We start from the raw sequence: 284,509 nt of genomic DNA, 5'->3' as shown, positions 1-284,509 counted from the left end.
ATTGTGCCCTTCTTTGCATGAAATGTTCCCTTGGTATCTCTAATTTTCTTAAGAGATCTCTAGTCTTTCCCATTCTATTGTTTTCCTTGATTTCTTTGCACTGATCACTGAGGAAGACTTTTTTTTTTTAATCTTTCCTTGCTATTCTTTGAAACTGTGCATTCAAATGGGTATATATATTTTTTCTCCTTTGCTTTTCACTTCTCTTCTTTTCACAGCCATTTGTAAGGCCTCCCCAGACAGCCATTGTGCCTTTTTGCGTTTCTTTTCTTGGGGATGGTCTTGATCCCTGCCTCCTGTACAATGTCTCGAATCTTCGTCCATAGTTCTTCAGGCACTCTGTCTATCAGATCTAACTCTTTGAATCTATTTCTCACTTCCGCCGCATAATCGTAAGGGATTTTGACTTAGGTCATACCTGAGTGGTCTAGTGGTTTTCCCTACTTTCTTCAATTTAAGTCTGAAGTTGGCAATAAGGAGCTCATGATCTGAGCCACAGTCAGCTCCCAGTGACTTTACAGAGTGTTTCCATCTTTGGCTGCAAAGAATATAATCAATCTGATTTCAGTATTGACCATCTAGTGATGTCCATGTGTAGAGACCTGTGTTATTGGGAGAGGGTGTTTGCTATGACCAGTGCGTTCTCTTGGCAAAACACTATTAGCCTTTGCCCTGCTTCATTCTGTACTCCAAGGCCAATTCATTCTGTAATCCAACTCTATGCCCTGACTAGTAATGCCAAAGAAGCTGAAGTTGAACGATTCTATGAAGACCTACAAGATCTTCTAGAACTAACACCCAAAAAAGATGTCCTTTTCATTACAAGGGAGTGGAATGCAAAAGTGGTTGACTTATTATCAACCAAAATTATCCAAAAACTTTAATATAAAGCAAAAGGATGACTACATGTCCTTTCAAAATCATATGGGAGTGGGACTTCCCTGGTGGTCCAGCAGCTAAGATTCCATGCTCCCAATGCAAGAGGCCCCAGGACTCGATCCCTGGTCAAGGAACCAGATCCCATATGCTACAGCTAAAGAGTTCAAACGGTGCAAGTAAGAGTTTGCATGCTGCAACTAAAGATTCCACACGCCGTTGCAGAGATCCAAGATCCCGCCTAAGATTCCACACGCCGTCACAGAGATCCAAGATCCCGCCTGCCACAACTAAGACTCAGCACAGCCAAATACATAAATATTTTGTAAAGTCAGATTTACTAGCCCAAGGCCTACCCAAAGATCCTCCTGAATGAGTGAGTGAAGTCACTCAGTTGTGTCCAACTCTTTGTGACCCCATGGACTATCCATGGAATTCTCCAGGCCAGAATACTGGAGTGGGTAACCTTTCCCTTCTCCAGGGGATCTTCCCAACCTAGGGATCAAACCCAGGTCTCCTGTATTGCAGGCGGATTATTTACCAGCTGAGCCACAAGGGAAACCCAAGAATACTGGAGTGGGTAGCCTATCCCTTCTCCAGCAGGTCTTCCCGATCCAGGAATTGAACCAAGGTCTCCTGCATTGCAGGCAGATTCTTTACCAACTGAGCTATCAAGGAAGCCCCCAAAGATCTTCCTGCTGCTGCTGCTGCTTAGTCGCTTCAGTCGTGTCCGACTCTGTGCGACCCCATAGACGGCAGCCCACCAGGCTCCCCCATCCCTGGGATTCTCCAGGCAACAACACTGGAGTGGGTTGCCATTTCCTTCTCCAATGCATGAAAGTGAAGAGTGAAAGTGAAGTCGCTCAGTCGTGTCCGACTCTAAGCGACCCCATGGACTGCAGCCTACCAGGCTCCTCTGTCCATGGGATTTTCCAGGCAAGAGTACTGGAGTGGGGTGCCATTGCCTTCTCCGAAAGATCTTCCTAAGGAGCTTTAATTCCCTAGGAGGTATATTTTCATTTTTCTTTCTATTTACTCGTGACTAAGACCCATATTCTCTGAAATTACGTGTTACCTCTTAGATTTACAAGACTGGTGAAGATAACTCCAAAGGTAATAGTTTTACTGCCTTATAGGACAGTGTTCTTGCCTGGAGAATCCCAGGGACGGGGGAGCCTGGTAGGCTGCCATCTTATGGGGTCGCACAGAGTCGGACACGACTGAAGCGACTTAGCAGCAGCAGAATATTAACTAGTTTTGTCTGTAACTTAGAAAATTGATTTTAGGTTACCTTTCCTATCAGACTCAACAACTGTCCATTCATTTAATTCTCTTGTGAACCAGTGTTATCATCCTCCTAGCACCCTCATTAGTTACATAAGTAATTGACATGTGTTCATTTGATAATTGTCTGAGTCAGGTGTTTTGAGTTTTTGAAAACTGTTCTTTGGTAGCCCGAAGTTCTATGCACCATGAAAAAAAAAAGTAATAGTGTCATAGCAATTCACTAGAGAAAGAGATCTGAAGAGGTTCAGGAAGAATTTTTGAAAACGCTTTTGAAAATGCTTTTTGTAAGAAAGACTTTCAAGAAAAGATCTTGATGGATGTGGATAGTTACAAAATGGAGGAGGGAGCAGTCTATGCAGAAGGGCCAAGTAAGTGGGGAAGTCAGCTGAAACCAGAAAGCCGCGATCTGAGGGGGTAATAAATAACATTTTGAAGCTGACCACATGAAAGGCTATTGACAATCTCAGCAGTTCACCCATTGTGAGTTATGAAGATGGAAACCAGCCGTTGTTATGCGTTTAAAGCGTATTTGTTTTTGTTTGGCATTTTTTTGTTTGTTTGTTTTGCTTTTTTCAGCTACGAGGAGGTAGAAATACGATGGCTTCAGTTTGCCGTTGTCTTGCCCTGTCTGCACAAGCCTGCCTGGGTGGCCTTTCATGGGGTGAGTTTAGAAAGGAAATGAAATAGTGCTCTTGGTCATAAAGTTTTACTTTTTTTCCCAGAGCTCTGCAGAACAATCCAGTAAAGAAAGCCTGCGTCCACCCAGGAGGTTCGGATTAGCAGCGAGACTTATAACGTATATAAAAAAAGAAGGTATTCACTGGTTTTGATATTTGTCTTTAGAACTCAGGAATTTTTTTTATTCTTTAAATTAAAAGAAAGATTAAGTACAACACTTGGAACCAGCCAAGCTGACCCATTGCAGAAAGCCATGGAAAAGGGAGCCTGTTTAGAAATGTCCTGTAACATCACCTTCTTTTTTAACCCTTTTCACTTCTGCTTTGGCGTCTCTACTCTCAGACACTGCTTTTTTCTTTCTTCCAGTTGTAGTAAGCGATACATAACATAGGGCTTCCCTGTGACTCAGACTGTAAAGAATCTGCCTGCAATGGAGGAGACCTGGGTTTGATCCCTGGGTTGGGAAGGTCCCCTGGAGGAGGAGATGGCAACCCACTTCAGTTTTCTTGCCTCAGAAACCCCATGATGGACAGAGGAGCCTGGCAGGCTACAGTCCAGTTCAGTTCAGTTAAGTTGCTCAGTCGTGTCTGACTCTTTGCGACCCCATGAATCGCAGCACGCCAGGCCTCCCTGTCCATCACCAACTCCTGGAGTTCACTCAGACTCACGTCCATTGAGTCCGTGATGCCATCCAGCCATCTCATCCTCGGTTGTCCCCTTCTCCTGCCCCCAATCCTTCCCAGCATCAGAGTCTTTTCCAATGAGTCAACTCTTTGCATGAGGTGGCCAAAATACTGGAGTTTCAGCTTTAGCATCATTCCTTCCAAAGAAATCCCAGGGCTGATCTCCTTCAGAATGGACTGGTTGGATCTCCTTGCAGTCCAAGGGACTCTCAAGAGTCTTCTCCAACACCATAGTTCAAAAGCATCAATTCTTCGGCACTCAACCTTCTTCACAGTCCAACTCTCACATCCATGCATGACCACAGGAAAAACCATAGCCTTGACTAGATGGACCTTAGTCGGCAAAGTAATGTCTCTGCTTTTGAATATACTATCTAGGTTGGTCATAACTTTTTTTCCAAGGAGTAAGCGTCTTTTAATTTCATGGCTACAGTCACCATCTGCAGTGATTTTGGAGCCCCCAAAAATAAAGTCTGACACCGTTTCCACTGTTTCCCCATCTATTTCCCATGAAGTGATGGGACCAGATGCCATGATCTTCGTTTTCTGAATGTGAAGCTTTAAGCCAACTTTTTCACACTTCTCTTTCTCTTTCATCAAGAGGCTCTTTAGTTCCTCTTCACTTTCTGCCATAAGGGTGGTGTCATCTGCATATATGAGGTGACTGATATTTCTCCCAGCAATCTTGATTCCAGCTTGTGTTTCTTCCAGGCCAGCGTTTCTCATGATGGACTCTGCATATAAGTTAAATAAGCAGGGTGACAATATACAGCCTTGACGTACTCCTTTTCCTATTTGGAACTAGTCTGTTGTTCCATGTCCAGTTCTAACTGTTGCTTCCTGACCTGCATACAGATTTTTCAAGAGGCAGGTCAGGTGGTCTGGTATTCCCATCTCTTTCAGAATTTTCCACAGTTTATTGTGATCCACACAGTCAAAGGCTTTGGCATAGTCAATAAAGCAGAAATAGATGTTTTTCTGGAACTCTCTTGCTTTTTCCGTGATCCAGCAGATGTTGGCAATTTGATCTCTGGTTCCTCTGCCTTTTCTAAAACCAGCTTGAACATCAGGGAGTTCACGGTTCACGTATTGCTGAAGCCTGGCTTGAAGAATTTTGAGCATTACTTTACTAGCATGTGAGATGAGTGCAATTGTGCGGTAGTTTGAGCATTCTTTGGCATTGCCTTTCTTTGGAATTGGAATGAGAACTGACCTTTTCCAGTCCTGTGGCCACTGCTGAGTTTTCCAAATTTGCTGGCATATTGATTGCAGCACTTTCACAGCATCATCTTTCAGGATTTGAAACAGCTCAACTGGAATGCCATCACCTCCACTAGCTTTGTTCGTAGTGATGCTTTCTCCATGTGGTCGCAGAGTCAGACACGACTGTGCCGCTAACAACATACATAGTGTAACACTGACTGTCTTAATCATTTTGAAGCACACAGTCAGTGGCAGTAAGCACACTGACACTGTTGTATAACCATCACCACCCTGCACCTCTAGAACTCTTTCCATCTTGCAGAACTGAAGCTCTGTACCCATTAAACAAGTGCCCGCTCCCCCTCCTCCTGGTGCCTGGCAACCATCATTCTGCTTTCTGTCCCTGTGACTCTGACTACTTAAGGTACTTCGTATAAGTGCAATTGTACAATATTTGTCCTTTTGTGACTGGCTGATTTCACCTAGTGCAATACCCTCATGGTTCATCCACGTTCTGCCACGCATCAGAATTTCCTTTCTTTTAAAGGCTTGTCCATTGTATGCATATAGCACATTGCGTTTATCCATTTATCCATTGATGGATGCCTGAGTTGTTTCTCGCTTCTTACCTGTTGTGAATACTGCTGCTGTGAATATGGGTGCACCCATATGGCACGCAGCTTTTAAACGCCTACTTAAAAAAAAAAAGCTAGGCATTGTCCAGGAGACTGAAACAAGTCCAATATCCCCTCAGTCTCACAAGGGACTTTGTTGAAAACCTTTTGTCTCTTCCTAGTCCTAATCAGACTTCTACCTATTTTCATGAAGAGCAAAGTCATAAGCTGTGACGGCATCTCAATGTAGCATTTCTGTTTACCCTACATCAGATATTCACGGGCCTCAATCACTGGGTTTTGGGGGAGCTATTACAGTCCTCCTAGCAGATTTCCCAACTTCCCACACCCCTTTCTGGTGTCAGATCCAGCTGTAGAGACCACAGGAAGGGGAGCAGGTGGTGAAGCCAAACCAATCGGTGATTCTTCCTCAGAATTTGAAAAGCATCATCTGACAACAAGATCTCCAGCAGAAGCTATTAGGCATCCCTGCCGCCACACTTCCAGACCAGCTCTGGTTCCAGTTTTCGCTTCTGTGAACTGCCCAGCATCACTCAAATGTGTGTGTGCTTAGATGCTCAGTCATGTCTGACTCTTTGCAACCCTGTGGACTGTAGCCCGCCAGTGTCGTCTGTCCATGGGATACTCCAGGCAAGAACACCAGAGTGGGTTGCCAGTTCCTTCTCCAGGGGGATCTCCCTGACCCAGGGGTAGAACCCCCATCTCTGGTGTCTCCTGCACTGCAGGCGGACTCTTCACCCACTAAACCATGGGGGAAGCCCTATCATCCAATAACCCCATCCTTTTTGCCTTAGGAGAGCTTGAGTCAATTTCTATTGCTTTCTCTCCAGTGATAAGCTATTCAAAGACTGATGCTTGAATTTCTTCGAGAAATATAGGAATACCATAAAATTCATTTGAGAAGAAAATGACCTCTTCTTATTATGGCCCATTTCTCTCAGCAGATCTTGAGAGCTATTATTTAAATCTGTCGTAACGGAAAGAAAATCTGTCTCTGCCTCCTTCTGTAAACTCCACGTCTGTCTCTGACTCTTTCTGGGTCTGTCTGTCTTTCTCAGAGGAGAAGGAGGAGAACATAGGAGTAGAGAAGGAAGCAGAAGGGATGAGAGTTATGAAGCAGAAACTTCCACTGTATAAAAAATGAGGAAACTTCCAGAACGGTGTCTGCTCCTTGCTCCTGGGAATGCAAGCCTTCATACAGGAAGAGGGTGTTTCGATTCAGTGCTTGATTTACCGTCTCCAGCTTCTGGCACCCTCAAAGTAAAGATTCCCTTCGGTTGGAAAGTTATTCCCATTGTGTCTGCATTTTCCATTATTTGCTTTTGCGTTTTTCTTTAAAGGAGAGAATTCCTCTGGAGTCAGAAATTCTCCAAGTGTTTGAAAGACTTCTCTCGTCTGAGCCCTAGCTCAGTCTGCAGGCTCTTTCTTCTAAAGAAATGCTTCTGGAGGCTGTTCTACAAAGTGTTTAAAATGTGGTGTTGCTCTCTTTTTTCTGAGCCACATCAAAGAGCACATATTGTTTCCTTTCTGAGAACAGCACTCTTTAATGGCGAGAAAGAACAGGAGACAGGGCGGCCAGCCATCCCTATCAGAAGAGATACCGGTCACCCTGATTGTGACAAAGGACTGCTTCTCCAATTCCTCGTCACTTTTTGAAATGGAAGTCCAAGCACAGTAATTATGTCCTGGCATATACGTCTCTAAAATGCAATCATGCTTTTCCACTTTAAAAACTCTTTGTGAAGCTGGGTTAACAATTAAACCTCACAGAGCGTTTAATAACATCTAGCAAGCATTCACCATGAAATATTTAGCAAAACCACAAGTGTTCTTGTTCTTTGATTCAGAAACGTCACTTGCAGGACTTTACGCTGTGTGTGTATACGCCATATACTTTCTGTATACGTGTAGTGCAAAGTGACGGAACAGGCTGTGGCAGCACTGTTCGTTTGTATATAACATGACAGCGTTTTGGGGGTAGCATTTTTCAGAGTGAAATACAGAACCTACCTGAGGCTCATAAATGCCCTTCATGTTTCATCTCTCCAGCAGAAAACGATAAGCTATATTCTCATGCGCTGGTACTGGAGGACCTTTGAGGACATAGTTTAGAGACAAAAAGCAGGCTGCAGAGCCAAGCGTGTGCAGTGCTTCTTGGGTCTGGATGCTCAGTGAGATCACCCAAGGAGTTTTTAAAAATACTAATGGCTGGCTCTCTCCCCAGAAGATTCTGATTTATGTGTTCTGGAAAGTTCCCTCGAATAATTCCACAGTACAGCCAAAGTTAAGGAAAGCTGATATATGATATGCTTCTATTTGCTTAAGGACGAAAAAAATATATATATATGGGTTTGCTTTTTATAAGCTAAAACTATCTCTAGAAGCATATCCAAGAAGGTGAATCAGTGACTACACCAGGGGTGGGAACTGGCTATAATTTTTCATTTCTATAATTTTCAACCATTTGAATCTTATACCTGTGAGTATATTACTTTTCAAAAAATATACAAATTAAGTAAAAGGTTAGACGTACTCATCCGCAATGTTACTTGGGAAAGAACGGGTTAAACTATTGAGCAAAATGATCTCTTCCTCTCTTTTCCTTCCACCCTCAAAGGCCAATGTAATTTAAGAGAAAGATGCATGAGGGAGGTAACTGTGAAAAAAGAATCAAAGAATCAGTTTTTGGGCAGGCCCATCCTTTCTGTTTGGCTTCCCTGGGGCTCAGTGGTAAAAAATCTGCCTGCTAAGCAGAAGATGTATGTTCAGTCCCTGGGTTGGGAAGATTCCCTGGAGAAGGAAATGGCAACCCACTCCAGCGTTCTTGCCTGTGAAATCCCATGGAAAGAGGAGCCTGGTGGACTAAAGCACATGCGGGTCCCAAAATCTTGGACACGACTTATCGACTAAACAACAACAGCAATCCTTTCTATTTAGCCCAGAACTGGGGCTATGTCAACTGTTGAGGAAGTACAATACCTATCCATTCATTTGTCCATCCATCCATCCATCCATGCAATAATTTGATAAAACGTATGTTGAGCACCTAATACATGGCAGAAACAGTGACCCTGGTGTTAAGGAACTGAATTAGGCTGGTGAGAAAGAAATTTAAACCAGTAACAACCATAATCCAAAGTGATGAGGGCTCCAACAGAGATACGCACAGAATATTTTGCTTTCTTCAATGCTTGCTATTCCCTGCGCCTGATGACGGTGTAGATGTGGGAAAGCTCATGGGGAGGGAGTTTTAAGTTTTCTGACACTGTGTGTTCCTACTGGGGACAAGCGCAAAGTGGGTGGTATGTGTGGGAAAGGGCATGTCCATAATAGGCAAGGAGCGTGGGTGTTTTTTCTGCCTCAAAATATCACCCCGGTTCATCAGTTAGACTTTCAGTGCTGACAGGATCTCCATGTTCACAAATGTGAATTAGCATAAGTTTATCACTGAATCCAACTCAAGAGATATCCTCTTCTCTCCCTTTTTTCTGGAACTTCCCAATTCAGGTGATTACTCTGGATTGCATTCTCAACAATTCATTTCAATTTAGCTATCAGTTACTGAGTATCTTTTTATTGGAGACACTGTGCTGGGCACCGGGGAAGGAAACGAAATAGGACATTGTCTTGTAGCAGGAGAGACGGGCAATTAACCAGACTTCACTGTGCTGAATACGACACTTCCAAGTGTTCATTCTGCCTATGTCCTCCTTCTGAGCAAACAACCAGTTCTTAATGCAGAGATCGTTTAAGGTACCAACAAACATGGCGGAGGGAGTGATTAATTTAGGGTAGAGAGAGAGTTTGGGGCAGAGGTTTGTGTGGGATTAACTGAGGTGGTATTTGAATTGGGAGTGAGGAGCGTGCAATTTCATAAAGATGTGCTACAAAGAGTGAAAAATATTTGTTTGGAATTACGCCTTATGGCAGAAAGTGAGGAGGGGCTAAAAAGCCTCTTGAAAGTGAAAGAGGAGAGTGAAAAAGTTGGCTTAAAGCTCAACTTTCAGAAAACAAAGATCATGGCATCTGGTCCCATCACTTTATGGGAAATAGATGGGGAAACAGTGTCAGATTTTATTTTTTTGGGCTCCAAAATCACTGCAGATGGTGACTGCAGCCATGATATTAAAAGACGCTTACTCCTTGGAAGGAAAGTTATGACCAACCTAAAGAGCATATTCAAAAGCAGAGACATTACTTTGTCAACAAAGGTCCATCTAGTCAAGGCTATGGTTTTTCCAGTGGTCATGTATGGATGTGAGAGTTGGACTGTGAAGAAGGCTGAGCACCGAAGAATTGATGCGTTTGAACTGTGGTGTTGGAGAAGACTCTTGAGAGTCCCTTGGGCTGCAAGGAGATCCAACCAGTCCATTCTAAAGGAGATCAGCCCTGGGATTTCTTTGGAAGGAATGAGGCTAAAGCTGAAACTCCAGTACTTTGGCCACCTCATGCGAAGAGTTGACTCATTGGAAAAGACTCTGATGCTGGGAGGGGTTGGGGGCAGGGGGAGAAGGGGACAACAGAGGATGAGATGGCTGGATGGCATCACTGACTCGATGGATGTGAGTCTGAGTGAAATCCTGGAGATGGTGATGGACAGGGAGCCCTGGCGTGCTGCGATTCATGGGGTCGCAAAGAGTTGGACACGACTGAGCGACTGAACTGAACTGAACTGGTGCCTGTGGAACGCTAGAGTCACGATAATGCCTAGTGAATATCACATATGGGTTTGTGGGGCAGAGAGCTGAATAAGGTAAGCTGGGAAAATACGCTGGGGTCAGATTGTGAACTAAGTTTGCACTTCTATTGCAATGAGGAGTCATCAGGGCTTCGTAGGCATCAAGTGACTACAGATACAGTTGCCTTCCACTGGGGACAGTTAGGAGCGGGGGGGGTGGGGGGTGGGTGTGAGTACCAGGACTGATGGCGAATATCCAAATCTGGGGATGCTGAAGTCTCCTAGTTGGCCTTCCATTTCGGCAGTTCTGTATTCGTGGTTCCAATCCACAGATTCAACCAACCTTGGCTCATGTGCTGCTAGGTTTACAGACCCAGGTTGGTTAAATCTGTGGATGTCAGACCCATGACTCCTGAGAGCCCACTGTATGTTTTTCAAAGAAAACTCTAGTCTCAGGATCAAGGAAGGGATATAGTTTGCAGCTGTGAGGTGCAAGGAGGCAAGGGTCCTGGCGGTTCCAGGTTGGGCCACCAGGTGAGCTATTGCAGTAGTTTTGAGGGCTTGACCTGGAGTTTCAGAAACAGGGAGAGATCAAGAGAATCAGCTAGACATGGGAGAACAGCCTTCTCTTTTGTGGCGTTGTGATGATGGAGCTGGGGAGCACTGCAGAAAAAGTAAGCTTCAGAGGGAAAGTCCTGATGCTGCTTTTGATCATGTTGAGTCTGAAACGTTTGTGAAACTCCCAGAAGAAGAGGATCGTCAGTATTTGGAGGTTCGGAGCTGCTTGGAAGACCCCCTCCTTCCGAGGGGCATCTTACATCTCACTGGAACGCACTTGCTTCTCTGCTTTCTCCACTCACAGCGGATTTCAAAAATAAAACAGCAACTTTGAAAGGAAATGCTGATCTGATAGATGCTGGAAACTATAGAGGAAAACTATAAAAACAGACAAAAGCAACAGACAGCCAAGCAGCGTGACCACATTTCATAACTTACTGAACCAATTTCGGGCTAGTAACTTTAGAGGTCTGGCTGCGTTTCATTCTAGCTGTTGACCCTCAGGAGATGTTTAGGTTATGACTTGCATGCTCTGTTTAAGAGAACAGGAGAGTGCGTCATATGTTGGAGAAATTTTCCATTAAAAACAAATATATCCAAGGTTTGGCACTTAAAGGGATAGAATAAAACTTTTTAATTAACTATTTTATCATGGGAAATAAAACATAAAATTGACCATTTTTATTGTTTTAAATGTACAATTCACTGGCCCTAAGTATGGTCACAGTGTTGAATAATTGTCACCTCTGTTTCCAGAACTTTTTCATTATCCCAAATAAAAACTTTGTACCTATAAACAGTAGCTTTCCATTTTCTCTCTCCCTATTCCTATTTCATTTTCTGTCTCTGTGAATTAGATTTCTCTACATAGCCCATATAAATGGAATCATACAATGTTTGTCTTTTTTGTGACTGACTTATTCACTTAGCAAATGTCCTCAAGCTTCATCTATGTTCGAGAATGTATCAGAATTTCTTTCCTGAATAATAATTCTCTCTCTGTATATGTATAATAATAATCCTATATAAATATATATATATATATATATATCACATTTATCCATTGATGGACACTTGGGTTGCTTCCACTTTTTGGCTATCGTGAATAATGCTGCTATGAACATGGATCTACAAATAACTTTTTGAGTCTATGCTTCCAGTTCTTTAAGATTTATAACCAAAAATTAGATCAATATATAATCAGAAGTGAAATCACTGGATATGCGATAATCCTGTTTTTAAGTCTTTGCAGCACTGCCATACTGTCTAAAATAAATCCTTTGGTATTTTTCTTTTAAAATGTTTATTTATTTCTGGCTATGCTGAGTCTTCGTTCCTTCACACGGGCTTTTTCTAGTTGCCGCAAGCTGGGGTCGCTCTCTAGGAGTGGGGCACGGCCTTCTCATTATGGTGGCCTCTCTTGTCCTGGAGAATGGGCTCCAGGAGCTCCGGCTTCAGTAGTTCTGGCGCGTGGGATTAGTTGCTCCAAGGCACGTGGGATCTTCCTGGACCAGGGATCGAACCCGTGCCCCCTGCATCGGCAGGTGGATTCTTAACCGCTGGACCACTAGGGAAGTCCCTGATCTTTCTCTTTACCTAACTGCTCCCCATCCGTCAAGGTCCTCATTGAGTTCTGTCTATTCCAGGAGTTCCTCAGTGGTCTCCTCCACAATTCCTGCTTGTATATTTTGTGCCACACCATCCGGCATCTGACAAAACACTCCCCTGTGTTATCTGATCCTGCTTCCCCTGGGGTAGTTCTATATCCCAGCTTAGATTGCAAAGCCCCCATTTTCAGTCTCGTTGTGTTTAGGACTCTCCTCCTTTCCCATTACATGTAGCCCAGAGGAGAGGATATTGTAGATACTCAGGGGAAAGCGCTGATGGATTGTTTAAAGTATCTTCAGAAGGAAGCATGGTACCATAAACTTTCGTCTCTCATGTTTTAGGGGATTTGCTGGATAGTAAAGCTATTTTGTAAGAGAACCCAGAGAAGCTCCCACACGAAGTAGGAGGTGTAAGTGACATGGGCTGAGACAAAGAGATTGTGGCTGGGTTGACATTAACGTTGAGTATTAATGAAACAAAGCTGAATTTTAATCTTGGCCTTAGTATGGCTTTGTGGCCTTGGACAATTTATTAACTTCTCTGAGTCTTAATTGCCCAATCCGCAAAATGAGGTTGGCCTAGTATCACTTTGCAAGCTCTTGATGGAGCCGACCTGGAAAAGGTTCAGAGCAAGAAAATGCTGCCCAGCAAGGAGATCAAAAGCAGTCAGTCTAAGAGAAAATCAACCCTGAATAATCACTGGAAGGACTGATGCTGAAGCTGAAGCTCCAATATTTTTGTCACCTGATTCGAACAGCTGACTCATTGGAAAAGACCCTGATGCTGAGAATGATTGAGGGTAGAAGGAGAAGAGGGCATCGGAGGATGAGATGGCTGCATGCCATCACCGATGCAATGGACAAGAACTTGGGCAAACTCCGGGAGGTGGTGAGGGACAGGGAAGCCGGGTATGCTGCCGTCCATGGGGTCACGAAGCGCTGGACACAACTGAGCGGCTGAACAACAACAAGAAAATGTTGGCCACCTGCCCTTCTCCTTCTCAAATTCTCCTCTCTCTGTCTGTCTTCTGGGTTAAAGTGGAAGTCATGGGTTTTAGTCTTCCTTCTCTTTTTTACTTCCCAGGAGTGTGTCTGAGAGCAGTGCTGGTGTTTTTAAAAACGTAGATGTTCTTATTACTCAGGAGGTCAAAAGACAGGGAGATGACTATCATTGAAAAGATAGTCTGGGCACTTCCGCGGTGGTCAAATGGCTAAGACTCCAAGATCCCAGGGCAGGGGGCCCAGGTTCGATTCCTGGTCAGGGAATTAGATCCCACATTTCGCAACTATCATATCCCACTGGCCACAACTAAGACCCGGCACAGCCAAATATTTTTAAAAAGAAAAGATAATTGCTTGTTCAAATGCCCTCAAAACAGAAGCAAGAACCCACGTGGGGCCACGCAGGGAAGCACTGGGACTGGTCGGGGGCAGAAGAGTGAAGTGGGGGCGTGGAGGGGAGACCTCGTGGTGGCTCCCCAGGAAGGCCTGGTGGCTGCAAGGCAAGCAGAGTGGGCATGCGCAGTCTCTCACTCGTGTCCAGCTTTTTTCGACCCCATGGACGGTAGCCCGCCCTGTTCCTCCGTCCATGGGATTTTCCAGGCAAGAATACCAGAGTTCTTCCCTTCCAGGGGATCTTCTAGACCCAGAGACCGAATTCACATCTCCTGCACTGACAGGTGGAGTCTTTGTCATCGAGCCACCTGGGAAGCCCTAGGGTAAGCAGGGCAGAGGGCTTTTGGACTCGCTAGTCTGAGCAATTCCGTGGGCTCTGTAACAGAGGGGGTGTCTCTCTGGTACCTGGCTCTGGGATGATTAGGGCAGAGAAACATTGCCTCCTGGACTCTAAGAGCCACTTGGAGGAGGTGCTTGGATGGACAGGCTCTGGGTTGGTTAGTTTGCATATGAAAGGAACCCTCCCAGGTGAGTCGTTTGCTATCTTAGAAGTGGCTAGCCCTAGGAGGGGGCTCTCTCTCCAGTCTATCTCCCCAGATGCTGGAGCATCAGGAATAGAGACAATTAGAAAATGTAACATAAAACAATTGGTGTGTGAGGAATGCAGACTGATTCTCAAATACAGAGGTTATGATTCCTAATTTCCCAGGACCTTTGTCCCAAGCCTGCCCCTATAACTAAAGAACCACTCAATCTACTGGTTAGAGAAGAATAATCATTAGGAAAATAGCCTTTCTTTCCTTCAATTCCCCAAAGATTCTGACTTTCTTAGGCTCTCTCAGTTTTCTCTAAGCTCCCTTTACACAGAGAGGCTTTAAAGTCTTGAAGATAAATATCTCCAGGAGGTTAACAGAATGACCTCAATGGGAAGAAAATGAAATCCTCCCTGGAAAATTTCAAGGCAGGATGGCTCTCTTCCAGAGAAAACCTGGGGGAAAAAAATTAACGAGAATACTCATAAACATCATAGTATTTTCAAACGAGGGTTGGGACTCAGCTGCAAGACTTCACTGAAGTCTAAGCTTGAAAAAAGACTTTGAAATAATAAGCCTCGCTCCATGTTAGGAACGCCTGCAAACTGTAGTAATTTCTACCTAAGAGGCTTTGTGTCCAAACATGTCATTTGAGAGCCCAGGCGGACAAAGGAGAATGCCCTTGGAAACAAGGCCCCCATTCATCTCGGCAGCTCCAGAGCGTTGGATTTCCTCCCTGGGCTCCAGAACGTTTTCAGCCACGTTAGGCACCAGCTTCAGACTCACTGGGAAGCAAATTTAAGTGTCTCTTTTGGTGAAAAACAATGAGAATGCTGTATTTCACAAAAGAAGGGAACCCTATCACTCTTGGAGTGGCAGACCTGGGCTCAACGGTTCAGCTGAACAGCTTGTGCTCCCAAATGTTGAATTCTAAAACCACCTTTGGGCTGGCAAAACTTATCCCAAAGGGGAAATGCCTAGATGAGCCTCTGAGCACAGATTCTTCAACAACCCAGGAGAAGATGTTATCCTATTCGTACTTGTCTTGGTGTTTGTGAGGCAATGTGAATGGGTGGAGGACCCGAGGGCCAGAAAGCGGCCTGCAGTGCTGACACCACACAGTGATAAGAGAGTGGAAAGGCATACGCCAGCAGGCCCCCGGGACCGGTTCCATGGAAGACGATTTTTCCATGGACTGTGGCTGGGGGTGGGGAGGATGGTTTGGGATGATGCAAGGGCATTGCATTTATTGTGCATGCTATTTCTATTATTATTATATCGGCTCCACTTCAGACCATCAGGCATTCGATCCTGGGGGCTGGGGATCCATGGTGATTCACAGTCACCAGTTCATTCAGTCACGCACGCATTCAGTTATCAGGCATATACTGATTGCTACCACGTGCCAGGCACCACTGGCAACAGCAACTTCTCCCAGACATGAGTGGCTTTGGCTCAGAGCAAGCTTTCTTATGGGCTTCCCAGGTGGCTCAGTTGTAAAGAATCCACCTACCAATGCCGAAGACACCAGAGACACAGGTTTGATCCCTGGGTTGGGAAGATCCCCTGGAGAAGGAAATGGCAACCCACTGCAGTATCCTTGCCTGGAAAGTTTTCCATTGACAGAGGAGCCTGGAGGGCTGCAGTTAGTGGGGTCACAAAGAGACGGACAAAACTGAGCACACACACTCTATGGCATGGTCTGGCGGGAGAAATAGGAAACAGCACGTTGGGTGGAGAGTGGGAGACGCTCATACCTGCAGTGGAGGAGAAAAAAGGCTTTCCTCAGCTGCAGAAGAAAGGAGAAGGGCGGGACGGAGCCTGAGGCACAGATTCGAGAACTTGGGGGATGTCAGATCAGATCAGGGAACGGAGCGGAGAGCTCTGGTCACTAAAAGGAAAGACTGAGCAACTAAGGGTTGAGAAGTGAACAGAAAAATTTCACTGTCAAGCAAGGACCCCAATCAAGCGCAGCTCCAGGCTCTAGGGGATGAGTTTAGGGGAGGAGAAATGGGCTTGTTAGCAACGCTGAATGATCATGAACCATCTTTAGTCTCAGTTTAGGAAAGCAAAGTCTCGGAGCATGTGTCTGTGAACTTGTCAGTTATACAAGCCCTGGACTTGTTAGAAGTGATCAGCTGTGGGTGCTGGGGACATTCAGTTCCCCCGCCATGTGAGTGAGCTGCCCATATTGGGAGAGGCCAGGCCAGAGGTCGCCATGCTTAGAATGGGGGTGGACACTGCATGGGGTAAGACCCTGCTACCCTCTCCAGTTCCTGCTCTTGCATGCCTGCTAAGCCCTCGTGGCAGGAGGGATCTTGAAATGTGCCACCTTCCCCCACCCCCTCCACCGTCCCATCCCCTCTGCCCACCAAGGTGTCCTGACCTAATCCCAGGCTCTGGGGACATGATGCAACAGCGTGCCCTGCCCGCGTCACAGTACATGGCAAAAAGGGACTCAGCAGGTGTCATTAAGGTCACCAATCGCTTGGCTCAGGGTTGATCAACAGGCATATTATGCGGGTGGGCCTAACTGAATAACTCGAACCTCTTGAAAGCAGAGAGCTTCAGCGGGCTGAGGGCGAAAGGAGGGGTCACAGAGACTGACAGTGTAAGGAGCTGATGCCCCTTTGCTAGCTCGAAGATGGCGAGATCCCACGCAAGGAGCGAAAGAGCAGCCTCAGCAGACAGCCAGCTAGCGAACAGGCACTGGAGTCCTCTAGCCACAGGAGGTGAGTTTGGCCAACAGTCTGAATGAACTTAGAAGTGACTTCCTCCCCAGAGCCCAGCCCAGCTGACATTTTCTTTTCAGTCTTGTGACGCCCAGAGCAAAGCACTCGGTTGAACCTAAAGAACTTCGAGTTAATAACCAGGGGCTGTTCTGAGCGCCTAAGTATGTGGCATTTGTTACGCAGCAGTGGCAACCAGTACAACCTTGTGGGTGTCAGACACTGAGCTGGATAATACAGAGACATATTTGCTGCCTTCAAAATCTTCCATCCTGTGGGGACAACACAGGCAGGCTGGTGCAAAGAAACGCAGAGCTAGACTTTTCTGGTGGCCCAGAGGCAAAGAGTCTGTCTGCCAGTGAAGAGGATACGGGTTCGGTCCCCGGCAGGGAAAATTCCACGTGCGGGGGCAGGGAGGTGGGCAGGGGGGCAACCAAGCCCGTGCACCACGACTACTGAGCCCAGGCTCAAGAGCCAACGGGCAGCAACTGCTGAAGCCCATGTGCTCTAGAGCCCGTATTCCACAACAACAGGAGCCCCTGCAATAAACCACAGGGAGAGAAAGCTCATGCACAGCCGTGAGGCCCCCAGGGAGCAGCAGAGACCCAGCACAGCCAAAGATTAAAAATTAAAGACGTGCGGGATTAAAGCGGGGCGTGGAAAAGTCTCTGAGAGATCACTGCTGAGATGCTCTGGGAAGAGGGGACTCGGGCTGTGATGGTAAGGCCTGGGATCAGGGATGCAGTGAGTGGCTCCAGTTATAATACGAACCCCAGCATTTAGGTGGTCCTGGCACCGCAAGTGTGCTCTGTGGAGGGCTGGGGATGCACACGAGAGCAAATCCCCCCTCTCTCTTTGCTGTCAGAAGCAATGGGAAGACAATCCAGAGGGACCGACTAGAGAGTACATGGAGCTCTACTCCCTGTCACGTGGCAGGCTGGGTGGGAGGGGAGTGTGGGGGAGAATGGATACACTTGCATGTATGGCTGAGTCTCTTTGCTGTTCAACAGAAACTATCACAACGTTGTCCGCTAATCGGCTAGACCCCAATACAAAGTAAAAAGTCTAAAAAAAGCAGCGAGAATTTAGTTAAGGGAAAGATATAGGGACCAAAAGGCCGTTTTTGCTAAAAATTAATGGACTGCCCCTCATTGCGTTTATCACAGATGCTATTCATAGACCATCTCTATTTTACAGTAAAAAATGCTGCTAGTGCCCAGTTATCCAAAATTCTGTTTCTTTTCAACAGTACTTTATAAAATGGCAGTACAGGAAAATGAAAGGAACATTCGGGAACCCAGGGGAGATTAAGCTGTCAGCGAGCCGAGGCAGGTCCTCTCTTAGGGACAGATTCATTCCTTCTCTTTTTATCTCTGCAGACTTTTCCCCAGGACCCCATCGGATGAGCGTGTTAGTGAGGAAGACGCGCCTCTTGCAGCTCCTCCGCTCTCAGATGGGTGGGAGGCGGGGGGTCGGGTGGGGTGGGCAGTGGCTGATGGGGAGGGCGAGGGGAACTAATGCTTACTAACTGTGGCCTGTGCGGTCCCCAGAAGAAACGCTCTTCAAGGCTGTCATTTGCATCCTGCCAATTAGCATCTCGAATGACCTTGACAAATGACTGGGAAGGCATCCCCTGGCTTTTGCCACACCGGCAGCTTGCTTTGCCCAGAGCTGTGTGTCTCCTTCAGATTCATTGAACATTTGCCCTCTTCCTTCCCAACCTAAAAGGTGAAGAACTGGAGACTCCAGGGACGGAAAAGAGGTTCAAGTGCCCAGACCCATCTCTCAGCTTCCGCTCACTTACGTATCTGTCTTGAGTTTATATGTAGTTTTTCAGTTCTTTTCCATGATAAGTTGCTATCAGATATTGAGCGTAGTTCTCTGTGGGTGCGTGCTCAGTCGTGTCCGACTCTTTAAGATCCTATGGACTCCAGGGGATCTTCCCACCCAGGGATCAAACGTGTGTTACTTGTGTCTCCTGCATTGGCAGGCGCATTCTTTACCACCGCGCCCCCTGGGAAGCCTTTAGTATCTGTCTTCAGTATGGCTATTGGTTGAATGTTTGTGTCCCCGTCAAACTCAAATGTTGAAATCCTCACCCCCAAGGTGATGGTAGCAGGGGTTGGGGCTGGAGGGGTGATTAGACCACGAAGGCGGAGCCCTCGAAAGTGGGATTGGTGCCTTTCTAAGGAGACCCAAGATAGCTTCCTTTACGCTTTCTGCCATGTGAGGACACAAGGGAAAGATGAAGGTCTATGAAGGAGAGGGCCATCACCAGACATTGCATCTTGTGGGGCTGTGAGTTTGGACTTTCCAGCCTCCAGAACTTTGAGAAATAATTGTGTGCAGGTTTTTTTGTTTGTTTGTTTTTGTTCATGTTGTCTTGGCCGCACTGCACAGCTTGTGGGACATGGACCTTCGTTCCTCAACCAGAGATTAAACCCGGGACCTGGGCATTGAAAGCACAGAGTCCCAACACCTGGACCACCAGGGAATCCCCAGCGTCGGTTGGTTACAAGCCGCCCAGTCGGTGGTATTTTCTATGGCATTCTGAACACACTAAGACAAGTACCATGGAACCTGTCTAGGGGTTTGGGCACAGGAGGGAAACAGGATGACGTGGTGCCGATTCACTCATTGCGGCATGATTAGCTTCTTGAAGGCGCCCTTGCCCTCCTGTGATGGCAGCCTGGGAGTGCTGTCGTGCAGGACGTGTGCTCAGCCTTGCTGCCATGGTCTGCTCGCTTGTCTCCTGCAGGGAAGTTTCTGCATCGTGGCCTGCCACGACTTGTTCCCGACCACCTGTCTGGTTTCATGTTTGGAATTCTTCCCTCCATACTGAGAGCTGCAGCCACTCTGAGCTCTTTTCTCCTTGTGCCCTTTCTTCTCCTTTGAGAAAGCATTCTCTCCATCGAGAAGCTTCTGGACACCTTCTCCTCTCTCCTAGGCAACCCCCCCTTTTTTTTAATGGGGAAAGTGTTTTTTATTTATTTTCTTATTTGTTTGGGGCTGTGCTGGGTCTTCACTGCGCTGGGGGCTCTTCTCTAGTTGTGAGCAGGGACTGCCCTCGTGTAGCGGTCCTCAGGCTTGCTTCTTGGTGTGGTGGCTTCTGCTGTCGTGGAGCACGGGCTCTCGGGCATGTGGCCTTCAGTGCTTGTGGCTCAACGGCTCAGTTGATTGTGGATCCCACTTTCTGGAACACAGGCTAAATACTTGTGGCACATGCTCTTAGCTGCTTTGAGACATGTGGGATCGATCTTCTTGGACCAGGGAACAAACCTATGTCCCCTGCATTGGCAGGCAGATTCTTAACCACTGAACCACTGGGGAAGTCCCAGGCAGCCTTCTTCTTCAAGTCTCAGAGCAAACTCTAGCACTATTACACTCTCTGTGATGCCTTCAAACACACAGGAGAGGGTTTCTCCAGGCTTCCGCCAAACCTGAGCATGTGTTATTGTCATCGTCCGCTTACCTGAAAGGCCCTCCACTGGACTCACCTGCTTGAGGTCAAGATTCTGTTTTGTTTTGCTTATTTTCATATTTGTATCAGTAACATTATCTTACTTCCATAATACATATTTGCTGCCCGAATGACTGCAGAGATTACAGGGTGTTGTGGAGGTGATGTGTGTAAAGGGCCTGCTTTCTAGCAATGCTCATCCACTACAGGTGTTCATCCCCTGTGGAGCATCTCGTGGGAAAAGAGAGATCACACTGGGAAAAATGCAGAACCCTTTAGAGTGAAACCACCGGAAATGCCAATATCCCTGGGGGGAGGGTTTATTTGAGGTAGAAGCAGAACAATAAGTCTTTGGAAAATACTTCTGAGACTTTCAGCTTTGGGGAATTTTTTGGCGGATGATACATTAGGGAAGAAAAAAATCAGATCCCAGCTTCCCGTTGGCGCTGGTGCTCACCTGCAGTCTTGTTGATTTCACATGCAGTCCGCCTTAGGCGGAGCAAGCACACCCTTGTCTCCTTCCCCAGCGTTTGCGCATGAGCTAACACGTACATAGGAGCGTTAGGTCCGTTTGCTCTCTAATCACGGTTCTTGTGCTCAACAATGATAAGCAAATAGTGTGATGAGCTGTCATTTAAAAAAAAACAGAGGAAAGAATAGAAGATTTGGAGTCAGAAGACTCCCCAAGCTCAGCCTTGACTCTGTTACTCTCTGCTTCTGTGATCTTGTCAGGCGAGTGTATTCTCCTCGGTTCTGTCTCATCACAACAAAGATTTGGAGCAACGGACATTAAAGCCCTCGGTGCGTCACATCTCTCGGGTCTTGGACAAACCATGATATAGCTCTTGGACAAATCAGTGTTACAGCTCTATTTTATTTAGAAGATAGCAGGAGAATCCATCCTCAAGCATGAGGGCATGCCAATCCAAAGACGCGAAGAGAGTGGAGAAGAGAAGAGATGAGAGCGCATGCACGCGGGGAGGGGGAGGGGGGAGGGGGAGGGGGAGGGCAGGGGAGGGGAGGGGAGAGGGAGAGCCCTTTGGCTCCTCTTTTTATATGTTTTTTCCTTCCCCCTGGGCCTGCCCTATGCAAACTGGGCTTAGTCAGGAGCGCTGTTCTACCTGAAGTCCTCACTCGGGTCCTCCGACCTTCCTTTGACCTTCCTCTGTTCTATTTTCACGGGCTTTTCTCTTTCTTGTCTTTTAGCCACCACCATTTTGGACTCCTTTTCCCTATTCCAACTACCTAACACTCCCCCCTCAAGAGATGGGAGGCCCAATTCTTTAGGAATAGGGGTGTCGAGGTCTTTCTGGCTACTTCCTGCTGAACTGGGACAGCAAGGGGTATTGGGCCTCCCCCTCTTGCTAGTGTCAAGCCTCAGAGTCCTCATAGCAGTGTCCATCTAAGGGTGGGTGATATTTTCCGTGGTCGGCTGTAGTTTTATATCTTTGTTGAACTGGCACTGCATGTTGTAGCTCGTTGACCTGGTCAGAGACAAAACAGGTTAGACAATGGATAATACATGGAGCAATCATAAACAGTGTCCATATGGCATAACAAGGGCGAGTAGGGGCATTAGCCAATTTTAAATTCACATCGTCAGGATGGCTCAAGTCCCTCCTTGTTCAGGGATCAGAAGATCTATCTCCTGTCTGTTTTGGAGTACAATTTCTGTCAAGCTGTGTTGGCTCTTTCCACTTTTTCTGAAGATTGAGGCCTCCAGGCACAATGGAGATAATAAGTAATGCCCAATGCTTTAGAGACCCCTTGGGTGACCTTAGAAGTAAACGATGTCCCATTGTCACTTTGTAATGACCTGAGCAGACCAAATCTTGGAATGCTTTCATGGAGCAGTTTTTTTTACTACCTCTTCAGCTTTCTCAGTCCGGGTGGGAAAGCCTTCAATCCATCCTGTGAATGTATCTATCATGACTAGCAGGTATTTATACCCTTGAGAAACTGGCATCTGGGTGAAGTCCATCTGCCCGGCCTCTCCTGGGTAGGCCCCAAGTCACTGGACAGGCTGGACCAGCTGGGGTCTTTGAGCTCCTTGGGGGTTGTTTAATTGGCAAGTGGGACAAGAGGAGACCACTTGCCTTATAGTTGTTTGGAGGCCTTTTCTTCTGAAGGAACTTTCTAGTAATTTTTGAAGGGCCTTTTTCCCTGAATGATTGGTGGCATGTAAGGAGTTAACCAACTTCCTTTGGAGGTTCCCAGGCAGAAAACGGAGAACCTCCTTTTGGAATCACCCCACATGATCTTCTTGAAAGCCCTCACTCTTAGCTTTAAGAGTCTCACCTTCAGTATATGAAGGGGTTTCTGGCAAATCAGTCTGTGGAACTAAGGTGGCAGCCCCCATTGGGTCATGGTTCTGTAACACTGCTCTCCTAGCTGCCTGATCAGCTGCTTGGTTCCCTCGTACCACTTCCGTGCTCTCTTTTTGGTGTCCTTCACAGTGGGAGACTGAAGCCTCAGTGGGCAGATGGACTGCCTCCAAGAGCCTAAGGATTTGATCACCATATTTGATTGGGGACCCTTGGGTGGCCAAGTGGCCCCTTTCTTTCCAAATAGCCGCTTGTGCCTTTGCACCAGAAAGGCAAACTTGGAGTCAGTGTAAATGGCTATTCTTTTTCTTTTTCCCAGCTCTAAAGTTCGAGTCAGGGCTATGAGTTCAGCCAGTTGGGCTCAAGTAACTGATGGCAGAGGCTTAGCCTCTATGGTCTGAAAATTGGAGACTACTGCATACCCGGCTCTTCTTTTTCCATCTAAGACAAAGTTGCTTCCATCAGTGTACCAGATTTCCTCAGGATTGGTCAGAAGATCTTCTGACAATTCCTCTCTGGGTTTTGTCCAGTGGTCCAAGGTTTCTAGACAAGAGTGAAAGGGGAGAGAGACCTTGGGGGCAGGCAGGAGAGTGGCTGGGTTAAGAACCTCACAAGGGGATATAGTGATGCTTGGATTTTCCCTCAGCACTGCTTGATATCTTGAGGATTCTTTGATCAGACATCCATAAATGGTGTCTCCCATTTAGGAGTTGCTTTACTTGGTGGCTGGTAAAAATAGTTAGTTTGCTCCCAAAGGAGAGTTTTAAAGCATCTTCTATCATGATTGCAATAGCTGCAAGATTTCGAAGGCAGGGGGGCCAGCCTCGGGTGGTTGGATCGAGCCTCTTGGATAAGTAAGCTACAGGCTCAGATCCTAACCTTTGAGTTAACACTCCCAAGGCTATTCCCTCTCTTTCATGGACATAAAGTTGGAATGCTCTTTCTGGGTCTGGCAACCTCAAGGCAGGTGTCTAAGTTAAGGCCTGTTTTAGTGTAGCCTCTGCCTTCTTTTTGAGGAGTTCCCCACATCAGTGGGATTGAATCATCTCATCCCTTTAAGCTTTCATATAAGGGCTGGGCAATTAGACAATAGTTGGGTACCCAGATTCTACAATACCCAGTTAGCCCCAGGAAAGCTTGCAATTTTTTTTTGAGTCATGGGGGAGGGCAACTGGAGGATTCCTTGTACTTGATCAGAGGACAGCCTCCTAGACCTGTGTGTTATCTGAACTCCCAGGTAAGTAACCTTTGTCTTGACCATCTGTGCCTTAGCACGGGAGACTTTATATCCCCTTTCTGCCAAAAGGTTTAGAACCTGAATTGCATGTTGTTGGGCATTTTCCTCATCTGGAGAGCAGATTAGTAGGTCATCTATGTATTGTAATATTTTCCCATTAGGTCCAATCTAGGAGATCCTGGCTAAGGGGCTGTCCTAATAGGTGGGGGTGTCTCTGAACCCCTGAGGTGCTACTGTCCAAGTCATCTGCTGGCGTTTTTCTCCTGGGGCCTCCCACTCAAAGGCAAAAAGATACTGGGATTCTTTAGCCAGTGGTATGCAAAAAGAAAAGCATCTTTGACATCCAAGACTGTAAACCACGTGGCACTGGGTGGGATTTCAGAGATTACGTAGGGATTGGGTGCTGTGGGATGGAGCGGGACTACAGCTTCACTTATGATCTGGAGACCTTGAGCCATTTGCCAGGTTCCGTCCTTTTTCTTTACTGAGAGGATTGGGGTGTTACATGGTGAACTGGTGGGGACCAATAGCCCACAAGCAAAGAATTTATTTACTAAAGGCTGTAGTCCCTCCTGGGCCTCTCTTTTGAGGGGATATTGTTTCCCGTTGGGAAACCGAGTGGGATCGCGGAGGACAATGATGTCCGGTTCAGCTTGGTGGGCTCGTCCAGGAGTCCCGTGGTCCCACACTTGGGGGTTAAATTTGTCCTCCCTTAGTTTGTGGTCCCTCTCTATTGGAGAAGGTGTACTGGGTTTTTCAGTTGTAACCAGGAGCTGTAGGGCCCTAGGGGCTGAAAAGCTTCCCATCACAAGGGTGGTTCCCAGTTTAGTGAGTATATCTCTTCCCAATAAGGGAGTAGGACACTCAGGGGCCACCAGAAACTGGTGGGAAAATATTTGTCCATTCCAGCAACAAAGAAGTGCTCGGGTGAATCTTTTAGTAGTTGCTTTTCCTGTAGCACCCAAAATGGTACAGGTTTGGGAGGAGAAGGCTCCGGAGTAGGAGAGCAAGACAGAGTAGGTAGCCCCTGTGTCAACCAAGAAATTTTCGGACCTACCTGCTACACTCAGTTGCACCCTTGGCTCCAGCCCCGTGATGGTTATCTGTGACAGGCGGGCTGGCTGGAGTGGGCCACTTCAGTCCTCTTGAACCATCGTGAGGGTAGGCTTGGCCCTTGACCTTGAGGCTCTTGGGTCCCCAGGGCAGAGTGCTGCCCAATATCCCAGTTGATGGCATTTGTGGCAAGCCGTTTTAGGAGACTTGTCACGGTTTGGACACTCTTTGGCCCAATGCCCCGCCTGTCTACAGATCAGGCATTTGTCTCGTGCCTTGTCCTTCAAGGACTCGGGGTTTGCCATAGGGCTTCTCTGGAGGGCGGCCAGCATCTGGGCAAGCCTTGTCTCTTTCCTTTTCTCCCTCTCCTGGGCCTTGGCCTCCTTCTCCTGTTCTCTGTTATAAAAGGTATTGATGGCTGCCTGGGTCATCTCATCTAAAGAGGCAGCAGGTCCTGCTGCTGTAGCTGTTGAAACTTAATTCTGATATCTGATGCACATTGGGACAGGAATTTGTCCTTCAAAATCTCCTGTCTCTCATAAGAGTCTAAGTCCAGATTGGCAAACTTTTGGAGTGCCTCTTTTAGCCTTTCCAGAAAGGCAATGGGGTTCTCATTGGGCTCCTGAGTTATTGCTGAGACTCGGGCATAGCCGATTACTTTTTGTTGGGCTACTTTCAGTCCTGCCCCCACACAGATTAGAAAATGATCCCTTTCCCAGACGTGCTCAGGGTCATTACAATTCCAATTGGGATCGGAGGAGGGGACTGCAGTTTCGCCTACTGGGTATCCATCACTGGACATGTGAAGTCCCGTTGCGTACCTTCGGGCTTCCTTTAAGACCCTAGTATGTTCAGGGTCAGATAAAGTTTGACTCAATATGACCATGATGTCCTTCCACGTCAAGTCAAAGGCCAAGGTAATATGTTGGAACGTATCTATATATCTGCCTGGGTCATCTGTATAGCTTCCCAGGTCTTGTTTGATCTGTCTTAGTTCTAAGAGGGAGAAGGGCTTATGGACCTGGGTTGGTTGGAATTCTCCTCCGGTTTCAACTAAGGGACATACTCGAGCTGGCTTTTGTGGAGGGGGTGCTCTGGGGTATGGGGGCATGCTTGGATACAAGGAAGAAGCACCAGACAATTCGGGAGCTATGGGAGGCTCCAGCCTCTTTGGGGGCATGGGAGGTGAGCCTTTCTGTGGGGGGGTTCCTCCTCTTGGTTGCCTGTGCCTAACACCATTTGCCTAGTGGGCTCACTTTTAAGGCGTACAACAATCCCATACTTAAGACAGAGTTCCTTCCTATCTCTTCGTCGAAAGAAAATTTGGACACAGAGGATCTCTGTCCATTCCCCTTGTCTTTTGCAGAATAACTGTAGCTGCAGGAGGGTGTTGTAATTTAAACTCCCTTCCTCAGGCCAGTGGTCCTCGTCCTCCAGTGGACATTGTGGCCACACAGCGGCACAGAAGAATTGTAAGCGACTCCTTCTCAGAGTTAGAGGATCCACCAGCTTCCAGTTATCAAGGATGCATCTCAAGGGCGTCTACCGGGAAGTGGATTGATTGTTTCCCACCTGAAAGACAGTCATGACAGGGAGGTAAAGGAAAAGAAAACACTAATAGGCCTCCTTCACTTTCCATGGATGGACTTCCTTAGGGGAGAGTCTTTCTGAAGCTTATCTTACCCAGTACTGCTGCAACCTGAGAGCCAGGCGTCCCCGGGTCAGGGTGCAAATCCCCAGGCAGGTCAAGGTGTGATAGCCTCCTGAGAACTGGGTCTCTGGGCAGGTCAAGGCGTGACGACCTCCTGGGACCCCTGGGGCTGGTGGATCCCCGAGCAGGTTGAGGCGTGACAACCTTTCGAGGACCAGATCCCTAGGCAGGTCAAGGCAGGTTGGTCTCTTGGGACCCCTGGACTGGAGTTGGGTGTGCCCAAGGTTTCCAGTGTGACCAGTGCTGGGTAGGATTAAGGGGTTGTAATCTTAACTCATTGCTGGTTTGCCCACCGTGGATGGGAATAGGCATCACTCTCTGCTTGTGTGATCTGAAGCTGTATTTTTTTTTTTAACTTTTCATTTTGTATTGGGGTATAGCTGATTAACAGTGTTGTGAGGGACATTGTCCCAGGAGGACAGTGAAGGGACTCAGCCATACATATACATGTGTCCATTCTCCCCCAAATTCCCCTCCCATCCAGGCTGCCACATTTATTTTTATTTGTTTTTTGGCCTGCCACTCCCTGACCAGGGATTGAACCCAGGCCTCCCCAGTGAAAGTGTCAAATCTTAACCACTAGACCACCAGGGAACTCCTTATCTTAAGCTCTTGGTTTCTCAAAGATGTCATCCTCAAAATGGTGTGTAACAAAGACAGCAGTAATTACTCCACAGGGCTGTAGTGACTGTCAAATGAGACTCCTTAGACATTGGGAAAAGATCTTTTCTTTCAATGGCAAAATCATGTTTCATGCAACTATGAAATAAACAAAGGTCAAATTTTATTTAAGTCATTGGTTAATGTGCAGATCAGTAAGATGTTCAAACTAGCTCAAACGAAAATTTGACCTACAGAGATTTTTATTCTCCTTGGGACATAATTCCTTCGTATTGTCATGAATAGAAAAAAAAAAAAGTGTTGTCAGTTTTCTGCAACTTAACTTCTGTCCCTACAGAGCTGTTAAATAGCTTAGTCCAGCAAAATGCATCCAAAGCACACAATAAATGGAGTCAGAGAGTCCTTGGAAGGTCCCCTGAAAACGCCCCCAGCGCTCTGCTACAAGGATGCCAGGATTCTCTTTTGCCCATTCCTGACACCCAATAGCTGGATACTGTGGGCCCTGGACAATCCTCTCTAGCCCTCTCTTTCTCCTTGACAACCACTTCACATCTGCCCCAACCCCCTCACCCCACCGTCTTCTGCTCTAGACCAGATCCTTAGCGAAAAGCCTGGCCCTTCTCTTCCAAGGCCACTCTCCCTTAATTAACTTTCCTCTCTTATTTTTTTAAGTGGTTTCCTTCTTCCTCCCCTGTGGTTCCGGCTCCATGGCTTAGAAACATCTTCAAATCCCTGTTCACTTTAAAAACAAACAGAAACAAAAATATGAAATTGCTCACTTGTTTGTGCAGTTATGCTCTGTAACAATAAGAAAAAAAAAAACCTTTGACATTTTGATGGCTTACAACAGAGATCAACTTTTTCCTTAAAAGAGTCAGGTAGTAATTATTTTAAGCTTTGTGTACCACATGTGTTTTCTATTCCCATTTACTTTGTTTTTCTTTACAACTCCTAAAAAATACAAAAGCCATTTTTAGCTTGTGGACAGTACAAAAAGAGGCTGCCGGCTAGATTTGGTTTAGAGAAACGTGTTTATTTTTCACTCGTGCTTCTGAGGCAGAATATATTTGCCCCTCTCCCCACTGATGCTGGGTATGGCTCGTGCTGGTCTGGCCAGTGGAATGTTGGCAGATGTGACTTGAAAAGTACAGGCTTGAGTAGCAGCTGGTCTGAGAAAGATGAAAGACAAATGAAGCAGGCCTGGACCCAGAGCCCAGGGTGGAATCGGAACCATGCCAGGTGAGCCCAGCTTTGATCAGACAGACCGTCACTAGCCTGCGATGGGCAGAATGGATGCTGTGTTGTGCTTAATCGCTCAGTTGTGTCCGACTCTTTGCAACCCCATGGACTGTAGCCCGTTAGGCTCCTGTGTCCATGGGATTCTCCAGGCAAGAACACTGGAGTGGTTGCCATGCCCTCCTCCAGGGAGAATGGATGATGGACTGCTTAAGCGTGAACTGCCTAAGTGGGGGAATTCAGTAGTTGCAGTTATTTAAAATCTGTTTTACTAGTGAAACTCTTAGACCCTGTTTCTGAAAGTGTAGTCAGGGATCACCTGCAAAGTGTGATCAGAACACCTGGGTTACCTGTTAGAATTAATATCAGTTCCCCTTGGCGGGACTAATTTGGAATACCTGAGGGGAAGACTTAATAAGGTGCATTATTACTAACCTCCCTGAGGAGTTTGAGAATTGCTGTTTCAGACTCTTCATGAGTCCTTTGTTTCAAATGTAATAACTGCCTTCATTGGAAACCTCCCATGCCCCAGATGCTTTGCATATTTGCATGATCTTAGTTTTAAATCTTGCAACAACTCTTAGAGGTAGGTCTCACTATCCCCATTTTACAGCTAGGGAAAACTGAGGCTTGGAGAGGTTAGATGACTTAGGATCACATGTCGATGATTCTTCTACTCTCCCGATGCCCACTGGCATAGCTTAAGTTGGTTTGCAGCTTTGGTGTTCCTTGACATACACGATTATGCAAATTGCCCTGTGCTGCCAGCTCCTTTAGCCAGAAGCAAGCTAGTGAAGCAAAGGGGAGACTGGAGCCTGGGAAGCCTATGGGGTCGCAAAGAGACACGACCGACCCACCGAACAACGTCAAGAGCAAGGGGACGGGAGAGGACCTGGACGTGGCAGGAAGCTCTGCCTGTGGACTGCCAAGGGAAGGGGCGGGGCCAGGGCTGCTGACCCGGGTGGATGGGCTATTTCTGGTTCCTAGAGAAAGGAGCGGGGGAGGGGGAAGGACTCACCAGGGCCAAGGGGCTGAATGGTCCCAACTGAGATGGCTCACAGTGGCGCCAGAAATTTAAAGAGAGCAAACATCCACACAGGTGGCTTTGATGACCTTAGAATTGCCTGGAGAGGGGGTTTAAAATGCTGTTTTTCAGGTTACCCCCCATCCCCAGATTCTGACCTACTAGCTCTGAGCTATACCCAGGGGTCTTCCTTTTGAGCAACTTTTCTGAGTCTGATGTTGGTTTTTTGAGATCACACTTGAACTAAAGAAATGATTCACAAATACTAGATCTTTCCCTTTGAAAAAACCACCTAAGGAACATGTATAGTGTAAATTCTAAATGCCGAGAAATAGAAGGAAAAAAAAATCATTGGAAATCTTACCAGTCAGGGATACTACTACCAACATTTCGATACGTGAATTCTGCCACATTTTGTGTGCGTGCATCTCATAGATGGGGCCCATAGTAATACATGTAGCTTGCTTTTCGCACAATGAATGTAAACACACCTCATATTTATGGTAAGTTTTTAGGTATCGGTGGGGATGCTTGTTTGAGGGGATGGTCTGGGGTTTTCGCACAATGAATGTAAACACACCTCATATTTATGGTAAGTTTTTAGGTATCGGTGGGGATGCTTGTTTGAGGGGATGGTCTGGGACCATTCACATCCGTTTCGACTTGCACTATTAAGCAAACATAGTAAGGCCAGAGCCTGGGGCTCGTCTAAACCCCAGTGCCTGCCTCAGCCACACTCTACAGAGTCCTGCCTGGGCTGGGCGAGGAGGAGCCCGTGGTTGGTTCTGGGCAAGCAGCATACTTTACCAGCACGTGGGCAGACACTCAGGGCTTCCAGAAAGCAACCCAGGGAACTGTCAGCCTCTGCTGCTAATCCTGAGGTTTTTCCAGCTCCGAGGCTACCGTCAGTCTTCAAGACTGGCAGCTCTGAGCTAAAGGAGCATCCATCCCCGCCCCACCCCTACCTCCCACCCAGGGGAGCCCCTCAGGAACGGGGTTCAAGACTGACTCAAAGATCGAAACCATGAGCCAAGTGAAGAGTTTCCTGAGCCGGCGGCTGCCTTTGAACTGGAGAGACGGCCCCCTCCCCCAGGCTCTCTCCTCCCGGGGAGCCCCACACCCCCGTCCCCGCCCAGCGGCCCCAGCAACAATGCAAAGTTCAAATCTATGGCTACAACGAAGTGCATTTGGGAACAATCAGCAGGCCCCTGACCTCTGACCTGTGACCCCAGGGCCGCCCTCCCTGCTTCAGAGCCGGGCCTTGAGTCCTTGGAACCAAAGGAAAAAAAAAAAATGTGTGTAGAGGCCCATTTTTGAGAAGAAATGAACTTAAAATACAATCGCTAGTAAAACTTCTTTAAAAAAGTGATTGGGATAATAAGCTTCAGTCTGAGAGATAAACAGACAACATAGCAAATCCTTTAACCTCCTGTCCGGGCCGTAAAGGGGCCTGCGTTTGTATTTTCCTGGCGCTTTTATGACCTTGTGCCTGGCCTCTCTCTGCCTCTGGACCAGCCGGCACAAAGCCCAGCTAATCACAGAGCAGTTTCGGAAATGAGGGTCTAGAATGGAATTTCCTCCTCACGCCCTCCAGGCCGCAACCTCTTCATGGCACTTCCCTCTCTGGAAGGCTCTGCTTCCCCCGCCACCCCCACCTCGGGGAAACAAAGGGGCTGTTTCAAGCTTTCCTTGGAGCCCAGCGTGCCCTCTGGGGGTACAAAAATTCAGTGAAAGCACTTCTTTATGCTCCCTTCCCAGGGGTAGGGCTATCAGAGGAAAGAAAATAAATCAAGTACCCCACATTTGAAGGCAGGAGGAGAAGGGGACGACCAGATGAGGTGTTTGGATGGCATCACTGACTCAATGGACATGCGTCTGAGTAACTCCGGGACCTGGTGATGGACAGGGAAGTCTGGCATGCTGCAGTTCATGGGGTCGGAAAGTGTTGACGACTGAACTGAACCCCACATTTGCGGGGTGTACTATGTATAAATACCTGTGTGGGGGGGGGGATACAAAAGTGCATCTTGTAGCTAGTAGGAGCCTTGCCTTCAAAGAGCTTCCTGTTGGAATACCATTGCTTATCAGAGCACAGGGGGAAAATCAATTCACAATTCAAGACTGCAATCCAAGCGATCCTGTGACAGAGGGATGTCACAGGCCTTAAGAGTTCAGGAAATGTTAAATATTCCTTGAGCATCTCTTCCGCCTGCCAGTCAGGAGATGCAGGAGACGGGGGTTCGATCCCTAGGTCAGGAAGATCCCCTGGAATAGGAACTGGCTACCTACTCCAGTATTTCTGTCTGGAGAATCCCATGGACAGAGGCGCCTAGTGGGCTATGGTCCATGGGGTCACAAAGAGTCAGACATAACTGAGCGTGCATACACACATATTTCCCTTACTGACTCCCCAGGCAAGAACACTGGAGTGGGCTGCCATGCCCTCCTCCAGGGGCTCTTCCCAACCCAGGGATCGAGCCCACGTCTCTTACGTCTCCTGCACTGGCAGGCGGGTTCTTTACCACTAGCGCCACCTGGGAAGACCTGTTGGATAAGATAAGGGATTGCAAAGACCCTTCGGTGGTAACTTGTCTCAGAAGGTGGTTCCCATCTGTTCTCTCCTTCCGTCTATACTTAGGCCACTTCCTCTTGGAGGAGTGTGGTCTAGTTCTTTCGTTCCTTGAATCTGGGCTGGCCTCTCACTGCTTTGACAAATAGAAAATGGTGGAAATTATGCTCTGCCAGCTGTAGTTTAGTTGGTCAAAAATCTGCCTGCAATGCGGGAGACCCCGGTTCCATCCCTGGGTTGGGAAGATCCCCTGGAGAAGGGAAAGGATACTCTCTCCAGTATTCTGGCCTAGAGAATTCCATGGACTGTACAGTCCATGGGGTCGCAAAGAGCTGGACACAACTGAGTGACTTTTTCAGTTTGCTCCAGGCCTAGAATTTAAAGGGACTGGTGATTTCTGCTTCTTTTCTCTTAAGAACCCAGCAGACACTGGAGCCCATTAGTGCCCATGTGAAATGGAGTATTTCCCACCATATCATAAACAAGGACACCACAGCCATCAGGGACTCTGGTCCTGCGCATGTGTTTCTGAGTCCAGGAAGGACAATGCCTTCTATCAGGCGGTTGCTGCCATGAGCCACCACCACTCCCTATGGTGAGTTAAGGAACTAAGAATGTGAAAAATCAGATCACAGGATACTGGCCCCAGACAGCTGAGATACAGATGAAAGGAAGGGTTTCAGCAAGCCCAGCCTCCTGCATCTTCTCATATATAGAAAAGCAATACATTTCCTTAACTTGAGATGTCTGATTTTCCTTAATTAACAATAATCTTTTGATGTTCAGACTACCTGACATTCTCTCAGGGTTACTTGAGGTGCTGCCTACTGGGCTTGAAGTTCTAAAAATTACCACGCAGCAATGAAGACCTAGCACAGTAAAAAAAAAAAAAAAAGTGTGTATATATATATATATATATTTATATTTATATGTGTGTGTGTGTGCGTGCGCTTAGTCACTCAGCTGTGTCTGACTCTGTGATCCTTTGGACTGTAGTCCGCCAGGCTCCTCTGTCCATGGAATTTCAGGCAAGAAGACTGGAGTGGGTTGCCATTTCCTTCTCCAGGGGATCTCCCATCCCAGGGATGGAACCCAGGTCTCTTCTGTCTCTACATTGGTAGGTGGATTCTTTATCACTAGCACCACCTGGGAAGCCCATATATATATATGGAGAAGGGCATGGTAACCCACTCCTGTATTCTTGCCTGGAGACTCCCATGGACAGAGGAGCCTGGTGGGCTACCGTCCATAGGGTCACACAGAGCAGGACATGACTAAAGTGAATTAGCACGCACACACACAAATATATATTAAAAACAATAAAAAGAATGAACTGCCAAAATGTTGGGTACTGAGAATAAATGCTGCGAACCATCAGGAAAGGGGAGATGATGGCTCTGCAGCCTCCAAAGGGGTTGCAGTAGAATCAGGGGCGGGCTCTCCCTGAAAGACTGGAAAACCAATGTAGGGGGACTGTGGGAGAGAAGGATGATCACAGCCAGTACACATTCTTTGAAAATGTGATTTTTAATGATTACAGAATTTTCTGTCTCATGAATAACCACAATTTATTAACCTATCCCTGTAATTTTGTACATTGATGAGGTTGATAATTTTGGCTATTTTAAGTAACACTAAAATGAAAGTCTCTAAAAAAGTTTTTGCATGCATCTGATCATCCTTTGAAGACAGATGACTAGACATGGAATAGTGGGCTGAAAGGCGAACATTTAAAAATATTCTTGATAGTCATTGCCAAGCAGCCTGCTAAAAAAAAAAATTGCCCACTCACACTTTGCCCAGCTGTGTCCAAGAAGCCCCAGCCATTCTTATTCAGGTTACAAACGAATAAAAAGAAGGCATAAAACTATGTGCTGTCTGACCTTTTTGTAAATATGTGAAAATAGATGGAAAATAACTCAAGATGTTAACTGCATAACTCTGGGTGACGAGGGTTTACAGGTAATCTGAAGGAAACGGCAACCCACTCCAGGATTCTTGCCTGGGAAATCCCATGGACAGAGGAGCCCGGGGGCTACAGTCTATGAGGTTGCCAAGGGCTGGATGCCACTTAGCAACAGAATGTTTTTCTTTATTGCTTTCTATATAAATTTCCTAAATAGGATGCACATTACTTTCAAAACAAAAATTTTTAAGCAGAAAGAGGAATATGACAGAAAGAACACTGCTCAAGTCAAAGAGAATGGTGTTGTCCCAGGTGTCTGTTGGCAGGGTCAGCTCGCACAGGCCAGGCAGCCCTGCTGGGCTTTGGGCTGGCCCATCTCCACCCGCCACCAGTGGGTCTCTGCTCAGAGAACCATGAAAATCACCTGAACACTTACAGACGTCCTTCCCAGAGTCCCAGCCCAGACTCACTGAATCTGAACTTGTAAGGGCTGGTAGGATAGGGTTCCACACCTGCATGGATATTTTTAAACAGCCACTGCTACTGCTGCTGCTGCTGAGTCGCGTCAGTCGTGTCCGACTCTGTGTGACCCCAACGGCAGCCCACCAGGCTCCCCTGTCCCTGGGATTTTCCAGGCAAGAATACTGGAGTGGGGTGCCATTGCCTTCTCCGTTAAACAGCGACTCATGTCTCCTAGTGAGCAGTTTCGGGGAGAGCACCCCGCACCGCAACCTCTGAGGAAGGCCCCTCGGGATGTGGGCCTCTCCTCCCAGCAGAGTTGCAGCCCCACTGCGGGCACACTGTGCGTTCTCCCCGCGTCTCAGCTGCAGGCAGAGGTGAGACGCGTGATCCAGGTGCACAGGCAGCGAGTCAGAACCACACAAAAGCGGGCGTCCACCGGGGCCGCCGGGGCCGCCTTCATGCAGGGGGGTCAGAGGGGCACCTTCGCGCCCCCCGGCTCACCCCGTGTGGGGGGCTGGCGCCTGGCTTTTGGGGGGCCTGTGGTTGAGGAGAGGCCTGGTGGGGGTCGGGCGGAGGGAGCCGTTAGGACGAGGCCGTGTGCGGCCCTCTCGCCGCCGGCCCCTGGGCGCGGCCCCCTCGCGCTGGCCGGGCTCCCGGCCCTCTGGAGCCTGGAGACAGGGCAGTTCCGGCCTCCGCGGGCCCCTCCGGCCGCTTCTGCGGGAAGGGGGCTGGGCCTGCGGCCGGTTCCCTCAGCAACGGGGCCTGGCCCGGCTGCCCGCGCGGGGCCCGGCCGGGAGCGGGGCGAGCGGCGGCCTCTCCGGGCCTGTCCTCCTCCGGGCAGCCCGGGCGCCCGCTTCCAGCGGGCGGAGCGGCGCCTCGGCCCTGCCCTGGACGAGGAGGCGGCAGAGCGGCCCGCGGGCGCAGCCGGGCTCGCTGTTTCCGCGCCGAAGCGCGGGCGCGGCGGGCGGCGGGGGAGGCGGCGGCCGGAGCCCGGGGTGAGCCTTCCCTCCGGGGAGGAGGCGCGGCCCCGCTGCCGGCGGCTGCCCCCGGCCTGCCGCCCCCGAGCTCGCGCTGGCCATTTTCTGACCAGCCTGTCGAAACGGCTAAACATCCTTCTCAGCGTTTCTGTTCCCAGGGCCTCTTAATGGCTTCTCCCACCGGAGTCCCCTCTGCCGCGGGACCCGCAGGCCTCCGCCCGCCCGCTCCACCTCCTCTCGCGTTTTGCCGCGTCCTTTCTCCCCGCTGCCTCACTCTCTCTCCCCACGTTGCTTCTCGCCACCTCTTTTATTTCCTTCTCTCCCGCGTGCGCGCACACGCAGACAGGCACTCACACACACCCCGTTGCAAAGACGAAAAGCCTCCCATCCTCTTTCTCGTCTCCGTTTTCTGTCAGGAAAATAACAGTTCTGATGGCCTTGAGGGGAGTCGATAAAGCCGTCCAGGCCTAGAGACATTGGCAAACTTTGTGAACCAGTGAGGCCATCCGCTTTAGAGAGCTTGTGTCCCTACTGATGTTTGGATGTCTTGGTACTGAACGATGGGAGCTTTCAGATCTAGAAACATAGCTGCTGCAAAAGGGACCACTTTTCCTGACCACACCCACACGCTTTACATTCTCAGAAATACTATTAACGTCTTCTGCAGGTACCCCTTGCTGTTTTAAGTGACTCCCACTGGCCATTTCCTTAGGGACCGTTGTTTCAACCTGGGAAATGTCATGATGTGAAGTGTCACGTTGAGGGGGCCTCTGTCACCCTTTCACGAGGTAGGTTTTTGCTGTTGGAGCATCTCCAAGAATACTCAGGATCCGTTAGCACGGAGCATGTAAACCCACATGGAACCTACTCCCCTGAAGTGAACTGAAAGTCCCTCAGTCGTGTCCACCTCTCTGCGACCCCATGGACTATACACTCCATGGAATTCTCTAGGCCAGAATACTGGAGTGGGTAGCCCTTCCCTTCTCCAGGGGATCTTCCCAAACCAGGGATTGAACCCAAGTCTCCTACACTGTAGGTGGATTCTTTACCAACTGGGCCACCAGGAAGCCCCACACTTCCCTGACCCACACTCAGATAAAAAGATGCCAGTTCGTTTTTCACAGGGAGGAACGGGACCGCGAGACCAGCCAGCATCTTTCTTAAACCTGCCAGCACCTCGGTCCCCAGCCCTTCACTTCCAACCTCTGCAGGTAGGGTTGCTGTGAAGATCAAGACAGTTTATGTGTGCTGAACTTGGAGCTCGGGGCCTGGTGCACAGTGAACAGCAGTAATAGCAATAGTAATATCGCCTTTGACCTTCTGGCCACGGGAATGAACCTCTGTCGTCTCCATGCTTGCCATAAACTAGTGCAAGGGTTATTAACCTTGATTCACAGATGGATGCTCAGGCAGGTTCAGGAACGGCCCAGGGTCACCCCGCTAGTTAGACGGTGCCATCTGGGTTTGAACTCAAAGCGCTCAGCATCACACAAGCTCTGTCCCAAGCGTTTGCTGTCTCTGCAGCGGTCGTGACAGTATTGTAAATGGTTTGGTTAGCCCGAGTCCCCAGAGGTTTGTTCTGTGGAGACAAGTCCATTATGTCAACGCCTTTGAAATCAGCTGGAGGCAGTCCTCCGACAGGCGGCTTTCAGAGCCTCCTGAGCAGGTGGAGAAAGAAGAGCAGTGACCTGGGGCGCTTTGCAGCTTGAGCCGGGCTCCTTGTGCCGCCCAGGTTCTCCGGCAAGCCTGGGGTTTAAGGCCTCCAAGGAGAACTGCTTCATACAAAGGCAGAGGAGATGGCTGTTTCCACACTTTTGTGATTTTCAGGGAAAAGGAAGGCTCCCTACAGCGAATCCTCTAGATCCAGATGGTCTGATATGAAAGCATCCGAAGAGGCAACATTAAAGAATTATTCTTTTGAGGTCTTTCTTCTCTCTAGAGTCCTCTTTTCAAAGGAAGATGCCCACAAGCAGGAAAGCACCAGGGTGACCATCTCCCTGCAGGACAGTGAAGCATCAGCATCCGGGGCTGGGGAGGAAAGAGAACGCACGACAAAGGAGAGAGGCGGCCATCTCGGTGTTCCTCCCGGGCGCCCGCGGGGAGTATCTTTGGTTCGATGTTGGTTTCATGATCTTGGTGGGTTTTCTTGCTGCTCTCTGCTCCTTTTTTGACCCAGAAGGGGAAAGAGGGATGACAGATGAAGGGGTGTGGGTGGAGGGTGGCGGTTAAGGGAGGCGTTGGGCTTCCCTGGTGGCTCAGAGATAAAGAGCCCCCTGCCAGTGCAGGAGACGTGGGTTCAATCCCTGGGTCCGGAAGATCCCCTGGAGAAGGAAATGGCAGCCCACGCCGGTATTCTCGCCTGGAAAATCCCATGGGCAGAGGAGTCTGGCAGGCTACAGTCCTTGAAGTCTCAAGAGTCGGCATGACTGAGAGACCAAACCACCAACACACGTGTGTGCACAAATGCCACAGACACACCCCATATGCAGACTCCCGCCCTCCCCCTCCCCCGGCAGTATTTAAAGAGAATAACAGTGCCCCCTGGTGGCTATTTACAAACAAGACACCTCTAAACCTCCACTGAAGAACGCACAAGTTAGGCTGCTCTGTAGTAATTTACAAGGGGGCAGTCGAAAGTGCCCCATGGCCCTCTTGTCCTTTTCTTGGAAAATGAACTGAGCCCTAAACATCCTTCTGAGAAGAGTTTTGTAGCATTCCCAGGGGTCATCAGGGTGAGCGGAAAATACCTAGAAAACAGCTCCCAAACAATGCCATATCCTTGGTATCTTGAGTCCCTGGCTTTGTGCTTACTTGGGAAAGAAGCAGCAGGCTTAAGGAACAGGGATCGGTGAAGAAAGTCTTGATTTCAGGAATTGATTCCAGCCACTGTGTATTTTATCTGTAAGCTGTAGCAAGAGCAGAGAACCCTGTACTGTCAATATCATCAGTTTCTGCTTCTCTGACTTAAGCTTGATCTCTCTAGTAATGGTTTGTCTCTCCTTGATACAATTAAAAGAAATGCCATCTGTTTGCCTCTCCAAATTCCTATCCTGTAGAGGCACTGTGCCTGCGAGCTGATGACATCAGGGTGAATGCAGACATACCTGTGGGGCTTTGTTTTCCTCTTAGGAACTCAGACAGCCGAGGTCACAAGTGATCTTTGTCTTATCTTTATCTTGTCCAAAATCAATGAGATTGTGCATACTCTGAGCTTAACTCACTGCCTATACCTCCTAATTGTTCTGTAACAGCAGCTCTGAATGTATCTGATATGTCTGGAACTCCGTGTATGTATCGGAACTAAAAGTTATTTCTAAGGAGTAACGTGAATTTTTAAATGCTTTGGGATTTTAAAAGGACTCATTAAAAGGCATCGGGATTTCCAACTGTGAGATTTTTTATTTATGTAGGAGTTCAAAGAGTGCTTTTTAAATGCTAGCTTGTGAATCTTCACAAAATCCCTTGGAAGTGACTGGCCAAAAAAGGGAAGATGGATGAACCGTTCATCTGAGTAATATGGCAGTAAAGTCAGGACAGGGCAGGGAACAAGCCGTTCTTAACCCGCCGACCCCGAGTCTGGAGCCCCCGAGTCTGGAGCCGTAAAACTCCCCTGTAAACAACCTGGATTGGCACTGTAAGTTCTAGGTAAGGGAGACTCTTTATTTGCCCCAAGGTGGGGAAGGAATAAAGCTCTGACAAATAATTGTAGATGGGCCAGGAGCAGGATAATAGGGAGGAGAAGGGAGGAGGGTTCTTGTTTGTGCCTTCTCCTGCCCAGCATTTGACTACAGGTGAAATCAGCTGAGAGTGGGAATCGAGAGACACAGAGACGAGCGACGTAAGGGGCACCGGGGGAGCTTGCAGGAGGGTTTGGGGGAGCGTCTGTGTCCTGCCTTTTCAGCTTCTGTTGGCCGCTTAGGTTCCTTGGCTTGTTGCCACTTCCTCCACTTTCAAGGAGCGCTCTTCCAGTCTCTGCTTCCGTCATCACGTGGCCTTTTCCTTTCTCCTCTAGCTCTCCAGATTTCTCTTGAGAAATTTATGTGCAGGTCAGGAAGCAACAGTTAGAACTGGACAATGGAGCAACAGACTGGTTCCAAACAGGAAAAGGAGTGCGTCAAGGCTGTATACTGTCACCCTGCTTATTCAACTTCTATGCAGAATACATCATGAGAAACGCTGGACTGGCAGAAACACAAGCTGGAATCAAGATTGCCAGGAGAAATATCAATAACCTCAGATATGCAGATGACACCACCCTTATGGCAGAAAGTGAAGAGGAACTAAAGAGCCTCTTGATGAAAGTGAAAGAGGAGAGTGAAAAAGTTGGCTTAAAGCTCAACAGTCAGAAAACGAAGATCATGGCATCTGGTCCCATCACTTCATGGGAAATAGATGGAGAAACAGTGGAAACAGTGTCAGACTTTCTTTTTTGGGGCTCCAAAATCACTGCAGATGGTGACTGCAGCCATGAAATTAAAAGACGCTTACTCCTTGGAAGGAAAGTTATGACCAACCTAGACAGCATATTGAAAAGCAGAGACATTACTTTGCCAACAAAGGTCTGTCTGGTCAAAGATATGGTTTTTCCAGTAGTCATGTATGGATATGAGAGTTGGACTATAAAGAAAGCTGAGCACTGAAGAATGGATGCTTTTGAACTGTAGTGTTGGAGAAGACTCTTGAGAGTCCCTTGAACTGCAAGGACATCCAACCAAGTCCATCCTAAATGAAACCAGTCCTGAATGTTCAATGGAAGGACTGATGCTGAAGCTGAAGTTCCAATACTTTGGCCACCTGATTCAAAGAACTGACTCATTTGAAAAGACCCTGATGCTGGGAGGGATTGAAGGCAGGAAGACAAGGGGATGACAGAGGATGAAATGGTTGGATGGCATCACCAACTCTGTGGACGTGAGTCTGAGTAAACTCCAGGAATTGGTGATGGACAGGGAGGCCTGGCGTGCTGCAGTCCATGGGGTCGCAAAGAGCTGAACATGACTGAGCGACTGAACTGAACTAGCTCTCCCCACATTCCTGCTATAAGGATCCTGGTGATGGTGTCAGCTCACTGGGGTAATGCAGAATCATCTCTCCATCTCAAGGTGGTTAACCGCGTTTGCAAAATCCCTCTGCCATGTGAAGCAGCATTCCCAGGTCCTGGGGACTTGGACACCTCTGGGAGTCATTGTTCTGCCTCTCACACTGAGAAATCAGGGCAGCGAGACTCAGTGACATTGCAAAGAGAAACCTCTATCGTATGGAAATCTTTCTATCACATCAGTTTCTCTAAGCCCAAGGACTGTGGACCATTTCACGTACGAGTTGCCCTTGTGGTTCTGAAATATGAAGATGGGACCTATGCTTCTCCACGTGCTCCCCACCTTGGGGGCAAGGGAGGTCACAGCTGGGGCTCTCCTGAGCTAGGGGTGGTGAGACCCTAAAGTTGTACACACGTCTTCCTCCAGAAAGCAGGGTGAGCCTTTGAAGTCCAGCCTTCCACGGAGTCTTAACCACTGGACTGCCAGGGACGTCGCAAGATAAATATTCAAAGCATCAGAGGCAGACAGGGCCCCCTGGGAGAGAGCAGGCGGGGCTTTTATTGTTCCAATTATTTTTTTAGTACCCAATATCTGCTGAAACACTTCTCTCAAAGTACATTCAAATATCACCTACTTGTACCTACACATGAAAGCAGGCCTCGATTACAAAAGATAATTAACAGGTAACAAAGGGAAAATGGAAACTGTGTTCACAAATGCCTCGGCTACAAACCAGTCGCCTCCTGGGCACTGAAGGCTGTAGGTTTTGGTCTGTGAGTGTAGCTGGGTGATGAGGGAATAAACAGACGTAGGTCGTCACCAGTTGGAGTGGCGGACAGGTCCTTCCACGCCGCCGGTACCTGTGCCAGTGAAGTGGGTGGAGGTTGAGGGGGAAGGTCAGATAGACAGAGAGGTTAATTAAACTCATCGTTGGCTCAGCTGCCTGGCGCAGGTGAATACTTTCAAACCTTTTTTTCCTACCACCTACCACTAGTTTGAAATAAAAGAGCCAAAACGTATGAAAGCAAAAACAAATGAAGTACAGGCGAATCAGTTCTGAAAAGCATTCGGCGTTCCTTTCCTACTTTTTCTTTTGGCGCTTTCGGATCAAAGGATGACACGACCTCCTCGCCAGATGTTCTCAGGTTCAGATCCCTTCAAGAGCTGGCAGCAAAGGCAAGTGTGAAAGGGACGAAGGGCCAGGCCTCGGGAGGTCTTCCCGCTGGAGGGTTAAAGCATTCTGGATGTTCTGAGATGTTTTGGCAACTTTTTTTTTTTTTTTTTTGCATTACGGCGGAAATGGAGGGCATGTCTTGGAAAGAGGTGGTCTGGCTGGTGAGTGTGTGCGTGAATGCCCCTGTTAACGTTTTTTATGTGCGAATTTACCAATCCAGATTAAGGGCGATTGGAACTGGTGGTGGCTCTGACCTTGTTCAAAGATGGGAAACTCACCCTTCCCCAGGCATCTCAGCTCCCCTGAGCCAGAATTCCTGCAGTTCTCTCTTAGACACTGCACTTCAGCCCCCGGCAAGTCAGGCAAAGCTGAGGTCACTAGCCAGTTACCTGGAGCTGGTCTGAAGTGTCCAAATGCAGGCTCCACCATTTTTTTCCTCTGTGACCTTGAGCAAGTCCAGCAGTCCTGGGGGCTCCAGTTTCCTCCTCTGTAAATCGGACACAATACCTCCATCCATCACAAAAGCCTGAATGAGAAAAGCAGCTGGCATTGTGCCAGGCTCACAGGACCTGCCTAAATACTAGCTGTTCTTATTATTGGGGATTCAAGTTCTGTCTTGCTCGCTTTGGAGCTCATCAAAGGCCAAGGACCCTGAATGCATCTTATGGCTTAAAGTGTTCTGCCGTTTTAGTTGCCAAGTCGTGTCTGCGACCCCATGGACTATAGCCCGCCAGGCTCCTCTGTCCTGGGATTTTCCAGGCAAAAATATGGGACTGGGTTGCCATTTCCTTCTCCAGGGGATCTTCTCGATCCAGGGATCGAACCCTTGTCTTTTGCACTGACAGGCTGATTCTTTATCACTGAGCCACCAGGGAAGTCTAAAATGTTTTGGGGGGCACAATTATCATCACTTCCCATTGACATTCCATTTACATACTGTACAGATTATTTTCAGAGTGATATTTGAGAGGATTTTGAATAACTTGTGGGCTTCCCTTGTGGCTCAGCTGGTAAAGAATCTGCCTGCAATGTGGGAGACCTGGGTTGGGAAGATCCCCTGGAGAAGGAAATGGCTACCCACTCCAATATTCTGGCCTGGAGAATTCCATGGACTGCATAGTCCATGGGGTCGCAAAGAGTTGGACACAACTGAGCGACTTTCACTTTCTTTCACTTTGAATGACCTTTGGTCCTGTTTCTGAACGTGGGCAGGGATCGCTTTGGGGGTGCTCCCTATGACTCCCAGTTGAGTTGTAGGTTTTGTCCGGCTAGTGTCTGGGGAGGGCTGGGGGCAGATGAGACTGAAGTGGACAGGAAATCCCCACCCAGCCCCTTGAGGCAGAGGGGTCTGGAAAGTTTGTAGGTGCACCATAGCCTGAGAAACCTCTGGGTCGCACCTTGGAATTCCTCCTTTCTCAACAGAAGCAATCTCCAGGTCTTGGCCTTTTCTCTGAATTTCACCATAGCTGTGCCTTGGGTTCTGTCCATGAAAAATCACAAATCTAGAGTTGGGAGCATTCTGTGCACACTGGACAGTACTGAACAGTGCCCTTGAAATGGTTTAGATGAGAATACTCAGGGTTAGGTATATTTGATCCCAGTTATGTGAGTGCTAGGTGGCTTCAGGCGTGTCTGGCTCTTTTTCGATCCCACGGACTGCAGCACCAGAGTCAAGCGGTGAGAGGTCAGGAGGGGCATGGCCACTGGCAAGGCCTCATTGTGGCTTGGCTGAGTGGCTGCGAACACCGCTGCTCCTCTGCTCCAGCAGCCCTTCCCAAGGCTCCGGCCTTCCCTGTGCTCTGGGCTGCAGCAGGAAGCAAGCTCCCAGGTTGTAAAAAACCCACGCAGAGTGAAGGACAAACGAGCCTGCGCTGCCCTCTGCTGGGCTCCCGGCGCATACCCACCACTGGAAGGACTGATGCTGGAGCTGAAGCTCCAACACTGGCCCCCTGATGGGAAGAGCTGACTTATTGGAAAAGACCCTGATGCTGGGAAAGATTGAGGGCAGGAGAAGGGGACAACAGAGGATGAGGTGGTTGGATGGCATCACGACTCGATGGACATGAGTTTGAGCAAGCTTCGGGAGTTGGTGATGGACAGGGAGGCCTGGGGTGCTGCAGTCAATAGGGTCGCAGAGTCGGACACGACTGAGCGACTGAACTGAACTGAACTGAACTGAACCCACCCAGAACTCAACAAAACAAAGTAAGGCCTGGTCCAGAGAGCTGGGCAGGCCCCAGAGGACGGTGCAGACCCGGAGTCCTTAAAGGGGACCCCCAACCCTTTCAGGCCCGCTGGTCGCTGCTGCTCAGGCCCCAGAGTTTCTCACTGGGGTCCGATCCCTCCTCTGAGGGTGCAGCGGATGTCACCACCAGCGAGCCGCCCCGGCTCTCCCCTCCTGGCCGGAGCGTCAGCTGCTCCCCTGCCGGGGAGGGTTAGTCACTAAGTCTGTCCGACTCTTCGACCTCATAGGCTGTAGCCTGTCGGCCCGTTTGCTTCTCCAGGGGGATCTTCGCCACGAGCTGTTCGTGTGTTTTGGACCCGATTAGGTTGAAGTGAGCTGACAGGAGTTTGTGATCAGCGGGGGAAGGTTTGAGTTCATTTCTGTGTGACAAGGTCGAGGGGACCCCCGGGAGGTGCGTGGTTGGGCTACCAGGAACGGTCCTCCGTCCGGGAGGAGCGGGTCAAGGAAGCGAGAGGAAAGCTGGGTCATCACGGCGGAGCTGAACGTACGGAGAAGGGGGAGAGGACAGAGCGTGGGAGTGAGACACGGGATACAGAGCTGGCTGTGTTATTCAGGACGAGGGGAAAGAACGCATGGTTAAAAATCCTCTCAGAAATTTTTTGGGTCACGCCGTGCGGCTTGTGGGATCTCAGGTCCCCGACGAGGGGCTGAACCCAGGCCACGACGGCCAAGGCGCCAAATCCGAACCACTGGGCCACCAGGGACCTCCCTGGAGACAAGCTTCTGTTTTAAACGTTGAGATCCCCTCCGTTCTGCCGTTTCTCTAGAGACAGTGAGTGTCTGGGCCGGCGGGGGGCGCCCGAGACTGACAGCAGCCGGGGAGCGGCGGCTCGGCCGGCTCCGCCCGCGCTGCTCCGGGTCCTTCCCAGGCCGCTCGGGGCTGGAGTCGGAGCTGCCATCCTGTGCGGGTTCCTAGAGCTGTCACAACCCATTTTCACCAGCTTGGCGTCATGAAACAACAGAAATTTATTGTCTTCCAGTTCTGGAGGCCAGAAATCCAAACTTCGTATCAACGGGCAGAAAGTGGGGTCTTGGCGGGGCTGTTCTCCCGTGGGAGAGTCTGGAGGGCACGCCTCCCCGTGCGTCTGCAGCGTGTAGGGCGCGCGCTCAGCTTGCGGCTGCGCCGCGCGTGCCCGCCTCCACCTCCACGCGGCCTCCACTGTGCCTTGTCTTCTTTCCCGCCCCTTACACGCACAGACACTTGCCACTGGGGTAGGGACCGCCCTCATCCAGGATCATCTCGCGTCCAGATCGTTTTTTTTTTTTTTGCCTATTTTATTAAAAAAAATGTTTCGGCTGCACCGCGCGGCTTGCAGGATCTTAGTTCCCCACCAGGGACTGAGCACAAAGGATTGTGCTTTTCCTTAGCAGTGAAAGCACAGAGCCCTAATCCCTGGACCACCAGGGAACTCCCTCCAGATGCTTAGTTATATCTGCTAAGACAATATTTCCAAATAAGGTTGCAGTCACAGATTCTGGGGAATTGAGAGAGAGATTTGGCGGGGCGGGGCGGGGGAGGGGGCACTATTCAGCCCACTACACCTTTCTTTTGTCTGCAGTTTAATAACCTGGTGGGTGACCTGTGTTTTATTTTTACTATATGCCTGCTCATGCTTTTATTGGGTGACCTTATCTAATGCTTACTAATACCCCTGAGTATTCAATGGAAGGACTGATGCTGAAACTCCAATACTCTGGCCACCTGATGTGAAGAACTGACTCACTGAAAAAGACCCTGATGCTGGGAAAGATTGAAGGCAGGACGAGAAGGGGACGGCAGAGGATGAGATGGTTGGATGGCATCACTGACTCAACGGACATGAGTTTGAGTAAACTCCAGGAGTTGGTGATGGACAGGGAGCCCTGGCGTGCTGCAGTCCATGGGGTTGCAAAGAGTCAGACATGACTGAACAACAAGAACAAGGAGCCCTGTGGCAGATGGTACTTAGGAGAAAAGTGAGGCTTAAGAGACGAGAGGGCTGCAGAGCTGGGCTTTGAACCCAGGGGAGCTGTCCTCTTGAGCCTAAGCCTTTTATTTTTATTTTTTTTAGGGCCTAAGCCTTTTAATTTCATGCTGCCTCTTGGTGGGATCATGTCTCTACCGGGAAGGCTGCTGCGGCTAGAAGCATCAGAGTGGCTAAGGAAATCTGCAGTTTTGTGGAGGAAAGTGGGACTGTATCTTCTCAGCTTGAGCCCTATAATCCCAGAGCAAGCCTTGTCACCAGCATCGTCACAAAGAGGATGCAGAATGCGCAGCGTGGGGAGGACACCTCTGTCCTCCTGCAGAGCCGCCTGCCCCTCGCCAGATGCCTGGCGTCCTCGACTTCAGGCCTGTGGGCGCCAGTGTGGGAGCTGTCTCCGGGCAGGGGGCAGACTGTTGGTGGGCAGCCGCCGGCAGCATGCCCACAGTCACCAGCCCATGTGGGGGTGGCAACAGGTGCCCGGGCAGCTCAGTCCATGCCCAGGTGCCACGGGCAGAGGCTGAGGGTGGCGGGCTCCAAGGAGCAACCTTTCTGTTCTTCCCATGAGCGGCACCCGCAGGGTGCACCGGGCCCTGCACTAAGGAAGCTGGCCGAGCTCAGGGAGGGCTGGGGCAGCCAGGGCCTGACGGCTTCTCCCCTAGCTCCCAGCCGCTCACCCACGAGGGCAGCAGCGGCCCCAGGCAACCCTGGATGCAGACACGGGGCTCGTGGCGGACTTGTCTGGAGTCGGCTGAGCCTGCTGGCACCTGTGCCTCAGGCTTGGGGTCTCTCTGAAGTCCTCCCCCCGGGCTGATTTAGGAATCGGGGACTCTGGAGACCCCTGGTCTTTCCACCTAGGCGCCCCGGGCATCTGAGGCTGGGCTCAGCGATGACCTCGGGAATGCTCGCATCCTCTGGACCAGATGTGAAACCTGGGAGCCTGGGGCCTGCAAGGGCCCTTCCGTCCCCTCACGGCCCTGCTGTCCTCCCTGGGGCTGCGGCTTTTGGGACGAGGTCTCAGGCTAACTGGGGCCCCGAGACTGCAGGTGCATGGTTGGAGAGCTAACTCCCAGGCAGGCGGCGCCGGCCGACCCTTCTGTTTTGGAAGCAAGCTGCCCATGGCCCAGCCACAAAGAGGCCTCTGTCCACCCATCGGTCATCGGCAGGAGGCTGGCCATGCAGCTCAGGTGGGCAGGACACCGTGACGTCCTTCTCCTTCCTCACTGCAGTCTTTGGGGACATCCGTCTCAGTTGGCAGATAAAGCAGTGCTGAGGTCTCACCACTGTTACAGTTCCTGCAGCCCCGGCTTGGGCCCTGGTCACATCTGTTGGTGACATCTGCCAACAAGGGTCTGGGGCATAACACTGAGGGGAAAGCTGGTCCTGAGGGTCACTTGAAGACACAGACACTTCATGGGTCAGGCCTGAGATGTGTGGAGTCAGCAGACAGCGGCTAGGATGGCTCTCAGACCAGCAAGGCGAGCCTCAGGCCGACTGGAGTTCCAACTGCTAAAGACCCCCCGTCAGAGGGTGCTGGCAGCAGACGTGGCTGCTGACGGGACTCTGGGCTTGAAGTGTCCAGCTCACCGGCAACGCTGGTTAATGAGATGGCTGTCTGGGCCAGTTCAGCCTGGATCCTGGATTCATCAGAGTGTCTCCATCAGAGTCTCCCCTGGTCCGCTTCATCCTCCTGGTGGGAATGCTGCTCTGTGCCCCGAAACGAGGTCATTTCCTGGGACCACAACAAGGTCAAGTGACCCCAAAGTGTAAAATCCAGTTTTTATTCATTGTTAATCAGCTATACCCCAATACACGATAAAAAGTTAAGCAAAATAATGTTAACTTTTCTCTTTATGAACAGGGTCCTCACTCACAGTTCTGTGTGAATTTGCCAATTTACTTATTTATAGTTTGTTTATAATCCCCAAGTCAATACTTGCAGCCCTTCGATGACCATTCATGGACATGTGCAGACTGGTTGACAGGTTGATCTCCCCAACACGCATGTTCTCAGGTGAGGAGAAGCGAGGCCGCGCCCTGCCTTGTCTCAGCTCCCTGCAGGCATGGCCAGAGGATGCAGGCAGGGCACAGTGAGCTCTGCCTCTGGGGCCTGCCCGACGGGTCTGGGTCCCGATGCTGGCCCGTTAGCCAGGGGGCCTCAGCCAAGTCACTTAATACCTCTGAACCTCATTTTTTTAATACAGCAAAACAGAACTACCAGGATAAACTGTTTTTAGGAGTTAAGGTTATAGCCTGAGATTGGGTTGCCATTTCCTTCTCCAGGATTTGAGATATATATATATGTAACACACACTCCCCCTAGGAGCAATGGCTCTGTATTTGCTAATTTAGTATTCACAGTGACACTGTAGATTATTACTGTGGTGAATAACAAGATAATTTATATATGACTTGTTAAACCAATCTTGCATTCCTGGGATAAATCTCACTTGCTCATGGTGTATGACCCTTTTTATGCTGCTAGACTGTTTGCTAGGGTTTTGATGATTTTTTCTGTCTATAATAGCTATTGCTCTACAGTTTCCCTGTGATGTCTGTGATTTTGTATTACGGGATGCTTTTGAACTGATATGTTGGAGAAGACTCTTGAGAGTCCCTTGGACAGCAAGGAGATCAAAGCAGTGAATCCTAAAGGAAATCAACTTTGAACATTCTTTGGAAGGACTGATGCTGATGCTGAGGTTACAATATGCTGGCCACCTGATGGAAGAAGAGCCGACTCATTGGGAAGGACCCTGATGCTGGGAAAGATTGAGGGCAGGAGAAGGGGACGACAGAGGATGAGCTGGTTGGATGGCATCACCGACTTAATGGACATGAGTTTGAGCAAACTCTCAGAGATGGTGAAGGACAGGGAGGCCTGGCGTGCTGCAGTCCATGGGGTCGCAGAGTGTTCTCTCCTCTTCTACTTTTGGAAGAAATTTACAAAGAATTGGTGCTCTTTCTTTAAATGTCTGTAGAATAGAGCAGTGAAGACATCTAGGCCTGCGATTTTCTTTGGGGATGTCTTAAAATTACTAATTCAACCGTTTCTTAATACTGCCAGCTGCTTTTTAAACTTGCTTTTTGCAGAACCAAAGGTGATTATCTCCTAAGGCCAGTAAAATTCAATGAGAAAATACATGTTATCAAGGAAGTCAGGTCCAGGGTTTTTAAGATTCAGGTAAACAGCTACCAAGATTATCCAGTAGCAATATTATCCTGCTGCCTAAAGCTTTACCATAGAAAAACATTTTATTACTTCTCATGTGCTTTCATGACCTTACAAATTAAGGAATAAGACATTTCAGCCCGTTCTACAAAGATTTATACACAGACGTTAACTAGTATTCGTAGCAAAGTCCTATAATCACAAACTAAAGTTCATGTGCTTCTAGATTATACACAGACCTTCTTATTTACATGTCTTAGAGTCTATCTACAGAAATCATGCCTGTCTCAGAAGGTGTCAGGAAGGCGATGTGTAGTGGAATACACACTGCAGTACAAACCTGGAAAGGTCTCGGCTCCAGCTTACAGAAGATGCCTCGGTGTGTTTCTCCCACTGACAAAAATTAGGTGAAGCCTGATCACCAAGGTTCTTTTCCTGGTTCTAGAAATACAATGACTTATTCTATAGTAATGCCGTTCCCACTGTGCTTACTTCAGAGTGGTTGAGATGAAAACACTGTTATGTACACAAACATATACACGTCCATACTTCATACTTACAGAAGAAATTAACCCATCCACAGAAGAGGAGGTTTGTAGTTAAATAATTCCAACATCTCAAAGTCCTGAGTTTGCCATGAAATGCCTGTTAACTAATTTTCTCTTGCTACACGTGTATCTATTTGCTTTTCCCCTAATATCTCACTTTATGTAAGTACTGTTGGATGAGACATCTATTAATTATGAGAACTTTTGAGAACAAAGAAGTCACTTTTCAGAAATTCTAAGCCCATCAGAGAACGTGAACGGTATTTCATCAGTCGTCTCTACTGGCACGTTGCTTCTGCCAAACTGACGTGAGTAACGGTGGGTGTGATGGCTTGAAACGAAGGTGTCCGCAGTCCGGCTGCAGCGACAGCCGTCTGACGGCATCACGCTGCTCGAGTTACTGAGGTGGGAGTGGTAAGCGCCGGAGAAGGAGTCCTGAGGTGGGCGGTAGCGGGCCGCCCCCGCGGAGCTGGCGGCAGAGCTGGGGTAAGGGCCGTTACACATGACGCAAGTCTGGAAGCACGTCTTCCTCCCTGAGCCCCGATGAATGTCGAGTTTAGCAATGAGAGGTTTTCCCACATTCACCTCCTGCTTTTCCTCTACGGTATCTTCCAGCCCTGAGTACTGATACGACAGACAGACGGTGAAGACCAGATGTTCCTGGGAAGGAGAAGAGATGAGGTTTGTCATTTTCATCAATCAGGAGAGTGTATCAGTCTTAGAATACCATCCACACACACATCCAGACAAAGCCAAACAGCAGCCAAAAAAAGCCAGTCTCTTCTCTCCTTTCCCAGGTTCCAGACCCTCAAGGTACCCTTTACATTTGCCTTATACTAAGAAAGGCTAGCTAGAACCAGCTTCCACTTTCCTCATTCCATATACTGAATTAGTATAGACAGAATCACAGAGATCTTGTATTACATTCCTGATGAACAGTGAAGAGATATTTTTCCAAGCAGTGGGGCTTAGAAAACTGTCTTTCCCTATTACTGGAGATGGGGAGTGATCTTTAAACGAAACAATAATCGGCTTTATGGGACTTCCCTGGTGGTGCAGTGGATGGGCGCCTGCCTGCCTGTGCAGGGGATGCTGGTTCGATCCCTGGTTAGGGACGATCCCACGTGCTGAGTAGCACACAAGCCCATGCCCGCAACTACTGAGCCCACGCTCTCCAGCCTGCAGGGCTGCAACCACCAAGCCCGCGGGCGGCAGTCACTGAAGCTGTGAGCTGCAACTCCTGAAGCCTGTGCGCCGACAGCGTGTGCTCTGGCATGAGAGATGCCAGCCTAGTGAGGAGCCTGCGCAATGCAACCAGGAGCAGCCTCACCCCCCGCGACTAGCGCAACGCCCACGTGCGGCCACCAAGACCCCCCGCGACTAGCGCAACGCCCACGTGCGGCCACCAAGACCCCCCGCGACTAGTGCAACGCCCACGTGTGGCCACCAAGACCCCCCGCGACTAGCGCAACGCCCATGTGCGGCCACCAAGACCCAGCACGCCTCCGCCTCCAAAATCAGCTTAACATCAAGGTGAAAATTTTAGCTGTTTTTAAAATATTATGAAGTAATAACCCACAACCACAAGTGGAGACGTATACCTGAATCGGAGAATGGACAGAAGTTCAGAGACACAAGGCGAGTGTTGGCTGACTAGCCGTGAACAGGGCGGGCAGGTTTATGACTGCCGTCCTGGTGTGACTGTCAGTAGTACTCACTTCACGCCCCAAGGTTTGGCTAAGGCCTCCAGGGTCATGTAGCTCCAAATAAAAAACTCAAGTCTGGCAAGAACATGGTTCTATTGCAAAGCTCAACCCTATAGACCACGAAAATCATGCAGTTTCTCGTGTGTGAGGCCAACGAGAAATGAAAAAAGATAAAAATAAACTCCCATTCTAATTTGTCATGTTTTGCAGAAAGTCATTGAGCTAGGAAATGCTTATCTGAAAATGCTAAGGTATTTACAAGCAGACTATGCTCTGTGTCTCTAACTTTTTAATAACATGGAGGGTAATGACATGCATTCTCACATACAAATCCTCGGGCCATTATTAAGGACAGAATACAAAATGCGAAAAAGGTCACGGATGAGACTCGCGGTAAAGCCATTCTCTCTGCTTCAATGTGCAATGAAGCAGCACATCTCTGGCCCAATACACGGTTCACAGGCACAAACGCCTATCACTTTCAGAAAGTCTGCCTTCTGCTCAGTCGCTCTCTGCGGCCCCCTGGACTGCAGCCCGCCAGACTCCTCTGTCCGTGGGATTCTCCAGGCAAGAACACTGGAGCGGGTTGCCATGCCCTCCTCCGGGGCATCTTCCCCACTCAGGGACTGAACCTGGGTCTTCTGCATTGCAGGTGGATTCTTTACCGTCTGAGCCACCAGGGCAGCCCAGTTATAAACAGGAAAAGTAGTAACCTTTAATTTCTGCAGTGAGCTGAGTCTAGTGTACAGGCAGTGCTTGGGAAGCTCCTTTGATACTAAATAGCTGCCGGTCTCTTCAGGGGTCCCTTTATTTGCATCTTTGGGGTCAATATCTAGATCCTGTGAAAACCAGAAAACGTTATTAATGAAATCAGTGAAAGTCACAACATCACCTGTGACCATGAAACATCTTAACAGGTGCTGCTCTCCAATGAACTGTGATCTGAGTAGGTAACCCTACCAGGGCTAAAGAAACAATGGAGATAACATTCTAGAATCATCACAATAATAAACGGAATTCTAAATTCCTCACCGATACACTTAAGAAGTTAGCTCTGGAAGGACAGTTCCTTTCAAACTGTTTCTGCAAGCACTTTGAAGAAGCGTCCTTAAGTTTCCTCTAAGTTTGGGCCCCATGAGCGTTTGGCTCCTGGACTCCCTCCCTCCTTAGTCATCACTGTGGGGAAGGTGCAGGTGCATTTATGTGACTTGTATATTTAACAGAATAAATGGACGTGCCAAAGGCAGCTTCCCTTCCCCTCCTCTTTCTTCTTTTGCAGCCAATTGCTGTCAAGAGCAAGTGATCTGCGCTGTGACTCGAGAGCAGCCATCAGGCTCAGCCGGCCCAGCGTCTGGGGCCCCATCCTGGGCCTGGGCTGCCAGGGCCGCAGGACGGATCCGTTTAGTTCTGGGGTCAGCGCAGGCTGCAGGCTCTCACACTGAGCACCGCCCTCCAGGAAGCCCTGATCAGAAGCGAGGGAGACGTGCTGGGGTGCGTGACTTACTCCGTGCTTACGGCTCAATTTACCGCAATGGTGCAGGAAAAGGGATTTTGTCTGGTGGCTCCTTTAGGCCAAAACAAAATGAATATCGTATCTAAGTGTTTGGAAAGAGCTAGGTTTCTATTCCAATACACTACTATAGTTTGACAAATACGACTCCCGCTGTTGTAGTAACTATTTGGGGGCAAGTTTTTAAGAAGAGATTAATTCTGGACAATTATGTATAGCATGTTTTATTCCTTCATATGTGAAATACTATTTAGGGTGAGATAAATTAAAGGCTTATTTCCTGGGTGAACTTAAGACACTCCTAAATTTAACATATTTAAGGTATTTTGGCGATTAGTTTTTAAATATTATGAGTATTATTAAGTATAAATATTTTTATATATGTAATATATGTATACACACTTTCTTTATATTAAATCATAAACTTTTAAGTTTTCAAAAATTTAGTCTTTAGTGACGCTATACCATTATAGTTTAAATAAAAGAAAAAAGTAGAGACTTACAAGTGGAAAGTCAGTAACATAGGCATCGCACATTAATATATCGGGTGGTTTGTGGACTATACTCGTATAGATTATCATGACGTTGGAAAACTCGGCTGCAAATCCTAATTGAATCTGAACACCACACTGAAATTTAAGACACATACTTTCTGGAAGCTCTGAAAAAAGAATAATAAAACTTATATAAATAACTAAAGAATTTTTGGTGAGTTTTCTGATGATAAGCAGCAAACAAATATTCTTTATGGGGCAAAATACTATTAGAGCTATTTCTGTTGCTTAAAAATGTTGCAGGGAATTCCCTGGAGGCCCAGTGGTTTGGACTCTGCTTTCACTACTGAGCACCTAGGTTCAATCCCTGGTTAGGGAACTAAGATCCCACTCACTAGGCTAAAACATATTCATAGCAAAGTCTGGAAGAAAGCTGTGAATTCAGAGTGAAAGACGACTTCATGGTTTTACATGAACATATATCAGAGAGAGAGCATAAGAAGATCTCACGGTACCGTGCGCCTTGGCCCACTGGAGGTTTCGCACCAGAGACTCCGCGGAATGTGCTGCTCCCTGGATTGGGTCAGTGAGGGCTCTCTTCTCAGATAAGCTACTTCGAATCTCTAGAGCCTGCTTGCCTTTGGTAAGGTGACATTTACCCATATCTAAAAGATAAGACGTGAATATTATGTTTAAGACCACATCCTTTCATTTTGGCCAAGAACCCTTATATTCTCAGCATCACTTATTCACTCCAGACACCTACCAAGCACCTATTGTGTGCCAGGCATGGTTCCAAGTGCTAAGGATATGGTGTGAACAAACAGATAAAAATACTGGACCAGCTCGCTTCTAAAGGCCCCTTTCTAGCTTTTATCTTCTATAATTCTATTGATGAGTCCCTAATATGCTAAGCCTTGAAGTTCACAAAGAAGTGAAAGTATATTACTTTACTGTAAGAGCAGTCATGATAATTTTATGTGTACTCTGTGGAGAAATACGTTCAGTTAGTAAACTAATGACTACACAGCTAAGAGAAAGTTAAAATATCATGGTGTCTTTATCTCAGATTTCTTTTTTAGAAAAGAAATAACATGTTAAAACAAACAATGTTAAAACACCATTACTGTCTCCCCAACTCAAAGTAACCAAAGTACTGGGTATATTCTTACACATATTATAATTTTTAACTCATGTAAGTATTGGTAAATAGTATATGTGAATGTTTAGGTTTTGAACTTACTAAAAATGTTATACATATGCTTTTCTAATATATTATTTTCACGCAACATAATTTAAGACATGAATACTGACAAATCTCAATTTAAATTTATAAAACCATATTCCATTCTTTTGCATGAATACATTAAATAAATTCATCCTGCTAAGTCGCGTCAGACCCTGTGTGACCCCATACACGGCACCCAACAGACTCCCCCATCCCTGGGATTCTCCAAGAACACTGGAGTGGGTTGCCATTTCCTTCTCCAATGCATGAAAGTGAAAAGTGAAAGTGAAATCACTCAGTTGTGTCAGACTCTTAGCGACCCCATGGACCGCAGCCCACCAGGCTCCTCTATCCATGGGACTCTCCAAGCAAGAGTACTGGAGTGGGTTGCCATTGCCTTCTCCAAAATTCATCCTATTTCTGTAAATATTATTAATAAAAATAAATTAATAACATCTGGTCTTGGAAAGTACTTTCTTATCTGGGAAAACAGACATAACACTCTAAGATTTGATCCCTTTCACTCAGAAAGGGATTCCAAATGTTTGTCTTTCATGAATAACAGGAAGGTCAGAGGGAGAGGGGAGTTACAAAACAACTGCGGTAAGATCAGGGCGTCCCTGGTGCTCAGACGGTGAAGAGTCGGCTTGCAGTGTGGGAGACCTGGGTTCCGTCCCTGGGTTGGGAAGATTCCCTGGAGGAGGGCATGGCAACCCATTCTAGTATTCTTGCCTGGAGAATCCCCATGGACAGAGGAGCCTGGCGGACCCCAGTCCATGGGATCACAAAGAATCGGACACAACTAACAACTAAGCACACAAATTAAAATATTCCTACTTTCTGCAGACATATATAAACTCAATTAAAACTATGTTAGAAGCAAATCAAGGGAATGATAAGATTTAGAAGGATGCACACGCTAGTAAAGTAATGCTCAAAATTCTCCAAGCCAGGCTTTAACAGTACGTGAACCGTGAACTTCCAGATGGTCAAGCTGGTTTTAGAAAAGGCAGAGGAACCAGAGATCAAATTGCCAACATCCGCTGGATTATCGAAAAAGTGAGAGAGTTCCAGAAAAACATCTATTTCTGCTTTATTGACTATGCCAAAGCCTTTGACTGTGTGGATCATGACAAACTGTGGAAAATTCTTAGAGAGACTAGGAATACCAGACCACCTGACCTGACTATTGAGAAATCTGTATGCAGGTCAGGAAGCAACAGTTAGAATGGGACATGGAATAACAGACTGGTTCCAAATAGGAAAAGGAGTATGTCAAGGCTGTATATTGTCACCCTGTTTATTTAACTTATACACAGAGTACATCATGAGAAACGCTGGGCTGGATGAAGCACAAGCTGGAATCAAGACTGCCAAGAGAAATATCAATCACCTCAGATATGCAGATGACACCACCCTTATGGCAGAAAGCGAAGAAGAATTAAAGAGCCTCTTGATGAAAGTGAAAGGAGGAGTGATATAGTTGGCTTAAAGCTCAACATTCAGAAAATGAAGATCATGGCAATTGGTCCCATCACTTCATGGGAAACAGATAGGGAACCAGTGGAAACAGTGACAGACCTTATTTTCTTGGGCTCCAAAATCACTGCAGATGGTGACTGCAGCCATGAAATTAAAAGACGCTTGCCCCTTGGAAGAAAAGTTATGACCAACCTAGATAGCATATTAAAAAGCAGAGACGTTACTTTGCCAACAAAGGTCCATCTAGTCAAGGCAACGGTTTTTCTAGTAGTCATGTATGGATGTGAGAGTTGGACTATAAAGAAAGCTGAGCACTGAAGAATTGATGCTTTTGAACTGTGGTGTTGAAGAAGACTCTTGAGAGTCTTCTCAAGAGTCTCTGCAAGGAGATCCAACCAGTCCATTCTAAAGGAGATCAGTCCCTAGTGTTCATTGGAAGGACTGATGTTGAAGCTGAAACGCCAATACTTTGGCCACCTGATGGGAAGAACTGACTCACTTAAAAAGACCCCGATGCTGGGAAAGCTTGAAGGCGGGAGGAGAAGGGGACGGCAGAGGATGAGATGGTTGGATGGCATCGCTGACTCAATGGACATGAGTTTCAGTAAACTGTGGGAGTTGGTGATGGACAGGGAGGCCTGGTGTGCTACAGTCTATGGGGTCGCAAAGAGCTGGACATGACTGAGTGACTGAACTGAACTGAACCCCATGAACGGGGAGTAAGGAAAGAGATAGAGGGAACATATAATCGAATGTAGGTTACTGTCAAAGTCTGAGATTCATGCTGAACATCTAACTCATAATAAAAACCGTCAGAAGTATGTTCCAAGGGACTTATTAAAAAGTACATCACTAATTGAATAAATATTTTTTTCTAGCAGATTGTGGAGTTTTATAGAGCAAGATGGCATTCAGGTACCTTAAATGCCATATTGCCAGAACTACATAGGAAAGAATTTATCTTGCAGTTTCAAGCAACATAATAATGCTGTTTCAAGTACAAAACCCAAAATCTGGGGTCACAGATTGATAGCAGGAACCTTATAACAGCAACCAATTTATTTCCCCTTTTGTTTCACTGGCACACAATTGAAACTGGAAAGGTGGTTTTTCTCCTCAACTGTTTGGCCTATGATCTTTGAAAACTTAAAAGTATTCGGAATAAATGATCCTGAAGAGTTCAAAGTTCAAATGTATAATAAAATATAAATAAAAATATAATCCAGAAGTTCAAATATACTGGGATGCCATTTATTGACAGAACAACAGGTGGGTGAACTGGTGCTTTTTATTAAGTTTTAAGATAGGATAGATTAAAGTTAGAATAAAACATTTTAGAGTCTTGGGAGCATGTTCGCATATCTCACTTTGAAAGTAACTGACACTCCAAAGACTTTTTTTTAGGCACCGGAACTTTGTCTTCAAATGAGAACTTTAAATAGAAGCCCACACAATATGTAAAACAGATAAAAGCAGAACTTCTTTGGCTGAAGAAGGAGGGTCAGGGCCCTGGCTGTCTACATTAAAGGGGAAAGCAATGAAGTCAAATGATCCAGCTAAGGGATCTACACTGATAAAAACATGAAAATAAATGAATGTGACTAATGAGCAGGTCGTGAAACATTCAGAAGCCATCTCTGGAACATCCATGAAGCTCCATTTTCTAGGGAGCCAGTTTGCAAAATAACTGCCTTCTTTTTAATATGACTTAAGAGCTTCCCTGGTGGCTCAGAAGGTAAAGACTCTGCCTGCAATGCGCGAGACCTGGGCTCGATCCCTGGGTCAGGAACATCCCCGGAGAAGGGGATGGCAACCCATTCCAGTATTCCTTCCTGGAGAACTCCACGGACAGAGGAGCCTGGAGGGCTACAGCCCATGGGGTAGCAAAGAGTTGGACACGGCTGAGCGACTAATGGTGTTAAAAAGAGACGTGTCAATCTGCTGCTGTAACAGGTGCTTCTCAGGGAGCGACGTGAGCACAGCACTGCCAGGCGGCAAGGCAGGGAGCAGCAGGGACGGTGGACCCGCGTGGCGGCAGACCGCGGGGTCCCGTCCTTCAAGCAGGGCTTCAAACTCCCACATTTGCCAAAGGGAAAAAAAAGAACCCAGCCTTTTCCCACAGGGCCTCGAGATGTCCACAGAGTTTCATCTGTCTGACCCTGAAAGAAAATGCTCATTGGACAACTTTTTTTCTCCTTTTTCCAAAGAAGCAGACTGGGTGGCATCAGGCACTAAGTATTAAAACAAGGTAGAGAGTTTTGAGGATTAAACTTCATTTATTTCACAATCGTGTCTGGGCTCAGCCTTACAGGTCAAAGTAATGCTACGCTAACACATACAGCTAAGCCGATAAGGAAAGCAGAGTCTTATAAACATCATATAAACTATTTCATTGTCCCATGAAACAGACACCAACTCCAAACCCACACAATGACTGCGGTTAAAATACTCAGAACCGTAAGCAGCGCTCTTCAGGTTTTGCTTTACCTTCTGCAACTTCATCCAGTAACACAGTGATCTTCTTTTCTTCTAATAACCTATCCTTTAAAAACTTCATGAAGATTCCATTTGCCAGCCCAGAATGCTGTATTTCAAAAGCTTCTGCTCCTTGACACCTGAAAAGACAGACATTAAGAAAACAGGCAAACACTTGCCCCATGAGGCTCCTATAAAAACTGATGAGTCTCATGTACTATCCTGCCTCTCATAGGGCATCTTAATTAAAGAACTGACCTTTAAGCAAGAATTAAGTGCTTTGGGGCTTAGAAAAAAGATGCCAAGCTCTAAAGTGCTGAGGTCAATTATTTAAAATTTTGTATTAAGAACATCGAGGCAAATTTATGCCTAGATGGCTATGGATATTTCTAGGCTTCTAATCTACAATCAAAAAGAAGTCATTGGGCTTCCCTGATGGCTCAGTGGTAAACAATTCACTTGCCGAGCCAGGAGACATGGGTTTGATCCTTGATCTGGGAAGATCCCACATGCTGTGGAGCAACTAAGTGTGTGCGCCGCAAGTCCTGCGCTCTTGAGCCCTGAGCCGCAAGTCCTGAGCCCAGGCTCTGCAACAAGAAGGCACCACCATGGGAAGCCCACGCACCACAACCAGAGTAGCCCCCACTTGCCACAACTAGGGAAGGGCCTGTGCAGCATCGAAGAGCCAGGACAGTAAACACACACACAGACACAGACACACACAGACAGACACACAGACACACACACACACAGACACACACACACACCCTGCTGTATTAAAAAAAAAAGTCATCAAAGAATGACGGAATCCCCAACATTGAAATCTCACGTGGCATATCCAAAGACAATATTCGCGGTGACTCTCAGGGCGTCCAGGATTGGGATGGTATCGTCATAGTCATTTCTATTTAAAAGGCAGAAGACGAAAAGGACAGATACAAATACAAAAAGTTAAAATGGCATTCTTAAAAGAGCACAAATAATAATACAGTGAAAAAATATACTATTCTGTAACACATAAAGGAACTCTGAACCTATCACTTTCAATCATCTAGTTAGCTATGTATTTACCAAATTTAATCCAGGACTCCCCAGTGACTGAGACAGCAGAGAATCACCCCTTTTTTCTTGTTAGCTTTTAAAACTGGAGTTACATTTGAACTCGGGCATTGGATTTTGATTGGTTAAAGCTGAGCAAGCAAGAAGATGCCAAGGGCCCCCACTCTTTGAGTTTTGATTCTGCTAATTCCTGGAGGAATAGCTGCAGGGATTGTAGAAGATGTTCTAAAGGCAGTCTGAGGGGCTGTATCTTTTCTGCTATGAGTTAGTACCCATGCCCTTTTGCTCGTCACTTCTAGAGCAGGCAGGAAGTTGAAAACACAGAGAAAATCTCTTCTCTAGTTTTCTTCTTAATCAGTCTCACTCCACAATCTAAAATTCAGCAGCTCTAAGTGTTCGAAGGCTTCCTGGGTTTGCCATTAGATTTAGCTAGTCGAGGCTGACGTCTAACTGCCACCAACAAGTCTCCGTGCGGAGACTGGAGTCTACCTTTTCCTGCACATGTCCAGCAGGAACACGTTGAGTCCCGTTTCCTTTTCTTGCATCAGTTTCAGTATATTCTGTACACACAGACAGTTTTCAGACCTATACGGATTTGGAGCATCCACAGGGACCATAAAGCTGTTCCCGAAGTTCTCATATCCATGTCCCGCGTAATACAACAGCCCTGAAAAGCAAGAAAGGAGAAACTGCCATCTGAGCAGGCAGCAGTCTTTAAAACAAAACCACGACTTACTTTCTTGACATGAATGCATACGTATTTAAGAGAGATGCAACTATAAACATGTTCAAGTGTTAACTGAATTTGCCTTGATAATTATTTTGGCAACAGTCTTCGTTTAAGTACTGAATTTTAAACCAACATCAGGATGCTATCCTGTGCAACTAGAGAAGCAAGTCAGAAAGAGAAATACCAGATGATATCACTTGCATGTTGAATCTAAAATGTGGCATAAATGAACCTGCCTATGAAACAGAAACGTGGATGCAGAAACTAGACTCGTGGCCAAGGGGCTGGATGTGTGAGGGGCTGGACTGGGAGTCTGTGGTTAACAGATACAAACTGGCATATACGGGACGGAAAAACAGCAAGGTCCTACTCACAGCACAGAGAACTATATTCAGTAATCTGTGATAAACCATAATGGAAAAGAATATGAAAAAGAAAGCACACACACACATATATATGTATAACTGAGTCACTTTGCTGTACAGCAGTGATTATCATACGATAATTCAACCATACGTATGCAAGAAATTTTAAAAAAGATGCTCCTCTGAAGTGTATTTTAATTCATGAAAACGACGCATCTGTAACCAACAGCATAACGTGGAATGCAATTTCACCTCAGGATGTTTAAAACCAAACAAGGCTGAGGACTCCTGTGACTCATCTGTGGTCTCTGAAACCAGGGCTTCTCCGGGCAGGGCAGTCTCACTTTTATCTGTGTGTTCCTGGCACACAGCAGGGGTTTAGTGGGTGTTTAACCGATGAAGGAATAAACACAATTCAGGGAGCAGCCACTGCCACGCCAGGTGTAAGAGATCCCACAGCATTTCCTTACGATATTAGGGCTTAGAAAATTACCCATGTAGCTTTTCCTAGGCAGAGAAGGGAAATCTCATTTCATGGATTGCTATTTCTTTTTGTTATGCAGGTATACATATAATTTACTTTCTATAGTCTGAATTAATCTAAAATCTGTGCTAGTTTTAGTGTTCACAGATGAGTTATTATTTCTTTACTGAGAAATGGTACTATAAAAAACCACACCAAGCAACTCTAAACACTTCCTTGGAAAGAAGTTTGTTTTTATTCTTACAAAACTCAGTGTGGGCGTCCTTATAAAAATGTTTGACATTCCTATTTGCTAGGAACGGCTGTGAACATAGTCCCCTAGGCCGGCACTCTTGGGTGCCCACTGATTCTTCTGTCAACGGTCTGAAGTGATGAATTCTTCATTTAGTATTCTACGGTAAACAGTAAAAAGGCATTTAGAAGGGGAACAACAACAACAAAAAGCTAATTCTTTACAACTTGCTTCCTTTGGTCCCACAGGGCAGGATCCAGGTTGTCAACTTTTCCTGAATTCCTACTTAAATAAGAAAAATGGTTCTTTCATACATATCATTTTGGGTAAAAAAATGACAAAATGGACACACACTGGTTTATTCATTGTGGGTGTTCATCAGCATGTATGTGGCAAGGACGATGAAAAAGAAATGAACACAGAGCTCCTGGCCCTGAGGGTCTTGCAGCTCATTCAGGCATGCTCACCTTATCAGTTACGCACAGAAAAGCTGGCGTATAATTAAACAGCCCACATCACGGGATTAGAGCAACGCTGTACAAGATGCATAAAGTGCCGAGGGGAGCACCAGCGTGAGGGGAAGCGACGACGGATGGTCCTGAGAGGAAGGGAACAGTCTGGAAAGGCAGGGAGGAAGGAAGGTGCGTTATAGGCAGCGGGCACAGAGACCAACAAGGCCTGGCCCTGGAATGACAGCTAACAGAAAGGAGACCAACCTAGAAGGAATTAAATTATCACTGTAAATCAAAGTGTTTAGAAAATCACGACACAGTGGGTTTAATTAGCGAATCAATGAAAATTAAGTAAGTGAAAAGATAACCCACAGAATGGGAGAACATGTCCACATAGATAAGGATTTGTGAGGACAAATTATACATCTACAAGGACACTTTGTATCCAGAATGTATGAAGAACTCTTCAACAATAAAAAGACAATTTTAAAACGTGCAACAGACTTGAATAAACATTTCTCCAAGAACATACAAATGGCAAACAGGCACAGGAGGAGATGCTCAATATTATTAACCATTAGGGAAATGCAAAACAAAACAATGATACCACTTCACACTTATCAGGATGGCTGTAATCAAAGGGCGAGAACGAAGGCTGACAGGGATGAAGAGAAAGTGGAAACCTCGTTTGCTTCTGGCAGGAATATACAGTAGTGCAGGCCCTCTGCAATCAGGCAGTTCCTCAGCAAAACTTAGCATTCTATGACCCAGAAATGCCACTCCAAGGTAGATATCCAGGAGAACTGAAAACATGCGTCCACGCAAGAATATGCACACGCAATCTGTTCACAGTGGCACCAGTTCTAATATCCAAATAGTGGAGAATGGTTAAATGTCCATTTGCTGATCAATGAATAAACGAAACGTTCTCTATCCACACAATGGATGATTAGTCATAAAAATAACGCTACAACACAGCGGAAGCTTGGATGCACTGTGCCAGAAGTGACCGAAGCCAGACCCAGAGGGACTGGCAGGGAGTGACCCATTCCTAGCAGAGTCCTCGGGAGACAAACCCAGAGGCAGCAAGCGGTTTGCTGCTGTCGGGAGCCTGGGATCAGCAGGACAGAGGAGGGACCACACGTGGATACGGGGTCTGGGGGCTGATGACAACATTCTGGAATTAGGTGACCGAACGGCTTTGTGTAGACACTGAAAACCACTGAACTGGGACCTGCTGTGCAGTGCGGGGCAGGGTGCTCACTCGGGGATATGTGGTGGCCTGGCACAGTGGGACCGCAGGGCCGGGGGGGTTGGGGGGGAGGTCCGGCAGGGAGAGGGTCTGTGTATACAGAGCCAATCATCACTGCACAGCAGAAACTAATGCAACGTGGGAAATAAACTATAGTTAAATAAAAATGTTTACAAGATGAGGAAGAGACCCGTGTTCTTTAAAAGTGCAAGATTTACACTGTCAAGTATTCACAATCTGACTCCTCTCCCCGTCCGTCTCTTTCCTGCTTCCAGAGCAAGACACACTTATCTGCGATCTCCATGGCCCCACTCTCTCCCATCTACCCAAATCTTCGCCAAGGCTTGGGCTGATCCCAGGTTCAGACCCTGGGCAAATTATCACCTTGTCTCCAGCTTCCGAACACACTTCAGCCCCACCCTGCTGGGAAATCGTACGGCAGCCTTGACACTTCAAATCACACACAGGCTTTCACGGACACTTTACAGTTCTATGTAGACACTGTTTCTTTGATAAAAGTAACTGTAATAAAGACATTTTTACATCTGCATGGCATTTTCATTATTTTCAAGGCACCTTCATAAACATGATCAGATTTTAACCTGTAACAATTTTTAAATGACCTACTTTATAGGTGAGAAAATAAAATTTTAAAACATTAAATAATTTGCTTAAAATCATATAGCTGATAGGTATTTGTATTCCATACACAGTGTTTTCCCCGTCCCATTATATTAGGGGGCTTATAATTTCCTCAGATGGTAAAGAATCTGCCTGCAATGCAGGAGACCCAGGTTCAATCCCTGGGTTGAGAAGATGCCCTGGGGAAGTAAATGACTACCCAGTCCAGTATTCTTGCCTGGAGAATCCCGTGGACAGAGGAGGCTGGCGGGCTCCCATTGTGTCATTTAACACATCTGGCTTAAGAAAGGCTTGACTTGGGAGCAGAGGCAACTTCAAGGGAGGGAGGGTTTAGCCTCCATCATGCAGGAAAAGCTAGGTGTGGTCCAGTGTTTCAATGCTGTATGCCCAGGTCTGCAATCACTGAAATTAAGGCACTGACAGCAAAATACCTTTTGTCCAACACAAAGCAATTCATTAAAAATGTAATAAGCATTTTGCATCAAAGTCTACACACAAATTATACTGCAGGAGGGTAAGCATTTTTATGTAAAATAACTAGACCAAATCACTGTATTTTAAAAGCTCCATCTCTAGTACTATTTGTACATTTAAACCACTCTTACTACTTAAGGATAGAAGGACAAAACGGATCTCTTTTAAAATGTCAAATAATTCAATGGGGTTAGAAATAAAACCTTATAAAATAGATCTTTTAGGAATTTTATTTCTTGGGAATATGTTTCCCAAGGATACAGTCTGTCAGATATATTTATTTTTTGTCTAAAAAGAAAACAATTGCTTACATGGAAGGCTTTCCCACTTGAGTGGCACTACATGGAAGACTTTCCCACTTGAGTGGCGCTGCCGTGCACTTGGCACAGGGCTTTTATTAGAACACAAGCATCGTCACCGCCAGCAACCTTCAGAGCGGTTACTATGTACGCATCAGGTGCTGCTGGAAGCCAGCGCTTTACCTCAATAATCTCATAGGCTTCTCACGACATGTACCTCATAGTGAGGTAGCAAATGTTATTGTCTCCTCCTTACAGATGCAAAAGCTGAGACATGGAGGCATTCGACAGCTCACCCACTTCACAAGACTAATAAGGGGTACTCCCAGAAGTGAGCTGCCAGCTGGATCAGCTGCTGCGCTAGGTTATACTGTCTCCTTACAATCTTCTGCTGGCTTTCGCGTTAACGTTACTCTTAGAAAATAAAAAAATGTTGGTATACTGGTTTTTCCATGATCTCACCATACCATATCTTCAAAAACTTTTCCCCCAATGAAATCTTAGGCTGAACATTAATACATAATGAGAGATAAAAGCTGATTTCTCTATTGAGGCCTGAAGTGGAATGTTACCCAAATCCCCTATCTGTGAAGGAAAATCTGAATTCAGCAAACTACGACAACAACGGCTACAGTATTTTGAGGCTTTAGCACGTCAGACACATGGTGGTTTTTTTATCTTACTTGTCCTGTAACAACCACATTAACTTGTCTATCCATTGTATACATCCTTTCTGGCTTAGGAAAGTGAAGTAACTTGGTCACAGACACACAGCAAGTAAGCAGAAAAGCCAGAGCATTGAGCCCGGGGTTGGTGACTCTTGGGTCTCCTGCTTAACCCCTGAGCTACACTGACGCGAGTGATTCCAGCATGAGTGAGGCTTCGGCCCTATTCTAGCCAGGCTCCTTGAACCCTCTTTTCTACTGAAGCACAGCTCAGCTGCAGCAAGTGATGAATGTGGAGAAGTGTTAGGTGGGGCAGACACTAAGCCAAGGAGTTACTCCATCCTAGTTTTCTATATAACTGAAACCTTTATCCTTATTTATTTTCAAGGATAGGTAACAGACAGGTCAGTTATTCTTGTTTTTAGATTGTTTTTAATGCTTATATATGTTTAAACATTGAATTACATATGTTCTGTTCTGCTGACTTTTATTTCCTTCACAAACCCAAGGACATATAATACAGAAGGGCGTAAACTCGAGTGGCCATGCTTTCCAGGCTGAGGCCGCTCTTCTGAAACTCCTGTGACTCTGGCTTTGCCTCTCCTGCCCCCCAAAGTACTCCTGGTCCCCGGGGCTGCCAGCTGGACGTGAGGGCACAGCCCAGGGGACATGCCTATGCCCTCTGGCCTCTGCCACACTTACACTGAAAGAAGATGTGTCTGGTGTTTGGGATATTCACAATACTTCAAAATATAATGCAACCACCCTGTTAAGACATGAATCAGTTGTATTTAAACGTTTTTCTAGCTTTAAAATATATATATTTTATTTATTCTTATTTGGCTGCACTGAATCTTTGTTGTGTCATGTGGGATCTAGTTCCCTGACTTGGGATTGAACACAGGCCTCTTTACTCTATATTTCAAGTTGTTGTTTTTATTTTGGGGCAAAGCTTCAGCATAAGATAAATTCTTCTTGCTAGAACTTTTAATATTTCTGGTTCTCAAGTTTGCAGGGGCAATTAAAAGTTTTGATTTTATTTATTTTTTTAAGTTTTGATTTAAAAAGCTAAAAAGGATTTAAAGTCAAGGTGATAATGCTAATAGAAATGAGTAAATAATCAAATTCATAATTCTTCATAAAATTTCCTAACTCTTAAAATACTTCACCAATCTCAAAACCCAAATTGGTAAATATTTTTTCCTGTACCTCATTACTTCTGGGAAAGCTTTAGAAGTCTTTTCCTGTTTAAGCCATCTATGCACTTAACAACTGAGATAAGTTATGTAATATAAAATTAATCAACCAACCACCTTATTAGAGACTAAAACTATAAACCAAGTACCACAGGGGCACATCTGTATTGTATATTCTATTGTTTTCATAAGAAAAATGGATTCTCAGAGATTACTTTATATACTCATAAATTAAGATTACATTATTAAAACGTCAGAATAATGTTGAAGTCCCAAATCTGAGATATCTACTTTGGTGATTCACTTGTGTAGCAACTGTAATCGTTATTACTTAAGAAGAAACTCATTTAAAACTTACTGAGATTTTAAGATTTGCCCCCATCCTATATACAGTAATGTGCTAAATCTTGAAAGAAAATTAGTTTTTTCTTCCATTAAAAATAATACTTTGAGTATCTTTGTTTCTTTGTTGTTAGGTGTCTAACGATGTCTATCTTCATTGTGAATTGTACCTTTTATCATTAAAAAATATTCATCTTTGTTTATTTAATTAAAAAATAAAAACATCTACTTTGAGAACCTTTAGCAATTCTATCAAGTTTGCCTCATCATATTAGTCTAATTAGAAGTAAAAAGGCTAAATAAAGGAATTATTGAAGTAAAGTAACTGGAAAGATATAGAAGCCAAATCGACTTGGTTTAGCACGGCATCCTGACAGCAGGTCTGGGAATGTCACGTGCCTGGCAGCTGGATGCTATTACACAGCATCGCAGGGAGCACAACTCTGAAAAATACGGCTCAGAGAGTGACAGCTGGCTGTCCCGTATTTGTGGCTATGCCCATTAAAAGAAAATCACCAAAGAAACGGCTTATGACTGACAGCATACTCTCTCTTTAAAGAATCTTTACCATAAATGTAGTGTTCTTAATGTATTTAAATGAAAGAATGAGGAAAAACATTAAAAAAAATTTACTGTTAGTATTTCTGTGGAGTCCATCTTTAACCCGGGCTTCCCTGGTGGCTCAGATGGTAAACAATCTGCCTGCAATGCTGCAGACCCGGGTTTGATCCCTGGGTCAGGAAGACCCTCTGGAGAAGGAAATGGCTACCCATTCCAGTGCTCTTGACTGGAGAATTCCATGGACAGAGGAGCCTGGAGGGCTATAGTCCATTGTGTCGCAGAGAGTCGGACACAACTGAGCAATTAACACTTTCATCTTTAACTGTATCTGGGTAGAACTTTAGTTTACTGATTGTTCTCATATGTCTCACTCACCAATATTTCCTTGTTAGATTTTAGTTCCCACTAAAAGGCCAGAAAATACCATGCAACAGTTAGAAAACGGAAGCAAGCATGGGGAATGTACATTCGGGTACAACTTTTTATACTCCAAACACACACATGCATATTAGTACTTTACATATATGAATATACAATTTGCTATCTGGTCAGTGAACTTTACTGTAGTTCTTGTAGTCAATGAAACAAAATCACGTAAGATAGGTTAAGAATTCTACTGAGAACAACATTGTTTTGAGACATGAAAGTAAAGACATCAAGTTAATTAGTCATATGGAACTAAGGAATGAAGATCAAATCCATCTTTTATTACAAAAATAAAACTTTTCAACAGTCCATTTGCCATGCCTTTCTCTGTTTTTCAATTCTCAACCTAACTTGTACAACTAAAAGACAAGGGGATAATTACAAAAGTGATGATGATAAGTATCTTACCATAGACTCCTTTGTCTAAAAGCAGTAAAAATTCATCCACGGCGTTACGCATCTCATATTCAGTAAGATCCAACAGTGAAACGACTTTGAAATCTAGCTGTCTTAACAAGTTGGTCAATTCATACACATCCACCAAAGGAGCTTTAAGCTTGGGATGCTCCCAATAATTCATATTTCCTATCAAAAGAGCAACCTTGTCCTTTGCTGTTGAAAAAAAAAAGAGGAGGAGGGGGAGACATTTAAAGGAGAATATAAAATCTAAAAATAAAACTCAATAGAAAGGCTTTACAAATAAGATTTCATCATTTCATTTCATTTTAGAGCTAGGCTATCACTTTTTGTAGTAGACCAATGCACTCTACTGAGGAATACAGAAACTGGTGAGGCAAACAACTGAAATTAAACTTAATTGATGCTTTGGAAAATCGGGCAAAGGATATTAGCTGTACCTGAAGCGTAACATTACAGTAACTAACATCACAGTAATACTTTTACTGATTTATAACAGAAGGAAAGAATGCTCAGTATAGACTTTTAGAGCAAATTTAAATAAAGAATGTTTGGAATTGGGTTCCTATCAAATTAAGTTCAGTTCTGCTGATAATGGAAGAGGCCAGAAACAAAAGGAATACCTAAATGAGGGACGGGAAGAGTCCCCATCAGAGCAGGTGAGGGGAAAGCAAGACAGAGAGCAGAGCTGCACACGCTGCACACGTGCTGCCTTCTCTGGTTCCGTTGCTGTGCTGTCTCCTCTTCGCTCCTTTTTTAAAGAAAACTCCCATTTGGGTGAGATGTGGCTGCCTCAGGGCAGTGTGAAGAGTTTTTGTATGACTATCTTAGCAGTCATTTTCTGACCTTAGTGAACTGCTGCTGCTGCTAAGTCGCTTCAGTGTCCGACTCTGTGCGACCCCATAGACGGCAGCCCGCCAGGCTCCCCCGTCCCTGGGATTCTCCAGGCAAGAACACTGGAGTGGGTTGCCATTTCCTTCTCCAAGGCATGAAAGTGAAAAGTGAAAGTGAAGTCGCTCAGTCGTGTCCGACTCTTCGAGACCCCATGGACTGCAGCCCACCAGGCTCCTCCATCCCTGGGATTTTCCAGGCAAGAGTACTGGAGTGGAGTGCCATTGCCTTCTCCGTTAGTGAACTGAGGGTTTGCTAAAGACGTCGTCTCATACAAAGACTTTTCTGTCGTAAGGGGCAAAAAGATCCACGGGTTGCGTGCTCAGTCATGTCCGAATTTTTGCGACCCCATCGCCTGCAGCCACGCCAGACTCCGCTGTCCACGGGTTTCTCCAGGCAAGAATACTAGAGTGGATTGCCATCTCCTCCTCTGGGTGATCTCCCTGACCCAGGGATCAAACCCACATCTCCTCATCAGCAGGCGATTCTTTAATTACTGAGCCACCTGGGAAGCCTGAAAAGACGCACACCTGTGCCTTCAAAAGTATCAGCTGGCTTTATTTGGTATACGGAGAAGGCAATGGCAACCCACTCCTGCCTGGAAAATCCCATGGACAGGGGAGCCTGGTGGGCTGCAGTCCATGGGGTTGCTAAGAGTCGGACACGACTGAGCGACTTCCCTTCCCTATTTGGTATACAGCTTGGCTGAGCACGGTCTAGTGCTTAAGAGGTCTTCAGAACCATACTCTTGCTAGCAGGGGGAGGAGTTAGAAGTAAAGACTTGAGGCTGCGTGATGCCAGAAATCTGAGGTTTCCCTCGACGGCTGGCAGCAGGGTGTGTCCAGCACACGCTGGGGTCTAAATCTGTGATGGAAACAGCAGGGAGCAGCGGAGAAGGTGTAACAGGAGGGTGTGGCAGCCCCAGCCAGCCGGCTTAAGAGCCACCTCCTGACACTGGCCAGGACCTGGTGACCAACCTCCGTCATGAAGTGCTAGGGAGATCACTTATAAATTACATGAAACAGGCACAGCCACACTGCTGACTCAATGCTACAATGCGTGATCTGATTTCAGGCCTTTAAGATGACTAATGTCACCAAAAATCTCTTTGGAGATTTCTTCCTTTTCCACACTGAGGTCAAGGGTTAAACAAGGTCTGGAGAAAAATTAGCACCAACTCAGACAGTGTCTCCCTCAAAGTGGCAAAATACCCTACTTTGTGAGAAGACTCAAATACTATTTTTTTTTTTTGCCTCACCGTGCAGTTTGTGCGTTCTTAGTTCCCCAACCAGGGATTGAACCCCGGGCCCTGCAGTGAAAGTGTGGAGCCCTAACTACTGGACTGCCAGAGAATTCCCCTTGTCTGGCATCTTTGCTCTATACTCACATTTTCAGAGAGACCTTGCAAACTGCCTATTCTTATGAGTATACACATTAAAAAAAATTAAACGGCACTTAAGCCACATTTCTGCTTCAATAAAAGTCACTTTAAGTCCGGTACAAATGATAATTTCTTCTCCTATCCCAAAGAAAAGGCCAGTTTTCAAGACTATTTTAATAGGCAAATTCAGACATAAAGCCTCTACTGTCCTTCATTTTAAAACTCAAAAAAAAAAAATGTTGAGAATACTCAGGGTGGATTTCAATTAGGAGGCAGTATAAGATTTATTATCACCTCTATTTCCTTTTTTTTTTTAAAGTTTCTTCTTAAATAAACTAGAAATGCACTGTTACACTAATTTACCCATTATATACCAAGACGTTAGCTGGCTAATCCAAAGAAATATTTCAGAGCATTGTTTTCTGAGCCCATTAACCCTATCAGAGTTCAGAGCCAATCTTAATATACTGATGGACTCAGACTCGGTTTAACCTGCTCCTCAGTGAGGGGACCTGGAGCCTGGGGTTCCAGCCTTTTGTCATTATAGCCCCAACCAGGGCCTCCCAGTGAGATCCTCAGAGTAGAGTCTGTGTTGCACAGTGGATTTCTTGGTGGGATATTATGACAATTTAGTATATATCCTATGCTAAGTTCTACTGGCAAAAAAAAAGTTATGAGATATGTAACTGAAAAAAATCACTGGGGTCTTTAGCGGGGAGGAAACAGTTGTTAGACTAAGCATACAGGCTGCTCCTGCTAGGATCCCTACTTTTGTCATCTGTTTGGAAAGGACACTTGGTACAGTACATAGATGTAAGGGTTTAGCCACTTGAGAACCATGGGGCTTAAAATCTATGTATCAATAATTGACCATAACTCTTCAAAAACTTTTCCCCAGTGATAATGTCGGATCTTCATTCCCCAACCAGGGATCAAAGCTGCCCCTCCTGCATTGAAAGCGCAGAGTCTTATCCAACAGACCTCTAGGGAGTCCCCCAATGATAATTTTAAGGCTTAGTTCCTAAAATGTCTTGAGGCATCTTCTTGAGTTTGGGAATAGAGATGATGGGTCAGTAACTTACCTTGCCCACTCTACTTGCAAAACAGTTCCTGAACGATAGTTGAACTGGGGTGGATTTAGAACAGAGAAGTAGACTGCGGTGGCCAAATAGGAGATGACAAAGTCTGGTTCCAGGAATTAGTAGCAGAAAGGGAAAGAAAAAGTCAGAGGCATGACAGAGAAAGAAACAGTGAAATTTGAAGTTGAGGAGATAAGAGTGAGGAATCAAAGAAAACTTCAAAATAACAACTATATAAGCAACTTATGATGGGTTTTCAAGTGATTAAAAATAAATGAAACTTTCTGTAGAAAAACATTTACTGTAAGAGCCACCCACAACTTCTTGAACACATACCATTCACTGGAAAAAGGGAACAGAGACGCCAGCTGATTAAGCAACAGAATAAAACCACTTCAGAAAGATATTTTCACTGTATGATCCTAGACATCTTCTAAAGCATAATGAAATTCATTGTTTAAACACTGGTGCAAGTTACACCATTAATTCCACATCTGATTGTTCTAATAGTGTGCTACTCATTTCATCCAAAAATGAGCAACTGGAGGAGGAGCTGGTAACACTGAGCGCTCCGTCAGCATCTGTTAAATAAAGAGCCTCTGGCCTTCTGTCGGTGACAGCCCTGATGCCACGTCTGAGTGACCAGCAGTCCTTGGTGGTCCTGTGCGTCAGATCTTCGTCTTTCTACATCCTTCAAAATAAAGCCCAAGCTCCCTAGTCTGGCGATAAAGCCATTCTATTCTAGTCCAGGCTGCCCTTCTGGCTGTGGTGAGAGACGGCCCCCGAGGGTGGCCCCTCATGGTCTCCTTAGTGCGGCCCCCTCACCTGCCCCCTGCCGCCGGCTCCGAGTCTCGGCTGCCCTGTGGCCCTCTCTGAGCATAATGTAGTGGGACACTCTGCCAGTTCTGGGTCAAACCTTAAGAAGTCCTGAGAGCTTCCAGTCTGGGGACTCAGCCACCGTGCAAAAGAAAGTGAATTACCTCGTGAGACCACGGGTGGGGGAGGAGAGGAGAGAGTGAAGTAGACTGAGAATATTATAGGACAGGAAAATAGAGGGCCATATGCCCTTTTAAGGGGACAGCTACTATTTAGTCACAGCCTACAGCTGTCACTCAAAAGCTACCATTTTTGAGAGAGCTTATAAACCTGAATTTGCAGCTGATTCTGTCTGAAGCCACTGTGCGGGACCCCCTCCCTCAGTTCGTGCCCTTTCTCCACAGCCTGAACAGTCCCATGGAAGCTCCCCTCCCTGCTGTTAGCCTTCACCTCCATGCTAATGATGCTCCTCACCGTGTCTCCGAGCCTGGCCTCTCCTTAGAGTTCCAGACCCACATGCGCCGGTGCCTGCTGTGTACCCCTGCCTAGACATGACACAAACACCCCAAGCTGGTTAGGCCCAGGGTAAGAGTCCACTGCTGTTTGAATCTTGCTTGTGATCCTGTGTTCTCTAACTCAGTGGGCTGTACGACCACCTGCCTAGTGGCCCAAGCAAGAATCTGAGCAGGCATGGTGACACCTCTGTATTTTTTGTACCCTAGAGTGAGGTGATGAAAACAGCTTACCGATTCTATCATCTCAAGGTCTCCGGAACCTGTTCTGTCTTCTTCTGCACTGACTTCGTACTAGCCTGGTTTAGAGCCTCATCATTTCTTTATCTGGACTATTGCAACAGTCTCAATTTTTCTCTTAACTTAAACAATGTCTCCCTTCCAGTTCATTTTCTATACACTGATATAAGACTGGTCTTTCGGAGGGACAAGCTCACCCCTCTTTCAAAGCTTCCTTCCAGTGGCTTGTCACGACCTGGTCTTAATCTGCTTCTCTAAGTTCCTGCTCTTCCCGCTCTAGAGCAGGTGTCCCCAACCCCCAGGATCTAATGCCAGATGATCTGAGGCGCAGCGGATGTGATGATAATAGAAACGAAGCGCATAATAAGCGTAATGTGCTTGAATCATCCCCAAACCATCCCCCCACCTCCAGTCCATGGGAAAACTGTCTTCCACGAAACAGGTCTCTGGTGCCCAAAAGGCCGAGGGCCACCGCTCTGTGGACATGGTGTGTTACTTGCAACTTCCCCAATACAACAAACACCCTGTCTTCTTTCTCTACGTTGTTTCTTCAGGATTTCACGTTTCCTCTGCCTGGAAGGCCCTTCTCCTATCCATCCTTCAACATGCAGAACTGCTATTGCAATCTCTCAGGTGCTTTCCTAACCTCTAACCCCACCAAGATACAGTATTAGTCACTTCTGTGTGACCTACACATGCTTCTTTTTGCTTTTATGTTTATTTTTTTACACATTGCCAAACCAGAAATCACTCCACAGAAGCTGACCTGGTCTCAGAAACCGAATTCATAATCTTTTTATCTATTTATTTTTTGAATCCACAATCTTTTTATTTTTTATCTTATTAAAATTTTTATTTATTTATTTGCCTGTGATGGGTCTTAGTAGTGGCACGAAAATGTTCAGTTGCAGCATGTGGGATCTAGTTCCCTGACCAGGGATTGAACCCAGGCCCTCTGAATTGGGAGCATGAAGTCTTAGCCACTGGACCACCAAGGAAGTCCCTCATAATCTTCTCAAAGTCTCCTATAATTTCTTTTTTTAAAATTTTAATTTATTATTTTAATTGGAGGCTAATTACTTTACAATGTTATATATACTTTTTTATAAATATCCAAACTAAAACATATTATTCAAATATTTATACAAGTTGTCAATTTTAAAAGTCTCAAATCCCTTCATAAGCCCCATAAAAGAGTTGTGTGCTACAATTATATTTGGTTACAGGGCCTTCCTGGTGGCTTAGATGGTAAAGAATCCGTCCCTGGATCAGGAAGATCCCTTGGAGAAGGAAACGGCTACCTACTCCAGTATTCTTGCCTGGAGAATCCCGTGGACAGAGGCTCCTGGACGGTTACAGTCCATGGGTCACAGAGAGTGGGACACAACTGAGTGACACTTTCATTTTCAAGCGTTTTAAAGCTCTACTTACCCAAAGGCTGGTCATCCGTTTGCTCTTGATTATCTACAGAAAGATAAAAACAAAAAGGGTGAGCGAGCTGTTATCCGTGACGCATCTCTGGGGCTAGAGAGCGGCAGTGGCAGTCCCACCGGCAGTACGCCAAAACGCAGGATGGTTGCAGCTAGTTCATGACTTTGAGGTGTTCAGGTTCCTGATTAAAAACTTGTACCCGGATGGGAGTTAGAGTCAGGGGCAGGGAATGGCTCTGGTAACTGATTACTACAGCTGAGGGTGATACTCTTTAATATTTAGGTAGAAATTACAGCCTGAAAACAGCTGGTGCGGCCATGAAGAGCAGCGGGAGTGGTTAACATTTACTGAATGCCGGCCTGGGACTGTTGCATGTGTTGTAAATATAACTGATTTAAACAACCACACTTTGTGAGGTATACACTGTTATTACCTCCACTATACAGGTAAGGAGTCTGAGGCAGAGAAAGACTGAGTCACCTGCCCCGTGTTAGGAAGCTAGGAGATCTCACTCCATGGTCATGCTCTTTGCCATCATCTGTACACAGTATGAAATACCTCCAACTCTCAGGGACCATGCAGGAAGACACGCTGGGGAAGATGGACTTCAGATGGTCATGTGTCTCTTGCTATAGACAGGGTAAGTGTTTGCATTTTTAATAATATGCATGCTCTAAGAGTCCAATGAAAGTACATTCAATTTTTTCTTACATGATTTCGTATTTCTAATTCTTGGGGAGCAAGGATATAATGAAAAAGGTCGGGGAAATTTCAGAAGCTTAGTGGTGCTGGTATGCAAAAGTTTTCCTGAAACAGCTTTTCATGAGGCTCACTGAAGAGCATGAAATAACAGACACATTTAGGAAAAGGGGAACTCTAAACAGGTCAAGAGAAGCAATCAGCTACAAGATGAGGATGGCTGTTTGAACATCACTTAGTTTTGAGTGTTGGAAGCAAATCTCATGGAGGTTTCCTGGAGCTCGAGGCTGGCCCAGCAGGAATGACACCCTGGTAACAGGGCCCTTCTGCTTTGTCTCATGGGCTTATAGTAATCAGCACAGCCCAACCATCGCTCACAAGAAGAGATGTTTAGTAACAAAACATAGGCGCAAAACTAAGCAAACTAGTTATGGCGCGACAACAACGAGAAATAACACATCACGAAATAAGAGGGATCACTACAAATATTACCTGATGTAGCTCCCGTCTGATCCCACTCTCTCGAGGTTTCATTTTCAAACAGAGTCAGAGGTTCCCTCAGTGCCTTTCGGAATGCCCACAGCCTGGACGCATACCTTCTGCCTTCACGATTACTATGCCTTTCATCTCAGGCAAGCCTGCCCTTTAGCTTTACTTGTTCAGAAATCGGTTCTCACAAAATTGGCCAAAGAATGATAAATATAAATATTCCTGCCAACTATCAGTCTCTTCATGGCCAATGACCAACCACTCGTCTGCAGAGCACCAACAGTCCCCACTGACAGTAGTCTTACTTCAGATACGGACACCCACCCAACTAGTTCAGACATGTTCAATGTCCGAGCAGCTCTGAACGGGGACCCAGGGGTCTGGCGAGCTCAGAAGTGTCACTTCTGTCACTTTTTCATAGGCTGGCTGCTTCGCATGTCTCAAATTAATTTCATGCATTTCTCCATATAGCTACCTTTTTTATTTATAGCCATTCACAATGATAAAGAAATACACTGATATTTTATATTGCCTCAGTATATTTATTTTTCTACCCTACAGTCTTACAATTTAGAGTATTTTTAATATTTTCACTTGCATGAAATTGAACTTCATGTTAAGTACTGATTTCAACCCTAAAATATGATATGTCAATCAAGGGGAAAAAAAAAACCCCACTAGTACTGCTACAGCAAAAGAACACTGCTAGTGTCTTTTTAAGCTGCTGCATTCAATAACCTGGAACTCTAACATGAGTGCTTTATGTTTGCATTACTCACCAGGATGCCCGAGATTCGTCAATTCATCTAAAATAAAGAGAAAACAGATGAAATACTCTTTAAATAATTTAACTGCCAATTTAGTGCATATAGGAAGACTGATCAAAGAAGTTGACTCTGTGCTGTTAAATCGTGTTACAATGTTTTATCAGGTTAGAATTTTTTAAATGCCTTAAATGAGAAGTCATGAACGTTGTGAGGAGGGGAGTATGCTATTGTGGACATCAGCTAGGACTCCTAAGCTATTACTATGTTCATCAAATGACAAAAAAGCTAAACAGACTCATCTTTAATTTGATAAAAGTCTTTTAGATGTTCTGGCTAATTATGGGACAAAAACAATCAAGAGACAGGTTTGTCTATGGCCTCAACTATACACTTCTTGAAACTAATTAAAAACCTCAAATGATATTTTTAAAATTAAACTCGAATTTAGAACAGTTTAAGATGTATAGAACTACTGTGAGGACGGTGCAGAGTTTCTGCATACACCCACCTACTTTCCCTATTTTTAACGTCTGGCGTTAGGAAGGCATATTTGTCACAGTTAATGAACCATTAGCGTTCTTCTTCTGCTCCAGGGCCCTGCTCAGGACAGCATGTCACGTTCACTTGTGTTTTCCTGGGCTTCTCTTTGCTGTGATAGTCTCTCAGGCCCTCCTTGTTTCGATAGCCTTGGCCACTTTGAGGATTGCCAGTAAGGTATTTTGTGGAATGTCTCTAAATCAGGATATATCTGATGTTAGACGGGTGGAATGTGTTTTTAATGGTATTGTGGTTTCAGAATTGTTAACCCGTAGTCCCTTGGTGGCTCAGATGGTAAAGAATCTGCCTGTGATGTGGGAGACATGGGTTCGATCGCTGGGTTGGGAAGATCCCCTGGAGGAGGGCATGGCAACCCACTCCAGTATTCTTGCCTGGAGAATTCCATGGACAGAGGAGCCTGGTGGGCTACAGTCTGTAGGGCTGCAAAGAGTCAGACAGGGCTGAGTGACTACACACAGCATACAGCCTCTGGCCAATGGAGAGAGAGAATCCTCTAAGCAAATACCTATGACACTACAGCTACCTATTTTTCCTTTACAAATTTTATGAAGATAAAAGTTACCATTCACAATAAATTACAAATACTATACTAATAGAATGTGCAGTAATTTCTGTGATATAAAACCCACTGCACAGTGGTATCTGCTAGAACACGGGGTCATACACAGTTTCTTCCATCCTCTGTGCTCACTCCTTTCCAGGTACTCAGGCCAGCACCTGTTCTTCCCTCCCGTAGTCAGTGAGGCTGCTCCACCCACTTTAACAGGCTCAGACTCTTATCTGGCTGTGCTGTGTCTTCGTTCACTGCTACGCGAGGGCTTTCTCTGGTGTGGCTCACGGGCTCTAGAGCAAGGCTCAGCGGTCGTGGCGCACAGGCTGAGTTGCACCGAGGCATCTGGGATCTCCCTGGACCAGGGATTGAACCTGTGTCCCCTGCGTTGACAGGTGGGTTCTTAACCACAGGACCACCCAAGTCCAGGTTTAGGTTCTTTTGCCATAGTCTCACTCCATTCTGGGACTCCCCTCCTCTGGCCTCCTAGATGATCTAAGCCCTGCACACATGTATTCACCACTACAACTGTCAGTGTTTTCACTGCCCTTAAAAACCCTGAATCCCACCTATCGAACCCCTACCCTCTGTCCCAATCAGGGGTCTGTAACAAAGCACATAAAATGAAACAGATCACATCAGCTTCTACAGGTAAAAAAGATGCCGTATGCTCTAGGACATTGCTGCTGTGTGCCCATCCACCAACTATAAAATGCCTCAACATTGCAGACTTTTTGGAAAGAAAAGTTGGATCTAATTTTTCCATCTGAAATTCTGGGAGTAATTTCATGACAGATTTATTTGAAAATTATTATCTAATAGTGTGTTTGCCACTGCAAAATTATAGGGAGAATCTTGCAGGTAAAAAACCAGCTAGGTGGTAACTGACATGCATCACCCTGAAACTAGCGATGCTAGTTTACATTTTTTCGTAGAGGTCTGCAATGTTAGGAGATTTTAAAATCATGCAATTAGGTGAAAAAGAAGGAAGAGGAGTTTGCTTAGGATCTCTTTACAAACATTCCCTCATGCAGGGCCCACAGACCACGGGATTACAGTGCACCCTTATGCTAGAGAATTCTTGTCGGCAACAATGATTGGGACGAAGACAGTAATTTCAAACTTCAGAGTGACACCATAGCAATCCAAAGGACAGGGAAACCAAGAAACGTAAGAGGTGACATTATTTTCTTACTTTGCCCAAGTAGAGCCAAAGATTTTTATAATAGGTTAAAGAGGCAGAAATTGAAAAAATACTTTGCTTCCACAAGTCTCATTTTGCAAAACAGTGTGACACCACACTAGGGGCAAGTAACTTAAGTTTCAAAATTTATTCATTACAACTCACGTGCAAGGCTTTGGTTAGTCAAAACAAATTAGAAGTTTATGTTAAAATAACTTTCAGTTCTCTGTGTAGTGTCGTAAAGGTGACATGATACCTTAATCTACAGTCTTATAACTTCAAAGAATGGATCTTATAAACTTACATTAAAACAGTATATTTATTATTACATAAAAAATGGATTAAACAATAAATTTCCAGTCCTGAAACTGTTACAGAAATTATGTTTGCATTTGAGAGGCATTTTATCATGGCAAACAGATAAATAAAATGATATAAACAACTATCCATGACAGGATAGCCATGTATTTTTTTAAATTTTATGAAGACAAAAATGAACATTAAGAATTAATCACACTGTTTGTTCACTATTCGTAAGATTGTTGGAAATTAGTTATTTTAATAACGTGTCAACTGAATAGTGTCTGGGGCAATTTATGAACCCTTGAAGACTAAGATACAGTATCCTTGCATTAAAATCTTTTCTTACAGCTAGTATTTTTTCCATCACTGACTCAGTAGGTCAGGGCACTCCACCAATCCCAAGAGGAACCAGCATGCAGGATATTTGCTTTCAAACCAAAGGATTACACTACCTTCGGTGCATTCCACTGCCTCATCTGTTCTTCCTTGTTCCAGAGAAAACAAATGTGATACATTGTGATTCATGATCTTAGGAAGGGCGGCCATCAAGCAAACAGAGATAAATATCATAGAAATATGTTGGCAAACCAACATACATATCAATTGCATTAATATCACCTACTATTAACAACATCACTAAATGCATGAAGCTGAAATAGAACCAACTCTTAAATTAAGTATTTCGTAAGTGGCACTACTGATTAATAATCATTCTGCATATATCTGTGATGTTTGTTTCTTTAATAATGTTTTATTAAAAATCTTTTTCCATTAAACCCAGGGTTTTTTTTTAGCTAAAGCTCGGAATACATTTTTTGCCATAAATGTTTAATATAAACTATAAAAAACTAAAAAGATCTAAATAAATAATCCTTTTGGGCTCTTTTCTGTTCTTTATGTGTGAATCCTCATTATGAATTTAGGATGCATTCTCTCAAATTTCTATTTAAGCAAAAATAATTCCGGATGCTTAACATACCATTAAATAGAATGGGTGAATAAAATTTCCACTGCTCAGCATCCTTCATCTTATATGGCTCCATTGGTCAGAACCCCGAGTGGTACTGCTTACCTACGATGACGTCTACTTTCTTGCTGTCTTGACTCTCTCGATCGTTATATACACGACACCAGTAGGTTCCTTGATGCTCCAAATCCACATAAGGTACCTAAATCAGTATCAGAACATGCACATATTGACAGACTCTTTAATTTTAATTTAAAATGGCTTGGAGAAAAATTGTTTTTTTTTTTTAAGCCCTACAGAACTGAACGTTGCAGACTTTCCTCCACTTTTTCCATTCATTACATTAGGTCAAGTATTAGCAAGCAAATAATACAGTGCATCGAACGGTAGTGAGCCTGATGCGATACCAGTTGACACCTTTCATGTAAGCACTTACATATGGGCTGGCATAGTGTTCTAGTCCTTTTGCAAATAGAAGAATCAATTAATACTGGATAATAAAGAACTTGAAAAAATACAAAACTTGAAAACACCCCAAATATGAATCACTATTCACTGTGATTTTTCATTATACTATTTATTTCACATATTAACCACCCCAAATGTCCCCGAGACCAACTTCCTACCATGTATAGCTTTTTTGTCTCGTGTGTTAATCGTGATTCGTTTCTGAACCACTGGTACTGAGGAATGGGGCTTCCGACAGCCACACACTGTAAGATCAACGTGCTGCCAGGCATCAGCTTTTGGGACTTTGGTTCAACACAGATTTGCAACTTGGATTCAGAGATGCCATCCCAACTGCCTTAAATTAAAAGAAAAATAGCAATGAACATAAAAGTTCTAAGTTAAAAAAAACTTTTAAAACTTTAATTAAAAAAAAAATGCTTTCAAGTTCATCCTTCATTTTTTTTTCCACGATCTTTAATAGAATCTAACTGTTGCACTTCTAGAAATATTAAGAGATGTTCTATGAATAAAAGGATGCTATGGACAAATAAGTTTAGAACATTCTGAGTTAAAGTTAGACAGATTTCTTTACTGCAGAACTTCTCAAAGTATTCGCATGCACTATATATTTAAGAGGGGGAAATAGTTCACGTGGTTTCTAAATGTGCTTAGCCATATTTGGTAGAGCAAAGGACTTAACATCTTAAGTGACATTCATGTTAAAAACAGAAAGTTCTCTGTTCTGCTGTTTGATTTAACTTGCCTTCTTAAAATCAGGAGTTTTCCTATTAGCACTGAATAAATAAGGATGGGTTATCCCTAGCTTTTCTTCCCAAGACAGATATCAGAAAGCATTTTTTATTGAAGGCTCATCTGTCAGTCTTTAAGAGCCTTGAGGACAGAGGGCTTGTCAATCAGATGTGGTAACAATGAAATTCTGTGTCTAGCACATTGCAGGTGATCAATAATATTTGTTGAATGAACAATATTCTATTCATAAACATGAAAGTTCATTACATGCACTGAAATATTCTAAAAAAATATAAACCACTCTCTTAATTAATCATGACTATTCCTAGAGACTTTTTTCAGTTGTGGGAAAAGCTAAACTGAGAAGAAGAATGGAAGACACAACTGGAAGCAAAAGTCTGTTTCCCTCATGCTGTCTGTCCAGCAAAAATGACAAACACGGTTCTTGACTGTGTATGTGAATGAATGAAATAATACCTGATGGCTACTCTGTAGAAGACCTTGGGGTTTTTCCATGATCAATACTGGTTATTGAACTAAAAAGCAGATGGGCCAAGAGTAGAAAACCAGCTGGATGAAAGGCTTCATTGTCGTGACTGATGCACTATACGCCCTGCCGCGCCAGTACCAACTCTACATACAGACTTTGCTCCATGACACAACTTTCAGGAGTAATACAATAGTTTGGGAGAAAAAAAACACAGTATAGAAAGGAACTCAAAAGTGAGCAAGGTTGCATTAGATTTTTTTTCTCCTCCAAAATCAGAGACCACAACATCCAGACCCATGAAAGGCGGCAAGTTTCCAGAGGTCAGCAGCAGGGCCAGATTGAGAAAGGTCATTTTTTCCCCAAACAGCTGCATGTCTCTCTTTGTCTATCTGTCTGTCCATCCATCCATACAGAAAAAGAATGAAAGCACATGGGATAAAATCTTAACGACTGGTGACATTATACTGGGGGAAGTACATACACATTATATTGGGTGAGTACTGGCTTTGATACTTTGAAATGATTTAAAAACAAACCTTTAAAGTAAAATTTAAAAGAGGCAATTCCCATCTCAGCACTCAATTAATCACTTACTCTGGAAGCTTTCTGTTACTTCTGTGACATCGCAAACATCCAGCTGTGACCACTGGCTAAATTCAAAGGTGAAATTATTATTAACTCGACAGACATAAAAGCCCGCATCTCTTACATGCACTGTGTTAAAAACAAGTTCAGATGCATTTCCATTCGGAATCTGTGAAAGAATCAACAAGAGGATAAAAGTGAATGACTCACCAAAATACACCTTATAAACTGTGCTGTGCAAAATGTATGATTTCCTGGGAGTTTTGAAAAGTGTATCTTTTTTCTCCCGGTTCTAAAATATCTGTTCCTTAAGAAGCAAACAATAACATGTTGAGTAATTTAGGACTGAAGTCATTGAAATCCAGTCTTTTACAAATCTGTTAACCAGAGAGTTAAGCTCTATCCCATATATCTTCCAAAAACTCACTAATAGTAAAGTGTCTATTCTGTCCTTTAAAATCGTTTGATCATTAGTATTTACAGGCTTGAGAACCGCAACATTTATGAGCTCAGTAGCCAAACCATGAGGGAGTAAAGAGATCACAGAAAGTCAGGCCTGGCTGCACATCTCAGCTCTGATCAAATTAGCTCTGAGCATATGAGCAAGTTTTACCCTGAGACCCCAGTCTCTCACCTGCCGAGTTTCATCGGAGGGTAGAGGCCTTGACGGCACACTTCTCTCAAGGCCTGGGAGGTGAAGAGCTATGGGAAGTGTGTTGGTGACAGGACTGGCCATTCAGGGTATCCCAAGCCTTCCTCCCGGGCCTGGGTCATCTCAGCTGCTCCCGTCAATTTACCACCACCACCTAACTCTGCATATTGCCCAGGTTTCACTAGGTGCCTCCTTATACAGGGGACCCCTTGCAAAGGACTTTAACACACTCCCCCTCTTCAAGCCCCAACCAACTGAATTCAGCTCTCTTTCTTCTCAGAACTGGCACCAGAGCAAGACTGTTTTGCTCAAGATCTGACAGGTGGGATGGAGACTGCCCTGAGCACTGCCTGCCCACCCTCCCACATGAACCCACCTAGTCTGCCTTCCTACTAGAACAGTCCTGGGTACTTCCTCTCTCCTGCGACCCCACTTCTCTCAGCCACTGACTTCAGATAGGAATCTCTCCTCTTTCAGCTGCTGCTGCTGCTAAGTTGCTTCCGTCGTGTCCAACTCTGTGCAACCCCAGAGATGGCAGCCCACCAGGCTCCCCCGTCACTGGGATTCTCCAGGCAAGAACACTGGAATGGGTTGCCGTTTCCTTCTCCAATGCATGAAAGTGAAGTCACTCAGTTGCGTCCGACTCTTAGCGACCCCATGGACTGCAGCCTACCAGGCTCTTCCGCCCATGGGATTTTCCAGACAAGAGTACTATAGTGGGGTGCCACTGCCTTCTCCACCTTTCCCAGCTACCAAACCACAGATCTGAGCCCGTGCCTATTCACAGCTGCTCTCCTCTCTCCTGTGAAAATGGAAAAAACCTGTCTTCCTACCAAAGGCCTCTTGGGCTTGGGATGCGTGAGGATCCTAACCACTCAGAACTCCAGAGTTACTACGAAGATTAGTTCAAGCTGAAGACGTTTTGGACTCAACAGATGCAGAAAGAAGGCTTCTCAGAGCTTTCCTTTTCTGACAAAAGTAGAAACTTCTGGGGGATGAGGCCACTATAAATTCCGTCTTCAGGGTGGCTTTTACTTCTAGGAAGGCGATCAAACCCACTATAAACCTCTTCTCCAGGGGAGTTTCATGGCCATGAAGATGGAAAGACCACTTGCACCCGCATGAATAGATATTATCACAAACTTTCTTATCACCTGTCTGTTCTCCCAGAAACCCCTCTGTACGTATTTACTAAAGAAACCCATGTTTCTTCCTTAGAGGCTCTTTCTTTCTCATCCCTTTCCTGTAACTTTAACCCAGCATGAACTACTTCTTCTGTAAGTTCCCATATGAATAAATTTTCTCTTCTTAATCTGTATTCTGTCAGTTGATTCACTGGCTCCAGGGCCAGAACATGAGAGGGTAAAGTATTTTCCTGTCTGACAATTTGATCCCCTTTGGCCTTGCTCCTGCAATTTTCTCTCTCTACTTTAGCATCTCTTTTATTAGAGTGCTCTCAAAAACATCCTCTAGTACCTGTATATCTTAAATAAACAAACAAAAAAAAATCCCAAATATCCTGCCCTGGACCCGTATACCTCTCAGCAGCACTGGAAACGCTGACCACCCTTTTATTCCTGAAATACCTTCCCGAAATACCTTCCCAGGGGCTTCCGACCAGCCTCTCCTGGCCGTGCTCACTCTCTCTCTCGAATTCTTCAGTCTCTCTACTGCTGCTTCCTCTCCTATACACACTTTCAGAGTTGCCTCGGGGGGTATCCAAGCTGACTCAGATGCATTCAGACATGAACAGGCACGGCAAACTTCATGTGTCTGAAACCACACTCTGGACTCTTCACCCTGAGTCTCTTCCTCTCCCAGTCTCCAATACCTCAGTACGTAAGAGGTCCCCAGAGGCTGGAGTGGAGCATCCGGAGTCGTCTTTGAGCTCTGTTCCTCTCCCCTCGGGCTCTGCATTTAGCCCGCCAGATCTGATGAGCCCTGTCTCTAAAATAAAGCAACGCACCCACGCTGCTCGGTCTGCCCTGCCCTGTCCGAGCTCACACTACTGCTATTTCCAGTCTAGTGTGGGCATTAGGTAACTGGTCTTTTTGTTATGCTCTTGCTTCCATTTAAGAGCGAAGTCGGGGGACTTGCCTGGTGGTCCAGGGGCTAAGACTCTGCTCTCCCAGTGCGGGGGGCCTGGATCCGATCCCTGGTGAGGGAACTAGGTCCCACATGCCGCAACTAAGACTCGGCGCAGAGAAATACACACAGACTGAAAAGAAGCAGCAAGCTGGTGTTTTAAGAACATACATCCTCCCGTTACTTCTCCTGTTTAAGACTTTTGAGTGTCATCTCCCTTGGTATCACCCTGCTTATCTTCCTCACAGCTCTTAACTCACAGTTATCTCATTTACTCCCTGTCAGAGGAGGGGGCAGGGCCCTTGGACGTCAGGCTTCACCATCTGGGCCTCAGAACCCGGACAGGTGCCCAACAAGTGGTCGTGAGACGAATGTCTCCTGAAACAGACTATGAATCTAAGGGTTGAGACAGAACTTGACTGGTGAGAGCCTTAGAACCCCTCATAGCTCTTCAAATCCAGTGGGCACCCCTCTTCCCCTCGGTTTCTCCCCTTCTCAAAATTAGGACACAGTTCACACGTGATGTATGGGGTGGCCACACAGCTCCTTGGGGTTTTCCTGTGACACCTTATGGAAAAACCCAAACGACCTCTTTGGCCAACCCACTACTTACCATAGTAAGATTTGCCCATGATTTCTTCCTCCAAGGCATTCACTGAAATGAAAGCCACTCTGCAGCTGAGAAGCTATGGTAAACGTGACTTCAGTTACCACCCCTCGAGAGCCTAGGCACGTAAAACGGCCTCTCAGTCAGGCTCTCAATGCCCAGTGATAGGAGCGCGAGGGCTCCTAACAGGCAAGCGCCCAGCACAGGCCTGTCTGCAGCCGGTGCCTGCGCAGTCCCGTTGCTGTGGCTCACGGCTGCCCTGGCTCACCCGGGTGTGAGCGAGGACGTTAAAGCTGTGCAAATCCCCATGCTGCTTCTGAGGCACAGGGTGACTGCATCAGAGGAAAGAACGTCGTTTTGGAACAACTCTTGAGCTTAAATTCAGATTTGCAAATGGAGTTTTAGTGTTGAGTTGAGAAGAAAGTTTGGTTATGTGACTCACAGGCTGAAAAGAATAATGGAGTTTCAAGGTGCCATCTGGAGGGCAGGCAAGGAGGCGGGTGGATGAGGGAGAAGAGAGAAGCTCGAGAGAGTGGAGCTCGACGTGGCAGGACCACTGAGAAACCCCCAGAGGCAGAGTGGCTCAAAAAACGTTTACTGACTTTTTTTTATCATCATTACTTTTAAAATTGGCCTCACTGCACAGCGTGTGGGATTTTAGTTTCCTGACCAGGGACTGAACCTGTGCCTCACGGATTGGGAGTCTGTCTGGTGTCTTAACCACTGGACCACCAGGGACATCCTCTCAAAGACTGTTTAAGAAAAGAGAATTTCAATATGCAAATTTAAATTATTTGTCCGGTGGCTCAGGGATATAACCCTTTCACGAAAGGAACAAATGTCTCTCTCTACCAACCTGAATTTTACTTCAGAAACTACCATAAAAGCCTAATCTTTTGATAAAATACAGTTATGTGGAATGCTTAAAACAATACTGCCTTTCATGCTGCTTTGAAAACCTTTTAAAGATTATGATTGGAACAATCTGTTGTAAAGAATTCTGTATATCTATGTCAGAAGGTATTGGTGATGTTTCCCGTTTGCTAACATTGTTGCCCTGTGTACTCCTGATTTTCCACAATTTTCAGAATACAGAAGTGATTTTATTACTGCTTAGAAAGTAATGATTATTGAATGCATCAGTAATAACACTGACCCTTTAACAAGGACCTATCAGGTCCTTTAACAAAATTCCTGTAAATATATTAAAGGCAGTAAGGCTAACTGATTTTCTCTCTCTCTTTTTTGTTGTTGTCCAGTCACTCAGCTATGTGCGACCCCATGGACCGCAGCATGCCAGGCTTCCCTGTCCCTCACTATCTCCTGGAGATTGAGCAAACTCAGCTCCATTGAGTTGGTGATGCCATCTAACCATCTCATCCTCTGTTGCCCCCTTCTCCTCCTATCTTCAATCTTTCCCAGCATTAATCTCTCTTCTTTTGACAGAGGAATTAAAAAACATTTAAAAGACATGAAAATTACCTCTTTATTCATTTTGAACCATTGATATTGTACAAAAGGATGTCCAGTTGCCCGGCAACACAGCTTCACAAACTGTCCTGCCAAGACTGCCTTGGATTCGGGATTTACAGTGATCTTTATTCCTTAAAAAAAAAAAAAAAAAAAAAGTTATATAAATAGAATCAGAGAAGAGGGGCTTTCCTTGTTTATGTTTCTGAAACCAAAAACAGAAATATTTTGGAAATAACCTGCATATTCACTCTTTTTATAAATCACTCATTCAGATCTCTTCCCCATCGGATGGTGAGTCTGTGAGTTCCAGGCTCTGTAAAACCAGGAGGAAAGAAACTCACCTGCAGAAGACTTTGATTGACCACATCCCCCTCACCCCCCACGACTGGGGGAGAAAACTGTTTGCCGTATTTCTTCAGTTCTGAGAAATATTTTTTCCAGGTCCTAACGCCTCTGAAATCAGGATGTGCCTTTAATAACTGTCTGAGGGAGCAGTCAGGGTGCGCTATCGGTGCCCGTTCTGGTACTACTTGATCACAAGTGTTTATACGGTCAGCACTTCAACTCAGGTAGGGGCATGGTTTTTTAAGACAAGTGCGAGTTTATATGCCATTGAAATGTCTTCAAAAGACATTCCCTGGAGGTCCAGGGGTTAAAGGCTTCACCCTGCAATGCAGGGGATGTGAGTTAGACCCCTGCTTGGGGAACTGAGATCCCACGTGGCTCCTGGCCAGAAAGATGAAACATAAAACGGGAGCAATGCTGTGACAGATTCAATAAAGACTTAAAAAAAACTGGTCCACTGGGGGAAAAGAAAAGGATTCCAGTGCTATGGTTTAGCATTAAAATAAAACTATTCTATAAGCAGAAAGGCAGAGAAACAGAAGAGCCCGATAAAAATTTGATACATGGGATGCAAACATGTCTCATCTGAGAAATGACTACCAGCATCAAAACCTGGAAAACCTTTTCTTTTGCGGGGGAGGGGGTGTGCCACATGGCTTGTGGGATCTTAGTTCCCTGACTTGGGGCCTCAGCAGTAGAAGTCTGGAGTTCGAACCACTGGATCGCCAGGGAATTCCCCAAACATGGAAAACTTCTGAGAGGAGCTTCTTGTCAAAAATCCTCGAGTCAATAACGGAATGCCTCCCCCGCCCTCTCACTCAATCACTCCCTCTAGGGAAGCCCGCTGAGAGTCCTGGGGACACCTGCGCGGCTCTGCAGAGGCCTGGGCCGTAAGGAAAGCAGTGCCAGCCTCCTGCCAGCAGCCATGTGCATGAACCGTCTGAGGAGAGGATCACCCAGCCCCATCTGGACCTTCAGATAGCTGCAGCCCCAGCCGACGGCTGGGCTGTCACCTCACGAGAGACCCTGAGCCAAAACCAGCGGCTCAACACTCCTGGATTCCTGCCCTCAGAAACTCCGAGATAATCAGTGAGTGCTGATTTTAAAATTCTTGGTCTTGGAATAATTTGTTATGCAGCAGCAGATAACTGACACAAAAGGAACCAAGGCTAGGACATTTTACACTTGCCAGGGTTTTAATACATAAATCTTGGCTTTTGTGCTAAATCACTTCAGTCGTGTCTGACTCTTTGTGACCCTAGGGACTGTAGCCCGCCAGGCTCCTCTGTCCCTGGGGTTCTCCTGGTAAGAACACTGGAGTGGGTTGCCATGCCCTCCTCCAGGGGATCTTCCAGACCCAGGGATCAAACCCATGTCTCATGTCTCCTACATTGGCAGGCGGTTTCTTTACCACTAGCACCACCTGGGAAGACCAGCTGGCTTTCAGAAAGGAGAAATAATCATTAAAACTTATAAAACATAATTTCCCACACCTGTTTTTATTTTTCCTCACATATCCTGAACATGATCTCATATCTTTTTCTTCTACAACCCAGTAAAGCAAACGAACAAAACAAGATTACCACTGAAGAGGAGACAGTCCTAAAGAACAGCAATCTTAATATATGAAAGGTACTAAACTTTCAAGGGAAAGAATAGTATGTAAGACAAAATAGGCATGTGAAATCCATGCAGGAAAGATATTGAATAAAACCTAAATCCAAAACGAGTAAACATTTATTGCATTCCTATCATATCTGAGGGTCTGGAGAAACCCTGGAAAATCAGTAAGTACAGCAGAGCCGCTAAAAAAAAAAAAAATTGAAACTCCTGCCAAGGAAAAGCTTTCATATTCATTCATCCTTTATGTGGATGCCAACTGGCACAGGATGGCTGAAGTAACAGCTTTCCTGAATTGTTATCCATGTTAGTAGGAAAGTATATGTTGAAGTCAGAAAATGGGATGAGCACTCTTACTTAAGCCAGAAAATTCACACACTGTATTTTAACACTTGCATATACTGTTCATCTGCCAGGAGTGACTTACAACTTTAAGATGCAAGGATTCTCATTTCCAACGTTTAAGTATGATAAGAGAGGGAAGAAAAAAATTTGCAAAAACAACAGAAGGGAACGAGTATAAATTGGACTATAAATCCAGGCGTTGTAGCTAAATTGGCTTTAAAATGTGGGTGCCTTATAGCCACCTCGGATATACTGTCCCCAAGCCCTCTGGACACAGAGTCTTCGCCCCTCCTAGACCCCCCAGGCTTCCCCATCTCTGGGAGGACAGACCAGGCCTCAGCCAGACCTGGGCCTCCAATGACTCAAGACAGACCCTCCGCACACTCCCTTCCTCTCCACGTGTAATTCAGCTGCAAGTCCTGTCAGTTAGGCTTTCCCTCGTCTCACCATCTCCCACGCCGTGATCTCAGTCGAAGCCACCGTCCCCTCCTGACTGTTGCCACATTAGCAGATCTAATGTTCTTTCTTTACTTCCAACCAGCAGCTCAATATCTTTTTAAAACAAATTGGTCCACAGCTCTCCTCTGATTAAAAACCCTCTGGACCTCCGACTGGACCTAGAATACGACCCAAGCTCCTTATATGGCCGAAAAGGCCCTCTGTGAACGGACCCCTCTGTCTTCGTCCCGCCGGCTCCTTGCCCACCACGCTCCAGCCATGCAGGCTTCTTTCCTCCAGAAGACAAGCTCTTTCCTGCCTTTTCGCTTCCCAGTTCTCTGCTGGATTTCTCCCCCAACCCCCAGTGTCTCATGGCAGACAATTTTAACATCCAGGTCTTCAGCATTTCTGGGAAAGGTCTCTTCATGGGTAAGCCCCCACCCTCTTTCCTTTTGATAGTCTCCCAGCTTTGTGGGCTTCACTGCACTCATCCCCTGAAGTCTCTTTTCTTACTATCTCACCGACTCAATCAGAAGTTCCTGTCTTAGTCATCGGTTCACCTGATGCCTAGAACAGTGCTTGGCACAGTGGAACAGTGGGTGTTCAACACATATTTGCTGAACAAATGTGTATTATAATAATAAAAATGACTACAGCAGCGATTTTACTGACTGCTTTCTATTTGCCCGCCACTTTGATTTCTAACCTTCAAAATAACCATGGTAATTAGATCAATGTTACAATGAGGAGAAATGAACTTAAGTCATTTGCATAAAATCATCCGAGTTACCTTGGGTAAATTATTTAACCTCCCCAGGACTAATTTTTTTCTCACTGTAAAATGGCAGAACCAGGAGGCAAACCTATGTTTTCCTAGGCTTTAAAACTCTTTCAAGCCTTTTGTTATCCCAGTGATCTTTTTCCTTCTTTCTTTACTGAAGAATAACCAACAAAAACTGCATATATTTAGGGTGTACAACATGATGGTTTAATAGTTATACATTGTGAAATGCCTGCCACAACAAGTTAATGGATACATTCATCAGCTCACACATCATTATTTTCCAGTGATTCTCTTTTTGGGGCCTTGAAGCATGGGCAATCTGGCTTCCCAGGTGGCTCGGTGGTAAAGAATCTGCCTGCCAATTCAGGAGCCACAGGAGAGGCAGGTTCCATCCCTGGTTTTGGAAAATCCCCTGGAGGAGGAAATGGCTACTTACTCCAGTACTCTTGCCTGGAAAAGTCCATGAACAGAGGAGTCTGGTGGGCTACAGTCCATGGGGTCGCAGAGAGTCAGGCAGACTCAGTGCACAGCATGTGAGATCTTAGTTCCTCAACCAGGGACAAGCCCGCACTCCCTGCACTGGAGAGCAGAGTCTTAACCGCTGGACTGGCAGGGAAGTCCCAGTTTTCTGGAGATCCTTAATGTGTCTCCCACGCTAACCCCATCTTCTGCCAGAGTGAGTCTCTCTTACTGGAGGGAGTGTGTCTTGCACCACAACAGTGCCTCAGAATTTACCTTGGTGAAGACTCCCTGCTATTACACTAAGAGAGAAGAGAGGAGAAAAGCTTTCTCTCTAGAAGGTCTTAAAAAGCAATGAATGACTTTAGTCGAAGCAGGCCATGTGACCAGGATGTTCCAGAAGCTTCCTTTGTAGGAGACAAGACTAAGCAACTTTTAACAGACATTCAAACTCACAGCGTATACACCGGTCCTGTGCCAACAGTTTTCGTTGTCTAAGTCTTCAGGAAGCAAGCAAGGACATGTCTTTATTATTTATTGCTTCAAAGACTGAGAACTAAAAGGCAAAGTGTGATTTGAAAACCACCCTGGGTGAGTAGTAAGGAGAGAAGTCACAATACCTCCCATGTTTCAACCACATAGATTTCCTTCCTCCCACGTCGTATGTGAGTGCACGACAGGGAACCGTGGTCAGCTCTAACCACCCTCGCGTGGTGCCCACTAGAAGGTGCTGAAACAAAGTCGGGAGGGGAGATGGCACAGAGCTCGGGAGGGTGTTCGCAGGCACACAAATGAAAGCTCTATTTTAAAGGGTGATCGCAGCTTCCTGGCAAACAAGCCTATTTTCAGATAACATCTGCAAAGAAGTCAAACAAGTTACTTGATTTCCTGTAAGGTGGGGACAATCTGACTGGGTCTGATGGCACACGAGGATTGTGTTTTCAACACACACACCTGGGTGGAACAACCGGTTCAAGGCGTTTAACAATAAAACCCCCGCTGGAATTGCTACACAGATAAACAAGGGTGATTCTTGACTTGACAGAAGGATTCCTCATCGGCTCCCTTTGCTTTATTCTCTCTTACAAAGCCCTTGACGCTGATGCAATGCACAAGTTTTCCAGGAACAGATCTGTTGTGCACATTACAGTGCATCTATTTTCAGAGGCCATGAACCAAAAAAACCGTTTCCACCATCTTCCATTTAAAACCCTCCCTTTGATGTTTTATTTTGAGCATTTGTAGGTATTACTTGGAGAAGGAAATGGCAACCCACTCCAGTATTCTTGCCTGGAGAATCCCAGGGACAGAGGAGCCTGGTGGGCTTCCATCTACGGGGTCGCACAGAGTTGGACGCGACTGATGCGACTTAGCAGCAGCAGTAGGCTATTACTGAAAAGCACCCCAGAGAGTCCCAGAATAAACATCATCCCTCTTCCTTTAACAATTTTCCCTCATTACACAACTAGTGTGTGTCCATGCACTTTCCTCCTACAGGTTAATTTACATTCGTATCTGCTGCAGCTGAACCTGGTCTCCCAGCTCACTCTGCTCATGCTTCCACGCCACCAGCCCCCTGCAGTGTCCTGGCACTGAAACCCACCCTCCCAGCCCTCACCAGCACTCCCCTTCTGTTTCCCCACTTTCTTAATCTTCCTTCCAGTTTTACCTCTTTTTCCTTCTTAACATCCTGCTTTCAGGAATTTCTGTTGTTCACGAAACAAGATGAGTTCCTTATAAGTAAGATCTAGTACCTGAGTACTTTTTAACTTGTCAAGAAGAAAAAAACTGAGGTCGGTGGGTCAAAGAGGGAGTTGGGTATGATAATCTGTAGTTAAGCTTCCCAAACAATTTTAGAATCTTCCTAGCATTATTGGAGATGACAGTGAGTCCAGGTCAGGTTCTGATCCTACTTTTGTCAACAACCAACTGTAATTGTGGCCAAATGATAACTTCCAGTAATCTCCTTTTCCACATAACTGTGTGCTCACAGTTAAAATTTAAATGTTCGGGACAGTCCTGCTCTGGTCCGTCACAGAACTGTGAAGATAAAAACGTGAAGCAGAGCTATCTTGGAAACTGAAGAATAATAGCCATCTTTGCTCTTATCTTACAGACAATAAAAGTAATAAAAAATAAAATTGATATCAGAAACGTAACCATGAATATGTTACAGGGAATCAAAGAAGAAAAATGAATTGACATGAAAGCGGAGTGGGGAAGAATGGAAAAGACGGCAGTGAAACCACGTGACTCTGCCAGCATGGCTGAAATGTACCCGTGGCAAAGCTCCTTTTATGTCAGAATAAAATAAAATGGCAGCATCACAAAACTGGCGCAGAAAGAGCCCTGGGGTCCATCTACTGCAACCCTATGTAGGTCTCTTACTGCTCCTGCATCTCCAGGAAGGTTCTTTACCACTAGCGCCACCTGGGAAGCCCGAGTATCACAATAATTCTCTCTAAACGTCCCCCACCCTCCAGCCCCTGCTTAGTTGATTCCAGGTCAGAGCACGGCTTCCTTGGCAACAAATCTCGTGATGAGCATGACCCTAGCTGATAGAGCCGATCAGTCTGCACTCAAACGGTTTCTCTTAAAACAGAACCCTAATGGACGGTGCTTATACCTTGGCACTCAAGACAAAAACATCTCAAATAGCACACCTAGGTTTATTTGTGTTTGCCAGGGCTACAGATGCTAATCGTGGTTGTTTTGAGACCAAGGTCTTTGACCTTTTAATTAAAAAAATAAAAAGGTCTAAAAAACCATTACAGACTTCTGGTTCAAAACAGTTTCAGTGAATTCATTTAATGCCCCTGTCCTTCTCCAATTTCCCCTGAAACGCCGAGAGGAATAAAAATAGGAAAACAGTGAGTCAGAGCTGGATAATGCGGAAGGACACCGTCCATTCATAAAAATCGTAAGTCACTTTTCTAACATAAAGTACAGACTAGACCAGTCTAAGAGGCAAGCTGGCCAACCCATGTGTTATGGAGAAGCCCAAATGGAAGGAAGGCAGAAGAGGATAAATCACAATCTTCTGCAAAGTATATGAGGTATCCCAGCCCATAGAGCACAAGAATTTGGGGGTGCATAACCCTTGGCTTAGAGCTCAAATGAGCAACCACAGAAGTTAGTTCCTCATCAAGGCAACTGTTGCAGTAAGAGATGGGGGAGCCCTCCCCATCTACATCTGGGCCACCAAAACAAAGACATCTGAGAAATCCGGTCCCATAGCCATCTCCGATGGCCATCTGTGGCTGTCTTCCCATAAACAACGGGAATCGAATACAGCTAACTCAGGCTAAAATAAACCTGAAGTCTCCCCTTCTTCTTATATTTAGGCCTGAGAGGCCTGTTTGGAGGTTTACAGCATTTTGGTCTCTCAAACCAGAGCTCTCTATAAGGACAATCAGAGAAAAGTCATCAGATTTTTTTGTGGAATAAGAACTAATATCCTCTGATGAGATTGTATTATCAAAAAAAGAGAGAAAATATTAGAATATTCCTACTTTGTATTTTCACCACGATTCAGGAATACACTGAAAAGGAAAAACTGGAGATTTACACTTGTTTTACGACTACACTGGATTTGATGAATTACATGTTTGTCTTCCCTCCTAGATGATGAGTTTTGAACGCACAGGAACTACTGTCTTAGTCATCTTTGAATTCACAGTACCACGCACAATGCCTGGAATAGCAAAACAATTAGAGCACAGCAAAGTTGACTGAGTGGGCAAAATCCCACATTAAGCTGATTCTATCAGGGCTTGCATTCTTAATTACAATGGTTTTTATTTTCAATGTCCCTATTGAAATATTAAAGTTTTTCTTTAATTCTTAAATTTCTATATTCTAACAAATGTAAATACAGTAAGTTTTAGATTATTCACATAAGATTCAGGAGGAAAGCTAACTATAAATTACTGAGTTTTATTAGATCCCCAACTATTTCCTCTTAAATCAATAATGAACATTCAAGTAACAACCGATTTCTAATGTATGGCTAATCCAACATAAAACTTCACAGAAACGGTGCCTCACTGGTAATGCAGAAACTGCTCTCTTTTTCCTAGTCTCCCCTCAAATGTGAAAAAGCCCCAGCGTATAACTGAAAAAGCCTATAGGCCTGAAATCTGAATGACTTGCGCAAAGGAACACTGATGGCAAAGCGCTGATCTTACTACTTGGAGAGAAACACGAAGGGCAGAAACAGAGATTTTCCCAAAGAAGATGACTGAGTTTACTAGGATGGTACTGTATTGGCTGCTGGCTTATCATATCGAAATAGAAAATAGGTAAAACCTTCAGGCATATCTATATACACAAATATATATGTGACTCCATTTCGGTCCACCCTGTTTCACACACAGAAACTCTGAAAACCTTCCATCTCAGGCCAGCGATCACAACACAGACCATGAGATGAGTGTGCAGCCTCATACAGATCAGCAAGCCTCATCTCCGCAGCTCCCCCAGGTCTGTGGGGTAAAGAATACTTACTCTCATTTTCTAGACTTGACAAGAGTCATTAAGTACAACTGCTGAGAAACCTAATGAGATGTTACAGTTATACTTATACCCACAGAAGTTTCTTAAGTTTTCAGAGACCCCTGTAAAGCAGAACTTTACAGCCGAGTGCCCCAGGCTGGTAGGTTTCAATCACCACAACGCCTGGGTACTTCTGAGACACTGGGGATATAAACACTAGTAAGCGCCACCTGAAGGAGTGGTTTACTGTTTGGTGACGGAGAGCACTCGCATCTAGATGGGACCTGCGTTAGCAGCCAGTTATTCCTAACCAGGCCTCTTCCGAGAAAAGGCCCTGAGAAACACTCATCAAGTGTTTGATATAGTGGGTAACACAAAGGAGGTGTTTATAGGAAGCTGTTTCATCATCTGCACTTGGCCTGGAAAAGCAGGGGATAACCTGAGAGTCCAAGCTTCCTGGCTTACAATCCAGGGTCCACTGGTAGTAGAGTTCTCACTTCCCCATCCTTACCCCACAGCACCCAGTTTTGTCTGGTGATCCATGAGACAAGACAATTTCTGGCAAGCTGATTGACCCACTCCCTCCTGGTTCTCTGCCAGGTGAACTCGCATATTCCATCGTGCCGGTGGTGACAGGTGCAGGGATGATGGGCACATAAGCAAAATCAGTTAACCTGCTAGAGAATCCAATGATTTTTGCTGAGACAAGGATAAATGCCAGGAACAGCTAGTAGACACCTTATGACTATGTAGAAAGTCAGTCCTGGGAGGAAGTCAATGATAAGAAAGGAAGGGCAGAGACGAAATCCACCTCCTTGGAAACAGGGCTGCCCCCTGCCTTTCCTGAAGCCGAAATTGCTGCAAGACTTTTTGATGGAACCAAAATACTCCCTTTATTATGGCAACCTGCACTGAGGCTTCTGGTCCATGTACTTCACAGTACGCCACTATACCACATGTCCCTAATTTCCCACGTCCCTGGGAAAGGTCTGCAGTGCGGCTACTGTCACATGACCTGGATGACATGGTCCCTCCTACTGATGTCACGGTAACTGACCAACTCCACCCACAGCTGTGGAAAGGAAGCACTGTTTCCTGTTCATCACATCTGACCCTGAAGTGAGCAACTTCACTCAATATTGCTTTATTCAGGGAAAAAAAAAAAATCATTTGCTTGAGTTACTCAACATTTCAAAAGGACCATGCTGGTTGGCGGAAAACTTCAACAATAAACACCTGCCATACTTTATGTCGTTCACATACATGCACATAAATAAATGCATGGGCACTTGCTTCCTTGGCTGCGCTATTCCAACGTTAAGTCATAGAAACCTCACCCCTCAACACTGTCACATGCACCTCCCTGGAACAGAGACTTTCTTCTACAGAATGACAACACCATCAGCACATAATAATTCTCTAATATCTAACATGTATGTTATATTCAAGTTGTTTCAACTGTCCCCAAAATGTCTTCTATAGCTATTTTTTTTTTTTTGAAAAACAATCCAACCGTTGTTTATGTATTTGCTTTTTGTGCGTTCTTTAGTCGCAACCCAGGGGGATAAATGAGGCTCCATATGTGTCCATGTTTCAACAATTCTTCACTCAGTTCATCTGGTCAAATGAGACACTTCCCTGAGTGGGCCTCCTTGACCTCCTGGAGAACGTGCCCACGGGGAAGGCTTACCTGGGGGGCTGAGAAGCTGAAGAACCTCGGTGTGCTCCATGGCCTGCAGGAAGTCGCTCAGCTCCATGACCGTACAGCCCTTCTCAGCCAGCAGCTTCAGTAAACACAGGCTGGGGCTGCCTTCGGGCTCCAGGACCTTGAGAGAACACTGCTCCAAGTCGAGACAACTGCCAACGACAGATTTAAGTCAGGTCAGCACCTTTCCTTCAGTGCGATCTGCCTGTTATATATGTTTGGCCCCATCGTGGGTGTGGCACGGAATAAACAGTCGAGTGGTGGAAAACAGTTTATAGGACAAACAGCTACCGTCCCTTCAGACAGTCTCCCAATGACGCTCACCTTGTATAGCAGAAGTTGGCAAACTTTTCCTGTAACGTGCCAAAGTGTAAATACTTTAGGCTTTATATGGGCCTCAGGATCTTTGCTGCACCTTTTTGTTTTTGTTTTATAATATTTTAAATATAAAAAAAATGTTCTTGGCTCATGAGCTGTACAAAAATAGACAGTGCTCTGAATATGGCCCATAGGCTGTTGGTGGCAGACCCTTGCTCTATTTGACACATTTTGCCTTAGAGCCATGAGCTTTCCTTTCATAAGCACGTCTTCTTTTTGTTGTTGTTTAGTTGCTAAGTCTCTTCTGACTCTTTGCGACCCCATGGACCGTATCCCACCAGGCTCCTTGGTCTATGGGATTTCCCAGGCAGGAATATTGGAGTGGGCTGCCATGTCTTCTTTACTCAACTAGATAACATTACTACTTGCAAACAGAAACCCTAGCATACACTGGATTGGCCAAAAAGTTCATTTGGGTTGTTCTATACCCTTTTCTGGGAGGGTGGTAGACATAATTCCCTTATAATTAATACTTGCTAGAAAATGGGAGTTTGACATCATGTATGACTACACCAACATTCGTCAAGGCTGAATATCACAGGTATAAGGGAGTATTATGACCATTCTTTGCAGCCAAAGATGGAGAAACTCTATACAGTCAGCAAAAACAAGACCAGGAGCTAACTGTGGCTCAGATCATGAACTCCTTATTGCCAAATTCAGACTTAAATTGAAGAAAGTAGGGAAAACCACTAGACCATTCAGGTATGACCTAAATCAAGTCCCTTATGATTATACAGTGGAAGTGAGAAATAGATTTAAGGGACTAGATCTGATAGATAGAGTGCCTGATGAACTATGGACAGAGGTTTATGACACTGTGCAGGAGACAGGGATCAAGACTATCCCCAAGAAAAAGAAATGCAAAAAAGCAAAATGGCTGTCTCAGGAGGCCTTACAAATAGCTGTGAAAAGAAGAGAAGTGAAAAGCAAAGGAGAAAAGGAAAGATGTAAGCATCTGAATGCAGAGTTCCAAAGAATAGCAAGGAGAGAATAGAAAGCCTTCCTCAGCGATCAATGCAAAGAAATAGAGGAAAACAACAAAATGGGAAAGACTAGAGATTTCTTGAAGAAAATGAGAGATACCAAAGGAATATTTCATGCAAAGATGGGCTCGATAAAGGACAGAAACAGTATGGACCTAACAGAAGCAGAAGATATTAACAGGTGGCAAGAATACACAGAAGAACTGTACAAAAAAGATCTTCATGACCCAGATAATCATGATGATGTGATCACTCACCTAGAGCCTGACATCCTGGAATGTGAAGTCAAGTGGGCCTTAAAAAGCATCACTACGAATAAAGCTAGTGGAGGTGATGGAATTCCAGTTGAGCTATTTCAAATCCTGAAAGATGGTGCTGTGAAAGTATTGTACTCAATATGCCAGCAAATTTGGAAAACTCAGCAGTGGCCACAGGACTGGAAAAGGTCAGTTTTCATTCCAATCCCAAAGAAAGACAATCCCAAAGAATGCTCAAACTACCACACAATTGCACTCATCTCACATGCTAGTAAAGTAATGCTCAAAATTCTCCAAGCCAGGCTTCAGCAATATGTGAACTGTGAACTTTCAGCTGTTCAAGCTGGTTTTAGAAAAGGCAGAGGAACGAGAGATCAAATTGCCAACATCCGCTGGATCATCAAAAACGCAAGAGAGTTCCAGAAAAATATCTGTTTCTGCTTTATTGACTATTCCAAAGCCTTTGACTGTGTGGATCACAATAAACTGTGGAAAATTCTGAAAGAGATGGGAATACCAGACCACCTGACCTGCCTCTTGAGAAACCTATATGCAGGTCTGGAAGCAACAGTTAAAACTGGACATGGAACAACAGACTGGTTTCAAATAGGAAAAGGAGTACGTCAAGGCTGTACATTGTCACCCTGCTTATTTAACTTCTATGCAGAGTACATCATGAGAAACGCTGGCCTGGAAGAAGCACAAGCTGGAATCAAGATTGCCAGGAGAAATATCAATCACCTCAGATATGCAGATGACACCACCCTTATGGCACAAAGTAAAGAGGAACTAAAAAGCCTTTTGATGAAAGTGAAAGAGGAGAGTGAAAAAGTTGGCTTAAAGCTCAACATTCAGAAAACGAAGATCATGGCATCTGGTCCCATCACTTCATGGGAAATAGATGGGGAAACAGTGTCAGACTTTCTTTTTTGGGGCTCCAAAATCACTGCAGATGGTGACTGCAGCTGTGAAATTAAAAGACACTTACTCCTTGGAACGACAGTTATGACCAACCTAGATAGCATATTCAAAAGCAGAGACATTACTTTGCCAACAAAGGTCCATTTAGTCAAGGCTATGGTTTTTCCAGTGGTCAGTATGGATGTGAGGTTTTGGACTGTGAAGAATGCTTAGTGCCAAAGAATTGATGCTTTTGAACTGTGGTGTTGGAGAAGACTCTTGAGAGTCCCTTGGACTGCAAGGAGATCCAACCAGTTCATCCTGTCAGTCCTGGATGTTCATTGGAAGGACTGATGCTGAAACTCCAATATTTGGGCCACCTCATGCAAACAGTTGACTCACTGGAAAAGACCCTGATGCTGGGAGGGATTGGGGGCAGGAGGAGAAGGGGATGACAGGAGATGAGATGGCTGGATGGCATCATCGACTTGATGGTCATGAGTTTGGGTAAACTCCTGGAGTTGGTGATGGACTGGGAGGCCTGGCGTGCTGTGGATCATGGGGTCGCAAAGAGTCAGACACAACTGAGCAAAGGAACTGAACTGAACTGATGACCATAAGCTCTCTCTTCATGCTTCCCAGTTTTTATCTTTCAGCTATAAAGGTCAGTTCAGCTATAAAGGTCAGTTCAGTTCAGTTGCTCAGTCGTGTCCGACTCTTTGCAACCTCATGAATCGCAGCACACCAGGCCTCCCTGTCCATGACCATCTCCCGGAGTTCACTCAGACTCACATCCATTGAGTCCGTGATGCCATCCAGCCATCTCATCCTCGGTAGTCCCCTTCTTCTCCTGCCCCCAATCCCTCCCAGCATCAGAGTCTTTTCCAGTGAGTCAACTCTTCTCATGAGGTGGCCAAAGTACTGGAGTTTCAGCTTTAGCATCATTCATTTCAAAGAAATCCCAGGGCTGATCTCCTTCAGAATGGACTGATTGGATCTCCTTGCAGTCCAAGGGACTCAAGAGTCTTCTCCAACACCACAGTTCAAAAGCATCAATTCTTCAGCGCTCAGCTTTCTTTACAGTCCAACTCTCACATCCATACACGACCACAGGAAAAACCATAGCCTGGACTAGACAGACCTTTGTTGGCAAAGTAATGTCTCTGCTTTTCAACATGCTGTCTAGGTTGGTCATAACTTTTCTTCCAAGGAGTAAGTGTCTTTTAATTTCATGGCCAGAGTCAATTGACTTGTTCTTAACAACTAGAATTTTTATGTCCATTCAATCAAAGAGTCTCTTACATCTTCCTGGGCCTATTCCTCTGCAGACAGGAGTAGAAACTGCAGCCAAGCTCTTCATTCCACGCATTCATATGCGATGTTCAGTCTTCCTATGCTGCCCAACTTCCTTAAGATAAAAGGGGTGACTCACAGCAGGGCCACACAGATGAGGAAGTTCTGCACGGAGATCACCATCCTCGATCATCTTCCATTTCACCTCCTCGGGGTCCAACTTCTGTGCAAGGCCCTCAACCCAGGACACCTCATCTGTGCCCCAGGGCTTCCAGCAGCTGCTCTCTCTTGAAACATCTTATGGAAAAACCCAAACTTTTTGGCCAACCCAAGAAGGCAATGGCAAGCCACTCCAGTACTCTTGCCTAGAAAATCTCACGGACGGAGGAGCTTGGTAGGCTGCAGTCCATGGGGTCGCTACTAGTTGGACATGACTGAGTGACTTCACTTTCATGCGCTGGAGAAGGAAATGGCAACCCACTCCAGTGTTCTTGCCTGGAGAATATCAGGGACAGCAGACCCTGGTGAGCTGCCATCTATGGGGTCGCAGAGTCAGACACGACTGAAGCGACTTAGCAGCAGCAGCAATATATGTCTTAATTCCTCAATACCTAAAATTTTGTCTGGCCCATATTAATCATTCATAACTGAAAGGCTATTGAGTGAATTTTAATCATAATTGAAATGCCTGGGACCCTGGATGGACGGGGTCAAACATAAACATGGTACCCCAGCTGTGGCAGAGACAAGGTGAGCAAGCTTTCATTTGGCTAAAAATATTATTAATCCACATTCATTTTGACTAGTTTTAGTAAAAGGCTGCCATAGCATTTTTACAATATAATGGTCACCCAAGATTTATAATTCTGTGATAAGGTTGGTTATTTCATAAAGAAAAACATGCATCCAACCAAAATAACTTCAGCACTAATACTCTACCTCATAGGATTGTTAGAATTAATTTAGGCAATCCATGTAAAAAGTACTTAGCACAGTATGTGCCAAGTAATAAGCGCTCAATTGAATCGATCAGTTTTCCTCTGTGAGTTTCATTTGCTTCCTCTGTAAAGAAGGGCCCTTGGACTTAAAATCTCCAAATTCCTTTCCAGTTTAAAAACTCTGTAATTCTGGAATTACAAAGTTCAGATTCCAGTTATTTGATTCTTCCTTTACATTTTAATCTCAAACTAGACAGGTGACGTCCTCAACCCCTCAGTGAAACTGGTAGACAAGTGGCAGGGGCAGCTGATATTTCTAGAGACTGTGAGGTCTAACCTGGCGGGTCTTCTGAATCCTACCTCCAAGACTTACTGGCCTGAGAACTGCAGGTGGTTTTAAAGTCTAAGATTGCTCATTTGAAAATGATGTTCACCATAACTCAGAGTGTGATTGTGGTCATTGAATCATGGGGTCTGGCACATGGTCAGTGGCCCATAATTTTTTTCTTGCTTGCTTTCCTTTTGGGTTAGACTGACATAATATGTAGCTTGTAACTAAAAGATTAAAATGTAATAAATGACTTGCAAAAGAGTAAAAAAAAAAAGCACTCAATAAAATTTAGCTATTATATTAAAAAATGGGAATATTAAAAGAATACTAAGGTTAATTTCTCAGTTATGCTTATTTCTAAAACTGTTTTAGCTTTTCCTCAAAAAAATTTTTTTTGAGTAGCTACTGTTTTGGTAACCTGGTGGTATCCTCTAAAGCTTACTATCACTAGTATTCTAGCTAAAAATTTGTATATTTAATTCTCTATCCTTGTTAAGCTATTTCACATTCTAAAAGATGATGCTGTGAAAATGCTGCACTCAATATGCCAGCAAATTTGGAAAACTCAGCCAGTGGCCACAGGACTGGAAAAGGTCAGTTTTCATTCCAATCCCAAAGAAAGGCAATCCCAAAGAATGTTCAAACTACCGCACAATTGCACTCATCTCATACACTAGCAAATAATACTCAAAATTCTCCAAGCCAGGCTTCAACAGTTCATGAACTGTGAACTTCCAGATGTTCAAGCCAGATTTAGAAAAGGCAGAGGAACCAGAGATCAAATTGCCAACATCTGCTGGATCAAAGAAAGAGTAAGAAAGCTCCAGAAAAACATCTAATTCTGCTTTATTGACCATGCCAAAGCCTTTGACTGTGTGGATCACAATAAACTGTAGAAAATTCTGAAAGAGATGGGAATACCAAACCGCCTAACCTGCCTCCTGAGAAACTCGTATGCAAGTCAGCAAGCAACAGTTAGAACTGGACATGGAACAACAAATAGGAAAAGGAGTACATTAAGGCTGTATATTGTCACCCTGCTTATTTAACTTATATGCAGAATACATCATGCAAAATGCTGGGCTGGATGAAGCACAAGCTGGAATCAAGACTGCCAGGAGAAATATCAATAACTTCAGATACACAGATGATACCACCCTTATGATAGAAAGTGAATAAGAACTAAAGAGCCTCTTGATGAAGGTGAAAAAGGAGAGTGAAAAAGTTGGCTTAAAACTCAACATTCAGAAAACTAAGATCATGGCATCAGGTCCCATCACTTCATGGCAAATAGATGGGGAAACAATGGAAACAGAGACAGACTTTATTTTCTTGAGCTCCAAAATCACTGCAGATGGTGACTGCAGCCATGAAATTAAAAGATGCTTACTCCTTGGAAGAAAAGCTATGACCAACCTAGACAGCATATTAAAAAGTAGAGACATTACTTTGCCAACAAAGGTCTGTCCAGTCAAAGGTATGGTTTTTCCAGTAGTCATGTATGGATGCTGAGTGCTGAAGAATTGATGCTTTTGAACCGTGGTGTTGAAGACTCTTGAGAGTCCCTTGGACAGCAAAGAGATCAAACCAGTCAATCCTAAAGGAAGTCAGTCCTGATGCTGAAGCTGAAGTTCCAATACTTTGGCCACCTGATGGGAAGAACTGACTCATTAGAAAAGATCCTGATGCTGGGAAAGATTGAAGGCAGGAGGAGAAGGGGACGACAGAAGATGAGATGGTTGGATGGCATCACCGACTTGATGGACATGAGTTTGAGCAAGCTCTGGGAGTTGGTGATGGACAGGGAGGCCTGGCATGCAGCAGTGCATGGAGTCACAAAGAGTTGGACACAGCTGAGCGACTGAACTAAACTAAAAACTAATTCTTGTTAAAATGTCAACAATAATGTTCCAGGTCAACTGTTCCCAGTTCTGGAGGCACAACCTGAATTCCATGGTGAAATCATAAAAGTAAGGACAATAAGATTGTCGTTTAAGACTGTCTTTCCTATTTTTAAGTGTCAAAGTGTCCTTTCTTTTATGAAATAATGGTAATTGTGATGATTGCAAAAACAAAAGCTGAAGATGCCTGTCGATCCTCTATCTCGTAAAGTGTTTTTGTACCAGTCCAGGTAATGCCTGAATCAAGGAACCAGTATTGGATTCAACATAAGTATTACCAATTTTTCAAATAATTTTAATATGAAATTTATAAAAACAAGGATGCTCTATGTTTAACACTTTATGATTCATAAAGGTTATCAAGATCTGATATATGAAATTAAGATGTCATCTTGTCAAATGCCGCCAAATGATGCTTTAATTAATTTTTATATTGATATGGAGAGAATTAAAGACCATTTTACTTCCCCCCAACCCAAACGAAGAAAAATCACATTGACGCAGACGACGACTTCTCTTTCAATACCAAAGGCATTGGAGAAAAACAAGGTTCTCTATCTCTTTTCCTTTTACTGATTTTTCCACATGGGCACCAGCTATCAGTTAAGATGAGGTCTATATATACTCAATATTTCTTTCCTTCCTTTTTTTAGTTACATTCCTGTAAGGCTGTGCTTTGAAGTGGTTTCTACCAGCCCTAATTTGAAATTTCTGATTTAATTAAAAACACTGTTTTCTTACTGAAACAAACAGACTTTGCTTAAAAACAAAATCTGTATTTTTTTTCAGATAATTGTAGATATTTTTATTTGGTACTACCAACCCACCAAGTTGTAATTTCTTTAAGGTTAGCTGAAATGTGGAATTGGAAACCTCTGAACTTTTTTTTTCAATGAACTTTTTATATTGTTTAATGCAGACACATTTGGTTCACCTTGTTCTTTTAAAAATAAAACTATATTTTACTTTTAAAAATATGTAATCAAATAGAACATATTCTATACCATTCAGGGTACAAACCTTGGTACTGCTTTTACAGTCATTTGTTTCTCTTCTTGATACATTTATACTTTAGAATCCTTATTAATTAATACAGTAACTACATATTAATCATCTAAAACAGGTCATTTTTGCCAGGGATTGAGACTACAGCAGCAAACAACATCCCCCATCCTCCCAGATTTTTCTAGAGAAGAGGGACAGAGGTCTGTGTGTTCATCCGTCCTCTGCTCATAAGTGCTTTGGAGAAAAACAAAGCAAGGGGACAAGTAATGTTAGCGCGGATGGAGGAGATGATTCTAAACAGTGTGATCTGAAGACGCCTCACTGAGGTGACCCTTTTTAGAAAAATGTAATCAATGTTATTTGTTTTTAAATTTTTCATTGAAATATAGTTGATTTACAATACTTAACTAGTTTCAGGTAAGTGATTCAATTGTATATAATTACACAAATATATATCTATTCCTTTTTACATTCTCCTCCATTATAGGCTATTGTAAGAGACTGAGTATATAGTAGGTCCTTGTTGGTCATCTAGTTTATATATAGTAGTGTGTATATTTTAATCCCAAACTCCAAACTTACTCCTCCCTCCTTTCCGTTTTGGTAACCATAAGTCTGTTTTCTACATCTGAGAGTCTATTTCTGTTTTGTAAATAAGTTCATTTGAATATTTAAATTAAAAACTTTTTTTAATCACTTTAAAACTTTTCATTTTATATTGGGGTATGGTTTTTTCATTTTTTGTTGTGGTTTTTTGGCCACACGTGGCCATGTGGCATCTTAGTTCCCTGACCAGGGATTGAACCTGTGCCCCTTTCATTAGAAGACTGGAGTCTTAACCACTGGATTACCTGTGCTATACAATAGCTCCTTGTAGATTATCTACTTTCTGTATGATAGTGCATATCTAAATCCCCAAATCCTAATTTATCCTTCCCTCCTTTCTTCTTTGGTAATCGTAAGTTTATTTTCTTTGTCTGTGGGTCTACTTCTGTTTTTGTAAATAAGTTAATCTGTATTATACTTTTTTAGATTCCACATACAAGTGATATCATATGCTATTTGTCATTCTCTGTGAGAATGTGAGTTTTAAGCACAACACTTGAATAGATAAAGGCAAACATCTCAGGCTGAGCAAACAGCAAGTCCAAAGGCCCTACAGTCTTCAAGGAAGGGCAAGAAAGCACGTGTGACTAGAGCAGAGCCAGGGAGGGAGATGTTTTGGGGTTGGCCAAAAAATTATTGGGGTTTTTCAGTAACATCTGCCAGAAAAATGTGAACGAACTTTTTGGCCATCTCAAGAGCTAGCCAGGAGTTAAATAGTGTTTTTACTGAGACAGAGAAGCCAATGGGAAGGAAGGGAGGATGAGACCTGACTTAATGTTTTCAAAGGATTCTTCGTGCTCTGAAGAGAACAGACTGGGGTGGGGAGCAAAGAAGGAGGTGGAGAAGTTAGACGGCTGCTGGAACAGTGCAGAGAGCTAACAGTGGCCTGGCCCCGTGTGGTCACAGAGAACCTTGGGTTCCAGACACACACTGGAGGGCTGGCAGAAGGCTGACCCAGTGGATGAGGCAGGCAGAAGTGGAGTCAGGAACGATCCCAGGTTTTGGCCTGAGCACCTGGACGGTTGTAGCTGCCCTTTGCTGAGACGCAGAAGAGAAAGGTTTACGGCGGAGGGCGTGCTGAGTTTTGGATGCGCTGCATTTAAGATGCCTATCAGTCATTCAAGAGGAGTGCTAAGCGTATGGTCTGCACTGGGAGGTCACCACTGGGAGTTCAAGGCGAAGAGGCGGGTTGGGGGTGTGAAGTGAGCGCAGGGAACCTAAATATGTGTCTGTAAAGCCAGGAGACTTAAGGTTACCACCAAGGTGGGCAGGGACTAGGTGAAGAAGCGCGGATCAAGAGACACAATGCCTGAGCCTTCAGGCATCCCAAAACCCGGAGATGAAGAGGCAGAGACTGAGGGGATAGGCAGGAAACCTGTCATAAAGTGCTAGGGGGCAGGATTTTGTAGCTGAAAGAGCCCTTCCCATACTTACTGGCAAATAAGCGGTGGCTGACTGCCTTCCCTGGTCCACGCCCCGCAGCCCCATTTTTAAGCTCCCTCCTTCTTGGCAGTTTACACGGCATTAGAGCCTCCTGAGAGCTCTGCCATTTGGGAGCTAGAAGGTTCCATGTCTCCCACAGGATTCACTAGCTTGGGCAAGATGCTCAGAACCTGTGCTTATCTACACTGACAGCAGAGGGTGTTCAATATTAGGTGAGTGTGGTGAGAAATGGAATACTGCCTGCTGGATCAGTAAACAGAGGATGTCACAGTCATCAGCAATTGCAGCCACCAAGGAGGGTGTGCTGGTGAGCCCTGAGGGAACTCAGGAAAGAACACTTGCCATCTAGCGACCACCAGCCTGCAGGAGAAGAAGCTCACGATGAGGAAAACACAGGACACTGGTCCCGGGCAGCTGGGGCGCATATCAAAGGCATCACTGCGCTGAATCCAGACTCCTGCATCTTCCTGTACATCTTGCTGGGGCTGTTTAGTCACCAAGTCATGGGTTCTTCGTGACCCCATGGACTACAGTCTGCCAGGCTCCTCTGTCCATGGGATTTCCCTGGCAAGAATACTAGAGTGGATTGCTTGTCCAGAGGATCTTCCTGACCCAGGGATCAAACCTGTGTCTCCTGCATTGGCAGGCGGACTCTTTATTGCTGAGCCACCAGGGAAGCCTTCCCATAGATAGGAAAGCGCTAAATTCCATGAAGTGAAGTGAAGTGAAGTCGCTCAGTCATGTCCGACTCTTTGCGACCCGTGGACTGTAGCCCACCAAGCTCCTCCGTCCATGGGATTCTCCAGGCAAGAATACTGGAGTGGGTTGCCATTTCCTTCTCCAGGGGATCTTCCCAACCCAGGGATTGAACCCAGGTCTCTCACATTGCAGGCAGGTGCTTTAACCTCTGCGCCACCTTGGGACATTTGGTTGTCTTTAATTTACAATAATCTTTTCATGTTCATACCACCTGCCCTTTGTTGCAAAACTTCTATATAAGCTAGCTCCTTCCCTCGTCTCCTGGAGGCAGTTTCTCAGAGCCATCTGAAATGCTGTCTCCCGGACCAAGGTCCTCATCTTGCCCCTAAATATAACATAAATCACAATGCTCACGTTGTGCATTTCTGAAAAGTCAACACTGGACTGGAACTAGGGCTGGGTTTATATTTAGGGCATGCCCATACGTACATGGTTTTGGGAAGCTGAACTATATGCAAGGATTCATCCTGAATCACTAACAACCATCTGGGAACATTCTTCATTCCTGATGGTCAGTTGAGAGAGAACATCTGTGGCTTATTTATTAAATTCTTATCTGGTCTGAGGCAAGTTGTATAGAGGAAAAAAGGTGAAAAGAAACAGAACAGGCAACCTTTTGGGGTTCTATGTCTGTGAACCAGCGACTCTGAGGAAAGCACTGCACATCCTCCCGGGAACTGCTATGCGTTTGGACTAGACTCACTGTAGTTCCTGGGTTTAACACTAGAGAGAAATACCTTTAGGACTTTTTACTGTTAAAATCATAGATGCTCTTTTGCCATCGGTATGAAAATAACTTTAAAATGGCTAAACAACAACAATGAAAATAACTGTTTCAGTCTTAAAAAGAAAAAGCATCTATTCCCCAATAGAAAAGCTGTCATTACCCAGCTCCCCAAGTTCTCAGGGCTAACTTTTTGTTAAGTCAGGTTAATTCTTTTGATGTCAATAGGTATCTGAGCTTAATGTTCTCCAGTTTTCCAACCTTCAGGGTGGCCTCCACTTTCCCCAGCACAACTAACCTACTCTGAGCTAACCTTCACCATCCTGGAAGGCTGGTCCAACTCCATCTGTCTCCAGCAGACTTCCTACTGTGAAATCCCCAGCATCCACAAATGCATGCCTTTTGCAGCTTGTCTCCTCTGGCTGGGCAACTGTCCTCTCTCTACCCTCCCTTTACCAGATAAGCGCCCCCCGATTTTTCCACTAGTTCTCAAACAAAGTGAATACCATTATGTAGCCTGTAACAAAATTTAACTGAAGGCCTGGGCTTCCCAGGTGGCACTAGCAGTACAGAATCCATCTGCCATGCAGGAGATATAACAGACAAGGGTTTGTTTCCTGGGTCAGGAAGATCCCCTAGAGAAGGGCATGGCAACCCACTCCAGTATTCTTGCCTGGAAAATCCCATGGACACAGGAGCCTGGAAGGCTACAGTCCAGAGGGTCAGAAACAGTTGGACACGACTGAGCAACTTAGCACGCATGTAGGCAACTGAAGGCTTGGGGAGGAAAACTGAACACCCGATGTCAGGTAAGCACCACTTTTGATTAGATCAGTCGTTTCATCAGGGCAGGGCCTTACTGAAGTTCTTCTCTGTCCTTCATAGCCAAATAGAGGAGTACGCACTTCGGAGAACCCTCTTTATGAAAGGCTAGAGGCTTCCTTAACTAGAGTAGTAGTTAATTTCACAAATTAACCAATCACAGATCTGGTAATCTGACCCCCTGCCACTCCCCACACCCCACATATACACAAACAAAAACAACTTTTTATCTTATTTTAAGTCTAGAAATTCAGAAACCTACAGACCTAGAGTAACTGTATATATTTTGGATCTTTTTTTTGGAACAGCCAAAAGCAGTGTTTTTCCCAGAACAGGAAAAAAAAAAAAAATAGTATGCCATCTATCTGCCCCACTTTGCAAATTTACCACTTTTTGATTCCATCCTCACATCATTACTCCCCTTAAAGAGCCAAATATTCCCAAATCGTCATTATTCAGGTTTAACCGCCAACTCTTTGAAAAGCAAGGTTGTTGTGAGGGTTAAACACATCGTACAATGTCTCGTATACATTAAGCACTTAATAAGATAAAAACCTGGTGTTATTATCACCTGCAACATAGCACTTAGCATGTTATTTGTAAATGTCTCAGAATAAACAGTCTATCACTGCATAAGCCTTTATGAAAGTGAAAGAGAAAGTCACTCAGCTGCATCTGACCCTTTGTGACCCCATGGACTATACAGTCCACCAAATTCTCCAGGCTAGAATACAGGAGTGGGCAGCTGTTCCCAAGGGGATCTTCCCAATCCAGGGACTGAACCCAGGTCTCCTGCATTGCAGGCAGATTCTTTACTAGCTGAGCCCCAAAGGAATCCTAAGAATACTGGAGTGGGTAGCCTATCTCTTCTCCAGGGGATCTTTCTGACCCAGAAATTGAACCAGGGTCTCCTGCATTGCAGGCAGATTCTTTATCAGCTCAGCTACCAGGGAAGCCCAAGCCCTTATGAGTAGGAGCTAAATGTTTGACATCTTTTTTATCTTCTGAAACTTTCTGCCAAAATTGGGCACTTAAAAAAAGTAACTTTGCATGAGTTTTTGCATGAATTTTCCTCTCTCAATTCAGATTTATAGACTGTCTAAGAGGTTCTATGCGTAATAGGATCTTACCTGATGGTTCCTGTTCTTGAGGAGTTTATAAAGGCATGTACAAATAATTACAGTACAGGCAAAGTTTAGTCATGAGAGAAGTTACAAAACTGCTAAGGGATTCAAAAGCAGACCCAAATCATAACAGTGATCTTCCCAAGTGTGCTCTGGGAAATCCTACTGCAGTTCCTAAGACCCTTTTCACAGGATCTCCAAGGTCAAAATTTTTCAAAATACTACTGAGATGTTATTTTTCTCACTCATTTTCTCAGAAATGCACATTGGAGTGTCCAGTGTTACCTGACCTGTGACAGACTGCATATAGGACCTCACAAAAGATGCTGATTCTCTGGGATTAAGATAAGACATTCAAGAGATTTTCAAAATGCCAAACAATGCCACTTTTCCTAACATTTTTCATCTTGGAAAAGTTTGTTTTTCCATAGAAACATGTCATTTCTGTTAACATGCAATAAATTCTTCTTTTTAAATATTAAAAAATTCTGAACTTTATGTTTGTATGCATGTAACATACAGAACCCACATTAAAAACTCTTTGGGGTCTTCAATAATTCTTAAGCGTGTAAAGGAGTCTTGAGAGCCTGAAGTTCAGTTCCAAGAAAACGGTCTTACTTATACTTGAATGTTCACGGTGAAATCAAATGGGTTTGGTGGAGGAAGACGGGGAGTTTAGTTTCAGGCTTTCCCACCATCCTTCTCTCGACCTTAAAGCCTCACGAATTCCTTCATCTCAAACAAACCCTTCACCTCTGCCATCTCTTTACCTGCACGAACCCTACCTAACTTTCCTAGGGTCTTCATCTAGGTCTGCGCATTTGAAGTTCTCTGGAATGACCACCCTAACGTAATGGTCCCCAGACTCCGTTCCTGGTATTCTTGGTTAACCCCGCTCTCTTTCATCTCAAGAGGAGGGGAGTAGGAAAAGGGAAAGGACGACCGAAGTCCAACCTAGAACCTCTGTGGGACCAGATTCTCCGCCTGGAAGGCAACTCAAGTTCCCCCACCCCTTCCCACCGGCGGCCCCTGCACCGCCCGCGCGGCCCCGAGGCTCCCCAACCCTCCATCGCCGCGTCCGCCCCAGCCCACGGCGCCCCCCGCCTCATCCCGCCCCACATGACCCCCCACCCCCCGGGGTCCCGGGGCCGCACCTGAGCCGGAGGCGCCCCCGACTCCCCGCCACCTCGGCCAGCCTCCTCCATCCTCGGCCCTCGGGCGCTCGGTCCAAGCTCCCGCTGAGCCTCCGCAGCAGCGGCTCCGGAAGGCGGCTGAGGGTCGCGCCGGCTGCAGCGGGGAGCGGCGGCCCCGAGGGCGCGGCCGGCGGCGGAGACGAGGTCAGGGGCGGCGGGGCCTGCAGCAGCTCTCCGCACAGCGACAGGTCCCGCGCCGGCGATCCCAAGCCGGCCGCGGCTCCCGCCGGCCGCATCGCGCGCCTTCCGCTCGCCGCAGCACTGCGCAGGCAGGGGCGGAAGGACGAGGCGGAGGGCGCTGCGCGGAGCTCCGAGGAGGAAGCGCCGCTGCCCGCCCCGCCGAGACCGGTTTGCCTGAGGGAGCCCGACTGGCCAGCGGCGCCCGCCGCTCCGGGGGCGGGGCCTCGGCGGGGGCGGGGCCGCCCACTGCGCGCGTGCGCTCGCCTCCCCCGCCCTCCGCGCCGCCCCCTCAGCGCCGTCGCCGCGGGGGCGCGCCCTTCAAACGCCGGGGAGGTGGAGTTGGGGCTGGGCGGGAAGGGCCGGGCCGTGGCAGGTGGAGGAGGAAGCGACGGAGGAACTACGCCCGGGCGGCTCTACTACGACGAGGAAGCCTGCGGCGCAGGGGCTTCCCAAGGCTACGCGAGGAGGAATGCCTCACGTCAAGGAGCGAGCGCGCGGCTTTCCGTCGCCCGGCCGGCTGCTCCTCCAGAGGCGGGCTCGGCTGGCTCACTGACGCCGGCGCCCGCGTCGGGCCACCGCAGCGAAGGCGTCCTCGCTTTCGGCTTAGATGGGTATGGCAGTGCTGAGGGAGGCAGGGCTAGAGATCCAGACAGGTACTTAATGGAAATTGTCTGAAACCTCTGCCTAGACTTAAAAAACACAAACCAAACCAAAACAAAACCCTGGGCTGTGGTGTATTTAGTTAGATCTTGGAAATGATTGTTTTTAGCAGGAATCATCTGGTTTCCTCCAAGTCAGACTGCCACCCACAAACGTCCTAAATCAAAGCAGACAACTTTGGATGCCCTTCCCTGGAAGGCTCCAGAATAGATGAAATGACAAACGTAGGCGGCACCTGCACGCGCTTTCCCTCACTTCCAGGCCATTGCCCCATTGAAAACTAGAGAGTAGTTTGGGACAAAAGCGAGCAAGCAACTTAATGAAGTGTGACTAGCCAGGTAGCTCCCAGACAGCAGGCTTCCTGGTCTAATTTCTTGTGGTATTAACTTTCGCATCACACGAGGACAGCAGGATTCCCCTTAGCAGAAATTTGGACACCCAGGTTCTCCTTTGTCAGCGTGGTTACTCCATACAGTCTCCATCATATTCTGTTGTTACTATCCAGTGATTTTTTAAAATTCAGAGTAGGTTCAGGGTTCAGAATGAGGTATAATGACTAAGCTACAACCTTTGAATCCAAGAAGACATGCTGGATTCTAGTTTTATGACTTTTAATAAGGTCCTTAATTATCTGCCTCATCTGCTAAAATGGGAATGAAAGTATAATAGTGTATGAATCACTCTTTGCCTGAACCCAGGTATACAAGGCATGAGCAGGGAAGCTGGAACAAAATACAAGGAGCAGTAGGAGCTGCAGGCATGTTTTATTTGCAGTGGCTGACCCGGCCAGAAGGCAGACGTGGACAGTTCCCCGGGCTGTTTCAAGTGGTGCTTATATAAGTATACAGAACAAAGGTGGCACGTGGCCAAGCACATATACCATGATGCCAGCTACCATGCCAAGTCATGTTTATGGAACATGGGAGAAGAGCGAGAGGATGTGGGCAAGAGAGCCTGACCATCACCATCTTGGCTAATTGCTATTCCTCTACAGTACATATAGAGTTGTTACCGGAATTAAAGGAGTTGATGTATGTAAATCAGTTAACTCTGCTTAGAATGTTGTTGTTGTTCAGTTGCTAAGTCGTGTCTGACTCTGCGACCCCATGGACTGCAGCACACCAGGCTTTCCTGTCCTTCACTATCTCCCAGAGTTGACTTAAACCTAATGTCCATTGAGTCGGTGAAGTGAAAGTGAAGTCGCTCAGTGGTGTCCGACTCTTTGCGACCCCATGGACTGTAGCCTACCAAGCTCCTCTGTCCGTGGGATTTTCCAGGCAATAGTACTGGGTTGGATTGCCATTTCCTTCAGGGGATCTTCCCGACCCACGGATCAAACCCGGGTCTCCCACATTGTAGACAGACACTTTACTGTCTGAGCCACCAGGGAAGTCCTAATTGAGTCGGTTCAGTTCAGTTCAGTCCAGTTCAGTCGCTCAGTTGTGTCCCACTCTCTGCGAACCCATGAATCGCAGCACGCCAGGCCTCCCGTCCATCACCATCTTCTGGAGTTCACTCAAACTCACATCCATCGAGTCGGTGATGCCATCTAGCCATCTCATCCTCTGTCGTCCCCTTCTCTTCCTGCCCCCAATTCCTCCCAGCATCAGAGTCTTTTCCAATGAGTCAACTCTTCGCATGAGGTGGCCAAAGTACTGGAGTTTCACCTTTAGCATCATTCCTTCCAAAGAACTGAGTCGATAGTAGATTATAAATGCTGGCTGTTGTTCTTACAAGTGCAAATGCTCGTGTCATACTCAGTTAGACATGGTAAACCTTTTCTAATTACTTCTAGTGTCTTCTGGTTTTGTCCTCAAGCAGTGAAAAAATATTAGAGTCTATTTCTTGCAGGTACCAATTATGGAAATGAATTCTTCTGGTCTTTATTGATCTCATCATTATTGGTTTAGTCCTCTAGGCTTTTAAACTTGAGATTCAAGGGAGTTTTTAAAAGTGTGCTACATGCAAGTGTTTGCTTGTGCACCTGCATATTCATTACCCTGTGAATAACCTCGCCAATCTGATCAAGTACATTTTATCCAATACAGCCCAGCTGGGTACTGATAATGTCTGTAACCTCCCACCCCCTCCCCTGCTTCTCCTCTCTGCCCCAAGACAAGTGCCTCCCTCGTTTCACTCTTGTCAGGGCCCTGTTTTTCACCTAACAAGTGTCCTAGGCATTCACCCCATCCATCATCCTCCAACCTGTACCTTGGACTAACATTACATTTTATAACTGATCTTTTCCACCTCCTAATCAAATGTTAATATTTTCTAATGTAATTTCACTCCTAGGGTTCTCTTATGGGGCATGGTGGTACAGTAGAAAAGACCGTGACCTTTAGAGTTAGCCCTGAATTTGAATTTTGATGCTGCCAGTCATGAACGGTGTGACTTCAGGCAAATTACTTAACCTCTCAGCTTCAGTTTCCTCATTTGTAAAGAGTAGAAGATAATAGTACTTGTTTCAAACAATTGTTATGAGAATTAAATGAGAAATAATATATATGCTTAGAAAGTGTCTAGGAGAAGTAGATGCAGTTTTATAGTACTCTCAAAGTTGCCACGTTAATTTTGGGGAAAACACAATAAATAGTAATTCAACTGCCTTTTCTGTATCCGCCATTGTATTTCTATAGACAGGAGAAAAACAGAGCGGGGATCTGACTTTTCAGTGCCTCTTGGACGTTCATGCACGTTTACAGATGATATACTTGGCAGCTCTTCCTCGGTGGTGGAAAGTGACTCAGGGCTTTGTGAATCCAGACAATTTGCAGGAAGCCTGTGGTTTCATTCTATAGAAATCCATTGATGTCATCTTCGAAACACAGATCTGGAAGATGACAAATTTTTTTCCTTTACACAATTTGACTAGGGAGTGTACTCTAGCCCAAAATGCCAGAATGCCATTATTTTATATCTGGACAGATTTTCAAAAGGTCCTGGGATCCGTATATGACAGAGGGAAAGGAGACTTAACTGGCATTCCTCGTCTCTGGCTTTATTCCATGCCCAGCACCCTTTGTGACCTCTGACTCATCCTCTGTGTTGAGTCCATGCAGTCTACCCTCTGACACAAGTTTCTCCACTTCCCTTGCAGCCCCTTCTTGCTACCATCTCCTAAAGGATTGGGGGGATTTTCCCATTTCAGTTTCACCTTTGGAATAGCAGCTGAGTGTGTGTTAATATTCCATAGCCTTCCTTCATGATGAACCATCCATGCCAGACACTACATTCACTTGCCTACATTCAGTCATTCACGGATATTTATTCGATGCCTGCCTTGTGCCATGTTTTGGCCCAAATACTGTTAAAGGATGCTTTTCATTTTGTTTTCTTTTTATTAAGCCTGCATTTTTTTAACTAGAGCAGTATTAGATTTACAGCAAAACTGAGAGGAAGGTACAAAGATACCTTATGTATCTTCTGTCCTCACATATACATAGCCTCCCTCATTCTCAATATGGCCCATGAGCATGGTACACTTGTTACAACTGAGGAACCTACACTGACATGTAATAATCAGTCTGTAGTTTACATTAGGGTTCAGTCCTGGTGTTATATATTCTGTGGGTTTAGACAAATGTATAATGATATGTTTGCACCATTATGGTGTCATACAGAGTATTTTTTACTGTTCTAAAAATCCTCTTTGCTCTGCTTATTCATCCCTTCTCCCTCCCAACCCTTTGCAATCACTGGTCTTTATACTGTCTCCATTATTTTTCCCTTTTTCAGAATAGTCCATATCGTTGGAATTGCACAGCCTTTTCAGATTGGCTTCTTTCACTTAACATGTATTTAAGATTCCTTCGTGTCTTTTCATGGCTTGGTAGCTCATTTCTTTTTAGTGCTAAATAATGTTCTGTCATCTAGATGTACCACAGTTTGTTTATTCATTCACTTACTGAAATTCATTTTGGTTGTGTCTAAGTTTTAACAGCTGTGAGTAAAACTTCTGTAAATATCTCTGTGTAGGTTTCATGTGGACGTAAGTTTTCAACTCCTCTAAGGACCAAGGAGAGTGATTGCTGGATCACTGGGTAAGAGTGTGTTTAGTTTTGTAAGAAACTCCAGACTGTTTCCCAAAGTAGCTAGATCCTTTTGCATTCCCACCCGCAATGAATGAAGAGTTCCTGTTGCTCCATAAAACCTGGCCAACACTTGGTGTTCAGGTGTTTCAGATTTTGGATAAGATGGGTTTTTTAAAAAAATAAGAAACTTAAAACCATGACTCTCAACAAATGTGCAGTGAACACAAGGCAAAGATTTTATTTAACACATTCGTGAATGGAGGAAACAATATATAAACTGAGCAGGGAGTTGAAATGTGTTAGCTTAATAGATGCAAAGCAGCTTCTTCCACAGTGGAGGAGGGAAATCCATTGAACCTTCCCAGACAGAATTTATCTATTTATAATCAATAACTATTTGCATTACTATCAGTTTTCTGCAACTTCTATCTCTGAGTTGCGAAATACCTTAGTCAAAGGCAGAGATAACCCAGATGGATGAGCTAGTTAGGGTTCCCGTTACGATTTACATTTTTGGTAATTCTTTCTTAGGGTGGTTAGAGTACATGCGTTCGTGCTCAGTCACTAAGTCGTGTCTGACTCTGTGACCCCATGGACTGTAGCCCACCAGGCTCCTCTTGTCTATGGGATTTCCCGGGCAAAAATCCTGGAGTGGGCTGCCACTTCCTCCTCCAGCGGACCTTCTCCACCCAGGAACACCGAACCTGTGTCTCCTGCGTTTTCAGGTGGATTCCTTACCACTGTGCCACCAGGGAAGCCCGTGCTTAGAGTACAAGGTTGACTAAATACAGTCTCTGCTTATGGCAAAGAAAGGGAGTGGGGAGTGAGTAGTCTGTTGGCAGCAAGAAGGGAGGCTGAAAACATGAAGGGGAAGGTACCATGTTGAGCATCAAGAGAGGGGAAAGCAGAAACAAAAACTCGCACACTAAGGAATTCCTAAGAGGCTGTCAGCAGCTAGTTAGCAGCAACTCTATGAGATGTAAGACATTCCCACGTATAACACACTCCCATAGACATTGCCACTGTCTCCTTCCTAGTCAAGAAAACGTATCTGAGCAATAATACCAGGTATCAAGATAGATACGGCATTACAATAGGAAAAGTCTTGAATCGGGTCTAATTTACTATCTCTAATGCCAGTCATCTAGCGTCTTTATAATTTTGTGTATTTTTGGCTGTGCTGGGTCTTCGTTGCCGCGAGGGCTTTTTCTAGCTGCGGCGAGCAGGGGCCACCCTTCGATGCAGTGCACAGGCTTCTCACTGCAGTGGGTTCTCTACTGACAGAGCATGCTTCTAGGGTATGTGGGTTTCAGTAGTTGCAGCACGTGGGCTCAGATGTTGTGGTTCCCAGGCTCTAGAGCACAGGCTCAGTAATTGTGGCTTAGTTGCTCCATGGCAGGTGGGATCCTCCCGGACCAGGGATCGAACGCATGACCCCTGCATTGGCAGGCAGCTTCTTTACCGCTGAGCCACCAGGGAAGACCAATCATTTATTATCTACAAAGCAAATCAGAAGCACTGATCTGTCAGTGATTAGCACTAGCAAATCACCAGGCATGCATTTCAATAGAAGGTAGGAACTGCAATTGAAGCCCAATCATTTATTATCTACAAAGCAAATCAGAAGTGCTGATACATCAATGATTAGCACTAGCAAATCACTGGGCATCCATTTCAATAGAAGCTAGGAACTGCAATTGATGTGATGTTTCTCATGGCCGTGAGACAGTTTGTTGGCATTTTCAAAAGGGTGCTATGTTAATCCACCCAAGTCTTTTGACTTTGTGACGCTAACAATTGCATTGGACTGTGATGTAGTTTCTGAAGAAATTAATCTAATTATATTTACCAACTATTATACTAATCAGCACTCTCTTAGGTTGTATGAGGAACACTGCTGGCCATAGCAGTGTTCCTCATGTTTGGCTGCATGTAAGAATCTCATAAGGGCATCACAGTTCCTCAAAAAGTTAAGCATAGACTCATCATATGACCCAGCAATCACTCTTCTGGAACAGACCCAAAAGAATTGCAAGCAGCAACTCAAAGAGATCCCTGTACACCAATGTTTGTAGCAACATTATTCACAGTGAACCAAAATGTGGATATGGCCCAAATGTTCATTAACAGATGAATGGAAAAGCAAAACATGCCACATACATACAAAGCAATGTAAGGTAGCCTTAAAAAGGGAGGGATTTCTGACACATGCTCTAACATGGAGGGACCTAGAAAGCATTATGTTAAGTGATATGTGCCAGAAAGAGGAGGACAAATATTGTATCATTCCATTTATATTCCCTTGAATAGGCAAATTCATAGAGACAGACAGTAGAATACTGTGTAGGTCAGCAGAGCTGGGGAAATGAGGAGTTATTGTTGAATGAATGTCAAGTTTCTGTTCAGGATGATGAAAAAGTTCTGGAAACAGATAGTGGTGATGGTTGCAAAACGTTGTGAATGGACTTAATGCCACTGAATTGACACGTGATGAGCGAAAGGTGCTCAGTCGTGTCCGACTCTTTGTGACTCCATGAGCTATAGTCCATGGAATTCTCCAGACCAGAATACTGGAGTGGGTAGCCTCTCCCTTCTCCAGGGGATCTTCCTAACCCAGGGATCAAACCCAGGTCTCCCGCATTGCAGGTGGATTCTTTACCAGCTGAGCCACAAAAGAAGCCCAAGAATACTGCAGTGGGTAGCTTCTCCCTTCTCCAGGGGATCTTCCCGACCCAGGAAGGGTCTCTTGCATTGCAGGCGGATTCTTTGCCAATTGAGCTATGAGGGAAGCCCATTGAATTATTTACTTAAAAATGGTTAAAAAGGTAAACTTTATGTTGTATATGGTTTACCATATATACACTAAGGAAACTTAGAAACCTGAGAAGCTTTAAAAACATACTGATACTTGGCCACAGTCCTCAGAGATCTTATTTTACTTGGTCTGAGGTCTTCTTTAGTTTTTTTTTTTTTTTTTCTGAACAGTAGTTCTGAAAGTCCCTCAGGTGGTTTGACCGCACAGCCAGCTTTAGTCTGCAGGGCGGTAGCATCCAGCCTCAGCTACACATTAGACTTACCCGGGGAGTTTTAAAATATATTGACCACACGCACAATTCTAATTTGATTGGCTTGACAATGCTGCCTGGTCCCTGAGAATTGGTTCTTGAATTTCCCATCTGTTTCTAATATGCAGCCAAGGTGAGACCCACCGCTCTGGGAGAGTCCAGGATCTCAGCCTTTCATTCCACCTTTGGAGAACTAGCACTTCTGTTTCCGACAGTGATGAAACCAAGGGCATGGTGGGAAAGGAGCTTCTGATGAGTCAGAGGGCCAACTTCTTCAAGGCCACTTGATTCTTTCTCTTTCCCTTCACAGTCAGACTGTTAAAAGTAGGAGAACAGAGCAAACCAGCAGAGGGTCCAGAAGAAAGAGGTCCAACCATTTGGCTCATTCCTGAGGGAGAAAGGCTCTTTATTCTTCTAGGCATCTGGCTCCTCCCAGCTTCTAAGATGGACACTAGCTCCCCTGCCCAGCCCTGGTGCCACTTAGATTCCTCCCTCTCCCCAAGAGAGGCTCAGAGCTGACCTATCTAGCCAGCATTCCAGAGAGCCAGGGCTGTTAAGAGTATCTTGATCAAGGGACCTTGGCCCTGGAACTTTCCAGGTGGTCCATTGGGCAGGTTCAATCCCTGCTAGGGGAAGTAAGATCCCACATGCCGTGTGGCCAAGAAATCAAAACATAAAAGCAATGTTGTAACAAATTTGATAAAAACTTTAAAAATGATCCACATCATTAGAATCTTTTAAAAATTTTATAATTTAAGCTTTTCACTGAGCAACTCATGAATTTTATTAGAAAACTTCAGTAAATATATATATAGATATAGATACTATCTGTATATAGATCGGAACACTGAGGCTCCCAGAAATTTTTATGGTATCTTAGTAAAGATAGTCAATAATTATTTCATAGTAAAGGAGAAGGGGGCGACAGAGGATGAGATGGTTGGATGGCATCACCAACTCAAGGTGCATGAGTTTGAGCAGACTTCGGGAGACGTGAAGGACAGGAAAGCCTGGCTTGCTGCAGCCCATGGGGTCGCTAATAGTCAGACACGACTTAGCGACCGAACAACAGGGACAAGTGAGAGCAGCGTGAAGAAGTGCAGCTGGGGTCGTTCGATGAACACGACACTCGTCAGAGTCAGCGCTGAAGAGCTCCTTAGCGGACTTTGGCCAATAGCTACAATTTCACATGAGAGCCTTGTGGCCTAAAGATGGTTTCTCTCTCTTCTTAAGCCTCTGCCATAGAAGTTCTCAAAGTGTGGGCCTGGGCCCAACAGCATCCACTTTTTAACTATGCAAATTCTCGGGCCCCACGCCAAACCTACTGAAGAAGACTCATGGCGTGGACCCCGTTCTGTCACCTGAACGAGCCCTCCTGTGAATCTGATCCACACTGTCTGAGAACCAAACCCCCACACTTCAGCTTTTAAATAACTTCTCTTAGATCATTCTCAGCGACACAGAGAATTACTTCCTGTTTTATGTCTGAATTTATCTCTGTAAAGCTTTGCAGGGCGTGGCATGCACTCTGCACAAGTGCAGAGGCACCTTCACGGGTAACAGCGGAGAGTGGGGTTCAGCAGAAGTGGGATATGCAGACAGGGCTGGTGGCGGGCAGGCGAGCGGGGGACAGGGCTGGTCTTCGCCCCTTCCCATTCCTGCTCATCGATAGCTTCCTGGGCCAAGATCCACTCCAAAGAGGAGTGCAGCACAGCTCATTTGGGGTCTGGGTTTCAAAGACAAGTGACTCTGAGTCGAGAGGGTACAGAGTGCGGATAAATGTTAGGAGAAATACGGGAGAGACGCGGGTGTCTCATGGGCTGATTGACACCGTTCAGAAGTGGTCTGGAAGCAGAAAGGTTCAGACCTCCTGGAGCTGAGCACTGACAAGCTGAAAAAGGCTCCAGATGACTGGCTGTGGTCCAGGGCAGGATTCTGCTGCTCGCCATCCACTCCTGCCAGCCCAATGTTAGGGGAGAGGCCCAGGTCCTCAGGGATGGGGATTCAGGATGCCAAGGGAGCCATCTAGGTGGCCTGACTGTGTTTCTGAGGTCTTCACCATGCTCTTTGGAAGGACTGCTCTGTCTGCCTGGAGTGGCACTCTCCTCTCAGAAATACTGCACATGGTTCAGTGGGAACCCCAGTTTCTTACCAATCTGCTTTCTTAATTTACCTAATGATTGGCTGGAGCTAGGTATGATCCCCAGTATCAGCCAGTCCTCGGGATTTTTAATTTTATTTTTTTAATTGGAGTATAGTTACTTTATGAAGAAGGAAATGGCAACCCATTCTAGTATTCCTGCCTGGAGAATTTCATGGACAGAGGAGCCTGGAGGGCTACAGTCCATGGGGTTGCAAAGAGGCAGAAATGCCTGAAGCGACAGAGCAGCCATAGTTGCCTTAAGTCCCAGCGATTTCTCTCTTTTTAAAAAGATAGTTTAATTTATTTATTTATTGGATGTGCTGAGTCTTTGCTGCCGCGAGGGCTTTTCTCTAGTTGTGGAGAGAGGGGGCTGCTCTCCAGGGCAGGGGCGAGGGCTTCTCACTGCGGCGGCCTCTCTCGCTGCGGAGCACGGGCTCCAGGGCCTGCGGGCTCAGTCGTTTTGGCTCCCAGGCTCAGTGGTCGTGGTGCTCGGGCTTAGTTGCTCCGAGGCATGCGGGATCATTCTGGACCAGGGGTGGAACCTGTGTCCCCTGCATTGGCGGGCAGATTCTTTACCACTGAGCCACCAGGGAAGCCTAGTCCTGGGGATTTCTGACCTTCGACTTGATGAAGAGGGTCTCCGGCTCTCTCGGTTGGCAAGCCTATGAGTCTGAGCCCTCTGACAGCCGTGTCCCCGCCAGCCGTGGGGAAGAACCCGTCCACAGAGGGAGAGAGTGACCCTGAGGGAAGCAGCAATGAGAGACGGAGAAAGCGGCACTCCCACCTTGCCTGAGGTTGTCCCCAAGGCCCAGCTCACACTCACCTTTCCTGCACTGCAGTTGTCTGAGCTGACAGATTTTCCCCTTTTTGCTGTAGGGGGAGGGAGAAAGACTTTCCTTCTACCCTCTTCTGTTCTGTACCTGGGGCCTGTGAGTTACACTGGTAAACAACAAATGATCAGGAGAAAAGGTTTGTTTCCAATGCAGATGGGAACCATCAAAGGAAATAGCTGGCCTCTTAAATGGTTAAAGAATTATATACCTAATTTAGTGGAAGAAAGTCTTATGGGAAGAACAAACGAATAGGCTTCTTTGGAAAGGCAAATGGGTTTTAGAAAAGGAGACGGGAGATGTGAAAGTGTGCGACTATGCTTGTTTATGCAGGTGTGAGTGGCCTTTCATGTTCTTGAGGCACACACAGTGCCACACAGGGACACAGCCATCATTATAACACACAGTATTCTCACTGCCCTAAAAGTCTTCTGCGCTCCAGCTGGTTACCTGCTCCACCCTCATCCCTGGCAACCACTTCCTTGTTCCTTCTCTGGAGAAGGGAATTGGGTTAGGTTTTATTTGGCTTCTCCCTTGTTGGGGGTACATCCACCCTGAAGAGGAATTTATGGGAGCCTTATTTCCCCAAAGTTATTGCTTTTAGCCAGATAAGGAAAGTTCCTTATCTGAGGGCTTTTTTTTTGCATCTGTTGAATCTCAAATGTACCACCATATACCCCTTGTACCTATATGTATATAGCTTCCCCCATTATCAACATCACTCATTAAAATGATACATTTGGTAGAATTGATTACCCTATACTGCCACAACATCATTATCCCAAAGTTCACAGTTTACCTTAAAAAATTCACTCAGGATGTTATACATTCACTCTACAGATTTAGGCTTCCCAAGTGGTGCAGTGGTAAAAAAAATCTGCCTGCCAACACAAGAGATGAAAGAGATGTGGGTTCAGTCCCTGGGTCGGGACGATCCCTTGGAGTAGGAAATGGCAACCCACTCCTGTCTTCTTGCCTGGAAAGTTCCTTGGACAGAGGAGCCTGGTGGGCTACAGTCCAGGGGTTCACAAGGGGTCAGACACAACAGAGCAACTAACACTAAGACACCAATGAATGAGAGTTCCTGCTGCCCCACAACCAGGCCAAAACCTAGTATTGTCTATGTTCCAGTTTTTGGTCATTCTAACAGGTGTGACTAATAGGTGTGACTCATTGGAAAAGACTCTGATGCTGGGAGGGATTGGGGGCAGGAGGAGAAGGGGACGACAGAGGATGAGATGGCTGGATGGCATCACCGACTCGATGGACGTGAGTCTGAGTGAACTCTGGGAGATGGTGATGGACAGGGAGGCCTGGCGTGCTGCAGTTCATGGTGTCGCAAAGAGTCGGACACAACTGAGTGACTGAACTGAACTGAATAGGTGTGTAGTGATTCTTTCTAAAATTACGTCATCTGCTTTATAAATCCTTTATTAAGTATTCTTGTACCTCTTTAGAGCTTAAAGTCGATTTCAGGGGCCTCAGCTGAAAATTTCACTTTACCATCCTGTTACATTTATCTTCCTTAACTTGGTATTTCCCCAAACTCACTGATATCCATAAACTTGCAGATGTAAAAGCTCGCACATCTTTATGTTATATGGCAATGACTTGGAAGGCTTATTACCTTCCTCCCTTGAGAAGCATTTCCTTTTATTCCTACCTGTCATTTACTGTCACTGAGCCAACACTTGGAGCTCTGCACCCTCTTTACTATCATAATGACTAGGTGGTTAGAAAAATTCGCTTGTGTAGAATTTCCCCAAGAATTTTACCACTATAAATAATTTCCATCTGCTTATTTGTACAGTATTAATCAATTATCCTTTCTTTTCTTCTGGAAAACATGGTACTCTTCACTCAATGGATAGGTTGCTCTTGCATTTATTTATTTATTTAAACGGGAAGAATGTCTTGTACAGTCGTTGTAAGGATTAGAGATGTTTGTCTATTCATTCTATTGTGGTGATGATTTTGGCTGCGGTGGGTCTTTGCTGCCGTGAGCAGATTCTCTCTAGTTGCAGCATATAGGCTCTCTGATTGCCCTGTGGTGTGTGAGATCTTAGTTCCCTGATCAAGGATCAAACCTGTGTCCTCTGCATTGAAAGGTGGATTCTTAACTGCTGGATCGCTAGGGAGGTCTCTGTTCTTGCATTTAGATGCTCCTGCATTTTATGGCAGATTCCTCTTAGGGTGTCCTCTGGAACAAACATATATATATATATTCTCCTTTTTTGCATGGAAGTAGCATTGGCAGCTTGGTAATCTAGCTCAGCGGTTATTTGTAGTATCAGTTTGACCAACAGTAATACAGTTTCATCCCCAGCTGTCTTCAGAGCTCTTCAAAGGACACTGCCTAATTCTGTTAACTGAATTTTCAGGTGATCTGCCAAGTGAGTTTTAAATAGCTTCTGTTTAATCGAATGCCTTAGACCTATTTGCTTCCAAATACATTTGGAAAGAAGATTATGTCTATATGATGGCATAAAGAAAGACCAGGGCGGAGCAGGCTTACCTGTTGCAACCAGTCACATCGTTCCCAAGCGCCTGCTTGCACTGCCGTGCTTTAGTACAGAACGAAGTAATAGGGACTCTAGTTTTGACTGCAAACTTTTGGTTTCATCGAGTTCTGTTTCCTCCCTTTGTGGTTAGCCACTTGGGAGGGGATTTCCGGAGATGCAGGCAGTATAGTTTGTTTCCCAAAATATTTTGCATTGTTTTGAGTGAGAGAGTGCGTTGCCTACTTTGCAAAACCTGGGTCTCTGCGAGCTAATATGACATATAGCTGTAATCACGTGGTCAGAATTTGTCTTAGTGGTGAGGGGAGGCCCCTCTGTTATGGCACATTCTTTCATAAGAAAAGGAAACTTTAAAAAAAACATATATTCTTTTTTAGTTTGGTAAAATACACGCAACATAAAGTGAATCATTTTTCCTTCCAGGTTTATCGAGGTACACTTTAAGACTTTCTATTCTAAATTTCTGAGTTGAAGGTGTGCAGCACAATGACTTGACTTATATGCGTCATGAAATGAATATCAGTATAAGTTCAGTGAACATTCATTATCACATAGAGACACAAAATTAAAGGAATAGAAAAAAATTTTCTGCTTGATAAGAACTCTTCGGATTTACTCTCTTAACTTTGGTATGTAATGTGCAGCAATGTAAATTACATTAACCATGTTGTACACTATATTCCTAGTACTTATTTATCTTATAACTGGAAGTTCCTACCCTTTGATTGCTTTCCTTCCATTTCTCTCCCCTCTATTCCCCACTACTGGTATCCACAGATCTAATCTCTTCTTTCCTATGAGTTTGTTTGCTTGTTTATTTGTTTGTAAAGTATAACTGACCTACCATATTATGTTAGTTCCTGGGATTTTTTTCTATGCATTTCAAACATGGTAAAATGCACAGGACATTTTTTATCGTTTTAGCCACTTTTAATTGCCCAGTTAGGGCTCCCCAGGTGGCTCAGCTGTAAGAACCCACCTGCCAATGCAGGCGATGTAGGTACAATGCCTGGGTGGGGAAGATCCTCTGGAGAAGGAAACGGCAACCCTCTCCAGTATCCTGGCCTGGAAAATCCCATGGACAGAGGAGCCTGGCAGGCTACAGTCCACGGGGTCACAAAGAGTCGGACACGACTTAACGGTGAAACGACAGCAACAAGTGTACAGTTAAGTGGCATTAAGTTGTCAACGTTGTACAACACAACCATCACCACTGCTTATTCCCTGAAGCTTTTCATCATCCCAAACAGACTCTATATCCATTTAATAGTAAATCCCCATTTCCCCTTTCTGCCAGCTCCTTGGCAGCCTCTATTCCACTTTCTGTTTCTATGGATTTGCCTAGTCTAGGTACTTTACATAAACGGAATCCTGTCTTTGTCCGTTTGCTTCTGGCTTATTTCACCAGAGTGCTTCCTTGGACCCTCTGTGTTGAGGCATGTGTCAGCATTTCCTTCCTTTCAAAGGCTGCTTCATAGTCCATTGTACGGATTTGGTACATTTCTTTGTCCATTCATCTGATGATGGACATTTGAGCTGTTTCCAGCTTTGGGTTGTTGTGAATACCGCCGCTATGAACATGGGTATATAATGATCTCTTTGTGTTCTCATTTGTAATCTTTGGGGTATAATATACCTAGGAGTGGAGGCTTACGGTAATACCACTTTTTGAGGAACTGAAGAAAGGAGAACTTTTGAAGTATTTTTTTTCTTCGCTAACCACAGGTTGCCTCTGCAGTCCCCAAATATGATGTGATGGAATGTCTCAGAATACACTATTGCCATTTAGAGCTATGTAGTTTGAGGTCATGGGTACACCCCTCACAGCCCATGAAATGTTCTAGAAGCTGGTTTAGCATTCCTGATACCTGATACCGGCTGGGGGAGGCAATTCACTTTGGGGCATCTTGTCTGAACCCATGATGAACTCTTTACAAAGAACTCCAAGTCTTTTACAAAAGCACCCTGATTTTCAGGGCAACCCCAAAACTAACATTGCATCCTTGGATTGATCTGGATTGGATCTCTACAGACATGGACTAAATCCCAGGATTGTCAGGGCAAGACTAGAAAACCACCTAAGCCACCTACCTCTTCCTAAACTATCAGATTACTTTTGTCACTAAGTCCTGCCAATTTTACTTTTTCCGCATCACTCGATCCTACCTTCTTTCCGTCTCTGCTGTCGCCCTCCTAGTCCAGGCGGCCCTCACCTCTCCTATGAACTCGTGCGATAGCATTCACACTGGTCTTCACTCATGTAGCCTTGTTCTTCACACTGTAGCCAGAATCAGTTTTGAAATTCAGATCTGATAATGTCAGCAACAGCGGTTTGGTGGAAGGTGACCAGACATGATTATAGAGTTCATATGGAAAAGTAAATGGTAATAATCAGGACTTTTTTGAAAAGCAAGCATAGTGAGAAAAGACCAGCTCTAGCAAATATCAAAGTAGATTTAAAAAGCCATAAGTACTAAAATGGTTTCATGTCATTCCATGGCTAAGCAGATCAATGGAACAGAATATAGAACCATAAAAAGAGACCCCAGATAGATGAGAACTTAAATTATAATGAAGATGGCGTTTTGAATCACCGGGGACGCCAGTCCAGGTTTGATGCATGAGACAGGGTGCTCGGGGCTGGTGCACTGGGATGACCCAGAGGGAAGGGTTGGGGAGGGAGGTGGGAGGGGGTTCAGGATGAGAAACACATGTGCACCCGTGCAGATTCATGTCAGTGTATGGCAAAACCACTACAATATTGTAAAGTAATTAGCCTCCAATTAAAATAAGTACATTTATATTAAAAAGAATCACTGGGGAAATTTTGAATAAATAGGTGCTGAGACAAATGGGGAAAACTGTTTCCTTGATTCATGCATTACACCAAAACAAATTCCAAGCAGCCCATCAGGCTCCCCCATCCCTGGGATTCTCCAGGCAAGAACACTGAAATGGGTTGCCATCTCCTTCTCCAATGCATGAAAGTGAAGTCGCTCAGTCGTGTCCGACTCTTAGCGACCCCATGGACCATTGCCTACCAATCTCCTCCATTCATGGGATTTTCCAGGCAAGACTACTGGAGTGGGGTGCCATTGCCTTCTCCCATCAAAGATTTAGGTAACTTTTTTTAAAAAAAGAAATTTTAAAACAAGAAGAGAATTCAGGAGAATGTCTTCCTGCCCAGAATTTGCTAAAAAAAACTTTCACCATCACCACCAACTTCAAGAATTTGAGGGGCTTCCCTGATGGCTAACTGGTAAAGAATCCACCTGCCAGCGTGGGAGACACAGGTTCGATCCCTGGTCCGGGAAGACCCCATGTGCTGCAGAGCAGCTAAGCCCGGGCACCGCAACCGTTGAGCCTGGGCTCCAGAGCCCGGCAGCTGCAGCTGCTGAGCCTGCACACCCAGGAGCATGTGCTCTGCAGCGAGAAGCCCCAGCAGCGGGAAGCCCGCGCAGCACGAGGGACTCGCCCGCAATTGCGGCAACTGGCGGAAAGATGCAACGAGGACCCAGCACAGCCGAAATACAAATAAAAGAATTCCAGGAATTCAAGACTTTGAAGCAAATGAGTGACAAATCCTGAGTTCAGAGGAGGGAGAAGGAGGAAGGTTGGGAGGAGCTGGAAGGAAGGTGTCAGCAAGGCTACAGTGGGAGAGATGATAACAGGGTGTGTTTCAGGGAAAATAAAGAGATGGGCCAACAGGGGAGGAGCAGAGTTCAGGGAAGCATTTCTACCGAAGGGTGAAGGTGTTCTGGTCCCGGGAAGGAGCTCCTGTGTGGTCCAGCTTCTCAGCAGTATAAAATACATTCACCTTGGGAGGTCTCGGAACTGCTGATGATACATGCCAGGGACAGTCTGTGTCATTGATTAAGCTCTGATCCATACCCCCTGCCAGCTGATAAAGCTGCAGTATGGCTGAAATGGACAAAGCCGAGGAACCTGGGCAGCTGGAACTTTTGAAGATAAGGTTGGCATCCTGCCTACGCAGGAGCAGATAATTCTGAAACAAGACCTACGTTTCCTGCAGAATTTGCTTCTAGGTCGTCTTTCATCACAGGACAAGAGAGGCCTCAGGAGGGTCAGGCTGAAAGGTTTTATTAGCCTCTCATTAGCTTTATTCTGTTAATGATGGGCAGGGGTTGGGGAGGGGAGGTTTTCCTAGTGGCTCAGTGGTAAAGAAGCTGCTTGTCAATGCAGGGGACTTGGGTTTGATCCCTGGGTCGGGGAGATCCTCTGAAGGAAATGGCAACCCACTCCGGTATCCTTGCCTGGAGAATCACATAGATAGAGGAGCCTTGTGGGCTACAGTCCATGGGGTTGCAAAAGCGATGGGCATGACCTAGCGAGTAAACAACAATAGCGGCAAATTAATGATGGGGAATTCTAGAAGACTTGCAAGCAAGGGAGACATGAACACCAGCAACAGTGTTTCTAGAAGTTTGGTTCCATGGCTCTCTGCTGGCAGCCTCAGGGGGCAGCTGGGGTGCTGGGAAGTGGTGGTGAGGGTGGCTGACCTGGCAAGAGGCAGCTGGTACGTGTGGCCATGGTCCCATCACTAAGGGGTGGGGGGAGCTGGACAGAAACAAATGGACTCCAGTGAACACTCATGGAGTAAGTGAACATGGAGAATGCTTGGGTAACACACACACGCGCTAACTGGTTGTTTTACTGTCACGATCACATGTAGAGACACCTGCAGGTGGAGGTGATATTTTTCATCCTGGTATGAGGTTCTCTTTCTAACTTCAGGAAGATAGGTTTGTACAACTTAAGAGAAAATAAAGAGAAAGAAGGGCCATGTTTTCAAGGGATGTAGGCATAAATCCTCTCATGGAGGCAGTGAAAACATGCCGGAAAACTAAGCCCAGAACTCAGCCACAGAAATCTTTTACACCAAGAGAGGAATCTCATTGCATGGAGTTTGTGTAGGACTCTGAAGTTCAAGAAAGTGAGAGAAGCAATGAGGGATAGAGTGGGCTTCAGAAAGCTATGAGCTGGGGGGGATACCGCCTTTGTGAAGTTTTGTTCCAGGTAAGGAACCTATCTTGAAAAAAAAGTTATGACAAATCTAGACAGCATATTAAGAAGCAGAGACCTTACTTTGGTGACAAAGGTCCATATAGTCAAAGCTATGGTTCTTCCAGTAGTCATGTATGGATGTGAGAGCTGGGCCATAAGGAAGGCTGAGCACTGAAGAATTGATGTTTTTAAACTGTGGTGCTGGAGTAGACTCTTGAGAGTCACTTGAACAGCAAGGAAATCAAACCAGTCCATCCTAAAGGAAATCAGCCCTCATCGAAGGATTGACGCTGAAGCTGAGGCTCCAATACTTTGGCCACCTGATGTGAAGAACTGACTCATTGGAAAAGACTCTTACGCTGGGAAAGATTGAAGGCAAAAGGAGAAGGGGTTGACAGAGGATGAGATGGCTTGGTGGCATCACTGACTCACTGGACATGAGTTTGGGCAAGCTCTGGGACATAGTGAAACACAGGGATGCCTAGTGTGCTGCAGTCCGTGGGGTGGAAAAGAGTTGGACATGATTTAGCGACTGAGCAACAGCAAGGAACTTACCCTTTTCCTGCTATTTATCAATTAGGTAGAATCGATTGGCCTCTTAATTGATGGCATAACTATAAAACCAAATGATAGGAACAAGAAACATCATATTTTGCCAAAACCCTGACTTAAGATCAGATTAGCTTTTCTGTGTTTTAGAATGAATGTTATTGGGCTTCTCGATGGCTCAGTGGTAAAGAATCCCACTGGCCAATGCAGGAGGAATGGCTTCAATGCTGATCTGGGAAGATCCCACATGCTGTGGAACAACCGAGCCCCTGCACCACAGCTATTGAGTCTGGGCTCTAGAGACCAGGAGCTGCAGCTCCTGAGCTCACAAGCCACACCCGCTGAAGCTGGAGCGCCCTAGAGCCTGTACTCTGCAACCAGAGAAGCCCCCGCACTGAGAAGCCCAGAGAAACCAGAGAAAAAGCTTGTGCAGCAGCGAAGACCTAACACAGCCAAAAACAAACAAACAAATGTTATGAATGCAGAATTTGGGGCATTGAAGTCTTCAAGGCTACCTGACCAGCAGGCAACACGTGGTACAAAAGTTCAGGAGCGCTGTCCCCCTGACCTTGGCAGAGATCCTTGGGGCACACATGGTCCCCCCCGCCACGCCACCTGTACGTTCGTTGGCGGATGGTCTCGTGTGGTGTCTCGTTACGTTTGAGAGCAGCATCATGACACTCAGTTGAGCAAGCGTCACACGAGGTGGCTGGTGCTAATTCTTGTCCCAGGCCTTTGGCTCCCTGGATATCTGTCACGAGGAATATCATGTTCAGGAGGATTTACTCACCGGGTGTCTGCTTCTTGGACCCATGGGAACTGAAATGCAAAGTGACCATTCAAAGTCACAGGTTTACCAAATAGGTTCTGTGGTTTTCGTCACTATGAAGGTCAGTTAAAAGGCGTCCAAATTGGAACGGGGGAGTAAAATTATCTCTGTTTTTACCAGAGGGGAAGGATTGGGGGAAGGGACAGTTAGGGAGATGAGGACTGATGTGTACACACTGCTCTATTTAAAATGGACCAGCAAGGACCTGCCATATGGCACAGGCACCCTGCTCCACGCTGAGCGACAACCTAAATGGGAGAAGAATTTGAGAAAGAGTAGATATATGTTCATGTATAACCGAGTCACTTTGCTCCACACCTGAAACTATCACAACATTGCTAATCAACTGTATTCCAATAGAAAATAAAAAGTTACACCCACTAGCACAAATTATGTCTGTTTGCAGACGACATGATCTTATATGTAGAAAACCCTAAAGACTCCACAAAAAAACTATTAGAATAAATGAATTCAATGAAGCTGCTGGCTACAAAATCAACATATAAAGGTCAGTTTTATATACCAAACAAGGTACTGGGTGAAAAGAAAATTGAGAAACAGCCTCATTTACAATAGCACCAAAGAGAATGAAATACTTAGGAATAAACTTAACTGAGGGCGTGAAAGACTTGCACCATGAGGACTATGGAACACTGATGAAATTAGAGGAGACACAAATAAATGGAAAGATATCCTGTATTCAAGGATTAGAGGGATTAACATTGTTGAGATGTCCATACTTACCTAAAGCAATCTACAATTTCGATGTGACCTCTATAAAAATTGCAAAGACTTCTTTACACAAACAGAAAAAGTAATCCTAAAATTCATATGGGAATTCATATGGGAAAACCCTGAACGGCCACAGTGAACTTGAGAAAGAACAACAAAGCTGGAGGCATTATACTGCCTGATTTCAAATTCTATTATAAAATAATAGTAATCAAAGCAGTATTGTCCTGTCATGAAAACAGAGACCAATGGAAGAGAATAGAGAGCCCAGAAGTAAAACTGCCTGTATAGTGTCAACTAAATTTTTACAAGTAGGTGCCAAGATCACACAATGAGGAAAGTCTCTTCTATAAATAGTGCTTAGAAACTGGATATCCACCTGCAAAAGAATGAAACTGGACACTTAGCTTTCACCGTACACAAAAAGTAACTCAAATGGATTAAAGATTTGAATGTAAATAACATCTGAAACCATAAAACTCCTAGAAGAAAACAGGGGAAAAGCTTCTTGACATTGATCTTGACAATGATACCTTGAATATGACACCAAAATCACAAGCAACAGAAGCAAAAATACCCAAGTGAGACTAAGTCAAACTAAAAGCCTTTTGCACAGCTAAGGAAACAGTGGAAAGGCAACCTGCAGGATGCGAGAAAAGGTTTGCAAACTTTATATAAATTATACTTCAGTATTCTGGAAAGAATATAAAATTCAAATCAAAAATAATTTTAAAGGATAGACAAGGAAGCCATTAACTGTTTTCTTATACATTTTAAAAAGCTTTACTGAAATACAGACTACATAAAATAAAATTCTCCAAATGTTAGTGTATGACTCAACAATGTTTAATATATTGATAGTCGTGCAGCCATTTACCACCATCCGGTTTCAGAGCATTTCATCCTTTCCCTAAGTCCCATTGTGTCCATTTGCAGATTATCTTTCCACCTGCCCCAGGCCCGAGGTAACTGCTGACATCTTTTTCTCTGTATAAATTTGTCTCTTCTGGACATTTCATTATACAAACGGCACAATTCATTATATAGGCGTTTACACCTAATTTTTAGATTTATTTATTTACTGATATTTGGCTGTACTGGGTCTTTGTTGCCGCTCGAGCTTTCTGTAATTTTGGTGAGTGGGGGCCACTCCAGTTTCAGTGTGTGGGTTTCTCACTGTGGTAGCTTCTCTCGTTGCAGAGCACAGCCTCTAGAACACGGGCGCAGTCGTTCCGACCCGGGCTTAGTTGCCCCCAGGCATGTGGCATCTGTCCAGATCAGGGATCAAACCCGTGTCCCTGGCACTGGCAGGCAGATTCTTAACCACTGGTCCACCAGGGAAGCCCCTGCATCTAGTTCTTTACTTAGCATAATGTTTTTGCCTTTCTTCCAAGTTGCATCTGGGTCCTTTTGTTTTTACTGTCGTATAGTATGGATGGATGTACTATAATTTGTTTTATCCATTCACTGGTTGACTGCTACTTGGACTGTTTCCACTTTTTGGCATACAGGTTTTTCTTTGGATATGTGTTTTCTCATTTCTTATAGGTAGATTTCTAAGAGTGGAATTGCTTGGTTGTATGGTCAGGTATGATATGGTTTAAGAAACTGCCAAACTGTTTTCCAAAGTGGCTGTGCCACCGGCAGTGTATCAGCGTTCCAGTTTTTTCAGATCCATGTGAATGTATTTGGTATTGTCTGTCTCTTTTATTACAGCCATCCTACCGGGTATGTAGTGGTATCTCATTATGGTCTTCATTTGTATTGCCTTAACGATTAATGGTGCTGAGCATCCTTTCATGTGCTTATTAGCCATTTGTGTATTTTATTTAGTTCAATGTCTAGTCAACGCTTTTGTCTATTTTTTAGTTGGATTATTTGTCTTTCTATTGTTGAGTTTTGAGAGATTTCAATAATATATACATTTCAAGTATACATATATATAGATTAATTTAAATAATATATATAATATGTTATCATATATAAATATATATATATAATGGTTTGCACTTTATCCCAGTCTGTGGTGTGTAGTGATGTCCTTTAAAACAAAGGACTTTTTAATTATAATAAAACTCAATTTCCCAATTTTTTTTATGGATTGTGATATTGGTGTCAGAAAAAACACCAATTTGATGCTTTTGAACTGTGGTGTTGGAGAAGACTCTTGAGAGTCCCTTGGACTGCAAGGAGATCCAACCAGTCTATCCTAAAGGAAATCAGTCCTGAATATTCATTGGAAGGACTGATGTTGAAGCTGAAACTCCAATACTTTGGCCATTTGATGCAAAGAACTGACTCATTGGAAAAGACCCTGATGCTGGGAAAGATCGAAGGCGGGAGAAGGGGATGACAGTGGATGAGATGGTTGGATGGCATCACCGACTCAATGGACATGAGTTTAAGTAAACTCCAGGAGTTGGTGATGGACAGGAAGGCCTGGTGTGCTGCAGTCCATGGTGTTGCAAAGAGTCAGACATGACTTAGCAACTGAGCAACAACAACCAGTCAAGAATGTCATCAGTTCAGTTCAGTTCAGTTCAGTTGCTCAGATGTGTCCGACTCTTTGTGACCCCATGGACTGCAGCACGCCAGGCCTCCCTGTCCATCTTGTATGACCAACAAGAATGTCATAGAGACTTGCTATTAGTACCCAAAGTTGAGATTTTCTCAACCACAAATGCTTCTCATATTGTTACATGAGCAATCAAACGGTGGTTTTAAGAGCATTAAAATGGCTGTCTACATTGTCTATAGTTGCTTTTGAGTGAGAAGATTTTCTAGCCTCCTCATTGAGTCACAGTTCAGTTCAGTTCGGTCACTCAGTCGAGTCCGACTCCTTGTGACCCCATGAACTGCAGCACGCCAGGCCTCCCTGTCCATCACCAACCCCTGGAGTTCACTCAGACTCACGTCCATTGAATTGGTGAAGCCATCCAGCCATCTCATCCTCTGCAGTCCCCTTCTCCTCCTGCCCCCAATCCCTCCCAGCATCAGAGTCTTTTCCAATGAGTCAACTCTTCGCATGAGTCATAGTAGAAAGACATAACTCCCATTTCATTCTTTTTTTAATGGGGGGAAAAAAATCGAGTCTTTAAACCAAAACCCTACTATTGTACCTATACTCGTATCACTCTCTTAGCTGTGAAGGGTGGAAGCCCCTAAAGCACCAAGGATACTGACAACCCTAGATATCTGGGTTAAGGAAAAAGGCACAAATTGATCCCATTGTTGTTCTTCAGTAGCTCAGTCATGTCTGACTCTTTGCAACCCCATGAACTGTACCACACCAGGCTACCCTGTCCTTCACCATCTCCCGGAGTTTGCTCAAATTCATGTCCATGGAGTCGGTGATGCCATCCAACCACCTCATCCTCTGTCATCCCCTTCTCCTTCTGCCTTCAATCTTTCCCAGCATCAGGGTCTTTTCCAATGAGTCAGCTTTTCACATCAGGTGACCAAAGTATTGGAGCTTCAGCTTCAGCAACAGTCTTTCCAATGAATATTCGGGGTTGATTTCCTTTAGGATGGACTGGTTTGATCTCCTTGCAGTTCAAGGGACTCTCAAGAGTTTTCTCCAGCAGCACAGTTCGAAAGCATCAATTCTTTGGTGCTCAGCCTTCTTTACTGTTCAGTTCTCACATCTACACATGACCACTGGAAACACCATAGCTTTGACTAGATGGACCTTTGCAGGCAAAGTAACGTCTCTGCTTTTTAATATGCTGTCTAGGTTTGTCACAGCTTTGCTTCCAAGAGCACATGTCTTTTAATTTCATGGCTGCAGTCACTGTCTGCAGTGATTTTGCAGCCCAAGAAAATAAAGCCTGTCACTGTTTCCACTGTTTCCCCATCTATTTGCCATGAAGTGATCCAGTACATTAGCGTACATTACTACTATCTATTCTGCCATGGGGTAGTGGAAAGGTGCATATAGAGACAGGGCTTCATAAGCAAAGGAAGAAACCACAAGAAAAAGATTGCTTTTTAAAGATTGTGGTTAAAAAATAACATAAAAATTTTCACGTTAACCATTTTTAAGTGTGCAATGTAGTAGTGGTAAGTATATTCACACTGTTGTCAAATAACTCTTCAAAACTTTTTCATCTTGCAAAACTGAAACCCTGTACCCTTAAAAAAAAAACCAACTCCCTTTTCCTCCTTCCTGCATAGCTTTATTAAATAAAAACTCATAGCTTCTACATTTCAAGACTTCACAAATTTACAGTGTCTATGTGTCAAAACCACCAATTGGAAGATAGAGCTTATTTGTGGCAAATTATATAAGTGTTTTTAATATGTGCAAAAGGAAAACACTCAGTGAGCAAAGCTGACCCCAGAAATTGAAAATTCAACTCATGAAACAAGGTCCAAAGCATTTGTAAAACACCACTTAACCTCACTGGCAATCGAAATCCTGCTTCTAAGATTGGCAGAAACGTTGTCAGTGATAGCGTTCAGTGCCGAGAGAGACTGCTCTCAAAGTAAGATGGGCAGGCTTACTCGTGCTGGTCGAGACAAAACGCAGTACAGCTGATGGAGTTTTCTTTGGCAGTATATTTCAAAACCTTAAAATCTTTGTAATTTTGACCCCTTGGTGCCACGTTTTTTGTTTATTTTATTAAAAATTTTATTTTTGAAGCCCATAAATGAGCAAATTCCCAAACAGTAGCAATACAGACAATTTCACAACATTTTGACATCTACTTAGCAGTCCATTTTTGCATTTTGTTTCCTATAAACAAATACACTGGATTAAAACAACAGTGCCCTTAACCCTAAGTTCAGTGCCTGAGTATTTCCAATATTTATTTTGAGCACATAATAAAGCAGAGGCAACTACTTTTCCTGAACATTTTATTTCCATTCAGAGCTTAGCAATTACTTTAGCTTCACATTATTCTGTCATAAATGATAACCAAATGGCCTATCCAAGTGACTAAAATCATAAAACTATTATAAGCCAGGTCAATGTTTTTTCTTTATGTATATATATATATATATATATATATATATATATATATATACATAAAGTTAATATAAAATGACAACTATACTGGTACACATTTGTTTTGGATCCTACTAGAAATATGCCAAATTGACAAGTTTTAGTAAAGACTGAGGTCCTTGGGTAGAGGCGGAGGGGAAGAAGAGTCATATCATCAAAAATTATTAGGAAAACTGTAGGTTAAAAAAAAAAAAGAACCAGCCTACAGTTTAAACGAAATAAAGGAGGAAAGAAGAGTCCAACGTTGGGGCGATGACAATTCAGGAAAACACATTCCCCATCCATCACAGACTTGCTCACCACCTCAAGAGCACAGCACCGGGCTCTTTAGGCATTGCTGCAGCTGCTGCTGCTGCTGAGTCGCTTCAGTCGTGCCTGACTCTGTGCGACCCCACAGACGGCAGCCCACCCGGCTCCCCCGTCCCTGAGATCCTCTAGGCAAGAACACTGGAGTGGGCTGCCATTGCCTTCCCCATTAGGCATTGCTACTCTCCCCCGAAGTTCCTTTATGTGGAACAGAAACCCACATTTATGGTCACAACAGAATTTTATAACTGCTCTTTAATCTCACAGCAAAAAACAGGAAAAACTTGTTAGGGCCAGAGTGACCCTCAGAACATCTCAGTACCGCTGAAAATCGGGGCAAAAAGTGAATCATTAAGAAACAGTATCCGAAGAGCACTGTGTTATCTGGTGTGATCTATGAAACAAGATTCAGTGCTCTTTGATGGGAAGAGCCATAGTAGCTGAAACTTAGGAATGCTTTGATGCTGGGTTTTGTTTTTTTTTTTTTTTTTTTTTTACTGATGTGGTACTCCAAGCTGTTAAGTTGGAACAAATTCCAAACTCACACTGACTTGCATCACCTCAGTTTAACAATCCAGTAAATGACAAAATAGACGAACAGTGAGAATAGCGTCATATAGCGCAGCAACTTCGCTTGGCTTCCTCTGGATAAAATCTTCAGTTTTCCCATAGTTTTACCTAGAAATCCAGTCATAGAGTCAAACTGTGAATCCATTTCAGCTAATAATTTATTTTGATGTTAAACTTCATGCCCTACTTCAATGGAAAGAGATTTTATCGCAGTTACTTTGTTTCTCAGACTTTCCGTGAGTCTCTCGTTCTCTTCACAGGCAGTCTTGCCACTATTAGGATAGCCATAGTTCCCATAGTTGCCAGGGGGTACTCCTTCACCCAGGCCTGCACGCCTCATCCTGCCAGAGGAGTGGGGAAAAGGCGGCAGAGGAGTGGGTAGGAAGCGGCCAGGGACCACCTGGACTACATCCTCAGGACCAGGGCCTGGTGAAACAGCAGCTGCTTCCTCCAACGTGCCACGACATCAGTTCCTCGGTGCCAGTTCTAACATCCTATCCTTAGACTAGAGTGATGCACCCAGAGATTTATTTACAATAATGTGTATCACATCATGGGTTATAAAAGCAAAAATGTATAAGCAACCTAAACATCTAGGATTGGAACACTGGCCGTATAAAGTACTATGACACAGTCATCTGCCAGAGTGGTGTGTAGGCTAAAGAATTCTTAACGACAGGCCCGTGTTAAGTGACCAAACCCGACAAACAAGAGAAAAGAAAGCACAAAAAATGCACAAAGGGAAAATAAAAGAGCAGAAGGAGATACACCAGAATGGTGGTAATCTTTGGGTTGTGGGAGATTTAAAATTTTTTAAATAAAAATATTAGAAATTTTTAGTAATGAGTACATATTACTCTGATAATCAGAAGGAAAGCCTTAAAATGGAACGTTTATAAAATACTTAATATACATACCATACACAAATATTTTTAAAAATTTAAATTTCCATACACCAATCAAATAATTAATTTGACTTAGTATTTGTGAAATTGGGCCTAGGGCTCAATCTATAAATTTGTAAAAATTGATATTTTCTCCTGTTCTGACAGTTGTAATACTTTTTTTGGTGGCTGTTTTGAAGTGAAACCTAGCATAGGAATAACTGTGGTAGAATCTTTTTTTTTTTTCAATACTAATGCTCTTCTTTTTTGTGTGTGTGTTTTTTTAATTTTTTTTATTAGTTTTTTATTTTTTAAATTTTAATATCTTTAATTCTTATCTTAGAATCTTATCGTAGAGGTTTGGGGGTTTGTTTTTTTTTTGGGTACTTAGACTGTCATACACAGTGAAATTGAATTTTAACCTGGTTTTGATTCTTGTGGTTTTAGGTAGCTTTTTAGGTACTTTAGGAACAAGATGTATTAAATACTTCTTTAAAATTTTTTTTAAAATTTTTATATTGGAATATAGTTGATTTACTGGAGAAGGAAATGGCAACCCACTCTAGTACTCCTGCTTGGGAAATCCCATGGACAGAGGAGCCTGGTGGACTATAGTCCAGGGGGTCACAAAGAGTCGGCCACGACTGAATGACTGTGCACATGGTTGATTTACATGCTCTGTTAGTTTCAGGGACACATACGCATGTATCTATTCTTTTTCAGATTCTTTCCCATTTAGATTATCACAGAATATTGAGTAGAGCTCCCAGTGCTATCAAGTAGGTCCTTGTTGATTGCTTTATATATGGTAGTGTGTTCAGTTCAGTACAGTCGCTCAGTCGTGTCTGACTCTTTGTGACCCCATGAATCGCAGCACGCCAGGCCTCCCTGTCCATCCCCAACTCCCGGAGTTCACTCAGACTCACGTCCATCGAGTCAGTGATGCCGTCCAGCCATCTCATCCTCTGTTGTCCCTTCTCCTCCTGCCCGCAATCCCTCCCAGCATCCGAGTCTTTTTCAATGAGTCAACTCTTCGCATTAAGTGGCCAAAATACTGGAGTTTCAGCTTCAGCATCATTTCTCCCAAAGAAATCCCAGGGCTGATCTCCTTCAGAATGGACTGTTTGGATCTCCTTGCAGTCCAAGGGACTCTCAAGAGTCTTCTCCAACACCACAGTTCAAAAGCATCAATTCTTCGGCGCTCAGCCTTCTTCACAGTCCAACTCTCACATCCATACACGGCCACAGGAAAAACCATAGCCTTGACTAGACGGACCTTTGTTGGCAAAGTAATGTCTCTACTTTTTAAAATGCTGTTTAGGTTGGTCATAGCTCTCCTTCCAAGGAGTAAGCATCTTTTAATTTCACGGCTGCAGTCACCATCTGCAGTGATTTTGGAGCCCCCCCAAAATAAAGTCTGCCACTGTTTCCACTGTTTCCCCATCTATTTCCCATGAAGTGATGGGACCAGATGCCATGATGTTAGTTTCCTGAATGTTGAGCTTTAAGCGAACTTTTTCACTCTCCTCTTTCACTTTCATCAAGAGCCTTTTTAGCTCCTCTTCACTTTCTGCCATAAGGGTGGTGTCATCTGCATATCTGAGGTTATTGATATTGTGTACATGTTAATCATAAACTCCTAACATAGTAACAGTTTCCCCTTGTCTTATACTTTGCTATTATTTTATGCTATTTTTATTTATTTAGTTATGTATTATTTTTGACCACATCCAATGGCATGTGGGATCCTTGTTCCCCCACCAGGGATCAAACCTGTGCTCTCTGCATTGGAAACGTGGAGTCTTAGCCACTGAACTGTCAGGGAAGTTTGGAGTAAATGCTTCTGTAGGGAGTTCTGTGGACCTCACTAGCTCTTTCGCTTCTGTGCTTGAGGGAAAGGAGTACCTGTGGAGTTGACCTACTTAAGTGACTGTGTGCACTCAGTTGCTCAGTTGTGTCCGACTCTTTTGCAACCGCAAGACTGTAGACCACCAGGCTCCACCGTCCAAGGAATTTTCCAGACAAGAATACTGGAGAGGGTTGCCATTTCCTCCTCCAGGGGATCTTCCTGACCCAGGGATGGAACCTGCATCTCCCTCTTTGGCAGGCAAATTCTTTACCCACAGAGCCCCCTGGGAAGCCCAAGTGACCTGAGTGACTAGCAGCCCTTTAGTATACAGGGAACTGAATGCAGGTCAAAAAGGCCTGACTTGGGTCATGCCCACTGAACAAGGAACCGCACATGCTGCAGAAGCTCTGAGAATCCCTGGACCCTGGATGGGGATGACGTGCTGCTCTCCATGGTGGGGGGACTCTCCCCACACAGCTCCCTGCAAGCTGGACTGACCTGCTCAGTTCCAGCTTGGCCCGAGGACCCTGGCAGAAAATCTGATCTGACCTGACATGTGGTTGGTACCAAAGCTCAGCCAAGAATGTGCTGTGCTGGGAAGGGCATCTGTCACTCAGACCCTTAGACGCGAGCATTCAAAGACCTCCTGTGCCAGGAGGGATAAGGTGAGCGATAAACCCCTCATGGACCAATCCGAGCCCAAGTTATGGGAGCAGAGAGCAGCTAAAGGACCCTCTGGATTTGCTTGAAATGTTCAGACGCGTTGGAAACTGACTAGATCCCCTTCCCCAGTGAGCCCAGAGCGGCCGGTGTGTCGCACGGCACCCATTCATTCCACATGCCAAGAAACTAAAACAGCCTCAAAAGCCTTTCAGAGAAACAATTAAATGGCATCTGATTAAAAATACACTTCCAACTCTGCTCCTTAGATGAAAAATCTCTCACGTGAAGAGAGTTTTCTTCCTTCTTCTGCAGCTTTAGATAAAGAGCTTACTTAACCGTTTTCTCTATTCCATACTACTTTACTTGATATGATGCCAAACATTCTTAGGTCTTTATTTTTAATCACAAACACGTATTTCAGATGCTATGCGAGAGACACAAACATGCCTTCCTTTTTTTCTCTTCAACATCCTTCCTTCTATTCTTTCTCCTTCTGATAATCATAAAAAATTCAGAAGAGTGACCCAGCCTGCATTTAACACCAATGTCAGAAATTCGATGGCTGCAGGCTAATGGGATGGCTAATCCATTATATGTGTGTGTGTGTGTGTGTGTATCCAGGCAAGAATACTACAGTGGGTAGCCATTCCCTTCTCCAGCAGATCTTCCCAACCCAAGGATCAAACCCAAGTCACCTGAGCTGCAGGGAGATTCTTTGCCATCTGAGCCACTAGGGAAGCCCCATATATATATATATATATATATATTTATATATATATTTATATTTATATATATATTTAAATTCTCTGCTCCTTAAATTTATTTTGCTAGGAGGTGGATAATAGGAGTTGAGGGAGCTTGTCTTTCAAATTGTTTGTGAAGACCAAAATTAAATTTCATAATGAATGTCAACTTTTCCATTTAAGAATTCCCAGGCAACTCTTCTTTCAAGATCACGTCACATTTATCTGCTCTGTTGGGTTTATCCTGTCTTGCTGTGTGTGATACTTTTACTTTTTTATCATCACAACCTTTTTCTCTCTTCACTGTCACCTTAACATTATCTCCTCTTATCTCGAAATGACCTTCTGCTGTGAAGAGGATCAGGCTTTAAATAAAACCAGTGGATATCCACATTCACAAATACGTGGTGATTTCTACATTCTGTTGCATTTCATGGAAACGTGTTCCTCAAGAGACAGTCATTATTTTGAAGTCTCTGAGTTTTCAGTATCTTTCTTCTCAAATGAAGGTACAAGTGAAATAAACAGAATACATCAACAGTACCCTTGATACCTAATAATTTAGATGATTTTTCATCTTGTGGGAAGTTACATTCCATCCAAGTATAGCGATTCACACACTGCACTGTGTTAAAACAATTTGCTTTTGAGGATTATACTGCTCAGTAGGGAGTGAATATTTGCAGTTGTGTCCCTTTCAAAGTCACCCACTTGAAGCTGCTAATTTTAGCCATGAGTCTCGTAAAAGGTTTCCGTCTAAGCTGTCAGTTTCCAGGTACGGTGCATTAAAATACTTTTGCAAAGAGGCAAAGTGGTTACACAGTGATACTTCTGGATTTTTCTATGTTCTTTCTTGGAACTGGACAAAATTCAAGAAGAGAAATGCCCACGTTATAAAACCCACTTTGACAGCAAGAACAATTCTTGACAATTTGGAAAAAAAAAAAAACCCAAACAAACCAGGGCTCATGGCAGTTCTTCTCTGGATGTCTTCTGGTCTTCCTCTCTTTTCTTCTTACTCTGGCAATCAAAGTAGACAGAGAATGCGCACGTGTGTGCATGTGTGAGTGTGTGTTTGTGTGAGTGTGTGTGTTTGTGTGTATGAGAGAAAAGGGTGTTTAGGGGCGAGGAGGGGACCACCGGGGGACAGGGTGGAGCCTGCCTTCCTGTGGCTTCTGCTTTTCTCAGAGAACTTCAGAGAGTGATGGTGATGCCAATTCTAAATAAATAACATATGACTCTTATTTTTCGCCTGCCCTCCCCCCTGCCCCTCCCCCGCTCTTTGGGTTTCCTATGTGTGTTTCAAGTGCCTGATAGCCTTGGTGGGAGAACTGCCAATGTGCCTGTGGCCTTAAACACCTTATCAGGCAGCGAGATCCTGCTTTTCTGAGACGAGCACCTGAACCTGAGGTCTGGCATGGGCTCTGCCAAACGCGGCTGTCTCCGAGCCATCAGGGACAGCTCGTCTGCGTTTCATCAGCTTGCCCGGGGCTGCGTTTCACCAGGCCCCTCTGCCAGGGCCTCCCCGGCAGCGTCAACAAGGGTCACACCTTCTGCAGAAACAGCCCTCAAGTTTCATCACTGTGATGCTAAAAAATATTCTCCAGCTTCAGCAATGACCTAGTTCATTCAGGGGCAGGGGAAAAAAAAAAAAAAAATGCTCTTCTTCCAGAACGTCCCTGGGCACGGAATTTTCCCTCTTAGGAAGACAGGAGCTTTCCTGGAAGCAGACCCAACTGTGCTTTGAAAAACTTGGGAAAAGACCCCGAACCCTGTCACTCCTCCGTGTCCCCCGTCCCGGGAACAGGGACACCCACTCAATGCCTGGCACACAGTCTGGGGACCCACAGCCGAGCTGGCCCTGCTGACACGCCTCCTGGACAGCAAGTATTGAAAAGTGAGTATCTCGGCTCCGGGTTTTAACCTCAGGAATGGCTGTGCTTTACATATGCCGTTGTTTACAGTTTCTGCAAAAGGGAACTAAGCCCCCTGTTTCCTTAGGAACTTGAACAGGATGGAATGAGTAGGGTCTACAGAGCATGCTTGGGTACATTGCAGGGTTTTCAAGTGGCCAAATGCTCCTTTTTTTTTTTTTTTCCATTTCGGTCCATTCTGACCCTTTTGCAAGTCTATCATTATCATTATTTTTTAATGACCATTTTGGCTTGACAGCCATTTTAAAAGATTCTTTCACCTCATGGCTATCTCAATAGTTAGAAAAAAAATAAACATGAAGGATTAATGAAAAGAATGATTTGTGTGAAGGCTTTGCAAAGAAAAATTTCGTGAAAATCTGAGGTAACGACCCAGGGGATGCAGCCCCCTGTTGGTACTTCTGCCTGACCTATTTGAATGTTTCAGTCAAAAGTCATTCCTTTTATGGGAATAACTCTGAGAAGGGACCCAGCGGTCCCTTGTCTGATGACAGGAATGAAAGAAGCTGCTCAGCTATCAGGCATTTCAAAATGGCCGGTGCAAACATTCACTGAGTCTTTGAAACAGGTTTTCTTTCCTTTTTAAAAACGGGGGTAAGAATATTTGAGATCTACTGTCTTAATACATGTTTAAGTGCACTGTTTAAAAAAAAAAAATAAACCAAACAAAACCAAAACGGAAGAAAAAGAAGACAGTATTGTTAACTGTTGGCATGACACTGTACTTGAGTTGCTAACTAGGATGTTTTTGAAAATCGAAGGCAAAAAGTCAGCCCCAGAAAGATCGATGAAACAGCAGCACAGTCACATTCTGATGAACACATCCGAACTCAAAGCACTGATTGAGGGTGTCAGTTACAGACATCTGGCAGGCATTTAAAAATAGATAAGAGAGGCATTTAGAGCTGCTGCTGCTGTGATTATTTCCCTTCCACAGCCTTCTCCTCAGGTAAAGGTAGCCCTCATTTTCGAATGGCTAGTTAACCAGGAGTGGTCAGAAACGCTTTATACCAGCAATATCAGTCAAGGGTAGATCAAACCAGTTCCTTTGCTGTTGGGCTTCTGAACCGAAAGCCCGGATGTTGTGAGCCGCCTTCTGAATGGACGGAGGGACAAATCTGTAGCAAAAGGCACTGATGCTCGAGAAGAGTGATCAGATCTTGAAATCCAGGTTTAAAACAAATTTAAATGGATTTCATCTCCCAAACTCCATTGTCCTTTGAAGTTCTTTGCAAAACATGAAGTCACAATTGGGGAAGATTTTTAGGTAGGGTGGAATTCCTAATTTTCATCACTTTGAAAAGACACCTCCTCCCAATTTAATTTACTTTCCACCACCCCACACACACTTATGTGCAGCTATCAACCTGTGGGAGGAGGATGCCGTTGAGTGTCCTAATCTGAGGGGAGGTGTAGGACGCAGAGTGGAGCTGAGGGATAGAGTCCAGGCTCAGAGGCAGGGTTTGGAACCAGATCCTGACTTTAGCACAGTTTCCAGCCAGTCTGAACTTCAGTGTTCTCACCTGTAAATGGCAATAACAACATCCACCTTAACAGGATTGATTGGGGGAAATCACACGAGCAAATATACCTAAAGTGTCGGTCAAATCGTAATTTCTCCACAAAGGCTAGTTCCCCCCCTTGGTTAATTAAAAAGCTTTTCTCTCTCTTTGCTTTTTTCATACTGTTAAAAAAAAAACCCAAAACTCTGGGACATGGTGAAGGACAGGGAAGCCTGGCATGCTGCAGTCCATGGGGTCGCAAAGAGTCAGACACGACTGAGCAACTGAACAACAACTCTCTCTTTGCTAAAATTTCAGAATGCTTTCCTATCATAAACTATCACAGCAATAGAAACGACACATGTTTGACACCAGGGCAATGATAAAACAACATAGACATTTATATATCTTGAAGAAAATTCTGTACTTGAAAACATTCAAGAACAAAAGAAAAAAGTTTATAATTTAGAATGCATCTGCAATAAGTACGAAAAATTATTTTTTGCCTGGAAATGGTTGACAGGGTATGTGCCATCTAAAAAGCAAGGTCAAGATTCATCTGCATCATTGATGGTGCTGTTTAATACATATTAGTGCCACATTGACGTCCCTGGTGGCTCAGATGGTCTGCCTACAATGCCGGAGACCCGGGTTCAATCCCTGGGTCAGGAAGATCTCCTGGAGAAGGGAATGGCAGCCCACTCCAGTATTCTTGCCACCAACCTCCCCCCCCCCCCCGTGCCATATTTAAATGGGAGTTTTCATGAATCCATAGGCATGGAAGGCAAAGGTAAATCTATGTATAGAAGATGATGTCTGTGATTCATATGGAAACTTAGGCACAAACCCGTCTTCCCTCAAAGGTTATAGCTGAGTCTTGCATTGGTTCCCTTTTTTGACTAGACACGGGTACTGTAGAGTGGCCTGTCATTTCAATGCAGAAATGAACATGCACTGTGGGACTCAGTGGAGACGGTAGCTGGTGGGGGGTGGGGGGCGGGGGGCGATCTCAGGAGCCACGCCTGGGATTTCAAGGCCAGTGATGAAGGTTCTCAGTGGACAGGGGGCTTCTTTATTTTGGAGTGAGGGTGGGACAGGTGCAGAGGGATAGAGCAAACAAGAATCACAAGCGGGTCTCATGGGGCAGCTCTGAAGAGCTGCACCCATGTCTTTATTATTTTCCCCTGGTCTTTTTTTTTTTTTAAGTTTTTATTATAGTTTTACAGTGTTATGTTAATTTCTGCTGAACAGCAAAGTGAATTGGCTATACCTACACACATATTCCCTCTTTTTTGGGATTTCCTTCCCATGTAGGCCTCCACAGAGCATCAGGTACACTTCCCTGTGCTACACAGCAGGTTCTCATTGGCTATCTATTTTATACAGAGCCCTTGTGCTCTTGACTGAGATAGGCCACAGCTTTTGTCCAGGCATCTCAGGGTTTCTGGATAAATTCTTTGCTTGAGTTACCAATAGGTTTGTAAGGAACCCTGTTAACTTACACTTAATTCTGCCCCAAATTCAGAAACATAAAGAAGCTTGGAAGAAAGTGATCATGTCATCTTAGGAGGTAAAAATGAAAGGATGAATGTCCAACTGTGTGAGAGAAAGAGCATTAAAAGGTGTTTGGAGCTTTCATTGAGGTTTCCGCCCAGGTACACCCACCTGACCACCCTTCAGGAGACTTTGGACATCAGGGCAAAGAGATGGACACAGGTTGAAGAGCATCAGTTCCAGACTGTCCACTACTGAGTACATAGCACCTAGCCCCCCAGGGCCATTTCCTCCGTGGCTGCTACCAGCACTTCCGGGGCCACCTAGCTCACCTTGATTGCCACTTGGTCTTCAATCCTGCTCTTAGAAAACCAGGGTCATTCACTCCTCAGTCAATAGTTTAAGACCCTCCTCTAGTCCTGTGGTTCTCAAACTTCTCAAACTCTTAGTGCCACAGCATCTAGAGAGCTTGTATAGATACATTTTCCTGGGTCCCACTCCCAGAGTTTCTGATTCTGAAGGTCCCAAGTATTTGCACTTCTGGTAAGTTCCCAGGTGAGGCTGACAGTGTGGTCCAGGGACCAGCACTTTGAGAACCACTTTAGCCATTTCTTTGGCCTGTAATTTCTGCCCTGGTTCTTTTCAAACACTAACCTTACCTACTTCTCAGATGCAGAAGGCTAAGCCACAATAAGCAACAGCTGTGGAGAACACAAAAGATAAACCCATCAGGCGTCCTGCAGGCAAACAGCCTGCAGCGGAGCATGTCTGCTGGCGAAACTGAGCATGGGGAGGACACACCGAGCTGAGCAGTCCATTATTTGGGAGGGGGCTGCTTTTTCCTGCTTAGGTTAGCGGTCCATTACTTACAAGTGGGCTGTTTTTTCCAGCTGAGGCTAGCGGGGTGGTTTCAAGGACAAACCAGCAGTTAAGGTGGAGTTTGAAACTGGTAGGATTTGAATATACAGAGATGGAAGGTGGTCTCATTCTATAAAGAAACAACAACAACAAAAAACCCCAAACAAAACATGAAGGGCAGAAAGAGACAGGATGCCAATGGAAATCAGAAATTCATTAGGTTGGTTTGGTCAGTTGTCCCTAGAACTTTCTTAGACAAGCATTCTTTGATGAAGCCATCTAATCTTAAATCCTTAACTTCTGTCTGTAATCTGGCTTGTCCACATAGATCTTGAGAATGGAGGGCTAATGGTAGGGATTTCAAACACCATGGGCCAGGGAATGGGAAATATGGATGCATCCATGTGCTTTCTAGAACATCAAAAGTCAAAAACAATTAAAACATCGGAATTAAAAATCAGCTCTTCTTGCTCCCACAACTATAAAGTCCAAGAAGTGTGGTTGGGACCCCAGCTCTGGTCTCTGCATTTCTGGAGACTCTGCTGTTTTGTGCGCTTTGGTTTCAGCCTCAGGCTGGCTTTCCCAGTCTCCTCTGCTATCAGCCTCCCTTGGGGTCTGCTGCTTTATTTTTCCTCGTTAGAGAACAGGGCAAAAGACTTCAGCTTTCCACTGACTGGATAACCGTGGAGCTTTCCGCAGAAACCCATGTGCTGATTGGCCTAGACCTTAGCAACCAGTCACCCAGCAAGAGTACTTGATCAGTTTAGACCCCTCAGAGCTTGCAGAGCAGGGAGGGGGCGGTCTAGCTCACCCCTCAGCAGGTTTGAGTGATGGGAGAGGCAATGAAGTTAGGGAGACAAGCAAGTGGCCACTTCGGGAGATTTTGGACATTTTGGAGAAAGGCCTCTAAAGTCATACCATCTCCTCCCTCAGGCGTAAGTTTGGCAGTGGGCAGCATTCACGCTTCAAAGGTTTAGGATGTGCTCAGTCACTTAGTCGTGTCCGACTGTGACCCCATGGACTAGAGTCTGCCAGGCTTCTCTGTCCATGAGACTTCCCAGGCAGGAACACTGGAGTGGGTTATCATTTCCTTCTCCAGGGGACCTTCCTGACCTGCATCTCCTGCTTGGCAGGTGGATTCTTTCCCACGGAGACACCTGGGAAGCCCTTCTACAAAATGGTTCTATTCTGGAATGGGATGAACCACTGGGTATGAAGCTCCTTCTCTCTAAGGCACACTTTACTAGGGAAAAAAAAAATCAGATAAAGAATAATTTAAACAATTCTTCAGAAAACAAACCAAGTAGAGGCAAAAATAGAAAGTTGTCTCCTAAGCCCCTCTAACTGGCTATGTTGAGGAGGGTGGAAGGAGGTGGCTGAGATAATACTGACAGTCTCCGCAGCGCTTGCCCCCCATCTCCACACATATGGTTTTCTCCTCCCTGGCTCACCGACAGGTGGTTTGTTCAGCATAGTTAACGCAGGCTCAGCTCATTTCCCCAGAGGCAGTGTTGTTCTTGCCCATCACAGGGCAGGGAGTGGGACATCCCCCAAGTCCTCCCCGACCCTGGCTGATGCCTCAGATTCCACAGGATGGCACCTCTAGGTCCATCTATAATAAACAGTCTCCAAAGAGGGATGACTCTGGGGGTTGCTCTGGGGTTTTTGTTGCAGGGAAGGTGAGCTCGAGGATTCAGGGAGCCTGGGAGAAAGTGGAGGCCCAACTGGAGAGGGGCTTTCTTCACCATCATGTTCTCCGCAGTGACCTTGACGACATATGCCTAGATCGGACGCAGCAGTTCACCTCATTCAACTTCAGACCACAGTGGCTGTAGCCAGTGAAGCCACTGAAGTTCGTCACTTTACAACACCGTCCTGCGTGTTATGTGCTAAGTTGCCTCATTCGTGTCTGACTCTTTGCGACTCCATGGACTGCAGCCCACCAGGCTCCTCGGTCCATGGGATTCTCCAGGCAAGAATACTGGAGTGGGCTGCCATGCCCTCCTCCAGGGGAACTTCCCGACCCAGGGATCGATCTGCGTCTCTTCCCTCTCCTGCATTGGCAGGAGTTCTTTACCTCTAGCGCCACCTGGGAAGCCCATCCTGTGTGTTTGTGGCATTGCGATCTTTGCCCTTCTCCTTTTACCCTGAGGGAGGAGGACAAAGATAAGAAAGAGAGGGATGTATCCTTTCAACATAATACGCTGGAAATTAGAATCTAGAAACCTGGGCTCTGTCCCCTAACAAGCTGCGTGACCTTGAAAGAGTCGTTTGACCCGCCTGTGTTTCAGGGGTGCTTTTTAATGATAAAATCAAAGGAGTTATTCAAGTTTGTAACAGGTCTCACTAACTTTAAGCTGTTTTGTTTTTTTTTTTTTAACCCTGCCTTAAAGGATTTTGAACTGCCACAGATTTTTAAGGAGAGGGGAGTGGGAAGACAAAGTCCATCTAAAAAACAAGTTTGGAAGAAACCCAGAGAGAGCGAACAGCAGCTACAGCCCAGTGTGTTCACGTGTCTATGTGCCAGGCACCCTGCTGGACACCTGGAGTTGCTCACTATTAATATTTAACAGCCAAGTTACATTTGTTTATTGTGTTCGTGTTAGTCGCTCAGTCGTGTCAGACTTTTTGCGACCCTACGGACTGTAGCCCGCCAGACTCCTCTGTCCACGGGAATCTCCAGGCAAAAATATTAGAGCGGGTTGCCATTCCTTTCTCCAGGGATCTTCCTGACCTAGGGATCAAACCTAGGTGTCCCACATTGCAGGCAGATTCTTTACCATCTGAGATTCCAGGAAAGCCATTATATTTGTTTATTAGGTAACATATATACATTTAAAAAGGGCTTTCCCGAGGGCTCAGTGGTAAAGAATCTGCCTGTAATGCAGGAGACACGTGTTTAATCCCTGGGTTGAGAAGATCCCCTGCAGGAGGAAATGGCAGTCCACTCCAGCATTCTTGCCTGGGAAATCCCATGGACAGAGGAGCCTGTCGGGCTACAGTCCAAAGCGTTGCAAAGAGTCAGACATGACATAGCAACTGAGCATGTGTACATAAATTTAAACCATCCCAAAGGAAATGCAGAGACCAGCAGTGTTCACAATTTGTGTCCCTTCCTTTCTCCAGATACTCAGACCTCTTCACCAGGGGCAACCAGATTACATGTTCCTTGTAATTTCTAAAATCACTGTGTGTATAAATAAGCATATTATAATACTTATTCTTCCTTTTTTCACTATGCAAGTGATAGAATAACACTCTCGTTTATACTTTATCTTATTCAACAATGTATTTTGGAGATTATTCCATATTAGTACATACAGAATTGCTTCATTCTTTAAAAAAAAAAAGGTTTACGTATTTATTTGTTTTTATTTTTTGGCTGCGCTGGGTCTTCGTTGCTGCATGCAGGGTTTCTCTAGGTGTGGTTTCTGGGCCTCTCGCTGCGGTGGCTGCTCTTGTTGTGGACGGTGGGTTCCAGGGCACCCGGGCTTCAGTAGTTGTAGGACGTGGGCTCAGTTGCTGGGGTTCACAAGCTTAGTTGCTCCATGGAATGTGGGATCTTCCTGGACCAGGGATCGAACCAATGTCTCCTGCATTGCAAAGAGGATTGTTTACCCCTGACCACCAGAGAAGCCTTATTCTTTTTTTAATGCTCATTGCCCCTAGAAATTTAAATTCCATTGTGTAGATATACTGTAACCAGGTACTATCAATGGACATTTAGGGCACTTTCAGTCTTTTGCTATCACAAGCAATGCCACAATGAATATTATTAGGTGTGTTTGTCTTCTTATCTCTATTTTAAAAATTACCTATATTGAGGGATGTTTTACATATTGTGCAGTTCACTCTAAGTGTTCGATTCAGCGATGTTGTTAAATTCATCAAGTTTCAAAACCATTGTTATAGATGAGTTTTAAACCATTTTTTCTCGCCTACCAAAGATTCCTCATGCAGAGCAGTTGGAGATTCCTTAAAACACTAAAGACAGAGCTACCATATGATCCTGAAGTCCTACTCCTGGGCATATATCCAGAGAAAAACATGGTCTGAAAGGATACATGCACCCCAGTGTTCACGGCAGCACTGTTTACAATACCCAAGGCATGGAAGCAACCCAAATGTCCACCGACAGAGGAATGGATGAGGAAGATGCAGAGTGTGTGTGTGTGTGTGTGTATCTATACACACACACATACATAATGGAATCTTTTAAAAGATCTTTTGATGTGGACCATTTTTTTAAGTCTTTATTGAGTTTGTGACAGTATTGCTTTGTTTTTATTTTTTTTTTGGTCTCAAGGCATGTGGGATTTTATTTCCCCAACCGGGGATTAAACTCGTACCCTTTGCACTAGAAGACACTGGAAATCTTAAACACTGGAAAGTGTTTCCTTAAACACCAGGAAAGTCCCACGTGCAATAATATTAGGCCATTAAAAAGAACGGAATAGTGCCATTTGCAGCAACATGGATGGATCTAGAGATCGTCATACTGAGTGAAGTAATTAGAGAAGGACGAATATCACATGATACTGCTTATATATGGAATGTTAAAAAAATGAACTTGTCTATTATTAACTTATTATTAACAAGTGAACTTATTTACAAAATAGAAACAGACTCAGACTTGGGGAATTAACTTATGGTTACTAAGGGGGAGTGTTGGGGGTAAAGATAGTTAGGGAGTTGGAGATGGACAGGTACACACTGCTATATTTAAAATGGAGAACCAGCAAGGACCTACCGTATAGCATGGAGAACTCTGCTCAATATTCTGCAACAACCTAAATGGGAAAAGAATTTGATAAAGAATTAGTTCAGTGCAGTTCAGTCGCTCAGTCGTGTCCAGCTCTTTGTGACCCCAAGAACCGCAGCACGCCAGGCCTCCCTGTCCATCACCAACTCCCGGAGTTCACTCAGACTCACGTCCATGGAGTCAGTGAAGCCATCCAGCCATCTCAACCTCTGTCGTCTCCTTCTCCTCCTGCCCCCAATCCCTCCCAGCATCAGAGTCTTTTCTAATGAGTCAACTCTTCGCATGAGGCAGCCAAGGTACTGGAGCTTCAGCTTTAGCATCATTCCTTCCAAAGAACACCCAGGGCTGATCTCCTTTAGGATGGACTGGTTGGATCTCCTTGCAGTCCAAGGGACTCTCAAGAGTCTTCTCCAACACCGCAGTTCAAAAGCATCAATTCTTCAGCGCTCAGCCTTCTTCACAGTCCAACTCTCACATCCATACATGACCACAGGAAAAACCATAGCCTTGACTAGATGGACCTTTGTTGGCAAAGTAATGCCTCTGCTTTTGAATATGTTATCTAGGTTGGTCATACCTTTTCTTCCAAAGAATAGGTATATGTATAACTGAATCACTTTACTGTATACCTGAAACTATCATAACACTGTTAATCAACTATACTTCAGTATAAAATAAAAAATTAAAAAAGATTCCTCATGCACATTTATTGTTAAGTGATGTTCTCCCCACTCCCCACCTCCAGCAACCACTAATCTGCTTTTTGGTCTCAACAGCTTTCTTAGGATATTTTGTATAAATGGAACCGTACACTACATACTGTCTTGTTTCTGGCTTCTTTCACTGAGGATGATGAGAGCTCTTTTGGGGTTCATCTGTGTTGCGCCATCCTTGTTTGCTCCTTTTTATTATCCAGAGTGTTTCATTTTGTGGCTGCACCACAATCTGTCCATCAATTCACTAGTTGTATATTTAGGTTGTTTCCATGGACATTTAGGTTATTTCCAAGTTTTGATTATTATGAGTAATCTTGCTAAGAATATTTGTGTGCAAGTCTTTGTGTGGACGTATGTTTTCACTTCTCTTGGGTAGACAGATGCCTAGGAATGGAATTTCTGGGTCCTCTGGTAAATTTATGTTTCAAGTTTTTAAGAAACTTCCAAGTTATTTTCCAAAGCATCTGTACCATTTTATATTCCCACTAGCCCCGTTTGAGGGTTGTTTTTTTCCATAGTCTCCACCCACATTTGACTTTCTGCTTTGTAATAGCCATCCTAGTGGGTGTGAAATGCGATCTCATTGTGGTTTTAATTTGTATTTCCCTAATGAGTAGTGCTGTCGAGCGTCTTTTCATGGGTTTATTTTTTATAATTTATTGCCTCTACTTCTCACATACAACCCAGAAAATCTTGCCCAGGAAAGAGCACAATGGTTGTGCTCCAGCAAATCTGGACTCATAGCCCAGTCCTGCCACCTGCAGTCAGGGAGGAGTTAGGTTTGTTACATCAACCCTTGGACTTCCCAGGTGGTGACTCAGTGGTAAAGAATCCACTTGCCAAGCAGGAGACGCGGGTTCAATCCCTGGGTGGGGAAGATTCCTTAAAGAAGGAAGTGGCAACCCACTCCAGTATTCTTGCCTGGGAAACCCCATGGACAGAGGACCCTGGCGGGCTACAGTCCACAGGGCTGGAAAAGAGTCAGATACAAGTTAGCAACTAAACAACAGCAAAGCTTCCAAGTCATTGTCTGTGAAAGGGGAAAGAACGCATCTGGTAGTTTAACTGTGAGGTAAACGAGACAGTGGGTGTGAAGTGCCCAGCCTGGGGGCTGACACCTGGAAGGTACCCCAAACAGGTTGTAATTGTCTCTCCCTGCCTGGTTGGCCTCCCCCTCTCCCTACCCCAAATTGCCAGAGCCCATCTCTGTGGGCTGCTTTAAGATGGTTCTTTTCTTCACCTGGCTGTGCCGGGACATAGCTGAAGCACAGCGGATGTTTGGCCTTCATCGCAGCACACACGCTGTTTCCGCTGTGGCATGTGAACTCTTCTTAGTTGTGGCATCTGAGATCTAGTTCCCTGACCAGGGATTGACCCCGGGCCCCCTGCAATTGGGCGCCCAGAGCCTCAGCCCCTGGGCCACCAGGAAGTCCCCAGAACCCATCTTTGGGAAGGGTGCTTTTCCCTCACAGGGGACTGGGTGACGGTGGGCGCGACATCCAAATCAGGAGTCACCGATGACGGCAGGTTCAGGAACCCAGCTGCTGTTGGACTAAGCTGGGCCATCGGGACTGGCGCCTCCTATTCCAGTGAGAAAGCTCTGACAGCTGGTTTTGCTGCTCACCCCAGAAGAACCAGGTGCCCCCTCTCTGCATGTAGGCTCAGAGCTCTTCCCCGACCCCTTCAGCCTTCCTGCTGACAGCAGCCACATCATCGGCTGCCTGTGTGGGGGCAGACTAGCCAAAATAAAGCTAGGCATCAGTCAAGAGCTTTAAACATTCAAAGAGTCCTCCTATCACCTCCTAGCTGTTCTCCAGCGATGTGAGAGGACGATGTTTATAATTTTGCTGATGTTGAACCCACAGCTCTTGGTAGCACTTCATACTTAGTTTTTGGTATGCAATTCAGAAGAGCTTGCACCGACTCAGTTTTCCTAATAACTAAATGAGATAGCTACTGCTATTCTCATCATTTTACAGGGGAAAGAACTGAGAAAAAGAGAAGTTAAGCTAGTATGTGGCAGAGCTAAGACTTGAACCCAGAAACCCGGGCCCTTCATCACCACATCCTTCTGTTCTGTTAAGGGTGCTGCCTATCCTGGCCTATCTATCAAAATGGAATATGCAAATGTTCTTATCCAGCAGCTACATTTCTTGTATTTAGTCTAGAGAGCCACTTACCTGCCTGAGGAGGCATGTTGCTATTGTCGTTTAGGCGCTCAGTTGTGTCTGACTTTTTGCGACCCCATGGACTGTAGCCCACCAGGCTCATTTGTCCATGGGATTTCCCAGACAAGAATACTGGAGTGGGGTAACATTTCCTCCTCCAGGGGATCTTCCTGACCCAGGGATCAAATCTGAGTCTCCTGCCTTGCAGGCAGATTCTTTACTGGTGAACCACTGGAGGAGCCCAAGGAAGCATGTACCAGGATGTTTTCTGAGACACATTCGTAAGTCTGAAACACTCCAGCCAAGCTACTCATCATCAACACAAGAACAGACAGATTAAACATGGTATTGCTCTTTTATGCGATACTGATATCATCAAGCATTAAAAAAAAATGATGCAATCCATGGTGGATTGAATTGACCGTGTAAGACTGCTGAAACTTGGTAAGCAAGGTAAGCTAACTGCATGGCAAATATGTACAATTTAATGACGTACATACAATAAGATTATATATGTATTTGTGTGTGTGTAGTGTCCAGATGACTATATGTGTAAATGGATAGAAAAATGCCTGAAAGGAAAGCAAGTCCTTCCTCTTGGGAAAGTTCTGAGATGGAGGATAGTTTGTGGGAAACCATTTTTTTGGGTATACTTTACAGAATACAAGTGTCTGCATTTAGACTCTGTCTAATTAAAGGTAAACAAAAATTTTAAAAGAGAAAGCAACTTACTCTGGACAGCACAGCTGAAATAACAGAAACGTGCAGATCTTGTGTTCATTCCAGTTGCCATCCAATCGCTCCAAGGCTGTCCGTGAACCACACCCTGGCCCCCTCTGCTAATTTCAGTAATTCATTAGTTGTCCATCTCTAGCAGAGAATGATAAATCTGTCTTCAAGTGTTCTCACCTTCAGAGAAGTGAGGAAACACGACCCACAGCCTGACTTAACCATCCTTTCCTTAACAGTTGGTGCCCCATGGCTGGGACACCTGGTGACTGAACCAATTATGTGAGTCAAATAGGGTGTTTTTCAAGTGTTGTAAGCTGTGGGACTTTGCTGTCAGGGAGCCATCACCTGGTTTAGAAATCATGCGCGGCACATAAGGTCTTCGACATCACCCCAACTCTTAATGGGCTTTCCTGTGGCTCAGACAGTAAAGAATCTGCCTGCAATGCAGGAGAGCTGGGTTCAAGCCCCGGCTCGGGAAGATTCCCTTGGAAAAGGGAATAGTTACCCATTCCAGTAATCTTGCCTTGAGAATTTCAACTCTTAATAGTCTGATTTTGTCCTTTCTTCCCTCTCCCTCCACAGCAGTGACCCCCTGGGAATGGGAATAGTCTTGTCTTGTAAATTACTATTACAGGTGAATATTATACCAGGAGAAATCTTTAGACCTTAATTGGTATATCACTTTAAAAAAATCATCATGGTAACCCACAGCAAAAAGGAAATTGATGAGATGAGTGAAGACTCTCCTTAAAGTCTACTGATTACCATCTTGAAAACCAATTATATAACAGATTCTTCCTTAGACTATTTACATACATTATTCTGATCCATAGAGGATTAAGTGCTTTATAGGCAATAACTCATTTAATCTTCACAACACTCTCTGAAGTATATACAACAATTATGCCTCTGTTTTACAGATGAGGAAACTGAGGTAGTCATGACATGCTTATTGAGTTAGGAAGAGGTGGAGTCAGAATTTGAACCCAAGGTATCTGGCTCTAGAATTCTCACCCACCTATGCTATGTTGCCACTCAGAAATGACAAACGGAAAGGTTAGAACTAAAACTTCTGACTCCGAGTCCACTGCTTTTCTTGGATAACCCTAATTATATGCCATGTCCAAATCAATATACTAGGTGGAGATCAAAAATATGTAAGTTCTCATCTTTGGAAAATTTATCACACCAGAGATAAATACACAAAATATATTTACGTGGAAGATTCTGTCTCTAAATGTCTACTGTTTGTGTAGAGCAAAATGTTATTTCCAAGCATGGGGTCCTCCACGCAGGATAGATTTGGCAGCGTGATGCTAGCACTGTGCCCAGAGGACAGAGTGGGGCGGGTTCTTGGGTGCAGACAGACTGGTGGTTTTACAGCTGCCTTGAAATGTGCACTGCACGGCTCCAGGGTCATCTCTCACACTGAAGATGTCAGCCCGTGTGGCTGTGACGGGGGTCCCAGGGGAGTGACTGCTGCAACTGTGTGATCTTGAACACGTTGCTAAGCCTGAGTCTCGGATTCCTCATCTGTAAGATGGAGAAGGAAATGGCAACCCACTCCAGTAGTCTTGCCTGGAGAAGCCCATGGACAAAGGAGCCTGGCAGGCTACAGTCCATGGGGTTGCAGAGTCAGACACGACTGAGCGACTAACACACACATAAGATGTAGGTGGTATTAATAACCTTTTAGGTCACTTAAAGGAGATTAAGTGACATAACATACCTGATGACTAACCGAGCGTTGAATGCCGACTTGTACTGATGAATCCGTGTTTGCTCAGAAATGCCAGCCCACTTGCTGCCCTCCCTGGGGCACCTGCCTGCTGCTCGGAAGGAACGGTAGTTTCCCGGTTTCTCCTGGAAGAAACATGTCCCACCTGGTGATTCCTTTGTATTGAGTCAACTCCACTTTTGGGAGGCAAACATGCATGAACACTGTTTTGTTTTTTTAATTGTCATCTTTCTTGAGTTCATTTTTTAAAAAAATGTATTTATCTGGCTGTACCAGGTCTTCATTTCAGCATGCAGGATCGTTAGTTGGGCATGTGAACTCTTAGTTACAGCTTCTGGGATCTAATTCCCCAAGCGGGGATTGAACCCGCGGCCCCCTGCATTGGAAGCTTGGGGTCTTAGCCACTGGACCACCAGGGAAGTCCCAGATGCACACACTTCCTGAGTCCAGTAGGAATCGACTTTGAAAGAGGTGGCCCTGGCTGTAGGCTCAGTTTTCCCTCCATCTGGGCTGTGGCCGCCCTGTCACCCACCAGGAAGCGAGGCTGAAACAGCTTCTGCGCTCCCTGCGGCACTGGCAACCTCTGCAGATTTTGACTGTGACCACCTGGAGGAGCATACACCTGGCATCTAGTGGGTGGAAGCCAGGAATGCTGCTAATGCCCAGGCCTGCCCCTGCCCCCATAACATTTCCGGCCCTAATGTCAGCAGTGGCCAGTGAGAGAGCCCACCCAAGGACCCCCAACCTGCCCACCAGCATGACCGCAACACCCCGTCTTCCACAGGCCAAGGGACCTCATTTCTTCTCTCCCTGAGGACCACTCACAGGGCAGTGGGGCTTCTGGAATTCCTGGGAAACATCAGAGATGTCCCAGAATGGATGGTGATGTTGGGGATTGTTATTTTTCAGGCTCATGTGGCATGAAAGGATGGCAGACTCAGGAGGGCCTCAGAGGCGCGCACTTTGTTTTTTATCTACGTTGCTTTCCCAGAAAGTTCCTGAGAAGTCCGACGCTGTGCTTCGTTGTATAATATCGGGTAAGCATCTCCAGCTCTTCACCCTCTGAAATCTCCGTGCAGACCAGGTTTCTTTGGCTCACAAGGGCACTTTTAAAAACATCTCCTGGGAAGTTTAGGTCTGAGTAACTGAGCAATTAAATCCTTATGACTTCTCTTTCCAGAAGATCTCTTCAAGTACATTTCTGGACACGTTTTGGTGACCCTTCTCCATGTCCTGTTGTGATTCTTGTTTAGGCAACTCCCACACTTGTCCTTTTTTTTTTTTTTTTCAGATAATCCACTCACATTTCCTGTGGCTCATGGGAAGGGTATGAATAACTTCACTCTAGACAATGTACCTAACTCTTCTTCATTACCTTTTACTGATATCCCCACCTAGGCTAAATTCATCTCCCCACTGTTTGCCTTTTTCAGCTCTGCTGGTCAGCAGTGAAAAGGTTAAAACCAATACAAACACGCCCAGTGGAGGGAGGGTGAGATCAGGAGCTGGAATTCCCCGTCTGGAGAATAAATAACCCAGAGCTGGTCCACAACTTTCACCCTGGGAAAAGGGATTTATTACTTATTTATTTATCTTTGGGCTCCACAGCACGGCATGTGGGATCTTAGTTACCCGACCAGGGATTGAACCCATGACCACTGGCAGCGTGGAGTCTTAACCACTGGACCATCAGGGACGTCCCCAGGATTTGGTGTTAAAAGAAAATAGAAGGAAAGTTGTTGGGCAGGGAAGCAGTATTTGGTAACTTGTGAGTTGTTTTCTTCTCTTTCTTGGATTATGTCTACCCTTGAAAATATGGAGGCACTGGTGGTCTTGTCTAGAGGATGAAAGAAAACTTTTCACCCCTTTATCCCTTTTTCTAGGTCCAGAGATGGGAAGAGTCAGTCTCTAAAATGGCTCTGCTTCCTTAGCAGAAGTTGCAATAAAATCTCACCTTCCGGTCTGGATCTTTGGGTATAGGACTGGGCACCTGACTCCCCAAGCCGAGAGGACAGCACCCCCCCCCCCCCTTTCTTGGTGTTTGTCCACAGCCATCCAGATAGAGAGACGGGCTCAGGCTCACTATTGAGCCTTCAGAATAGCCCCCTGTCTCCCTAGGAAGCCCAAGGTTTGGATGGGCCCTAACGTTGGATACTGGTCCCCACACACATAAGTCAGATACTTGTGAAATGTTCTGCAGGTAGCTCTCAATAAGCGACCTGCAGGTAGGCTTAAAAACAAGGGTTTGATTTTTGGGTGAGGTTTGCAGCAAGTAGAGGGTGAAAAGAGAACTACCCACTAGGTACAAGATACCACTTCCCTGTGCAAATCTCCTCTGGGGCCAATTATTCAGCTCTGTACCACATGAAGGGAAAAAAATGGTCAGCCAGTAGGAAGCCGGGGGATTCAATCAGCCCCGCATATGTCTGAAATGAAACATTGGAGCCCGAGAAATCAGAATGAGTCACCCAGGCTCAGCTTATGCATACTTGCCGACATGGCTTCCATAAATTCAGGAACACACCAGGGAGGAGCAATTAAATGCTTCCTAAGAAGAAATTCGGTAAAACTGACCCAAAGGGGAACACAAGTCTGATAAGTACAGGCAGAAATGAAATATGATCAGCAGCTTCCTTGATGGTTTTTCAGGGAAGCTTTTTTTTTTTTTTGGGTGATGGTTTAGTCATTTGCTTAGAGATGTCCCTGCGTGCAGGTTCGTCTGCTGCCTGCACCAGGGACCGATACCTAGTCGGTCTGCCTGCCTGGAGGAAGAGGAGGTGGGGAGCACAGCGGGGAAACCCCAAGTTAGAGGAGACATAGAGAGGAGGGCCTCCCTGGTGAGAAGATATTGCTTCCAAATACCAGGTTTTCCTCCAGTATAGGTGGCACATCTAATATGTTTTCAATGACATGGGAGCTAGTGAGAAAGCTCTGGTACACACTGGAAACCTTCCTGCCCTGTCTGTCACAAGGGGGAATAAATTCCACGAGGTGAATGGAATTCCTGAGGGGGTTTACCAGATTAGACCATTAGCAGTCTATCCGGTTAATGATCACCAGGGGAAGGGTGAACCCCTTCTGAGGGGGAAAGCGTAGGTCCATTTCTGTGATAATATCAGTCACACGTCCTCACAGCGCCAGCCTGGGAAACCTACATTCTGGACTCCTCTGTCCTCAGGAAGACATGGTTTTAGCTCATCTATTTTGTTCTTTGCTTTTTCGTACCACAATATAAATCAACTCTGAGCACCATTAAGGTATAATTTTCAAAAGGTAAAGTGATTCCCATGCAAATATGGAGTGAACGTCAAAGATTTTATTCCATTCTTTTTCTTTTTTTTCAGGAACTGTTATTTCACGTGGAACATTTTTTTAAAAGTCTTTACTGAATTTGTTACAATATTGCTTCTGTTTTATGTTTTTTGTTTTTTTTTTTTTTTGTCCAAGAGGCATGTGTGATCTTAATTCTCTGACCAGGGATCAAATCTGTACCTCCTGCTTTGGGAGAGGAACTCTGAACCACTGGACCACAGAGAAAGTCTCTCAATTCTTTGAATAAACAGAACCAGAAAATATCAAGGTCTGGTCAAAGCGCAACTGAGAAATTGGGTGTTTATAGGCAACTTAATAAACGAATGTTAGGATAAGATTGCTGAGTTAGATAGAACATTGGTTATTGTCCTACATGGCCATAAACTGTAGTTTAGGGGGTTATCATGTCTTCTATGTGGAGATTATTTGCATCTCTGTTGCATAAAAATTCGAAAGGTTATATGTAACTTCAAGTCTGGGGATTATAATCAATAGTAATCACTGAAGAAGCAGAAGGCATTTCCCCTGGATAACTCTGAGACGGACCTTTGTCCCATGTGACATTGAAGCAAGATACCATCCACATTTTTGCCTTATTTTTAAGTTGTAGATAATTTTTCTTAATAGCTTCTTTAAAAAAAATAGTAGCTAAGGACCTTCAGTCTTTTAGAAAGTTATTTATTTATTAGTTTGTGGCTGTTCTGGGTCTTCGTCGCTGCACAGGCTTCTCTCCAGCTGCAGTGAGCAGGGCACAGGCTTCTCTCCGGCTGCATCGAGCAGGGGCTCCTCTCTAGCTGCCAAGCAGGCTCCTTATCGCGGTGGCTGCTCTTGTTGTGGAGCACGGGCTCTAGGGTGCGCGGGCTTCGGGAGCCGTGACCTGTGGGCTCAGTAGCTGCAACTCCCGGCCTATAGAGCACAGCGTCCATAGCTGTGGTGCATGGGCTCAGTTGCTCCGAGGCACATGGGATGTTCCTGGACCAGGGCTTGAACCCGTGTCTCCTGCGTTGGCAGGCGCATGCCTTGTCCCTGGGCTACCTGGGAAGCCCTCTTAACAGCTTCTCGAGATTTGGAGCAGCACTTTCCATGTTGCGTGCTCCCCTGCCCCCACTCCGGCCCAGCATCCTCTTAGGCACGTAACATGCCCAAGAGTGCTTATTGAAGGAAGTGTTTTTATCCATGAGAAGATGCTTTTCTGGTTCCCCAATGACATGTCCATCATGCTTATCCTGATTATTTATCATCCATTCTTATTCACATTTATGATTTTCCAAAGAGATTTCACCTAGTAAGAATATTCTTATTTCTTTATCATCAGGCCAGCCCAAGCCAGAGGTAACTTGGTATAAGAATGGTCGAACCATAGATGAGTGTGGCAGTGTCTCCAGTTACGAATTCTTCGAGAATCAGTATGTTCATGTATTACACCTCTATTGGTAAGTGGATGCGCCTAGGCGGACTGTTGACTAAGCTCCCCATGTTCTGTCGTGTGCTGGTTACTATCGGGTAAGGTCAAAAGATTGGCTCGTGTTTGCTTTTTGAGTCCCGTTAGATTCGATGGACAGTCATCAGCCACAGCCTCCAGTAATGACTGCTAAACTCTGCCTGGTAATTCATCACCCTCCTCTAATTGCTGCCATGGATGGTTCATGGTGGCCCAACCATTTTCATTCATTGAATAAGCTCTTTTAAAAGTCTTGTCCTCTCTGGAAAGTTAAGAAGCACCGTGGGATTTCATTATCTGTCATCCAGCATTTCTTGTGTAAGAATGAAAGGAAGAAGTGATGGGCCCGGATCCCGCAGCAAGTTGGTGGTGGAGTTGAGGCTGGAAACCGGACCTGCTGGCCTGGTTTGAGGAAGTGGTGTGGCCCAGCACACCGGTTTCTCATTCTTTTTCGTTCCCACAAGAACTGTGTGGTTGGGGTGAAATCAGGAAACGTCGTAGGTGAAGTGGAGAAAAGGAGAACTCCTCTGGTGGAAGCCGGGTGGCTCTTGTTCCCCAGTGCAGCCAAATCGGTCTCCTGTCCCTTACAGTGGCTCTGAGGAGACCGAGGTCTGCGGGCGTGGCATGAAAATGACTGAGAGGCATGGGTGTGTGTCAGTAGCCTTGGAGCTGAAAACAGCAAAGTGAAGGCTTGGGTTTGCATTTTAGCTCTGCCATTTTCGGGCTGTGTGACCTTGGCAAGTTACTTCACCTCTCTGAAACTCAGCTTTTTCATCCTCCAAAGGGTGGCTGAATGCATGAAATGACGTAATGCTTGTAAAAGGCTTGTTATATAGCAGTTGCTCAATAACAGCTTTCTTGATCTCTGACCTTTGTTGTTGTTTCAAAGTAAGGTCAGAGGTCACTTTACCATGATTGAAATGCTTGACTCAGCCGGCCTGCAGCCCGTCTAACCTTGTGTTCAAGACATCCATTTATTCGTTCATTATTCAATTTTTAAAAAATTAATGTTTCTTTAAAATTTTTTCTAAATTATGAAAGTATGATAACACATTTATAGGAAACTTGGAAAATACAGAACAAGTTATATATAGTTTGATTGAATATTACAGTTTTTTTTTAAGTAGATAAATTAAGATTTTTACTCAGGAGTTTCAATGTCAAACTCCCCAAAATTAATAGAATAAACAGATAGAAAAATAGAAGGATATAGTAGACCTGAAAAGCACTATGAGCCAGTTCAACATAGTTAAGATTTTTATAGTTTTCACACAACAGCAGGATACAAATTCTATTCAAGTTCCCATAGACTGTAAACCAGGAGACACTGGAATAATATATCCAGGGACATAAAACAATGCAAATTTGTAACATGTAAAAATTTCATGGTCCAAAGATAATGAAATCATACAGAGTCTGTTTTCTTATCACTGTGAAATTAGGTTAGAAATCAACATCAAAAGATATCTGGCAATAAACCACATTGTTTCAAGTGCAGCATGACATTTACCAAGAGAGACTTTAGCCCTTGAAAGCCTCAGGTTTATTATTTAATTTTAAAACGATATTCAGACTTCCCTGTAGCTCAAATGGTAAAGAATCGGCCTGTCAGGCAGGAGGCCAGGGTTCAATCCCTGGGTTGGGAAGTTCCTCTGGAGACGGGAATGGCAATCCACTCCAGTATTCTTGCCTGGAGAATTCCATGGACAGAGAAGCCTGCCTGGTGGGCTACAGTCTGTGGGGTCACAAAGAGTCGGACACGACTGAGTGACCAACACACACAGTAAATGATATTCATCATGCAGCTACTATATGGCAGGCATGTAGCTTAATGCCTGCATCGAGGGGAACAGAGTGAATATTGCTCAGAAAACCTCAAGTCTGTCAAGGAAGACAAGCGGTGAACAAACCATGCCATCTCCCCCTCTCGACCCAAGTACTGGGAGGCAGCCCACCTGCCACCACTGCCCCGCAGCCACGGACTGGGCTTCCTGCCTCTTCATTGCAACTTCATCAAGGCTCTGCTCACCCTCCTCGTCACACCAGCCAACTTAGAATCTACCTGTGTGCTGTGCTCTGCTGTGCCTAGTCGCTCAGTCATTTCCGACTCTTTGCAACCCCACGGACTGTAGCCCGCCAGGCTTCTCTGTTCATGGTGATTCTCCAGGCAAGAAGACTGGAGTGGGTAGCCTGTCCCTTCTCCAGAGGGTCTTCCTGACCCAGGAATCAAACCAGTGTCTCCCTCACTGCAAGTGGAGACAATTCTTTACCAGTTGAGCTACCAGGGAAGCCTGCTGCCTGTATGACTCGCGGCCAGTTCTGTTGCACATGGATCTGTCCAGCCTCAAACATCCTCATCTCCTTTGCACAGGCCTCCCGTTCGGTGCTTATTTCCTGCTCAGGACTGATGATTGCTCAGTAGGCTGTGTTCCTTCCTGCTAATGGCAGGAACTCACTGTTTCACATTAACACATCTATGTGTCTATCCTATATATATTTGCAGTTGTGGTTATTAGTTTGTTTATATCAGCATTGGCAAACTTTATCTATAAAGGGCCAGATAGTAAATACTTCTGGCTTTGAAGCCCAGACAGTCTCTATCACAACCCCTCAACTCTGCCATCATAGTGCCAACACAGCCATAGACCAAAAAAATGAAACAAACAAACAAAAATCCCCCAAAGAATCATGGTTGTGTTCCAATAAAACTTTATTCGTAGAAGCAGTTGGGAGCCAGATTTGGCCTGTGGACCATAGTTTGCCAGCCCCTGGTCTAGATAGTAAGATCCTTCAGGGCCTACATAATGTACTTCGTATGTATTCCACTCCTACCTTTGAGCCTCTGAGCACTCAACATGTTTCTTGATTGATTAATTTGGGTCTTACACTAAACTAAACTATTATACTCACTTTATAACCAGAAGAGAAGCTCAGTGTGTATTCTTTTACTGATGGGATACCATTTAGGAATTGAGATTTGCTAATTATTGTTTGTACAGGCTGAGGAATAGAGACAAACCAAACATTTTGTGGAGTGTTAGGAGTTGAGGGGTAGCCAGGCTGAAACCCAGGGGCAGACGGGTGGGTCACAATGCGAGAGACACAACACAGGAAAGAGAAAGTTAGCCAGGGAGCTAGTGCTATGGTACGTAAAGGTCAGGGCTCTCGTTCTCTGCTCTGAAGGTCAGCAGGGCAGTGATTCACCCTAAAACTGAAAAGTTTAATAGAACTGGACATGGTACAACAGACTGGTTCCAAATAGGAAAAGGAGTACATCAAGGCTGTATATTGTCACCCTGCTTATTTAACTTATACACAGAGTACATAATGAGAAACGCTGGGCTGGAGCAAGCACTAGCTGGAATCATCAATAACCTCAGACATGCAGATGACACCACCCTTATGGCAGAAAGTGAAGAACTAAAGAGCCTCTTGCTGAAAGTGAAAGAGGAGAGTGAAAAAGTTGGCTTAAAGCTCAACATTCAGAAAACTAAGACCATGGCATCTGGTCCCATCACTTCATGCCAAATAAATGGGGAAACAGTGGAACCAATGGCTGACTTTATTTTGGGGGGCTCCAAAATCACTGCAGATGGTGATTGCAGCTATGAAATTAAAAGACACTCCTTGGAAGGAAAGTGTTTATCCACGTTCTCGTCTTCCCTCTTTCCTGAACACGGGAGTCCTGCCCGCATTCTTCCTGCATTCTCCTTGTATCCCTCTAATCCCGTGAGACTGTGTATTTACAGCAAACAAGGCTATCTGGAGAGACTGATTACCACAGGTCAAGTGTGCTTGGGAGACAAAGACATGGAAAGCCAAGAAAGAGTTGGGAGAGAGAGAAGTGTCAATAATAACCGTAGAGCTTGTACTGTAGCATGAAAGCATTTTTTTCCTCCTCGAGATATAGGGGTTGGGACTTCTGTGGTGGTCCCGTGGTTAAGAGTTTGCCTTCTAATGCAAGGGGTGTGGTTTTGATCCTTGATTGGGGAACGAAGATCCCACCCACATGCCTCGTGGCCAAAAAACCAAAATATGACACAGAAGCAGTATTGTAACCAATTCAATAAGGATTAAAGACGTAGCGGTTGGGAGGAGGGGAAGAAAGTGCAAATAGATGTCTTCTACCTCATCCTGGAAGCAAGTCGCAATATATATACAAACTGGGAACTGTGGTCTCTTATGAATGGAGTTTAAAGACAAGCAGTGAAGCAACAGATGACACTGTGTCTAGGAACCCACACCTAGAGAGAGACGCTCGTCTCCGCAGCACGGAGGCCTCTTTGGATGGTCCCGGTCCCGGCCAGCGGTGATGAGGGCGAGTCTAGGTTAAGAGTGAAGCGGAAGGGAGGGGAAGGGGGAGGCCAGGGCAGGAGCCCCGGTCAGAGGGACGGGAAGCAGCCCCGCTCGCTCTCTCGTCGGCTCAGCCTTGGCGTTGGCTGGTCTGGAGGCGGACCCTGTAGACGACCTGGTGGGGACAGTGGCCGGGAGAACCGCAGTCACCACAAGCAGTTTGCTCGTATGTGTGTGGGTCGACTAGGGTCCCCCATATTCATGTTCACCTAGAATCTCAGAGTGTGACCTTGTTTGGAAATAGGGTCTTCCCCCCCCCCTCCGCCCCCCGCCCCCAATACCAGGTGCTCAGGGCTCTTTATTTATTCATTTATCTTCAGCTGGGCTGGGTCTTCGTTGCTGCGCTCAGGCTTCTCATTGCGGTGGCTTCTCCTGTTGCGGAGCACAGGCTCTAGCGCGCAGGCTCAGCAGTTGTGGCGCCTGGGCTCCGCTGCGCCGAGGCACGTGGGATCTTCCTGGCCTGGGATCGAACCCATGTCTCCTGCATTGGCAGGTGGACTCATGACCACTGAGCCACTAGGGAAGCCCCAAAGTAGGGTCTTTGCAGACGGACTTATTCAAGATAAGATCATACTTAGATGAATACTGGCTCTGACTGATATCTTTATACAGAGAGAGAACAGAGACACGGATGGAGGGAGATGGCCGGGTGAAGACAGGAGGAGATGGGCGTGGTGCCGCGTGAGGAGGGAAAAGCCCAGGCCTGCTGGCGGCCCCCGGCGGGGAGGGGCGAGGAGCGATCATTCCCGAGCCTTCAGAGGGGCCTCCCTTCGGCGTGGCCCTGCTGACGCCGTGATTTTGGACTTCCCGGCCGCCAGAACAGTGAAGGGACACTTTTTTGTTGTTTTGTGCTGTTCTCTGTATGGTGGTTCGTTATGTCGGCTCTAGGACATTAATATGTGATGTGTCTGAGTATTCTTTAAAAAACGCTGCCCTTCACCTACTTAGCATAGGACGGACCTTTTTTTTTTTCTTCTGATAACCAGAGTGCTGTTCCCAAGATACCGGCTGAGTTCATCCAGGCCACTTGGGAGGTGTCAGTGGGTCCAGGGGCAAAGAACATTTTCCAACTCTGCCCTAAGCTGGGTATTGATTGCTCAAGATTTTGGAGGGAAAAAAATCCATCTGAGGGTTTCCTGAGGCACTTACATTTTTTGACCCCAGGGAACATCTGGCCATGTCTGGAGGCATTTTTGATTGTCATGGCTGGGAGGGGGTGCTTCCGGCATCCACTGGTTAGTGGCCAGGGATGCTGCTGAATGTTCGATATTGCTCCAGGCAATGCCCCGCAACCAAGTACCACCCATTCTATAATGCCAGTAGTGCTGAGGCTGAGAAATGGTGTCATCAACCACCCAAAAACAGAGTGCCCTCAAGCAGCAGCAGCTGGTTAGTTCTCCCGATTCTGTGGGCTGGCACTGGCTGATACTGCCTGGCTCACTCATGCTCACTCATGGACTTGAGTCAGTCTGAGGCTTGGCTGGGCTGGGAGGACCAAGGTGGCTTCACCAGGAGGAGCAGTTGATGCTGGCTGTTGACTGGGCCTCCTCACTTCTCCTCCATGTGGACTCTGATCCTCCAGTTGGCTAGAACTGGCTTCCTATATGTGGGTCTCAGGGGAGCAATATGGAGAAAGCTCCAGGAAACATTCTTGTTGAGCTCCATCCCAATACCACCCCCACCACATTCTCTGGACCAAAGCAAGTCACGGGGCCAGACCAGAGTCAAGAGGCAGGAAGAGAAATGCCACTTCTTGAACAGTAGAAATGTCACACTGCAGCAGGGTGTACATAACCGAGTGAAAGGAGTTAGTGGCCACACTTTGTAGTCTACTCTATCTCATGCTATGTCGCTCAGTCGTGCCTGACTCTCTGTGACCCTGTAGACTTTAGCCCACTAGGCTCCTCTGTCCATGGGATTCTCCAGGCAAGAATACTGGAGTGGGTTGCCATGCCCTCTTCCAGGGGATCTTCCTGACCCAGGGATCAAACCCACATCTCATTATGTCTCCTGTCTTGGCAGGCAGGAGTTTAATAATAAGCTTTGCTGCTTGTGAGTTATGTGACCTTAAGCAAGTCAATTAACTTCTCTGAGCTTCAGTTTCTTCATCTGTAAAATGAGTGTTTGTGATGATGTATTGAGATGATTTATGCAAAATGATCAGTGGAGTGTACAGGTCACTGCAACAAATTTAGTTGTTTTTAGTTAGCAGTTAACATTCCCTGAAAGTCTTCTATTCTTAGAATTAATCTGAAAGAATTACTTTGTCTTAGCCAAGTGTGCTTAGAGCTGGAATAATTTTATATGCATAGTTTTGAAAGTGTTCGAATCAGTTGAGAATTTTCAAAAACAAGAAGAAAATGGATATTTAACAAGAGAACTATAATCCAAACACAGGATTGAAGCTGTTTTTATCATATGTTGATACTACAAACTCTGTTTGGATGGTTTTTAAAAGGTGGAATCTGTGAACCTGAATCTGTGATTTCAGTGAAGTCTGGGTCTTCTCAGTTTTTCCTCACGTCTGGATGGACAGATGCTAGGAGTCTTGGGGGCACTGTTAAATTCCTGAAGCCACTCTGGTTTGTAGCTGGCAGAGGGTTGTTCATAAGCGCTTGTTGTCTGAGCCCAACTTTGGCCCTTGAGGGGCCCTCAGCCTATCTCTATACCCAGGGAAACCCAAATTCTTTCTCAGACATCTCAGAAACATGAGTTGTTGGTCATGAATGAGGCTGGGCAAACGAGAAGAGGTCAGTCAGTTAAGAATACCTCCATTCTGGGGACTTCCCTGGTGATCCAGTGCTTAACAACCTGCCTTCCAATATAGAGGACATGGCTTAGATCCCTGGTTGGGGACTAAGATCCCACATGCCTCAGGCACCTGAGCCCACACACACAACTACTACGCGCCCTAGAGTCTGACCACAGCTAGAGAGAAGTCTACGCTCCCCAAGGAAAGACTTTGCATGCTGGAAACTAAGACTCGAGGCAGTCAAAAATAGAAAAGTATTTAATTAAAAAATGAGAGCATCTTTATTTTTGGAAGAAACACCTCAAGGAACACATCCTGCTACAGGTAGAAGGGTCACCATCAACTTCACTTACAAAGGACAGGAGATTGTATCCACCATTGAAAGCAAGGATTTGGATCCAAAACTGAATATGGATTTAAATCCCAGATCTGCCTCTTACAAGCCATATCATTTTGGGCAAGTTGCTTAAGCTGTCTGGGTCACCATTTCCTCACTAATAAAATAGGGGTAAAGATAGTATCTGCTTTAAATGATTGACCCAGGGATTAAATCAACACATGCCAAGAATTTAGAATACTCTTTAAATAATTGTTACTTTGTGCAATTTGAACATGTTCCCCAACACGCCAAGCCATGCTCATGCTCAATTGTGTCTGACTCTTTGCGACCCTTTGGACTGTAGCCTGCCAGATTCCTCTGTCCGTGGGATTTTTCAGGCAAAAATATTGGAGTGGGTTGCCATTTCCTTCTCCAGGGGATCTTCCTGACCCAGGGATTGAACCCGCATCTCCTGTGTCTCCTACATTGGCAGGCAGACATTGAACTATAATTTTGGAACTGATTAAAAACAGGGCAATTTAGAGGTAAGCAAGGCAGCTAAGTTTGGCAGCATTTCCCCCATCTGCTATTTCCCTCTTGGAGAAGAAAATGTAATTAACATGTTTGATAAAGGACTCATTGGGTGGAAATAAAGATGACTGAAGCTTGCTGCAATTTGGCTAAGAGGGAAAGGCATTTCATCCGAGGTTGGAAAGCATTTTGTGAACTTTGTGTTCCCGTGAGCTTAAGTAGGTGTCACAAATCTTAAAGATGAGTGCTAGTGCTTCTGGCACCAGGATGGCTCTGTGTCCGAGCATGGAGCCAGGGCGGGCTCCTGCAGCATTCTTCCTGAATGAATTCAGCTGCTGTGTTTCGTGGCTGTTCCTCCGACCACGGCCAGGAACAGTTTTTCAGTGAGTCGCAAGGGTCTGATGAGAAGCACCCATTTGGTCCCCGGGATGATAAGGCCGTGCTGATAATCTGCTGCCTGTCTTCACTTTCCGGTTTTAACTTCAGAGATGAGTGTCTCAGCAGAGTGGATGGTGACAGGGCCACGCCACTGGATGCTCAACCTTTCTTGTGTGCCAGCTCATTCTTTCCTGGGACAGGACTTGGGTGGTTGCTCCCACCACAGTGTTGGCTCTTAGGGCAGATCCACGGCTCTGAGGTGACAGACCAGTCCAGGAGTCCCTCCCCAGATGGTGGGATAGCCAGAGAAAGGTGCACTGGAAACTGGACACACGCTGAATGGCTCTGGAAGGGCCCCTCCATTGACACCTTCTGAGAACTTGGAGAAGATGACAATAACATGAGGGAAGTTCATGGGCCAAGTGGGGTTCACTCTTCCTTTGTAATCCCAGAATCATGGGGTGAGTTTCTGAGAATTGGGAAGATGGAGAGTCCGGCTGATGCAGAAATTCCTGCACTAGTGATCATCTGACCAACGTTGACGTCCTCTTTCAAGGTGAACCTCATAGAGACATTACCTGAGGACATCCCTGGTGGTCCAGGGGTTAAGACTCTGCCTTGTAATGCAGGGGGTCCAGGTTCCCTGCCTGGTCAGGGAACCAGAACTAAAATTCCACATGCCGCAACTAAAAAAAGATCCCATGTGCAGCAACTAAAGATCTTTGCATGCCTCAGTGAAGACTGAAGATCTTGTGTGCTGCAACTTAGACCCAGTACAGCCAAATAAATAAATAATATTAAAAAAATTTTTTTTTAACTTACTTGACAGTGAGTTAGGGCAACTGGAACTGAATCAGGTCTTATGAGTCCCAGAAAGGTTTTGCTTCAGCTCTGAGGGGAGATGCAGGGAGGGATGGGACTAAGAACATAGTTTGATTGGGAACTTATTTCTGTCCTGACCAACCTAGCCCTGTTTTCTCCCTGTCAAAGGTCTCCCATGAAATTTACCTCCACTTTTGCTTCATCGCCCCTGGAAGCCTCTCCTGCCCTCCCCACCACCCTCTATCTTTCACTGTCTTAGAATTCCATGCTTGCCTTGGACCCCTGCCTCAGACTCTATCACTTCTGATAGCCTGGCTTGCCTGCTTCAAAACCCAAAACCCAGGCACTTGTTCCCTTTCTATGAATCCTATAAGGCTGGACCAATCCCAGCACCTTCAACCTCTCAGCTCCTGAGCCATTAGCCCAAGCCTCAGGCTGAGTCCCACGCATGTGGATGAGGAAGCCTGATGCTCTGGACCCTCCCAGGACCCCTTCCAAACCACACCTGAGCCACCCTTGAACCTAGGAATGAGCTCGATACATGAGAGGTGTTTGGATATGGCATTATCTGTTGATCTTGCCTGTATGAGCTCAAAAATACCACAGACTGGGAGGCTTAATCAATAGGAGTTTATTTCTCATGGTTCTAGAGGCTTGAGATCAGGGTGCCAGGAGGGTGGGGTTCTGGTGAGGACCCTCTTCTGGGCTTGCTGATAGCTGCCTTCTTGCTGTCTCCTCACATGGCAAAGGGAGAGAAAGTGGTTGGGGGAGGACAGGCTCTCTGCTCTCTCCTCTTGTGAAGGCACTAATCCTGTCATGGGGGCCCCACCCTCACCCTTACCTAAATTTAGTTCAGTTCAGTTGCTCAGTCATGTCTGACTCTTTGCAACCCCATGAATCACAGCACGCCAGGCCTCCCTGTCCATCATCATCTCCCAGAGTTCACTCAGACTCACGTCCATCGAGTCCGTGATGCCATCCAGCCACCTCATCCTCAGTCGTCCCCTTCTCCTCCTGCCCGCAATCCCTCCCAGCATCAGAGTCTTTTCCAATGAGTCAACTCTTTGCATGAGGTGGCCAAAGTACTGGACTTTCAGCTTTAGCATCATTCCTTCCAAAGAAATCCCAGGGCTGATCTCCTTCAGAATGGACTGGTTGGATCTCCTTGCAGTCCAAGGGACTCTCAAGAGTCTTCTCCAACACCGCAGTTCAAAAGCATCAATTCTTTGGTGCTCAGCCTTCTTCACAGTCCAACTCTCACATCCATACATGACCACAGGAAAAACCACAGCCTTGACTAGATGGACCTTAGTCGGCAAAGTAATGTCTCTGCTTTTGAATATGCTATCTAGGTTGGTCATAACTTTCCTTCCAAGGAGTAAGTGTCTTTTAATTTCATGGCTGCAGTCACCATCTGCAGTGATTTTGGAGCCCCAAAAAATAAAGTCTGACACTGTTTCCACTGTTTCCTCATATATTTCCCATGAAGTGATGGGACCGGATGCCATGATCTTCGTTTTCTGAATGTTGAGCTTTAAGCCAACTTTTTCACTCTCCTCTTTCACTTTCATCAAGAGGCTTTTTAGCTCCTCTTCGCTTTCTGCCATAAGGGTGGTGTCATCTGCATATCTGAGGTGATTGATATTTCTCCTGGCAATCTTGATTCCATCTTGTGTTTCTTCCAGGCCAGCGTTTCTCATGATGTACTCTGCACAGAAGTTAAATAAGCAGGGTGACAATAGACAGCTTTGACATACTCCTTTTCCTATTTGGAACCAGTCTGTTGTTCCATGTCCAGTTCTAACTGTTGCTTCCTGACCTGCATACAGATTTCTCAAGAGGCAGGTCAGGTGGTCTGGTATTCCCATCTCTCTCAGAATTTTCCACAGTTACTTGTGATCCACACAGTCAAAGGCTTTGGCATAGTCAATAAAGCAGAAATAGATGTTTTTCTGGAACTCTCTTGCTTTTTCCATGATCCAGCGGATGGTGGCAATTTGATCTCTGGTTCCTCTGCCTTTTCTAAAACCAGCTTGAACATCAGGAAGTTCATGGTTCACGTATTGCTGAAGCCTGGCTTGGAGAATTTTGAGCATGACTTTACTAGCATGTGAGATGAGTGCAATTGTGCGGTAGTTTGCACATTTTTTGGCATTGCCTTTCTTTGGGATTGGAATGAACACTGACCTTTTCCAGTCCTGTGGCCACTGCTGAGTTTTCCCAACTTGCTAGCATATTGAGTGCAGCCCTTTCACAGCATCACCTTTCAGGATTTGAAACAGCTCAACTGGAATTCCATCACCTCCACTAGCTTCGTTCATAGTGATGCTTTCTAAGGCCCACTTGACTTCATATTCCAAGATGTCTGGCTCTAGGTGAGTGATCACATCATCATGATTATCGAGGTCGTGAAGATCTTTTTTTACAGTTCTTCCGTGTATTCTCGCCACCTCTCCTTAATATCTTCTGCTTCTGTTAGGTCCATACCGTTTCTGTCTTTTATCAAGCCCATCTTTGCATGAAATGTTCCCTTGGTATCTCTGATTTTCTTGAAGAGATCTCTAGTCTTTCCCATTCTGTTCTTTTCCTCTATTTTTTTGCATTGATTGCTGAAGAAGGCTTTCTTATCTCTTCTTGCTGTTCTTTGGAACTCTGCATTCAGATACTTATATCTTTCCTTTTCTCCTTTGCTTTTCGCCTCTCTTCTTTTCATAGCTATTTGTAAGGCCTCCCCAGACAGCCATTTTGCTTTTTTGCATTTGTTTTCCATGGGGATGGTCTTGATCCCTGTCTCCTGTACAATGTCACGAACCTCAGTCCATAGTTCATCAGGCACTCTATCTATCAGATCTAGGCCCTTAAATCTATTTCTCACTTCCACTGTATAATCGTAAGGGATTTGATTTGGGTCATACCTGAATGGTCTAGCGGTTTTCCCTACTTTCTTCAATTTAAGTCTGAATTTGCTAATAAGGAGTTCATGATCTGAGCCACAGTCAGCTCCTGGTCTTGTTTTTGTTGACAGTATAGAGCTTCTCCATCTTTGGCTGCAAAGAATATAATCAATCTGATTTCGGTGTTGACCATCTGGTGATGTCCATGTGTAGAGTCTTCTCTTGTGTTGTTGGAAGAGGGTGTTTGCTATGACCAGTGCATTTTCTTGGCAAAACTCTATTAGTTTTTCCCTGCTTCATTCTGCCTTCCAAGGCCAAATTTGCCTGTTACTCCAGGTGTTTCTTGACTTCCTACTTTTGCATTCCAGTCCCCTACAATGAAAAGGACATCTTTTTTGGGTGTTAGTTCTAAAAGGTCTTGTAGGTCTTCATAAAACCATTCAACTTCAGCTTCTTCAGCGTTACTGGTTGGGGCACAGACTTGGATAACTGTGATATTGAATGGTTTGCCTTGGAGACGAACAGAGATCATTCTGTCGTTTTTGAGATTGCATCCAAGTACTGCATTTCGGACTCTCTTGTTGACCATGATGGCTACTCCATTTCTTCTAAAGGATTCCTGCCCGCAGTAGTAGATATGATGGTCATCTGGGTTAAATTCACCCATTCCAGTCCATCTTAGTTCGCTGATTCCTAGAATGTCGACGCTCACCCTTGCCATCTCTTGTTTGACCACTTCCAATTTGCCTTGATTCATGGACCTGACATTCCAGGTTCCTATGCAATATTGCTCTTTACAGCATTGGATCTTGCTTCTATCACCAGTCACATCCACAGCTGGATATTGTTTTTGCTTTGGCTCCATCCCTTCATTCTTTCTGGAGTTATTTCTCCACTGATCTCCAGTAGCATATTGGGCACCTAGTGACCTGGGGAGTTCCTCTTTTGGTATCCTATTATTTTGCTTTTTCATACTGTTCATGAGGTTCTCAAGGCAAGAATATGAAGTGGCTTGCCATTTCATTCTCCAGTGGACCACATTCTGTCAGACCTCTCCACCATGACCCGCCCGTCTTGAGTTGCTCCGCAGGCATGGTTCGGTTTCACTGAGTTAGACAAGGCTGTGGTCCCAGTGTGATTAGATTGACTAGTTTTCTGTGAGTATGGTTTCAGTGTGTCTGCCCTCTGACGCCCTCTTGCAACACCTACCATCTTACTTGGGTTTCTCTTACCTTGGGCATGGGGTATCTCTTCACCGCTGCTCAAGCAAAGCACAGCCACTGCTCCTTACCTTGGACGAGGGCTATCTCCTTACCACCGCCGTTCCTGACCTTCAACGTGGGATAGCTCCTCTAGGCCCTCCTGTGCCTGCGTAGCCACCAGCTCCTCAGGTTGCGCCTCCCGGCCGCTAGCCCTGGCCTCGGGCTCAGGGTGGCTCCTCAGGGTCACTGCCCCTGGCCTCGGGTGCAAGGTGGCTTCTCCCGGCTGCCCCTGACCTCGGATGCAGGGTGTCTCCTCCCGGCCGCCACTGACCTCGGACGTGGGGTGTCTCCTCCCGGCTGCTGCCCCTGACCTCGGACTCAGGGTAGCTCCTCTCGGCCATTCTTGCACCATCGCAGCCTGGCACTCTAGGCCGCTGCCCCTGACCTCGGACATGGGGTAGCTCCTCTTGGCCGCGCTCAGTGCACCGGCCTGCTCAGTGCGCCGGCTCGCAGCCGCCTGTGCTCAGTTTGCTGGCTCGCACCTAAACTTAATCACCTCTCAAAAGCCTTGTTACCAAACACCATCATATTGGGAGTCAGGGCTTTAACACATAAATTTGAAGGGGACACAATTCAGTCTATAGCACTGCTCCAAATTTGGAAGGTATCCCAACCATGCACAGGGTCAGGCCTGGACCAGGCCAGTAGGGGTATATGTGGGACCACTGGTTAAGAATCAGAGATTTGCAGCACTCTGCAAGGCCATGAGTGGGTATTTAACAAGGGCTGGCTTCAGAGTCATAACCTCCCAGGTTCAACTGTCAGCCCTGCTTCCTGACTGGGCACGTCTGCATCTATGAAGGGTGAAAGAGAGAAAGCGGGGCCTCTCAGTCGTGTCCGACTCTCTGTGATCCCATGGACTGTAGTCTACCAGGTTTCTCTGTCCACGGGATTTTCTAGGCAAGAGTACTGGAGTGGGTTGCCATTTCCTTCTCTAGGGGATCTTCCTGACCCAGGGATCAAACCCAGGTCTCCTGTATTGCAGGCAGATGCTTTACCCTCTGAGCCACCAGGGAAGCCCCATAAAGGGTAAAGTGGGAATAATAATAGTATCTACCTTGCAAGGCTGGGGGAAGATGTCCTGAGATAATACATAGAAGGTTTTTAGAACAGTGCCTGGTACTGAGCAAATGCCAGGTAAATGTTCACTTTTTTCAGAGTCTTCTGTGTTTTGTTAGATAGTTAGTCACTCTTAGTCATGGGAGTTTGAAAGTGGGATTAGGTTACCTTCCCATTTTAGAGAAGATGGGGGCCAAATGGATCTCAGAATTCTTTTTTAAAATAATTTAATATATTTATTTTTTGGCTGTGCTGGGTCTTTGTTGCTGCATGGATTTTCTCTGGCTGTGGCGAGTGGGCGCTGCTGCAGGCCTGCTCTCTCGTTGTGGTGCTCAGGCTTTAAAATTTTCCTGTTGCAGAGCACGGGCTCCAGAGCACAGGCTCAGTACTTGCTGTCATGAGTTTAGTTGCTCCTTGGCATGTGGAATCTTCCTGGATCAGGGATTGAACCTATGTCTCCTGCATTGGCAGGCAGATTTTTTAGCACTCAGCCACCAGGGAAGCTCTTAGAATTCTTGAATGAGAATCTTAGTGTGATTCCAGAGCTGGTTTAGAATGATAAGGGCTTATATAAGTGTTAAGAAGTGAAGTGAAAGTCACTCAGTCGTGTCCGACTCTTTGCAACCCCACAGACTGTACAGTCCATGGGATTCTCCAGGCCAGAATACTGGAGTGGGTAGCCTATTCCTTCTCCAGGGGATCTTCCTGACCCAGGAATCGAACCGGTGTCTCCTGCATTGCAGGCGGATTCTTTACCAACTGAGCTATCAGGGAATTCCTATAAGTGTTAAAAAGCCTAGCCAAAGGCATGGACTCTCCCCAGGTAGGCAGAACAGATGCAAGACTGTATGTGAAGCCTGGGGCAATGATTCGGTTCAGACCTTGATCATTAACTAGATTCTGAGCCATCCCTGAGCTCCAGTGTTACTCAGGCCTAGGGTGCTCCCACAAGACCCTGGCCCTTGCTCTTTCTTCTGGAATGTTCTCTCCCCAGATAACCCCGTGGCTAGTTCTCTTACTGCCTTCAGGTTTCTGCTCAAAATCACCTGAGACCTCTGAACCACCATCTAAAATAGCACCACCTGCCCCCAGCATGTCCTGCCTTCCTTATCTTGCTTCAGTCTTCACGTAGCACATGATGTAATGTATGTACATATGGGTATACACACACACACACGCACACTCAGAATTTCAGCTTTGCATAGGTGTAATAGACACAGAGTGAGCTCTTCACATTTGAAGTGTTGAGTTTGGTGCGCTTTGACACATGCGTGCAGCCATGGAACCATCACCACCGTCAAGAGAATAGACACATTTAGTCTCCTAAAGGGCCTCTCCATGCCCCTTTGCACCCCCACTTTCTGGCCCTCTTTGCACGCCCCCAAATACAGCAAGCTTGTGGTCCCTGGAGACTCGCTTAATTTTTTCTAGAATTTTTATAATTAAATGAGATCATAGAGCATGTACTCTTTCGCATCTGGCTTCTTTCATGCCACATAATTATTCGAGAATCATCCGTGTCGTTTGGTGTATCAGTGGTTCCCTCCTTTTATGGCTGAGCAATGTTTCCGAGTTTCGTGGTTTGGATTACCCAGAATTTGTTATCTCGTGCTTGGACACCTGGGGTTATTTCCAGTCCTTGATCTGCATTTATTTATATTTTTGTTTGTCATAGTTTCCCCTCAGCTTGAAGGTAGGTTCCATGGGGATAGCAGAAACTTGTCCGATGTGTTCCCTGCTGCACCCCCAGCCCCCGGGACAGTGAGCTCTGTGGGATGAATTACGCAATGCCTATATGGTGCGTTTGTTATGTTCTTTACTGAATCTTCATCTGAGGGGAGGGGAAAGAGCTGATGGCATGTAGGATGTGCCACCCCCAAATACGATACCTTGGTGTGTGAAAGACCTTAAGTTGAAGGAATTTTAAAAAAATGAAAGAAGCAGAAAGATCATTCTGACCTTCCCCCATCACCATTCTTCCCGGAAAGAGGTCCTATTAATAAAACTCCCCTGTGAAAGGTGCATTCCCTGTACCCGGAGGAGAGAAGGCCTTCTTATCACCAGAGATGGGGAAACTGGGGCAAGAATTCTGTACAAACAAACCTCATGAGAGTCACGCGTGTCTTCCCGTGACCTCCTCGCCATTCACTGCCCACAGCTCACACCTTCTGTCTTGTCAGTCCTTTGCGCAAATTTATCATTTCTGTGCCGACCCCGCGTAAAAGCCTCCTGTTCTGCTCACTTCTCTGGGTCTCCACTCTCTTGTGAAGGCTCCATGTACATGTGCGAGTTCAATAAACTCTGCAGGCGTTTCTCCTGTTCCTCTGTCCTTGTCAGTTCGCTTTTTTCTCCCCAGAGAGCCATTCCCCGGACGGCCATCTGAGTTTCGGGGGAAGGATTTGAACCATGGTGGCTTCTTGGTGGTCAGCCTGCCGGTCCTTTGGGGGCTGTGCTGTTTAAGGGGGTGTGCAGATAGGGACTGTTAAGAGGCCTCCTGCAGGAGCCGCAGGACCAGGCCACCACGCCAGTGACTCCGGTCCCACTAAGCTGCGGGAGCCTGAGCTTCTGGTCGCTCTGTGGCCGCCCCCTTTCTGGCCTTGTCATTCCTGGTTCCCTGCGCCACTGCCCCAGCTGTGGGACGCTTCTTCCTTGCCACTCCTGCCTACCCCTCCCCCGGCGAGGGGCTGCTCCCCCGGGCACTGTGCCGGCTCCCCACTATCCTGTCTGCTGCCAACTGCCGGGCTGGCTCACCCAGCAGGCTCCGGGTGATATGGGAGCAAGGCAGATGGGCCAGGGAAGAGGACCAAGCGGGAGGCAGCTGGCACCAAGGCTCTGACAACAGAGCTGCAGGCAAAGAGAAGCGATCGCATTGTGAATGGGTCCTTCCCTGACCACAGTCTCCTAGGCTGCTTTTGAGAGAGAAGTTCTCCAGTCTGTTTTTGCACTATTTCCTCCTGGCTGGGTTGAGCAACTAGTTTTTTAAAAAAGCGAAACCAACTCAGCCATAAAAAGGAATGAAATTGGGTCGATGATAGTGATGTGGATGAACCCAGAATCTGTCGTACAGCGTGAAGTAAGTCAGAAAGACAAACAAATGCTGTATGTGAGTGCGTAATGCATGGAATCCAGGAAAATGGTCCTGATGAGCCTGCCTGCAGGGTCGGAACAGAGACGCAGACGCAGAGAAGGACTTGCGGACACAGCTGGGGGAAGGAGAGGGTGGGAGGAGCTGGGAGATTAGGAGTGACATGTGTACACTCGCCTTCAGTCAAGTCATGTCCGACTCTCTTGCAACCCCGTGGACTGTAGCCCACCAGGCTCATCTGTCCATGGGATTCTCCAGGCAGGAATCCTGGAGTGGGTTGCCATTTCCTTCTCCAGGGGATCTTCCTGACCCAGGGGTAGAACCCATGCCTCCGGCATGGGCAGGCAGGTTCTTTACCTCTGGGCCACCAGGGAAGCCCATGGGTAAAATAGCTAGCTGGTGGGAAGCTGCTGTAAGCACAGAGAGCTCAGCCGGGTGCTCTGTGACGACCTAGAGGGGAGGGCAGGAGGCTCTAGAGAGAGAGGATGTATTTACACTTACAGCTGATTCATGTTGTTGTACAGCAGAAGCTATCACAACATTGTAAAACAATTATACTTCAATTTTTTGAAAAAATAAATAAATAAGGCAAAACCAATTAAAACAGCCACTGAGTTTCACAGGGGGATCTGCTCGGCATTTCCTACAAACTCAGCTCAAATGGAGGTGCCAGTCAAGTGATAACTGGTATTTTTCTGAGGATTTAATAAAGGGACATTCACTCTTCATAGACACGGTGGAGTCACAGAGCTGGAAGCGACTCCAAGGCCTTGTCATTCAAAGTTGATTTCCCCTGGAAGCTTGTTAGAATGCCAGAGTCTGGCAAATCAGATGCTGCCTTTTAACGAGATCCCAGGTGATTAAAGTGTGAGAGGCCCTGTTCTATGGATTATCTGGCCCCTGGCTATACCTTACCCCTAGGGAACTCTTGAAAAATACTGATATTTACATGATACTCCCAATAAATGCTGATTTAATTGGTCAAATGCAATTGGTCCAGTCCAGTTCCTTTATAAACCTAAGACCCAAAGTGATCGTGGGACCCATCTAAGTTCCTAAGAACTGGTTAGGGCCAAAGCTAAGATTACCCAAGAATGTGTCCTGTCCCCCACTGCATCTCATTCTGCTAGGGCTGTTCTCCAAAACAAGTCTACTAACACACTTGCTAGAGTAGAACTCAAAAAGAAGTGATCGTGAGGACTTCCTTTAAAAATAAGGATTCACAGACATCCCTAAAAGTCCAGTGGTTAAGACTTCACCTTTCACTGCAGGGGTTGCAGGTTCAATCCCTGATCCAGGATCCTAAACCAAAATCATGGCCAAAAACACAAAACACTGGGGGAAAAAAGCAGAAGCAATATTGTACTAAAGTCAATACAGACAAAAATTAAAAAAAAGATTCATGGAAGGCCTATCTTATGTCGGGGATTGTCCAAACGCTGGGGCTTCCCTGGTGGCTCAGATGGTGAAGAATGTGCTACCATTGCAGGAGATCCAGGTTTGATCCCTGGGTCCAGGAAGATCTTGCTTTTCTTTGTTTAAATTTTCCTAAGCACTGTTCCAACCGGTCCATTCTGAAGGAGATCAGCCCTGGGATTTCTTTGGAAGGAATGATGCTAAAGCTGAAACTCCAGTACTTTGGCCACCTCACATGAAGAGTTGACTCATTGGAAAAGACTCTGATGCTGGGAGGGATTGGGGGCAGGAGGAGAAGGGGACGACCGAAGATGAGATGGCTGGATGCCATCACGGACTTGATGGACGTGAGTCTGAGTGAACTCTGGGAGATGGTGATGGACAGGGAGGCCTGGCGTGCTGCGATTCATGGGGTCGCAAAGACTCAGACATGACTGAGTGACTGAACTGAACTGAACTGAAGCACTGTTTTTATTTGTAGAGAGTCCTAACCACTTCAGAAGCAGGAGGAGAGAGAGTTTTTTCCCCCAAACCAAGGGCCTCTGTAATGTTGTCTGCTCTGACCAAACACACATGCCGGCAGCATCACTGTAAAGGGACTACACTGTTTAATCTCTCTCTGCTAGGATAACAAGGGGACGTCAGTCTCTGCCTCTGTAAGGATCCTGAATTCAGGGTTTTTGACTACAGTCACTATTCCAGCTTCTATTTCTGAAGGTTTGAAATTAACCGGCAGCAGACAGGCATAGAATCACAGTTTCCCCTGTCTGTTCAAATGTCCCATTCATATTTTTTCTTCACTTTTTTTTTTCCCAAGGAAGCTGGTTGACCCCTTTTGTTTCACTCCTGCTGCAGTGGCCTTGACCCATGGTAGCAGCAGCAAAGCCCGTGATCTCATGGAATAGGGTCAAGAGAGAGGGAGTCACACGTCAGATGGACCAACAAAACTGGTCCACGGTGGTCCTGGAGAAGGAGGCAGGAAGCCACTAGCTTCTGGATCCATCTCACACAACTGGATATTTTGCTGTTGGACCGGATGCTAGGAGGGAGTGGAGGACCGACTCCAGGGTGCACGGCCCCAGTAACCGGTAGAATGGAATGGTGAGATGGAAAAAGGTTTGGATGAGAAAATCCAGGTTTGTCTTGGAGCATGTCGGGTGTTTAAATGAAATAACAGTGTTAGTCCTTCAGAATTCTAAGCTAATTGACTTCCGTGAAAGAGCACTGGGTCCTCCAAGCCAGGGTCCAGTGTTGCCTGGTTTTCTGTCCTGCTCTCAAGAGGCCACGTCTTTCATAGATGGATTTGCAATTTAATCTAGAAGTCTTGCTGTTGTCACCATGTCCTTTGAGATTTCTGGAGAGGTTCTGGGACCCTGTGCCAGCTTGGTGGCCTGTCGGTGAGGCCGGTGGCGATGGTTTCCAGCTTCGCTTGAATTTTCTTTTGAGAAGAGGGGTCTGTCGTCTGTTAACCAAGCCTGTTGGGGGTAAGACCATGAAACGGTTTCCTTTCTGAAACCAGTGTGCTCATGTCTTGTTCACAGAATATCTGATTGGTCTGCATTTGATCCAAGAGGTTCAAAAAGCTGCCACATGCTCAGCACTTTTGTGCCAAATGAGAGCCAGGAAGCCACCCCCTGGCATGCCCGGGCCTAGCCCTAACCCTCCTCTGCCGTCCACTGAGCGACTCCCCCACCTGCTTCACCAGGTCCCCGAGCCGATGTCCGTTTAGCTCAGTGCCTGCTGAGCCCTGACTGCCCGTCACAGTCACCTGGGAGGCTGAAAAATGCCAGCAGCACAGCCCATCACTGAGATGCTGCTTCATTGGTTTTTTGTTTTGTTTTGTTTTGGTGGGGCCCTGGCACTGGGAATATTTTCTGCTCTTTCAAACGGGCTTAATTTTTTAGAGCATTGGAGCCGAAAGCAGTTTCCATACCACCCACCCCCCCCCCAGCCGCCCCCCGCCCCCGTCCCCGGTGCAGACTCTCCACCATCCACATCCCCGCCCAGAGCGGGGAGTTTGTCACAACTGGTGAGACTCTCGGACACGCCGTTACCAGCCCAAGTCCGTGGTTTGCATCAGAGCTCTCTCACTCTCTCTCTCTCTCTCTCTCTCTCTCTCTCTCTCTCTCTCTCTCTCTCTCTCGGTGTTGTACATTCCATGGGTTTGGGAAAATGCCTGATGACACCTGCCCACCAGTATTGCATCCTGCAGAATGGTCTCCCTGCCCTAAGACTCTTCTGGCGCTGGCAGTTTTTATCAAGCACTGTAAGAGATTCTAGGGCAGGGCTGAGAACCACCGATTTAGAGCTTCGTGTGCGCCGGGCCCTGCTTTAAGCCCTTTACAGGAATTAACTCCGTAACCTCACGTCAGCCCTGGTGCAGATCTAGCGATTGTCCACTATCACACAGCAGACGGCGTGTGAACCCAGGCAGGCTGGCCACCAAGTCTGTCCCCTGCCTCTGCCATCCGCTCAGGATTGCACTTGAATGAAGAGGAACAGCAGATTTGCCCCGGCAGTTTGCTCCTGAGCAGAGTTCCGTGCCTTCCAGCCCCCAACACGCATCCTCCAGGGCCTGCTCCCCACACGGCTCGGCTCTTCGCTGACCCTCACCCGTGACCCGCTGGGTCTCGCTCATGTACGTCTGCCTGGAGTGCCCCTCTCCTCCCTGTCCAGCCAAGTCTAATCCTCCCCACTGGGCTCAGGTTACCCGCTCCTGGCTCTGTTCCCTGAGATCCAAGCCACCCTGGCCTCTCCCCTCCAGTCCGGCACAAGCACTCCCTGCCTCCACGGTGCCTTTGAGAATTCAATGACTCTGAAGTTTGCAAATCATATCTTGCTCCCTGTTTAATACCTGAAAGTCTTATCTCTTGGCCAAGTTGCTGGCTCCCCCAGGGAAGGAAGCAAGTCTCATTCCATCCACGTTCCGTCTCCTTTTTCAAGTGCCTGCCATGAGCCAGGTGTCTATGCTTGTAGGTCGAGCAGGACTTAGGGGAGGATGGGATGTTCCCACTTAGCCGGAGGCCTCAGGAGAGCGGGGTGTCTCAGCCTCACCCTGGTACCCTGTGCAACATGGTGAGCCTCTTACAGAACAATTTCCTCTCCTCCCGAAATGGGCACTCTCATCTGCTTCCCGCAGAACTGGAGCATGAGGTCCAAACCCCTCAGGCTGGGATGCAAAGCCATTCATGACCTGGACCCCACCTCCTGGTCAGCAACTCCTCCTGCTCCTAATTGGCCTGGGTCAGCCCCACCTTCTGCCTGCGTGTGTGTGTGTACGTGTGCGTGTACATGTGTGTGTGTACGTGCGTGCATGTACGTGTATGTGTTGTGTGCGTGTACATGTATGTGTTGTGTGCGTGTGCGTGTACATGTTCAGTCGTGTCTGACTCTTTGCAACCCCATGGACTGTAGTCACCAGGCTCCTCTGTCCATGGGATTCTCCAGGCAAGAATGCTGTGGTGGATTGCACCCCATTTCTTCCTCCAGGGGATCTTCCCCACCTGGCAATCGAACCTGTGTCTCCCGAGTCTCCTGCTTGGAGGCGGGTTCTTTACCACCGGAGCCAGCGGGGAACCCTTTCTTTGGTGTAAAAGTTAATCGCGTCTCTCCTCACTCTCTAAAGCATCCTGCTCCCTGCTTCAACAGTAGATCGTGCGCTTGCCCTAACTTTCGGCCCAGTGCTCCCCCGGGGCTCCAAATGAGACACGTGTGTTGCTCTCTCACCTCCTCTCACCTTTGGCCATTCCTTCTACCCAGAGCAATGGGCCCCAACCTCAGGCCCGTACCACCTTTCCTGCCAAAATCCTACCGTGTATTTCTTGGACCTGCTTTAGCTTTCAAGTTCCAGGAAACCTTCCCTCATCATCACCTGTCACCTTCCCACCCCCAGATTTCCAGCATTGTTCTGATTTTTAACGGCACTTAGCACATCCTGTCTTGTCTTGGGGCTGCTTATATGGACACCTCATTTCCCTCATTGGACGGGGATCTCCTGAGGGAAGACCTCAAACTTTAACACTTGTATCTTCTACACAGCAGCTAGCACAGTGCCTTACACATGGGAGATGTTTCTTATTATTTTGTTTGGCTGTGTAACTTAAGACAGTCACACCTTCCTTGGACCTCAGTTCTAAGATCTGTAAAATAAATCATCTCTGTATCAGTCAGAGTCTAACCAGGAAGATGACTGATGCTTCCCTGGTGGCTCAGACAGTACAGAATCTGCCTGCAATGTGGGAGACCTGGGTTCGATCCCTGGGTCGGGAAGATCTCCTGGAGAAGGAAAAGGTTACCCACTCCAGTATTCTATCAGTCAGAGTCTAACCAGCAAGACAAAAACCAAGCTGTATACAAGTGACTGAGCCAGACGGGGCAGTGGGGTCCCTGGAGATAAGCGTCAGCAGGAAGCATAATCTCCTACCTGCAAGGACCAAGCGGGGTGGGGTGGGGGCGGGAGGCAGGCTGTTCATTCTGGGTGGGCTGTCCTGTGGGAACTGGAGCTGCAGGAAGGGTGGAGCCTGCTGGAAATGCCACCTGAGGCTGGCTTCTCCCCTCTGCCCACCCTCCCATCTCCTGCCTAGGTGTGTGCTCTCAGTTGTGTCTGACTCTGTGACCCCATGGACTGTAACCCGTCAGGCTCCTCTGTCCATGGGGTTTTCCAGGCAAGAATACTGGAGTGGGTTGCCATGTCCTATTCCAGAGGATCTTTCCAGCCCCCGCGTCTCCCGTGTCTCCCATACTGGCAGGTGGATTGTTTACCACTGTGCCACCTGGGAAGCCCCATCCCCTCCCTTCTTTGGGTCAAGTGCAGCAGAGAGCCAGTGGCCCTGGGAGCGGGGGAGATGCAGATTCCAGGGGCCAGCTCTGTAATAGTGAGCACAAGAGGGGACAGGGGCAGACGGTCCCTGGAGCAGCACAAACCAAAGCCCCCTTTATCTCTCCAGAGGTCCGGTTCAGTACATCTGTTGGATAAGTAACTAGATAAATTGGTGCATGTACAAGGAATCTCTTCATCAATTTTAAAATACATCTATCAAGAAATTCCGTGTGTTTGTAGTGTTAGAATTCTTCCATCTCCACAATGAATGTAGCTTTGGGGCCTGGAAAGGAAACGCAAGCCTTGCTTATTCCTTCAGTTATTCTGAGTAAGTCAGTTCATAAAATGGACAACGGTAGTTAGGCAAGTCATAAAATACAGACACTTAGTGTCAGAAAATACTATGACCTTCACCCCGTGCTCTGACTGCGGGAAGGACAAGGATGTCATCATGTAAGTATGCATGAGCCCAGCCTCCCCCCCGCTGCTGCACAGGCAGCCTCAGGGAGGGGCCGGGGAGACAGCTCATTCCCAGGTCTTGTTTTCTTCCACTGGAACATGGAATGAGTAATAGAGTCATATCTGAAATTCAGAGAGGGCTCCAAGTCTTACCTCTAGCCAACACTTTCAGCTTCTTCTCCTACCAACTCTGCCTTCAGGGCACCTGGCCAGATCTCACAGTTTGAGTTTCAGCATTTTTAACGATGGTGGGAGCGTTTTGGGGGAGCGGGCAAAAGACCTCCAGGAGACAGAAGGAAGGGAGCCGCATCAGGGGCGGGGTCATCGGCTTCGCATTCCACACGGACGCAACTCATTTTATTTACGCCACTGCAGTCATGAACGAGGGCTTCCCAGGTGGCTGAGTGGTAAAGAATCTGCCGGCAATGCAGGAGACCTGAGACCCGGGTTCGATCCCTGGGTGGGAGAGATCCCCTGGAGAGGCAAATGGCAATCCACTCCAGTATTCTTGCCTGGAGAATCCCACGGACAGAGGAGCCTGGTGGGCTATAATCCGTGGGATAGCAAGAGTTGGGTATGACTTAGTGATTAAACAACAACCAGGAAAAGATAAATGCATGAAATAATGCATTTGAACACACGATGCCCTTCGGGGATGATGAGAATGATGGGGAGAGAAGTGGAGGGATTTCAAAGTGCGTCCGTTTGCATAGGTCTATGGCACCAACAGCTAAAGAAAAACATGACTCCATGCCTTTTATTGCACTTGATACATTCTGTCCCCAACGCTGTGTCTTCACATTCTTATTTTATAGCATCACCAGCCCTGTGGATCCCTTTCCTGGGTTCTTAGTTCTCACTCACATTTACGACACTTGTTCACAGGACGCAAAACCATCCCAAGTAGGTGGAATCCCAAGGAACTTCTAGGATTAGCGCTATGCCCAGCCTCCTGCCTCCTCTCACCACCCCACGCCCCCAGCATCAATGGGAACCAACCTCCTCCTTCCCAGTTCAACATATCGGTGTGCCTGTTGTTTGCCGTAGTTGTTATCCACGGCTGCAGGCAGCCTAGATGTGACACTGTTGGCTCTGAATTTTTTGGACAAAAATGCTCTCCGGGAAAATATTGTTCATATTGATTGAGCTCTGTCATGTAAAGGGAATCTTGTGGGTGAGGTTGTCCAGGTCAGCACCAAATGGGTCATAATACTGATTCCCAGGGAAGGGGGCTTCTGGAACAAGGGCTTCCCACCCTGTTCTTTCTCCTTTAGTGGTTACTGGGCTATAGACTTTCACGGGCTGTGGGCTCTTGGTTCTTGAGACTACCATGCAACTGGGGATACAGGAGAGGGCTAGGGCGAATTAAATTGCAAAAAACTCACTCTTCTTGCTGGGAGTCAGCCATTTTTCTTGAACAAATGCTACCCACTTTGCCCTTGACTGGTGTTGAGGGTTCTGAAAAAGTTGATTCAGACAAATGCTGCCAGTGTTCTTGTTGTAAAGGAGGAAACTTCCAGGGGTCCTTTATTTCAGTTTTTGCTGATGCTTTCATCTTCTACTTCTATGCCATTTAGCACAGAATTGACTCACATCGTTATAAGTGAATGTTCATATTATTTCCTTAATTTAGAAGTTTGGAAAACTTGTATCTCTTTAGAAGTTTGATAGCTTCCCAATACCTTGAAGCTGTTCTGACAAGGGTAAGAGTAATATTAACGAATGTAATTCTTAAAAATATTGTATATTGAACCATATTAATATTAGGAAGATCTCATGAACCAAATTTTTCCAAATGACCAATATATGATAAAAAATCATGCATGGGTTAAAGATACATGTAAAATGCAGTGCAGACCAACAGATTCTGTGTAACATGTATGAAAAATTCATTGATCGTGTTTTGGATTCCACATTGCAACTAATCTTTGTGTGGTATCAAAGAGGTTATCTGAAACCATATAAAAAAGACCATTAAAATACTGGTTCCTTTTCCAACAATGTATCTGTGTGAGGCCAGATTTTCTTCATATACTTCAACCCGAACACTGTAGTGCATCACATTGAAAACAGAAGCAGATACAAAAATCCAGCTGTCTTCTGTTAAGCCACAAGCTACATGAAAAAAATGTAAAGCAATACCACTTTTCCAGTGTGCAACAGTTGGACATGACTGAAGCAGCTTAGCATGCACAATGTTACTTTGTTTTAAAAAAAAAAAAAGTTTTTTTCCTCTCTGGTGCTGTCCTGGTATTTTTCATAAAAATATGTCATTTATACAAACTTGTAATAAGGCAATTTTTGTTCTTTCTAAAGGAATAAACAAATGTTTTCAATTTTTCCATAACTTTAATATGGTCAACATTGGTGGATATTACCCCTATAAACAAACATCTGTTGAATCCTCAATTATTTTTGAGAGTTTAAAGGGGCCTGCTGCCAAAATGTTTGAGAACTTTTGGTTTAAACTGAATAGTTCAAGCTCAGAAGAAGCCCCATTTACTTAAGGTCTCACGCATTCCTTTGTCTCTAATATGGAAGTGATTTATTTAGAAAGAACCTAAGAGTATTCAGGCAAGATTTCACAGCAAGGTGGAGGAAGGCTGCTGTCTTCTTCACCCAAAAGGAGAGGTATGCAGGTATGTTCAGGGAATTTCTTCCCGAATGGTTTCACATTCCTGTAAAATCACCGTGGGGTCCACAGGCAGGTCACTCTGCCAGCATTTCGCCAAGATTCTAAACCCCAACCCTGTGTTCATGCCGTTTCAATGGCTACCCCTGAGGTCCTTGCTTTGAATTCCCTTTGCCCTTCTGGAATGCACCATGCAACTTGGCACAGAACTGACTGTAAGCGCCTCTGAGAAGCTTACAACACCTCTCCTGGAGATGTTTAGTCATTTCAGGGCTGGACATGATGTCTCCCCCATCTCCTTGACTCTTTCTTTTTTTTTTTTGGAAAATTTTATTTCTTTATTTGGCCACACTGAGCAGCATGTGGGATCTTAGTTTCCCAACCAGGGATTGAACCTGAGCCCCCTGAGTTGGAAGCTTGGAGTCTTAACCACTGGACCCACTGGAGAAGTCCCTTCTTGAGTCCCCATCAACTCTTACCGTTATATTGGTTCACACTCTTGCCGTCAGTTTACCCATGAAGATGCAAACTCAGAAAAGAAACCCTTTACTTGCAGATGTGACCTTTCTCTGCCCCTGTCATTTCCCTCCTCTGAACGTGTATTTTCTAATAGGACACGCAGAGCCAGGCACAAGAGTCAGAGACCCTGTCTCCTCTCTAAGCTCCGCCACTTGCCAACCCTGTCACTTTGGGGGAAATGACTCCTTTGAGCATTAGTTTTGCAGACAGGGAGCAGCCAGCATACTGTTTAATAGAGGAGGCATTTAACAAGGCTGGGTTTCTTGCCGGATTTTCTCCACCTCCTCGTTAGGATGCGGAGAGATAATTATCTAGGACGTGCCAACCGCAAACCATAACTCTCTCAAAGGCACTCATTAGACAGTGAGAAGTTAATTATACTTAATCCAGTTCCTCTTCCTCTTTAATATACTCAGGATGACTTGTAAAATCTTCTATCAGCTAAAACACGTGTTCCATAAAATCTGACATTACTAAATCATAACTTTCCTATATCTGTTAATTTCATCATTCAGAAATTAAGTGCACGGAATCCATTGATTTTCTCTGTATTTTTCTAACATTTGTTGTGTTTTCCCTTCTTGAGTTTTGCGAATCGCCTCTGTTCTCTCCTTTATTCCTTTCTTACCTGTCCTTTGTGCCTCTCAGGCTCATTTTTTTAATCTTCCTTTCTCTTCTTCCTACATGAATCATAGTACCTTCAGGGTAGCTGGTTCGTTCAGCAGACGGATCATGGTCTGGATAGAAGAGGAAATCAGAATTACTTGGGATTTTCCAGAAGCCCCTGGGGGCTGTTTTATTCTCTGTTTACGCTCTCTTGCATGCATGCTCAGTAGCTTCAGTCCTGACTCTTTTCGACCTTATGGACTGAAGCCCGCCAGGCTCCTCTGTCCGTGGGATTCTCCAGGCAAGAATACCTAGAGTGGGTTGCCATGCCCTCCTCCAAGGGATCTTCCCGACCCAGGGATTGAACCTGAGTCTCTTGGATCTCCTGCATTGCAGGTGGATTCTTTACCACTGAATCACTGGGGAAGCCCCATTTAAGCTCTCAACTGAGGCCAAATCTCCAAGAACACACCAAAAAGAAGCATGAAGGGAATGACGTGGGCCATGTGAAAGTCACGCAAAGGTCTGTTTCTCTCTATGCTCTCCTCAGCTTCAACTGAAGAGACCTCAGCCTAATTAACGATGAGGATGAGGATGTCTTTGAGGGTAGGCCAAGGACGATTTGTAGCAGAATGTGTTTGGGAACTTGAAAAGTAACTTCTTGGGCCCTCTACACACAGATTCTTTTTTTTCACTGTTTGTTCATTTATTTACTGTGCTGGGTCTCCGCTGTGGTGTGCAGGAGCTTGACTTGTGGCATGTGGAATCCAGTTCCCCGACAAGGGATCAAACCCTACCCCCTGCATGGGGGAGTGTAGAGTTTTAGCTGTTGTTCCACCAGGGAAGTCCCTAGCCACAGATTCTGATTCAAGAATTTGAATCTGATGTAAGATTTTACAAGTCATCCTGATAGTTTCTGCAGACTTCTTAAGAACCAGAGAAAACCTGGTCTTAGTGCTGCCCCATCCTTTTTTTTAAAAAAAAATTATTTGTTTGTTTGTGCCAGATCTTAGTTGCAGCATGTGGAATCTTTGATCTTTGTTGCAGCATATGACCCTGACCAGGGATTGAACTCAGGCCCCCTATATTGAGACCACAAAGTCTTAGCCACTTGACCACCAGGGAAGTCTCCCCTCCCCTTTTTAAACTGAGTTTTGAAGGTGTGCAATGTATTGATCTGACACCTTTATGTTACACTATGACTGCCATAGCAACGTCAGCTAACACTCTTATCACATCATGTAATTATCATTTGATCACTTCTGCTTTCTTATAGAGTATATATGGCATAAAGTTTCTGCTTCACAAAGTCCTTTCACCCTGATTTTGTCATTTGAACCTCAGAATAATCTTATGAAATAGACAGGAGCAGCTACTCATTCCCCCAGAAAGTTGCCCTAAATTTCATTCTCCCCATGCTATTGGCCACGGCAAATCCAGAGATTGGCTGTGGGTCAGGCCTGGCCAACCTCGGCCACCTCGAGTGTCTTCTACTTGAGAATCAAGTTGCCAACAAAACAAAGTATTAATGCAGTTGAAATTAGTCTGTGCTTTTTGAAGTTGAGGCCTATGTGAGTGGGTACCCAACAGTTGAAGGCTTGTGAGCACATATGAGGTCAGGAGACAAAGAGGGCCCTCCAGTAAGGAAGAGAGAGGATAAGGAAGACTGTGTCCCATGGCTGTAAACATCTACCACTGACCCTCCTGGGGGGAGACATTTGTGCATCTCTTACACGCAAGAGTCACTAACGATCTGACCATCACCTCTGAGCCTGAGCCAGACCCTCAGCTCCTGCTTTCTGAAGATGGATAGTACATAATACACCAGCAGTGTTACAATGATCAAATGAGATAAATAAAAGTACAAATTCAAAAGCAAGTATAGGGACGTCCCTGGTGTTCCAGTGGCTAAGACTCAGTGCTCCCAGTGCGGGGGGCCCGGGTTTGATCCCCGGTGGGGGAATTAGGTCCCATGTATGTACGTATGCATGTGTGCATGCCGAGTCACTTAATCGTGCCCGACTCTCTGCAACCCTATGGACTGCAGCCCACCATCCCACATGCTGCAAGTAAAGATCCCGCATGTTGCAGCAAAGATCAAAGATCCTATGTGCCTTAACTAAGACCTGGTGCTGCTAAGTATTAATAAACAAATAAAAATTAATATTAAAAAAATAGAGCAGGTACAACACGTGTTTATTGAGACTGCAGAGCCTGGAGAAGTGTTCTAAGGGGAAAGGTCAGCAAAGCAAGTCAGGCTCCAGGCGCCATGTGGCTCCAGTCAAGAAAGGGAGGGGCCCCCAGCACCATCCTTTCTGGAGCAGGGAGAGCAGGCTTGGCGTGAGCCAGGATTCAGTTTCTTCCCTGCTGAGCCAGAGCCAAACACCAGGCGGGTACTGGTCAGGATGGCATGTGGACATTGGTTTCCAGCCAGAGGGGTTCGTGGCTGTGGTTTAGACTTTATAGTCATGTTAAATTAAAGAGGAAAGGGCACTGTTCTTCATGCACACAGTCCTAGCATGGTATTAGCTTTACAGCCTCCTGGCAAGAACCATGTTTTCTTAGCAGTCTTTAAAAGAATTACTGCTTATAGTAGTCCACTATATGATTTAGAGTGCTTTAGTTTTTTGTGTACTATGCCTTCCTTCAGAAAGTAATACTGCTTCAAGTTCCTATAACATAACATGACTTAAAAGAGAGAAGAAACTAGAAACTGTGTCCCCATTCATCTGAGTTATTTTCAGCATTTTCGATTTGGGGTAAGACTGTGGAAAGTCTTAAGGGAAAATGCTGAGCATCTCAGCCTGTTGCCTCTGACCACAAACCCCTTCTCAGGGGGACCCCAGATCTTGAGTGTGCAGGAAAACCACGGTCATTGACTGTGTGTGCCATGATGTAAGGCATGTCAGCATGCAAACTTACGTGTCTCCTCTCTTCATCCTAGCTGTACCCAGAATGATGCTGCTGTTTATCAAGTCTCTGCTCAGAACTGTTTTGGGATGATCTGCTGCTCTGCTTCCGTTGAAGTGCAGTGCCCGTCAGAGGACCGACCACTCTCTCCCAACCCGAAAGATGACGGGCACACAGGTTGGAAACACGACACGGAGACATATGAGCAGGAGAGCCCAAACCACACTGATGAGGAAGAGCATCCTTATAAGGAAGGAGAAGGTATCGCCTCGGGGCCTCCCACGTCAGCTCACGCCCCCTCCTCCAAATCCAGCGGTGCTCATTCACTCCAGGTATCGGCCGACCATGACCCTGGTGCGTCCGGCTCTGACAACCCCTTGGCCGTTAAAGACACGAGGCAAACCGAAGAGGCTGGTGATGCTGCCAACACAGAGGGCGTTGCGGACGGGTTGCGTTTTCCTAATTCAAGTGATGCTCCTGATAAACAAGATGTGTGTGGCCACAGGACCGTGCATTCCAAAGTACCAAGGTTAACAGATGGTGCCTTAGACCCTGAGGGCCCTAACGAGGAAGGCTTGAACTCTGGTCACCAAAATGCCAGAGTCCAGAAGTACCTCAGCTGCAGCCTGCCCCTGACACGGGCAGACTCTTCCGCTCCTCCAGGTGCCAGGCCTGTCAGCCCCCCGGCTTCCAGCACAGACTCTGACAGTGACTATGAACTTTGCCCAGAGATAACCCTAACCTGCGCCGAGGAGTTTTCAGATGATGACCTGGAGTATCTGGAATGTTCCGACGTTATGACAGATTACTCTAATGCGATCTGGCAGAGGAACCTGCAGGGGACAGAGTGTGTTTTTTTATTAGAAAGCGATGACGAAGAGATGGAATTCAGTGAGTGTAGCCTGGGTGGGTGTGAGCGTTTCTTCAGTGAATTGGGTCGCAGGCCCCCGGTGTCGGATGACACGGGGCCCATGGATGCCACCGCTGGTCATCACTCACCACCCCAAGAAGTGGGGGGAAGGAGCAGCCAGGCCTCCATGCGCAGAGCCTCATCCTTGCGAGCGGGGATGCCCCTGCCCCCGGGACCTCAGCAGGATGGACTGGCTACAGTGACAGAGCTAGGCAGGTACAAACCACCCACTGCCTCGGAGGCTGCTGAAGACGGTTATCCAGGAATTCAAGGAGAAACCAGAGACAGCCACCAGGCCGGAAAGGAATTCTCCGGTGACAACCTGCTAAACATGGATAAAGCGGTGATAGGGAGAGAGGGGAAGCACTTGTCTGGCGAGTTAGGACAGCCCGGGATGCGCCGGCATCTGGAGACCACGACCGAGAGGAGAGTAGGGGAGAAAGACACATGGAGCCGGAGGGGCTCTGAGAACCCTGCCAGGACGCAGCGACCGGGAATTAAGGGAAAAGCCAAGAGGCTGAATTCCAGCCTGGAAGAAAGGACAGCGGAAGCCTCCCTGGATCGCCTCTGTCCCAAGGGACCTGTTAAGCACCCACTAACCCCGAGTGACAAAAGAGACAGCTCCCATGCCGGAGCAGAGGGGACTGATCTGAAGTCCCAATTTCCTGCAAGAGGCCCTGCGGTTCCAGCCCAAGCAGAGCCAGAAGTGAAAACTCTGCCGACTCCACCCGGCTCGCTCGCCAGGGAAGAGACCTTGCGCTTCCTGAGAGAAGGGGTGTGGGCTACAGATGCATTTGAAACACGCAGGGTTTCAGGCTGGCGTGATCATCCGCAGGTAAGACTCCGCTTTTACGATTTGTGAGCTCAAATGTATCTGTGTGTGTGTGTGTGTGTGCGCAGGTGTGTATTTCCTTTCCCTTCACGTTCACGATCGCTGTACCGCAGTGTACACCAAACTAATTCTCCCGATACCACCAGGGGACTTGTGAATGACAGGGGCTGCTGCTGGGAAGGAAATCTGGTTTTGAAAAAAGGCCCAGATAAACCCTAAGCCATCCTAATTATAGCAAAAGACAGATAGAAGTAAGAGGCACTAATGGGATTCTGGACAGCTGGAAAAAGAAATCTGATATTTTGTCTACTGCATGGATTTTATCAGGCAATGTCACTATTCAGAAAGTTTTTAAGCAAATGTTTCGGGTGTAGTCTTTAAAAGAAACCAAAACATTCTTTTTGGTGATTTTCCTGGACACTTTTGAAACTTGGTAAGTGCCGGCTTCCATCAGAATTCATAGAATGAATGAGAGATTTTGGTGTGTCTGAAACATTTGCAGAATTTGCTTAATGATGCTGGAGAAAGTAGAGTAGACTTTGCTGCACTCAAAAATCTGAGTAGATTTTTAAATGAATCTCTGTTTTATTTTTCTTAGACCACATAGTGTAAAAGAGGCAAAGAAAACACTTCAGGAAGTAAAAAAAAAAAAAAAAAGTTTTACTCTATTACTGATTTGGGGGTATATTTGAAAGAGATGGAAAAATTAATATACTAAGGATGTTATGTGATATATGAATTTATTATATTTTTAAGTGTACAGGGTTTTAAGTGGGCTTTGAACTGATGCTGTATTATGGTCAAGATTTGATTTCTGTAAATAAATACCCAAGAAAGGTTATTTATCATCATATTTACTCAGCCTCTGCTTTTCCTTCTCCCAACTCTGTAGTAGGAACTTAGTATTGTTTTTATAGAAGACCAGATAATACTCCAAAGAAAACTAAATATTCCCAAGTGTATTCGGTTATTGAATTCACTTTGGGAAAAAGTAAAATTTTAATGCACTGATGATTTCTAAAGGCCCACTCATAAAATAGCCAATCTGAAAAAAATCTCCAGATGCGAGGTAGTTTTTCTTCCCTGAGCAGATTCTTCTGCTCCACTGGCCAAATCAGCCATGGAAGGGCCACGTTGACTCTGCTCTTTTGCAGGAGTGCCAGCTTCACCCTATGTGGTTGTTTAACACACCAGTGACCACAGACTCATGCCCAAGATAAATTTAAGGAGGTGTTTTGACCAAAGAGTAATACAAAATTAAGCTGTAGCGTTCATTTCTCCACGTCAGTAGACACAGCATGTCCTTTTCTGCTCATAAACTACTCTGCCTTGCTCAGGTGGGTGCCTTTTCACAATTGTTTAGCATCCACACTGAGCATTTCACTGGGCAAATTATTTCAGTTATTAAGCGCTGTGTGTGAAGGGGGAAGTGTTGCCAAGTGGCCCCCCCAAAGTCAGTGGAGGGGAAGGGGCTATTGACAAGGCTCGTTTTAGACCCATTGCTGTGCAAGGCAATTCCCAGCTTCCTCAGCTGCCCAGAGTTGAGAGGCACTGAAGGAAGGTGCCCCCTCTCTCATCCTCAGCCTGTGCTCTAAGCTGAATTCTGAGATGGAGAATTCTGGGGACCAGCAAGCTCTCTTGTTTCCTGGCAATGCAGAGAAATAAAACGGACCATCTCTGGGACCCTGTCGTCTCTATTGAACTTCTTAGGGCACTCTTGCTTACACACTCACACACTCATGGATGCACACCCACCTTGCAAGCTCTCAGCTCAAGGTCCCACCTGTGTTTTCAGGCATGACCAAGGCAACGATCTCAGAACGATGAACATGACTTTTTAGATAGCTTGCACTCTGCAGGTGGAGGGACCATTCCTCACTTTGCTGTTCTCTGTCACAGAGCCAGTCTCTCACTCCAGGTCAACATGAGCAGAAGCTGTATATTCAGAAACAGTTTTGTGCTGTAGAAAAATTTTGACTAAAGCAGGAAAATTATGCCACAGGGATAGTGGCATAGTGAGCACAGATTTCTTTCACCCATGCAAAAGTTATTCCCTGATTGCAGATGTCTGTGCTTCTTACACATGGACACAACATAGCCAGATTTCTATCAAATGGCTAAATATTGCAAATGTGATGCAAAAGCACTAGAGGGTCATTGAAAACCAAATCAAACTTTTTATAATGTTACTTTAAAAAAAGTCCAAGCTATGGGGGTGAATCCTCCCATAATTAAGTCAAAAGACATTTTAAATATTTATTCTCAGACGTCTGAGGCTCTTGAGAACTTAAAATTTGAAATGGCTAAAAATTCTTGGTTGGGGGTAATATTAGTAAATTTGCCCACTCTTGATTCTTGCCTGAGTCACTTACCTTTAAGGTGCCCAGCAGTATAAACAGTAACCAGCATCTTATCTTTTAGGATGTTCTCTTCATCTGTGTGTCGCTTTTAGCTTCTGAGAAAAATTCCATGTCTCTAATTCTATATTACAGCAACAAGGCTGACATGTAAACTAAACCGTCTCCCGGGGTCCTTATTTCCTGTCTTCCTTTCCCACTCTTACAAAGCAAGGCCATCTTGTTCTGATCTGTCTTGGAGTAGTACTTGCCCAGGCTAAGATTGGAAAGCCCCCAGTGTCTACATTTATGGAAGATTCCTAAATTAATCCCAGTTTGGGAGTGGAAAACAGAGAGGGTACCCCAGGCTAACTTGAATCATCTTCAAGGATCGCACTGCCAATCCTTCACCTTGGTTCTGATCTTGCTTTCTTGAGCCAACTCAGAGGCGAGGACTGCCAGTCTGCCCATCTTAAGTTTCCCTGTAGCCACACTGGGGTAAGATCATCCTTGCTTTTAAATCAGAAGTGCTGTGTCTGTTCTCCTGCAGAGTTGCCCAGCCTCACCCCAGAGAGATTTGTATTTCTCTAAAGAGATGGGATCTCAAGTATACAGTATGGAAATGCATTCTTAGGCTCTGATAATTAAGAATCTTCCTGACCAGGATATAGTACTAAACTTAGAAGGTGAACTCCATGACAGTAGGCAGGTTGGTCACCGTTTCGTTCAGTGATACGTCCCAAGTCCTTGGGATCGTACTGGTCATATAATATGTGGTCAATAACTGAATGAGTAGGTGGCCACATGGTACTAGGTTGCTAGATTGAGTCCTCTTTTTTCTTAATGAGTCTGGCTAGAGGCTTATCACTTTTGTTTGTTCTTCTCAAAGAACTAGCTTTTAATTTCACTGATCTTTGCTATTGCTGTCTCCCCCTCTGTTTCATGTATTTCGGCTCTGATCTTTATGACTTCTTTCCTTCTACTAACTTTAGAGTTTTTTTGGTATTCTTCCACTATGGCTTTAGGTTTAAGTTTAGGTTGTTTATTTGAGATTTTTGTTTCCTGAGGTAAGATTGTATTGCTGTAAACTCTCCTCTTAGAATTGCTTTTGCCGTGAATTCCAGGTATTGTCAAGTATGATTCTAATAATCACTGATCTCAACGCATTTGTGGTCTTCATCGTCCTGAGTACAGTCCTTGATTCCCTTCACATACCAACCTTCTACTAGGAAATTGCTTTCCGCTGCTCTTCTGGCCCTGGAGATAGAGTCACGCTGTGCTTAGTTGTTCAGTTATGTCCAGCTCTGCGAACTTTTGTGCTGTAGCCCACCAGCTTCCTTATCCATGGCATTTTTCAGGCAAGGGTACTGGAGTGGGCTGCCATTTTCCTCCTCCAGGGGATCTTCCCGACCCAGGGATCGAATCCACACCTCCTGTGTCTCCTGCATTGCAGGAGAATTCTTTACCCGCTGAGCCATCGGGGAAGCCCCATCATTGGGAATTGATTGGTTTATGCCAAGCTGGCCACACCTTGCACTTGGCTTGCCTTGCGAATGCCGGTGATTCAGATACAGCCTGGCCTTATCGGTATCTTATCAGCTCTCACTCACTGCTAACTAGATCTGGGAAGATCTCACCATGCCCCCAAGCTTTCGGTGCCTTCCACAATTATGCCTGTCTACCTGAGAGGCGAAGCAGATGTGTGCACTGGCCTCCTCATCTGGAAAAGGAGGCAGTTTCTCATACGGGCAGTGTTTTCTTCCACCTTCTGGTCTGGAGTGCCCTCGGTTGGCTTGTTGCCAGTTCAGTTTACCTGGTCCTTCAAGGCCAAGGTGCAGGCTCCTTCAAATGGCACTTCCCTGAAGCACATGCCTCGTCTTTAACTGTGATTTCTCCTTCCAGAGGAACAACATTCTTGTCTGCAGTCCTTGTATAGTGTAGTGGGCTCTGGACCCATGTTTGGTTCCTGACTGTGTGACCTGGGAAAAACTGGTTAAGCTCTCCCAGCCCCAGTTTCCTCATTTGAAACAAAATGATAGCAATAATAACAACAGAAATAATAACAACCACTACCTCATGGAGTGCTGCGCAAATTAAAACTTTCGTATAGGGACTTCCCTGGGGGTCTAGTGGCCTGGATGCCATGCTCACAGTGCAGGAGACTGGTTTTATCCCTGGTCAGGGAACTAGATCCCACATGCCGCAACTAAGACCTGGCAGAGCCAAATAAATAAGTGAGCAAACATTAAGAAGAAAAGATAGGGCCAAGCATGTAAAATGCTCGGCACAGTACCTGTTCTGCAGTTAACATTTAAAAAATATTATCATTTTTTGTTTTGTTATTTATCTTAATACTTATGTCCTTCCTCCCCATATTAAAAACATTAAGGGCTGGCTACAAGATGTTTTACGCTTTTTCTTAATTGAAATTTTTAACAATTGTCCATGCATAGATGTAAGAAATAAGACAGAGAGACCACTATACGCTGTGGCCAGCTTCCCCTGAGGCTGACATTCGGCCAAACTCTGGTATAATTTTCACAACCAAGATGCATCGGTACCATGTGCTGAACTTGTTCAGATTTTCCCTTTTTACTCACACTTGTGTGTGTATGTGTGTGTTAAGATCTACAGAAATGTGTCACTTGTGTGCATGCACGCCAAGTCACTTAAGTTGTGTCCAGCTCTTTTGCAACCCTATGGATTTTAGCTCGCAGGGCTCCTCTGTCCTTGGCATTCTCCAGGCAAGAATGCTGGAGTGGGTTGCCATGCCCTCCTCCAGGGGATCTTCCCACCCCAGGGATTGACCCCCAGCCTCTTACATCTCCTGCATCCGTAGGCAGGTTCTTTACCACTAGCGCCACCTGGGAATCACTTGTGTGGGCTTGTGTAATAAAGGTGATAAGAAACTTCACTTCATCTAAGTTCAGTCCAGTAGTTAGGCAGGCTGTGTGATTTACACACCAACTATACGCCACGTGCATGGGCACCCGGTGACAGGGCAGGTAGTAGGTCTCCAGTGAGTTTTTTTAAAGCATAGAGAAAACATAAGCTGATCATCTAAACCTGCCTGCCATGTAGTTTTCATATCTGGGACAGAACAATCTGAGATTTGCATTCAGTTACATAATAAAATATGTGCCCCCGCCCCCGCCCCCACCAAACAACTGTTAACTCTGACTCAGGGAGGTGGATAAGCCAGCCCTCTGCTGATGATGGGAAGGACAGAAGCTTATAATCACTCATCTCTCAGCACATGGCCGTCACGCCTCTTGTCAGCACCACGCCATGGTTGACTCGGGGAGTCACACAAACGTTTGTTTTGTTTTTGATCACAAAGCCCACTCTGCTCCTTCTGCCAAAAACCATTACCATCCCAGACCTACAAGATCATGGCTCACTGCCGGTCTTGGACTCAAGTCTTCGTTAAGTAATCCATGGACGCTCCTAAGTACCTACAGCCTTGCTACTCACCGTGTGGTCTGCAGACCTGTTTGTCAGAATATAGAATCTCAAGCCCCACCCCAGTCTTGCTGAATCAGAATCTGCAATTTTAACCCAATTCTTGGGAATTCATAAGCACGCTAAAGTTCCAAAAGTCTTGGTCTGCAAGGAGACATCTTTCCCAGGTTAGAAAAGACCCTAAGGCAATGGGTCTCAAGCCTGTGGACCTTAAACCATCTGATGCCTGAGTACCATCCCCAGCTCCCCACCACCCCAAGATTCCGATGTGATTTGTCTGCAGTGTGGCTTGGGCTCTGAGGGTTTTGCAAGCTCCCATGTGATTCTCTGTACTTCTGAGGTCGAGAATCTTAGCTGTAAATATCAGGTACCTTAGTCCCACCCCCAGAGATCCCGATTTTGGTGGTTGTAAGGCCCTTGGGGAGTGGAATGTCATGTCATGAAGGTGGGCTGCAGGCCCCAGACTGGCAGAATGGGGCTACCTTTCATGAGAGTTTGCACCCCTCATGAAGGCATGCCGCCCCCCCGCACCCACCCCCCCCCCGCGCCCACCCCCCCCCCCCGCCACCCTCACCAGGGATTCTGGAGCCCCTTGCCCTGATTTCCATCCATCTTAGCTGAGGAACAAAGCCCCAGGTCAGTCAGTACTACTTTTCAAAACTGAGGCAGTGAGTGTTCTCTGGGGTATTACCTTGGACAAAAGTAAGTGTGATTTCAGACCATGAATTTTAAATCATTATAGCTAGGCTCAAACACATCTTTATTAATCAAAATAGGAATCATTACAATCAACACATTTTTGCCCATAAGAAATAAGTTTGTTTTTCCAGTAGTGTAAAAATCCATGCTTCGGGATTCGACAAACGCTTTGAAAGCATTTTCTGCCTCCTGCTGGTTGTAGATGCGTTTTGCCTGCAAAAAGTTGTCAACATGCTGGAAGAAGTGGTAGCTGGTTGGTGAGAGGTCAGGTGAATACGGTGGATGAGACAAGACTTCATAGCCCGATGTGTTCAACTCTTGGAGCGTTAGTTGTGTGATGTGCAGTTGGGCATGAACTGGGCCCTTCCTGCTAATCATGCCGGCTGCAGGCACTGCTGTTTTCAATGCATCTCATTGATTTGCTGAGCATACTTCTCAGATGTAATGTTTCGCCAGGATTCAGAAAGCTCTAGGGGACCAGATGGGCAGCAGACCACCAAACAGTGACCAAGACTTTTTTTGGGAAGCTTTGCACGTCTGGCTTTGGGAAGTGCTTTGGGCTTCCATGATGACTCAGATGCTAAAGGATCTGCCTGCAATGTGGGAGACCCGGGTTCGATCCCTGGGTTGGGAAGATCCCCTGGAGAAGGGGAAGGCTACCCACTCTAGTATTCTGGCCTGGAGATTTCATGGACTGTATAATATACAGCATAAAAGTAAAAAAAAAAAAAAAAAAGGTCCTATATACTATTAAAAAAAATAGTCTCTAAGTGGGCCTTAGGAAGCATTACTATGAACAAAGCTAGTGGAGATGATGGAATTCCAGTTGAGCTATTTCAAATCCTAAAAGATGATGCTATGAAAGTGCTGCACTCAATATGCCAGCCAATTTGGAAAACTCAGCAGTGGCCACAGGACTGGAAAAGGTCAGTTTTCATTCCAATCCCAAAGAAAGGCAATGCCAAAGAATGCTCAAACTACTGCACAATTGCACTCACCTCACACACTAGCAAAGTAATGCTCAAAATTCTCCAAGTCAGCCTTCAACAGTATGCGAACTGTGAATTTCCAGATGTTCAGGCTGCTTTTAGAAAAGGCAGAGGAATCAGAGATCAAATTAACAACATCCGTTGGATTATCAAAAAGCAAGTCCAGAAAAACATCTACTTTAGCTTTATTGACTACACCAAAACTTTTGATCGTGTGGATCACAACGAATTATGGAAAATTCTTGAGATGGGAATACCAGACCACCTAACCTGCCTCCTGAGAAACCTGTATGCAGGTCAAGAAATGATAGTTGGAATTGGACATGGAACAGCAGACTGGTTTCAAATAGGGGAAGGAGTACATCAAGGCTGTATATTGTCGCTGTGCTTATTTAACTTATATGCAGAGTACATCATGCAAAATGCCAGGCTGGATGAAGCACAAGCTGGAATCAAGATTTCCAGGAGAAATATCAGTAACCTCAGATATGCAGATGGCACCACCCTTATGGCAGAAAGTGAAGAAGAAATAAAGAGTCTCTTGATGAAAGTGAAAGAGAAGAGTGAAAAAAGTTGGCTTAAAGTTCAACATTCAGAAATCAAAGATCACGGCATCCAGTCCCATCACTTCATGGCAAATAGATGGGGAAACAATGGAAACAATGAGAGATTTTATTTTCTTGGGCTCCAAAATCACTGCAGATGGTGACTGTAGTCATGAAATTAGAAGACTCTTGCTGCTTGGAAGAAAAGTTATGACCAACCTCGACAGCATATTAAAAAGCAGAGACATTACTTTTCTAACAAATGTCCATCTAGTCAAGACTACGGTTTTTCCGGTAGTCATGTATGGATGTGAGAGTTGGACTATAAAGAAAGCTGAGCACCGAAGAATTGATGCTTTTGAACTGTGGTGTTGGAGAAGACTCTTGAGAGTCCCTTGGACTGCAAGGAGATCCAACCAGTCCATCCTAAAGGAAATCAGTCCTGGGTATTCATTGGAAGGACTGATGTTGAAGCTGAAGTTCCAATACTTTGGCCACCTGATGCGAAGAACTGACTCATTGGGAAAAGACCCTGATGCTGGGAAAGATTGAAGGCAGGAGGAGAAGGGGTGACAGAGGATGGGATGGTTGGATGGCATCACTGACTCAATGGACATGAGTTGGAGCAAGCTCCAGGAGTTGGTGATGGAGAGGGAGGCCTGGCGTGCTACAGTCCATGGGGTTGCAGAGTCGGACACGACTGAGGACTAAACTGAACTGAACTGAAGAGTAAATGCATTCCTGCAACACTTCACATTCTAGAAAATCACATAAAATATCAGGCCTTCTGGGGAAAATAGTACTCCCTGCATTTTACTTCAGAAACAGGCCATTTGAAAACTAGAGACAAAAGCAAAAAGCGGACCCAAGAAGTTCAGGTGGACCACCCAGGGAGGTGGCTCAGGTTGGCCAATGGCAGCCACGGCAGAGATCACACGTTCACGAGGTCACCGGGTGGACGTGCTGGAGCCCTTAGTGAGAGCAGCTGGAGGCCGAGACGGGAAGCCAGCAGTGGATCTCTGTGAGGTTGGGTCTGGGAGGTGCCACCCACCTCCAGATGCCCAGGCCTGGAACGTGCCTCTTAGCAGGGAGGAACGCTGGGCAGATTTCTTTTTTTTCAAATTTTATTTATTTATTTTTTAATTAGAGTATAAGGTGGTGTTAGTGGTAAAGAACCCGCCTGTCAATACAGGAGACATAGAAGTTGCAAGTTCGACCCCTAGGTCAGCAAGATCCCCTGGAGGAGGGCGTGGCAACCCACTCCAGTATTCTTGCCTGGAGAATCCCATGGATAGAGGGGCCTGGTGGGCTACAGTCCATGGGGTCACATAGAGTTGGACGTGACTGAGGCGACTTAGCGTGCATGCATAGTTGCTTTGCAATGTTGCGTTAATTTCTGCTCTACAGCAAAATGATTCAGTTATATATATAGATAAATAGATAGGTAGATTCTTTATTATCTTCTTTTCCGTTATGGTTTATCTCAAGATACCGAATATAGTTCCCGGTGCTCTACAGTACGGCCTTGTTAATCCATTCTGTATGTCATAGTTTGCAGCTCCCAACCCCAGCTTCTCTGTCCCCTCCTCTGTTCCCCGAGGCCACACTTTTAATTTTATTAAAAAACAACCAGAAAGGGAGTCTGCTGCCAAGGCAAAAGCTGAGTTATAGGCTCTTCCCTTTCCCGCTCAAGTTGGCTGTGATTTACTTCAGCTGTTCAGGGGTCCTTGCTGGGCCTGCTAAGTCGCTTCAGTCGTGTCTGACTCTTTGCAAGTGTCCGCCAGGCTCCTCTGTCTACGGGATTCTCTAGGCAAGAAGATTGGAGTGGGCTGCTGTGCCCTTAGCCTAGGCAAAATTTCCCAAGAACCAATGCACGCCCATGAATACATCAGGCTACCTCATTACAGAACACGTGTTGTAACACAGAGACACCCCCTGCACCCCAAAGTGGGGGCTCTGAGTCCTCAGGGCACTGCATCTGTGTGAGGGCCTGGGTGATCTGTGCTGCTAAGGTAAATTTTTAAGATTTTTTTTGATGTGGACCATTTTTGGAGTCTTTATTGAATTTGTTACGATATCGCCTCTGTTTTGCGTTTTGGAGTTTTGGCTATGAGGCACGTAGGATCTTAGCTCCCCAGCCAGGGATCAAACCCACGCACCTTTCATGGGAAGGCCAAGTCGTAACCACTGGACACCCAGGGAAGTGCTAAGGTGCATGTTTAAAGAGCTCTGAATTTTACCCCAGAGTTTCGGAATCCACACCTTTAATAAGCTCTCTAGGTGACTCTCATGAGCAAAAGGTTTTAAGCCATGGGTAAATTAGACTGAGACCTCGTGTGACCGCTACAACTTGAGGCATTTCTGTAAAGAATCACAGGAGTTTGAAACACAGGAAGTTTAGGCCTTGTCAGCTGTAACCCCTTCACCCTAAGAGGAAAGAGCTTCACGATCTGGATTTTCTTCTGCTTTCTAGTTGGCTTGCTATAAATGCAGCTTGGGCTTCACCTGTCCGGCCACTGAAATAAATACAGATCCTGATTCATTGTAACTAAATCCCAAACAGGTGTGCCATCTACAGCTGAGTGTTATTTTGAGGCGTGGTGCTGGGACAAGAATTTGGATGGCAGCAGTGGAGCTGGGGAGAGGAGGGTCCTTTGGCTTCGGGGGTGGGTTTTAGTCCTGGTAGTAAATCTCTCATCGCGGCCTTGAGTGGGAGCTGAGTGCCTGAGACATGCGTTATTGGTCTTTTTTTTGCAATGACTGAAAACGAACTTGCTTTACTGACATGGGTTAACCAACTATCTATCAATATGGACAGTAAAGCTAAGGTAACCAAATCAGTGTGGTAGTAGCTCCAAACCAGGGCTTCCCTGGGCTCAGTGGCAAACAGTCTGCTTGCCCATGCAGGAGACACGGGTTCAATCCCGGGTCAGGAAGATCCCCTTGAGGAGGACCTGACAACCCACTCCAGTGTTCTTGCCTGGAGAATCTGATAGAGGAGCCTGGCGGGCTACGGTCCATGGGGTCGCAAAAGAGTTAGACGTGACTTAGTGATTAAACAACAACAGCCCCAAATAGATAAGTAAATAAACCAAATTGAGTAGAGAAAACAGAATGAGACCTAAGAATATATTGGAATTTGGTTTATGATAGAAATAACCTGTCATGTTTTAGGAAGGAAGCAAAATCTTTAAAGCAGACACAATTAGCCATCTGTGTGGAGAAAAAAATAAGACCAGTGGACCTCAAATAAACACTAACTGGATTCCTGAGTTAAAAATAAAAAACCCAAACTATAAACTACTGGAAAAAGTATTGGAAACTATTCTTACGACCTTGAAAGCCGTAAGATTTGGAATGTAAAGACCGTCAACAACAACAAAAACGAAGAAAACATGATAGTTTTGATTATTTCAAATTTTATGTAACAAAAATGAAAAATTTCATATAACAAAAAATATTGTAAATCAAATTAAATGAAAGTGATACACTGGGAAATATACGTAGAACATATATATCATAGACAAATATTAATTTTCAAGGTATATAAAAATGATAAGAAAAATACCCTTAAAAACTGAATTTAAAATAGGTAAAAGTAAATAAATATGAAGTTCATAGAAGAGGGAATATAAAAGGTTACTAGCTCAACTGGTAAAGAATCCACCTGCAATGCAGGAGACCCGGTTCAATCCCTGGGTCGGGAAGATCTACTGGAGAAGGGATAGGCTACCCACTCCAGTATTCTTGGGCTTCCCTGGTGGCTCAGCTGGTAAAGAATCTGCCCGCAATGCAAGAGACCTGGGTTTGATCCTTGGGTTGGGAAGATCCCCTGGAGAAGGGAAAGGCTACCCACTCTAGTATTCTGGCCTGGAGATTCCATGGATGTCCATGAGGTCACAAGGAGTCAGATACGACTGGGCAACTTTCACTCACAAACATATGAGAAGTTGTCCAACCTTGTGAATAATTAGGAAAATATAAAAATTTTAAAATATCAGCCAGATGATAGACAAAAATATTAAAAGATGATAACATCAAGATACTGAGGTCATGGAGAAATATGTTCATTGCCAGAAAGAATGTAATTTGAGGATATCTTTTAACTTTCGAGAAGAGCCTTCACATAGACCCAGGGAGATATGGGTGTCTCTCAGAATTGTTTGTCTAAGGAAAGACTTATTTGGAAACAGCTAAATAAATGTGACCTGTTCAAATGATGGGCATCTCAAAGCATAACATAGAGTGCCAAAGGCATAGTGTAGATTGATCCATAGCACGTAATAGCCGTCTATGCCCTCCAAACCAGCCCAGAAGAGCGTATGCCCTTTGCACACACATAGATGACAGACCACCCTGGACTTCCCAGGGGTCCAAATGTGATCACGAAAGTCCTTCTAAGTGAACGACGGAGGGAGGAGAGTCAGAGAGAGCTTGGAGATGCTGTGCTGCCAGCTTGGAAGATGGAGGAAGTGGCCGCGAGTCAAGGAACGCAGGCAAACCTCTAAATGCTGGAGAAGGCAGAGTTTTTCCTCTGGAGCTTCCAGAAGGGATGCAGCCCTGCCGACACCATGATTTTAGCCCAGCGAGATCCATGTCAGACTTTTGACTTTCAGAACTGTGAAATAATGAATTCTGTGTCATTTAAAGTGACTTAAGTTTGTGGTAGTTAAAGCAGCCGTAAGAAACGAATGCAGACACAAAGGATAATTCTAAAATAAAGAACCTCCAAGCGAGTCAGGATATTCTTCTTCAGATTTTCACTTCAGATATCTGAGCAGGAGCCCATTTATGACACAGACTTAGCAAATCCTAGTTGTCTTTGGCTTAGAAATCTGACATAGGAGAAAAAGTGAGAAGAGACAGGCCAGCTTCATTTAAAGCAAGTATGCTGGGACCTCCCCAGCAGTCCAGTGGTTAGGACTTGGTGCTTCCAGTGCAGGGGCCAGGGTTCGATCTCCAGTCAAGGAACTAAGATCCTGTAAGTTGCATGGCTAAAATAATAAAAATAAAATAAAAATAAAGTATAACACTTTGGGGAGTTTCCCCAGTTATTCAGCAGTAAAGAGTCTGCCTGCAATGCAGGAGACGCAGGAGACACGGGTTTGATCCCCGTGTAGGGAAGACCCCCTAGAGGAGGAAATGGCAGCCCACTCCAGTCTTCTTGCCTGGAGAATTCCATGGACAGACGAGCCTGGCGGGCTCCAGTCCATAGGGTCACACAGAGTTGGACACGACTGAAACGACTTAGTAAGCACATAACATTTTGGAATTCAGGAAGCCTCAGGGAGAAAGGATAGAGTCATGGACGCCACAGCTAATCCACATTAGGATCCACATAATTAGGGTGCCTCAAATGTCTCTATGGTGTCCAGAGGAACTTCCAGCCTGAGAATGCCTGTGAAGTGGCTGGACTCCAGGAGAAAGCGTCCTGGAAGGAGCATGCCCAGAACATACCTTTTGACCTCAGGGCAGTCTGAGAGGCTGAGATGGTGCAAAGGAGGCTGGGAAACTCCGAGCAACTCCTGGTGCAGTTCCCCAACTCGATGCTCCTGACATTTGGACTATATAACTCTTGTCCTGGGCAGCCACACATGCATTGCAGAATGTTTTTAGCAGCATCTCTGGCCAGTAGCAATCTCTACCTGTCATCTCTACCCCAGTTAGCAACCAAGAATGTCTCTCGGCAGTGCCAAATATCCCCTAGGGGGTAGGGCAGGGTGTAACAAAACTCACCATGTGTTGATTAGCTCTGGGTAAATTCTGTCCCCTCACTAGTGACAGCTGGGGAAGAAGCTATTTCATTTACTTTATTTTTTTTTTAAGTTTTATTGGAGTATAGTTGCTTTACAATGTTAGGTTTCTACCGTACAGCAACGTGAATCAGCTATATTTATACACGTGTATCCCCTCTTTTTGGGGTTTCCTTCCCGTTTAGTTCACCCCAGAGCATTGTGTAGTGTTCCCTGTACTGTACAGTAGGTTCTTATTCATTATCTATTTTAAACATAGTATCAATGGTGTAAATATGCCAATCCAAGTCTTCTGACCAGATCCTTAGTTGTGGCATGTGAGCTCTAGTTTCCCGATGAGGAATCGAACTTGGGGCCCCTGCATTGGGAGTGTGGAGTCTTAGCCAGTGGACCACCAGGGAAGCCCCCAGTCTCATTTAAATCAGCGCTGTCCAATAGAGATTTCATGCAAGCCACACACGTGACAAGTATGCTCACAAACTGTGCCACCATTTCCTCTGTTTACTTCCAGAACAGATTCATGGGGTCGCAAAGAGTCGGACACGACTGGGCGACTGAACTGAACTGAACTGAACTGACTTTCATCATCCCCCAAAGAAGCCCTATACCACTTCCTATTCTCCTGTCCCCCATCCCTTTGCAAACTCTAATTTTTGTCTCTATTCATTTGCCTATTCTGGACATTCCATATGCAAGTGAACCTTGTTTTATTATGTTTTATTATTGCCTCTATTGTGTTTTGCAGACACTGCATTCTATTTTGAGAAATCAAAGGTTTGGGGCAGCTCAGCATCTCGCAAGTCTATTAACATGATTTCCTCAACAGCAGTTGCTCCCTTCATGTCTCTGTGCCACATTTTGGGAATTCTTACAATGTTCCAAACGTTTTCATCCTTATTATATTTTTTATGGCGATCTGTAATCAGGGATCTTTATTGTCTCTACTATGACTCTGGAAGTCTCAGATAACAGTTGGCATTTTTTTATCAATGAAGTGTTATTTTAATGTCATATATGCATTTTTAAAAGATATAATATTATCACACACTTAATAGTGTAAACATAACTTTCACGTGCACTGCTGCTGCTGCTAAGTCACTTTAGTCATGTCCAACTCTGTGCAACCCCAGAGATGGCATCCCACCAGGCTCCCCCATCCCTGGGATTCTCCAGGCAAGAGTGCTGGAGTGGGGTACCATTGCCTTCTCCGTCATGTGCACTAGGAAACCAAAAGTTGATACGACTTGCTTCATTGTGGTGGTCTAAAACGGAACCACAATCTCTCTGATGCCTGCTGTAAATGGAATCATACAATAGGTGGGGTTTTGGTCTACCTTTTTCACTTGGCATAATGCTCTTAAGGGTCATCCCTTGTTAGAGCATCTCTCAGTACTTCTTTTCATGGCTGAGCAATATTACATTATATGAATCTACCACACTTATTTTTGCCCATTCATCAGTTGATAGGCATTTGGGCTATTTCCACTTTGTAGTTATTATGGGTAATGCTGCTATGAACATTTGTATAGACATTTTTGTGTGGACATATGTTTTCAGTTCTTCTGGGTAAATAGCTAAAAGTAGAATTGCTGGGTAACTATGTCTAACATTTTGAGGAAACATCATACTGTTATTCAAAGCAGCTGTACCATTTTCCATTCCCACCAGCAGTGTTTGTGGGTAAGCCACAAATGGAATTAAAAAAAAGTTTTTGGAAGCCAAATTTTTTTAAAGTTTAAAGACATAGGTGAACTTTAATAATATAAACTTTAATATTATATATTATTCACTTGGTATAACCAAAATATTACCTCAATGTACAAACCATATGAAAGTTGTTAATGAAATACCTTACCGTTTTTGGTAACAAGTCTTCAAAATCTGGTGTGTATTTTATACCCAATTTGGATACTCTTCACTGGAAACACTTGATCTGTATTGAGATTCATGATATTAACAGTTGAAGGAGTAGACTCACATAATCCAGACGGTTCTGAACCCACTTAAATTTTTTCTTAATGCAGTCATGCATCATTTAAACATTTTTACAAGTGTTAATAAATTAACTGAATAAAAATTTAAATTCAGTCCCTCAGTGGCACCACGCATGTTTCCAGCACTCACTAGTCACATAGGGCTGAAGTCCTTATTGCCGAATTCAGACTTAAATTGAAGAAAGTAGGGAAAACCACTTGACCATTCAGTTCAGTTCAGCTCAGTTCAGTCGCTCAGTTGTGTCCAACTCTTTGCGACCCCATGAATCACAGCACGCCAGGCCTCCCTGTCCATCACCAACTCCTGGAGTTCACTCAGACTCACGTCCATCGCGTCAGTGATGCCATCCAGCCATCTCACCCTCTGTCGTCCCCTTCTCCTCCTGCCCCCAATCCCTCCCAGCATCAGAGTCTTTTCCAATGAGTCAGCTCTTCACATGAGGTGGCCTGGAGTTTCAGAATGCTCAAACTACCGCACAATTGCACTCATCTCACATGCTAGTAAAGTGATGCTCAAAATTCTCCAAGCCAGGCTTCAACAATATGTGAACCATGAACTTCCAGATGTTCAAGCTGGTTGTAGAAAAGGCAGAGGAATCAGAGATTAAATTGCCAACATCCACTGGATCATCAAAAAAGCAAGCGCATTCCAGAAACATATCTACTTCTGCTTTATTGACTATGCCAAAGCCTCTGACTGTGTGGATCACAACAAACTGTGGAAAATTCTGAAAGAGATGGGAATACCAGACCACCTGATCTGCCTTCTGAGAAATCTGTATGCAGGTCAGGAAGCAACAGTTAGAACTGGACATGGAACACCAAACTGGTTCCAAATCAGGAAAGGAGTATGTCAAGGCTGTATATTGTCACTGTGCTTATTTAACTTCTATGCAGAGTACCTCATGAGAAATGCTGGGCTGGAAGAAGCACAAGCTGGAATCAAGATTGCCGGGAGAAATATCAATAACCTCAGATATGCAGATGACACCACCTTTATGGCAGAAAGCGGAGAAGAACTAAAGAGCCTCCTGATGAAAGTGAAAGAGGAGAGTGAAAAAGTTGGCTTAAAACTGGGATGGCCCTAAGGGATGGGATGGGGAGAGAGATGGGAGAGGGGTTCAGGATGGGGAAGACATGTACACCCATGGCTGATTCATGTCAATGTATGGCAAAAACCACTACAATATTGTAAAGTAATTAGCCTCCAATAAAATAAATAAATTTTAAAAACCCCTCAACATTCAGAAAACCACGATCATGGCATCTGGTCCTATCACTTCATGGCAAATAGATGGGGAAACAATGGAAACAGTGGCTGACTTTATTTTATTGGGCTTCAAAATCACTGCAGATGGTGACTGCAGCCATGAAATTAAAAGACGCTTGCTCCTTGGAAGAAAAGCTATGACCAATATAGACAGCATATTTAAAAACAGAGACAATACTTTGCCAACAAAGGTCTGTCTAGTCGAAGCTATGTTTTTTCCAGTAGTCATGTACAGATGTGAGAGTTGGACTATAAAGAAAGCTGCTGCTGCTGCTGCTGCTGCTGCTGCTAAGTCGCTTCAGTCGTGTCCGACTCTGTGCAACCCCATAGACGGCAGCCCACCAGGCTCCGCCGTCCCTGGGATTCTCCAGGCAAGAACACTGGAGTGGGTTGCCATTTCCTTCTCCTGAAGAAAGCTGAGTGCTGAAGAATTGATGCTTTTGAACTATGGCATTGGAGAAGACTCTCGAGAGTCCCTTGGACATCAAGGAGATCCAACCAGTCCATCCTAAAGGAATCAGTCCTGAATATCATTGGAAGGACAGATGTTGAAGCTGAAACTCCAATACTTTGGCCACCTGATGCGAAGAACTGACTCATTTGAAAAGACTCTGGTGCTGGGAAAGATAGAAGGCAGGAGGAGAAGGGGATGACAGAGGATGAGATGGCTGGATGGCATCACTGACACAATGGACATAAGTTTGAGTAAACTCCAGGAGTTGGTGATGGACAGGGAGGCCTGGCATGCTGGAGTCCATGGGGTCACAAAGAGTCAGACACGACAGAGCGACTGAACTGAATTGAAGTCTTCTTGATTGGACAACCTAGCTCTAAGTTATTTCTGAAATATTTTTTGAAATATTTTTTGAAAAACACGCTGCCCCATGCCTCAACTTTGGTTTTCTTTTCTTGTCTATAGCTGATCCAGTGACGAGTTGTATGTTCTCTTTTAGAATAGTTTTAGGTCCAGAGCAAAATTGAGAGGAAGGTACTGAGGTTTCCCTTTTGCCCCCCCATCCCTCCCCCACTGCTAACACCCCCCACCCAGAGTGGCACGCTTGTTATAATAATGAACTTACACTGACATATTGTTAACACCCTAAGTCCATAGCTGACATTAGGGTTGACCCTTGGTGCTGTACATCCAATGGATTTTGACACATGTATAATGACACGTATCCCCCATCATCGTACGTTGTTTAGTCGCTCAGTCGTGTCTGTCACTTTTGTGACCCCGGGACTGTAGCCCACCAGTCCTCTGTCCATGGGATTCTTCAAGCAAGAATACTGGAGTGGGTTGTCATTTCCTTCTCCAGGGGGTCTTCCCAACCCAGGGATTGAACCCACACCTCCTGCATTGGCAAGCAGATTCCTTACGCTGAGCCATTAGGGAAGCTCATCAGAGTATGCAATAATATTTTAAAGGCAAGGGGTGCTTTCTGCATGTCATGTACTCATAGCTAAGGGTTGAAACACGTGGCAGACAGCAGCAGTTGTCAGCTCCTGAGCCCCTCCAGCCTCCCATCTCTCACCCCACGCGGACCTGGTTTTTAGTGACAAGCCCTGACTAAGACAACCCCCCACTGCCAGGACCTTGGCGCCCCAGTTGGCATCCTGGCAGCCCTGCAGCTTGTTGGGCAGGCTCCACTGCGTCTCCTGTATCACTTTGAAAACAACACGCCACCCGCCCCCAGCCCCCCATTGGGTTGCTGTCAAGCTGCAGGACAAAAGAGGACACTTTCCAGCCACACTGGAGGTCACAGGTGATCGGGCCTGGGAAGTCCAACGTGGAAAAGAAAGCTGGGGAGTGGGAGGGGAAGAGGCTTTTCCCTTAAGAATGTTTTGTCTGGCGTTTTCATCCTGAGATTTCTAAGGGGCTCCTGTCCGAAGGTGGAGAAACAGCATCTCTGGCTTCCCAGAGGTGGAGGTCACAGCCCATTCTCTCAAGGACCCTGGGCTTGTGGAGGACAGAGCTTCTCAAACTGTCACACGTGCGCAGGTCGCCCGTGGAGCCCGGGCAGGTCTGGGGAAGGGTGTGCAATCCTGAGTTTCCAGCAAACTCCCAGGGATTTCCGGGGACCACACTTAGGGTAACAGGGCTGAAGGATATCCCTGGAGAGTAGTCAGCGTGCCTCGCTCCTCCGTTCCACGCTCCTCCACGCTCAGTTGCCTATCAGCGCCTAGAATAGCCAACGCTTATGGAGTGTAAATATGTGCCGGGGGCTGTGCTAAGACTGCAGCGCTTTGCTCACTTAATTATCTCAACAATCCAAGGGGACAAATCCTGCTGGCGTCTGGGCTCTGGGTCAGGATGTGGTGCAGCCTGGCTCTGAACAGAATCTGCCTGGGTCCAGGTCCTAATTGTGACGTTACACAGCTTCCTAATTCCATGTAGGGCTGAGTCCCGTCACTCTCTTTAGAACTAAAATAAACTCTGATGATGGTGGTTGCCTCTGGGGACGGGCGACTGGGTGAAGGGCAGAAAGAAGACTTGTCTGTCACCTCACACCCTTTCACTGGCTACTTTGTGCATTTTGTGCTGTGTGTATTACCTATTCAAATAAATAATTGGTTTAAAAATAGTTGTAAAAAAATAATAAGCCCACAGCATTCCTATTCATAGTTAGAATATATACAGGGGCCAGTGTTAGACCCATTCTCAAGGGGATGTTGACTAAAAAACATTCGCAACCCAAAAGTTGAATTGTGTTTCATTGAAGTGTTTGTGATCAAGCGTATCTGACTCTTTGCAACCCCATGAACTGTAGCCAGCCAGGCTCTTCTGTACATGGAATTCTCCAGGTAAGAATACTGGAGTGGGTTGCCATTTCCTCCTCCAGGGGATCTTCCTGACCCAGGGATCGAACTTGTGTCTCTTGCACCTCTTAAATTGGCAGGCAGACTCTTTACTGCTGCAGCACTTGGGTTTTTATTAGGTGGGAATTTTTAGGACTTCAAACCCGGGAGGCAGCCTCTCAAGTAACCCTGAGAGAACTGCTCTGAGCTGGGGACTGGGAGGGGGGAGCTAGGATATATAGTTTTGCAACAAAGATCAGGTAGTAGGAACAAAAGATGACTGTTTAATAGAAAAGTAGGTGTCAAGTTAAGGAATTTAATGGTTTCACACGTATCGGAAGATACTACAGTCTGGGCTCACTGACATCATGTCTTTGATTCTCACCTCAGCTCTCTGGGGCCAGCATCCTGTGTTTTCACATCCTGAGTTTGTTTCCTCTGTGCTCACCAGCTCACCACCCACTGGTGGCTGCAATCGCTGAGGACTGTGATGTCCTTTGTTTACAGATATGGCAGGAAATATTCCATTTATCAGGAATCAGATGTTTGCCTCTAACCTGGGCATTCGGCATTCAGCATCATGATTGCGATGAAGGTTCTTTGGGATACAGCCATATCCTTCTCATCCTCCATAACGTATAGACAAGGCTGGCTTCAGCTCCCACCAGATGATAACTGATGTAACCCTTACCACTTGGCCTGTGGGGACTTCTCCACAGCTGGTAGACTCTAGGAACAATTCAATGGGTAGAAAATATTGGTAAAAATGGTGCTTTACAAACTCATAGGTGAGATTCCTTCTCTTTAGACAACTGGGCACAGGTCTGAATTCCATGGTGCTTATCTTTGTTCTTTTGTGATATCACACGTTAACAGAGAGGGGAAAAAATCATGTTAATCAGTAACTGGTTGTCCTCAGCCCTCGTGGTGCCCAGATGGGATTCAAACTTCACTGCCAGTCCACTGGCCTCTGCTCACTGCCATGCTCCTGGAAATGTGAATTTTCAAGGATATGTTAAAGAAATTCATGTGATTACTTTAGAGTCCATATACTGAGTGAAGTGGAAGTGTTAGTCACTCAGACGTGTCCAACTCTTTGTGATCCCGTAGACTGGGGCCCGCTAGCCTTCTCTGTCCATGGGATTCTCCAGGCAAGAATACTGGAGTGAGTTGCCATTTCCTCCTCCAGGGGATCTTCCCCATCCAGGGATCAAACCAGGGTCTCCTGCCTTGCAGGCAGATTCTTTACCAACTGAGCCATTAGGGAAGCCCGTAGTGAATGAATCTAATTGCTAAAAAGAGGCTCTCTGGAGAAGAGAGAAGCTCTCTGGGCTACAGTCCATGGGGTTGCAAAGAGTCAGATGAAACTGAGCATGCTCACAACAGAAAGAGACTCTGACCTAACCAGTTTTTCCTGAACACATAAACTTCCTGCGTAATTGGCCATACTTAAGGAGCGCCAATAGGAGAGGATTAACAGCTCAGAGCGACATAGGGTCCAGTCTGGCTGGAACCTGGTGGGTATAGATGAAAATATTAGGAAGGTTGGTCTGGAGACTGTGGGACCTGGCCTAAGGAGTGGAAAGACACCCAGCCAATGCTGGGCAAATAGCATGATGTGCCTGCTGTGCTCAAAATAGCTTTGGATACTTCCATCCGCCTCCCCTCACCAAAAAAAAAAACAAACACCAAAACACAACCCACTAGTTTAAAGTTCATTTGCTTCACACATATATACAATAACCACATGCACCTTCCCCAACCCTCCACCTCTCTTCACGTCACTAACAGGAGAACAGCACGTGTGTGCAACAGAAGCCAGGGGCCTCACAGGTGGGTGGCCTGAATCTGCCTGGACACGTGAGTGTAAGAAAATGCCTTTGCGTGCATGCTAAGTCGCTTCAGTCGTGTCCAACTCTTCGAGGCCCTACGCACCATAGCCCACCAGGCTCCCGTGTCCAAGGGATTCTCTAGGCAAGAATCCTGGAGTGGGTTGCCAAGGAAATGACTGTAACTCTATCATTTCGACGGCACATTTGCAGATGCCAGGGGACGTCCTCCCTGGTCTGTGGAGGTCCTCCTTGCTGAGCTGCAGGGCTGTGATATCAGCCCATACGCCATCCCAGTGCTGCTGATCCGCTGATCCGCCGTGTCCTGGCCCACGTGGCCTCTGGTCTGGTGGCTCCTGCCCTTTCTGCGCCACACCAGGGACCGAGACCTGATGGGCCATCGGGGGAGACCCCACAAGGCCCAGTCCTGCTGCTTCCCAGGAGCCCGGCCTTTCCCCCCTGGAAGCTAACGTGCTAATGCTAGGTAACACGCTAATTCCATATTCCATATAAGTGAGAGCCAACTCACTGGAAAAGACCCTGATGCTGGGAAAAATTGAAGGTAGGAGGAGAAGGGGACGACAGAGGATGAGATGGTTGGATGGCATCACCGACTCCAGGAGATGGTGAAGGACAGGTTGGACACAACTGAGCAACTCAACAACAGTGCTAATTCCATATTAGCTAATGCGCTAATTCCACATTTGCTAATATGCTAATTCCATGCCTGGACCTCAGCAGAGATGCCCCAGGTACCTCTGTCCTCTCCTTTGTTCCCCGACCAGCAGCATTTCGTTCTCATTAGGGGAAGTCTGTCTCTGCTCAAAATAGTCTGTTCATCCAGCAAATATTGAATGAACCCCCACTCTCTGCTAGACCCCGTTCTGTGTGGCAGGGATGCAAAGGTGAGCAAGGCCAAGCACTCCACATTCCATCCCAGGGTGCTCACCTACCCGTGGGGGCACAGAGAAGAAGCAGTGTGCATGTATCATCAGCAGCGATGGTGCTATCGAGACAGACACAGCAGGACAGACAGGGAGGGGTGGTGCTTTGGGAAGGGGGTCTGGCCTCCCTGGATCTTCTAACTGTTCTGAAAACGCACTAACCCTGACATTTTAGGCATTTTAACGCCCAGGAGCTCAGAATCTAGAATACAGGCTGGTTTTGCTTTTCCCTCACCACATCCCTCCCCGAGACAGTGGGGGGTAACCGCTCCATCTGCCCGACTGCAGAGAGAGCACAGAGGACGTTACGCAAGAAGAGCAGCCATGGAGTAAAATCCCTTCAATTGCACGGCGGGGGACGGGGAGCGAGGGGTGTCCCACCTCCATCAGGGGCCCGCTGTGTCCTCCTTCTCCCCATCTCAAGTTTCTGGGTGGAGGCTCCGCTCTCATGGGGACTCACGGGGTGGGAGGGTCAGCCCAGAGACTTCAGGAGGACAAGACCATTTTGAACGGCTGAACATGCTCATTCCATGTCCATCACTGTTACTGTGCTGAGCTTTTCAGAGGACCCAGAAACACTGAGGGTTGGCTTGAAAAGACACTACGGATCTGAACTCAGAGTAAGTCAAAGCCACAAGGCAGCAGGAGGGGCCCTGAGCGCAAGCAACTTGCCTCCACCCCTTACGCACCCTCACGCCCCAGTTTCGCTTCTCAGTTTCATCACGAGGGCCAAGCGCGGGAATCCTGAAGGCAGAGAGAAAACAGGAGAAGTAGCAGCCGGCTTCTCCTAGGGCCCATCTGATGACACTTTGCTTCCTGGATTTTTAATATCTTCTCTGCAAAACTGCTCAGATCAGCTCAAACCTCCTAATTTCTGGGGGCATTTCCACGTTTCCATCCTCCTGACGTTTCCATGTCACCTGCTAAGACTGCACCCACAGGCCCTGCATCGTGTGCGAAGCTGGTATTCTACCAGCGCACGATGGTTTCTTAACCATCCGCCGACCCCCCCCCCCCCCACCTCCCGCCCGCCCCCGCCTCCCCAGCCAGATCTTTGGAGAGTCTTCTGGGAAAAGGGAGGCAGAGAAGCTTCTTGGCCTGTGACTGATCCAAAGAACCAGCGGAGGCAGCAGGGACACGGGTCCTGAGGACCCCAGGCAGGATCCTCGAGAGGAACAGTAGGCTGCAGGGGATGGGCCCCAGACCAGGTGGGAGGAGCAGAAGTCCGAGATGTTCTGATCAGGGCCAGAAGAGCAGAGGTCAGGGTGTGGCCTGCGGTGACACAGAGATGAAGCGTGGGGTCCACCTCACCCCACTCCGTCATGATGTCCAGTGTTCCTCCCCAGGACCTGCCATCAGAGGGGCAGACATACCACCATGGTTCCAAACCTCCTGTGCTCCTCCTGGCAGCTCCGGCCACACTGCCTTCACCCTACCTCCAGGCACAACTTCTGCACAAATAACTAGTTGCAAAGTGGCTCTGACAGAGCCCAGAGATGAAACCTGAGTGAGCTCATGTTTATTTTTTTATTGAAGCATTGTTGACTCACAATATTATTTTAGGTTTCGGTATACAATAAAGTCATTTGCTATTTTTATAGATTATATTCCATACCAAGTTATTATAAGATATTGACTATATTCCCTGTGCTGTATGTTACATCCTTGTAACTTACTTATTTTATCCCTAGTAGTTTGCGCCTCTCAGTCCCCTTCACCTACTTTGCCCCTCCCCTTCTCGGGTTTCCCTGGTGGCTCAGGTGGTAAAGAATCCTCCTGTAATGCGGGAAACTCAGTTTGATCCCTGGGTTGGGAAGATCCCCTGGAGAAGGGAAAGGCTACCCACTCCAGTATTCTGGCCTAGAGAATTCCATGGACTGTATAATCCATGGGGTCACAAAGAGTTGGATACGACTGAGTGACTTTCGCACAGACTACCCCTCTCTCCCCCGGGAAGCACTAGTTTCTTCTCTCTGTGAATCTGTTTCTGTTTTATTTGTTCATTTATTTCTTAGATTCCACAAATAAGTGAAAACATTAAGTATCTGTCTTTCTCTGTCTTGCATATTCCACTAAGAATACTACCTTCCCAGTCCGTCTATGTTGTTGCAAATGGAAATTTCATTCCTTTTTATGGCTGGTACGATTCCACACTATATATATATATATATATATATATATATATATATATAATATATATATATATATATAAAACTTCTCTATGCATTCATATGTTGATGGACACTTAGGTTGCTTTTATATCTTAGCTATTGTAAATAATGCTGCTATGAACACTGAAGTGCATGTATCTTTGTGAATTAGTGTTTTTGTTTTCTTCAGATAAATACCCAGAAATGGACTGATTGGATCTTACAGTAGTTCTATTTTTAATTTTTTTGAGGAACCTTCATACTGTTTTCCATGGTGGCTAAAACAATTTATGTTCCCACCAACAAGTGTTCTCCACATCCTTGCCCACACTTATTTAATGCATGTTTATTAAACACCTACCGAAAGAAAGGCAATACCAAAGCATGCTCAAACTACCGCACAATTGCACTCATCTCACATGCTAGTAAAGTAATGCTCAAAATTCTCCAAGCCAGGCTTCAGCAACACATGAACTGTGAACTTCCAGATGTTCAAGTTGGTTGTAGAAAAGGCAGAGGAACCAGAGATCAAATTGGCAACATCTGCTGGATCATCGAAAAAGCAAGAGAGTTCCAGAAAAACATCTATTTCTGCTTTATTGACTATGTCAAAGCCTTTGACTGTGTGGATCACAATAAACTGTGGAAAATTCTGAAAGAGATGGGAATACCAGACCACCTGACCTGCCTCTTGAGAAATCTGTATGCAGGTCAGGAAGCAACATTTAGAACTGGACATGGAACAACAGACTGGTTTCAAATAGGAAAAGGAGCGCGTCAAGGCTGTATATTGTCATCCTGCTTATTTAACTTATATGCAGAGTACATCATGAGAAACGCTGGCCTGGAAGAAACACAAGATGGAATCAAGACTGCCGGGAGAAATATCAATCACCAATATATGCATCAATATATGCATCAATATATGCAGATGACACCACTCTTATGGCAGAAAGTGAAGAGGAACTAAAAAGCCTCTTGATGAAAGTGAAAGTGGAGAGTGAAAAAGTTGGCTTAAAGCTCAACATTCAGAAAACTAAGATCATGGCATCTGGTCCCATCACTTCATGGGAAATACATGGGGAAACAGTGGAAATCGTGTCAGACTTTAATTTTTGGGGCTCCAAAATCACTACAGATGGTGATTGCAACCATGAAATTAAAAGATGCTTACTCCTTAGAAGAAAAGTTATGACCAACCTAGATAGCATATTCAAAAGCAGAGACATTACTTTGCCGACTAAGGTCCGTCTAGTCAAGGCTATGGTTTTTCCTGTGGTCATGTATGGATGTGAGAGTTGGACTGTGAAGAAGGCTGAGCGCCGAAGAATTGATGCTTTTGAACTGTGGTGTTGGAGAAGACTCTTGAGAGTCCCTTGGACTGCAAGGAGATCCAACCAGTCCATTCTGAAGGAGATCAGCCCTGGGTGTTCTTTGGAAAGAATGATGCTAAAGCTGAAACTCCAGTACTTTGGCCACCTCATGCGAAGAGTTGACTCATTGGAAAAGACTCTGATGCTGGGAGGGATTGGGGGCAGGAGGAGAAGGGGACGACAGAGGATGAGATGGCTGGATGGCATCATGGACTCGATGGACGTGAGTTTGAGTGAACTCCGAGAGTTGGTGATGGACAGGGAGGCCTGGCGTGCTGCGGTTCATGGGGTCACAAAGAATCGGACACGACTGAGCGACTGAACTGAACTGAACTAGTGTATCAAGCATTCCCGTAAGCAGGTGTGTCAGTCCCACAAGAGTGTAGAATGCAGCTCCTCGCAGTGGGACTCCAGGAATCCAGGAATCCAGGAATCGTCCTGCTGCCCTCCTAACCTTCACTCCCTGCATCTGACCAGTCCCTGATACCTGTTACTTGTACCTCTACAGCAGCTCCTGAGTTGGAACCTTCCTCTCCCTACTGGTTTCCAAGGGCTGCCATAACAAGTTATCACCTTGCAGGGCTAAAAACAACAGGTTCTTATCCTTTCATGGATCCTGGAGGTCAGAGATCTGAAGTCAAGGTGTTGGCAAGGCTGGTTCTCCCCGGAGACGCTCTCTGAGAGGGAAGCCCCTCCTGCCTCTCCCCAGGTTTCTGATGGCTACCAGCCGTCCTTGTAGCTGCACACTCCATCTCTGCCTGTAGGGTCACGTGGTGTTTTCCCTGCGTGTCTCTGGGTTCAAATGTCCCTCTTCTTATAAAGCTCCATTCCAATCCAGTATGACCTCATCTGAACTTAATCATATCCACAAAGATTTTATTAACAAATAAGGTCAGATGTACAGGTGCCAGGGGTTAGAGCTTGAACATAGCTTTCTGGAGGACACGATTCCACCCAACACACTCCATCCTTCAGCCACCACCGTAGCCCAGGCTTCATGATTTCCTCTGGGCCACTGCAACAGACCCCTCGGGCCACTCTTTCTCTTGTAAGATACTGTCCATGTTACTGCAACACCCGTCCTGAATCCTAAATCTGGGAACATCATTCCCTTGTTTAAACCAATGACAGCATCTCTTTCCTGGCTCCTGTCGACCTTGAATGGACCCTCTTGCTATAAGAGTAAATCTATGCCATGTGCTGGGGTCTCCAGAACCACACTGTGGGCTCTTTCAACCGACTCCCTGCTCCCGCTCTTCCCTTTGCATACACCCCACATCCTGGTCATTCCAGATAAATGGACACTTGGCCACCCCAGAGCCTTTGTTTGTGCTGTTTCCTCCACCTTCTCTCCTTCTAGGACATCTGCCAGCCTCCTGGATTTTGCCTCCCTGTTGTCGTCCTGTCCCTCAGTCATGTCTGACTCTTTGCAGCCCCATCAACTACAGCACACCAGGCCTCCCTGTCCTTCACCATCTCCCTGAGCTTGCTCAGACTCATGTCCATTGTGTCAGTGATGTCATCCAACCATCTCATCCTCTGTCGCCCCCTTCTCCTCTTGCTTCCTTGCCTTTCCCAGCATCAGGGTCTTTTCCAATGAGTCAGCTCTTTGCATCAGGTGGCCAAATATTGGAGCTTCAGCTTCAGCCCCAGCCCTTCCAATGAATATTCAAGGTTAATTTCCTTAAGGATCAACTGGTTTGATCTCCTTGCTGTCCAAGGGATTCTCAAGAGTCTTTTCCAGCATCAATAGAAAGCATCGAAAGCATCAATGCTACGGCGCTCAGCCTTCTATTATGGTCCAACTCTCACATCCATACATGTCTCCTTCCTCACACAGAATTCAGGTTCTAAGAATACACAATCTTTCCCAGTGATAATCTTTCCCCAGGAGCTAGGGTGAGGCCTGGTACATAGAGAGCTCTCCACAACTCTTTGCTGAGCAAAGGAATGAAGGAATTTATAAATGTAAACACACAGGCTGCAAGTTCTGGCTCTTTCCCTGCTTCACTTGTCCCTTCTCCTCTCCCTGAAGAAAAATTCGTCTCTCAAATAAAATTTCATTCCTAGTCTCTTGCTAGCCTTTACTGTAGATTTCAGCTGTTTATTTGCCCAGCAGGGTTGTTGCTTTGTGAGGTAGGTGGAAACAGACCCTGGGTCTAATTCATCTGTAAATGCCAAGAACACACACACACAGTGCCTGCCAATATTACCTATCGAACTGAATTAAATCTAGTTACAGAGGCAAGACAGAAACGTGAAAACTCATATTCCCCCACCCACTTCAATGTACTGTCTCCACTGTATTTACAGAGCTGAGAGTGGGGGCGGGGCAGGAGGTTTAAATTGCAAATTCTGTACGTTCCCCTTTCTGCTGATGCTTGAAAAATTATCTTTCTGAGTCAGCACAGGTATTTTGATACTGCCTCGAGATTTCGGGCATTTTTTTTTTTAAGTGATGGTTTAAAAACAAGTGCTTTCACATTTACCAGCAAACTGATGGTGTTGTGTGGGAAAATAACCAGCATGAGATCCGCTCAGCTTCTAAGGCTGTAGTTCGGGGTCTCAATCGGACTACAAACATACAGGACTCTGCCGTCACTGCCGCTCCACCACAGGTGGACGAGCCTGCAGCTCAGACACTGAGTCGTCCCCCCTCCAAAACCAGTCTGGAGTGGTTGACGCTGGTCATGGGGTCTGGGCCCTGGGACAGCAGCCTTCAGGAGGCTGGATAGACTCATAACCCTCAGTCAAGCCCACTGCACCCCCCTACACCAGTCAAGGTTGTTTTCACTGTTTCTGGAGATTTCCACGGCCTCCAAGCAGCCCTGCTGCCCAGCTGTTCTCCAGGCACTTGGACTCAGCTGGGTCTGGTTGGAGCTGGGCTGATGGAGACTGGTTAGGCGCCGCCAACACCCTGCCCGCCCCCCACACAACTGGGCATGCGCGAGTGGCCGGCTCAGTGACCTTTTGACCTTCGAATACCGAAACTCCACCCTCAGATCGCGCTAACAGCCTCCATTTTGGGACGTGGAGAGAAGCATTACCTCACCTTTTTCTTATGTCCAATCAGGTTTCCCCACCCTTGCCACGCCTCAGACCGCCCTCCAGGCTTCAATCCCATAAATACCCCTAGGCCCCCTGGCTTCTTTCCCGGGTTAAGAAGATCCCCTGGAAAAGGAAATGGCGACTCACTCCAGTATTCTTGCTTGGAGAATCCCCATAGACAGAGGAGCTTAGTGGGCTGCAGTTCATGGGGTCGCAGGGAGTCGGACGCGACTGAGCAACTTCACTTTCTGGCGTCTGCGCAGGCAACTCTGTGTCTCCTCCTGTGGCTGCTTCATTTAGCTATCTCACGCAGAAACCATCTTTACTAGAAGCTTCGGGGGGTCTGGGCGTTTTGGTTGCCGGGCTTGGGGAAGAGAATTTGCCTCAGTAGCAAGAGCAGTGACAACTCTCTGCTATACTTTTCCCTTCCTGACAGACTTCGCTTTTACCACAGAAATAAGCGTAGCCTCCTGAAGAAAACCAGCCTCTGTCCCGTTGCTAGAGCCTCCTCCCTCTCAGCGTCTCCATTCCTCACTCTAAACCACACGTCTAGCCAAGTGTAGCTCTGCTGCTGAGTGTTGAGGTCAGGCTCCGGGGAGGGAGGGCCAGTAGGGGAGGCTGGGGAAGAAGTGGGTTGAAAAGTGTCCCCCACCCAATTTCTACACCCACCTGGAATCTGAGAATGTGAGAGCGACCAGAGTGCTTGCAGACTTAATTAGTTGAGGTCAAAAGACAAAAGTTCTCCCTAGAGCCCTTGGAGGGAGCTTTGCCCTGGAAACACTCTGGTTCCAGACTCCAGCTTCGGAACTAAGAGGGTGGGGAGGAAATGTGTGTTCTCTTAAGTCATCCAGCTTGTGATAACTTGTTTCCGAATTCGTAGGGAAAATCCCTAGTTGTACAGGGAGCTTGCTAGGGGAAAAAATTATCGTCTATCTTTGCCTTCATCTTCTTCCCGAGCAGTTCGGGAGCAGGCCGGGCTTTGGCAGTGATGTGGGGATGGTGATTAGGGTTGTATTGAGGAAAGCAAACAGGAGAAACAGGTGTTAACTTTCGTTTAAGCAGGGCAATAATCTTTAAAGTCAGACTTTGAGAGATTTCTAAGTTCCTTTCTTCTTAGTCTTATTTCTGTGCAGTCAGAAATCGGGAGCATGTAAGGGTATGGATGAGGTGCTCTGGCCCTCAGGTGCTGGAACAAAAAGGCTGATAGTCAGGGCTCGTGGGCACGTCATCCCAATTTCACGTCTCCTTTCAGGATTGTTTTAGAACAAAGGGAAACTGGACAGGGGCTGTTTTTCTGCTTCCCTTTTGGGACCAGCCTAGCCGGCCACCCCCATCACCTACCAGTATGACCCAACTTCATTTATTATTTTTTTTTTTTTGCTGCAAAAAACCTTAGTGTTTCCATTTGGTCCAAGGCTAGAAGAGAGCTCCAGGGTGTTACTAAAGCCTGCCTAGTGGCTGCAGAGCGGGGCTTCAGGCAGAAGCCCTGACATTAGGGGGTGGGGGGGGCCTCTTCAAAGGCCCCTGGGCTCCAGAGGCTCCTAGCTATGCTTGAGGGTGAGTCTTTCAAAGATACTTGCCCAGCCCAGTGCGGGGACCAGTCAGCCTGTAGAGGTGAGCAGAACCTGAAGGGTTGAAGTGACTGAGGGCCTGCTTAGTGAGGTAATTGTTCCCTATTCATCCCCTGAACCCCACACGTGGCCAGGGAGGTGAGGTCAGCGCCAGAGGGGAAGATAGTGGGAACACGTTTACTCACATGTATGAGAAGTTATGTGTGAGTCTTCAAACCACCGTGAGTGCAAATACCAGCTCAGCATTTTTTTTTTAACCTTAGCTCCAAATCACTGTGTGGAGTCCCAGATGGTTTTTAAAAGTCTTTCCTCCCGAAACTTCACCTTCCAGGAGCTTCTTAGTGAATCCTTTTCCTTTCTATTTACAAGGAGAAAGGCGGTTTTTGACTGCTCCATCAAAAGATTCCTGAACTTCTAGTCTGCAGGACATCCCTCCCTATTCCCACCCTGCTTTTGCATCCCTTCATCTTTAAAGTACAGGTCTTTAAACTTAACCCTCTGGCTGCATATTTGAACTTCACAGCCCCGTCAGCTGGACCCACCCCCCACCTTTGGTACCTGGTTCCCCCCGGTGCAACTATGCTAACGTCCTCTGGAGGCAGAGGTTGTGTGGGGAACCTCATTTGTCGTGGATAAACAAGATACCTTTTTCCACTCAGAACAGGTGGCTTCCATTTAGACCTAAAGAAGATTGAGGCCAACACACCAAGTCACTAGCTGTGAAGAAGAGTGAGTTTAATGGAAAAGAGCATATTAACTAAGGGCTTCCCAGGTGACTCAGTGGTAAAGAATCCACCTGCTAATGCAGGAGACCTGGGTTCAGAAGATAGCTGTAGAAGGCAGTGGCGCCCCACTCCAGTATTCTTGCCTGGGAAACCCCGTGGACAGAGGAGCCTGGCGGGATTTCCATGGGGTCACAAAAAGAGTTGGATACGACTTAGCGACTCAACATTAATGAAAGCACAGGGCCCTCAGGGAGGTTATTAGGTAGATCAGCGTCTCTTCAGAAGTAGAGAACCAGACTCTGAAGGGACGAACGCTCCTGCCTCTGTCAGCAAAGGGACATGGAACTAAGAACAGACTGGATGTCTAGTCCTCTGCCCTGTCTCTTGAGTGCCTACTATGAGCCTTGCTCCATAAGACGACTAACCCTGTTCTCCTCTCATGGATCTCACTGTCCAGGGAACTTTGCTTCTCCTGAAGAAGCATCTCTGAATCTGATGGGGTAACTTACTGCGGGCTTAGGTAATGGTTCCCTGCTAGACCTGTACTCTTTCAGGGGATAGTTCTTGTTTAGCCAGAAGCTAAACCTAAGGACATAACAGCGGTCCTGCTGCTTACCTGAAATACAAGGCCTAATAAGGGGCTTTTCAAACCCCAGTCCTGCATTTTCTCATTTTTGGTGATGGTCATCCATGACAGGCAACCTGCCTACGTGTTGCCGTTAAGATTTTCCAAGTGCCAAAGGAACACCACCCGTGTACACTTTGAAGCTTCGCTGAGTAGGCAAGTAGTGTAGCAACCATGTGACAAGTATTTCCTGTTTCTAAAGTTTACAAGAACTGGCTTCGTACCACGCATTGTCAGGGCAGTACGGTAACTGCTGCTACTATGGTTTTGGTTTTGCTCACAGGTGCTAGAAACTGTAAGGAGACTGACTCACATGCTCTCCTAGAACCTGACTAAGGTTTCATTTTTCCCTCCTCGTTATCCAGTCTGAGATCTGCAGAGAAGCTTCGGCCTGTGGGAAGTAAACACCACCACACCAAAAACCCACAGCTGGGATTCACTCTGGCCTCTGGGGAGGCTGGGGGAGGGGAATCAAGGAGCTCAAGTGGGTCTGGAAGCTCTTAATTCTTTGCAAAACTGAGTTGAGGGGAAAGGAGAGTTACTGGGTGAAAGAAACCAAAATTTTTCTCAAGCCCAGTGAGGACTATTCAGTTTAGAGGCTGTCAGCTGCTGGTCTTGGCTTGTGTGGCTGTGATGATTTTCATTTGCATGGACCAGCTCTGTGAGCCTCCAGAAGACTTTGGGACCAAGTGGGGGCCCACATCCTGACACAGTGCAGCCCTCTGAAAAGATGGGGCACTTGGTAAACAGAGGCAGGAGAAGCAGCCATGAGTGAAGCCAGACACGAGCTGGGAATTGGGCTGGGGGGCATTCTCCAGCCCACTCTCTCTCCCCTGGTCCTCGCTGGGTGCCCTCACTGGCTCGTCCTGCCTCAGTCTATGTATGTGTCCTTTCCCCTAATCAGCTTTCCTAGTTGAGGCAGATCTTAGAAGCCTTAGGAGTCAAAGGGAAAACATGGTTTCAAGTGGAAGGTGAGGTTTAAGCCCCACTTCAACGTTTGTATTGTTTCCATGGCAGCAGGTCATGGGACACCAAGGCGAGTGGAGGTCAGGAGATACACTCAAGCCCTCTCGTTTTACTGTGGAAGAAACCGCCTCAGAGCCAGTGACTTCGCCAGAACCACTGCCCACGAGGGAGTGCTTCCAGGATGACACCTGGGTTTTCCGAGGCCCGCTTGCTCCATCCGTCACCCTGCTCCCCTTTCCTCTCACCTCTTCAAGTGTCAGGGTGTTTGGCACGTAGCAGAACACCCAAGTGTCCAGAGATGCTTGGTGGCATGCAAGAAAAATCATTAGCCTTCCTGATTCTGCTTATGTTTGTGTGTGTTCCCCAGTGGCTCAGCGGTAAAGCATCCGCCTGCAGTACAGGAGCTGCAGGAGACATGGGTTCAATCCCTGGGTCAGGAAAATCCCTGGGAGGTGGGCATGGCAACCCATTCCAATATTCTTACCTGGAGAATCCCATGGACAGAGGAGTCTGGTGTGGGCTACAGTCCATGGGGTCACAAAGTCAGATACAACTCAAGCAACTTAGCACATACGTGTGTGTATGTGAAAATCAAAGCTCTCTTCATCTCCCAACAAACTGTCAGATGCAGGAAAACAAAACTGTCCAGGGGAAGGAAGACAGTTGCTTTTCTGGGCTGTTATGCTTTGAGAAGGACTGATGCTGAAGCTGAAATTCCAATGCTTTGGCCACCTGATGCGATGAACTGACTCATTTGAAAAGACCCTGATGCTGGGGAAGATTGAAGGCAGGAGGAGAAGGGGATGACAGAGGATGAGATGGTTGGATGGCATCACCGACTCAATGGACGTGAGTTTGAGTGAACTCCAGGAGTTGGTGATGGACAGGGAGGCCTGGCATGCTGCAGTCCATGGGGTCACAAACTGAGCTGATGCTTGGGGAGTTTACCATGAAATGGTCTCATGTGTTAGAATAACTGGTATATTTCTCTTTAACATGACCCAGTCCTAAAGGCACACATTTCTGTGTCATTTTGCAAACATTAAATGTTTTAATGTAAAAGTGCTTAGGGCAGTGCCTACTGAGGGTTAAGGGCAGCTCAGGGCTTGGTGATCATCGTTAGTGGGGTGGTGCTGTTACTTCCATCACCTGAGATGCACAAAAACGCAAGCTCCTGGCTTGTGCCCTGGCTCACACCATCTTACCAGGCAAAGATAGCTCTGTGCACAGAGCCCGTAAGCTCTAGGAAAGGGTGTATGTACATCATGGAAACCCAGTCCTCTCCCAGGAAATCAAATTGGTATTTCAAAAACCTGACTTTCCCAAGAAATTGGGTAGGGTGGCAACCACCGCTGGCTGAAGATTTCCTGTCTCCAGGGAGAGTCTGAAGGCAGGAGAGGGGGATGACAGAGGGATGTGAGATGGTCAGATGGCATCACCGACTCATGGACGTGACCTTGAGCAAACTCTGGGAAGAACAGTGAGGGGGAGAGGGAAGCCTAGTGTTCTGCAGTCCACGGGGTTGCAAAGAGTCGGGCGTGACTGAGCGGCTGAATCAACAGCAGGAAGGGTCCAGAATGAAAACTGGTCAAATGAAGGGAGGTGTTTCAGGACTGGAGATCTTTTTTGGCCACGCTGTGCGACTTGTGGAATCTTAGTTCCCCAACCGGGGAGTGAACCCTTGCCCTCAGCAGTGAAAGCGTGGAGTCCTAACCACTAAATCACCAGAGAATTCCCAGGATTGGGGATTTTAGATGTGGGACCTCCACCTTGTGTTTTCACATTCACAGCCTTAAGTGAAGCTCATTTCTGGACATCCCAGCAACTTCTAAAAATAAACTCAAGTTCTTGAAATATTCTGGTTTGCCTTTAAGCTTTCTTTGGCTAGGGGACCTGGGCTATTTTCAGTTCCACGTCCCCAGGTGGTATGGATTTGATCTATCGGATGACAAATGACGCCAGGCCCATAGTGAGGGCTCAGCAGATAACTTGGGAAAGGTTAGCCGTGGGCGAGGCTGCAGCCAGCCAGGAGGCTGGGGAGTGGGGAAGCTGCCATTTAAAGATTCCTGGGACTGCAGGGGGAAACTGGTGTGCAGACAGCTGTTGGAGGATGTGGGGCTGTTTGTATCTAGTCCAGATAAAGAGGAAAGAACATTCAGGGAGCGTCTAAAAAGAAAGAAAATTGTTGCATGCCTGGGAGGACATGGCAGCCTATGGCAGGAACGCCCAGCTGAAGCAAAGATCTAAGGGGCTTAACTCTCCTGGCTCTGGATGGCTGAATGTGGCCTTTAGAACCATGGCCTCTCCTTTGATCCGTCTTCTCACATTTCCCCGTCTTCCTCCCCCACCTCTTACTTCAGGTTCACCTTGCCCCAGGCCCTATTGATCCCCTGGCACTTTGACCAGCTCCCAAGACACGCGGTCCAGGAGCCACACCCGATGCCCCTTTTGACACTGTCCTTCAGACTAATCCCTGCCTGAAGCTGCCCAGTGCCTGCTGAAGGGCTCCAGGTGAACCTACTGTGCCTTTTCTTTTATCCTTCAGAAATATACTTTCCTCTAGCATCAGTTAGGAAAGCTCTCAGCTGCAGTTAATAGCATAACCAATGACCGTGGCCGTAAACATAAGGACTTCTCATTACCAAGAAGTCAGTGGGTAGAAGGGCTTGATATTGATCCAGTGGCTTAAGGATAGCTGCTACCTCCCAAGTCCATCCTTTTTGCTCCACCAGCTATAGTGACTTTTCATTCTTGTGCTGGTTACCTCATGACTACAAGGTAATTATTGCAGTACCAGGCATCACATCTTCATCGCAGGAAGAAGGAAGGGTTAGGCAAGTTACCCATGATGTCTGTATCTTTACTTATATAAGAAAAGCAAAACTTCCTTGAAAGTTCCTTATTGGAATCCCCCTTACTACTTAGCCAGAACTGACCCCCGGTCCCCCTCTAGCTATGCAGGAAACTGGGAGGACATGTGGTTTTCCAGCTTCCTGTAGTTGTAGGTGGCAAGGGAGAAAAGGGGGTTGAGCCTGCTGTTAGTCAACCAGAAGTGTCTACCATATCTGCCCACTCTAATGAAGCAGAGAAGTCTCCTGCGATTGCGCTGGAAGTGTCCAAGAATTATCTTAAGAATTGATGTGGAAGACAGCACCCTCTGGTTTTTGCACTGCAGGAATCTTCAAGTGAAAGAGGATTCAGTGATGATTTTTCCACTCCTGGAACAGAACTGTTTAAATTCCATCCATTTGGCCACTAGCAAAACTCGTCAAGAATTGCTATTTATCTTTTCCCCTGTACATCTTGTCTCTTCAGCTGGATTATAAGCTATCTGAGAAGAGGGATCTTATCTCATACCACCTTCTATTGTTAGTTACTCAAATTAGTGTCATGCCCTCTGTGGCATCCAGGACACGCCCACTAATGAAGATAACCCCCGAACTTCATGGGGTGGGTGAAGAGACGACACACCTTCCACGGAATCAGACACACCTAGGAGGCAGAATTGTTTGGAAAGGCTAACAGATGGAAACAATGTGTTTATGGAACCCAGCATGTTGGCTGGAGATGGGATTGGAGGCTATTGTGCAAGCAGGGTGTAAGTTTTCAAGCTGCTTTTAAAACCAGGTTTGGGGTGTTACTAAGTTTGGTCTACCCTTCCCCCTCCTTGTATTCATTCATGTTCATTCATTCCACAATAGGGTCCCTGCTAGGTGCTAAGGTTCTGAAAATTCAGCAAAGAATAACACATTCCTACCCTCAGAGCTATATATTGTCACCCTGCTTATTTAACTTCTATGCAGAGTACATCATGAGAAACGCTGGCCTGGAAGAAACACAAGCTGGAATCAAGATTGCCGGGAGAAATATCAACCACCTCAGATATGCAGATGACACCACCCTTATGGCAGAAAGTGAAGAGTGTTAGGGTGGTCGGCTCAATGAGCTGCATAACAGCTCCGGGGACCTGAGTCATGTTTCCTGTTTTCTTGAACATTCCTTAACCAAATAAGGAAAGATTTCTATATGCGATAGCATAAGGAAGGCGTTGCATGAGCTCATTCTGCCTGTCCAATCAGGTATCGCCAAGTACCCTGTAACTGAGATAAAGAGCTGACTGTATATAAACCGCCATACTGCTTTGTTCGGGGCTCTCGTCTGATTCCGCTGCGTCGGATGAGGCTTGAGCCCTAGCGTGCTAGAAATAAAAAATTCCCTTCTTGCTTTTGCATTACCATGGTGGACTTGTTCGCTCTCTTGGTTGGTTTGGAGATACGGGCTCGGTGCATAACATTTGGGTGCTCGTCCGGGATCTCCGGCCTACCGGGGAGGACAACTCTCCTGGTAGAAGGGAATAATCTCGTTAGGAGTTGAGAGCTCTGAGCACTGGTGCTAGCAGTGCAGAGGCCTAGATTAAGTCCAGGGCCCAGTATCGTACTGGGGAGGCATCTAGGTGTAAAGTAAAGAGGCAAGCCCAGTGTAAGGCCGGGTCCCCGGTAGCGAACCGGGAGGGCAGCTGGCACTGAGGACGTCCTGACGGTAAGACACTTGCAAGTAGAGAAGGGGTCTCCAGTGCTATCAAGGAGACTGAAAGTAATATTGAGAGTTGGAATCTGTTTGTGTCGTTTCTGTGACTGTGTGCTGGCACTGTCTGTGTGAGTCTTGTTGTCATTGTCCATGTTCTCTGTACCCATGGGGCAATCCACTTCTACTCCGCTGTCTCTGATGACTGACCATTTTTCTGATTTTAAGTCTAGAGCTCAGAATCTTTTGTTACTGGTGAAGAGCAAATTGGTGACTTTCTGTTCTGCCGAGTGGCCCACCTTTGACGTCGGATGGCCACAAGAGGGAACCTTCAATCCGCAAATTATCCAGGCAGTTAAAGAGCGGGTGCTTACCCCTAGTCCTGCCGGGCACCCAGACCAGACTCCCTACATTCTGGTCTGGCAGAATCTAGTGAGAAACCCGCCGGAATGGCTTAAACCCTTTGTTCTCGCTCCTTCTAAACCTCCTAAACCTCCCCGTCCCTCTTCCCCGACTCCAACCTCGCTAAACCCACAGGTACTAGTCATGAAAGCTTCTGAAGAAAAAGAAGAAAAACAGGACGAAAAAAGACCTAAGCCGGTGTTCCAGGAATCTTCTCTGTCGACGGTATCGGGCCTTGGGTGCATTGCAACCACGTACGCCCAGCCACTTCAGCAGAGCAGAAAGACGCTAAAAAAGAATGGGAAGCGTCTCTGCACCCGTCCAACCCCCTGAGGCTGAAGCTCTGGCGTCGTCGACGGGACCAAGGCAACTCGTCTGGACCATCTTATGGATGACCATGTTACTCTGCTCCGAAGCTGCCAGTATGAACCCGCACCAACCTGTCAAAATCACCTGGAAACTGCAAAATGGACTAACATGTGAGATGCTTAACTCCACCACTGCAATACATCCACCAAATACTTGGTGGCCAGGCTTATACTTTGACCTTAAGCCGGTGGTAGATATACCTTGGAAAAGGGGCTACCTCCGGAATCATGCATTCTGGGCATGTCCAGGTGCACCCAGGCACAACTGGAAGATCTGTGGGGGCACACAGGACTCTTATTGTAAATCTTGGGACTGCGTAACTTCTAATGATGGGTCGGAGACTCCAGGGTATAGAATGTGGGATGTAGGAAATCGGGACTTGCTTAACTTCTCATTTGTAGGACCCGTACCTCTGTACTCCGATTGGGAAAAGGATCATAACTTTGCCCAGGTAAAAATAAGGTTTAACACTGACAAAGCAAAAAAAAAGGCCTGGGTCAACGGGATATCATGGGGGCTTCAGACCAGAAATGACCTGACTACTTATAACGGGATCACTGTTGTGAGTCAAGTTTTAGAACCGGTACAAATGTATAGTATCGGTCCAAACCCCGTTGAACAGGTCCATGCAACTCTCTACCCGACAACCTCCCTACCTACATCCCAGGGACCAACAAAAGACCCAGAGGCGGGCCCCCTTGCTAAACTTGGACAAACAGATCCACTATGGAAATTAGTAAAGGCAGCTTATGCTACCTTAAATCTAAACCCATCCTGAGGCAACTAAATCCTGTCGGTTATGTTACAACTTAATTCCCCCTTATTACGAGGCAGTAGGCCTCAATGCCTCTTACGACCTGGCCAACGGCACCGATCCTCCCCAATGTCGATGGGGAGAACGAAAAGTAGGGCTTACAATGAGAGAAGTGTGGGGAAAAGGGACTATGTATGAGCAAAGTGCTGCCAGACAGATCCTCATTGTGTGCCCTCACTGTTGAACTCATGAGTCTGCCTGTAGCCAGGTGGTCAGTTCCACAGATGGGAGGATGGTGGGTGTGCTGTCACACTGGGTTGACTCCCTGTGTACATAGCTCCATTTTTTATCCTAAAGAATTTTGTGTTATGGTGGCTGTGATACCAAAGATACTGTATCGACCAGAAGAAGCTGTATATGATTATTGGGCCCACAAATTGACTCTTATTCAACAAGAAAGGGCTTATAAAGTTGAGAGAGCCCATTACTGCCTTAACCATAGCAACTATGTTCGGTCTGGGAATAGCCGGGGCCGGAACTGGAATAACAGCTTTGTCCATGCAAAGTCAAGGATTTAACTCTTTAAGAGCAGCCATAGATGAAGACATCGCTCGTATAGAACAGTCTATTAGTCATTTAGAGTCATCTTTAACTTCCCTGTCTGAAGTAGTTTTGCAAAATAGAAGAGGGCTAGATCTGCTATTTCTGCAACAGGGGGGACTTTGTGCCGCCCTAGGAGAAGAATGTTGTTTTTATGCAGACCATACTGGAATAGTTAGGGAATCCATGGCCAAAGTGAGAGAGGGGCTAGCCCAGCGTAAACGAGAGCATGAGGCTCAACAGGGATGGTTTGAGTCCTGGTTTCAACAATCCCCCTGGCTGACTACTTTAATCTCTACCCTGCTAGGACCCCTGATAATCCTTCTAATAATGCTTACGTTTGGCCCTTGTATTATCAATAGACTTGTAGCCTTTGTAAAAGAGCGCATTAATACAGTACAGCTGTTCGTGCTTCGGCAGCAATATCAAACAGTATCTCAGGACCCAGAGGAGGATTCCTCTGTATGATCTAAGAACAGGGGGGAATGTTAGGCAGGGTGGTCGGCTCAATGAGGTGCATAACAGCGCCGGGGACCTGAGTCATGTTTCCTGTTTTCTTGAACATTCCTTAACCAAATAAGGAAAGATTTCTATATGCGATAGCATAAGGAAGACGTTGCATGAGCTCATTCTGCCTGTCCAATCAGGTATCGCCAAGTACCCTGTACCTGAGACAAAGAGCTGACTGTATATAAACCGCCATACTGCTTTGTTTGGGGCTCTCATCTGATTCCGCTGCGTCGGATGAGGCTTGAGCCCCAGCGTGCTAGAAATAAAAAATTCCCTTCTTGCTTTTGCATTACCATGGTGGACTTGTTCGCTCTCTTGGTTGGTTTGGAGATACGGGCTTGGTGCATAACAAAGAGGAACTAAAAAGCCTCTTGATGAAAGTGAAAGAGGAGAGTGAAAAAGTTCGCTTAAAGCTCAACATTCAGAAAACGAAGATCATGGCATCTGGTCCCATCACTTCATGGGAAATAGATGGGGAAACAGTGTCAGACTTTATTCTTTGGGGGCTCCAAAATCACTGCAGATGGTGATTGCAGCCATGAAATTAAAAGATGCTTACTCCTTGAAAGAAAAGTTATGAGCAACCTAGATAGTATATTCGAAAGCAGAGACATTGCTTTGCCGACTAAGGGTCCGTCTGTCAAGGCTATGGTTTTTCCTGTGGTCACGTATGGATGTGAGAGTTGGACTGTGAAGAAAGCTGAGTGCTGAAGAATTGATGCTTTTGAAGTGTGGTGTTGGAGAAGACTCTTGAGAGTCCCTTGGACTGCAAGGAGATCCAACCAGTCCACTCTGAAGGAGATCAACCCTAGGATTTCTTTGGAAGGAATGATGCTAAAGCTGAAGCTCCAGTACTTTGGCCACCTCATGCAAAGAGTTGACTCATTGGAAAAGACTCTGATGCTGGGAGGGATTGGGGGCAGGAGGAGAAGGGGACAACAGAGGGTGAGATGGCTGGGTGGCATCACTGACTCAATGGACGCGAGTCTGAACTCCAGGAGTTGGTGATGGATAGGGAGGCCTGGTGTGCTGCGATTCATGGAGTTGCAAAGAGTCGGACACGACTGAGTGACTGAACTGAAACTGACCCTCAGAGCTTGTGAGGAAGCTGATAAGTAAGCAGTCATAAGAAATAGGACCACTATACTCCTGCTCGATGTGTCTCAGCAGTTCAGAAGTTCTGGGTTTAAGTTAGTAGAGGGCATTCCCAACCCTTGGCTGGGGTTTGTTTTAATTTTTCTTGGCTAGAAAACCTGAGTTGGAAAGGGCTTTAGAATCAGCTGGGGCTTCCCTGGTGGCTCAGACAGTAAGGATTCTGCCTGCAATGCGCACGACCCAAGTTCGATGTCTGGAGAAGAGAATGACCACCCACTCCAATATTCTTGCCTGGAGAATTCCATGGATAGAAGAGTCTGGCAGGCTAAAGTCCAGGAGGTTGTCAAAGAATCAGACCTGACTGAGTGTCATTTTTCTACGGTTTTTAGAATCAGTCAGTCTTGGCTTAAAATCCGAGTTCTGTCATTGACCGTGGGACCCCGGGGCAGACGTCTAAACTCTGACCTCAGTGACCTCACATGCCAGTTCTCCGTTACTGCCTCTCAGGTCTGGAAGCATCCTTCAATACACGCTTGGTGATTAGTTTCATTCTCCCACTTCTTTAAAGTAAGCACCACGTGAAGCTCACAGTGGAGGTGGGGGAGGAGGAGGCTTCCATCTTTGCAGCATGGGTCAGGGGTCGGGGAGACGGCTGCATGCTCGTCCTATAGAGCTGGCCGCAGCCACAGGACCCAGACCCTGGTCCATCTGCAGCCTCATGTGACTGCCCTGCAACCCTCTCTACTCTGAAACCACACTCTGCAGGGCAACCCTCCTGCTTGCACCAGCGTCCACTGTCTCCTGACGCAGGCCTCTGTCATTCCTTTTCACTGTAGCCCACCCACCCTCAGAAGGCCTCTGCCCCTGCAGGTCCCTGACTCCCTCTGACCACTGGCGCCCTGCCTACCCACGGAAGCGTGTGGTGTATGGCTCACCCAGCAATTCCAGACCAGCAAATTCTCTGCTACCTGGTGGCCTGATTACACCTTTCCTGGCTCGGTCTGTGCCCCTTGCAAGCGGTCCCTTCTCAGGGTTGTCCCTCCCTTAGGGCGCCGTGGGCTTTTCCAAGGTCTCCCAGCTCTTCCTCTAATGCCGTTAACAACTCTTGCTACTCAGCTTCCATTACCTGACCTACTGCGTGGTTTCTGTTTCCTGATTGGACCCAGGGTATTGAGATCAGCGAAGAAGAGATGCTAGCGTCAGTATCTCAGATTTATTTTACCCCTCGAATGAGAAAGCCGGCATAAAGCCTGCAGAGCGCTGCTCCGCTCCTTAGAGGTGCTGTCTCTCTCGCTGCAACCATGACTTCTTTTCACAGGAACAAGGGAAGCGAGTGTCAGTGGGTGCCAGGCACTTGGCAGGATAGTGCTGACGTGCGTGTGGTTAGCCTTAGAGGAAGAGACGAGGGTCAGAGAGGCTAACGTGGTTACAAGGGATCATGTGTGCAATGTGGGATTAAGCTGAAGCCGAGGTGGCTAGCCCTCCGAGTCCACACACCATGCTGGGCCGAAACCCTCATCCTCACCTGAATGAGAACAAATTTCCTACGTTAACAATCGCCCAAGTCTCCCTGCTCACTCCATGATGAGAATAGCTGAGCAGCAGGAGAATCATTCGCTGGAGTTCTTTCGTAATGACTTAACTAAGAGAGTGCCTCCTGAGAGAAAGGTCTGACTCATTCGAAAGGTGTGAGCCTGTGGTTTCCCTTTCTCTGAGCTGGCCTCCGAGGAGCCTGACCTTGAAACTGATGCTGTGAGCCTCGGCAAGTATGCATTGGGCTGTTAAAGTGCCACTTTGAGAAAAATCCCATGGGTTACAACGTGGACTAAATAGTTCATCAGTAGTAGGACCAGTTTGTATGGCCGGTTGCTTGAACCTAACGTCCCAAAGGCCAGCGGTCCTTATTTGCTGATGCTTCTCCAGTCCCTAGAGCAGCTTGGTATATCAGTTCAGTTCAGTCGCTCAGTCGTGTCCGACTCTTTGCGACCCCATGAATTGCAGCACTCCAGGCCTCCCTGTCCATCACCAGCGCCCGGAGTTCACTCAGACTCATGCCCATGGAGTCAGTGATGCCATCCAGCCATCTCATCCTCTGTCGTTCCCTTCTCCTCCTGCCCTCAATCCCTCCCAGCTTCAGAGTCTTTTCCAATGAGTCAACTCTTCGTATGAGCTGGCTAAAGTACTGGAGTTTCAGCTTTAGCATCAGTCCTTCCAAAGAACACCCAGGACTGATCTCCTTTAGAATGGACTGGTTTGGCTCTCCTTGCAGTCCAAGGGACTCTCAAGAGTGTTCTCCAACACCACAGTTCCAAAGCATCGGTTCTTCGTTGCTCAGCTTTCTTCACAGTCCAACTCTCACCTCCATACATGACCATAGTGCTCAGTAAATATTCCAGTGGATGAATTCTACATGGTCAAGGGTTTGCCATGTTTTCTCTACATATGGGGCTTCACTAGGCTATTTTGAAGTAGGATTTTATTTTAAAAGGTAGACAGAGGAGCACGAGTGTACGGCAGTAAGTAGGAACATGACTCTTCCATAAATCAAGGCATGACACACCATGGCTGCAACATGCCAGGGACCGAACTATCCTAGTCAAAGCTTGCTTGTCCCAGGTTCATCTTTCCCAGGCATTAGCCTCTTAGCTATTGCCCATAACTCTAACTAGGAAAGTATGGTAACATGCCAGGGAACAACACAGTGGCTTTTTAAACTGGAGCCCTTTGGAAAAAACTGTCCAGTGCCTGGCAGGGAATTCTATACATGGCATCTAGTCCATCCATAACTGGCTGGCACTGACATTGTGATGATGGCAAGATCTTAAAATAAAGGGCTGACATAGGTGGTGGAAACTCCGGGAGGGGAGGAAGGCTCAGAAGAGGGTCTTGGTGTTTTTAATCAGATAATCTCCCTACACATCTCAAATCATGACTGGGAAGCTGCCCACACTTTCTATGCATAATCATTCAGAAGGTTTGTGCTGTAGCTCACAGAAACTGAACCAAATTAGTAAGTGAAAAGAACATTCTCTACATGTTATAGGTATTATAGAGGGAAAAACATGAACACAAACTCCTGGACACCTCAAAAAAAAACCTTGCTTGCTTACTGGAAATTTTTCCCACTCCCATTTATCACAGTGGAAAATATATAAACTGTTTCTCTATAGAAACACCAGGATGTGAGCCAGCAGTGGGCCCTGCTTGTGGTTAGTCTCTTAAAACAGTTGTCCCCAGAACAGAAGCAGACAAAAGCCCAAAGTCTTTCAGACTTAGAGGTGTAACGGGGTGAAGTTGGGCAGATCTGACTCAGCTGGTGTGTGGTGTTCAATACTGGTTGCTTCACATGCTTATGGAGCCCCTGCTAGGGACAACCTGTGTCTCAATGCAGAGTGGGCGCTCCCTGCACGTGGACACTTTGCCTGTCACCTGGGATTCTTTCTAACACACTGGGGTGAAAGTCGCTCAGTCCAGTGCTTTGTGACCCCATGGACTACACAGTCCATGGAATTCTCCAGGCCAGAATACTGGAGTGGGTAGCCTTTCCCTTCTCCAGGGGATCTTCCTGACCTAGGAATCAAACTGGGGCCTCCTGCTTTGCAGGCAGATTCTTTACCAGCTGAGCTGTCAGGGAAGCCCAACCCTGGAGGTGTTTGTTAAATGTTTGTTGACTCGACAAATGCTTCTAGCACCCATGGAGTTCATAGCATAGGAAGCCATACAGACTTTCTTGTTCAGTTAGCACTTCTACACCAGTAAAATCTGAGGTAAATGAAAATTTAACTTACGGTAGCCTTAAGGCAAGAAAAGATGAATCACTGGTGGCTGCAAGCAGTATTTCAAGACTTTTTAACCTACCTGGGGCAGGAATGATGGGCAGTGCCCAAGACCAATCATAACGCCACTGCCTCATTAGAGGTGGGTTCAAGGGCACACCTCCTCAGTAATCAACCAGCGAGCTGGCCTCAGGGGACAAAGATTGCTCTTTGCAGCAGGGGGCATGCGTAGACCTAGAGCCGATTCATGCTGATGTTTGGTAGAAACCAAGACAATACTGTAAAGCAATTATCCTTCAATTGAAAAATTAAAAATTGCTCTTTGGTACTTTACAGGCACTGCATGTTTTATTTATGATCATGTGAAGTTTCATTCTGAAAAGATTCACATGAACTCTTGTGACTTAAAAGTTTAGCAAATAATTTACCATAAATTCCGTATTTTTTCCTGGGAAGGAAAAAAAAATCGATTGTCAGGTGGCCTTTTACTTATAATGGGGAATTTGAGGATCCCTTGCAACACAAGAGTTGCATTTCTTCAAGATGTCTCACGACTAGAGTTTGGGAATTACTGCATAGATCTCAATTTTAACTAGAGTCATCGAGGATTAACACTCTTGGGATTGCAGTTTAGGCCCTATTGTGGATCTCCCAGGAACAATTCTATTAATATCACTTTTCATCTTCTAGGTACAAATTCAGGAAACAGTCAGGGAGCGAATCTCTCTCAGCCACATGCCAGCTTTCTCGGAGCCTACTGGGGAGGAGCCTGCTTTTCCTGGGACCACAACAGAGTCCCTCCCCCACTTAGGATGGATCAACAAAGAAAGTGCATCATTGGCGGAACACCCGGAGGTAGACGGCTGTACCCAAGGGGCATGGCATGAAGAAAACCAAGGTGACAACACGCTCGGACCTTCTGCAGGAGACCTGGGGCGTGCGCCGAGCATCCCAGAAGCCAGTGGTGAAGCCATGTCCCCCTGTGAGCTGTTGGGGCCTCCCCTCCAGCCCCAGGCTGCCTCTGTGTCCCCTGAATTTGCACACACCATCCCCACCCTGGAAACCATGTGCGCTGGGCCAGGGGACGGAGTAGCCGCCTGTGGCTTGGAGCGTCTTGAAGCAGGTGACCAGGGAGCATGTGATACCGTGGGCTCTCCGGTTGGAGCCCCAGTCGGTAAATATTTGCCTCAAGAAATGTGCTCCCTGGACTTAGAGCTGGCAGGTCAAAGCGAACTGCCTGATTTATGTCCTCCCGATGACAAGACTCTGGACGTTCTTTCTCAGACACGAGGTCCTGAGCCTCCCCAGGCTACGTGCGGGAGCAGTGACGAGAGAACCTCTCCCGACTCCCCTCTTTTCATCAGCACTTTCACCTGGAACATCTCACAGAAAGCCAGTAATGGTGCCACCAGGGAGGATCTAGCCAACATAGAGGGCTCCGCCTCCACGCCGGCCTCCATAGTGAAGGCTGGCCCGGAGAGGCTGAGCCCCAGCCACTCAGGGGACCTTGAGGAAAGATGGCCACTAGCTCCAGAGAGCAACTCTTCCGTTTGGGCCAAAGAGGAGGGCGGTGACGAGAACTCTAGCCCCGGTGCCCCAGACTCGGCAGACATACTGGCAGGTCATAGTTCGGTAGTGAAGTTTCCTCAGGAGAAGCTCACAACGCTAACTGCTAATGTTGAGTGTGCTGAGGTGACGGGGGCGAATGGGGACACATCCGCTCTTTCCGTTGCCCCGAAAGGCCACCCACCCAAATCCCTTGCTGTTTCAGCTGCTGGGGACAGCCCTGCAGGTGGCCCTGAGGAGAGTTCACCTCGGGCACCAGATGGAAATGCTTCTCAACTTCCTTCCAATGTACAGTTGGCTCATGGTTTTAATGGCTCCACAATCAAATCTTCAGGAGAGCTAGGACACATGGCTCTCAGTGGACCTGGAATCCATGTCCAAGTTCCTCAACTCCCAGAGGGAGAGGGTTTCTGTAGCAGTTCCCCTCTTCAGACTGGTAACCTGTCTAGAAGGAAGAGCCAGACCGGGCACAGAGCACACACCAGGAGCCTTGAAGAGAATTTCCAAGAAAAAGGAAGTGAAACAGCACAGCAGCGTTCTCCTGACGATAATTTCCAGGAAACTTTGCCCACGACATCTGTCGGACAAGTGGAAACAAACTTGGTGCCCTCGGACTGCTCATCAGCCAGCTCCACAGAGAGAGGAGGGCAGAGCTCGGGCAGTCGTGTGTCTGTGGTGGCTGAATCTACAGTGAAAGATGACAGTCAGCCTCTGAGCCAAGTTCCCCCTCTCTCTAACGTCCTCCTGGACGAGTCGAAAGAGAGCAGTCCAGGATGTTGGGAAGCGGGTAAAAAGCTGAAGATCATCACTCTAGAGGCTTCTGTTCCAGAAACCTGGCCAGTAGGACAGCTGACAGATTCTGGGTTCAAGGGGATGGACGCTGGTCTCATTCCTGACAGGATCCGGGCAATTCCTGATGTTCTAAAGGCGGGTGCTGCCGTGCCTAAACCGGGCCCCTCTAAGACAGCATCAGCCTGCAGTCCTCAGGTAGAGTATAGCTCAGCAATTGCTAATAACCGAAAAGTCCATAAAAGGGAAGAACGAGCTGGCTGTAAAAGTTGGAGTTGTCTTTCCTCCCAGTATCTGAGCCAACGCAGATTCCTGGAGTCATCTGTGGACCCTGTAGAGGGAAAGAAAGTCTGTGTCACAGGCTTGCTCCCAGAGGCTTTCAGAACCGGAGGGAACGAAAATGCTAACCATGTGAGCCAAAATCGAGATGAAAGCCGACTCAAGAGGGATCGCCCCACTTTCTTTAAGCAGCTCCTGTCCTGCCCTAACATCTTGGAGTCCTCTGTGGACCCCACTGATGAAACGAGTGTGAGGTGGGCCAGGACGGAGCCACCAGAGCCTTCTGGGTCCACGCTGGGGGCCACCAGAGTGGAGAACAAACCGAAGGGGGGACACTTGGACCAGAGACTGGAAGTCCAGCCTGCCATTGTGCAAGTTGCGTGTCCCCAGCAAAGTGGGGAAACCCCTCCAAGCGAGAACGGCACCAACCAAAGCCAAGGGGACCGTGTGGGGTGGGAGGCAGGACAAAGTCGCCAGGACAGAGCAAGGGGGGACGTGCGTGCTGCCATCTCGGCAGTCCCGGGCCCTGTGCAGGCTGGGGAGGTGATGCCAGGGGGACGCATCAGAAGCCGAGTACAGGAAGGCAGGGAGAGGTGCTCAGGGGGGCCTGGACCCAGTAAAAGCAACGGACCAGCATTAGTTTCCCCCGCTCTAGCTCTCTCTAGCCGTCTTGCCAGGGTGACCCCCCAATCTGTTGGAGTCACTACTTGCAGCTTCGCAGCTCAGAGTTATGACCTCCGTGAGGAGGACTTCGTGGAGCCCAGAAACCACGAGCATGCCTCTTCTGACTCAGAGGAAAGGCGAGCTATGAAGAGGGAGTGGAAGCAAGCGCCCTCTTCCGGTGGTCTCACCAGGAGGCCTTTTACGTCCCCTCCTGAAAGAGGCATCACAGACTTTTCAAGAAGCCACAGAATTGAGGAACATAAGATAGAGGAGCCCCCCGCTGGGGAAACCAAACCCACAGGCACATCTGGTTCCCTGGTGGGGCCCCTGGCATCTGTTTCCGGAGAACGTGCATCAGCAAAAGCTCCTAAGATGCTGCGGGACCCCTACCAACAGGGCTCCACTCTGGGCCACAGGAAAAAGTCGGGGGAGGAGGAGAAGGTTGGCCCCATGGCGGCCCAAGCTAGCTGTCCACCCCCGCCAGCAGTGATGAAGTCACAGGAGGTCAAGGAGAAGCAAAAAACCCCAGGAAGTGGATACTTAGCTGAGGGGGTAAAGAAGAAAATTCTGTCCAGGGTGGCTGCCCTGAGGCTGAGATTGGAAGAGGAGAACGTGAGAAAGAACTCGGTCCCTGAGAGTCCTAAGCCTGAAACGTCAGTCTCGCGCACAGATGAGAAAGGAGAGCCCCAGAGGCCACCTTGCCAGAGCAGAGCGAGAGGTGAGGGCTGTGTTGCTTCCTATCGCAGTTTGCGTTTGTTGACCTTGAGGGCAAGTTCGCGCATCCTTCTGAGCCCTTGTATTTAGGGTGCATGTCCGCTGGGCAGGCACTGGATGCTGGGACCAAGTGGTCTGACGTGTAGGCTGGTGGGTCTCAAATGTGAGTGACCTTGGGCTCCCCTAGGGGGCTCTTTAGACAGATCGCTCAGTCATGTTCAACTCTTTGGGACCCCATGGACTGTAGCCCTCCAGGCTCCTCTGACCATGGGGGTTCTCCAGGCAAGAATATTGGAGTGGGTTGCCATGCCCTCCTCCAGGGGATCTTCCCAACCCAAGGATCAAACCCAGATCTCCCACATTGAAGGCAGATTCTTTACCATCTGAGCCACCACGGAAGCCCATGAATACTGGAGTGGGTAGCCTATCCCTTCTCCAGGGAAACTTCCCGATGCACAAGGTCTCCTGCATTGCAGGTGGATTCTTTACCAGCTGAGCTACCTGGGAAGCCCGACCTAGAGTTTCTGGTTCAGGAGAAAGTGCATTTCTACTGAGCTCCTGGGGACCTACTGGGAGCACCACTGGTATAGGCTGCCTGTCGGTGGGCTTAACTGAGGGAGTACGTGGTTAGGATGCTTCCTGTTTAATTATCCTTCAAAAAACAGTAAAGAAACAAGCATTAGCCTGCAGTAATCTAGGTGAGAGATGACTTGGACCAAGATTGTAGCGATGCATAGCAGTGACTAGTGATGACATTCTGTAGAAGTTTTGTAGGCAGGAACCACGGGACCCGCTAACGGATGGGAGGGAGGCTGTGAGAAAGAAGACAAGGGTGACTCCATGATGTTAGCCTGAGCTACTGTTAAGTTACGGGGTTGCTGTTTACTAAAACAGGAAGACTGGAGGAGGAGCTAGTAGTTCTGTTTTTTAAAAAAAAGTCCAAAAAGAACTTTTTTTAAGTGTGCAGTGTGTCAGGGCCCAGCGCTGAGGCCAGAAAGGACCACAGTATCAGCCATCAGGGATCCCGAGGTGGTCGTTGGAGTGCCGTGAAATTCGGGGACTTTAGTAACTGACATTAAGCTCATGCCATCTCTAATGTAGCCTTTGGATGTCTTTTGAGGCAGTGAATTTTGTAATGCCTTGTTCCTTTGTTATGAATAAACGGTTTGTACTAAGAGGCTGTATCACAGCATATAAAAGGACTGAGCTTTCAGTCCCACTCTGACCAACACGGGCGCGTGCCCTTGGGTGCGTCATGGCCTTAGTGGTGGTTTAGTCACTAAGTTGGGTCTGTCTCTTTTGCAACCCCGTGGGCTGTAGCCCGCCAGGCTCCTCTGTCCATAGGAATCTCCAGGCAAGAATAATGGAGTGGGTTGCCATTTCCTACACCAGAGGATCTTCCTGACTCAAGGATCAAACCCAAATCTCTTGTGTCTTCTGCGTTGGCAGGAGCTTTCTTTACCGCTGAGCCACCAAGGAGCTCACTGGTGGCCCTCAAAGAGGTGAATGGGAATTCCGTGGTGCGGGAAAGTTTAAAAACGCTTTCTAGGGGGAAAAACTTTCCAAAGTTTGGGAAACCAAGTTTGCTCAGAGCGCAGTGTATCTAGAAGGAGGTCTGAATGGGAGCTGAAGATTGCTGAGATGGGAGGGGAGGAGTTTGCTAGCCTGACTCACTCCCACGGAAGAAGGTGTTGCAGACACGATGAGAGAGGTGTTCAGCCTTTGTGTGGCTCTTCCGCATCAGGAGCTGCAGAAAGGCAGAAGGTTGGACTTAGGTTTAGAGGAGGAGAGGGACACCGATCACCCAAGTCCAGGTCTCTAACTTAAAAAATAGTTACATCTGAACCCAGTTACAGGCGACAACACGTGCTGTAATTTTTTTCATCTATTTTTGGCTGGGCGAGGTCTCCGCTGCGAGAACTCTTCTCTAGCTTGGCTCTCGGGCTGCTCGGTGCGGCGGCTTCTCGTGTTGCGGAGTGCAGGCGTCAGTAGCTGCGGCCCACGGGCTTAGCTGCTCCGTGGCATCTTCCTGGACCAGGGATTGAACCTGTGTCTCCTGCATTGGCAGGCGGATAATCTTTACCACTGAGCCACCAGAGAAGCCAAACGCCGGAGTTTTGGTGAGAGGGAGGGAAAAGCTTTATTTGGAAACGAGATTGACAAGGCCAGTTTTAAGCGATGGAGCGGTTCTGGTGTAGAGTGCACTCTGTATCTTGCGCTTGCAGCTCTTCACCGTGCTCACTTCCAGAGGCAGGGCAGGGCAAAAGGTGGACAAGATGGCTGGGCTGCCCGTGGCCGGGAGGCTCTGTCCTCCGGGACGGGTAGCTTGGGCGGAACCTGTCGCGGCCCTGTGAGAAGAAATCTTTAGTGCATAGCGAGTGGCTGTATACTTTCTGCCCGTTATAATGTTACTTCAAATAAGATTAAAAATTCAAAACATCAACCAGTGCAGCTAACTGGTATAATTAGACCACGTGCTAAGCAAGATTTACAAAACATTTAGGTACAATCCGGGAGTCTGTAACCATCTTTTCTGTTAAAAGTGGCATGGGTTTTCTTTCAAATTTAAGTATAAAATTTCTTTTCATCTCACCCTGCCCTTTGCGTCTGAAGTCCCCGGGGTCTCTGTTTCAAGTTTCAGACTCCTGGGGGCTCAGAGTCCTGGTAACTGCAGTCAGCTTTGCTTTGCTTGGGGGAATTGCATCAACGCCAAACTGCATCCCATAACCCAAGATTGCAGCCACCTCTTTCCGAGCTCTTTCCCACACAACCTGGTAAAAGAAGAGATGGTGGTGACGTAACACGCCAGCCCTGGACTGGGGCACAACGCTGCAGCCCTCTAACGCCAGGGAGAGGCTCCTTAGCGGAGACCTCACTCCCCATTTGTGTCAGAGGGGCCCGCAGCCTCGGCTGCAGAAAGGGACCACACATGAAATGACTTCCCGAAGAGGTATCCAACCATAATCTAGTGATATGTTTCAAAACATTTAAATAGAGTGGAACTGTGCTTTAAAGAATAGAGTGGTTTCAGCCCAGAGGCGGCGGGGGTGGGAGTCACGTTTGGAACTGTTGTCCGTCTCCGCGGGAGAGAGGACCGACCAGGTGCTGTCGGAGGGTTTGATCTGGAGCTGCTCGACCTCCCCAGGGGCGAAGGGCTGCAGCCCCGGGAACCCCCTCCCTTGGGGGCAGGGAGGCGGTGTTGGGTGTGAGGGATGACTTGGATGACTGAAAGGACAAACTGAGTAAACTTTGATACTCAAAGCTTAGTACAGCCAAAGCTTTATCGTCACCAGGGGACTTCTCAATCCTTTGCCCTCAACCCTTGGCCAGGATATACACAGAAGATAAACCCAGCTTCCCTCTTGGGCCTCATTTCAGCTCCTTCATCTGTTTTTTCCCCCTACCCATCCCACACAAAAGGGGGCCCTCTCCCAAAGCCCCGTGGCTGCCTGATCGAGCCTCTCTCTCCTTGACCCTCATTCAGCTCAGCCGGCCACATTATGCCTTGCCCTGAATCCCCCATCCCGGTTTCTGTCTTCAGAACCCACAGCCGGCTGTGGACAGGGCTGGCAGACTTAGGAACACTTAGGTGTCAGGAAATCCACCATGAAGGGTCCTGGAGGAAATGCGTCCCAAGTGGGGTGACGGGTGTGGTCAAGACCCTGGACCAAGATCTTGACAGTGGGGGTCAGGGCACCTGCGAGATGGGTTTTGTCATCTGTAGGACTCGGTATAGCTCATCTTTCTCCCATAATATCGTTAGTGCCTGGAGATACTCTCTAACTGAAGAATTCATTACCTGAGCATCCCATATTAGTTCCTGGGAAGAAAAATTAGCTTGGCTATGTAATGTGTATTTAAAAGCTTATCTGTAGCCAAGAGGGGAGGCACACTGAAGATTTCACAGCAGTGGAATCTGAGGCAACGGAGAAACCACCTCCGTGTTGATGACTTCTGGCTGTGGATTATATAGCACAACCACGGCTGTGTAATTGTGGAACTTGGTGCGTAATAGATCACCCCCGACACGTCCAGTAACCTCACTACCTGCCCTGTTCTGACCACTTGGTGTTAGCCATCCTCCTCTGGTCTATGCTGCTGCCCAGTGGCTACCCTGAGTAATTACACACTCACCCGGTGTGCCAACCTCTCCTCCCTGGTTTGGTTTTCTTCAAGATCACAATTTCCTGAGAGGGATGGATATTTATTAATACACATTGTCGTGGCTAAGTCGTGTATCTGATTCTGCGATCCCATGGTCTGTAACCCACCAGGCTCCTCTCTCCTTGGGATTTCCCAGGCAAGAATACTGGAATGGGTTGCCGTTTCCTTCTCCAGGGGATCTCCCCCACCCAGGGATTAAACTCGTGTCTCCTGCATTGGCAGGTGGATTCTTTACTGCTGAGCTATCAGGAAAGCCCATTAACATTCCTACTCCTGTTATAATTTCTAAAAAATAAGGATTATAAGTTCACTACTAAAAACAGTTTCAGCAAAAAAATAGAATATCAAGTCTATCTTGAATGAATTAGATAATCTACCTCTAGACACATGATCATCCGTGATTTTAAAAGGTGACATTCAAAGAACACTGAATGTCACCTAACCCTTGGCAGTTGTTTCTGTATTGCTCCTATTTGATTCAGGTAGACAGTTCTGCTGCTAATTGATAGCAGGCATCACTGAAATCCATTAGGATATCTTCAGCAAAGACAACTGTGATCAAAGAGCAAGATGGATGAATGTTCAACAAATAACTTACTGTTTTTTTAAAATACTTATCTGGCTGTGTTGGGTCTTAATTGCACCATGTGGACGCCTGCTTGTGTCACGCAGGGATCTTTTCGTTGTGGTACGTGATGCACTAACTGTGGCTCGAGGGCCCAGTTGCCCCTCAGCATGTGGGGTCCTCCCGGACCAGGGATCGAACCTGTGTCTCCTGCATTGGTAGGCTTGATTCCTAACCACTGGACCCCCAGGGAAGACCCCAGCAAATAACTTATTGTTGAGATGCCTTTTGTGCCTGGCGCTTAGCCATGCTGCTTGGCTGGTCCAGGTTTCATCCTCCTCCCTAATCCCCAGCTCTGACGTTGACCCTGGTTGTCATCTCTCAGCATCTTAGTCTGGCCAGGTTCTGTACGCTAGGTGTCGACAGCCGTCCTTCCCATCCTTATTTTTAATCTCAAGTTCTTTTTCACCTTGTGCATTGCAGAGCTCAAGGAATTTTAGGTAGCAAAAAGTGGGACTTTTTTTTTTTTAAGAGCTCATATCCAAATTATACTAGCTGTCTTTAATAAATTTACAAAACCAGAAACTTGACAAATTAAGAGGTTGAGGAACCTTCAAACAAAGCCAAGGGTCTTTTAGCATGCGTTTAGTGGTAAATAGATGCTACAATTGCTTCATCTTTTTCTAAGAGCAGAGAAGAAATTTTCAAAATGGAGTCTTCATTGCTTCCTTAGACATTAGGGCTTACACGATTTCTCCCAAACTAGAAGCAACACTGTTTAAAAAAGGTGGCACACGTCAAAATTAGAAACAAAATCCTAATGATCACAGAAGTCACTTTCTGTTTCACATTAGATGTATTTCAGAGAGCAGTGTTTGATAGGCAGCCATTCCACATTGCCTGACAGGATTAACTACACCAAGACCTTTTCAAAATTGGAAAGCATGCTTATCGCTCCTTAACACTTTCAAAGCAAATTCCGTGTCTGCTCTGAGCATGCCAAGGTATTTGTGAGTGTTAGTCACTCAGTCCTGTCCGACTCTTTGCGACCCCATGGACTGTAGCCCCTCAGGCTCCTCTGTCCACGGGATTGGGGGGGCTGAAAAGGGAGTTTCCTATTAGACTGACCTGTTCATTTCCTATCTGTTTAGGAAAGCGACATCTCCCTTCAGACACTAGGTCTCCTCATCAATTAATGGAGGATAATAATAATGATCTGTCTCTTGGCTTTGTTGAGAGAATTGAATGTGATAAAGCAGGAAAGTCTAAAAGCTCGTCTGCACTTCTCGTAAGAACACCGACCTACCAGTTTCCTCCTTTCCAGCTCCGGTATTACTGAAAAAGATCCAAGCTGAGATGTCCCCTGACCACCCTGGAAATGTAAAATTGAGCTGCCAGTTTGCAGAGATTCATGAAGATTCTACCATCTCGTGGACGAAAGATTCAAGATCGATAGCCCAAGTGCAGAGAAGGTGCGTTATCCGCCCTGGCTACTTTTCAGTTTATTTCACAACGTGGTTCTAAAAGAAAACAGTAAATCATAGGAAAGGAAGGAAGGTCAAAGCAGAAACTCCGCACCCACAGTGTCTAAGAAGAGAGACAGGGAAGAGCAGAGGGCTCTCTCCCTGCCTCAGCCATGAACCCCTTTCATCCTCTAGAAGCAGGGAAACCTGTCAATCATCTTCTAGTCTGAGGCTTTGTGGTCCCAAGATTAAAGAACTCTCCTATTGCCCAGTGCAACTTGCCGTCGTCTTAAATTCCCATTAACCTGACAAAAAGCTCAGACGAAGCTAAGGTAAGTCAAAAGGAAAAACCAATCTGAGCTTATGGAAAAGTGGCATCTCCCAAGGGTGGAGAGCCGCCATCTCTAGGATGGAGATACCAGTTTCTATTTGGGGCCCCAGGTTTACTAGAGGAGATGGGGCGGGGGAGATGAGTGAAACGCATCGTTGGCGAGAATCCCCCGGGTAGAGTTACCTACCCTAAATTAGCCCCTCTCTAGCAGTAAACGCTTGCTCAAGTGAGCTGGTAATCAGGAGTCATCTGTTGCACCTGAGGAGATGTGGCTCCTTCTAGAAACAGATCCCCTGGTTCTATGGAAACCAGTCTAACTTAATCCTCACAAGCTTCTGCCAAGAGAGATCCCAGTTCAGTTCCCCAAGTGTTCTTAACCTCCTAGTCTTTGTGTCCTTAACCTCCTAGTCTTTGTGTCCAACTCTCTGAAACCCCATGGACTGTAGCCTGCCAGGCTCCTCTGTCTATGGAATTCTCCAGGCAAGAATACTGGAGTGGCTTGCCATTTCCCTTTCCATAAAAAGTGAGGCAAATCAGTTTTCTATAAAATTGTCTGCTTGGAACACATCTTTGTAAACTGCTCCAGATGCAGCTATGGAAGACTTGAACTCTAGTTTTGTTTCTATAACATCACTCCAGAAAAAATTCAGCTGGGCTATGATTGTAATAAAGCTGCTTTGCCTAAAAGTGCAGCTTCAGAACGATGATGCTTGCCCACGTCCATGTCCCCCACTGCAGAGCAGGAGACGACTCCGTGGTGAGCGTGGCCATCCTCCAAGCCGGCCAGAAGGACCAGGGCCTCTATCACTGCTGCATCAAGAACAGCTACGGGAAAGTGAGCACTGAGTTTAACCTCACCGCGGAAGGTAAACCTCAGCTTCGCCATTCCCAGTGAGAGCCGCTAGCCCCTGCAGCTCAGGGACGCTCACTGGTGCTGAAGGCTCTCTCTCCTGTCTTCCAGTTCTCAAACAGCTCTCAAGTCACCCAGATGCTAAAGGTAAGCGAATCTGAGCCGAACGCCAGGGCAAGTGGGTGCACCCTAGACCATGCGATAGAGCTTCTAGAGACGAAGGCAGAAGCAAGTGTTCATCAGCTCCTCTGACGAAGCAGGAGAGGGCTCGGGAATTGCCTGGGGAACCAGGGATAACTCATAAGCTGTTTCAACCTAATTGCGGGGCCTACGATTAATGGGTTAGGCTACAAGTGTCCAGCGTGTGTTGTTAAGAACCGACTGTAGCGGTGCTGTCGTTGGGACCATGTGGTGGTAGGGGGGCAGGGCGTGGGTTGGGGTTTAACTTTCTCTGTGAAGCACAGCCCATCTCCATGGGATTTTTCAGCCTCTGGCTCTTTCACAGTGTATTTTGGTCCTGCTTATTTTTTTCTTTTCAATCAGACTAGCAGTTGCACTAGCTGAGCAGATTTTCAGAGTCAGATATTTGGGAGAATAAGTCCATTTATTTGCATCTTAGTAGAAGTGAGAGGTGGACTTCTGGGCTTTCCTACGGCACTAATGCACCGCTGCTGTAGCAGCGAGCTAACAGCCGCCCCCGACACACAGGCTGCCCCAGGACTGCCTGTCATGCCCATGCGGCCTTGTGTCTCCTCTTGGGGACAGTTGCCCACTGCACTCGGCCATCTGCTGGCCAGTTTCTCACAACCTGCCTGGCGGGGAGGCCCTGATTTGTAGTTTTCTAATCTCCGTGATGCAGACATTCACCACGGCCAAGGTTACTCTGTCCGTTTGTACTATGTGTACTGATTTTTTTCTTCCCCTAAGGCAACTAAAATCCTGAGATCTTTGAAAACAGGCCAGTACAGACATCAAGATGCAGTGACATCTAGTAATTAAAGACAAGGGGCTGGGCTCTCGACTTAAATGGTCTATTAAATGTTGCGACTTATCCAAAATAGACTTAAATGCAAACTCCTCACCATTCAAATGCTGCCTACCTGTGTCATATGCTTGTGTAAGTTTATAATCCTCTCCCTACATCTGTCTCCATCCCCCTGAAGTCTAAGTATGCAAAAGAGTATCCTTTTCTCCAATCAGAAAAATGACCTTCAGAAGAAGGGGTTCTGTCTCATAAACTGCTTAGCAACAGTGGGCATTCCCCATTGCAGATTCTTGCTCTGACCTCGTTAATCTAGGTTTGCAGAGACTCGTTTCTCAAGGTTTTTACCAGTTAGGAATGAGACCGTAGTGGGGCTGAGGTACTGGTCTCTGTAAGTGTAGCGCTGTGACTCCCACCATTGGATGGGAGCCTGGACCCTGAAGACGTCACCTTCTCCATGTGACCAGGGGTCCAGTTTCTATGGCTGGGGAGACGGTAACTTCCTGTGCACCTTCCGATAAAGAAGTGTCAAGTGACTTCCCCTGGAGGAATCTCCCCTAGACACCTTCTCTAAATCTCCAGAAGAGGCATACATAATTTTAAAAGTTGACCTCTAACTAAAAATCTAACAAAACCAAGCTGGTGGGAGACCCAAAAGGAATGACTCAGAGCTAGAACAACTTAATGACGGTACACAGGGCTTCAGAGAGAAGTCCTAACGAGGATGCATCTTTCTTATAGCTTCTCCTGGCTAAGTAGACATCCCTGGAAGTTACGGACAGGATTATTGAGGATGGTGTTCGTGCTCGCCACGTATCTTTCCTTAGGGGAAGTTGCCCATCCTCACCTTTGGCGGCTGCTGCTGCTAAGTCGCTTCAGTCGTGTCCGACTCTGTGCGACCCCATAGACTGAGCCCACCAGGCTCCCCCGTCCCTGGGATCCTCCAGGCAAGAACACTGGAGTGGGGTGCCATTTCCTTCTCCAATGCATGAAAGTGAAAAGTAAAAGTGAAGGTGCTCAGTTGTGTCCAACTGTTAGTGACCCCATGGACTGCAGCCCACCAGGCTCCTCCATCCACGGGATTCTCCAGGCGAGAGTACTGGAGTGGGGTGCCATTGTCATCTCTGAACGATACAGCTGCTAGAAAACTTTACAGAGAGATCCAAGATGATTCTACTGTGTTTCAGCTCCTCTTCAGAGGGAACTCTTTCTTGTTTTGGGTTGTACCTGCCCACTTCTTTAATCTACCACAGGCATTAAGAGGCAGTAACACCCACAAGCAGGCAAAATTGGGTCTTGGGGAGGCAAAAAACTAATTTTTGTCCATAAAGCACATACGTACATATGGTACATACCAGATACACAGCACCTCTGTGGTAGTCGCATCTTATGTGGAGCAATTGGGGTGGGAAGGCTAAAAAGAATCCTTGCAAAGAGGCAATAATGAAACAAGAAAACCGGGAAACACGGAGCTGCCAGATCTTGCTGATTCTTGTTCCCTCTTGTTCCCACATTTTGCTCATCTTTTCCACTTGCCTTTAATCACCTGGCCTGAGCCTGTTCACACTTTCTAGACCTGTCTACAGTCCTCTTTCTGGCCTCCCCAGCTTTGCTCCCCTCTCCTCCAGTCTCCTGGGGGCCTTGCCTTGTGCTCTATCCTCAGTGACCACCTCCCCCATCTCTCCGCCAAGCTCTGCCTTCGCTGGGGGACCAGCGTGGCTCCCGCTCCCAGCGTCGGAGGGTCAGCCTTGTCCTTCGCTGTGCCTGTGTAGGGATGCTCGTCAGCCAATGAGCAGGGCTGGGGGATGTTTCTGTGCAACGGAAGCTGTGTTGCGTTCTAGTATATGAAGAGATTGAATTCAGCCAGCTCATCTTCCGAGAGGACTTCCTCCGTGACAGCTACTTCGGGGGCCGCCTGCACGGCCAGATCGCCACGGAGGAGCTGCACTTCGGGGAAGGCGTCCACCGGAGAGCATTCCGCAGCAAGGTGCTGCACGGCCTCACGCCGCTCTTCAAGCCCGGCCACGCCTGCGTGCTCAAGGTGCACAATGCCGTCGCCTACGGGACCAGAAACAACGACGAACTCATCCAGAGGAACTACAGGCTCGCCGCGCAGGTGGGTCCGCCCGTCCTGAGGGTGCCGCTCGAGGCGGTGACGGACCCAGATAACCCGAGACGAAAGTCCCACTCAGAACTTGATGCGAGCGTTGCCAGAAGGGTGTCTTTCTCCGAGGTTACTAGACCAAGGCCAAATGCTAGAAATCAAAACCTTGGTCTTGGACCCGCGAATTCTTGGCCCCGTGCCAGCCAGTTGGGACTTGCCTGTGTCTGGAGGTGTCTCGCCAGTTTCTACCTGGGCTGGGATCACTTCCAGGAAGGCTTCCTAGGAAGCCCCATCAAATCCCCGGGGTCTTGAATCTACCTGGACACAGAATTGTACGGGGAGTGGGGTGTCTAAGGTACCTTAGATGCCAGGATTCCCAAAGGACGCCTAAAGTGACCCCATAGATGGCAGCCCGCCAGGCTCCTCTGTCCATGGAATTCTCCAGGTAAGAATACTGGAGTGACATTTGCCATTTCCTTCTCCAGGAAAGGACAGCCAAAGTCAAGGGTAATTTCTGGAGGCTTCTGGTTGGTTTTAGGGAAGAGGAAGGGGGCTGGGGTACAGTCCAAAAGGTCAGCGTTTGTCCTGGTTCCTGCCTTCCTGAGTCATGTTCAGTATCCGCCCATAAGCTATGGAGAAGATGGAGCTGTGAGTCTAAGTTCCTTCCTGTGCTGCTGCGTGATGGTACCCTTGAGGCAAGAGGGGAGCGGGAGGGGAACACGGGCTTCTTCCTGCATCACCCCCACCCAGTCCATGAATTTCACTCAATGCCAGGGCTGGCCGAGCTTTCAGGAGAGCTGGGTGTAGCTCTTTCACAAACCAGGGGCCCTTAAGCTTTTTAACCCATAAAATGAATAGGCCAGACTCGGGTCTCTTGGGTGCTCTCAAACATCATCCATCCGTGGTTATCTCAGACATGGTGATGGTCCTGTGGGCCTGGTGCTTGTGAAGACAGCCGTTTCCTCTGAGCACAAGATTTTGCCACACACATCCTTTCTCCTCCGAATCTCTCCTCAGTTTGCTTTCAGGGAGTATTCCTTCCATCTCAAGTACCGTCTGGTCCAGTCATGGAAAATCCCCCAGCATCCAGATGCCACTTAGAAAAGCCCTACAGAGTAGGAAAGCAGGATCCCGTTTGCTTTTCCTAAGCCAACAATCTTGGCAAGGTGTTCATTACTTACAGCTTGTTATACCTTTAAAAAAAAAAAAGAAAACCTTGAGAGAACTCATGGGAAACCCAACCATCCCCACCCATGCTTCATCTGAAACCCTGTCTGGGGACCAGTCCCCTTAGCTCAAGGTGAACTTCAGCCACGCGGGTCCTAGAAATGTCATAGTTCAGGGACACCTCGCCTGGAGACCACATGGTCGTCACCTGCACGGCTCCTTCAGGCCTCAGAGCTCCTGCAGCTACCAACTGTGGGCTACATTCATTATTGCTTCTGTGCCCCCAACCACCGGATGGGATTGGAAATCCATTGAGTCGACCTCATTGGGAAATCTGAGTCTCACTGGGCAGCGCTCTGACTTTCTTCTCACCCCTGGGGTTTCCTGTGTGTTTGGGTGATCTAGGAATGCTACGTGCAGAACACCGCCAGACACTATGCCCAGATCTACGCCGCGGAAGCCCAGCCTCTGGAAGGCTTCGGGGAAGTGCCTGAGTAAGTGTTTCCCCCTTGGGTTGGCCCAGCTCTGACTTGGGGACGTGGGCGGGCTGGAGGGATGAGAGGCTGGGCAGAAACAGGGAGCGTTCCAGTGGGTCTGTAAGCGCCAAGAGGGCACATGTGGCTGCCACCCTGCTCTTCATGGGGTCCCCAGAGGCTTATAGAAAAATAATCGAGAAATATTAAAGTGTATGGATATATGGAATAATTCAATAAACATGTATACCATGTTAAATAGAAAAAGTATCTACTCACGGGTATTATGTTGTCTAAAGCATAAACAGAACAGGAGATCGTGAAAAACTTAGTCCTATGATACAAGAAATAGACAGTGGTGAGCGCGTCAGGGAAAAAACTGGATAATCAGGGCCATAGGAGCGTAGTCCCTGCTCCATGGAGCACTACACAGAGGTGCAGTGTTTACCCACTGAGGTCAGTTACACTGACAAGTATCTGTTGGCCCATGTGCATGCTGGAATGTCTGCAGCTCGTCTTTACCGATCTCTTATCTGGCTGAAACCACACGTGGGAAGAGAAGGGGCTGTGCCAGTGCCCACTGGAAACTGCAAACGGAGCAGCCGTTTACACATCAGTGCAAATGGGGAAGGGGGAAAAGCAGGAAGGGCCTGTTTCTTATGCGCGTCATCTCTGTGAACTTGCAAAATGGAAGAGAAATCGCCTTCCTGAGCAGGTGCGTCGGGCACACCCCATACAGAGTCTCATGCCTGCTGCTCTTCAAGGTCTGCCTGTGTCCTCGGTGCACGCCTGCTGAGTCACTTCCGTCGTATCCGGACCCTTTGAGACCCCGTGGACGGTAGCCCTTCAGGCTCCTCTGTCCATGGGATTCTCCAGGCAAGAATACTGGAGTGGGTTGCCATGCCCTCCTCCAGAGGATCTTCCCAACCCAGGGACTGAACCCGCGTCTCTTACGTCTCCTGCACTAGCGGGTTCTTTACCACTAGTGCCACCTGGGAAGCAATTCTCAGTAACTTCAAGAAAAATGAACATACTGCAAAGAAAACCACTTTCAGTTGCTTTTCTGTTCAGTGCACTGAGGTAGTCTGGACTGGGCCATCTGTAGAGCTCAGCCCGTTCTTCTCCAGCCCCTCTTGCTGCTCTGTTCTCTTTAGTTCCTGGTTGAGGAAGAGTCCACCCAGTAATCAGTCCACCAGGTGTGGCACCGAAGTGCCCTTCTGCAGGGACATACCCAAGCTTTGTGCGAACTGACTCATACAGGACTTGGGGGCTTCTCTAAGGAAAAGAACACAATTATGAATATCAAGATATGGCCAGGGACTTGGAAAGGGTGAAGGACTCAGGCTTAATCGGCTTCCAGCAAATCTGACATTGCTCTGGAAATGGCTGTGCATGTTTTGGAATCCAAATACCTTTCCTTATTGTGGGAGAGTTTGACCTCATTCGTGGACAAGAGCAGGATATGGAGGGATAGTTCAGTTGCTCAGTCGTGTCTGACTCTTTGCAACCCCATGGACTGCAGCACACCAGGCCTCCCTGGCCATCACCAACTCCCGGAGTTTACCCAAACTCATGTCCATTGAGTCAGTGATGCCATCCCAGCATCTCATCCTCTGTCGTCTCCTTCTCCTCCTGCCCTCAATCTTTCCCAGCGTCAGGGTCTTTTCCAATGAGTCAGTTCTTCGCATCAGGTGGCCAAAGCACTGGAATTTCAGCTTCAGCATCAGTCCTTCCCCAAGCATGGGATTGGCACTCAGCATCCGTGGTGAAAGGGTTGCCCACGTGGTGTCTCAGGACTCTGTCCTGGTCTAGATCCTGCTCCTGAGAGAGGTGCTCTGCCATCTGAAATTGGGTGGGGAAGAGGGGAGGTGCGCTTCTCGTGTTTTTTTTTTTTTAAGGAAATACTCATAAATGGCAGAAGGGGGTAAAATGCACCTGCCAAAGGCCGAGTTGCCTGCAGAAGGCTTTCTTTGGAACATTGTTTTGTGTCTTTAAAACTCAACTGAGTGTTGCATCCTTCCTCCCACCTTGCTGATGTTTTCTCTACGATCTTTGACTCAACACCTGGGGGTAGCCTCCAGCTGGACTCTGGGAGAGGGCAGGTCGTGGGTGGAGCCCACGTGTCCTCGGTGCTCTGGGAGATCCTTCCAGCTCTGCTTTCACTGCTGGGGAAGCAGCCCCCCGCAACGCCGTGCAAGTGCAGACCTGCCCAGGGACCCCTTCCTCGTGAGAGACCGACCTGAAGTCTCACCTCACTGCGGGAGGACCTGCCCCGGGTCCCCAGGGAGGCGGGGATGATGGTGGTGCCTGTGACGGCATCTCTGGGGGGAGGAGGCCCCGCCCTGCCGCCCGCATGACTCTTCCTAAGCTTGGCTGTGGTCACGGAGTCGCACAGGATTGTTCTACTCGCTTACCTGTAGAGATTCTGGCTGAAAACCCGGGGCTCTTCCGAGGCCTTCACCGTAGGGCTTGTGTGTGGTTTTACTAACACAGCTGACCGCAGCCTCCCACCCGGTCACCATCATTGGTGCAGGGGACTGTCACACCATCACTTTTTAATTCTGTCACTTAGACCCTTCCAGAAGCCTCCTTTCTGAGCCTTTAAATGCCTTAATAGTTGTTAGGTGTAAGTCCCTAATGCAGGTTCCTGTTGACCCATTTGATCTGTACTAAACATATTCTTCATGTTAACAAAAATTAGCATCTTACCTCTTCCTCAGGGTGGCCATCATAATTTCTGCTTTTAAGCCCTCGAAAACGGCATCTGTTGTGGTCAAACTTTAATGAGATGACCTCTCCTTGACAGGTCGTATCCTGTATCAGTCGTGACCAGGAGGGCTGCTCCGGGCCTCTGGTAGAAGCAGCCGGAGACGTTGCTAACATCCTATAATGCACAGGACAGTTGCCGCCCAAGAATTGCCTGGTCCCAGATGTCCGTGCCAAGACTCAAACTTTGTCCTGTATACATATTTTCTCCCCCAGACAGCATTTACTATGAGCCAGGCTTTGTTCCAAGCTAGGTGATGGGTGCTTAAAGGATAAAAAGAAAATGAAGCAGGTTCTTGCTCCTCACAGCCAGCAGTGTGAGGCATGTAGGACAAAGCCCACTGTTGTCGAGTGCAAGGAGTTATGGGGACACGGAGGAGGGAGGAGGGGTCTGGAAAGGCTTCCAAGAGGAGGGTGTTGAAGAATGAGTGGGAGTCTTCCAGATGAAGGGCAAGGGTGGAGACTAGCAAGCAAAAGGGGCAGCATGTCCAAAGAGATGAAGAGCCGTGAAAGAAGGTTTCCAAGGAGATGGGAAAAGTTCAGCAGATCTAGCGTGCTGGGAGGCAGAAAAAAAGGGGGGCAGGGTAAGAGGTGGGAAGCCAGGAGGCCAGAATGCAGAGGACTTTAAATGCTCAGCTGATCAGCTTGGAACGTGTTCTCTTGGCTTCGGGGGTGAGAAGGAGGCAGGGGTTAACCAGGAGCTTTAGCAGGGCAAACGAGCCACAGAGCAGACATGTCATTAATTTTATCTTCAGAACAGTTTTAGGTTCACAGCAAAATTGAATGGAGGGGACAGATTTCCACACCCCATCACCTCGCCCGCCATCCACACCCCTCACCAGGTCGGAATGTCTGTCACAATGTATCTCCATTGATATAACATCACTGCAGGCCCACAGCGTACATTAGGTTGTGCATTCTGTGGGCTTGGACAACTGTCTACTGATGTGTTATATGGTACCATATAGAGTAGTTTTGTTGCCCTGAAAGTCCTCTGCATCGATGCGGCTCTTGCAGCTATCTGCCTGGGGGCAATGGAAGTCCAGGGACAAGGCCCAGAGGCTGGATGCAGAGAGACCAGTCTGCAAGTGATTGCTACAGCCCCAAAAGGGGGCAGTGACGGTGGAACTAAGCCTCTGGCGTGGGGAGTTTGAGAGAACAGGCTTGCCTGACTTTCCGGGGGTAGGTGTGTTTAATCAGACTTACGGAAGGAGCCGGGCTTCCGTGATGGCTCAGCCATAGAGAGTCCGCCTGCAATACAGAAGATGTGGGTTTGATCCCTGGGGCAGGACGATCCCCTGGAGAAGGGAATAGCAGCCCACTCCAGTATCCTTGCCTGGAGAATCCTATGGACAGAGGAGCCTGGGGGCCTAACAGTCCATGGGGTCGCAAAAGAGTCGGACACGACTTAGTGACTAAACAAGAACAACAACATGGAGGAAGCAAAAAGGGAGAGGAGCCTGACGTGAGCTTATTGTGGCTCAGCTGGTAAAGAATGCGCCTGCAATGCAGGAGACCTGGCTTCAATCCCTGGGTTGGGAAGACTCCCTGGAGAAGGGAAAGGCTACCCACGCCGGTATTCTGGCCTGGAGAATTCCATGGACAGAGGGGCCTGGTGGGCTGGGATAGGCCATAGGGTCGCAAAGAGCTGGACATGACTGAGCCACTTTCACTTAGATGGGGCAGATAAAGCGGCCCCTTGAAGACAGTGAAGGCGGGGTAGACTCGTGTAGGTGTATGGCAGATGGATCACTGCACAGGCACAAGCTATCCAGTTGATTTTTTTGTTGTTGAATGGAAAGAATGCAAAGGTACAGTTGCCAATAGACTCTACAGATGTTGGACTTGGGGTAAATAAGTAGTTCAGCCTTTGCCATGTTAAATTCGAGACGCCTTTTAGACATCAAGTATAGATGGAGAGTTAGTTGGCTGGAGACGTGTCAGGATTTCAGGGGAGAGGTCTGGGCTGCTGATGTAAATGCAGAAGCTGTCAACTCGTAAACTGTATTTAAAGCAAGGGAATTTAAAACTAGAGAACGGATTGCAGAGCAAGGAGACCTGTCCCAGGATGTGCCAGGGCGTAGAGGACGCGGAGAAACAAGGAACCAGCAAAGCAGGCAGACAGGAAGTGGCCAGGCAAGCAGAAAGGAAACCAAAAGGAAGTGAGTTTCTGGAGGGCGGGGGAAGATGTCTTAGAAACAAGTGAGAGCGACTCTTCAGTGCCACTGAGAACGAGTCAGACGAGGGCGGAGAAGGGCACTGCTCCGCTGGGCAATGTGGTGCCCCAGACTGAGGTTTCTTTCAGCAGAAAGGCCGCTTTGGGTTCAGGAGAGACTGGGAGGGGGAAAGGGTTGTAGGCGGATTTGGGTTTTGATGGGAATGGCGAGTCGGGGTGGGAGTGGGCTGCGGGGTCCGCAGGCTGTGGAGTCATCACAGCGTGCCCACCGGGAAGGAGTCTGCAGGGGGATGGTGACGCAGGAGAGAGTGCCCCCCCCCCCCCTCGCCAGAGTGTCCTCGAGCTTCGGGGAGGGGCCGGGATCCAGGGCGCCGGTGGGGCGAGGGCTCAGATCGCAGCCAGAAGGGCTGGTCCTCGGGGGTGGGAGCGCTTGGTGGTGGCAGCTTTTAGAAGCTCTCTCAGCGTTTCCTTTTTTCCCGGTCCAACCGGAAGCCGGGTGTTCAGCGTAGAGTGAGGCTGGGGGAGGTTGGAGGAGGGAGGGTCAGGCTTGGGTGGATTCCCTTGGGCGGTGGGGCGGGGCAGGGTCTGACCGCCGGCCCCGCCCCCCCACCACGCATCGCTGCTGCCTGGCCTCCCTGCTGCCTCTCCCGCCCCGTCCAGCCTCACACATGCCACCAGGGGTGCAGAGCGGCCCCTGTCGCATGCAAGTTTGATCTCCTCCTCCTCCAAGACCCTCCAACGTTTCTCACCCCCGCCCAGTACAAAGGGTGGAGTCTCCCAAGTGGCCCAGGGCCCCGCAGTCCCGCCCCAGTCCCTCCTGGCCTTGCTTGGCCACCACCACCCTCCAGACACACCGCCCCACAGGACCCTGCCCAGAACCTCACTATTTGCTGTTCCTTCCACTTGGAATGTTCCTGCAGAGACACCCTCATGGCTCCCCCCGCAAGCCCCACCTCCTACAGGCCTGTCTGCTCAAATGATCCTTATTTTCGAGGCCATCTCCAACCTCCCTAAATCCAATCACAGCCCACTTGGGCTGCCTCCTCCTCCCCACTGCTCTGGTTCCTCATAGAGCACGGAGCGCGCTGCACCTGTTTGCTGCCTGGCGCCTGCATTTAAATGTAAGATCCTTGAGAGCAGAGCTTCCATCGTCTTCAGTGTTTTCTAGAAGGACATCTGGGAGGGAGACTGACACACAGAAGCCGCTGAGTGAATGTTTGCTGATGGAATAAAAGGAAGGGTGGATATATGCTGGCTGGCTGGATGCATAGTCACCTGACCCGTGGGTCAGTGATGGACTCTAACGATGGCTATAAAAAGACATTCATTTCTACGGGAGCAATTAAACTCCATAGGAGGAAGAGTTTCTCATCAACTCTAGGAACAAATAAAAGGAACACACACCCCTTTTTTCCCCCATTAAATAATCACTGGCGGATATTTAGTCTACATCTGATGGAACCCGGGGGTTTATCCTGCAGCCCGCTGATCCTCCTCCCGGTTGGGTAGAATGTCCCCACGTCTTTATTCCCATGTGACAACACAATCCTGCCCATGTTCTCTTTCCTTCCAGGATCATTCCTATTTTCCTCATCCATCGACCTGAGAATAACATCCCGTACGCAACTGTGGAGGAAGAGCTGATTGGAGAATTCGTGAAGTATTCCATCAGGGATGGGAAGGAGATAAACTTCTTGAGAAGAGAGTCGGAGGCTGGGCAGAAGTGTTGCACCTTCCAGCACTGGGTCTACCAGAAAACAAGTGGCTGCTTGCTGGTCACAGACATGCAGGGTGAGCAGAGCAGCTTGGCCTGGGTTCCAGGGGTGCTCTGGGTCTGGAACGTTCCTGGGGGCGGAGGGGAGGCAAAAGGAGCAGACTGTCACCATCTTCGCCAGCAGAAAGTGTTACTAATGTCTCATGAGAAACAGTGACAAAGGAGCCTGAAATGACCCAGCCAATGGAGTAACAAAGTACACTTTAATAATTCATTCCAATTATAATTATTCATAATGCCTTCCCATTATAAGAGGTAACCAAAAATTGATGCTCTGTGTCCTCAACAGGCACAAAATCAGGAATACATGTATATATGAAAATCCACACATACCAAAAGATTAATTAAAATGTAAGAATTCATAATAGGTGAAAGGGTCTTTCACGGGTGCTTGAGATTTCAAGCTCCCCTGGTGAATTCACAGCATGTTTTCCATTTATACCCACCTCACAGGGAACGCGTTTGGTGTATGAAATGGGGATGTCATCATTAGATTTCTCACAGAGAGGGCCCTGAGACAAGTTGCAGTTTGGGGTTTCCCCTAGACCACCAGCCTGCAGTTCACTGATTTTCTGGGAGGACTCATGGAACTCAGAAAAGCATTATGTTCGTGATTACGGTTTAGTACAGTGAAAGGATACAGACTCAAATCAGTACAGGGAAGAGGCGCTTGGGGAAGGGTCCAGGGGAGACCAGGTGGGAATTTCCAGGTGTCCCCTGCTGGTGGAGCCAGGGGTCAGTGCCCCTTCCTGGCAGGGAGGGGTGTGCATGGAGCATTGCCATCCAGAAATGTTCAGCCAAGATTTGTTTAGGGACCCATCACTGCTTGCCCGTGGGATGACCTCAGTCTCTAGCCTCTTCGGACAGTTAAAAAAAAAAATTATTTGGCTGCACCAGGTCTTGGTTATGCCGTGTGGGATCTAGTTCCCTGATCAGGGATTGAACCCAGGCCCCCCTGCATTGAGATCATGGAGCCTTAGCCATCGGACCACCAGGGAAGTCTCTGACTCTTACCAGAGCTTAGCAGTTACCTCCAAAACGTTGGGCAGAAACAAATCCTTTATTTAGGCCAAGTTCATCTTCTATTGCACACAAATGTTCCAGTGCAAGTATTTGGGAGGAGACCCCAGGAAATGCTGGTAGGAGACTGAGGAAGTGTGGCAGGCGAAGGGAAAGAAAGTCGATAGGGTGCCTGATAGCCAGTCACCGCTGTGAATTCCTGAAGCTGAAGCCCGGTGGGGAAAGTCTGGGAGGCTGAGCAGGACAAGCTTCTCAGCAAAGATCACACTCGAGGAGCAAGGGTGTTTATATACCAGCTCCCCTTAGTATCCCAGCAGAAGGCTGCTGCGAGGGGGGAGGTGAACTTCCCTGGGTTTGCTGCCGGCACGTGGGCCAGCCCTGCTGAGCGCAGTGAGGGCGTGTGACCCGAGAAAGGCTCTCAGGCCAAGAGAGGCTGGTGGAGGCATGTGAGGGGGACAGCCATGCACACACACCCGGGGAGGGCAATGGGCTGCCGCCCCAGCAGCTTCGGCCACGGGGGCCTCCCTTTTCCTTTCCAGATGACAATGCTTTAGGAAAAACCTGACCTATAACTGGGTACCTGCTAATGTCAGACATTGTCACACGCAAGGACCCCGAGCTCTGGAGCCTGGCGGTGAGGAGAGCCCCCTGCACCTCCACGTCCCAGCCTTGAGCGGGCTGCTCACCTTTGTGTCTCAGTCCTTTCCACAGCGGGTGTCTGTGAGGATTACGTGAGAGAGGAAGACATTTAGCACAGCACTGACACGGTGTCCCCTATTTTTTAAATCTTTTGAAATAACCACAGGGATGCGAAGTTGCAAGACTGTGGAGAGGGTCTCCAGGTACCCCTCACCCGGCTTCACCTAATGATAGCACCTTGCATAGCTATAACACTGCGGAGCCAGGAGGTTGACAGCACAATGTAACAAGTCTACAGACCTAACTTGGAGTTCATCAGTTTTTGCCTGCCTTCATTTCCCCGTTTTTGTTTCATCTTAATAGCTCTGCCAAAGAGACATGATCCCCATTTTACAGATGGAGAAACAGAGGCTGGGAGTTAAGGATCTAATCGTGGCTGTCAGTCGGCTGCTAAGAGGGGTCCCAGACTCCAACCCACTCTTTTTTTATTTTGAGTGCCAGACATCCCTGTTTGTTTTTTAAATCGAAGTAATTGCTTTACAATGTTGTTGATGTCTGCTGGACAGCCACAGGAACCCGCTCTAAGCATATGTGTCTGCTCCCTGTCAAGCCTCCTTCCCACCCCTCTACGTCATTGCAGAGGGCAAGGCTGCGTTTCCTGTGTATAGAGCAGCTTCCCACTAACTATCTGACACGTGATGGTGTGTTTACAGCAACGCCACTCTCTCAACTTGTCCCACCCTCTCCTTTCCCTGCTGCAGCATGCTATTTCTGAACCCCAAGCGCTCTCCATGAAAACTCAAAAAGGCTTTCCAGGTATCCCTTAATGTTGAAGGCTGCTGTGAGGGGCTCCGCTGAGGCCAGCCGGAGAGTGTGGTGTTCAGACATGAAGGGGAGGCTGACCTGCAAGCTGAAGACAGCCCTAACCACTCACTCGTGAAGAGACGCTGCTGCCGTGCACTCAAAACATGGTCTTCAGACAGCTGTCTCACCCAAACTGTCCGTGCCACTCTCAGACTCACCTGTCTTTGTCCTTCCTAGTTGAAAACTTTGTGTCAAATATGGTTGTTACACTGGGGAAAGCAACACTGGGAGCCTCGTGCATGGCCAATTTTGCTTCAGTTCAGCTCAGTCGCTCAGTCGTGTCCGACTCTCTGCGACCCCATGAATCGCAGCACGCCAGGCCTCCCTGTCCATCCACAACTCCCGGAGTTCACTCAGAGTTGCATCCATCGAGTCAATGATGCCATCCAGCCATCTCATCCTTTGCCGTCCCCTTCTCCTCCTGCCCCCAATCCCTCCCAGCATCAGAGTCCTTTCCAATGAGTCAACTCTTTGCATGAGGTGGCCAAAGTACTGGAGTTTCAGCTTTAGCATCATTCCTTCCAAAGGAATCCCAGGGTTGATCTCCTTCAGAATGGACTGGTTGGATCTCCTTGCAGTCCAAGGGACTCTCAAGAGTCTTCTCCAACACCACAGTTCAAAAGCATTAATTCTTCGGCGTTCAGCCTTCTTCACAGTCCAACTCTCACATCCATACACGACCACAGGAAAAACCATAGCCTTGACTAGACGGACCTTAGTTGGCAAAGTAATGTCTCTGCTTTTGAAGATGCTATCTAGGTTGCCCACAACTTTTCTTCCAGGCACCGGTAAACAGCTATAGGGGAACCTTACATCACCTTATGGTGGCATGTGTGGTTTAAAGTGTCGGCACGGTGTCTCATAAGGGTGTTTTACTCTCTGCTACTGGGGAAGATTTCCATCATCTTCACTGTGGCCCTAGGTATACACCTATTCTCTAAGCGAGTCCCACATTTTATCGTTTTGCTGAGACTCTGGGATTTTTTAAATCCTAATTCCAAACAAACCCAAGCTCAAATATTGCTTTTTCTGACTCTTATTTTCTCCCTGGTTGCCTTCACGTGGTGGTGGGATTGTGGCGAGTCCTGCAGGTTTGTGGGGTGAAAGGTGAGCCTGCCATTTAGCCCTAAGGCCCGCAGGCACTGAAACCACAGTGATTCCTAAGAAGCTGTCAGCCCGATAATCCAGGGACTCAAATTCTGGGTTCTTGTGATACTGCTGCCTTCTGCCTTCCCTCGGAAACAACCCATAGATGACTGTCATCCCCGACACGCTTTAATAACTGCATACCATCATCCAAATTAGTGTCCTATAGAGACCCTTAATAACTTTGGTTGAATTGTTGGCAAATCATTAAGCTGAGTGAGAGGTTTCTTTTTGAAAATCATATTCTGTTTTTCCAGCATCGGTGACAGCTGGTAATTGTGGGACTCGAGGAAAAGCAATTCCCAAGCTCAAGGACCTTTTTGCCAAATGACTTTAAAATTGGACTTTCCTGCAGCTTAGAGCTGTAATTTTTAAATACAACATTTTCTACGAAACAAAATGTCCAGAGAGGGCTTTTGCAATTAGTGTTTTTCCTTCCCAAGTACAGTTCCTATGACAAAAACCATGGGAAGCATTTCTACGTGTTTTCTTTGTTAACAGCTTTGAAAGCACGAGGCACATTTTAGTGGCCAACAGTGAAAGAGGCTTTTAGAATGCTTACTGGCAGCCTCAAAGTGCTGTGTCTAACTCAGCTCCCAGGCGCCCTGCAGGAAAGCGCGGCTCTTTGCTTCTATCTGACCAGCCTGAGCAGCCACGGGGCCTGTGTCTTCACTGCGGCCCAGGCAGGTGTTGCTGGATCAGAGCTCGAACCCTTTAGCCGTTGCTTTTCTGAGCCTCAGGGAGCAGTACTCCGAGGAACGGAGACCTTGGAACTAGGTTGCCATCCGGCCTGACCTTTCCTCTAGCCACAGCCTGGCCTGGCCGGGGCGAGTCGGGGGCCAGAGACGAGAAGGCGAGACCCAGGTGGCATGGCACCACGGAGCCCACATGTGCATGCCAGGTCGCTTCAGTCATGTCCGCTCTGTGACCCTGTGGACTGTAGCCCTCCAGGGTCCGTGGACCCCATGCCCTGCTGTTAAGGACCGGCCATCAGGTGGTGTGGGTGAGATTACGGCAGAGGTCTGTGGAGCTGGAGCTGTACCCACAGCCACCACCCTACAGAGGAAGGAACAGGGTTGGTGTCTGGTCTGGAAAGGAGATTCTGGAAAGGCTGTAGGTCACCCACACTCTGGGCATCAGAGGACTGCCTTCCAGACAAGATGGTGCTTGAGAGAGAGGCACTCTCCACCCCCCGCCCCCCCACCCTGCCATGGTGGAAGGCGGAAATCTTGCTCTTTTCCTCCTCGAAACACAACAGGACTGTCATTCTGTTTGAATCCCCAGTTCCCGAGCCATTGTCCCAGCTGCTCCTGCTGGGGGTTGGGGGAGAGGAAGAAGGTTCCTGTGTGTTTAGGATTCTAACAAGGATGCCCAGAGCTCTTCACTGACCCAGGGTGGGATGCTCAGAGCTGTGGTGTTGGTTTGCTCCACCCGCAACCCCCCCGGCCCACCCAACCTCCGATGCTTTAATGCAGTGGCCCCCAACCTTTTTGGCACCAGGAACCAATTTCATGGAAGACAGTTTTTCCATGGACCAGGGGTTGCGGGGGTGGGGGTTGGTTTCAGGATGATTCAAGAGCATTATATTTATCGTGCACTTTATTTCTGATCTAATGCTACCGCTGATCTGACAGCTGGTGCTGGTCCATGGCCTGGAGGTTGGGGACCCCTGGTTGAATGGATAGAAGTTAGGAAAAGCATCAAAGGGTTAGACCATGGGTGACACATGTCTGCATCTCTAGTCCAGTGGCTAAAGAGTCTACACATAACTCAAGAGGTTTTCCCTGGATCTAAAGCCGGCCCAGATAAACCTTCGATCCTGAATCAGACGCTGTCTTTATGGAGATGGGAAGGTGTAGGTCCGGAGCCTGGCCTTGAACTGAACAGATGCCTGTCTTGAACCCTCTCACTATTGAACTTGGTCCGCCCAGGCCACACCCAGCCCACTTCCTGTTGGACAAGGGCTTCCACTCTCATTGAAGAGCACGGAATAGACCTAGGCCCACAGCAGAGCATCTCTGGGGAGACACCTCCGGGGCCGGGGCCAGGCCCCCTGCTCCAGCAGAGATGTGGGCCAGGCAGGCAGAGGACAGCGTCCCTGGGTGTGTGCTTCGGCTGGCTGCCCCCAAAGCCCACCTTCCCTACTGTGGCCCCATAGGCTGGAGGCACACCTGGGATGCTGTCCGCTGCTTCTGAGGGAAACAAGAAGGGAAGCGTTTCTGCAGGAAGGGACAAGACGGGGCTGGGATTGCCCCTCCACCCCGTGAATGCGTGGTCCCTCTCTTCCGAGGAGCCCTGGGTAACACGTGCTGTCTCTGCTCTCTGTTCCTGTAGGTGTAGGCATGAAGTTAACCGACGTTGGCATAGCAACAGAGGCTAAAGGGTGAGTAGAAAAAAAAAAAAAAATCTAGTGCCTGTCACTCAACTCTGGATTTCCAAACACCGTCTGGCAGAGGCGATTTTGTGTCCCAACCGTGGATGACAGATGCTCGTGGGATGAATTCGTTCACTTCTCTCACTTACCTAAAATATTTATGGACTTCATTCTCCTGAGGAGACACATGTGGTTTCCTAACTTTGAAACAAATAACTCTGAATATATTTCAAAATTAGTGATCTGCAGGAGTGCCATGGGGGAAGGGAATGCCAGCATTATTGGGAATTTTTTTTCACTAGGAATATTCCATTTTTCTACACTTAATATTTTGACTATTCTTCTAAAAATTTGTGCAGTTGAGTGCAGTGAATTCAACTTGTATATTTTTAATGTATTTTCCCTGCATGTGTCCTAAGTTGCTTCAGTCATGTCCGACTCTTTGCAGCCCTATGGACCAAAGCCTGCCAGGCTCCTCTGTTCCCGGTATTCTCTAGGCAAGAATACTAGAGTGGGTTGCCATGCCCTTCTCCAAGGGATCTTCCCAACTCAGGGATGGAACCCGTATCTCTTATGTCTCCTTACCACTAGTGCCACCTGGGAAACCTGTATTTTTTCCCCTGTACTCTGCACCAAATACTGAGTATTTTAGGCAGCTCCTAAACTCCCATGGTGGTGACTGATTAAAGGGCAGATGGCTATGGAAGGGCTGTGATTGATGACTCTGGTTGTTATCAGTGGTGTTGATTTCCTAACTTTGGGTATCGCTTTGCTCAGTATGGGGTGAGCAGTGCCCAGGTGGCCCTAAGATCATGTTTTACTGGGGTATCTCTTGAAAAAGTGGTCTCTCTTCTCTGCTTTGCTTGACCACCAGTGAGGAGAAAGCTGTCTGTCTGTGCTCCTTTGTGAAAATAGAGCTCTGGGTTGCAACTGCCGGGCTTTCTCCCACTGCTGATGTCCCCATGGACTAGGACTGTTTGTAAGGAGGGGACATGGGGTGGGGGCAAGTGAGCTTTAGAAGGGTGGCTTGTGTTTTACAACGAGGCTCTTTCATGGTTCAGGCACGTGGAAGCCGACAGATCAGGAGACGGTCGCTACTGAAGAGAGTTTGTTACTCAGTTCCCGAGAGGAAGGGGCTTGCCAGACCACGGCGGGGGGCCACACAGGGAGGCCCCAGGGTCAGTCAGGCAGAAGGAGGGGAGGGGAAAACCTGGGCGAGAGCTTGGACTTGGGTCGTCTGTAAACTTCCGGGAGGCTCTGGGGTGTGGGGCTGGGTGGCGTTGCCTGGTGCCTGCCCTGTGGTGACTGGGGCAGGCGGCCCAGAGTGTGAGACCTGGTAGAGCAGATGGTGGGAGTGGGCTGCAGGCTGGTTAGCTGGCCTATGCGAGGCGTTCTAGAAGGCCAGTCATTGTCTCTAGGAATTGGCTGACTCTGGCAGGGGGAGCCACCATAGGGCCTGCAAAGCTGCAGATCTCAAAGCATCAGAAACACAGACTATCAAACAGCAGAACTGACATAGCTCACTCTCCTACAGCTGGGAGCAACGCATTTACTTAAGCTTTCTGGTGATTTCAGACCATTGGCATCAGCAGTCCTTTAACAAGTACAATTTTCAATTAGTGTACGAAGGATGGAGAGAACAAGCGATTTGAGAAAAGTAGAAAGGAGAACACTCTTCTAACCTCCAGATCAACCAGTCTGATTCATGAAGTTCTCAGCAACTACACAGAAGCTTTTAATCTGGCTTTAGGGCAGAGAAGCAGCTTGACTGTGTTCCCGCTCAGGATAATAGCATTTTGCAGTAGAACGATCTCCGTGCTGCACCCCCACTGACCTGTCTACGAGTCAGGGACGTGGGTCCTGGCCGTGGGGTTGTCAAGAGCGTATGTCGTGCTGGGTGGCTATGATGTAGTGAGAGCAGGGATTTTTTTTTTTTTTAAGACTTGGGTTCAGATCTTGGTCCTGCCACCTGCTTCTGATTTTCCTATTGGTAACCTTGCTTCCTGGCATCACAGACATTCGACCCCAGTGATGAAAGGGATGACAGGGCATCCTGGTTTGCCCAGGACAGCATCATTTCATGCCTGCCATCCTAGCATCCCGTCTAGTTATTTGTCCTGAGCAAGTTTCCCCGCTCAGAAAATGGACAGTGCCCCTATTTATTTATTTACGAAGAGATTTTCCTGGACCTCAGAAGAATTTCCCGAGTTAGAGCCTTCCTTCACAGGCATCATGTCCTTTGTAGGGTATGGCAGATCCAGGCATCACGCAGACCTGCTTTGAGTGTCGGGTTCTTGTCTCACCAGCTCTGTGGACGTGAACCCTGACATTCTCAAAGCCACTGAGGCGCACAGATGGGGACCCAGGCTGGTCCTGAGAATCCCCCAGCTCATCTGCATCCCGTCCCTGAGGCTCAGCACGTGCTTGATAAACACTGGGTCTCCTTCCTCAGCTCACGCCCCGGCCTGACCTCAGAGTAGGCGAATTCCATACCATTACTTGGAACCACTTTCCACCAAAACAAAGCAGAAACCTGCCCAAGAAGTTTCAAAAACTAAGACAAGCATAAGAGTGATGATTTAAGATGTCTTTTAAAAAGCATCTTAACAACTTCCAGGAACCTGGGCCATGTATTTTTTTTTTTCTCGTAATTTAAAAAAGAAATTCAATCCCTTTGGTTTTGTTCTCAGCTTTAATGTGACTTATCTGGCCTGGGACAGCTGCCCAGCACCCATTAGAGCCGAGAGCTGGCTCCTAGTGCAAAATGTTGTCTCTTAAGTGTTACTTATTGCCTCCTCCCTGAAGAGGGGGTGGGAGAGAAGGGAATTCTGAAATGTCTAAGAAATATTAGCTATTAGGGGTATTAGATCATCCTGTCCATTGTGTCTTTAAAAACCTTTTATTTAAACTTTTGCAGTCACTATTTTTCTCTAAAGAAATGTTTCTTAGCTCAGCTTGAAAAAACTAACGAAAGAGGAATCTTCTCTGATCAGAGCACAAGGCGTGCGGTTTGGGAGATCTCTTTGGAGGTCCCTGGGGGCTGTGTCCATCCTGTCTTCTTTCTTCCCAAGGATAGAGCAGGAGGTGCAGGGAAAGGGGGCTCCCTGATCACAGGCTGCAAGGGGTCCCTAGGGCCAGGAGGTGAGATTCTGCTGAAGGAACTCGAGGAAAAGTCAGAGCTGCAGAAGGGAGCCTGGGCAGTCAACGTGAGAGATTCAGGGAAGGGTTTCAAGCACAAAGGCAGCGTAAATAGACAGAAGTCCATGTGGGACATGATCTCAAATTGGGGAGAGAAAGGCTGAGGAGCCTGGCGGGTGTCAGAGGCTCCAGAGAGCAGGTAGACGTGGCCAGGCCCCAGGCTGCTGCTGCTAAGTCACTTCAGTCGTGTCTGACTCTGCAACCCTATAGACAGCAGCCCACCAGGCTCCCCCGTCCCTGGGATTCTCCAGGCAAGAACACTGGAGTGGGTTGCCATTTCCTTCTCCAGTGCATGAAAGTGAAAAGTGAAAGTGAAGTCACTGAGTCGTGTCCAACTCTCAGTGACCCCACGGACTGCAGCCCACCAGGCTCCTCCATCCGTGGAATTTTCCAGGCAAGAGTACTGCAGTGGGGTGCCATTGGCACCTTCTCTTTATTCTTAGCAAGCCCCCAGGGCTGGCTTCCTGCATCCGTGCATCCGTGCGGCAGACGGCCAGTTTGCCTGCTCTACTGAAGCCTGGGGACAGGCACCCCCATCCTGAGAAGCAGTGCTTCGTGTGGGCATCGTTACACGTGTTCTTTTAATCACGTTGAAAAGAACCCCAGACGTGGGCGGGAGAAACAGTGCCGAGGCAAATCTGACTTTAACAATGATCAATAATACCTTTAAACCAGAAGCTTAAAAGGTCTCCCAATTTGGGCTCCACGCTTTCTTGGCTGGTGGTCAGGATCTTTTGCAGAAAGAGGAACTACTAGCTCATTAAAAGAAAGTCCCTATGTCTCAACCAGAACCATATATTTGGCTGTAGACACCTCAGTAAATGAGACCTGACTGATTCTCTTGTTTAGTGATACCAGGAAGTGTGAGTATTTTAAGATTGCTTATAAAAGAAAATAGGGAACCATTATGACTTATTCCGATGCAACTCCTTAACGCTGAAGCATGGAAGGTTCTCCTGGAATACTTCATACCCCCACACTCCTTCAGCACTGTTGAGTACCAAAACTTCATGTTACAACGTGTGGCAAGTCGGATTGCTTCAACATCTAATAATCCATCTTCTAGGTAGACCAAAGATACTAACCCCACTGTCTAACGTATTTCTGATTTGAAAATTGCTCAGCCATTTAGAGATCTCTGAAGGGCGAGAAGGAAAAATGCCTAATTCCGTAATATAAGACTCAGTTAACCTAATCAAAGTCCGTGTAAACCAACACCTGTTGGGAACAGAGCCGCAGCTGTCTCAGTGGGTCCTGCAAACGCACCCCTGGCCCCAGTCCGCCCACTGTTTCTGGGGAGAAGGCAATATTGCCGTCCAGCCAGTAGAGGGCGGCAGAGCCAAGCTTTTGTCCTCTGTAATCTCTGCCCCAAAGCCCGCTTCATGTTGGTGGAAGACAAAGAAAAGAACCCTGGACAGATTCCTTCCGAGGCAGTGAGCCTTGAACTAAACTAGGGTCGCTATAAATAGGCACAGACGACCCCCTCTCTGTGGCCACCAGGCCGTCAGCCAGTGTCAGGCCCGCAGGATCGTAGCGTGTGTCAGTCCCTGACCCGGGAGCCTGGGCTGGGCAGAATCACGAATGGCTTGTTCCTGCAGAGGGGCAGCCGTGGGCCGACAAGGCCCCCGTATCACGGCGGACGCACGGTGAGGGCAGTTCCCTTAGGGAACCAGGCCCTCCTGGTGTCAGTGTGACGCCCCGTGAGCCATGGAGCCTGAAAAATCAGCACAGCCTCCCGCCCTCCAGCCAAGAGCAGCCCCTGGGGAGCTCTGCATTTGGGGGTGATGCCACCTGGGGGTGCTTAACCCAGACTCAATCCCGAGACACCCCGGTGCCCAGGGAGGAAGGGCCGAAACGAACTTGCGGGCGGAAGGGGGTGGGCTCTGACACTGGAGAAACACACTCAGAACAAGCTTGGGGGTGTGGTCACACGGGTATGGGGTCGTGTGCTCTGTGTGTGTGTGCACATTGTGTGCTGCGTGTGTGTGTATGTGTGGTGACTGGGCAGACTCTCTACTGCAACGCGTGAGTCTGCCAGGAGGGGGAGGAACAAGGGGCTCAGACCAGACTCCCTTGACCTCGTTGCTCTGCGCAGCAGGCCGCATTGCTGTAGATCCTGGTGGTCTTGCTGACTCCCCAGCGCCAGGCTTCAGAGGACCAGCCTCCCAGGCCTAAGGGGCCTGGTAAAGGCGCTTTCACACAGCCTGGATACCAGACACCTGCCGCTGGGTCATGCCGCTGTGGTCTCCTCCTCTGGAAAGCAGCCTGAATCCCGTCCCAAACCCGATCAAGCCCTTATGTAGCAGAGCTAGGTGGCCAGCGCCTGACCTGTTTGGCCAGTCTTTGCCATCAAGGTGGCCTGGAGGCCCGACAGGAACACCTATTTTCACAGTTGTGTTTTTTTTTTTTTTGCCAGCATCAGCACGAGCAGTAGTCTTAGTGTGTGTTGAGAGTCTCCTGGGCTGAGAAGTCAGCCAGGAGGACCCAGACTCCATCCACAGAGCGGGAGTAATGTTGGCAGTCCAGCAGCCTCCCCCAAAACCTTGTAAAGGACCGCGGAGTGACTGGAATTGGACCAGAGGGCTCCGTCCCCTCCCCAGCTCTGTGCACTAGTTACCCCACTGCCCGGTCCCTAGGCTCAGGACCGGAGGAGCACAGCCAGGCTCCTCGTCATTTCCAGATGCAACGACGAGTCTGTACGGAAAGATCTGGAGAGACTGGACTCGAGATCACCCCCGCAGATCAGTGGGTAGATGCTGGAGGGGGGTGGAATGAACCAGGAGGAGGTGATGGCTAAGAGAGCTGGGGTCACAGCGCCTGAGCCAATAGGGCTGGGTGAAGACCAGGACTGTCTGGAAGGAACTCGCGGTGTCTCCTGGAGGGTCTAAGCAAACAGCAGTGATGTGGCTCTGGTTTCGGGGGTGGAGGAGAGAGCTGCTGCTGGAAAGAGGCGTGGGGTGTGAGTGGGTCTGAAGGCTGCAGGGAAGGTGCCTGGGGCAGGGGGGAGTGGGGGGGCGTTGCAGAATGCAGGCCGAGCAGAGGACTTGCGGAGGAGAGGATCCCCACCCCGGGGGGCTCTGGGGCCTGCCCCAGGAAGCCCTTCCGAGCCCTTCCACACAGGCATCTCGTGAGTGCGGCTGCTCGCCGGCCCCACCAGCAGCAGAGAACCAGATGGGGGGCAGCTGCACCCCCTTTCCCCTCTGAGCTTCCGCTTTTCCCCCAGCTGGGGTTTGGCGTCAGGGAAGACAGTGCCCGGGCTGGTTTCCATGGAGGCAGCGTGGCTCTTGCTCTAGCAGTGGCCCGAGGGAGGCTGCGGAGGCACCAGAAGGGCAGAGGGCAGGGCGGCCCCAAGGGCAGCAGCTGGCCTGTGTTCCCAGGGGCGCGGGGCCTTCCCGCCTGTGTGGCCATGAGCTCAGGGACAGCCGGGAGACCCCGGGCCCAGGAGAAGCAGGAATGACCCCCGGAGGCTCTGACAGGTGATGGACGGGGTGGGTGCTGAGGCCTGGAGGGAAGAGGGCAGCTTGGAGACCAGCACAGAATGCAATGCCTGGGAAACGGGTTCGGCTCTGTTACACGTGTGTGTGCCCTGTGCTTACTCGGCCAGTCGTGTCCGACTCTTTGCGACCCCATGGACTGTAGCCCACCAGGCTCCTCTGTCCATGGGACTCTCCAGGCAAGAATACTGGAGTGGGTTGCCATGCCCTCCTCCAGGGGATCTTCCGGACCCAGGGATGGAGCCCAGGTCTCCCGCATTGCAGGCATATTCTTTACCGTCTGAGCCACCAGAGAAGCCCAAGAAAACTGGAGTGAGTAGCCTTTCCCTTCTCCAGGGGATCTTCTTGACCCAGGGATCGAACCCCAGTCTCCCGCATTGCAGGCTGATTCTTTACCAGCTGAGCCACCCATCCGCAACCTCAAAGAAACCAGTTTTACAGCAGCATTTTTCACAGATTGCCGTTGTCAAGTAATCTGGGGAAACCCTGACTTGGATAAATAAAGGTAGTGTCTTCAGTGTGAGACTTCACAGGGTCTTTACAGAGCTGATGTGTAGTGTATTTCGAGTGCCCAAGGAGGCAAGGGGAGAGATTATATGGCATTTTTCATAATATTTACACCAGATTTTTTTTAAAAAACATCTTGTGAGACCCTAGGAACATACTCTGGGAAGCACTGACTTCTCACAGGATAACGTAGTGTGGCTTATGAGCTTCTACAAGTGGCCTCTGGCCTCAAATCTCCCCAGGATGCCTGCTTTTGCTCAGAACATTCTCTGAACTTTCACCTATCCCCTCGCCAGATAAAGCCAGAGCTGTTAGTCCTCCGCGACAGCCTTAGGACCCACCAGGCAGTGGGGGGGAAATCATATCCCTACTTTACTAGCCCTTTATCACAGCATAATATTTTTTTATTTGTTCACACTTCTGTTTCCTATGCAAAATAGCCAGCTCTCTGGAAAAGAGCCACGCCCCTTTATTTAATCCTGTTTAACGCCCTGCGATGTCTGCCAGGCGGCTGCTGCCCAGTGAAGAAGCAAAGGAACACACGCGAAGACACGGAGGGTGTTGGTGGAGCGGCAGGCATCGCTAGGTGGCGCCCGTGGGCGCCCCCTGGTGTCCCTCCTTTTACTCGCGGGCGACAGTCTGTTCCGCCTGTTTGTACATCAGCCCTGGTTTCATTTCACACACAGACGCTCCCCTGCCTCCAACTAGGGGTTTATTTCAGTTCTTTCCCTACATCCTCAGCCTGCGTGTCATGTCCTGCTGCTGCTAAGTCGCTTCAGTTGTGTCTGACTCTGTGCGACCTCATAGACGGCAGCCCGCCAGGCTCCTCTGTCCATGGGATTCTCCAGGCAAGAACACTGGAGCGGGTTGCCGTTTCCTTCTCCATCCTGTCCTCCTAGCCGTTCCTTAAAAAATTAAACCCTTCTTCAGAAAGGCTCTCAAACTAAAGCCTCTGTTATAAATAGCTCTGGCTGGCTTCTAAAGGGGTTACCAACCTGTGGGAATTTTCTGTAGGTTTTTCTTGTCTCGCCAAATCGTCTTTAGAAGAGTCCTTTATCAAGCCCGACGAGAACCTTAATTTCTTCCCCTCAGCCAGGGGTAGGGGTTTCTGCAGCTTGGCTCCGCCCCTCTCCCGTCTCCGCCCCTCTCCCGTCTCCAGGTGTCTGGAGGCAGAAAATTGCACAGGGAAGTCCTGCTAAGTCGAAGGAGAAGCCGGCTCTGCTGTCGACTTGGTATGAGCCTGGAAGGCCGCACCATCCATAATCAACATGAGAAGAAAGAGGAATTGTTTTTAAGCAGGAAGTCAGCCTAGCATGATTCCTACACATAGGAAGTGTTGAACTAATCTGTGTAACCCTCAACAAAATGCTAGCCAAGCAAATCCCACAAGCTGTCAGGAGGATCAGGCACCACGATCAAGTTGGGGTCATTCCAGGGTCACAAGCATGGCTCAACATATGCAAACGAGTCCGTGTCAGACAAAAGACACATGGTCATAGATGCAGAAAAAGCATTTGATAAACTTCGGTATCCTTCATGATTAAAAAGAAACTCTTGCCAAGGTGGGTGTGCAGGGAACACTGCTCAACACGTTAAGAGCCCTTCACGACAGACCCACGGCCGGCACGGTACTAAATGGGGAAGCGCGGGATAAGGCTGTGTGGAGTACAGGCAGGACATAGGAATAAACAGCTTCCTAGCTCCTCTGGAAGTGGATCACGACAGAGTGATGTTTATGAGGAAATGTCAGGAAAGAAATGTCAGGAGTGAAAGATATCTGTGTTCTAATTTAAAGATGTTTCTGAAGTTGAGGATGATGTGAGATCATTCGCACTTTGGTTTATCTCCTTGCTCCTCCAAAGGGGACCCTGGGCCAGTGGCATCAGTGGGAGTTCAGAGCTAGTTATTAATAGAAACACGGGATTTTGGACCCCACCCAGACCTGCTGAATCCAAACCAGCACGTGAACACGGCCCTTGAGTGATCTGTATACCCCACTTCCATCCAAGGGGCAAGATATTTAAGAAAAGACTCTATTGGGTGATGTTCAGCAGAATAATTGTTCCATGCCTGGAGATCATGAGAGAGAAGATGGATGAGCTAAAGTGAGGACAGAAAATTATACTGATTTGAGGATAAGGATAAAGAAGATTAAGTTAATAAAATTCAATAGGACTAAGCTGTCTAAAAGTAGAAACGTGTGAGAGAGTTCTCAAGTGCAAGGCTATTATTTTTTCCTTGTGTTGGATTCCTTGGGCTTCTGTGATGAGTCAACCACAAACCAGGTAGCTTGAAACAATAGAAATGCGTCCTTTCCTGGCTCTGAAGTCTTAAGTTCAGAATCGGGGCATCTCGGAGCCCTAGAGGGAGAAGGTCCCCTCCTCTCTCCTTGGTCCAGAGTTTCACCGTCCTCGGCATTCCTTGGCTTGTAGGCATGTGGCCCCCGTCCTGCCTGCCTTGCCCCTTGCTGCTCTTCCAGTGTGTCTCCTCTATCTTCTCAATAGACACCAGGAATATGGGATCAAGGCCCCGCTCTTCCCCGGAATGACCTTATCTTAATGGCATCTGTGATGCCACTGTTTCCGAATAAAGCTCTCTCCTGAGGTTCTAGGAAGGACATGACCTTAGGAGGGTACTGTTTACCCCACTACATCCATCCCACAAGAACAATAGTGGCGAGTGTCTGCCCCGGGAACCTGACAAGGGAGGTGTGGTGATGAGAGGTGTGGCCCCCCCAGTGCCGAGGGGGGCGTTTGGCACACATGGCCTCTGGTGGACCACAAGCAGGAGAGCCTGTACTTCTACCTCTTGGGTGTACACCTGCTTGCAGTGATTGAACTCATGTCCTTTGAAAACCTTTGGGTTCAGCAGTCTAAAAACATAAAGAACGTGGCCCTATTTTTCCCCTAAGCAACTAAGTCTTATTTTATTTTTTTGCTTATTTTTCTCCTAAGAAACTACGTCTGAGAGAAAGAGGTCAAATAGAAGCCCAGCATCCGTGGCTGAGATAGAGACCAAATTGTAAAAGGAGACAGGCTTTTAATCCTGCAGATGCCGCTGCTGCTAAGTCGCTTCAGTCATGTCTGACTCCGTGCGACCCCATGGACTGCAGCCTACCAGGCTCCTCCATCCATGGGATTTTCCAGGCAAGAGTACTGGAGTGGGGTGCCATTGCCTTTTCGGCCTGCAGATGCTAGGCAGCAAAAATAGACGAACTGAGATGGCTAGGGGTGGGACATCCTGTATTACCCGGGAGGCCCAGGTGAGGGTCCAAAATTAGATGGAGAGAGAATGGGAAGTTTAGCAATGCGATCTGGAGACACCCTGGGCTGAGGTCAGTTAGCTCTGAGGATGGGGCCAGCATCCATTCATCCGTCCCCTGGACCTTTATTGGAAAGCCTCCCCCGACAGGTATTCTGAGCATAAACTAGTGTCCTGGGAGAGATCACAGTCTGTACACAGAAGGGTGTACCCTGAATTCTGAGAACGGGTTGTAGTTCTCACGAGATAGAAGGAAAGTTTGGAGAGATGTCATCTCATGGTGTCAGAGGGCCAGGGAGGCTCCGCAGACGTGCACTCAAGCTGGGGCTTGAAAGGAGTTGGGGACTGAGTAAGGGGCTCCTTGGTCGAGCACAGCTGCTTTCACGCTAGAGTCATGCCCTGCCTGCACGTGGCCTTCTGCAAATAAAATCAGCCCCAGTCTCTCCTGCCTACTCTGACTTTCCCCAAGGACTCTAAAGAAGGTTAGACATTCCTGGGAAGATAGTGGGGCTCCCGGGGGTACTCAAGAAGGCCGACAGAGCTGGGCTGCCCAGAAGTTCAGCTCCTTTGTTCAGACTCAGCCATTTCCCATTTCAGGGGTGGGAACCATTGTATCGCTATAAGGGCGGGCTTGTTACACAGCATCACACACTTGGCTGCCAGGTTGGGCTGAATCGACTAGCGACTTTTCTGGGAGGTCACGGTATGAATTAGTGATTCTTCTCTGCAGAGAGTAGGTGTTGTCAGTGTTTACAAGCAAGCCTCAAGACAGCCTTAGACAGATGACTGTGACTTGTTTCCAACGTGCTTAACAAGGGAAGCTGCTCTTGGCTTTGATCATTCCAGTTTGGGAAGCTCAGTTTATCAGCATGAGACAAGCATCCCATCTGACAGTCACAGGTCAAGGGGACCTTGCATCCCTCCAGGGGATGGATGTTCAGGCACCATGGAAACAGGCCGGATGACATGGTTGGCAGTGGCATTTTTTTTTTTTCCTACCCTGCTAGAGTCAGCACCTGTCTTGGGCTGACTTTTCTTCCAATAGAGGAACTTGGCTTTTAAAAACTGAGTCATTTTTTCACAAGAAAATAGACTGTGGGCCCCCAGGGAGGCAGGGAAGAGCCAGTCCCCTCACAGGGAGGAAGAAGGGGCAGGCTGAATGGAGCGACTCACTGATGCTTCAGCTTCAGAAATAAAAAGAAACCTTTCACACCCCGAACAGCTTAAAACCCAGCTTGGATTTCCTGGGGAAGAAGACACCAGCCCAGCCCATTCATTTCAGTTTGTTGCCCTTTATGGTTTCTGCCCGCAAATGGAGGAGGCCCAGCTTCTTGAATCGTATTAGCTACAGACTCAGCATGAAGCCAGCCCTTGCAGGCTTCCTTCTGCCGATCTGTGTTTGGCTCGATTAATCAGACTCGGCCAGAACTCACTCACACCCAGCAGGACCAGTTCCCTAGGCAGGCAGCCTGTGCGGTCGCCCAAGTCCCCACTCTCAGAGGGGCGCTGAGCTTCGCTTAACGCACGTGCGGCTGTTGTCATCTTGAAAGGCTTAATTACTGCCCAGGGAACCCGTGTTCTCAGTTTGCACTGGGCCCTGCGAATTGTTGATGGTCTCCTATGCCACCCACGCCCCTGCCTCCCTCAGCAAATCTCAGATCTTTCCATCTCAGCTCCAGCATCGCCTCCACACAAAGCCCCCACCAGCTGCACCAGTTAGAACACTGACAATTATAACACAGCCTGGCCAACATCAATGGAATAGCATCCTCTGCGTGTCATGCGCTGCCCTGGGTGGTTTGTATGGATTTTCTCCTTTCATCCTCCTCTCAGCAGCCCTTCAGCCCGCTCTTGCTGGATCTTCGGGGTCTGTGGGGGCCTGGGGACTTGTCCATCCAGGAGGACATTCACCTCCCACAATCGAGTTGTGAGAGCGTAGTCTTTGATGATTTGAATATGAAATGTCCCAGCTAAGAGGAAGAGCCTAAGCTGTATCTGACTCTCTCGACCCCATGGACAGTAGCCCGCCAGGCTTCTCTGTCCATGGGATTCTGCAGGCAAGAATACTGGAGCGGGTTGCCATTTCCTTCTCCATTGTCTAAATTCAATTTCTTCCAGCTGCAAAGTTCCAAGATTTCTTCATTCAGAACCTCTGGGTGGGATGGAGGGGTGATTCAGATCACCAAGAGATCTTCAGATTTTTATGGAGATGGTCCAGCACTGGTCACTCCGACTAAAAAGCAAAGGGCTGTGTATGGAATCTGCAAAAATGGCGCTGATGAGCCTAGCTGCAGGGCAGGAATAGAGAGACTCCGATGTGGAGCATGGACTCGTGGGCACAGCAGGGGAGGAGAGGGTGGGACGGACTGAGAGCGGAGCGCGGACACGCATACACTGTCGCCTGTAAAAGGGCTCGTGGGAAGCCGCTGCTCAGCTCGGTCACCTCAGCTCCGTGCCCTCTGGTGACCTGGAGGGGAGGATGGGGGTGGGTGGGAGGGGGATAAGCATATGCTCACGGCTGATTGGTGTCCAATGGCAGCAACCAGCACACCACTGAAAAGCAATTCTCCTCCAATTAAAATCTTAAAGATGCTGACACAGCAGAATGGTCAGCCCCTAGGACATCCGTCTCATCACAATCTTCGGATTTTACTGCCCGCGCCAGCGGCTCGCGTTCTGTACTCCACTGCAGAGCTCTTGTTTCTCCTATCAAGTCGTGTCAACCGTTGGCCATTGTGGCCTACGGTGGGAGTAAATGTGGGCTTCCCAGGTGGCGCTAGTGGTAAAGAACCCGACTGCCAGTGCAGGAGACTTAAGAGCCGCAGGTTTGATCCCTGGACTGGGAAGATCCCCGGGAGGGAGGGTACAGCAACCCACTCCAGTCTGCTTGCCTGCAGACTCCCACGGACAGAGGAGCCTGGTGGGCTGCAGTCCATGGGGTCGAAGGAGTCAGATACAACTGAAGTGACTTAGTACACACACACACAGAAATAAAATATTTTCTGCACACCAGGAGTTTCCTCATTGAAATGTTTCTTTTAATACTGGTGAAGGGTCCTGATTTTTTTTTTTTTTAATAATTGTTCCCTTCCACCCAAACTCACAGGTACAAAGGATTTAAAGGCAACTGTTCCATGACCTTCATTGATCAGTTTAAAGCCCTCCACCAGTGTAACAAGTACTGTAAAATGCTGGGGTTGAAGTCGCTTCAGGACAACAGCCAGAAGCAGAAGAAGCCGAGCATCGGGCGGAGCAAGATTCAGCCCAGCGCCCCAGCCGTGAAGAAGGCGGCCTCCAGGAGCCCGGCAGAAAAGAAGAGCTAACATCCCCTGTTAACTAACGGTCACTGGCTGGCAGCGCACTGCCTCGTGGGGAGAAATCTAAAAACACACTGGAGGGAACGCACAGCCTGCAGAGTGATGTGACCGTCGTTTTCTCTCCCGCCTGTTCTACGAGCTGCTTCCAAAAGCATCACCTGCTGTCTTCCCTTTTATGGTTTATCACTTGCTGTCTTCCCTTTTATGGTTTCAGAGCCGGCTTGGCGACCAGACTTACGGGAGACTGGATCCACTGTCAGTCTCAAAGAATTCCCTCTTTGTAGCCTTTGCACGCCCTCACGTTATGTGTCTGTGTATCTGTATGTGGTTGCCATATGGCGGACTTGCTCCCCTGCAGACTCGCTCCCCTGCAGACTCGCTCCCCTGCAGACTCTGTCCACAGCCCTGTCCCTCGCCAACCACCTTCTAACCTCGAGGATTCCAGACGCATCCAACTGCCACATTGACAGAAAATGTGAATTCCGTCCCTGGGCCGAGCTGTCGCACTGATGTGGACGATGCTGTTGTAGCTGGAGGGGGCTTTTGAAACGTCAGGCCATTTCCCATCAGCATTCACACATCCCATTATAACGTTCTGTTTAATTAAACTCATCTTTAGATACAAAGTGTAAGACGCATGTATTCACCCAGACCCTTGTTCTTCAGAATGTGTGCTGTATTTGGCTTTCCCCCAGGATTAGTAATTTAGTACTTTCCTAATATGTCTACTGGAGCACAAACTATTTTCATCTGTGTTTTCTCCCTGTTCTTATAAGCACTGCTTCCAGGTTAATGCACTTCCTACCTTGCTTTCTAAATCTAAGGGCTGCCTGCCCTATGTGGGATTTTTCTGGAAGATGAGTACAAATCCTGGCTGGGGTACACAAGCTCACAGGGTTCTAGCGCCTACGGCTTGTTCTCGGCATGGGGATGGGGTGGCAAGTGGGCTCCTTCCTGCCAGTCTGGGTCCTGCCCAACTTGGAGCAGAGTGGCTCCCGCTGACCCCATTGGGCAAGAGGAGATGCTCTGAAGACAGCCTGCTCAGCCCGGAGTGAGTACGCCTCAGGCCCCAGC

The 284,509-nt window shown here is 46.8% G+C and overlaps 2 protein-coding genes, 1 long non-coding RNA gene and 2 pseudogenes across 7 annotated transcripts; 1 reads left to right on the top strand and 4 right to left on the bottom strand.

The window, feature by feature from the left end:
• Positions 1-49,097: 49,097 nt before the first annotated feature.
• On the bottom strand, positions 49,098-112,289 carry MALT1 (MALT1 paracaspase). Of its 2 annotated transcripts, XM_069569225.1 has the most exons (17): positions 111,842-112,289; positions 97,206-97,372; positions 87,040-87,161; positions 82,223-82,382; positions 80,565-80,743; positions 80,044-80,140; positions 79,424-79,456; positions 76,390-76,416; positions 74,423-74,455; positions 68,064-68,267; positions 60,025-60,202; positions 59,306-59,380; positions 58,489-58,616; positions 53,807-53,956; positions 53,301-53,458; positions 52,001-52,126; positions 49,098-50,241 (listed from the first exon to the last, which is right to left on the bottom strand). In XM_069569225.1, exons 1-17 carry the CDS (start codon positions 112,114-112,116, stop codon positions 49,801-49,803), a joined length of 2,553 nt encoding a protein of 850 aa, XP_069425326.1. In that variant the 5' UTR covers positions 112,117-112,289; the 3' UTR covers positions 49,098-49,800. The 2 variants fall into 2 exon arrangements, with proteins under 2 accessions (XP_069425326.1, XP_069425327.1); XM_069569226.1 differs by lacking the exon at positions 79,424-79,456 and having other exon boundaries at positions 111,842-112,280.
• LOC138929808 (mitochondrial import receptor subunit TOM5 homolog) lies at positions 101,098-111,757 on the bottom strand (annotated as a pseudogene).
• Positions 112,290-138,248: 25,959 nt separating the features above from the next.
• On the bottom strand, positions 138,249-138,682 carry LOC138428477 (BET1 homolog pseudogene; annotated as a pseudogene).
• A 5,084-nt stretch (positions 138,683-143,766) lies between these two features.
• ALPK2 (alpha kinase 2) lies at positions 143,767-284,178 on the top strand. Its single transcript, XM_069569335.1, has 13 exons — positions 143,767-144,366; positions 159,283-159,410; positions 163,001-163,118; positions 193,977-195,687; positions 241,480-244,804; positions 250,854-251,001; positions 252,062-252,189; positions 252,285-252,320; positions 254,997-255,271; positions 256,832-256,920; positions 263,415-263,632; positions 269,619-269,667; positions 283,225-284,178. The coding sequence occupies exons 2-13, from the start codon at positions 159,287-159,289 to the stop codon at positions 283,439-283,441; spliced, it is 6,438 nt and encodes a 2,145-aa protein (XP_069425436.1). The 5' UTR covers positions 143,767-144,366; positions 159,283-159,286; the 3' UTR covers positions 283,442-284,178.
• On the bottom strand, positions 151,528-198,515 carry LOC138428537 (uncharacterized). Of its 4 annotated transcripts, XR_011252488.1 has the most exons (8): positions 198,057-198,440; positions 197,440-197,619; positions 193,955-194,775; positions 191,055-191,163; positions 158,365-158,498; positions 157,853-158,168; positions 153,008-153,047; positions 151,528-151,850 (listed from the first exon to the last, which is right to left on the bottom strand). It is a non-coding gene; the product is annotated as an uncharacterized lncRNA (long non-coding RNA). The 4 variants fall into 4 exon arrangements; XR_011252486.1 differs by lacking the exon at positions 157,853-158,168 and having other exon boundaries at positions 198,057-198,515; XR_011252485.1 differs by lacking the exons at positions 151,528-151,850; positions 153,008-153,047; positions 157,853-158,168; positions 158,365-158,498 and having other exon boundaries at positions 190,214-191,163.
• Positions 284,179-284,509: the final 331 nt, after the last annotated feature.

Source organism: Ovis canadensis, chromosome 23 (assembly GCF_042477335.2).
Source record: "Ovis canadensis isolate MfBH-ARS-UI-01 breed Bighorn chromosome 23, ARS-UI_OviCan_v2, whole genome shotgun sequence".
In the NCBI taxonomy this organism is placed as follows: domain Eukaryota; kingdom Metazoa; phylum Chordata; class Mammalia; order Artiodactyla; family Bovidae; genus Ovis; species Ovis canadensis.
Note: the sequence above shows the minus strand (reverse complement) of the source record. Positions and strands in the feature narration are given on the sequence as shown.

Excerpts from the sequence above, each read along its gene's own strand:
- MALT1 (XM_069569225.1), bottom strand. The coding sequence starts at position 112,116 with ATGCGGCCGGCGGGAGCCGCGGCCGGCTTGGGATCGCCGGCGCGGGAC. Across the intron at positions 74,456-76,389 it reads GACGAATCTCGGGCATCCTG|ATAATCAAGAGCAAACGGAT; the intron begins GTGAGTAATGCA and ends ATCTTTCTGTAG. Across the intron at positions 50,242-52,000 it reads GCTCACTGCAGAAATTAAAG|GAACATCTGGTCTTCACCGT; the intron begins GTTACTACTTTT and ends TCTCCTTCCCAG.
- ALPK2 (XM_069569335.1), top strand. The coding sequence starts at position 159,287 with ATGTGGCATGAAAGGATGGCAGACTCAGGAGGGCCTCAGAGGCGCGCA. Across the intron at positions 263,633-269,618 it reads GCTGGTCACAGACATGCAGG|GTGTAGGCATGAAGTTAACC; the intron begins GTGAGCAGAGCA and ends CTGTTCCTGTAG. Across the intron at positions 269,668-283,224 it reads ATAGCAACAGAGGCTAAAGG|GTACAAAGGATTTAAAGGCA; the intron begins GTGAGTAGAAAA and ends CCAAACTCACAG.